The sequence below is a fragment of the Phaenicophaeus curvirostris genome, chromosome 2 (genome assembly GCF_032191515.1).
Source record: "Phaenicophaeus curvirostris isolate KB17595 chromosome 2, BPBGC_Pcur_1.0, whole genome shotgun sequence".
NCBI classification, from domain to species: Eukaryota; Metazoa; Chordata; class Aves; order Cuculiformes; family Cuculidae; genus Phaenicophaeus; species Phaenicophaeus curvirostris.
The window spans coordinates 96,802,394-97,089,645 of record NC_091393.1 but is presented as its reverse complement, the minus strand read 5'-3'; the positions used below and the strand labels follow the sequence as shown (position 1 = coordinate 97,089,645).

The following is a 287,252-nucleotide window of genomic DNA, read 5'->3' as shown; positions in this document are numbered from 1 at the left end:
GCAATGAGACTCTTGGCATGGTAAGGAAAGGATGTTTCTAATTACTGTTTGCTTCATGCTAATGCTGCTTTCAAATGTTGCTGCTGATAAAGCAACAGTTGGAAACCATTCTCCTGTTTGCAACTGTGTGCGCTACCTTGTTGTCTTGATCATTTAATTTATTGCATCTACAGCCAGAAGAGAAAATAAGAGACCTGAATCCATTGATTTTTAAAGACTCTGATTGCTCTGCGAACAGAGCAGAGCAGTTTGATGTATGATGTTTACAATATGCCAGTCATAAAAGTTCTCCCAACTCAGAGTAGCTGGAGACGAGGGAGTGACGACTGTGAGATAATTTAGTCCGTTGACACCCTTCTGTGATCTATGTGAAAACTGTTATGATATCTAGCTGAATTTAAAATTAAAAAGTGGGATCCTGGATGTAAAATTGGAGAGTGTGTGTGGAAAATTAGGACCAGTGTATTCCTTCAATAGGCATCATACTATTTGCGGTTTGCCCTTGGGAAAACTCTGAAAGAGTAATAATTGCTCATTGTTTCTGAATAATAAAGGATCTTTAATCTCCTTTCTACACTGTATATTACATCATTGCAGAAAATCTTTCAGAAAGCTACTATTTTAGAGGGATTCGTGGTAGTCAGGGTTCAAAACTGTAATTAGCATGTGTTGATTTAATTGTTCTGGAGTGTGATAGGGGTTCGGAGTGGAAATTCAATCACTGCTGCTTGAAACGAGGTTAGATTATTTTTCTGGAAAAGCATAAAGCAAGCAAGATTGGCTGTTTAACACCAAGATTTTCATTGTCTGGGGAGAGAGATAAGGTTATTATGCAAAAGTGAATCTGCTGAGGAGAATAAAGCGACTAGTGTGCTATCATTGTGAAACACAGATGTTTTTTAATAAAGGAAGCAGAAAACTAGTTTTTATGAGGGTGGAGGTTGCTGAGAGTCATGGACAACAGCAGAGGCAGTTTTATTGTGTTCCAGCCTAATGATGCAGTGCAGTAAAGGTAGTGCTGAATCAGAGCTACTCTGTAATCATTCACCAGGGTCAGGTGAAGGGTGTTCTCTGCAGTGGGAACATACTGTGCCCAAGCTCCACTGCAGATGTTACTGCCCAATGCATGAGCGTTGTTCTAGGGCCCTGCTATGTGAGAAACGGGAAGAAGGGATAAACAACTTGCTCTTGGGGCTTGGATTCCTTCTGAAAGAGATTTGAAAGGGACCATTACAAAAGCTGGGTCTTCCCAGTGCAACTTGTTTAGCACACTGACAAATATATATAAACAAAGATGCTGAAGCAATGTCTAGATTATTCCCTTTTCCCAAGAATCCCAGACAATGCATAACTTTGAGGAAGCACATTTGTTCTCAATAAATTTCATGAATTTGAAATGCAAACAAAACATCTGAGCTGTGGCACCACACCTGCCCCATTACAGGGCATTGGTGGTATTTGGTAAGGAAAAAAAAGAATGCAAATAGTGTAAGTTCAAGTGTAATAGTAATAGCTGAGCAAAATACATGGGGACAAATGGAGAAAAGATGGACAAAAACCCTCTGTGCTATTAGAAGTAACGGATGTGTTCAGGCTGATACTTTAAAGACGTTCTATGACACACACACACACAAACACACACAAATTGCAGTGACATTTGGATTACTGAGATTGTCAAAGAGATTGGATCGTTATACCTATCCTTAGAGATTCCTACTGGTCTTTTACCAAAGGAAAACCAGGATATAGTATTCCTGTATTTTGCAGAAATGTAACTAGTAAAATAATATTAGAGTTTGGCTCTCTGAAGAGTCGCTGATGGAGACTTACTGGATCAACCAAGTAAATTGGGGAATGGTAAATAACCACATAAATGACATGGGGAAATAAGAACTCTAATGACTTGCTGCCATTTGCAGAAGAAAACATTCAGGAATTGTTTTCTGTTTGGTAGAATTTCTTCCAAGTCAGGAAACTTGTTCTCTGAGCAATAAAGTACTCACTCCGATTACCCGAATAGGAGGCTATGATCTGAAGACTTACGCTAATCCAGAACAGCTATGTGCCAGCTGATTATATGGAGTTATTGTCACATCATAGCATGAATTTTACATTGCAGTAATGGAGCAAGTGTGCAGGGCAAGCTGAATACAGTGAAGAGCATGGTACTTTGTGGAGCAACCCTTCCCTGTTCTGCAGAATGGAAACTCAGGGCATGGTTTGCTCCCATAAATTAACCTGGTGCAGTGCCTTACGGCACTGCAGTGCTAATTCTGCGTTAGTCAAGAGATAAGGCTGGACATTTCTTCTTGAGACCTGAATTCGTACTCCAGGGGAAAAAAGTGAGGGACCACAACCTAAGTCATCCTAGCAAAGGTGTAATCATCTCTCTCTCCATCTGTAAAGCCCTTAGAGTGGCACTTATTCAAAGAGAAGGGAGATGTGGGGGTCAACACCCCCCCCCGGAGGAGCAGGAACTTGAACCCAGAGTGCTCGTGGCTCTGACAAATAAGACATGCACCTGCTACACTCTATGTGTCTTGTCACTGACTAATACTTCTCTCTAATGACACTATAAAGCAGCAGCATTGTAGTGTTATAGGTAAAAGGCGCTATTAACCCCAGATTTTACTACTTTTGAGTGCCTATTATCCCGCTGTGTTAACAACAGAAACACACGATGGAGCTGACCTAAACACTATCTGGGAGATAGTTTCATGACCACAAGATAGATATGCAGAAGACAAAGCTTCAGTGGCCAGAAGGAATATTCAACAGGAGCCTGGTAGACAGCTTGCTAAAATCTTTGTGACATCCTAAATATATTTGGAGGAAGAAGACTGATGAAGTACAATGGATCGTAGCTAGAAAGCAGCCTTCCATGCAATGTGTAATTCTCTAAAAATCGATTAAAAACCTTTATAAATACTTGTCCCATGTCAGAAAGTCTAGCTTGAAACCTGTCAGGAGACAAGTTGTAGGACTTTTAGTCAGATGTATCTGAGGAATAATGATAGCATTTAGGAACTCCAGGGAAATAAAGAACAACTGTAATTCAGCCCCCAGAGGAATACAAAAATAAGGGGGGAGGAATAAAAAAATGACATTTACTAGTAGCTCAACATCCTTTGTCCTGAGGAGCAATTCTTCCAGGCACTGTCATGCAAATGATAAATTTATGCCTTGCAAATTATTATGGAGACAACTGTCTCTTTAAAGAGAGATCCCATTCCAAACATTTCCTTCTACATAAGTACAGCTTGTGCAAATGAGGAAATTTTTTCTTTTTTTCAGTGGAACCTGGGGAGCCTGTTTTGTAATTGGAACGAAGGAAAGAGGGAATCCCTAAATGCTCACTACACCAGTTTAGTACAGCACTGACTCTGTTACCAAAATATTCCTGCCTGATCTTTTCTGAACCTTGGGAAGGGGCTGAGTATCTACTCAGAACTGGTGGAAAAGAGATATCCTGAAGGTAAGGCTGTGTACAGTTGTGTCACTCTAGAACTCAGATCTGCTTCTGTAATGGGTTTCTAATATGACTTCAGGCACTTTGATTGGCGCTCTCTGATTAACTTACCACCATGCCAAACAACGATGATAAAGCCACTTTCCTCATGAGGGTACTAATAGTGACTAATGCTTTTTGAAGCATTTAGATACGATATAGGTGAGGAGTAGCAAAGAAAAATAGATGCTTGCTGGTTTGAAATGTATTGCATACAATCTGTGCTTATTTAACTGTGGTAAATGAGCTGTATAATAGAGAAGATCTGAAACTAGACCTTTTTCATTATTAAAGTTATGTGTTTCTGCCATTCCCCACCCCCCATCCTTCTAATGTGCTGTTGTTATGGCAACAGTGTTTCTATCAAGAGATTCATACCAACTACTAAACCCTCCTTGCACTTTTACCTGTTTTGGCACACTCAAAATACTTAAATACGTATGTTGTTGAGTTGTTTCTTTTTAACTAGAGGCAATTTAATCATAATTTTGAATAGAACTTCAATTGCCCAGAAATTTTCAAAATCATCATATCTGCCATTGAGTACTGGAGGTTTTAGTACAACTTATATTTAAATTGCAATGTCCTATTTCCTCTTCCGTGTCCAAGTTGGACAAGAGGCCTCTACAGCAAACTCCTTGCAACTTGCGATAACCATGGATGAGTGGAACCGGTATAATCAAGTTCACTCAATTTACTGCAAAGGATTGTATTTCATTTTACTTTTCTATGCCTCCTTTATGAGCTTCTGGGCTCCCCTAGCAAGAGCCTCTACAGGGAGATGTCTTGGATATTACAGGATGCACAGATACACACAGAGCAGTGTCAGAGCTAGCTCTTCATCTCCCATAATATAACAGCAAAGTGGCACTCTGACAGGATCATGAAATAGTCATGAGGAGTCCTAAAATAACAGATGGCAGTAAAGTGTTATTGGGTCTCCAAACCAAAAGGAATGGAGGTGTGTGGTATTACAAGCTTCCAGATGGCAGAGTATAGGAAAGACAGCTTCATGATCTGCTTTTCTGAATCTGAATTTAACTGTGTGTCACTGATGGATGAAAGGTATAATTATTTAGAGGGGGAGGGTGCTTTTAATTTCTTTGAGTGATGTTTCACTAGTTGGACATGTTAACTCAAGTTGCCTTATTAAATATTTTCTGGGCAGATAGAGTAGAAGCTTATATTCAATTCTGATGTTCAAGTACTTGGTGTGTTCAGTTCCTTAGTTGTGCCTCAAATCTTAGTTCTTATTACCCTGAACATACCAGTAAGCAACTTATTTCCATCCTGTAAAAATGACTAGAAATCACCTCATGGACAAATATGGAATTAAACATGATCAAAACTTCACACATCTTACTAACACTTCAGACTGAGTTGTATCTATAGGTTCTTTATGTTTGTTTGGGGAATATTACACAAAATGGATTTCTTTGAAGTAACATTTCAAATGTGACCATGCCAGAGGGCTGTGACTGAACACCCTAATCTTTCTACTAATTAATCATTTACTATAGTGGATCTTGGGCTGTATCTGTTTCTACAATATGAAAAATATAAACTATATCTTGATGATGGATAAATATATTTTTACAATATTAGTCAACATAAATCAAAGGTAATCTTGAGCTGCTCTCTTTGCACATCTCTTGAAACATAGTTTGGAATAGTAGTGTTCTAGGTGTGCTGAAATATTCATATGTGCGTTTGGAGTTTGGAGGGGAAATGAGGGTGTGTTGAAGATTAATCGGTTGAATTAAAAAATTTGCTATTATTCTAAGCAAATGCATCTGAAGATATCTACTGGCTTTTAGCTTCATCAGAAAATATTTAGTCTCTACATTAGCTTTTACAGCCAGCAAGCTGTTACTAACGCTGGTCTTAATAACCAGCTTCTATGTGACTTTTGTGTATGATTTCAACCTGTAGGAAGCCCTCAGAGAACTTATTTTCTTTTCCTGTTGCCCTTAGAATATATCTGCTTATGTCAGTAATTGCTGTACTAGCAATGAAACACTAGCTGATGCTAGATGCTGCTGCAGCCCTTACCGCTGCATTGTGTGCTGCTTGTCAGGTTTGTTTGGGACTAGATTTGGCCTGGCCTACTGGACTGAGTACCCCCATCCAACGGGCTTTGAAGATGACTGAAGGGGCAGTCATTGGTTCAGACTCTTCTGTACCAGAGAGGCTTGGGAATGCAGGCACTGTCCAGTTTTAGAGGTTGTGCTGTAATTGCCTTCATGCTCTGTAGGGTTCTGGGCAGTTCAGCAGCCCTGAGATGGGAGCAGTAACCTTCAGGGCAAAATTTAGTGCAAATATTCTCAACTCGTATTTATCAGACGTTCAGTATCTGTAGATGATTGCTATGGGGGCAGAGGAGGTGATTAATTTGGTGGTTCTAATTCTAGGTGCTTTCTTTCTTAAGTGTTTGCGCATTAAGCTGTTTACCTGATTGCTCACTCAGTTGTTATATTTTCTCCTCTGTTCCCTACCTATCTCTTTCCACTGAGATACCTCATACTTTATGCTGCCACCTTACACTGCTGTACCTGTGCATCTCTGTACCGCCCTTGCACCTGTGCTTTCTCCTCCATCACATGCCAGTGGAAAACCTCCCATTAAGGTGCTCTCAGATAAATTAAACATACAAATGGGGAAAGACAGAAGGTGGAGAAAGGAAGATGAGTTGGTTTTTCTGTTTCTGTAATTGTTGGGCTCCCTCCTACTGTACTGAAATGCCACCAGGAAAATTCCTTCTCCACACAATGATGAATTTTTTAAAATAAATATGAAAAGGCCTCAACTGACTGTAGTGCATTTTGACCAACTTCCACATCTTTTAACCACATTTTCTAAGGTTGTTTTTGTTGCTTTGTTGAGCTAATTTTTGTTTATATAAAAGGAAATACATAACCTGCTCTGATGGCTTTTCTACCACATACTGGGATCTGTACCACTTGCCCAGTGACATTACAATCTTTATAGTGTGCAATAAGCACCTACCAAAAAAGTAAGTAATCTTTTTTTGCACCAATTAAATACATTTCTGTCATTAGTGCCCTTCATCATTCATTGGCATTAGCTGACCCAGTTGGTTTGCATTGCAAATTAAATTACTTTTCTATGGATGGTCTATAAATGTGTAACAAGCTATATTATTCATATGTAAATATTCTTTTGATTAAATCCATTCTCACTTGTTAATGACCTAAAATGCTTTGATGTTTATTCTTCTATAAGCTTATGGACCAGAATTTCAGCCATGCTGCATTTTTTCAGTGGTTGATGTCTGCTCCTACGAAGTCTTTCATTTTTCACTCATTAAAAGTGACTGTTGCAACTTTTCCTGTGACTAACTAGGAAAATTGGTTCCCTATATATCAGAGTTCATAGTCTGTTTGATCAGAAATGCTGTTTTGGTGGCTTTCTTAAAATTAATTGGAACACATTTTGAGAAAAAGTTTTTTCTAGGTCAAAACTGAAATGAAGATAAGAACTTCTGAATTCTGGCAGGAGAGCTTTTTCACATTCTTACATGATGTTCCAAGCCTCTCATTAGTGGGCTGTCAGTTTTACAGCCAGAAGGTAGTCTCCTCCAAAACAAAATTGTGGGAATTCCGTTTGAAACAATCATGCTAGTTTTGTTTCTATAGCTAATGATTATAAAGATAAACTTTCAAGTTGGGCAGTACAGATGACTTAAAGGCTAATTGCCATCACTTTACAAAAGCCTTTTAATTTTCTACTGCCTTCAGGACATAGTCTTTAAAAGCTGACCTGAAGAATGCAAATATTCATGAATAGTTTTACTTACACAGCAATGTTGTCATGCGCCATCTGAACTAAGACCAAGCCATGGTTTAGAAACCAGTCATCATGTTAGTGATTCGGGGACTGGACAAGTCAATTGTTACTGTCTATGTCTATTGGATCTTACCTCATATTAAGGAGGCTGGTTCATCCTGGATCCTAGTGGCAACGTGCTACAGACAGACAAGTGTCTCAGCTATCTACAGCAAAAGGACATATGCTTTTGTGTAGTCGACCACCAGAAGGCAGAAAGACTGAGAATATAATTCTGGTCTCAGAAGAAACTCATCATGATTTACACCCTTGTAACTGAGAGCAAAATCAGACTCTGAATGTCTTAGGAGACATTATCCAATTAGAGAAAAGGTCGAGTTTGCACATCTACTGTCTATAATAGTATTTCTCTTCCCCAGTTACTGTTGGTCAGACCTGTGTGTGAAATGCAAATGAGCATGTGTGGGAGTGAGAGAGTATGTCATCTCATGGAGGAAATTTGAGCAGGAATAGAGTTTCCATGAAGAATATATTCAGAGCAAATTTGTCCATTAGTCACTTATCCCTACTGCTTTTCCAGCTGCCTTTCATCTCCTCACGTGCATCTCCTACACATTCTTTCTTTGTGTGTAATTGTAAAAAGGATAAACTTAGGCTATCGCTAATGCCCTGTTGAAAAGAATAACACTTAATCAGAATTAATTCATGGTTCCAAAAAAAAGAGGCAGCAACAAATGTGCTATTGTCCTGTCTGAGAAATGGACAAAACTGTGTGGTAATAGATCCATTGTTATTAAGAGACTCTTAACAAAACTGTGCTGGTTTATCTTGTGAGGCAGAAGGAACACATTTATGTCTAAATTAGCTCTTAACTTCCTCTTTTATAGAGAAAGAGGGAGAGCAATTTTCATCTTCCTGAAGGCCTTTCCAGTTCGTGCCCTTCACAGGGAAAGAAATTAAGAAATTGGCCATAGAGTCCTAGATAAACCAATCAATATTTTTATGTTCTGTAATATGATTTATGTTAGTACAACTGGAATGGACTTATAAAGAACTTGTATTTTCCAGCTCAAGAGACTGGGGAGAATAATAACAAATGAAACTAGTGTTTCTACAGCAGTGTAATTCGGAAGCTGTGACAAAGAAACTCCTGGGAGAAAAGGTGCAAATCTAGCAGTGTTCCCTCCGCTGCTAGCACTACCCAATGTCTGTGACTGCAGCCATGTGATGGAGAGAGAACTCCCTTTTACCCCCCTGCATCTTTGTATTGTCTCCCTGACCATACCAAGGCTGTGGGAAGCCTAAGTAAGATAAGCCATGCAAATATGTGAGAGTCTTATGTGACCAGAAAAACAGTCTTGCATGTAATCGGGAATAGCTAAGTGCAACACTGAAGAGAAAATTGTTGCTAGTAAAACTTCCATGTAAGTGGAATAATGCTGGAAATGATATGACCCTATGATATACTTGGGTTCCTTTTTTATCTGCCTGCAACACAGTTGTATTCCTCTGCTTTTTCTTCACTGTTCTGCAGCTCCATTTTACATCCAAATCTACTATATGTGGCTATTTTACTTATGTTAGATGCTATTTCTTCATTTTCTTTGTTACTCCTGAACCAAGTTTTTTCCAGTTTCGTTCTGCATTTCTTTCACTGACAATTGGTGACTTATTCCTACCTGTGAATTTCCCAGTGTTAAGCTTGTGTCCCATCTCTTACCATCTCATGCCTGTACTTCTATATTCCATTCTATGTTTGTGCTTCCCAAAGCCTCTGGTGTCACATCAGGCTGCATTTCTCTCTACCACATTGTTAGTCATAGAACTATGGTGGTAGCATACGATGGTGCGTGGAAATAAAATGAATTAGCCATGGACACTTAGTCAATTAGAAAAATTCCTGTTGCAGCTAAATGAAGCTAAAACTGAGTTGCAGGCAGGTCAAGGTAAGTTCAGGTGTAGCAAGCCCAATAAGTCTCCATCCTGAGGTCTTGCAAACTTAGTGCAGAGCTTATGGGCAGTACCATATCACAGAGCTGCATTGTGAACAACTACATCCTGTGATGAATGGCTGTGCTAAACTAGGACAATTGCTCAAAGGCTATTTTGAGTAATGTTTATCCTTACAAATTAAAACAGCTATGGGAAGATAACTTCTAGGTTATAGAATCACTGAGGAAATATTAGAAGTTCAAAGCTGTAAAACATCAATTTCTACTGTGGTGTCATTGCTGATCTTAACTTAACTGATCACAATGGGTTTCTAAAACAGGTATGTTCCTAAGAAAAACAGTTTATCAAAGAAATTAAAGCAGTTTATGTAACATACTTGGCAATTTTTTGACCCAGTATGCAGAGTCTCAGGAGCTGCAGGCAGCAGACAATGGAAGGTGATGTGTGTAGGTGTGGCAGTTCGGAATGTGGCTTGGTGGGCTCCTACCAGCCTTCACTTGCTGCCAGGTCTCTTCTGAAAAATGGGAGCAATATCTTAGTTATTCTCCTAATTGGCCCACTGAAATAGTGGAGAGCTGGGAGTATTGATTTGAAAGTATGATATTATTCAGTCACAGCAACTGATGTGTCCTACCCTTGCAGAACATTACTGTCAAGCTTAAAACAGGCTCCTTTCAGCTTCTTCTTTCCCACGCCTCCCATTTCTCTTGTGCTTTCTCTAAAAGTGAAGAAGATTTCCAAGTGATCCCTTCCAAAGCCAGGTTAGGAAAAGTTTATAGGGCCACTTATTTTTTGGATGTAGCTGACAATGTTTTTTCCTAGGAATGCTTCTCTGTCTGCTGGCTACTGCTGCATGTTGTTGGGAAGAACACTCCACTAGAAAGCTTTTGTCTATAAATGTCCAAAGCAAATATTTCTAGACTGGTTGCTTTTCAGACACATTAGAGTTTTTCCTCCATAAGCAATATCTAAAATGTAAGATTATAGGAGAGGAAATACAGGGATGTGGAGTTAAAAAGTAGATTCTTTTCGAACATGGAATTCTTGACATATCTTTTGTTATAGGCCGGAGTACCTACTGAAGCAATGACTGTTATAGCTACTCTGAACATGGAAAGTCTCTGGATCAGGCTCTGTTTAAGTAACATACCAAAAGGAGCAAGAAGACCCAGCCTGCTAAGAAGAGCAAGAAAACACCCATAACAACACCAAAACAAACTACTGTTTTACTACTTGATCCTTTATGGGGATCAACTGGTATTGGCACTTAGTTTGCCTGGGGCCAAAGTAACAAAGTTGAGGGAAGACTTACATGAGTCTATAGGTGTCTCCTATCAGAGACACATGCTCTCATCTATTCTCTTTGATCCTATTTAAAGCTATGGGAGAACAGTGCCTAATCAAATCCTTGGTGCTCATGTAATGTTCGCTGACTCGATGAACAGCTTTGAAGCATAGAGTTGACCTGGATTTTGGGGCCTGCTAGATGCAAAATGCTATAGAAGTTACTTTCTTAGTTTTGAGTTAGTCTTAGAGCTGAATGTATATTACAATAAAATCTGTTAGCATCCTAGGTATCTGTTCACTGCACCTTTGTTGTAAACAAAGACACCTCTGTTTTATGGTGAAATGATAGTTTCACTGACCTAAGATGTGAAAACAACCCTAGAATATCCTGTTGAAGGAGAGAAAATTATTCAGCTTACCCAAATTGTGTGCAGAGCCCAAAATTACCACTCTGTGATCACATGAGAGCCCTTAAAATGTAACGACTGTTTAATAAATCATTCTGAGCAAGCTTCAACTTCTGGTAAACCTGTATTCTGCAACCAGTTCTACAAAAAACATGTCAGAAGAAAAGTAAGGTTACTGTTCTGTCTCACTGTCACAGCATCCTAAATTTGTGAGAACTCTGCCAAAAGATCCCATGTGTCATGGTTTAACATTTTTTTTGAACACCATATAGGTCTTTACCTATAATTACTATGGTTTCTGATGGCAATTACATGTCTGACATGGGTTCTTCTCTTGGGTTTATCAGTAACACAAAATAGCACTTTGTTTTTTGCTTTTCCTCTCAGTCTGGGGTGTATTTACATGATCAGGAAAACACAGCAATGTCTGAAATACAAATGTTCAACAGGATTTCTTATTTTTGTCTTGGCTTACTGAAGCCAAAGACTAAATCTGTTAATTTATTCTCCCCTTACTTATTTGCCTCCTACCCCAGCTAAGTGAAACCATCCTGGTATTAATTCCTGTTAGAGGAAAGGAGCAGGTGGGTTTCGTAGCATCTGAATGAATGTTTTTTATATAACTTTTTGCCAGCTCTGTGCCCCCAGTAACTGATGATCTTTTTTAGAAATAGAAATACCTGGAACTTGAGCTAATATTTCAGATGCGCTGTGAAAGATTTTGAAATATTGAGGAGGGATAGTGTTAGAAGCTGCCATTTTATCTGTGGCAAATTCAGTGTTGAGCTTCAGAATTATGTAAGTGCATTGAAGGAGTGTTACTCATACTAAATGCCCTTAAGAGGGCGCTTATTCACCACTGCACTTGTTTTGAACATCTGTTGCAATAATGTGATTTAAAAAATAATTTTCTAGTGTACTTGGTGAACATTTGATTGTGTTTGGGCCAGTTAAGGGTTACGGACATCAATAGATACAAAGTATAAAACAATATTGCATTAAGTAGGCTTAATTTGTATAACAGTGATATCAATTTGCAGGAGTGTAATTTCCACCCAGAACACCAGGTGCAAAACTGTTCCACAGCTATTGAAAGAAATGATGTTCCCTGAACACAACTGGATCCTGGTTTGTTTCAGAGTTTTCTTTGGCTTTGCCTTTGCTTTTCTGTCAGCTATAATAAACTTCATCCTCTGCAGTTCTCTTCCTTTGTGAATAAACTGTCATGTAAGAAACTGTCATATCTTCATAGCCCCTCTCATCATTGCAGTTTCTGTCACTGCTGAGTGTGAAACACCCAAGGAGAGACAAGCTACAGAATACGATGCACGTCCTGTGTTTAGAAAGACAGGACTGGCAGTGTGTATTAAAGCAAGGAATTAATGTCTGCTTTATGCAATGACTTGCATGAATTAATGCTTGTTCATGGCTAAAATACGATTTGCCAAAAGATCTAGATTAGACCAGACCTAGATCTTGGCCTCAGTTTTCTTAGTTCCACACAGAACATGGGAAAATGAAAGTGGTTGATGTAAACTTGACATAAAGTTTACTTACAGCATTGTCAGTTTGGAGTGAAAAGAGAGGTGTCCCATGTTCTCCCCTGTCCCTCCTTTCAGATTTGGCATTTTTATGTGGACTTAAAAGGTTTCTTAGGTGGTTGCTCAGCTAAACTGTTACCAGAGCTGAGCTCTTCCATGACAGTTGAAGAGCTGACCTTCCGTTTCAATTTTAAAGCCTTCATTTTTCATCTATAATTAATTCCTTTCATCTGAATCCAAAGGAGTCCAAACACGCCTCAGTGGGCTGTGCATAAACATTAACGTTGTATATAGGCCACAGACTGAATAGCGAGGTAATCACCTTGCAGATTCAGTTCTGTAGCAATAAGAGATTTTATGGTAACAGATATCCAAACTTCACGTAGTGACTTTATAAAGGCATCACTGTTCTCATTTCAAAACATGCTGAATGTGTGCACTCTTCATAAAGCTTTTGTGGTCATACAGTTGTACATGTAAGAGAAATTACTCTTAAGTTATTTCTAGACAATAATAGAAACATGTTTTTTTAATGTTCCTTCATAAGTGAAATTCAGTTGTATATTTATTTCTCTCACAGATGTCTGTGTGGCATTCTTCAGCTGAAACCAGCTAATTTATTCCGGTGGTATATTTGGGGATCTGGCTTTTTAATAGCTTTCCATATCTTGTTAGCTTCTGTTTAATAATACTCTAGACAGAGACCAGTGATATTAAGAAGCATGTCCATAGGATAATATTTAATCTTAGTATCACTAGCCCACCTATTGCTTCTGATATTGGAATAATAAGATCTTCTTTTTTGAGATTATAAAATATTGCTTTGCACCTATATCACCAGATAACATTGAGTCTCATGAAATAAGCACTACCTGTCGTGCCTGAGGTTCATCGAGAAAGACATTTAATTACTTTTCCACAGACCCGTAGGACTGCTGTGATATTTCTAGGATTTGACCAGCTTATTGAATACTTTGGTAATAAAGCTGATGAAAGCAATTCCAGTTTTTCTTTCAAAAAGATAAAAAAAAGTCTCTTAATATATAAAACAAACTTTATTATATCTCTTCTGGCTTGGTAAAGGGGGACTCTTTTTCAGGGGTTTGCAGGCTCATGGAAATACTTTGCCTTCTGTGTCTTTCAGAAGACATGGTTTTAGAGATTTTGGATCAAAGCAGTTTCTGCATCTCTTGTCTTTACATTTTGTTGCTAGTTCCGGGGAGACCTTGGGTCTCCAGGTGATCTGTGTCACTGTCCTGAGTCCTTACAGGTGCCACTAGTTTGACCTATTATAATAGGTACTTCGTGAGCAATATTGGCAAAGCTGCCCCTTTCCTGCTACTAGAGAAAAAAAGTCAGTTTTGGATACTACAGGTTTTCTTAGAGCACTGAGCTGACGCCACTTATTTAACATTGGAAAAATTGCTTCACTGGCTAAATAATTGTGCTTGTGTCCTGGTGAACAATTAAATGTTCTATGTGCCATAGAAAGCTTGCAAAAATGAAAGAGCTGTTTCAATGGGTGGCAGTGGGAGCACTTGCTCTTGAGGCCCTCTCTATTGTTCAGTAATTTTATACATGTATATGGCTACGTTTTAATTGCTCACATTGAACTTTCCTATGTTGCTTTCAGTGGAGCTTTAGAGCAACTATTTAAGCCAAAAAGATCCTGCTGTTCACAAGTGCAAGCCATTCTTATGGGAGAATAGTCTGACTGCAGCATGTGGTCTCATAGCAAACTTGAAATGGTCCAAGCAGAGAGGATCCTGGAGAAAGCTGCCATAATTACAACTAGCAAGCATGAACTCCCATCACAGCTCTGCTGCTAGAATATTTTCTACCCTTCTCAGCTAGTTTTGTTGTTAAAAGACAAAACCAACATCTTCTTAGGCAGGCTGACTTAAACCACTGTCTGAATCTGACCTTCTAGATCTCATATTGTTCTTGCATGAGAGCTACTTTACTTGTACAAGAGGTTGTTTGCAAAACTGTGGAGTAATACACATTTCAGCTTATGCAAGTTTTGCCTTTGAAGACTGTTTATAGTGAAGAGTTTAGCAATACAGAGCATAAATAAATAACTTAATGATACTAATAATGGCATTGCTCAGACATTGATTGCAGTTTCATTAAGTGAGATTACTCACTGTGATCTCTGCACTACAAAATTAGATTTTGATGACTTGACCTATTCTTTATTTTAATATAGTGAATTAGGAAATTAAATTGCCAGATAAGAAAGCTTAAAAAGTATTTTTCTAACATCTTGTAAAAGGTTTATTTAAAATTATAAAATTTACCCTCATATCTCTGTTTATCCAGGATAGGTAAGCACATATAAAGTATTTTTAAAGCAATATTTTTATAGTAAAACCTTTGACAGCCTTTATTTACTTTCACTTTTAATTCCCTAGTCATAGGGAATCAATCACAGCTCTATTTTTCTACAAGGTATTTAACAAAGAATATTTTGATGTAATAAATTTCTTGCTAATCTTTGCAAGTCAGGGAGTTGCAACCTAGACTGGTAATCAGCTCTGGAATTATTTCTGAGGAACTCTGCGATTTGTAGAGCTCTGTGTGCACATAGAATCAGAGATGCCAGATCTCTTGTATCAAGTGCAGAAGTGGAATTTGCCAGTGTATGTGATAAATTAATCTTAAGATGAATTAAGGGCTTTTGTTTTAAACATAACACAAAACTTCAGCTACATATTCCTAGCATCTAAAACTTTGTAGTCTGCAATAAAACCCAGAGATGTGACCAGGAAGTCAGTATTAGTTAAATATTTCAGTTTATACAATAAGTGGAGCGAATGCTGTGTCCGCCTTTCATGCTCAGGTGGTGCGAAGGAATGCGTTATAAGTATTATGGTTTGATGTTATGGTAACTGGATCAGCCCTCCAAAGGGCTCAGTTTTCTAAAAGATGACTCTTATTGCAGATAATGGAGCTAATTTTCTGAGTGCCTCTAAGAAAACTGCATTAGAGTAATATATATGTTTTGGTTTGTGTTTTTTTAAAATTGTCATCCAAATGTTAATTTCCATTATGTAGTTCAACTCCTTAAAGACTTCATCTGAATAGACTATTTTGATATGAGTCTGAATAATTTATTGTAATAATCTTTATGATGAATTAAAACATGGCAGTTGATATGGTTACCATTAACTCAGAGGAGTGCTTAAAACTGATCTTGATTCATGGAAGGCTATTGTACAATTTAGACCTTGATATAATTCTCTAAAGTTGGAGTTCTAATTTTTAGGCTGTATCAGATACTCATACTAGCTAGTATCCTTTCCCTGTCCTTCTTTCCCCATGAATAAGGAAATCTTTGGGGCCACTTCAGCAAAAATTTACAGGGGATTCTCCTCCTTCCAAACATGGTGAATGTTTCTTAATGTTTAAACATGAACTGTATTCAAAGTCTACTACTATAGAAATGAAGTTATCAATCTTCAATTAGATAATTGACTGAGTTATATTCATATATTTAGCAGCTGTAAGAGGAAAGCATGGCACAAGGTAAGATCCTGAACCTCAATTTTCCCTTGTTTCCAGAGCAGTTTATTAAACACATGGCCTTGAATAACTTGTGGAAATTTAACTTATTTTTTGTATGCTTAGTTAAATTTGTTTTAACATAGCTGTCTGCTTTTTTTTCCATTGACCAGTCAGAAAAACCATCCTTTCTCAGCAAGAGTAGATTCACGGTGTCTGTTAAATCCCCCCACTCTGAGCTGGTTTTCATTTATAGTATTCTTTTCCATTCTATCAGACCTCAGTGTGTCAGCTGGGTATCAACCTGCTGAATTAATACAAAAGCTGTAGTAAAAAATACTAGCACAGAGGTGATAAACACCTCCATACAAATTACATTTAGCACTAATCACTCAGGCTTTGTGAGAAACAACACACTAAAATGTTCCTGAGACAATCTTACTCTGCCTTCAGCTTTTTAAAAACAGCCCCCAAAACATGCATAAACATCAAATGCTCTGAAACTCACATTCCCTGCTAACTGTTTCTAGCTCTAATTAACATGGATTTAAAAAGTTAGGGCATTTGAATGCCTGCTAGTATTATCTGTATTGTTAATGTGTTGTCAGGTGTATGTAGATAAAGGTTTTTCTCATGGTATCAGTACTACTTCTTTTTTATCTACCGTGACAGAAGTGAATGTCTCATTGTTATGACTGTTAGAATTGTTACAACAGACTGAGTTGTAAGGTTTCAGGGCAAATGCATCACTTTTAACAACAACTGGTGGTATGCCTGCTTACAAACTCCAGAATGGAACTCTTTTAGTCTCAGTGATGGGCAATCCTTCAGCAAATTCATTTAACTTTTTCAAAGATGCAATGTACTGAACATGCAGAGCAGAGCAATGACTTTTATCATTCCTCTTGCAGAAATACATATTTCACAAGAAGTAAGAGAAAGACTGTCTTGGCGCATCTGTAAGCATGTGCATGGGACCCATGCACAGTATGTAAAGGACTAATGAGGCATGCTTGAGTCTCTCTGCCTTGGCCTGGACACTGGTGACCAGGCAAAGCTGGCTTTCTGTGTTATACTAGTGACAACGACTTTCTTTCTTAAGGAAATGTGAGTTGGAAGCAAGTACCAAGAGCAATAGAGTCTGCAGCATCTCCAATCCCAACACTGGTGGTCTGTTACCATAGTTATGTTTATGGTTCCCTTTATCTGTCCTGCAGTGTTACAGGTTCTTTTTCTTTGGGCATGCAAGTTACACTGGGGGTTTGCCTTAACTTCTCCTTTAAAGAAAAAAATTGAAATTCTTATGTTGTCTCTTGCCTTCAAGAGCTTGATTTTGAAATCAAGGACCAAGTATTGCAAGACAGATGGTGAAAACCCCAAAGCCTGCTGTGGAAAGTGAGTAGCTTTTATATACCCTTTGATCTTTAGATCTGCTTTATGTGACTGTAACCATTTCTGTCTCCAAGAATCCCCGATCTACATAAATACATTTTTTCTCTTTCCATTTTAACTCAAGTTCATACTTACTCAAGACCATTTTTTAACTTGTAAGATTTCTAGACTCATACTCTATGCAATATTGTGGCTGAATATAGATTCACACCTCTCGGCATGTAGTAGGATTTTCCAGCTTCCTTAACCTATGCACCATGACAAATCTGGCCCTTGTGCTGATATTCTTCAGTGGTGCTAAATTCAGATCTGATCAACTAATGGGTAGTTTAATGCACCCAGTTGTGCAGAAGAATTTTGGTTATCGGAGTCAAGGCAAACTAGCACAGAATGCATTATTTAACAGCTTTCAGGAGTTTGTCACATCGGTCTGCAATGGACTGCTTTGTGTCACCTTTTTGTCCCAGAAGACACATCAGCCAAAGCCACCTACTCTTTCTGCCTCTACCTGAAATAATGGCTGAAGATTTCAAGCCTAGCCCGTGTATGATATTCTCAGAGGGATATTGTAGAAGCTGTGGATATGTGAGGTGCCAAAAACTCCTGTAACCTTGTATAATCATCACTCATTCCTTGGGAGGCTGTTAGTTTCTCACAATGCTGACATACACCCCCTGGGATTCAGTGGCACACTGTTCAAACTCTTTCCCTTGAACCCCGATGCTTAACTGCCAGGTCAGTAAAGGCTTTCCATCACTGTCACTGTGGTTCTGGTTCAGAGGTTGAAAGCCTCTGCTCTCTATTGATTTATTTGTATAACAGCAGCAGGGATGAAATAAGGATCTGCTTTTCCATTTGCCCTTCTCCCAGCTTCTTGCAGCTCAGCAGGAGTTGGTGGGATGTGTACTACCTGTTCATAGTCCAGCTTCCCCCTGGAGTGGTGCTACAGTGAATGCTTTTCTCACTTGGCCCCTGCTACACTAACCATAATAGCAGTAAGTCCTGACATGCTCAGCAAGTGATGTTCTTAACCATACAAAGAGCTGTCAAGAGGAAACCATTCTGCTGCGTTCTGTCATGAGTTTTATTGGTCCACCAAAACTGTAGGACTCAATCTTTGAAAGCAACCTAGTAGTGTTTGTTTATCTGTTTGCCTCTGTACTGACACAGCGGTCCCTCCGAACACTTACCAAAAGTATGAGACAGCCCCCACAGCAACTAAACTAGACAAAAGTAGCACTGTTTTCCTCTAACACCTGAAAAATCCATACAAGGAGAATAATTACTACTCCAGAGCTGCATTATGCATTGACCAGAACTAGAGATCAAATACAGTGGGGTGGGGTTTTTTTGATATCTGGGCTAATGTATACTAAAAGATGTACCCTCCATTCTTTACAGGTTTTGTAGCAGAGCACATGAACCTTCTCATATTCCTTCTAGCTTGCCTTATTGAGAGGTGATGAATTTGTAGGAATATCCCTACAAAACAGTTTATTTTGGTCAAGGTTTTAAGTTGAGGTATTACTACCAGTAAAATATAATTTTTTTAAACTTGGTTTCTATAAGATGCTGGGCTACCCTCCAGAGTTTTAAGAAACAGCCTGTATTTGGCTGTCACATAATAGGACTTCCCTTTAAGAACCAAAATGATGCTCCTGTTTTGCTTACAAGCTAATCAGAACTGCAGCAAACAATGTTTTAAAATGACATTTATTATGACGTTTTGCTAAACAGCAGATGTGTTTTTGCTCAAGCATGTAAATGTCAAGGAACACAGCACCTAGCAACCACTTTGCAAGATATTTTCAGCATGCAAAGGTTTGTAGACCCTATTGGCATATGGAATTTTCTTAGTGCTCAATAACAGTCCCAGCTGTGGCCTCAGGTAGATAAGTGGTCTTGCTCACCTTTTTTTTTTTTTTAAGGAAATAATATTGCAGCACAATAGAAGAGATGTGCTCCGACAAGCTGTCTTTAGCTCAGAGACCTTCTATGCAGGAAGGATTCATGGGCTAAAAACTTTTCGGTTTAAGTCCTTGTATCATAAGCTGGCCATCCAGTTAATTCTTATCTCCAAAGGCAAGACTTTTTACCTCTGACAAGAGCTTATTTCTAAAAAAACTTCCTGTGACGGAGGTCCTGCCATTGAGCAGTCATTTAGAAGAATCACTGTTCTTATTGCTAGGAAGACATTTGATTCCCCCTTCCTTCATTACTAACCTCTGTTTTCCTTTGTGTAGACTTAAGCTTAATTATACTGTCTTCCGCTTACCATGGGAGTGGAGAACATGCAGGATTGCAAAAGCTGCTCTTTTGCTCTGTCTAACACCTCAGTCTGCCTGCAACAACAGTCACAGCAAAATGTCTGAGGAGGAGTAAGAACAGGATAAGTGTATGTGATACTGTCATCTTACAAAAGCATGGCCAGATCCGTTTCGGCTCACAGGATGTTCTGAGCTGATGAACTGTTGTAGTTCTCTACTCACTAATTTGCAGTGGATCACTCTTCTGAGTTCTCCATTTTATTCTTTCTCTCCTTGTGACACTCTTTTTGTGTTCTTGAATGCTTTTACATCTCATCCTTTTTCAGATATATTTCTTTATACTGAACATACGTCTCCTCTCATAGGTCATGTCTTCTAAACTTCTGTTTATTTTCTAAAATGGTCTATGCCTTTTGCATGGCATAGTTTCTTACACTGGCCATATTACATCAGCCAAGCCCGTACCCATGCTGAATACGTACCTTTTTTTATTTCTCACTTATATCTTAATGACCTCATTATAACATGCTGTGTTATCTGGGAAGTATGCTCTATTACAAATAGCATAATCAGAATTTTTGGCTGTGATTTAAACATGATTTGTGACTTGCTTCTGAAGATGTTTCTGTTCTTATTCAACCAAATGGGACACAAAGGCACTCACTCTTCAGATGGCTATGTTTAAAATCTGTAACCAGGGAGAATATTTATACATTTCTCTCTGCATCTGAGACCCATTCTCATTCTCACTCTTGTTAGCAAGCCCTAACAATGTTTGCAGTAGTCTTAAGTTATGCTGAAAATGACCTTTCCTTTTGGACTAGGCAAAAGGTTATTCTTAACCACAAATTCCAGCCTGTCCCTGCTCTTCTCTTCCTTTTTATGCAAAAAGAAGCTCTCGTGTTTCCCCATCCTGCTGTCAACTAAGCGGTATGTTCCCTGCAGTTGGCATATCTAACATGTGAGTGTGTCTGTGTGACAGTATAATGCAATGCATTTAGTATCATGGCTTTATATTTTGTTGGGGGAGGGGTACACTCTGCGAGTCTCCAGATGAGCGAATCATTGTATATGTAACAATACTCATATGTCTAACTTCTGCTTAGTTTCCTAAGCTTCTATTGTGTAAATAGCTCTTAGACTTCTGTGTCATAATGGATGAAGCCTTGAAAGTATCTTTTAGGTATGCTGCAATCGTGAGTGCTAGCACTGGCAGTGATCAAAAAAGATTTAAGGGGGAAATCCAAATAAAGTTAAGTTTCCCTGAGCCCAAGGGAGCCTAAATACATGTTTGGGACTGGTTTCCTTCTCGCTGGAGGAGTTCTACTGTTCTTTGCAGGTGTACTGAGAAGCAACACGCACATGTCTGTAGTTCAGTGAAGGGAAGGATGGAGAGACATAAACAACAGACAATAGAAAATGGGCTCAATCTTGGATGTTGTGCTGTGCTCTGTCTTTTGTTATTAAGAGTATATGAGATGTGAATGAGTCAATAGGATTACTCTGATCTCTGAGTATTGTGCAGGATCAGGACAGTGTTCAGTATCTCACTGAATATCTGTGTGACTGACAAAGCTTTGCCTCTGAGAGGAATGCAGTAAGGTGAAAGCAGTTGGGGACAGGTGTCCTTGTTCTAAGCAGCTACACAATTTAGTGGTTTGTCGTCTTTGCTGCTTTCTGGCTGGTTTATGGGATATTTTTGTTTAGAGCTGTGTGCAGATTGTCCAGTCATATGTATCTCAGGGTGAATTTTTAAAGAAGGATTATATTTATGTTTAAAAAAAAAAAATGCTGCTTCCTTTTCAACTCTCCTCTTCCCCCTCGTCCAATGAAATCAGCAGTCAGAAAAATGTGACTGGGTACCAATTAAAAAATGTTGACATTGTTCTGAATGCTGAGAAAATCTTGCTTCTCAGTGAGCTGCAGCATTTTCCTTTTCTGTTGCAAATCAGTTAGTAGGAAGGAGGGTTATAGATCTCACAATTTTGTGGGTCCTGTTCCTCAGCAAGTATTCTATCCTGCCTTTTACAGCTGTCCCCACAGCTGAGAACCTGTCCCAGATATTAGAAGCTCTTTATCACCACTGCTTTCAATCCAAATCTTATTAGCTTTCATTTGCAGAGAGATTGCCCTGATGTGGCAGAGATCATGTATTTTTCAGGTGCTCTTACTACATAGCAGCTGAGTTGGCCAACGTATCTTTAATTTCCTTTTGGCATCCAGCCTGAGGGAATGTGCAATGAGCAATTTCCTCAAACAGAGTATCAGTAGGAAATTCATCTTGTCCTGAGCGAAGCAGGGGACAATATGATTTTTGGCTTTGATATTCTAAAACAGAAATTGGAATATAAAATCATCCTCGGTACTTGGATATCTGTACTTCTCCATGGGGCATTTCAAGTGATTCCTCGTCCTGAGCATTTTCTTAGAATTTCCTTATACAGTAGCTATCAGTAAGTTGTTTACAATGTACTGTACAGTCTACCAAATATGTACAAATATTTTATTTCATAGTAAGAAAAACAGTTTAGAAAACAAAACAAAACCAGGCAGGATGGTATACTTCTTATTTTCTAGATTAAGCTCTTCCATTAGTTAACCTCCTTAGTTTTTACTCCTCACCTCCACAAAATCACACCTATTTTTTTCAACATTTACTTTACTTGTCACTAAATATTAGTGGTTTTATCTGATTCTTATCTTTATCTTCTCAGCTGCTAGACTGTTCAGCTATCTCTGGTTTCAAAACTATTCCTTGCTTTCTGTTCTTCCCATTGATCTTTCTAAGTGATGGAAAGATGTATATACATTACTTGTGATGCCTTGGATAGATTATCAAGATTTATTCTGAGCTAAAGATTTTTGACCTCCCACTCTACTTGCATCACTGTATTTTGTAATTCCCATGGATTTTTTTTCTCTGTTACCTGTCACTATTGCATTGCCATATTCCATGAATTCAAATATAGGGCTTGCTTTACTGTAAGGTGTTTGCTGTAACTGCTTCAGCATCTTGGTTCTCATCATCTCCATCCATGTATTTCCTTTCACATTGGATTTTGGGGCTAAGACTTGCTGCCCAGGTGAATCCTTACACCACTTATGTGTCACAGACAGGAATGCAGGAATGTTATGATAAAAAAAGAATTATCACTTTGCTGGCTTAATCTGATCTCTGTTTTCACAAGTGGCAGATGCCCAGTACATAAGTCCTTGGTCCCTCCTAGCTGGAGTATTTTGACTATCCATAATGCACAGAATGTTCGGGATACAGAGACAAGAGTAGATCACTTGCTTCTTCCACCTCCCCTGGTGGGTTCCTCTCTTGTGGGGTTTCTGCTGCTTTGCTACTGCTTGAGCACCCACCTAGCTTTGAGTTAAGACAAGTTTCATTGTCTTTGCTTTGCTTCTTGATAATCAGCCTTGATCATTAAAGTTTCCTTCCTTCATGACTCTTGCTCTGCTCTTAGTTCCTTAGTGCCTTCAGTTCCTGTTTGGTTTTTTTTAAATAATTTTCTGAAGTCTTTTTTTGGCTTCCCAAGACATCTGGCATTTGAAGTCACAATGATTGTAAGCATGTGTGGATGTTGTATTCTGTCCTCCCTTTTCCCTGATGAGTTTTGAGTCAGTCAACTTCATCTACATTTGATGGAAATAGTGGAGCCGAACATTTACAAAGAACTTATCGATGTATTTCCTGCAGAGAAGGAAACCAGGTCTTGGCAGATATTTTTCCTCCTTGATCTCAATTCAGAAGCACAGGTCATGCCTTTCCATCTAGTGTTTATTATCTTTCCCCTGCTTTATTTTACTTTCTAGGAACTTTCTTAATGTCACTTTCTTGAAGGAGTCACTGTTAGAGTGCTTCCTTTGCTGCTTCCTTCATCTTTGTTCATGAATGGCTGACCTACAGATCCTTCTCTATTTACCAATGGACTACACACTGTCCTTCAAAAAGCACACTTGTGCAAAGCCCTCATCCAGAAAAAGGTGAGCTTAGAATTGTTCTTTAGTAACTTTTAATCTGGATTCAATGTGATTTATTGTCACCATGCTAGAATCAATTCCTAAAGAATGCAGGGATCTATGCTAACCTGATAGTCTGTTCAGTTTCACCTGTACTGTCCCTGGCCTCTACCAGGTGTTTCAGATGTATTCTGATGCAAAATTGCATATTCGTAAGTATCTTTTTGACCTCAGACTGTTAACAGACTTGGTCTTTCTATTCTGTGAGTTATAATGCAAATATTTTTGTTCATGGAAAGCCTTAATCCTCTACAAAATTAAATTTTTTTGAGTGCTTTTATGGTGACTTTTAAAATGAAGGATCATCATCAAGCCATACATCAATACATTTCTAATTGTAATAACTGTAAATGTGTAGTCTTAAATTTTCAACAATGACTTTCTACTTAAGGAAGGTATGAGAATAAATGGACTCAAATTGCACCAGGGAAAGTTTAAACTAGATGTTAGGAAATATTACTTCACTGAAAAGAGTTGTCAAGCATTGGAGCAGGCTGCCCAGGGAAGTGGTTGAATCACCATCCCTGGAGGTATTTAAAAGACATGTAGATGTGGTGCTTTGGGACATGGTTTTGTGGCAGACTTGGCAGTACTAGGTTTACAGTTAGACTTGATGATTTTAAAGGTCTTTTCCAATCTAAACAATTCTGTGATTCTGTTTTTTTGCTTTTTCCTCCTTTCTTCAAAGCAGCTGACTTAATTCTTCCATATTTTTCTTATATTCTGTGTACAATTCCCGGCCTAGAGGTAAACCACCATCTTTCTTTCATACCTCTTTGTAAATTTTTTTGCAAGATTCTAACTATTCTTCATGATTGACTCTGTATATCGTATATGTTTTTTGAGAAGGGAGGTTTAAGCTAGCCCAGAACTCAACATGGGGCAGGCAAATAACTTGTATTCATTTCCCTTCTCCCATCATTATAGAGCTGAGCTATTATATTTTGCTTTATGCTTTCCTCTCTAGATACTATCAAGACAGTTTTACTAGAGCAGTTTGGCTGCCCTTGCTTTGTTTTATTCTCTTAATATTTTGGAAATGGCTTTAGCCATTTAGGCGTTATTAATGATTTTGCCTCTTCAAAAGAGAAAATGAACTCAGTAAGCATGCAGACAGCATTTCTCTCCATGTAGGATACTGACAATATATGGCAGGCAGAGTGAAAATAACACAAAAAATCCAGCCCATCTCTTTGGGTTAGTGTTATCTCAGTAGCTGTGCTTCTCTTCAGGACAAAGGAAAACTTACCTCTCAGCAGGACCTGTATCATAAGCCATGAGGGAATGGAGAGCAATTAGGGGTTTTGTGCTCCTGCCAATTCCCTTTAAATTCAGCTACTATTTTAAGTACAAATATAGAGAGTGTGAAGCACTCTGATAGCACAAATTCTCTGAGGACTGAGGTAATTGCATTTCTCTCTGTACTTGTAACACAGTCAGTGAGCAAACTTGTCAGAGTTTGCTTGATTCCCAGGAAGGAGTATCACATTGCACATCTTTTTTTTTTTTTTTTTACAGTGCTTCCTCTCACCTACAGAACTTTTCTTGTCAAGGGCAGCGCAGGGTTCTTCCATAGCTTTTGCCGTTAATATCATGCTAGACAGAATGTATGCCTTGTAGAATCATAGGATGGTTTGGGTTGGAAGGGACCTTAAAGATCATCTAGAATTTCTGGGGTTTATCTTGGACCAGGACAAAAATACCCGAAGACATAAGTACCACAGAAATTGTTCAGGAGGCAGAAATGGTGAGGCTTGAGAAGCTTTCAGTCTTTTTTCCAGGAGACCAAATTTTGGATGTTTAGTTCAGTCTTTTGACATTTGAGATTTGCGCATCTGCTTGAGCTTGCCAGTCACCTTTGAATGTTTTCACATCCTACTATATTACAAAGATTTTATTTAAAGAGCATTTTGTGAAATGGTGTTGAAAAATGATAGGCTTCCATTAAATCAATGATCAGAATTAAATCAATGACTAATGTTTAAACTTTGTTACAAAATTAACTGTAAGCTCCAGGCAATAATTAGTCATTGTTTTGAATGATACAGAACTCTGTTAATTTATAGCCCTCAGTGCTGGAGTATGATTCAAGATCAAAGCCACTCAGTGTGAGCTAGGTGGAAACCTATTACCCTGGTATATAAGTGTGAGATTGGATGAGTGTTTTGTTCATATCACTGTAACTCTTAACCCAAATTGTTGGTGAAATGCTTGAGAGATTAGGAGGAATGAGAGAGAGACGGTGTGTCTTTCAACACATAACTGAGCCAAAGTGTATCCTATCTGAGGTTTGGTGGTTTTCACGTATATGTATGCAAAGCAATTATTTGTTAGCACTTGGAATGATTTCTATCTGTGGCTGCATGCACTTAATGTCAAGGAGGTAAATGAGAAGGCTGCGGGAACAGACAACTCCTATATACACATTGCAAACTGAATGTCAATGATGGTGTCTGTTCCTTTAACCTCTTATTTTATTGCTGTATCAGCAATAAACATGAGACTCCTACTTTCTCTGATCCAGAAATATCCATATTGCCCACTGATTGAGAGAAATAAGAAGAAAAATAAAAGTGGAAGTGAGGTCTTGCGGTGCCCAACTCTCCAAATATAATAGCAGCACTGACACTAAGGGAGTCTGGTAGAGCAAACAGTGGTCTCTTCATTTAAAAAACCAAACAAACACGAAGTTACCCAAGCTCTTTTTTCTTTTGCATGGGGCAGTATAGTTCTGCCAGAGGTTGTAGCCCTTCCTTCACTTTCCCTGTCAAGTCAGCCTGGAAACTGCATCAAAACTAAGCCTGCCACAGGAGATTTGAGCATGGAGGTATTTACTTGTGGCATCAAATAATTTTGGTCAAAATCAGTAAAAAGTGGAAAGATTTGAGTATAGGAGAAACAATGATTTTCAAGTGCCAATAACTCTCACAAAGTGTTACACTGGGTCACTACGTCTGATGGCAGTAATAGCTTTAAGATAAAGGGTGAGAAATCTCATTCGTTATGATCACAACAAATTAGGTATATGAATGTTTAAAGTGTATTCTTATGGTGCCCATCATTTTACGGTACACAAGCTATATGCTCTATTGTGCACAAGCTGTATGGCTGTGATAAGGTTTCTACTGTCTCTGTTTGGGCTGCTTATTGTAACATAATGAAATGCTTGGGCTTTGTCTTAGTCTTACCCAAGAGATTTCCAAGCAGAATTATCAAAATGTATTGAGCATAAACACCAATAATGTAAATATTCCATATAAAACATTTAGAAAAAGTGCTTTTCAGGGGGCTACATGTGTGATCTATTCCTTTCTACTTAAAAAAAAATAAATCTGTGAATTCAGATTTTCAAATTATAGAAAGTTGAAAACTGTTTATATTAAAGGATTGTATCCACAACATACATACTGTAAGGCATTTTCACACATCATCTAAATGATGAGAAGTTAGTAAATAAAACAGTTGCCCTACATCATCTCTGTCTACACGGCTTAGCTCAATTCATCACTGCCTGTTTCATCTCTTCAGGGAAACACAGAAGTACTCACTATGGGAGTAAATATTTCTTGCAAACCTTGTGTATTGCGATTTCCATTCAGCCTTTTTTTTCTGCAACTTTTAATTTTATTTTTCCTTCCCTTCTCAGAGGTGTGTAGTTTCCTTAACAACACTGATTTTTTAAAAAAATCATTTTTTTTATGCCATTGATTGTGGACCACAGCAACCCCACACAATGCTAAAGGCTTGAGCACAAATAGCTGGAAAGCTGCCCATCAGAAAAGAACCTGGGAGCACTGGTCAACAGGCAGCTGAATATGAGCCAGCAGTGTGCCCAGGTGGCCAAGAAGGCCAATAGCATCCTGGCATGTATCAAAAATGGCCAGCAAGAGTAGGGAAGGGATTGTACCCCTGCAATCAGCACTGATGAGGCCACACCTTGAACACTGTTTTAAGTTCTGGGCTCTTCACTACAAGAAGGACATTGAGCTGCTGGAGTGTGTCCAAAGAAGGGCAACAAAGCTGGTGAAGGGTCTGGAGCACAAGTCTTACAAAGAGCAGCTGAGGGAACTGGGATTGTTTAGACTGGAGAAGACGAGGCTGCGGGGAGATGTTATTGCTCTCTACAACTGTCTGAAAGAAGGTTGTAGTGAGGTGGGTACAGGTCTCTTTTCCCAAGTAACCAGCAATAGGACAAGAGGAAATGACCTCAAGTTGTGCCAGGGGAGGTTTAAACTAGAAATTAGGAAATATTACCTCACTGAAAGGATTGTCAAGTGTTGGAACAGGCTGCTCAGGGAAGGAGTTGAGTCACCAATCCTGGAGATATTTAAAAGACTTGTAGGTGCGACACTTAGGGGCATGGTTTAGTGGTGGACTTGGTAGTTTTAAGTTTACAGTTGGACTTGATGATCTTAAAGGTCTCTTCCAACCTAAACAATTCTGTAATTTTTCTTTGTAAATTTTATTGTCTTCCAGTCACTTCATGAAAAAAAGAATCTGCCTTTTTATCAAGGTTTTGTGTATTCATGTTGCTCTTGTTTACTGGATTCTGTTTAGCAGAACTATTGTAAACAAGTTTTCCTCATCCTCTTTCCAGCTAAGTTGAGAACTGTTACTGCAAATCTTGTCCTCTGGATAGTGGTCACCATCCTTCTCCTCCCTGATGCATGGGCATGTGAGAGCTTCCATTCACTCTTCAGAATATTTACGTCATTCATCCAACTTGCAATAAACCCATCTAATATTTGTCTTGAATGTCATTAGTTGTATTATTGCTTTTTATATTATTTGCCTTCTGTGTTCTTGATATTTGCCCATGTGTTTTTTATAGTAATTTTCTTCGTAGTCTGTACTCTTTCTGCTGTTCCCCTATGACTGTTTCTTATTTGCTTGTTTGCTGAATTAGAACAAGCCTACCTGACTATAGAGAAGATGGTCTGTGCTATATGCAGAAGAAACAGGCCATTGTCCTGTTACAGTACATATCTTAGCAAAAAGTGAGCTTTGAAATAATACCCCAAACTTGTCTTAAAGAATCGGAATTTTGGCACTCCTTATTGCAAAAGCTTGATTTTTCTAGGACTGTAAGTTTTTCCATGTAAGGCTGCTGTGCACATTGGCTCCTCAACACATGGGGCACTGTCTGAAGGTCAATGGACAGGACATCTTGTTCTTTCAAGAAAGGTTTGAAATTTTGCATAGCCCTGTCTAACTGGGTGGCAAGTAAGGACATGCAACTGTATTTCATAATGTTAGGTGGACCCTTAACAGCTCTAGTCTTGCTAATACATGCTTCTGGGGGTACCTGTTTCTGCTGTTTCCAAGGTCAATGATCCAATTCAAGCTCCCACTCAAGTCTGTGGGTTGGATCCTGAGCTGATGGAAATGGGTGCATGTTTATAGAGGAAACATGTCTACCCTAGGGTCTGGATTCAGGCTTTTTGTCAAAGTTTTGCATTGAAGCAGCTTTATAAGATACATTAAACCCATGGTCTCTCATGTCAGATACTAGAGATGGTAAATACAGAAGTAGGTAGTTTAACTCAAAAGCTGTTTTAATAAGCTTTCCCCCACTTGCAATTCAAGGACACTTTCAGAAGTGCAGCACAAGAAATATAATGTCATAAGGAAAGACTTTCTGCAACTGTAGCTCCTAAACAGCAATTAAGATGGCTCGCAAAAGGGAAATCTCAAAAGACTGCCTAAAAATGTGCATAGCTCTACTGGGAGTAAGAAGCTCACTCATGGTGAAAGTCTTGGTTTTGTTGTTTCATTGCAAAGCTTGAAATGTTTCTGCACTGCATATGAATTTATGATACAGATATTTTTCTTTATATGCCCAATCTGTCTTCATGTCCATTTTTGTTATTTTCATTACATCAGGAAAAACCATTATGAAGGATGAGACAACTGAAATGGCTATGATCTTCTGTTTATTGTGATTCCACTTGAAAATAATCAGATATTTTCAATGCAAATGTCATGGAAGTTAGTACAATTTTATTGAATTCCAGTTCTCATTATCTGCTCAAATTTTGGAAAACAAATAAAACTGGAAGTATTTTAGAGTTTTCACTCAAGGCACTATGTTTGCTGTTCTGGATGAGCCTGAATGTTCCTCCAGCCTAGTAAATAGTTTTAACCAGTACCTACTTGAGAAAAACTCAGGAAAGGAATATGTGAAATGGGATGTGCCTAAAATACCTTGCTGCACATGTATCTCTTAGTGTTTGGTTATCTGCTGACTACAGTTTTCCAGACTGGAAGGCTGTGGCTGGACCATCCTGATGAATATCCACCAGTGATGAATCAATCTAGTTTCTTCTTCAACCCATTTATAATTTAATTTCCACATCACGCTGTTACAGAGAGCTCTGGAATTAAACTATGTATTGCTTTTGGAAGAAAAAGGTCTTGATCAACTGTTTGCAGCATGCTGCCAAGTAATTTTGAGACTAAGCCCAAGAAATGTAGGCCTCTCAAAAACCATTTCATTTTTGGGCTGCATCTGCTACTCTCCTCATGCTGAAGTTCAACATATGGTTATAAAGAACTCAAAACATGAGGTCTTTCAGTGGCACCAGTAACTAGTGATACTAAACCTGGGGCCTGCATCCATGCTTTAAATATTGTATTAGGTTTTGTTTATTAGCTTTGATGCTGTAAATATGCCTGCTCTTGTACAGGAGACTACTCTTGTTATGGTGGCAAAGGGATCCTGTGTTCTGTCATAGTGTTCTCAAGGGAACTGTTTAAGAGCTTGGTTGTGTGTCTGAAAATACTTGCGCCAAGAAGTAAAAAGCAGTTAAAGATTTCTGAAAAGTCACATCATCCATTATGCAAGCATCACTCTAATTTTGCATCATCTTTTTCTCTGCCAGTTTTGCTGTTCTTCCTCAGAAATGTCTGTTCTGGTTGAAAGAAAAGGAAAGAAAAGGAAAGAATACGAAAAAGGAGGGAGTGGGAGGAAATAAGTCAGGTCTCTCCTGCAGGTGCTGTCTGATAAACGGTAGAAATTCTGTGTGTTTATCTCTAGGGAATGGTGGCTGATGGTGAAAAACAGGAGCACGCCTCTGGAAAAATTGCATGTCATAGGTCATTGATGTATTCTTTGTATGCAGACATTTGATTACAGTCACAACAGTAACAGAGTATAATAAGACAGAGAACCCAATTAACAGTCCACCAGGAGCAGTGGTGATGATCTTTGTGTACTGCTGGGATGAACATATCGGGATTTAGTTAGGCTTGAGGCTACTGCATTTACTGAATATTTTCCCTTGGTGGCAAGAGATACTGGCTTTGTTCCTTTAAGGGGAGGAAGCAATGTGAAAACCGAAAGAAAGCATGACTGAACGTTGCTAACAGCAGCAAAGGATGAATAGGCTCAATTAAGTTTAATTTTTCTTGACAGTTTACTTATAATTGCAGATCTTTTTTATTTAAATCCCAACAGGACTAGAACAAGTATGCTTCTAATTAAAAAATCCCACCCGAAAAAAACAAAAAAACTCCCAACAAAACCAAAACAACAAACTTCATAGTAACTTGGGAATGACTCAGTCCTGTTGTTTCTAGATGCCCTTGAAGCCAGAAACCTCTAACACAGAACAACATGTTCTTTTCTCTAAAGGTACATTTACGTGCTTACCTGAACTGACGTCTTAATACAGTTTGTTCATACAGATGCAGATATTTGCTTATCTAATTTCTTACTGATATTTTTCAATCAAATTGTATTTGTAAAGCAATTTATTCAGAGCACTGTCTTCTTAAAATTACTTATATTATTTCATGATAGGTGGCCAGGTCTCAGTATGAGTGTAGTATTTTTCAGCATGGAGTAGAGCTATATGTTTGGAAATAGTCATGCTGGTGGCTATTTTGAATAGTCATGCAACTCTGTTTCAAGAAGTAGGACAGTGTCCCTGGTTACTGGGAAAATAGCAGCAAGGTGTGTATGTTCAGGGCTATCTCTCTGCTGTTTGTTATTTGTCAGAAATGTGCTGGTCAATGTTTACTGTAATTAGAGGATGTAATAACAACCAGTCCTATCACTCAAACTGGCTTTTATAGGTTGTGACTTTTTCCCTAGTGACCTTCACACTAAAAGATTTCAGCAAGTTCATATGACCTTGCCAGTTGCAGCATTGTCAAATCTATAAATCGCAAAGTTTTTGCTTCATTATAGGACAACCTGTTCAACACAATCAACAATGTTGTTGTCTAGAGCAGTACCTTGGTGTTCACTGTGGAAGTACATCCATGGCTGATGTGGCATTTGCCAAATCACTTCCTGTTTGACCCTTGTCAACTGTAGGGATTCACACTTCACAAACGGAGAAACCAAGTGTTTTGTTTAGAAACAGGCAGACAAAGGGTGGCAAAGAATCAGAATCACAGAATCACTAGGTTGGAAAAGACCCACAGGATCATTGAGTCCAACCATTCCCATCAACCACAAAACCAAGCCCCTCAGCACCTCATCCACCCATCTTCTAAACACCTCCAGGGATGGTGATTCAATCACGTTCCTGGGCAGCCTCTTCCACTGCCCAGTGACCCTTTCTGTGAAAAACTTTTTTCTGATGTCCAGCCTGAACCTCCCTTGGTGGAGCTTGACGTCATTCCCTCTTTGCCTGTACCCTGTCACTTGGGAGAAGAGGCCAGCTCCCTTCCCTCTACAACCTCCTTTCAGGTAGCTGTAGAGAGCAATAAGGTCTTCCCTCAGAAGTCTCTTCTCCGGGCTAAACAACCCCGCTCTCTCAGCCGCTCCTCGAAAGACTTGTTCTCCAGCCCCTTCACCAGCTTTGTTGCTCTTCTCTGGACTCACTCCAGAGCTTCAACATTCTTCTTGTGATGAGGGGACCAGAACTGAACACAGTATTTGAGGTGTGGTCTCACCAGTGCTGAGTACAGAGGGAGAATAACCTCCCTGGACCTGCTGGTCACGCTGTTTCTGACAAAAGCCAAGATGCCATTGGCCTTCTTGGCCACCTGGGCACACTGCTGGCTCATGTTCAGTCGGCTGTCAACCAACACCCCCAGGTCCCTCTCCTCCAGGCAACTTTCTAGCCAGACTTCTCCTAGTCTGTAGCACTGCATAGGGTTGTTGTGCCCCAAGCGCAGGACCCGGCATTTGGCCTTGTTAAACCTCATGCCATTGGTCTCAGCCCAGCGGTCCAGCCTGTTCAGATCCCTTTGCAGAGCCTCCCTACCCTCCAGCAGATCAACACTTCCACCCAGCTTAGTGTCGTCCGCAAACTTGCTAAGGGTGCACTCGATGCCTTCATCCAGGTCATTGATAAAGACATTGAACAGGGCTGGACCCAGAAATGAGCCATGGGGAACCCCACTTGTAACTGGCCTCCAGCTGGAGTTAACTCCATTTATCACCACTCCCTGGGCCAGTTTTCCACCCAGGAGAGCCTTCACCTGTCCATTCCAGAGGCTGACAGTTTCTGAAGCAGAATGCTGTGAGAAACTGTATCAAATGCTTTACTGAAGTCCATGAAGACTACATCCACAGCCTTTCCCTCATCCAGCAGCCGAGTCACTTTGTCATAGAAGGCGATCAGGTTAGTTTGGCAGGACCTGCCTTTCATGAACCTGTGTTGACTGATCACCCGGTTCTCTTGCATGTGCTTCATGATAGCACTCAAGAATACCTGTTCCGTGACTTTTGCTGGCACTGAGGTCAGACTGACAGGCCTGTAGTTTCCCGGGTCCTCCCTGTGACCCTCTTGTAGATGGGCACAACATCAGCCAGCCTCCAGTCCAGTGGAACTTCCCCAGTCAGCCAGGACTGTTGGAAGATGATGGAAAGGGGTTTGGCCAGCACATCCGCCAGCTCCCTCAATACCCTTGGATGAATCCATCCGGCCCCATAGACTTGTGGGTGTCTAGCTGGGCAAGCAAGTCTCTGACCACCTCCTCATGGATCACAGGGGTGTTGTTCTGCTCCTCTAACTCCTGGGTATGTACACACAGGGAACAACTTTCCTTACTGTTAAAGACTGAGGTAATGAAGGCATTAAGTACCTCAGCCTTTTCCTTATACCCTGTCACTGTTGTTCCCTTTGCATCCAATAGGGACTGAATATTCTCTCTGGTCCTCCTTTTGTTGTTAATGTATTTACAGAAAGATTTTTTGTTATTTTTCATCAAGCTGGCCAATCTGAGCTCTAGTTGGGCTTTAGGCCTCCAGATTTTTCCTCAACACAATCTCATTTCTTCCCTGTAGTCCACCCAAGACGCCAGTCCCTTCTTCCAAAGTTCATAGACATTCCGCTTCTTTTTGATATCCCTCAAGATCTCCCTGCTCAACCAAGCTGGTTTTTTTCCCCGCCGGCTCCTTTTCTGGAACATGGGGACGGTTTGCTCCTGAGCTGCTAGGATTTCCTCCTTGAAGAGCACCCAGCCCTCAAGGGCTCCCTTGCCCCGAAGGACTGTCTCCCATGGGACTTTGTCAACCAGCCTTCTGAACAGTCCAAAGTCTGCCCTCAGGAAGTTTAATGTGACTGTTCTGCTAATCCCCCTCCTCACCTCACCTAGAACTGAAAATTCTACCATCTCATGATCGCTTTGTCCCAGGTGTCTTCCATCCGTCACTTCCCCCACAAGGTCTTTTCTGTTCACAAACAGCTGGTCCAAGAGGGCACCTTCCCTTGTTGGTTCACTGACCAGTTGTGTGAGGAAGTTGTCTTCCACACACTCCAGGAACCTCTTGCTGTGTTATACTTCCAGCAGACATCTGGTAAGTTGAAGTCTCCCACAAGGACAAGGGCTAGTGACTGTGAAACTTGCTTCTAGAATAACCCATCAGCCTCTTCTACCTGGCTGAGTGGCCTGTTGCAGACATTGGTGTAGATGCACTTCAGCTGGGCTGGTGAATCCTCAGCTCTCATAAAGGGAATAGTGTTCATTCCCAATTGACTGGTCCTTGGAATATATAACCCATCAATGCCAGTTTCATCCTTTCTGTTGCCAAATGCACTCGCCCCCACTCACTCTGTGGTGATACACTGGTGGTCCTTGCCAGCACACCATCTCTCAGGCACTGGAGTTCCACTTCCAGGCTCACTCCTGACTAGCCTGGCTTTGTTCCTCTCCCCCTTCACATCTAGTTTAAAGCTCTATTTATGAGCCCTGCTAGATTTTTAGTGAGGACTTCAGTACCCCTAGGAGACAAGCATGCTCCATCCCTAGTAAGGAAGCCTGGTGGTGCATGGGCCACTCCATGAAGAAAGAACCCAAAGAAGAATCATTATTGCCCCATTTCACTTTGGGAATGCATGTAATGCTGTGGGGGTCCTCTGACTCAGGCAGATCTGCACAGCAGCCCTGCTGTAGAAGTGGGGATGAAAGCTTGAATTAACTAGAAAATTATCCTTCTCCTTGAATCAGTTTGCTGATTTTACTCTCTGTGACACTGTTCTCTGATAAACCCAAGCCTAGCTTTATCTTAGAAAATGCAGTTGTTAAGGCTAAGTTGAAAGTATACATTTTAAAATGCCAAATTAAAGCTGCTTTTGCTATTTAATAGTTTGTCAAAGTTGTAAACAACTGAAAACAGCATCATAATGGTAAATTTTGGTGAATAATTGTAGTAATTATGCACTGGACTGTATATGGTGCCTTGCAAGAATAACAAAAATAGGATTAAAGAGCAGATCTGCAATCGTCTGCTTTTATGGAGATAGAAAAATCCTATTGCCTTCATGAATTATGTTAGCCCATGGAGCCCATGCATGGACTAAACCATCAGAAATACAAATCTTGTCCTTTTCTCATTTTCATGACTGGGGTTTTTTGTTTGCTTGGTTGGTTTTTTTGCCAGTCCATTTTCCCTTTCTAAACCCTGAGTACTCAGGCACTCTCAGTCATTTCAATGTAACTAATTCAATTTCACTTTTAATTTTCCCAAAGGAAAGCCAAAGACGCCCTCCTGTCCATTATCCTCTGGAGCTGTCCAATAAACCTTTTCTCCCACTGGGACATTTGGTACAGCCACACCAAAGAGATACTTACTAATTTCAGTTTTGTTCCTCTCTTGTAAAGCTCGCCTGTGTTTCTGCAGGCAATGCTCTCATTTGGGCAACAGAAATACTGCTTTTGTTGTCATTTTTACTAAGTATCTTTTGAACAGCATTTAGCAAAGATTTCTTATCATGCAAACTGCTGCTACTTTCATGCAACGCACCTCCTCTTGTTTTAGACAGCTTTATATACTCTGATTGTTACAGGACTTTGTTAGAGCTTCAACCTGTATTGGATCTGATCTTTTGCACCTAAGCCTAAAAAAGCAAGCCACAGGTGTGCTTCCTGTGGGATTTGGCAGCTTTGCAGGTTCCCTCCAAAGCATATAACTTTGTACAAATATCAAAAGGAGTTGCCTTGGTAACAAAATCTCTGAGCCTTTATTTAATTTCAGAGGAGCAGAAGGTCATATGCCCAGTCAGCACAGCTGTGTGTCTGGTACTAACAGTGGGGGGAAGAGTTAGTAAGGCCAAAGGTATTTTTGTTTTTAAATGTCAAGAAAATTGAAAACCATATGAGAAGCAAGTGATAACTTTCCTTGTTGAAGATAATGGCTGAAGCAAGTGTTTTATGTTCATGGGGAAGGAGGAATCTGCTTGCCAGGAAACTACTCTGTCTGCACCTGCTTAATCTTGCTGTCATCACATGTGACACTATCATCAGTGGGCATAGGGCATGCCCTCGTGTTCCCAACAACAAATGTAAGACATCCTCAGACACCGCTAGCCCAGCATAGCTCTGAGGAATTACACTGAGATGAAGGAACAGACACAAAAGTTGGAACAGATGTTCAGCCAGTTTAAACAATGCTGTTCCACAAAACAAGCCAAATCTACCCCAAGGTTCAGTATGGAAAGGTGAAACCCCATTTCCATAACCTGTTTTCCTGCCTTTTAGTGATTTGTGTATCTGATAGCAAGTGGGATTTTTAAATACTTCTCAATTAAACACAGTTGCTTAGAAGTTGAGCATACTGTAATTGCATAGAGCAAATATAGAGACCATACCAAGGAGAAGAGCCCTGATGGCTGAAAGAGGTGCTGGTGGTCAGCTTGGCGCCAATGGTGTGATGAAGTATGTATCTCTTCCTTGTTATGGCATGAGATCCTGCTTTTACCTCTCTCTGTGTGCAGAGAAGCAGCAACAAAATGGAAGAGTGGCAAGCACAAGTGAACACTGCAAATGTCTGAGCTTGGTCCATAGGGGTTGAGACACTCAGCTACACAGCAGCGCTGTGCGAAGAGTGAAAAGCCTAGCTCTCTGCCATCCTTTTTTATTAAGCACTTTTCTGAAGTTTGGCTCTAGCCTGTGTTGTTCTTTAGAGGAATATTAGTGAAAAGCATAACTGAGCCGTGTATGCACAGATGAATGAGAAAATATTAGAATGTTTTGAATGTCTTTTCTTAGCCTGCTGACCCACATCTACCTGTATGGTGAAACTAGAGCAACGGCATCACACTTCAATTATTGTTCTCCAAAATCCAGATAGCTTCTGTGTACCTCCTTGCCCACAGCAGAGATTTCAGAAGAAATAGAAAGAGAAGAAAGGACAGACTGACGTGGAGCTATCCAGTTATCAGCATACACATATTTCATTTGACCATCACCTGGATATTGACATTGCTCTCAGCCCTTTGGCTCCGGTTCCTTAGCATGTCTGTTGTCCTGCTTAACAAACAGAAGTGAGCGTGGTTACTATTTAACATGCTACTGATCATATGACACTATTTCTTATGGTCATTTCCTTCCCCATAAATTTTTTACTCTCCACATGGATTGCCAAGTATAGATACAGATTTCTGAAGAAGGCAAGCAATCTTGTAACAGGAGGTTGCTGAGCAGCCAATGATGTTGTGGATAATATTCTGTGCTTAGAGAAGTCACCGGCAAATAGAATGTTGATCACCACCTACCAACTCTATCACCATTACATCATGGCTTGTTTGAGTTAGTTTAGTTGTTGTATCTGGGCAGAGCATTTTATTAAAAAATATTTTGTTATGAAACTGACAGTTTTCTAGGTTGTGTTATCCCTGAGGGCTAAATGGTGAGATGAGAAATGGTTTTGATGACAGAACAGGCAGAGAGGATCTGTCAGTGCTAACTCTTCTCCAGGTGATTGCATATTCATTCTCCTGACACTGGCTCTTGACTCAGCTGTGACATTTAAAATACAGAACCAGAAAATCTTGACACAAAATGGCATCCATAACTTTAGATATGGTACAAAGAGGATTTGAAGAAGTCAGTATGTTGTTGTGCTACTCTGGTGTTAGAGCTAATTAGGAAAAGAGAGTATCGAGTGTTCCTGCTTGCTCAAAGCCCTGGTTTACTGCCCTACCAGTTGCTTTGCTCTACCTCCCGTCTTTCTTGATATAAACATAACTGAAGAAGGAAATTTCCCCTACGAATAATGGGTCCCAGTGGCTTGCTGTGGTCATAAGGCTCAGGGGAAGGTTTGTTGGGTCTCAGGTCTCATGTAATTGGGAATAATAGTCTCGTGATTTCTTCTCTTACACTGTGGCTTCAAATTATTTTGTGCAAATCCAAGACATTCTTGACTGTCTTTGCAGCTCAGGACAATCGTGCCTCTCAGGGTAGGTTATGTCTTTTCCTCTACAGCCACTGTGTGATCACTGCTAGCAACCCCGCACACAAATCCCTTCCTGGTGTGAACCTCATGTGGCTTTAAAGAACTTGCTGCATTCAAGGAGGCATGGTACTTTCTGTTGCAATATGAAAATTGGCATGCTGGGTGTTCATAGTCTTCGTAACATCACTATGCCAGGAGATGAATGTGTTTAGGCTCCCTTACAGGGGAAGTGAAAACCTGTTTGTACAGAGCAGGGCTTCCAATAACTAAGGTTTGCAAAACCACTGCACATCCTCATAATCAGGCCGAGGTTAAGTGAGAGATGTGTAAGAAACATCTTCCTGCAGGTCATCATTATTTATAACCCCTTAGGTGCTGTTGTCAAAACAGTCCTATTAGGAATCTATTGTGCTGAAGAAAGGTCGTTTTCTGCCGCTTTGAACTACATGCAACGTTGCTCTCCTTGGGGCGTAAGAGATTTCCTCAAGGCCAGCTTGATGCCTTATTATTTCTTGTAAGTTCTGTAAGTAATTATTTCTGTAATTTTCTTTTGTAAAGGCAAGGAATGTGAGAGTACAAACAGTCCACTTGCTGTTCAAAAAGCAGTGCCGGCACTGTTTTAGTTGGTCATCACAAGGTTGTTTTTCTTCCCTTCCAAATTTTTAAGAAGACAAGGTTATGTAGCACAAAATTATTCTTGGAAAGCATTTTAATTCAGCTTGATTGGGGTATCATGAAGATCTTAAGCATATATGCATAGATAGAACTGGAAACAAGAATTATCCAGCAACATTATCTTTTAATGGCTGTTTCTATTTTTGTCTTCAATTCACTTGCTTAGAATAATAGCTAAATCCTATGCAGTATTTAGAGAAAGAATCACTGATGGTTCAGTTAGCAGACAAAGGGATAAAGACATTTAATTCCATGGAAACTTTGTTAGATGGATTTGTTTAATGCCAAATCAACATTTTGTCCGTTTTCAGCTAGAAATAATTATAAGGATTGATAGCTAACAAATTACCAAATAGCTAAAATGAACCATTGGCAGAATAGATGAGTTCACACTGAACAAAAAAAGCAAGGTCACTGTTAAGTATCTTGATTATCTCAAGATATCTCAAGATAATCAATTATTCACCTTCTGAGGTATTCTGCTTTTTAAAGCTTAAAACTTCTAGAGAGGCCAGCAATTTAGGCTGAATACTCATGTCAAGAAATTTAAACTTCTTTTTGCACAGGATCACTGAAAAGAGGTTTTTGTGTGGCTTATCAAATGTATCCAGTTGGGGATATTGCATTTTTATTTTATTTCAGTATATTTACAGTAGTCTGTTTTCTTTTTGTCTCTGCAGATAACTTCACATCTGATATATGAAATTTTGGCAGTCTTTCAAAAGCGTCTGGGCTAAATACCAGATTCTAGAAACTATGAGACATACTCTGTCTTCTAGTGCTTTTGGGTACATTTACATTGGTCTGATAAAACAAGTGCTGTCAGTAGGTGCGCCATAATAAGATTTCAGTTTGAATTTTTATTAGTCAGGAATATTATTTAATGTCCTGATGAGCTCCAAAGATTAATTTCTTTCCATCTCCTGCATCTCATACAGAGATCCATTTTTAAATTATTTATCCAGCACAGTCTTCAGGTTATTTGATAATGCAGCTGCTGGTATTTGCTCTGTGAAACAAATTGTCTTCTGAAAATAAGTGCCATGAGGCCCTGTGCTGGTTGTTCTTATAATGGCAGTTTTCCTGTGAAAGTAGCAGCACGCTTAGGTTCTGAAATGCATGCTCTTCAGAGGTTTATACTACATAGTCATTTGAAAATAAAAAAAAAATAAAAATACAACCAGACCACACAAAGCTTTTCACAAGCAGTAGGCAGAGTTCTTCTTTCATGTAATGACATCCCTTTGAAATAGATGCTACTAAGAACTGCATGGTGTGTAAGTAGCTGCCACTTCCAAATGCCATAGATTTCTTTGCCTTTGGAGAGGGACAGCACAGTCTAGATCAGGTTAGCTTTAAATTCAACGTGATTTGATCTCGTGATATATCCAGGCTTAGAATTGAGAGAGAAAGAATGGATATGAATTCAGTAAGTCCATTTTCTATTAATCTTGCAAGATTGTTAATGATCTGGATAAATTGTTTTATATACATTTTCATATTTTTCAATCTGTGTCTTTTAGTCTATCTTACTTTTCTTAATAGATTAATTAATAGCTACTGAACCAACTGCAATAATATGGGCAGTGAATTTAATCTAAAAATGTATCGACTTACTTTTTCATGTTGTGTCAAGAAATGAGCCAGATTTCAAAGAAGAGGAATGTTTTGTGAAAATGTAACAGGAGTTGTACTAAAAGCTGATGGGGCAAGCCAAGCATGGAGATAGGGTTGAGAAGGAGAGGCCTGAAAATATAACCATGGGATCAGAGTAGGAGATAGAAATTAAATTAACCCTTTAAATTACCCTTCTTGTTTAACCTTTATACGGATACCCAGTTTTGCCAGAAACTATTTATTTTCCTTGCTAAAATGTGAAATGTAAATACCTTTATCTCATTGAGCAAAAACTATTTGCAAATAAGCGCAGCTGGACAGAGCTGAACCTTCTCGTTGTTTTCTGCAGTGCAACACCAAAAAGTATCCCTTGGCTTATCTATATAAAAAGTGCAGTTACTTTGATTGTGTGTGTACATACGGATGTATTCCTATGATTAACATATTAAACAAAGATATGCCACTTTCTCTTCCCACTGGCATTCTCAACAAGCTAATAAGTAGTACCAGTGATGCATAATTTTAGATAGATACAAAGACACAGATATGGATACAAATGCATGCAATAACCTAATATGCATCTTTCCTGGCATCTACACAATGGAGTTTTTTTCTTAATGATTTATGCCATTCCAAGAGATTTCAAATAGCTATGTAAAGCAAACTGAGTAAAGAGTTCATTTCCATTTATCAGTACTAGGAGAAAATTTTACGTGTTCTCAGGCTTCAGTAGTGTACCTTTTCCTATGTGCTATTTTTATATTTTATAAAATATTTTATATATTGATATTTATATACAATATTTCTACTTATTTCTCTCTCTATTTTTAATTTCCTATGTGCTATTTTCAATTCTGTTTTTAAACTTGGACAGTGTATTATTTCCAGTGTGCTATTTTTATTAAATAGAGGATTTGCTCAGCTCTGTTTCCCTTGGGAGGAACTTCAAGAGAGAGGTGAAGTGTTTCTAAATCTGGTTTGTACTCACCTGAGGGACTGCAGTTTGCTGCCTGGCTGCACTAGGCTTGCCTCAGCAGACAATGTGAGGAACTAGTCCTGTGTTTTAATTTCTTCAATTTAATTTAATCTTAATTTCTTCACCTTGTTGAGTTATTTCTGCTTATTTTGAAGAAGAAATGGAAAATCCTAGCTTACAGGAGAACTTTTTGTTCTTCTGTAGGCCTTATTTGGGGAAAAAATTCCTAAATGGAAAAGATACTTGGAGATATACTCAGCCCTTCTTCAGAAATATGTTCAGAAATACTACTTGAAAAGACACTTTTTGTCTGGAGTAGACCAACTCTGATGTTTGGGTTGGATAGCTTGTATTGGAATAGAACCTTTCATTTTTATTGAATGTGCTTTAATAGGATATTTTTTAGGCGATTAGATCCTCTGTTTTAAATAGAAGAAGGATTCAAATCGCAGGGAGGGCTTTGACCTCTTCTGCCTCTGTTCCCCCTCAGTTAGATCTGCTTCAGCCAACACATCAAGAAGGGAGACTCTCTGTGGAATGGCTGTTATTGTGAAGTGTGGCAGGAATGATGTCTCTGACCCTATGTGCAAAGTGGCCTCCCAGACAAATGTTATTTTGATAACATAATAGTTATTTATAGCATGCTGCACTTTTTAGTCTGGCTCAGGATCAGGGTGCCAATTTGCAAGCACACAAAACATTTTAATCTAAGTCGACAGAGCAGACAAAGGGATTGGAAAGGCAATAGGGAAGTAAAATGTCTTTTTCTCTGCATGGACAGAGACAGGAGTAAAACCCCATTTTCCTGAATCCCAGCCCCATGTCCTGGCTTAAGACATGTTTTGCCAGAATCAGCTCTGTTGAGATGCCTGGGAGGTCACGAATTGCAAGTCTGACCAAATTTCTGCTCATCCCCTCTCTCCTTTTTAGAGCTGACCAAGGTGTACAGGCTGGTAGGCTAATCACTTCATCTTGCACTGTGGGAAACTTTTCCAAGTCCTAGCAGTTTCAGCAGCTCTCTAGGTACTTGTTCCTGCCCAATACCAATGTCACTGGTTCTACGGCTTTTCTGCTCATTCTCTAATTCTCTTTAATTGTATGGGGCAGTGTGAGACAGCATTCAGCTTTTTGATTTGATTTTCTTTTTAGCCTTTCATACTTGATTCAGATATTTGGAAGTTATGCAGAGACCTCAAATATTTTGATGACTTGCAAAGGAAATAATGCGTTATTAAGCATAACAAACCCACTCCTGTGACGGAGGACTTTTTAGTTTGCCCAGCCAGGAACTGTAATTCAAACAGCACAACAAATTAATATTTCATTTGTGACTTCTCTTGTCTGGGCACCTATTCACTAAAAGCTGTTGTGCATGTCAACAGGAAAACAAGTATGTTTTCATCTAATGACAGAGAGCTTGCAGGGTTGATGTTAGAGGCTGGTAATGGAAACGTGAACACTAAAGTACAGTCGTGCTTCTGGGAGGAAAGTGTATATAAGGGAAACTCAAGTATTCTTTACTCTAGCAGAAGGATATTTTGGATTAGATTGGAAAAAGGCAGTAGAATGCTGCAGGAAGCATGGAGAAACGGTACTGCTCAGCACCTTCCCCAGGGCAGAAATGGGGTGCAAGGAAAATATTGAGTATATATCTTTCCCAAGTAAAAGGAGATACACCCTTGTATTTAGCATTTCTCAAGTTTTGGTTGAATTCAATATTGACATCTGTGAATTCTGGTTCTTTGGCATGGTCCAGCAGCTGAAGTACTAAAGAGTTAAAAGGTGATACTTTCTAGGTATTCAGCTCCAGGACAAAGTAGGTCTCCCAACATCTGATTTCAGGGAATGCCTGGCAGTTCTGAATGAGATTTGACTCAAGGCTGAGGATCATGTTTCAATGTTTTCCAGCTGGGAAGAGTTCATTGTTGTCAGTAGCACTAATTGCCTATTAGAGAGTGGGGACTTTGTGAGTCCAGAGGAGCAGACCAGGGTTCAACTAGGTGTTTCATGTAGTTGCTTAGTATGCTGTCCAGTTTTTCTTTCTGTTTCATGGGCTGTAGGTTCCATGGGATCAGAATGGGAAGTGAGGGCAGAGGGAGAATACCCCAAAACCCACCCCAAACTTCTTTGATCTTCCAGTTTTTTTAGGAAGTTTACATTTTTTTGCTTCTGGTCAAGTGTAACCAAAACTGGAGTTCAGCTTCTCCTCTCCCCAATTAGAATCTATGCTTTCATGGCTTGAGGGGTTTGATTTTTAATTCGAAATCAGTGTTACTGTCAAGGGAGTAAAAATGTGGTGTAGCAGATCACAGGTGTTGGGCAGCTATTATGTCCAATGCAAAATCAAGGATGATTTCTAACTTACTGCAAATTTCTAAGGACTAACCATTTTGCTAGCATTTGACCATTCAAAGCCTGTTGCCTTCAGTCTCTTTATACTGTCTGATGAAAAGAGTAACAAATCAGGAGTGCAAGCACGTTCACAATCTCCACCATTAGTGGATGATGAATAAGGTGTCAGGTGAGGTTGTTTACTTGGAAAGTGAAATGCAGGAAAGCAACCCTGTAAAAGGAGACGGTCCTCCAGGAGGAAGACGGTTGCTGAGGAGCACAAAACTGTCATTAATTCTTTGCAAAATATAATTTGAGTTAGATTTCTGTGACAAGAAAATTTAGATTTAACCCAGAATATAACAACATATCAGATACTGGTAACTGCTTAAATGTTGAACGGCGTGAGGGAACAACCAACAAATTTTTTCTCTTGTTTAAATTGATCTCTCATCCATCACAAGGCCTTGTGTATTTCTACTACAAGCACACTTTCTATGGACACAGTGAATCGTGTAAACAATCCGATAGTAGAAAGAGATAAAGGAAATATTAAATATGCTGCAGGGAAAGGCTTGGTAGAGCTGACCAATCTCTTCATGCAGAAAATGAAACGTTGCCTTCTCTATAGACTAAACCTACAGAGGGCTGTATGGTCTGGATGGTTTGCTGTCCTATCCTCTTGTCAAAGTCAGGTCTTAGCAATTTAAATGTGGTCTAACTAAAAGTACAGCCCTACTAAAATAAATATTAAAGAGAAATCTTTTCCCCCTTCTAGCTGCTTTTTTGTTTTCCTTAGGCACAACAATAGTCTTAATTTTCTCCTTTGATAATTATGTTGAGTTATGTTTTATTTAAAGTTAGAAACATATGTGAAAACATTTATTATTGCCAGTATGGTTTCAGAGAGCTGTGACTGACAGTGGGAAGCTGCTGAGCTGACTACCTGGAGCACTGACGTATTGCCATCCCTTAGCCCAAACGTGGCACTGTGGCAGAATGGTATTATTATTTCGTAAGATAAACACTTTGAATACAGATTGAGTAGCAGAGAAATGAGAGAAGCAGTCTGGGTGAGATCCTCGGCCATCACAGACTGGCTTGATTGAACTGTGGAGGTGAGCTGCATTTTGACATTGTTCTTTTTAGAGCTTCCAATTGGACTGGTGCAGATAGAGAGAACAGTTTTCTCAGACTGTAGACTGCAGATGCAAACCAGAAAAATGACCCACTTAATTATTTTTAGGACAGAGGCCTGGGACATCAAACTGCTTTTGGTTGCCCCCACGTGCAAAATTGCTGAGAAAAATGTGGCTGCACCTCACCCCTCCAATTCCCTGAAGTAGCCCGGTAAAGCTCCATGTCTCTGTCCTAGCTCTTCCTCTTTTCTCTTGCTGTTCAATTCCTGTGACAGAAGTAGCCTTACACAGCCTAGCCTCAGTAAACTTTCACCACATGGAGGATAGAAATCGAGATCCAAATCTGGCTGCTTAGATGAAGACAGGCACTGCTTTACAAAGCCATTCAGACACTCCACAGAAATGCCACAGTGGACCCAGCTGAGACAGTGTCTCTGAACCCATGCTAGTCCCTACACAACATGGACAGCTCTCCCATTTTCTCAGCTCCATGGCTTTCTTTTCATAGCAAATGTATTTTCAGTTATTTTTTAATCAATAACCAAAGCTCAAAAGGTAGTATGAATGATAGGGAGCTGCTTCAACATATTTCTTCTGGTGCTTTATAACTTTCAGAATAAAATAATTTTGAATTCCATGGTGCAGGCTAAACAGGAAACCAATTTTCAAGCAGACTGTAATGGTGAAAGGGGCACCCATTTTCCTGATTTTAATTTAGAGGCTTGGTAACTAGAAGAGAGACAGAAAATGTAACATTTTTTTTCCTGCAATTTTTATCTTCTGTAATTGAAATATACCTGGCTATGGCATATGTTTCCACAGCTGCCAAGCAGGCAAAATGGCATTTTCACAATGGATTAGAGGGACAAGGCAAGTTGAAAGGCTCTTGGGCAAATTGCACTGAGAACAAAGTAGGTGCTGAACTCTTACTGAAAATCAAAAGTAGCAAGGCTTTTACTTCTATTCATGTGAAAGAAAATCCTTCTTAATGATATAGTCAATCTTCAGGTCTCATTCACTTAGAGCTGGGTAAGTTTTTTTTAATATGCATTGTGTTTTTAAACCCACTTCTTCCAAAGGAAGATTCCTGGGTTGAAAAAAGGATGTGCATTACTTGAGACTACATCCAGCAAGAGACTTGGGTAACGAGAGGTTGGCCTGGCAGCCTTCTGACATGATCAAGTAGAACCCATGTCCTGTAAAGGGCATGGGGAGAGCTTGGTGTTTGAGAAGGAACTTTAATTCTAATCCAAAATAGTTAATAAGATTTAAAAAGTGGTGGCATGAATTGTGAATCTGTTCCAGATTGAAAAAAAAAAAACCTAAAAGCTCTCTGTTGGCACCCTTTCTTGGTAGCTATTTTTATTCTGTCAGGCTGAATGCTCTTTCTCTGCTGCCCCACTTAGTTACGTGCATATTGCTTTTGCTGACAAGCCTGCAGATTTAGGGTGAAAACAGTTTGCAGCTGATTAAGGATGGTGTGCTTGGCAATTTCTTGCTAATCTCTCTTATTGTGCCCTTCATAAAAATGATAGTCAAGGTATAAATCCTAGCTTAAGTCAACACCTGCAAGTGCTAATCTCTGAAGAGGAAAACGTCAAATACCTCCTGCTATGTGCAAGGTCTCAAATTGTAAGGCACCAAACATTAGAGGCTACCTAAATTGTTCACTCTTTTTCCTTTGCCAAATGCTTTGTACTGTCTTTACTAGCACTCCTTATGTCAGTAACCATTCTCACATCAACGCTGCCTTAATGGTGGTAGGTGTGATGGGGTGACTTACAGTGCCACATTGTCATTTCTTACATTGTGGTGGAGCCACAAGTGGTGCTAGCTCTTACCCAGGCATAATGTCTTGGACAATGCATCGAGGTCTGGAGTCAGTCTTCTTCCTTACTCATGGGACCTCTTCTGAGAAATGTTTCTGAAAGCTCCGAATGCATATTTAAAGAGCAACACAGCACTTGGGGTGGCCAGTGTTAGGAATCCCGGAGCCAAAATCAGTAGTAAATTTAGCCTCTGAACACTTATGGTCAGCATTCTATCCCATGCCTATGCATGCTTTTCTTGCTCATTAACATTAGGACATACAGTGGTTTTAAAAGCCTGTGCTCTGCTCAAAAGGAAATAAGTAAGCTGTAAGTCTGAAAGGTAGCTTAGAAATGAGAACATAGTGTGTTTCAAGGTAAAAAGCCTTCACCTGCCCACTCTGCATCTGTTCCATCTCTGCAGAAGTATGTGCTCTGTTTTTTAAATGATAGTGATTGCTCAGACCATATTAGTTTATAAAACTATTTCAGAACAGAGAAAGATTTTCTGCTTTCACTGACATCCTTGGTCCTTTTGAAAGACAAGCTGCTCATGAACCTTAGTCTATTTGGCACCCTGATTCTAGGAAGTAATTGAAATCATAGTTTTCTTTGTAACTGAGATTAGCAAAATTATAAGGACAGAAACTCTCTATGTCATTTTTACAACTTTTAGCAAATTGATTTTTTAATAAGGTACATGCCTGATTTTTATTTGTCATTGCTTTAGGCTCTTTGATAAAATACCAAGCCAAATTTTGAAAATCCTTAGTCTCATTTCATTATATCCTTAGCTAAAAATGTCATTGATGATGTCGCAGCCCAAGGAAGAGGCAGGGAATACTGTGTCACTAACATCTTGAGATATGCCTATGTGCTCAATTTCTTTGTTTCAGACAGCCACTTCTGACGCTTATTCTAGAAGCCCTGCAAATTCAACCAGCAGGGAGTGTATCAGGCAGAAGTAGCTACAACTGGGGGATCCCTGTAACCTTGAGAAATAAATTAATGAAATATTAACAGATCAGAGTCACACAACAGATTCTACAGCTGCACTGGATGAAAAGCTTCCTAGGAATAGACACCTGAGTTTTGGTTATGTTTCCTTAGCTATGGAACAGCATGAGAGAGATATGACTGCTAGAAAAGGGGCACAGTATTTCCAAATGGAACGGTTGCAGGTACCTCAGGAATGATCTAGTCTGTGGAACTGACTCTCACAGCATTTTTGGGAGACAGAGAGAAGCTCTGTTCTCCTGAGGATTTTTGTGTGTGTTCTTCGACAAATGCTGCTTTCAACTGCTATATTTGAGAAAGTGCCCTTGGGTTGTGCATACTGATACTGATTTCCTCCTGTAAAATAGTCAGAAAGATATAACAGCCATCATCTTTTCACACTTCTGCAGCTGGGAGGACTGCCACTTTTCTGTCATTTCACAGAAAAGCTGTAGTTTCTTTCTGGTTTATGGCAACTTTTGGAAGCCAGGAGCAAATAAGTGTTGGAGAAATAACACGGGCTTATGAGTAGTAAATTTGCACCTTTATACCCAAGACAGCTGGTGCCAAATTCTGTTCACATAAACAGTCCTGCTGGGGAACACCAGGTTTGTGTGAAAGCAAACTTCAGGGCACAGTCTGCTTTAGAGACGTTTACTACGAAATAAAAACAGTGCAGAATTGCAATCTGTTCTGCCTCCATTGCATCGATGAAATTTCTGTTGACCTTGGTAGAAATTGTGTTGTCTGATGAAGCTGAAGTAGCACCTTTCCTTGCTTGGAATGAGATGATTTAGTTCATTTTAAGGGATAGAAGCATCACTTAAGGGATAGAACATCTTCATACTGTAGAAAAGATTAAATGTAATTCAAGTCACCTTTCAGGAATGTGTGTGGTGAATCTAGTAGGTAGATTGAACTTTATTGTGGCTCCAGGAAACTGCATGATAAGTCAAGAACTTTGTTGCAGAGGCTTAAAGGCATGCTGTAATGGTGGTGTACTGAAAACACACTGTGCTCTGGCCCTTACAGATGTGTAGAGTCGACACTAGATGATTATTTAGAGCCGGTTTTAGGTGCTTTGCAAGATACTATGTCAAATATCAGAATCAATAGATATGGAGATGGATATTTAAGCTACTGGGCAGCTGTAGCAGAAATACAATCTATTGCAGGGAAGCTGCCTGGAGGAAAGCAGACAGGAGGCAGTGGTTTGCCATGACAGAGATAAGTGCATCTTGTTTACATATTCTTTCAGCTTTCTTATTTCCCATAGCAGTTTCTTGCACTGTCCTGTTTGGGCTTTGCACATGTTTTGGCCACATCTGTTCTCTATGTGTCTCTTCTTTCATGCTAACTTTCTTTTGAATGTTGTCTTTAGCTTATCCATCTTTCATTTCTTTCCTTTCTCCATTCTCCTTTGCATTCCTGTTGCTTTTCTCCTTTCTCTCAGTCTCATAAAATTTTTCTCTTTATCCCCCTTACTTTGTCACTCTTGCTATGTTATTTCCTCTACATTCTCCTGGGCAGCACGTAAGGGCCAGCTAGTAGGGCGTCATCACCCTGGCTATATCCAAATGAGAGCATGGCTGAAGCCTCTTGAGACCTTAAAACCATTGCATCCTCCAGGTACCCACTGGCTCTGAGAAAGGAGGAGACCCAGTACATGGTTCCTCCCACACTAACTGATCCAGGTAGTGTTGTGCAGAGCAGCTCAGAAGGGGAACTACAGCCCAGTTTCTTCTTCAGGGAGGCTCTGGGACTTCCACCCCTTCCCAATAAGGTCCTCGAGGTAAAACTAAGGACCTGAGCTGTCATTTTCGGATCAAGGGCCTGTAGGTTTCCTGTACCATTTTGTAGAGCGGGTCAGGTCAAGACACACTTACTGTATATTTTGGTATTATTGCCCCCTTTCATCCAGCTATAAGACCTCACTCCTTTAAGCATTAAAAGAAAAGCATGCAATTGGTGAGAATTGGTGGCAGGGTCGCTAAGTTCTGCAGCCAGCTGCTTGATTGAGGCAAAAAGGCAGTTGCCTTGATGGGGGAAGCCCAGGAAACCCAGGAGGGAATGAGGGGCAGGTGGCTTCTCAGCAGCTGCAACGTGGCAGCTGCCATGGAGGCAATGGTCCCAGAAGCAGCCACGGGAGATTTAAAACGGCCCCTAGGGAGCACCAGCAACTGGAGCACACTGAACAGGAATGGGGCACGTCAGAAAAGTGGGGTGCAGCAGTTTGTGCAGGGAGGGCACTGGAGCTCAGCCAGAAGGACCAAAGGACAATGGTGGCCACTTGGCAGAACATTAAGGCTGCTCTTAGACTGGTGCAGACGGAGCCCCAGTGGGTACATGCTGCCACCCTGATGCTGGGCTGCAGGGCACATCCCCCTGATATAGGACACCAGTGGGGAATTCACCTGTGGGAGTTGTGCTTGGGTGGACGAACTCCTCTGCTTTGTGATAGAACTCAGGGAGGAGAAGGTGAGCAGGCTGAGGGCCATCAGGGAGCGTGAGAGGGAGATTGACCCCTGGCACAACACAGTATGCTCCCTGTCTCAGGCCCAACAGGTGGACATGCCTTGTATGACAGAGCACACCCCATCCATTCTTCATTTAGCAGAGAAGAGACATGTAGGATATGGAGGGGAATTGCAGCAGGTTCCTTCTCAGTGCAGCAGGCGTGTCTCCCCTGTGTCAACTTCAGCCTCCCAGTTTCCCTTGCACAACAGATACGAAGCTCTGCAACTGGAACCAAACCTCAATGGGGATGATGGGTCTCACAGCCTAGAAATGTCCCCTAGGATGAGGCACCATAAGCCATTTGTCAAAACAGCCCCTGTAAAGAAGAAAAGGCAGGTTATTGTCATAAGTGACTCCCTTCTGCAGGGAAGAGAAGGACCGATCTGCAGACCAGACCCATGATATAGGCAAGTCTGCTGCCTACCTGGGGCCTCGGTTAGAGATGTGGAAAGAAAATTTCCAACTCTGCTCAGGCCTATGGATTATTATGTTCTATTGATTTTCCAAGCAGGTGGTAACAAAATCCAAACAAGAAATCTGAGGGCAATTAAAAAAGATTTCAGGGCCTTGGGAAGTGTGGTGAAGGGATCAGGCTCACAGGTAGTGTTCTCATCTGTCATTCCAAGTACAGGGAATGACGAGGACAGGAATATGAAGAGCCAGGACATAAATACCTAGCTCCAAACCTGGTGTGAGGAGCAAAACTTTGGATTCTTTGATCATGGGTTGGCCTACACAGCACCAGGCTGGTTGGAGTACACTAGTCCACAGGCGGCAAAAGGATAATTACCAAGAAGCTAGCAGGGCTCCTTAATAGAGCTTTAAACTATATGTGAATGGGGAGGGGAACAAAACCTGGCTTGATAGAAAAAGCCTGAGAATGGCATTCCAGTGTCTGGGGAATGATGTGCTGGCAAGGACCTTTGATCTGCCACCTCTGAGAAGTGGGGGTTAGCATTTCAAAATAGCACTTCAAAGAGGGGGATAGCACAGATGTAAAGATTACTGATGGGTTAGAAAATTCAGTGAATAATCACTTAGGAATTACAACTATTCCCCTTAGGAGTATAGCAGGATCAACAGCCCAGCCGAAGTGCATCTACACCAATGCACACAGCATGGGCAATAAACAAGAGGAACTAGAAGCTATTGTAAGGCAAGAAGACTACAATAGAATTGCCATTACAGAAATGTGGTGGGACGACTTGCATAACCAGAATGCTGCTATAGCTGGCTATAAACCCTTCAGGTGGGATAGGCAAGGAAGGAGAGGCAGCGGGGCGGCCCTCTATGTTAGAGAGTGTTTTAATACCCTAGAGCTTAGTGATGGGGTTGAGAGTCTATGGGTAAAAATCAGCAGAACACCTAACAAGGCAGATATCACAGTGGGAGTCTGCAACAGACCACCCAGCCAGGAAGAAGAGGCTGATGAGTTATTCTACAAGAAACTGGGATAAGTTTCACAATCACTAGCCCTTGTTCTTGTGGGAGACTTTAATTTACCAGATGTCTGCTGGAAGTATAACACAGCAGAGAGGAAACAGTCTAGGAGGTTCCTGGAGTGTGTGGAAGACAATTTCCTCACACAACTGGTGAGTGAGCCAGCTAGGGAAGGTGCCTTGCTGGACCTGCTGTTTGTGAGCAGAGGTCTTGTGGGAGATGTAATGGCTGGAGGACACCTGGGGCATAGCAATCACGAGATGGTAGAATTCTCAGTTGTTGAAGTAAACAGGGGAAGGATGTCTGTAGAATGGCCACCTTGAACTTTCAGAGCGAAGACTTTGGACTGTTTAGAAGGCTAGTTGATAAAGTTCCATGGGAGTCAGTCCTTAAGGACAAAGGAGCCCAAGAGGGCTGGATGCTCTTTAACAAGGAAATTCTGGCAGTGCAAGAGCAGGTCATCTCTGTGTGCCAGAAAATGAGCCAGTGGGGAAGAAAACCAGCTTGGCTGAGCAGAGAGATCTGGATGGATATCAGAAAAACAGGAAAGTATATAAGCTTTGGAAGAAGGGGCAGGTATCTTGGGAGGACTGCAGGGATGAAGTGAGATCATACAGAGTGAAAATCAGAAGGGCTGAAGCCCAGCTTTCTATAAATATATCAACAACAAAAGGAGGGCCAAAGAGAATCTCCATCCTTTACTGGATGCAGTGGGGACATTGACAAAAGATGAGGATAAGGCTGAGGTGCTTAATGCCTTCTTTGACTCAGTCTTTAATAGTAAGGTAACATGTCTTCTGGATACCCAGCCTCTTGAGCCAGAAGACAAGAATGAAGAGCAGAACTAAGTTCCCATGATCCATAAGGAAATTGTTAGAGACCTGCTTGGCCAATTAGATATTCACAAGTCTATGGAGCCAGATGGGATCCACCTGAGGATATTAACAGAGCTGGTGAAATCCTTTTCCATCATCTGCCAGCAGTCCTGGATGACTGGGGAAGTTCCACTTGACTGGAGGCAGGCAGATGTGACACCATTTTACAAGAAGGGCTGGAAGGAGGATCCAGGAAACTACAGGCCTGTCAGTCTGACCACAGTACTGGGGAATATCATGGAACAGGTCAACTTGAGTGCTATCACACAAGACAGGTGATCAGGCACAGTCATTATGGGTTTATGAAAGGCAGGTCCTGCAAAATTAACCAGATCACCTTCCATGACAAGGTGACCTGCTTAATGGATGAGTGAAAGGCTGTAGATGTAGTGTATCTGGACTTCAGTAAAGCCTGTGACACCAATTTTCATGGTATTTCTCTTGAAAAACTGGCTATCACTGGCTAGGACAGGCATATGCTCTGCTGGGTTAAAAACTGGCTGGGTGGCCGGGCCCAAAGAGTGGTGGTAAATGGAGCTAAATCCAGCTGGAGGCCAGTCACAAGTGGAATCCCCCAGGTCTCAGTGCTGGGTCCTGTTGTGTTCAATATCTTTATCAATGAACTGGATGAAGGGATTAAATGCACCCTTAGCAAGTTTGCAGGTGACACTAAGCTGGGAGGAAGTGTTGATCTGCTTGAGGGTTGGAAGGCTCTACAGAGGGATCAGAACAGGCTGGATTGATGGGCTGAGTCCAACAGGATGAGTTTTAATGAGGCCAAGTGCAGAATCCCATACTTGGGACACAACAACCCCATACAGTGCTGCAGGCTTGGGGAAGAATGGCTGGAAAGCTGCCTGGCAGAGAAGGACCTGGGGATGTTGGTTGACAGCTGACTGAACATGAGACAGCACCATGCCCAGATGGCCAAGAAGGCCTGTATCTGAAACAGAGTGGATAGCAGGATCAGGGAATTGATTGTGCCCCTGTACTCAGCATCGGTGAGGCTGCTCCTCGAATACTGTGTTCAGTTCTGGGCCCCTTGGTACAAGAAAGACTTTGAGGTCCTGGAGTGTGTCTAGAGAAGAGCAATGAAGCTGGTGAAGGGGCTGGAGAACAAGTCTTATGAGGAGTGGCTGAGGGAACTGGGGTTGTTAAGCCTGGAGAAGAGGAGGCTGAGGGGAGACCTTATCACTGTCTACAACTAAAAGAAGATTTTAGAGAGGTGGATGTTGGCATCTTTGCCTAGGTGGTAAGTTATAGGACAAGAGCGAATGGCCTCAAGCTGCACCAGGGGAAGTTCAGATTGGACATTAGGAAAAACTTCTTCACCGAATGGGTTATCAAGCACTGGAACAGGCTGCCCAGGGAGATGATTGAATCACCATTAGGGATATGATTTAGTAGTGGACAGGTAGGCTTGGACTTGATGATCTTGAAGGTCTTTTCCAACCTATTGATTCATTAATATTTTAATTTTCAGTGTAATCATGCCCTAGTATGGATTATTAATACCCATTTGTTCTTATAACAAGGTCTTAAGTGTCCCTTCCTTGTCAGTGCTTTCCTGCAGACGTGGGTTTTATGATTCTGTTGTTGTGATTTTCAGAGCACCCCTATCCCTTCTGTTCTCTTACACTGATCACTTGAAAAAAGCCTAGCTGGACTATGCAACCTTTGGGCTGACTCTTGGTTCCCATGACGGTCTTTGTTGTTTTGCTGGGTTTTTTTAACACCTGCAGCAGTTTTAGTCTTTCTTGAATCTGAGTAACTGGGATTGTTCACGTTATTAAAAAAATTCCCAGATCATCAAATTCTTGACTAGAGAGACACCTTGCTTTTGTCAGAATTGTTAAGTAACTAATAATTACCAATGATTATCAGCAGAAAGATGGCTAATAAATGCTTTAATCTCAGACGTTCTTTCACTTTAACCTTGCAGCAAATACTGGTTTTAAGATAGAATTTCCTTTAGATGTGTGTGAATAGTTCTTACAATATCATAATCATGCATTCTTTCCAGAGGGCATTCTCCTTTCTAGCATTTGCCTAACTTTACTTTTTACATTCAGTAGAAGAAATTCAGATCTGACAATTTAGCCAAATCCTCAGAGGTCAAGAAACCTGCAGTTAGTCCGTGTGCCTATAGCTGCAAAGCCATCCTTCTCTCCTGCCGTCTTGAGTGCTAGCTCACAGTGCAGTGCTGCTTTGATTTCCTGGTGACCTTTCCTTTCAGTACCCAGCTCTGTTAAGGCTCTCTTGAGGGATGCTACAGAAATGAATGGAATCACTTCCTGAGCAGAGAAATGACAGACCTTAAACAGGCCTATGGGGAGGGTGAGGGACAAATAATTCTAAGGATGGTCTGTTGTTAGGAAGGGAAAGCTTTTTTCTCTGCCAAAAAAGAGTCCCTGTAGATACTAGTCAGTTGCTTCTGGAGGCAGCAAACATGAGTTTTGCATTTTCTCATAATACTTCATGCAAATGTTCCAATATTGGATACTTGGTTAAATTAAATGTGTCTAATTAATATAAATGCCTCCTTTTTGTAAGTGGGAGTGCAACACTTCCCAGTGAACGCCCAGGAAATAAGCGGTAGACCTGAGAAGGAATTCAGTCTCTGTATTCATGTATTTTAATCACAGAGCTCGCTTCGCTTTGTTGAGAGCATGGTATCATCACACGGGTTTTCCTTTTTAAATTCTGTTGTCACTTTATCTTGTATACATGGGTAGCTTTCATAAGATGACTAATATATTAATATCAATAACTGTTGATTTTTAACATTATTAACAGACTACTTAATCATTTCTCAATAGCATGATGTGTACACTCAGCCAATGTCTATACAGCAGTGTTAAGATAGGAGAGTCACCTGTTAACCACAATGATTCAACATGCGATTTTCAAATCATGCACAAATGAATTTTATTGGTCCGTCTGCACAGGGCTATTCCAGGAGAAATGGTACTTGCAGAGTAGCAAGGGTGGAAATGAGATGTTAATCAGTGGCTGGCATTCACTGGATTGAATGAAACAAAAGAGAAAAACCAAACAAAGAATTCCTGGATCCTTCACAAAAGAAGTTTTGTTTTCTGGCAGTACCTGTTAGGGAATTTGTTTCAGAAAAGAATGGGGAAACCGAGTAGTACTGTTGTATTAGGACATCAGTGGTGTCCCTTGGGCAAACAGTACACCAGCAGTGTGAGCACACCTCAAGGCTGAGAGCGTAGCACACAGCTCCTCCTGCTGCCACTAAATGGTTGAGAAACTGATTAATAGGCTCTTTCTTGAGAGCCAGCATAAGAGAAGGTCACTGATTTTATCTTAACTGTTTCTTAAATGATTCAGTTGAACTGCTAAAACTTTTTTTTCCTATTATTTTCCCCCCAGTGTGTATTCAAGGCCTTTGTAGGCTAAAGACAATAGTTGCCATTAGTGCTAAACCGCTATCATCCCTGGAGCTCAAGTGCTTTGCAAGGATGAGTGAGTGTTATCAATCTGATTGAGCAGTTACACATGCCCAATTACAAAGACTTGAAGCAATTGTTGGAAGATCTCGTGAATGAAACTCAGATTGTACAGGCTCAGAGGGCAGGGAAAGCTTCCTTGACCCACTTCTGTGGGGCTGTCTCTCACTTCTTGTAGCTGGAAGATGGTTGTGTGTATGTTTATCAGAGAGAGGGGGCATTTAAGGAGGAATGTAAAGGAAATAATGGTTGTTTTATAACAATTCTTGGACTTCTGGGAAATTAACTCTATGCAGTACTGACAGTGAAAATAACTATTTGTGCTTTGACTGACTTGATTTCCTCCACTAAAAAGCACTCTGAACAACAGCACTGCTGTTCATAGAGCTGTTCTGACCTGTTGGTGTTGACCTGAGCTCAGGAAAATGGGAAAGGTCATTGCTGCTGCCTTAATGAAGTTGATTTGTTGAAACAAAGGAAAATATAAATCAGCTTGTCAAATCAGTAAAGCAGACAGTGCCATCCAGGGCATAGAGTACATTTTAATAAAAGGTCTGTCTTGGAAAGGAAATAAAAAATATAGCAATGGACCTGACGCTGTAGCTGTTTAGACAGTAAACATGTAGAGATCTCTTGTGTGAGAGGCTGAACGTCTTCACTTGTTATCTCTCAAAAATGTAGGCGTGTAAGGATCATGGTTTCTCAGCTTGTGCCTGGGGTCCTCAGCTAGAAGTGAGAACTTCCAGGCTGTAGTGCCTTTTCCAAGACCTTGCTATGCTTCTTATCCAGTGACTTCTGAATATGAAGTGCATAAACAGTTGGGCATTTTTTTTCATGTCTGTGCTTTAGGGAATTGCAGGCTAGGGGATTTCAGGATTGCATTTGTGAACATGGCCAAACTTTACCTCCTTGAAGCCTTAAAGCCTCTTTGAGATATGGTACCAGTGTGCATTAGGACTTAGACACAAAACACAGGATTTAGTTACCGAAGTCAGAAGGAGATTTCAGTAGTTTCCAAAACTGAATTGGACACATATTTTGCTAAGGCTGTTTCAAAATGGAGGTTTGAGTTCTTGTATTATTTCTATGCTGTTGAAAACTTTATTCAGGTTTAGAGGTAATACAAACATTCGTGCTTTTTTACTCCTCTATTTCATGCTGCCACACTGTTCATTAATAACTTTCACAGACAAGTCAACAATTCAAGTGAAAAAAGACAGAAAATAACTTTCAAACCCTTTTTTTTTTTGAATTCCATGGGCCAATGAGCCAAGCTAGTGATGCAGTGAATTGGCAAAAATCTCTGGCTTTACAGCTGTTGTACAACACATGAACACGAGCTTTGATCATCTGTGCTGTCCCTAGTGGAAAGATTTGTGAGAGTGAATTGTTAAGGGGGGAGCCATCAGAAGGGACTGGGGTTGAGTTATAAATGCTCCTCTGGCTTGGAATAATTGAACATCTGATTCTGGACTGTGTTTGTTTCTATGGTTGTAAACAGAAGGGTTGAGGCTGAAGTTAGAATAAAATCTCTAAACATATAGATTCACTGAGGTGTTGTGCACATATTTTGAGCAGCATGGGTGGCGCCTCCTCAGTGAAACCTGCATGTTTCACCAGCTGTTACCCACACAGTAAAGAGCTCAGGAAAGAGGCACTGAAAGATTTAGAGCAATGCCACCTAGTGATAAAACAAAATTTCCAGAAATGAATCAGTTTTAATTTTACAGGTTTTAAGATGCTTATTCCTTTACTGTATTCTTTGGCAATTCCACTTGTTAGCATTGAATTTGAACATAAAAAAAAGTGCCTTGAGGCATAGTCGGAGCTTTTGCTCAGCACCAGCTTAGACTAGTAGGTGTGCTTCATACGGCACAAAGAGCAGCAACCAGGAGGAGACCTCTTGCCTCACTGCTTTTCTCCTATCTTACACAAGGTAGTGGTTGAGTGCTGATACCACTACCAGGAGGGAGTGCATCTGAATCTGACCATTTTTAGCCTTTGATGCCTGATAGGGAATCATTCCCCCCTGCCTGCCCCCAACAGGTGCTTGAATAAGGTGACCATCTGTTCTTTATTAAAAAAGAATAAAAAAATCAACCTAATAATCCTTTATTCAGTGCTTAGTGTTTTGCAGCCTATATAGGGTGTACTTCATTCCACATTTCAGCAATAATCACACTGAGGAGTCTATACAAATATACAATATTGTGATTTGATAAGATCCATGATTGTTGCACTGCAAGTAGACTGCAAGAACACTGCAGGATTTTCCTTCCCTTTTCCAGTGTTTATTATTTCTGTTTTTCATACTTCTTTCCATTATTGTATTTCCAGGTAAGGCAGTTATTCAATATCTATGATGCATTCCTGTGACCCTTTAATAGCCAAAATTATACATTATACATAGGTGAGATGTTTACAAAGACAAACCTATCTTAAAGAATAGACCTTTTGTTTTCTTTCACATCTAAATTCCTTTGCCTTCAATTTGAAACTGCTGATTTCAAATGAAGTGTCAGCCTCTTCTCTTTCTTTGATATTGTCATGCTCTCTTCTGTGAAGTGAAATTCAAATGGAAAATTTGCTGAATCCCAAGTCTTCCCTTTTGATGCTGATGCAGCTCTGTTTCCATTGAGAGGCAGGGGTTGCAAAGAGCTAAAAAACCATTGAGAAGTCTCTCGAAGCTCCCCCCTCCCTGCCCTGAAGCCAGCATGGTAGTCCTGATAGAAAATAGGTTCTCACTCCTTAAAATCTAAATGTGTAGCAAAATAAAACCAAAACTAAAATCAGACCCAAAACAAAACCCAAAATAAATTGAACTTCAATTCTGCTATACCAAGATGTTTATTGAAGACTCTCATCTACTCCTCACGGCTTCTCTATTATCTACAAGTAAAATTAGGATGTAATGAGACACTGCTTTTTTGCAGTGGTTTAGAAGTGAACTCTGGAGCAGAGCCTGCATGTGTTTTTGTGACATTCATTAAAGTTACCTCACAGCAGAAGTAATAATAGGTAATGCATTTCTTTATGAAGAGAATGATGATATTAGAGCAATTTAGGGGACAAGTGATGTTCTTCCTAATGATTTATTTGCCCCTATTTTACCTTTTTTTCTCACACTGTCAGAATTGACTTTTTCTTTTTCAATGATGAATGTGTAGTGGCTTTTTGGTGAATTGTTGAGGAATCCATGATACTGTTTAGTGTGACAACGTGCATACGTACACTTCCTAATGATTTCGAAACGGACACTACAAAAAAGAAGGTATAGGAATAGATGTTTTTGTTCTCACGCCAAAAATCCAGACAAAATTATTTCTTCCATGGAGAATTTCAAAGAACAGATAGACTTTGTCACCCATCTCCCACTGAATTTCAGTGGGTTTTGTATAGCCTGCCTTTTAGAAAATTCTCCATTTTTCTTCACAAAAGGATGTTGTCTACAGCATAGCACTTCTGAACCTCAGACTGGAATGAGGTTTCATTGTGCGAACAGTCTTAGTAACCTTTATACAAGGTGAAAGTGACACAGAGAGAAAAATTCAAGTTTTCAATTCTCCCTATGCCTTTCTCATTGCTAACCTGTCTCCTCTGTGCCAGCTGTGGCCTCTAAAGAACAGCTCTTTGTAGCACAAGTGGTAGCAGAGGGCAAGGCTGTGTCACTCAGTGCCACCATGTCAGGATGTGGCACACACTGGTCCTCCCAATGCCCCAGCTGATACTTGCAGAAGACTGTCTGCAGCGTCCCCTAAGCTTTATAACTTAGCTCTTATTCTGTGCCAGGATTCCAGCTCCAGTGCCTCCACACCAAGACTATGAGAAGGTCACTGGCTGCAAGGGGAAAGGTTTTTAGGCAGCGCCTGGAAATGAAACAGCTGAATCTGACAAAATCTAAAGACAGCTATGCAGATATCCTGAAGAAAATGAAGCATAACAGGGATGAATGGCTATTAACTTAAAACTGCTAGTCTAGCATGATGCTTTAAACTATTTGGGAGGAGATTTTTGCTGTTGTTTTTATAGTGATATTTAGAACTTTTTTTTTGAATTCATGATGACATGAAGGAAGAACTGCTGGTCCACAGCCTTTTCCAGGGATGGGGAGGTGAACTGCAGACCTGTGAAATCCATACAAGAAAGACCACAGATGCATTCACCTCAGTCATGTACCAAATTACTTAACTCTGGCAGTACTTTTTGAAGCAGCCCAGCAGAGATGGTGGAAATACTTTTTCCTATCTTTGCCTCTGCTTTTCAATGGGCTGCAATGCTTTAGTTTAAAATGAAAAATACACAACTTTCGTAAGTTCCATCAAAAGGATATTTATACAATGAAGTCTTGAAATGTTTATTTTCCTGTAAACAAAGAAAGCAAAGGTAATAGTGGAAAAGTTTAATTTCCCTTTGAGAAACTTGGAAATTCAAAGATAAACTTGAAAGAAGCCTGTTTTTATCCAAAAATATAATCCCGCATCTCTAATTTGTGGAAGCAAACTTAAGTGTGCCCATAGGGAGTTTTCAACTCAGATAGGAGCAAATGCTTGTTTTATTTTCAGTTTTGCCTTTATAAATTATTTTTCTGTGATCATACCTCTTTTTTTAGCACTTGAGTTTGGAAAAAAACCTCACAGCTTTTCTAATTAGCTTTTGCTTTTGATTGCAAACAAAGCCTGAAATTTTAATACATGGAAATAATAATTAAAAAAATACTCAGAAAACATGTGGTTTCTTTGTTTCATACTGATGATTTCCACCTACTAAGATAAAATTCATTAAACATTCTATGGGGAGCATAATATGTTCAAGTGAATGAAATCTAAAATGAAATGGACAACAGTAATCCCCAAATTTTTCAATATTTTTCAATTAGGAATCAAATACCTGGTTTTTATCCAACAAAATTTTTAAGGAAACTGTCAAGGCCACATACGAGTTTTGATTGCATTTTTGGTGGACAGCTGTTTTGTTCCATGTTCAGTTGAACATTCATAAACAGTACTCCAGCAAAGCTGAAGTGCTTGTTATTATTTGAGCCACACCTGTACATTGTCACTCATTTCTCTCAAAGATATGAACAACTACAAAGGCTCGCACAGTTGAATGAACTACGATAACTGCTCTTCCCCATCTTTCCTGTAATTTATTTGGGACACAATTGGGAGCTTCCAAAGGCAAACAGATTTGTTGATAATTCAGGAAAGTTTTAACACCCATTTGAGTGGATTTCTTGGAGATCATCTTGCTGGATCTTTAGATGTTCCATTTTTCATTCTACTTTTAGTCTTTTCTCTGATGCATGATTTCTGTCCCTAACTCCACCTGTCCAGCCATTTGCCTTCGTCTCTGTCACTCCCATGTTCTACATGCATCTTTTTTGGTTTGGTTTTGTTGGGTCTTACTTCCAGGTGTCACTTCAGGAGCTTTCTTTCACCCATTGTTATCTTCTAAAATGTCACTGAGACCATCTGCTTAACGGTGACTCTGCTGAGCAATTCTAGTTCTCCAATACTCTTTGCACAGATCTTGTTTCCAGACAGACTTAATCTTCAGCAAAGACGTCAATAGTATAAAACCTGAACAAGCTCAGTAAGTGTGACAAGCATATCCACATATTTTCATTACTTTTAGTACCTATGTACCATGGCTGCCTAAGTTGAACATTTGTCTATGTGGATGTTAAGCAGTGTCTAAGAGTCAGATTCAGGAAAACACTTCAGCATATGGCTAATCATACTCCCATTTAGCAAACAAACATGTACATATTGTAGTCCAAATGAAATCCAAGAGGCTTTCAGTATGGTCCTAACCTTAGGCATTTTTAAATGCTCACTTAAACACTCTCTTCTTTCAAGGGCTTTATTTTTCTGGTTTTTGAGCATGTGTTTTACATGGAAGCTATTTCTCTCTGTCCATTTCAGATTGTAAATTGATAAAGTAAGCATGGGAGATGGCTATCTCAACAGTTATCACCTTCTGCCTGTCAGACACCATTGCCCTCTGTTTTTCCTTACATCTGGAGGAAACAAATAAAAGAAAATCACAACTGTGGAAAAATAACACCTTTCCTTCTCTTATCCTCTTCACTCGGCCCAGCTGGCCTGCAGTCAATGGATGCTGAAAAACAATCCTTATACTCTTCTTTACTATTTGCACTATCATGTCACTAAATTAGTACATACAGTTCTTTTTCACTCGTGACACTTGGCAGTATAGCACTTGTATAGATAAATGTGTAGAGAGGATTCTGCCTGCAACTTAAATTCTGAATACCTAGAAACTGTGGACCAGGCTTTCAATCTTCAAGTGTCCTAGAAGCTTGAAAGATCCATGCAGTCCTGGCATAAGGTATTTCATCTTAGTTCTTAATTGCTGTGCGTGTTAACTGCCAGACTTCCTGGGTTCACATATCTTAGATACAAAGTGGTGGCTGCTGTAGCCCCTTCTCTTCACTAACAACATTTAACATAATATATAGCAGATCAGGAGCTGTGTGCCTGTAGAGAATGTTGTCATTGTTAATACATTTGTAACAGTAATAAAATACTCCAATAATATAAAGCAATGAAAATGTTCAGGTGAGGATTTTTAAATTGGGAAAATGATCTCGAAATCATCTAAGATAACTATATTCCAAGCTCTTCAACCTAGAACCTTAGCACAGAAACACTAGTTTTGCTTGGCTTTATAAGTTTGCTACGATAACTCATATGTCCATGTTTTCATCACTGTGCTAAAATGCACCAGATGTGTTTTATGAAAACGTCTTTAAGAGAGTCATGGCTGGTTTGGCAATCAGCCCAAAGTGGAGCAATCATAGCTGTGCTCTCTCTGAACTCATTTACTGTTGTTTCTGCTTTACTTTCCTCATACCTGTACCACTCAGTATCAAAACAAACCAGTTTAAAGCTTGTTCTTATAAACTGTCAGAAGATGATCCACAACAAGGCTGATAGATGCATATTTAGAGTGCGTGTTCTGGAATCTTCCTGAAGTGACTTTTATCCTGTGACTGAAGGGGGCCAACTCATAGCTGTGAGTTGGTCCGCTCAGCTGCCATGGCAGTCTCTGATAGAATTTCACTCTATTCTTTTCATATAGTACATTCGAATACACAGATTCTCTGGTGTTCTTGATACACAGAGAATATAAGGCTATAGTTCTTGATTTTCTTCAATAGTTCTGTTCATTCCCTGTCCTACTAACTTCAAAAAAAGATTGTCAAACAATAGTGTTTCACTTTCTTTTGACTGTGGGCTTTTTAACCATGCGTACAATTCTTTCCTTTTGAAATCGCTTCTCATGTCTTTTTCATCCCATTTCTACTGCTCAAAATGTAGATATTACCTTTGAGCCTGCTCCACAGTCCACTTAAAGCATGGTTGTATGCTCACTTCATGGTTTCAGAAAGATAGGTTTAAGGGAGACCTAGACTTGTGCAAAAGGACGCTTGTGTGTTTAGTTCTCTCATAACATGTGAAATTTGATTATTACAATATTCTGTTTCCAGCTCTTAAAAAATGCTACTGCTTGCACATCTGCTAGGATGAACAATTAAAGATGAGAGCAACATAAATCTTGTACTTAGAAGGCAGTTGACTTCCACAGTGAGGAAATGAGTTCTTACAACTTCCTCTGACATACCAGCCTCCTTTGTCATCCTCTCACCCTGTGCAGTCCCCAAGGAAAGAGACATCTCCTGTAAATGCTAGTGCTTTGCTGGCCTCATCCCGAATGCTAACTACTTGTTGTGAAATAATCGTAGTAATTTAATGGTTGATTAAAGATGTAGTCAGCAACCTGTTTGGGAACTGAAATTGTTAAAATAAGTTTATATAACCTTTTTAAACACTTGTTACAGTTTTGACAGAAAAAAAACTGGCAGGGTCATTTATTCACCTTCTCTTAGATGAGTCAAAATTTATGGGGAACCTTAGCCTCTTTTATTAGACCAATGATGCAGCTGGGGAAAAAAAAATGTGGGTTTTTTTTTTGATCCATCATGTCTATGACATTGCTTGTGTCTGGGAGACCCTTGATACTGCATGACATGTTAGTGAATAAATTGGATACAAAAATCAAAATGGCTGTTAGGAAACATACTAAAAACCCATTAAATGATAGGTTCTTAGGTATACCCACAAAGTTGGAATCCTTGCTGATGCGTATTTGTTTCTGGAGAGGTTCCAGAGGACTGGGGCCAAGAAATGATCTCTGTAAGATCTTGCTAAATCCAGTACATCAATGTTAAGTCATTGCTGATAAAGTTTGTAGGTTAAAGAAGGAAGTCATAAATTATAAAAGAGAGGAGTGATGAGCAGTCTGGATTGTTTGGAAAGATGCATGCAAGTAAATGATGTGTATTTCAATAAAGCAGGGTAATATATACCTAGGGACAAAGATCATTGGCCGTGCAGGATACAATAACCTGTCCTAAAGAGAAGCAGTCCTGAAGAGGGCTTAAGGGAGATGAGAGGTGCACAAGTGAGCGTGGGTACCTCTGCTGCACAACAGGGAGTCTCAGTGGTAAGGAAATTGAATGAAATCCTTGGCTGGTGAAACACTGGGTACCCAGTGAGAATAGAAATGTGATGTAACATCCACTTAGCACTGGCCTGACCTCTGCTGAAAAAATATCTGATGCAGTTATGGATCACAATTCAAGGAATAAAAAGATTTAATGGGGATGAATGAGGGGATGGAATATATGCCTTACACAAAGAGGCTGAGGGAGTGCTATCTAGATGTCTCTATCATCATAACCTTAAAGCTTCCATCTGAGGATAATAATAGTACAGCAGTTCCATGGACAAATTCATGATAAAAACAATACCTAGAAGTCAATGCAGGACCAATCAGTATTTTAAAGAGTGGCAGATTTACAACTTTTACAAATAGCTGTAAGCAATCATTGGAACATTTCCACAACAGCTGAAAAAGATTAGTTGTGATTTTTAACTCAAGATTGGTACATTAAAGATCTTGTCTTGCTGATTTGGGGGAGTCGGAAGAGCTGCTTCATTGCCTTTTTTATTGATGTTCCTCTTTCTATGGACTGGCAACAAAATTTAAAGAGGCGTGTCAGCCAAGGGAAGACCTCTGGGAGAAAGAAAGGCTTATACATACGCAGTCACATACAGGAATTTAAGCTAGAGTAAATCCTTTTCTCTTGTTTCTTTTTTTTAAAATTATTATTATTATTTAGTTCCTGATCCCAAGGAACAGCTATGGATGGAAACTAGTAGGGCCTCCACTGGCTGCTGAGCAGTCCTCAGCAGGTATTACTGACCCATGGGTGCCAAGTCACCTGGGAACATGACATTCAGCAGGCTCTGCTTTAATAGTGGGAGAGGTGTTGTAAGGAGAGGGGCTGCTGAATATTGTCAAAAGCAAAAAACTTGGCCTAAAGCAATAACATATTTAATATGTTTAATAACTGTCTGTGCTTAGAACAGACATCCTAAGGCTGAATTTTATTGTCACAGTTTCTTAATGAGGATGCAAAGATGTTTTCCTGCTCTGCTGTGCCATTTCTATTGTTTTACCTGATCTCATGTTTGATTTTTTTTTTTATTTTTTCAACATCAGTCATTCATTTACAGCACTTCTGTTGATTTAAACGGGCTTTGGATCAGGCTCCAAATTACCATTTCCCTTCTGTTTGAATATGGATTTTCTTTTATCCAGAGGAAGGAAATCAATAATTTGTCATGACAAACCAAGGCTCATTTGGATTCACAATCACGCAGTGAGGTCTTCTATCATTTTCTAAAGCATTTCAGGATAATGGAAAAAGAGTCTCACTTGTAATCTTTGCTGTTTTCCTTTGTTTTCCCAGATTGATTCAAGTTCTGTGCTCCATTTGACCATTTGTAGAATGGATTACAGTAGATCTGTCATTTTGTTTGTTTTTAAGGCAATACTAACTTTTTATGTTTTCCGTGCCTGAGTCTTTCCCAGAGGTCATTTTCAGGGATCCATCAAAGGATTTACTTCTGTTGCAACGAATTAACATACGTGTCTTTATGAACAAGCTAAACTATATCTTGACCTAAGTTCGAATATTCTCTACTGTTCCTTTCCACTGGAGTTTTGCAAATGGCAGATCATAGAATCATAGAATCACCAGGTTGGAAGAGACCCGCCGGATCATCGAGTCCAACCATTCCTATCAAACACTAAACCATGTCCCTTAGCACCTCGTCCACCCGTGCCTTAAACACCTCCAGGGAAGGTGAATCAACCACCTCCCTAGGCAGCCTGTTCCAGTGCCAAATGACCCTTTCTGTGAAAATTTTTTTCCTAATGTTCAGCCTGAACCTCCCCTGGTGGAGCTTGAGGCCATTCCTTCTTGTCCTCTCCCCTGTCACTTGGGAGAAGAGGCCAGCACCCTCCTCTCCACAACCTCCTTTCAGGTAGTTATAGAGACCAATGAGGTCTCCTCTCAGCCTCCTCTTCTCCAGGCTAAACAACCCCAGCTCTCTCAACCACTCCTTGTAAGACTTGTTCTCCAGCCCCCTCACCAGCTTTGTTGCTCTTCTTTGGACTCGTTCCAGAGCCTCAACATCCTTCTTGTGGTGAGGGGCCCAGAACTGAACACAGGATTCAAGGAGCGGCCTCCTATAAAGAACCAAGATCCTATACAGAACCAAGTTCCCATTCCCTTAGGTGCTGCCACCTCTCTGAAATCCCACCACCTCCCCATCCATGGCTGCCTCATCCCAGGGAACGCCACGGTGCTTTCCTGCAGTGATTTCCCTGCAAACTCCTGTGAGGATTACTCGGGGAGCCTGGACCCCTGCACGTCCCTGTGCAGCCGGGCGCCTTGGCAGTGCAGCCGAGCGGGCAGAGCAGAACAGGGGGCTCTGGGCTAGAGGGGGCTCCGGGCTCCGCCCCTGGCTTCATCCTGGGGCTGCCTGACCACCCCCCTGAGCCTCGGCTTCTGCGAAGGAAGGGCTAGCTATACCTTGCCCATTGCCCCATGGAGTGGCTGGTGTGGGGCTCAAGCTAGAGGAGGGCGTGCAGCCGGCTCTCCCAGGCACAGTTCGCTGGATTCAAAAGAGAACCCAGGGGCTGGCCCCAGCCGTGTAGCTTTTGCCAAAGTGTTGGGTTCTCCTGCCCCTCGGCTCCCGCTGCGGGGGATCTGGCTCTGCCCGGGGCTTCTCCAGCCCCACGGGAGGAAGAGCTGGAGGCACTGGGGCAGGTCCGGGGCTGGACGGGGTGGGTGCTGGAGGTGCTGCTGGGTGGGGCCGCTGTGAGGTGCAGGGGTGCAGTTTGGGGCGGGTGGAGGTACGATTCGGGGCGGGCGGGGGTGCTCTGTAAGGGAGGGATTGCGAAAGGCGTGCGAGATGCGAGAGGGGGAGCGAGGGGCGTGGGGCGGGCGGCAGGGGTGACGCGAGGGCCGGGGGGGTGTGAGATGCGCGCCGGGGCGGGGTGGGGGGGGGGGGGAAACGGGGCGATTCTCCTCGCCCATGATTGGCAGCGCGGCCGTCTCCCCTCCCGGCTGGTGCTTTCCCCTCGGCCGCCGCTGAATGAGAGGCAGGAGGGGCCGGGAGCGCGGCGCTGGCGGCGGGCGCACCCGCGCTCTCTCACACGCCCGGAGCAGCCCGGCCGGCCCCGCCGCACCGCTCCCCTCCCGCCGCTGCCGTTGTTTCGTTCTTTAATCCCCCGCTCCCCTCCCGTCCCCTGGGCGCTCCCCCGCCTCGCCCGGCGCCCTCCGCGGGGCCATGCCGGCGGGGCCGCCGCCGCGGGCCGTCCTCCTCCTCCTGCCGCTCTTCCTCGGCGCCCCGGCCCGGGGAGCCGTCTACACCAACCATTTCTTGGTGGAGCTGCGCGGCGGGGACCAGGCGGAGGCCGAGCGGGTGGCGGCGGAGCACGGCTTCGGCGGGGTGCGCAAGGTAAGCGCCCGCGCACGGGGCGGGGGGGGAGCCCCGCGGGGCCGGGGCGCGGCGCTGCCCTTCGCGGGGGGCTGGGGGCGGGCGGCTCCCCCCGCGGCGGCCGAGCATCCCGGTTGCGAGGGGCGGACCAGCCTAGGAACCGAGCATCCCGGCTACCCCCGGTGACCGAGCATCCCGGAGGCACGGGGTGGTCCTCCCGTCACCGAGCATCCCGGAGGCGCAGGATGCTCCCTCCCATTGACCGAGCACGCCGGCTGCGTGGGGCGCTCCCCACTAGTGACGGGGCATCCCGGCTGCCCCCGTAGTAACCGAGCATCCCGGCGGCGCGGGGTGGTCCCCCCACCCCGAGCGAGCATCCCGGCGGCACAGGATGTTCCCCTCCGTTGACCGAGCATCCCGGCTGCGTGGGGCGCTCCCCACTAGTGACCGGGCATCCCAGCTCCCCCCCAGTGACCGATGATCCCGGCGGCGCGGGTCGGGGGTTCCCGCACGGTCCTGCTCGCCACTCACACCGCGAGAAGGGAGGGAAGGGACGCGTCCAGCCTGGCCCCGCGTTACCCCGCCCCCCCCCCCTTCCCTCTTTCTGAGCGGGTTTCAGCAGCAGCGGTGCCAAAAGCCGCTGCAAGTAATTCCTGAGCAGCGGCCCCGAAGGGTGGTTTTCTTGGACTGGAAAGCAGAGGAGTTTCCCACATGGTAGCTCGGTGCTTTTTGACTTACTATGTAAACATCCTCCAATTGAGCTCCCATCCTGCGGGGCGCAGGAGCTGGGGCTGGGCGCAGGGCTTCCTGCGCTCGGCTGCGACCGAAACTGCTCGGAGCACTTAAAATATAATTAAAGCCGTGTCTCCGTGGAGAAGCTTGCACGCAATTGAAATGGGAGCTTTCACTCAAGTTTATGAAGCTGGTGGCTTCTTAATATCCCCGTTATTCCCACAGAGGAACAGGGTGCCCCTAGGCTGAAGAAGCTGCTTAGTATAAAGTATGGTAAGCAATCACTGCTTACCGCTAATGAATGTAAGTTGGGAAACTTCAAGTGCTGTTGGAGGTTTTTTTCTTTCCTGAGGTCCCCAGATATGTGAGGTAGCCACAGTAGCAGTGAATTTCTTCCCGGCTCCTGCGGAGTCCAGCTCTGCTATAAATCTTTGCCATTCAAATAATAACTAGACCTCTAAATATTTTGGGGTACAGTCAGATCTGGGGTGAAGACACAGAGAGGCTAATAGAGTCCCTGGTTAATATAATTACTGGCGGACTTAATGCTCAGGCAGCACTTTCCTTGGACGAGTATAGAGAGAAAGCGAGCTGTGTGAGCATTGCTGCTGCTGCTTGTTTGCTTTTTCCCTTTCCCTGGTAGTTATGCAATGAGAGCCTGATCCTACTTCCAAGGAAATTAATGAGAATGACACCCTGAACTTGGATGAGTGAAATGGCTTAACAGCCTGATAAAAAAATAATAATCAAAAAAGCATATGAAGTGAGACTCCTTCCTTCAGGATGCCTTGTCTCAACTCCAGTGGGGGCTTGTTAGAGAAATGAGGACATGATTATTGTTGCTTTTACCATAGCCAACTCCTGTTACTGATAAGATGCTTTTGTTTTGGGCTCACAGCCTTGCCCTGATAGTGACTGAGCTGGGCTGCTAATGCCCTTGGGAAGAGATCCATTGTGGGGATTAGGTCTTGTTACATGGAACTTAGATATGGCTCTCAATAGTTCTTTTTTTAATTATTATTATTTTTTATTCCCCTCCTGTTTGCACTCCCTTCCTCCTGTCCTGGGGATACCAGACCGATAAGGCCTTACCAGAAAGGAAGGGTACTTTTCTGCGTAGCTGCATTTCTTATTACTTTTCGTAGATGCTTTTGAATGATGCTGTGACCCACAAGGGGAAGAGACGGGGAGAGAGGGGATTTTGTAGGATGAAGAAATGCAGCATCTGGGCTGTTACAGTCCTCTCCTCTCCACCATACCTCTCTCCAAGGTGCCTTGGGCTCATTAGGACACAAATAGATTCTTCATGACAATCAATCTCATAGCTCACGTGTGCAGAGAGCTGGAGGGAAGTCCCCTGGGTGTGCGGGAGGAGAGTACCTGCTTTCCAGTACATGCTGCAGGGGAGCCGTTTCCTGTGGATGAAAGTGTCTCCAGGAATGAAGCCCAGCAGAGCTGTGGCATGATGTATGTGTGCTGAAGCAGGGGAAGGAGAGGGGCAAGCACATGCTGTCCTGAGAGGTTTCTAGGTTACATCATCCCAGTCCCTGAAAAGCTGGAGAGCCTCCCACCCGTCCTTCTCGAACACAAGAGAAAATAGCTTCCTACTACATGCAAGGCAGTAAATTTAGGGACTAGGAAAAGTTCATAGGGTTTGGCATTTAGCTGTCTGTGTGGGAGGATAATCCATGAGAGACTGATAGCAATCTCTGTTCTGCAGGGGAGATCTGTAATGGGGCTTGGGTGGTGATAGTCAGGCATTAATAAAAGCTTGTGCCATCTACTCCAGTGTCTTTTCAGTACTGCTGAACTGAAGTCTCCTGATTTGTTTTGCTATCATCAGGCTTGTTTAGCATCGCTGCTTACAGTTTGCAGACTCAGCTTTCGTGGCGATAACGACAGTGCAGAAAGTTGAATATGCCCATGTGTGTATGGAAACAGAGCTGTTAGTGGTAAACTCTCAGGGGAAAGTGCCACGTGTAGATATGCTGTCTAATGAAATATTCAAAAAAACCTTGAAAAAAACCCCTAGAAATTATACTATAAGGAGAAGTGATCTTTGCATACTTCAATCACACATACTGTTCGGACAATTTAATGGGTTATTTACTTAAACCACATTCAGTTACCTTATATTGGAGAAGAACTATTGTCTGAAAATAATCTTTATTTCAGAGCATATATTTTCTAAGTAGGAGCACAAGGGCAGATTCAGCTTTATTCTGTGAGTGTGAATTTAAGACGTATGAAAGGGATTTCTTTTATGTGTGCTATGTGTCCCAGACCTCTTTTAATATGACTTTATGGGAGCTCATTTTTAAATTACATATTTTTAATTCACACGTTCATTTTTCCTAATAACAATCAATCTCTGAGCTAGTGTGTATTACGTTTGTTTAACAACATATTTCTGCAGAAATACAAGAGAAAGCATTGACTTCAAAATTAATGTTATGAACTGTGTGAAACACTTTCTAATTGATTCTTTGGCCATGCTTCCTACCATCATTCTGAAGCCACTGCAAGACTTCAGGTGGTCTAAAATGTGCTTTAATTTCATTGCTTGATGGCTTGATTGAGCAGGGTGTGGTACTTACGTAAACAGGTGCCTATGTTGAGATCTAAGATCTTAACAAGAGACAGAGTCTAGAGAACACTGGTCAATTTTTCTTTAACCTTCCCTGAATTAATCCCGAATACAGACCTCTTTGTAACTCTAATTGTGCTCTTTGATTTTTTTTTAATATTTGCAATTTTTCAATCCATTTGTACCTGCCAAAATTGATTCTACATATCCCTTGTGAAACACATGCTGTGATAAAGGATATGCTTTTCTTAACATGGTTAGCCTTGCCATCTTTGAGCATTTGGGAGTTATGAGGCAGCCACCCTAATAGCTACGTGTTAAATTGTTAGAACTGCTAAAGGAACAATATTTTTTTTTTCTACTTTGTTTTATTTGCCTCCTGGCATGGTTGCTACCAGAAAACATTTTATAATGCAGGCTGAAAAAAAAGGCTGCTTTCTGACCTTGCCTTGCAATTCATAATTCATTTCTAACAAGGAGGGATTGGAAGAAGCATTTGGAAAAGTCTAATTGAAGATCAGAGTTTAGACATCTCTTTCCATTTCATCAACAACATTGAGACAATCTACAAAATGCCACTGTAGCTAAATATTGAAATTCTGATAGCATTGAGGTGAAGGGTTTTAAACGATTAGCATTCAGCAGCCTCAGATTTTGAAATAAGACCCAAACATGGATTTCAAAGCATGGTGAATTTTGTATTCTCCAAAGCTGGTCTTTTTTCCCCTTGATGTCTCACCTGATTACCTCTCAATCTAAATATTGCAAACCCCAAGGTAACTCACAGCTGTGACTTTTATGTTTATCATTTTTTGCTTACGAGGTTGCTGCTTGAGGACCAAGCTTTTTGGAGCTGGCCAGCAATTTCTGGATGAAACCTTGGGAGTTTGGGTTTTTTTTGTGTGGGTTTTTTTTGTTTGTTTGTTTGTTTTTTTCTTCTTTATACTGTGTAAATATGGACTTACCAAAAGCAAAACTTAACAGATAAAGAAGATTGGTTTCTTGCTGTGGCAGCCGGTTTCTGCATTTAGGCTGGAAGCCTGTGAGTCTGGAGTTGTTATGTGGGGCAGACCAGCAGGCAGAATAGTGGGTTTGCTCCTTTGGGAGTGTTGTGCAGGGATCTCCCAAGATCCTGAAAATTTCATCCTGGGATCCACACACTAAAGCCTTGAAAATCCCCTCCTGTGCAGATCAGCTACTAAATCTGGGGAGGAGGTGTTTGCCTAGCTTGTTATTTAAGGTGCCAAGCTATGCCTCTGCATGCCCAAAATACAGTGTTATGGTCAGTTGGGATTCTGTGTGTGTATAAAAAAAAAAAAAAATGCTGGTTGGGTATGTGGGCCTGTATGTGTGTTTACATACATACGTATGTTTCTTGTTCCATTTACCCTAATACCTGTGCTCGGAGCAAGAAAGAAAGAGGAGTGGGTTCTTAGCCAGCCTCCTGGCTGACCCTGTGTGCATGTATATTAGCCACCGAATTTGTGCATGTATATGGTCGTCCATACCATGGAGATAAATGTGCTTGTATTGCCTTTGCATGTGCAGCTAACCCAAGTGCTCATGAAAATATTAGTTTTGTCTAAGTGAAGTCAGTTCAGAGGGTGCAGACATGCTCCAGTGTGGAAGCAGATGCTGAAGCTATGGAGCATGCCATGCAAAGAGGAGGCAGACAGCCTAAGCCTTCCCACGTGGGTCTGCAGGAGTCCATGGACTTGAGATCAAGCCTTGGACTGCAGTGTTTTCATGCTTTAATATGTTTAATAATTAATTAGCTCTGTGTTTTATGCTGGCCTAGAGGAAATAATGTTTGTCTGCAAAAGTAATCCTTTATAGAAACAGAAAAACCTGTTAGAAATGGAAGATACAGTGTAGATTTTTTGAGGAAAATAAGAGCATTATTTTCCTAGATTTCACTGTTGCAATTTTGTATTACTGACATAAGATAAAGTAGATTTCATGTGAATGATAATTGTGCAGCTACTGAGATTTCAATAGATCATCTCACCATAGCAGCAAATGCTTCAGTATCCAAGAGATAGTTTGAGCTGATGTGTTTAAATTAGGGGGAAGCAGCAATTAAGTAGCAGAAAAAGTTTGATCCTGCTGTGGGCAGGAACACTGCTGGGTGGTGATGGAGAGCTCCCTTTTCCAGAAAAGCCCTGGAAGAAAGTAACTGGGGAGTCTTGAAGAGAGCAGCCATCTGTGTTTGGAGGGATCCTTGTCAGCTCCTCGCAGGTACAGTCCGAGCATATCACTGGGCACAGACTGGGAAGTCCTGTTTGCTTCAATTTACGCTTGAGAGAGATGTTAGCAGAATTAAATAAGAATTTTGCTGTGCTAGGAAAGAGTCCTCCTCATCTATGGAAATACTGTATTTCTTTCAAGATGATGCATTTTGCATTCGGGTTGGTTTTTTTTTCTTATTTTATTTTGCATTCTGCTTTGGATGCAGAAACGACCCCGGAAGCAAACCAGATAGCTGACAAACTCAGAACAAAAAAAAATCCCCTGTTACTTAAATGTACTTGCTTATGCAGGTGAAATTTGTAAACTGTCAACAAGAAGAATGTAAACCACAGGCTGAAGTAAATCCCTAACCTAGTTTCTGTAGAGCTCCTTCTCTACCAGAGACTCAAACCAACTGCTTGCTGCTGGCGAGTGTTCTGTTTGATGTATGAAATAATTACCTTGTCAGATTTTCATAGCATTTATTATTTGAGTATAAAGCAAGGTCAGACTCTCCTACCATAGATCCCTGCTGTAATTGCTCTATTAATGTTTTAAATACATGGTATAGTTCTTTTTCTTGGCAAAACATGCACATTAAACCATACCTTCACAGATAAGTTTTGTTTTGTTTACTAAGCTACGGCTCACTAAATACAAAGATATAAAGTTCTGGCTATTTATAAAGCTGCCTGGATTTATAATTTTGTTTATTCCATATTGCTTGAATTCATTGGCAAAATTGAACATGTGGTGGAGACCCAGGAAATGCGCTGCAAGTAATTCCTCTTTCAATTGTTTTTTTGATGATGCAGCCCAAGTGGGGACGTGCAGTTATTTGTTTTCATTTAAATTATATTTAGTTTTGCTAGTCTCAAGGAGAAAAATAGAAAACATACAAAGATGCGAACAGCATTTTCAGCATGCTGCGATCACAATACACCAGAACTGAACATGCTGCGTCCCAGCCTATCCCCTGCGGTCTAGCCCCAAGTGCCTGCCTGATGAGAGCTTGTTGTGGAGTGGTATGAAGGCACCACGGACAGCTTTCTGCTCCAAGAAGTAGCTCAAGGTGTGAGGGGCTTAAGCAGCTGAGGAGTATCAGTGCTTAAAATGTGGATGCTGGGGCTCGTATCTGCCAGAGGCTGCTTGCACACCACCAGACTAGAGTGAGCCTCCCACACCAGTGGTTTCAGGACAGTATGGCACTGTAGAAACCAGATGCTGCTGACAGGCCCCCTGATTTGTTCGCTAGAGCTCCTGCTTTGGAGAGTACTTGTGAGGTAGGGGAACCACTGGCAGAGCAGCCACAAGTTTGATATTTTGTGGTAGGAAACAGCTTCTTGCTCTATGCTGTGTCCTAACCCTGGTGATACCCCTTTACCTAGTTTTGTGAAAGCCGTTCAAAGTATTGTCTGTAGTGACTTCAGCTCATCGGGTTATTTCTTCTCCTCTGTACCCCTCTGTGAAAAAGAATAATAATGGTGTGTGGAGATTTCTGTGCCGTACAACTGAGGTTCAATATTTGCAGCGCGAGAGACAGGATTAATGTATCTGGCTTTGTTTCCTTCACTTCAAGTCTGCCATTTCCTTTGTTTTTTTGAACCTGTGCTATGGAATTTATAGCCAAAGTTATTATTTTAATGTCAGCACTAGATAAACAGAGATCATTAGTGTGGTATCACTGTCCTGCTGTCAGCTTGGGATCTCCCTTCTGCCCAAATAGCTTTATGTAGGTGACTTTCAGGCTATTTCTGGACTCTGCAATGTACGGATATATTCATTGCCTGTATGTCTTCGAACTTTGGGTTCCCATATGCTGTGGCTGTGTCTGGGGCCCTGTCTGAAGCTTATTCCTCTGTGTAAGTTTTCTCTGTGTGTTGAGAGCAGTGTGAACATTATTTTTAAGAGCCAATATGAATATTTATTGCTATTACATACACCAAAGTTGAATTTTTCCCTAGACTTGAGGTTGCAGCCAAAGGGTAACTGTTTTTTCTAACAGTACCCTGTCTTGGAGGCTTGGTTTTTTATATTAGACCAGATGAACAGATCCTTGTGCTGTGCCTACAACCATATCCAGATGGTTTAGATTACTGTGGATGAGGTAGAGCGTTTTGATCATAACTTGGGAGTTCAAATACATATTAAAAGCCTGGACCAAAATAAGTTGTTGATTCACTCCCAGCTTGAAGTGTTTCCATCTGAGAACCTATGCCATCCTTGGTGTTTGTTAGCAGGCAAGTGGTCCCAGGGACTTACTGTGCTGCGAGGCTTAGCCTCTTCAGAAAAGCACTGAGGTGTGTTGCGGAGTGTTAAAATTTGTTATCTTTTAGAAGGACCAGCTTTTGTGTGAAGGTGGAAGATAACTTCCTATCCTTCTCACAAATTGCAGGTGACAAGATGTAACAGCCTACCCACTCTTAGAAAACTTTTGCTGCTGTAACTGTACTGATGTAGTTAAAATGGGAAAACAAACCCCACTGTGGCTCTGTTCCTGTCAGTATAGGAGTGCAAACAGCTTTAGCTCATTCCACGTTAAAACAAAAACCTACCAGACTTATTGTAACAGTTGTACTGGGAATTCTTTACTGTGTAGCTAAGAAATTTGCACATGACCCTTTCCCTCATTCATATATGGAGTAATTCCAGTTAAAATTAATCCATGCAACTCAAGTTTCAAATGCTTGTAATAAAGTACTTAAAATGCAGTTGTTTAAACGTATGTAGAATTTATTTGGTAATTTCAATTATTAAGCCTTGAGGAATGTCCTTGCTCATGGAAAATTCTGTGAGCTGGAAATCAAGCCAAAGTACTAAAATGAATGAGAAATTCTGACAGCTCTTATTAAAATATACCTGGGAAACCGCCCTGTGCAGTTCCACTCCGTAGCATGGGTGGCTGCTTTCTGTGAGAGCTGTAGTAACACAGTGCTGTAGTTAATGGATCTAAAGTTTACCTTTGTCTTGTAATGCTATTCAACTCGTCAAAAACCCTGTTCGTTTTTTCTTTTTCTTTCAACTTTTTCAAATAATTAAATGGGTCAGGTCTCTACAGGATACTGGCTGCATGGTGGCTATAAATATTGCAGTGAGCAGCCCAGAGCTTCCATCCATCACTGGCCTCTGGTGGGAGGAAGCCGAACTGCTCGACTATTTGTCAAAGATGGGATTTCTCTAAGTAACCTGAAACAGTCTGGTGCATTGCTCTTGTTGTAAATTAATACATGCTCTGCATTTAACTCTCCCTGAAAAAGCTAACCCTATACGACTGCAACAGAGATTTCATTTCAGCTTAACGGTTCCAGGCTGTACTTTGGGACAGAGCATGCTGTCCCTGAGAGGGCTGAATTTAGTGTTGTGTTGTGTGAAATTCTGCATGGCCGCCACACACAGTTTATCAGCTGGCATGAAATCCAATTTGGTCATGGATTTATGACAGTAGCTCAAAGTTCTAACTCAGCTGAATGCTGACTGTGTTCAGCAAGTAGCGGGAGCTTGGACATAAAAAAAGGAAATTATGAGCTAGCCCAGTCTTACCATTTATCCACTGGGATTATAAACAAATAAATTAGGTTAGTGATAGCTCTAGTTTATTCACTGAAAGACTGAACTGGGCCATAATGTTCTTTGTCATGTATTACCTACCTTCTCAAACAAAACTTGTGTGTAAATGTTACATTCTTAACTTCTTTGTCCACAGAAAGGAAATGGAAAGAGTGACCTCAGTGTTTACATCAAACCAGTCAGCAAGTGTGTACCAGATACTCATGGCTGAACTAGATTATTTGCTTATCTGATGAGTAAAATGATATGTCAGCAGTGCTTTCTCCTAGAAAACAGAACCAAACTGAAAATCTGAAACTCAGTAAATAGGCATTTATTTATTATTATTAAGTAAAATTCTGTTACTGATATCAGATAGATGTTGGATATCAAGCTAGAGCCAAAGAGATTAACCTCTTCCTTGTATGAGCTGTAAAATAGGTAGGATGTAGCCTACCCTCTCCTGATGACAGAGGATCCTCCTGCCTATAAAGTCTTTATGAAACACCAGAGAAATGAAGGGGTGTGATTCTGAAATCCTCTCTATGCATGAGCCCTGTCTTTGTCATGTACTGTGCAACACCAAGTGCAGCAGAAGCTACAAGGCTTGTAGCTGCAGCCAAGATACAGTGCATTAGCTATAACCATGACTGGTAGGTTCCCATTGGTCCCACAGGGACCTTATCCTTCCCTATGTCAATTAATGTTAGAAATATGTGTCAACTAAATTTAGTGATGTAGAAGTTGCTCTGAACCAATTGTAAAGTGGAATTGTCAATTCTGAATTTGGGTGAAAAATCAGAACCTGGACATATTTGTGGGTTTGGAAAAATAGTTTTTTAGCATTGGTGGAATGACAGTTGTGGATCAGGATATCAACTGAATTGTATACTTTGTAGCATTTTAGTCTATTAATTTTTACATTTCCATTTAAATCCCAAAACTTCGTAGGCAAATATGGTTTTCTTCTCCTAACTGTAAACCATTCAATTTTTCCCACAATTCAGATGTAGGTCAGAGTTAAACCCAGAGAGAACAGCAATTGGACTTTTTTTCCTCTTTCTTTTGATGGGAGTTAAACCACTCAATTTCATTCTGTAAAATCCTTTCCCCCCCTTCTAATTGAACATGTTTTATTCAAGTTAGATATATTGTCTCTTGGTAGGGAAGCCTGTATTCCAGGCTCTAAAGGCTGAAGCATGCTGAGTGATTAATTAGGAATCTTCATCTGCCTAGCTTGACTGGTGTAATAAAGGCAAGATATATATCAGCACACCCTAGACTGACCACAATTTCTGCCAGCAGTCAACTTCTGTCAGTTATTAATTGGTAGTAACGACAGTAGAAAGACCTATTTCACAGCTGCCTGAAAGGTTAAAGAGGTACCACAACCACCTCTTCCTCCCAGGACCTATTTTCTTTCCCTTTTCATCATTATTGCTATCATCGAGGCAGATTTGGGTCATCTGTTTTCTTCCGTCATAATACAGAGCCCTTAGAGCAGTTAGTCTGTGTTGTGAAGTGATGACTGTACTGTTGGTTACTGGAGCTGAAAGAAGCTCTCTGTGGTTCATGATGGCACAAGGAATGGAAGAATTTGCCTCTCACCTGCTCTTGGAATAGTGGGGATTGTTCATGACTTTCTCTTAGCAGAACCAAGCAAATTTACAAAAATAAGGAAAACATCAATGTCCCCAAATTTATTTATTCCTTGACTCTATTGAAAATGTTTTTCTGAAAGCTTTCTTGCCCTGCTCTTCTCAAGCCTAATATCTTAATTTTGGGTTTTGGGGGTTTTTTTTTGGTTTTTTTTTTTAAAAAAAAAGAAACAGTGTGCCCACTTGTACTTTAATGTCACTGTTGTGTTTCTAATTGTTACCCATCAGCCTCTCTCCCATAAAGCACACATTTTTCTCTGGGAACTGTCTGCTTCTCTGGGAACTAGAAGACTTGTTCATTGTGGTCTAACAACAGAAACCTGCCTGCAAAGCACTTTCTGTCAGTCAGTTATAGCTTGGCAGCCTAGTATTAAGCAGATGTTGAGGAAAAAAAAAAGAATAAATGCTTTGAATAGAAAATGAGCTACAAATCTTCCTTAAGTGTTGATAAGGGCTAGCATCTTGGCATTAGTGCAATTCACCTTTTCTCTTCTATCTTGAGTAGCTCTTGTCTGTAACCCACTAATTTTGGTCTGAGCTGCTTTTTATAGCACCACTTCATTAGAGCTTGAGTTTGTGATTCTGCTTGTAGGTGCTACGTTAGCTGGGCACTTGCACATGTTTATGTCTTCCACACTTTGCTGCATGAATGTAGATTTAAAAATAAAGCTGAAGAGCTCTGCTGAAATTCAGAATGTCAACAAGGAGCCATGTCTTGCCTCTTCTCCATACTTGAGATACAAATACCAGCAATTTATGGCTGGGGCGCACTACATCTTAATGCTGTTTTAAAAATAGCAAACTTTATCTCATGGCTTTTATCTCAGTGTTTTTAGAGCTGATGTGACACCTGGTTCCTGTGTGACAATAGTAGCCAACTTGTTTGGTTACGTGCTTAAAAGGAGAGATGGGTTGTGGATCAGGAATGAGGCAAAGCAACCTTTGTTAGCAGTGCTAATTGCTGTCAGCAGTATTGATCCAGCTCAGTTAGAAATATACCATGGCCACTGAAATTTGCAGACTCTAACTAAATCAAGCTATTTCTTATAATACAAGTTTTCCCTAAGGCAGTTGTACTGATATGAAGAAAAGATTTCTGTCATGTATTATTTAAACATAGCAGAATACTTGCCAAATATTTGTTGCTAAAGAGGCACCTGATTACATACATATATATTGGATATATAGATATACCCGTTAATATATTTGTTTACAATGATCCTTGGCGTTTTATAGTTATCGTTTTATAGGGCAGTCTACACTGCTGTGCAAACATTAATTAAATGAGTCCTATCAATAAATAAAATGAGTAAACAAGTACTTATTACACGCTGCCATTTTACATGCAAGACAATTGTAATGTAATATTGAAACAAGAATATTACAGCTGTAATTGCCTGAGATTCTCCTAGTATTAGGAAGCTGGGGTTACCCAGCGTCTTGGAAGAACAGATTCTCAGAGCACTGGCCGAGTCTAAGCTGCAAGAGCATTTAGAATGCAGCTGAAATTCATGTCTTGTGAGTTTTAGTCCTATCTCTGTCCTACAGCAGAGGGAGAAAGTGCAAATTAAATGATCATGGATAGAATGATCTTGGTGAGAACTTTACTTGAGCTGTAAAAACTTTCACAGAGTATTATCATCTCGGGAGAAGCTTTGACAACACAGAAGAGCCTTGAAAGAGTGGCAGGATACTGAGGGGAGCCCCTTTGTTCCAAGCAGGACATAGGCACAACATAAGTTTTGTTGGCCTTTTGTCATAAAACGTAGAACTGGCAAAACCACTTTTGTGGTACTGTCCTTTTTCCCCTCCGTATTTTTAAAGCACTGACTGTCACAGGTTAAATGAACTACAGTTAGTTTGCTCAGGTGCTGACTGGCTTTCTGTCTGTGATGTCATTTACATTGCACAATTTAGGAGCAATTCCTGAAAATCAGTGCTAGTATAGACAAATTAGGAAAGTTAAATCTCTAGGGATAAGTGCCCCTAAAGAATGCCTGGAGTCTAATTTGTATTTGTCTTATAATGGTAATGTTTTTTAATATTTTTCTTTTTGTTTTTAACAGGGTGAGTAAAATTCTCCCAAGTTATGGAAAATTTTCATGTTGTGCTATTGATACTTGTTTTAAGAAAAATTAATCGATTCACCTTGTAGTGGAATTACATTTACTTTAATATTCTAAATGATGCATATGTTTAATGTTGTGTGTGTGGTTGTTATGGAGCTGTGTAGCTGAATGATTGGAAGGGGCCGTCTTATTTTCCCAATGACCATTTGTTGCTGCTAACAGCACAACTGTTAGATGCTCACAGTCACTTTTTGGGGTGCCGAGATCCAGGATTCCTCCTGGTATCCAGAGCTTGGCTGAGGTGCTCTTCTTGCAGGATCCTCAACGTCTGTGTAATAGGATGTAAGGATGATTGCTAAGCCTTCACTTCAGGCTGTCAGCCAAAGAATAACAATCACCTCTCCAGGTGATGATGATCTGGATTAATCCAGAGAGTACAATGAGAGTGCTAGCGTATAAGCAAAAGCATTCTCCTCCAGATCTGGAAATTACCCTTCTTTCAACAGTGCACATGGTAGAATAGATAACAGGGTTTATGGTTCCTGGGAAATAACGGATCAAACTCTCTAAAATGCACAGATGCATTTAGGTAAACTAGGATAACTCTTTTAAAAGCCTCATATGGCTTCTCCAATTCACTGATAAAACTATCAGCAAATGCACAGTCTTGTCACTGGTGACTTATATGACTGTTACATGCTTGCAGGATGAAGCTCTCCAGTAACAAACAGTGATAGTCATACAGTTACACCTCTATGATTCATTCAATTGCAAATCAAATTCCAGATATTGCAAACTTGAAACCAAACCAGTGGAGTGGTGTTCTGTAAATGCTTGGAAGTAGTATATCTGATAATACAAGAACAAAACTGATGAGGAAATGAGAACTAGGCATTTAACATCAGAACTGATCTACCTGAATGTGGACAGCTGTTCCTCTTATTGTCTCTGGGGTGAAGGAGATGCTCCTGGGGCTCAGCTCTGCTCATTTTAGCATGGTCACCTAAAACAGGTCAGCTAAATATGCTCTGAAAGTGCCCGTTTTAAAATTTTGCTATGAATTGTATGGGAAGCTCATGAATTCCACATGGACACAGACTGGCCATGTAAGCATAACAAGAGGCCATCACTAGTTCCATTTCTTCCATTTACTTCCCTGTATTTACTAAACCCCTGCATGTAAGAGGGACTAGACAAAAGGCTTTATTTTATCCTTTCAGATGAAATAACAGATATCCTTTCAGATAAAATAGCATCCAAAGGAATGTACCCTGAGAAGTCTTTGGATTTCGCAGTTGTCCTTGCTCTGTTTAAAGGAAAGACATTTCACTGTGGAGGTGAGGGAACCTCTCAGAAAGCTGGAAGCTAATTCTGCTGTCTTGAAGAAGACTCAATAGAACTTTTAAAGCAAGATTGCCATCTTCTTATGGGATAACCAGTATCTGAAATAACAATAACAGGTAGTCTTGTTACCATCCATATCATAATATTTCCTTTGACTTCTGAAAAAAAGGAAGAACAAATAGATCAATGAGCTCTCAGTCAAGCAGGGACAATCCTTTCTTAGTACTACCGCCCATTGCTGATTCCCTTAGGAGGTGGTTGTATATGCCTGTGAAACAGAGCTGAAAACCTGTGTAAGTATCTGAGTTGGGCATTTCTGTATTATTTTGTAGGACAAATGTTGCACTGTGTGTTAATCAGTTGATTTCACAAGGATCATCTTTGGATGATGTTTTAATATGAGATTTACATTTTGGGGATATTGAAGCTATGGCCAGCACCTCCATCTACCAGATATGCCAAGACAAGCAGATTAGGTTTTGGTCGAGGCAGCTAGGTAAGACACAGGTGTGATGAGAAACAAGCCGGGAAGATTGCGTTATAACACTCAGACCTGGACCTGACCATGTCAGTCCTCAGGGCTGTTTAGAGCCTGTGTGGATCCCTCGCTCCAATGGAGATCCGTATGCTAAGCTTGCAAAGTAATTATAGCACACTAATGAGAAAGTGTGAAATTCTCGCCTGGGGTTTTAGGGACATAGCACACTGGATTTCATGTTAGGTAAGCTCTGGCACAGCTTTAGTCCTCTGTGCATTTCACTTTTTCTCCATCATTTGAATTAATCCTTTCTTGTTCGTGCTTTGTTCTGTGCTATTTCGATGCCTGGGGCTGCCTATGTTTCTAGCAGGCTCTACTCTTCCATGGCCCTCGTCGCTATAGTGAGTGAGTGCCTTTGACTTCAGACTGGGTTCCCATCTGTGTATTTAAAAGTAAACCGATTTCTAATGCTAATTGAGGCAAGGGAAAATGAGAGAAAGAGAGTTTAAAAATTCATACTGAATATTTATAAGCATACTCAGTGCGTTTGGTGAAACTGGGATGAAAAGGTTCTAAAAGGTTTCTAATTTCTGCTGGGAGGCACTTTGTTGTGCTTCAGCTATAACGGCAGCCAAAGGAGTGAGGCTTGCGGGGCCCATGAATGCTCCAAATACATACTCATGCCAAGTTTAGGTTGTGTTTTCCATTGATGTAATTACTGAGCAGTAATGGGATGAAAGACCTCACCTGTACAGATTTATGGCACCTTTGAAAGTCAGGAGCTGTGGTTGGGCTCTGTAGGGGAGAGATGCTTTCTGTTAAAGTATACTTTTTATTTAAAAAACCCCAAATGAACAGTTTTGTCATTTTTGGGTTTTTTTTTTAATAATTTGAGGGATGAGTATAGATTTTTTCTTAGAGCAGACAAAGGTTTCTTTAACACCATTGTTTGTTTGAACCCTCACATGCCTGGCCATGTATTCATGCTAAGGCAGGCAAGGAGCCCTGAGGAGGGTCTTTGTCAGCCTGGCTGGATGAGGACTTTCTATGAATCTCATTCACTGACGGGTCAATTTATCCTGATTTTGGTGACGACCAAAGAAACTAACCCTGTGGTAACTTGTTATAAATCTTTGGTTGTATATGTATATGTAAATGATTTTGCTCAAAAGACAGTTATTACAGACTGTTGTCTCCATTGGTAACTTGGGAGAGGAACCTTAACAATAGGTTCAAGTGAGACAGTTTTAGAGCACAGCAGTGTCAGGGGGAAATTGTTGGTAGTTATGCACAAAAGCCAGCATTGTGCTGTAGGGATGCTGCATTGTGTGATACAGCATGAAAGGCTGCATGGGAAGACTGTGCAGAGGTCAGTCTCATGAAAATGGGAGGGGGCCATCCTATCTGTTCTTAAGCTTTCTGTGGGCACCTTAATTTGTGTGCGAGACATATGTAGAATAGATAGAGCCCTGAAGCAAGTCAGTAAAATTTAACGTATAAGATAAACCTGGGAATCAAAGTTCCACTTTCTTTTTGTGATGTATTTGTTACCTGTTAAAACTAATGACAGGTTCTGAATGCTGGACACCTCACTGAAAGCCAGGTGAAATGCTGATGCTACTGACAGCTTTATTCAACAGATTTTCGAATTATTTTTTAATTTTTAGGGTTTTTTTTATTTTAGCCTTTATTTCAGTTTCATAATATCTTTGTTACACAGGGGCTATTTCGGTCAGATGATGTGGATTTTAAGGTGGCTTTCAGTGTTAGCTCTGCCTAAGGTGACCCCAGTGCTGTTTTAAAATGAGCAACAGTGTCTGAATTTAGTCTTTCTGTGGCTTCTTTTCTTTAAACTCCTGCACCACTTTGTAGCTGATATCGATGTCCTTTGCTTTCAGACAGGCAAAATTACATATGGTGCCACTGTGTGTATTGTCCAAGGCAAGATCAAAAAAGAAGTGCAGTTTGATTTTCTCTGTGAAGTAGGCAAAATGGGATGGGAGCAATCAGCTCCAAGGGAGCCGTGTGTGCTACCCCATCCTAGGTAAGGTACCTGTGAAGAATTACTTGCCTTATACCTGATTTTTTTCTTCTTGGAGCAGATCAGTAGTTGAGGGTTCAGCAGTGAACTGAATCTTTTCTTTCCCCTACTTCGCCCTTTCAGCACCAGAGAATGACCACCCAGAAAAAATGCCTGACATGGAGAATTGTAGCTGCCTGATTGTAGCTGTCCTTCTTCCAGCCAGGCATCTTGGGCAGCCCAGAGTAAATTTCCTGCTCACTTTCCTTGATGGGAAGGATTGTCAGATGCAAGGAGGAGAGTACAGAAAGGCTGGGAACCACAAATTTAACTTACATATTTTTACTTCAGTAGTAATTACCCCTGGACCTCTCTGGTGGAGCAGTAGTCTAAGAACCGCTGAGACACCTCAGATTCTGAGGTATTGGTGCTAAAACTGTGCACCATGTGAAGCATTTCCTGCTTCCTCCTATACTGAATCCTAGCCATTTTGCCTTCTAGATAAGCATCTTCCACTTAAAGAGTTTTTCTTTCCTCCGCTTAGTGGAACACTGAATTTTTAGAAGTTATTTTCTGGTCCACCTCCTTTTCAGGAAGGAGGTTAAAAGGATTTCATCTTTACTTTAGATAGTATTGTTAATAACTACATGGAGGCTGCAGATCTGAAGGAAAGGAGGAAACAGGTGGATACGTAAGGTTTTGCTCTACTTGCTGTGTTGTAATTCTGGCTTTGCTTGTATGTGTTTTTTACTAGTAATTTTATACAAATGTTGCAGGTAATTAATTGCCTGTAATTTCTGAGATTCTCAGAGTCCTACTTCGTATTGGACCATATTTATACGTTGAGGCAATAGTAGACCCTTTTCTAATACTAAATAATCCTCCTTACTTGAATATTCAAGTAATATTCCATAAGTAGTTGCTAATTTTTCTCCGAGGGCAGGAAGCTTTCCTTCTGTCTTGCAGAAAGGACCTGAGCTGTCAGGCTGAATCCATTATTTCTTTGTCTAACATGCAGAGTCTGCTGCTGCTGAAATAGGAATTTTTCTCAAATACGATTCCAGCTTTGCAATGGGAATGTTGCAGAGTCACTACTGGTGGTGTCACTTGGAGGTTTTTATGTACTGAAGCCCTTCTGTCTTCATTTCACTTCATTACATGCACTGTGCATTTTGCTATTTGCTGTTTTGCTCTAGCTCCAAATCCAAGTAGACCTCCTGGAGGAGCTAATAGCTGGAGTGTAAACCCTGCTGGGAGCTACCTGCATCCTGCCGTTTGGTTGCTGCAGAGAAGTTACTGACTCAGTAGCCAGGAGTTCATCAAAACTGGAGCACTTCAGTGGTTGCATGTGGTATTCACAGATCTCAATGCAAAATACTCATCAAAGCATGCAGCATTTTAGGTCCTTTGCTGGTGCCTGACTTCTACATGTACATTCATTAATTTTAAGGATTTATTAAAGGGTTTAGGTGCTGCAAATTCCTTGGTTTCTGCTATAAATTATTCAGTCCATGGTGTTTGATCCTATCATATTTCAGGTATTGCTTCGCTTAGCTGCCTTCCTGTCTATCTCCCACAAATTTAATTGAATGAGTGTGAAAACCATGTGAACTGTAAAATACCAGAATTCCTCAGAGATTACTGAGATATCTGTAGAAAGAGTGGAATAGTCTCAGTCAAACTTATTTGTTATTTTGCCCATAAATCTGAGCATTGCTGTACTAACTGTAATTGCTTTTGCTTTTTCTTATGGTCAGACTTGAATGCACCAGCTTTAAAAGTTTACTATATCATATATTTCTTCATTCTAAGTGGCGCTAGAAACTAACCCTACACAAAAATTGAACCGTGAATATGTGTTATATGTTTCCAGATGTCCTCAGAATTGCCAAGAGTCTTCCTTAATGGAAGAGCATCAACATCAGTATTTGACTGGAATTTATTGGAATGGTTGATACTAAGATAAAAAGAAGGAAAATAACCTGATTTCACTGAGAGAATTAAAGGAGTGATTGGACCACACTTGCAATGGGTGGCGTAATGGTTAGCATGGTGAGATGGATTTCAAGCTGTAACTGATCAGGCTATTTAGACATTTTTCCCTGCGTATTTTTGAGGCGTAGAGTAATGTGTCTGACAGGGGTGAAGGGCCATTCCATAGACAGTCAGATCTAGTGCCAAACTCTGGATTATGGAAATACGCAGTTGGAAGAGATGTCAAATGTAGGCTTTTAAAACAGAAATCTACTTTTAAAAGAAATACCTACATGCAGACGGGATTTGACCCTTAATAGCCATGGCTCTGAGGATGACTATGAAGTGTAGGAGTCTGCTGTGGCAACTGCCGTGAGCTTTTGTAGCCTTGTTTCCCCCTCTGCTTCAACTGTTGTGTTCTTCACATGTATATGGAGCTGATTCTTTTCTCAAAAACAGTCTGATTCTTTGCCCAGAAAAGCTCACCAGCCAGCCTGACAAATAATCTTCAAGAGACTGTAATATTTTTGATGAAACCTTAACTTTTTACGAACATTTAAAAGGTCTTTCTATCAGAACAGAATGCTTTGAATTTTTTTTAAGTTACTTTGCATTGATCTATTATGTATCATACACCATGGAATTTTAAAAGTGAAAATGAATTCCTTTGATTTCATTGACATTATATTTTCAATTAACATAAAAAAGACTTTATAGTAAAAAATAAAACCTCATATATTCATTTTTGGAATGTGACCAAATTGTAAACTTCCAGCATTCACCGTATATGTTCTATTCCCACACCACTCTACAAGTATGCCAAAATATGTTTGTGGAACTGCATCAGATACAGTGATAGATTTAGTGAAAAAGGAGGTAATTTCATAGAAGGAAAATTTTGTTTGTGGAGTATGTACCTGTATACAGGAACAGTATCTGTTTTATGGCAGTAAGATCTTAATACTCTTATTCAACCCAGATTTTCAAAATGAAAATTCTGTCTACACGTCATTCTCAGTTTTTCAGTAAAGAACTTTGAACTCCTGTTAAGACGTTTGCGTTATCATGAAGTATAGATAATAAAAAGCAGAGGAACAGGGCTGTCACGACTGTTCTAGAATATATCTCCTAAGTAGTTATTTTACATGCAGGATAGTCTAACCTTTGAAGCTGAAATATTCACAGCATTAACATATATCTTTTCAGCAAGACACCAGTTATTTTTCAACTTTTACAAAGAGAAGCTTAGTTTAAAAATACACAGTTACTTGCTTGGATTTAAACATTCAACCAGAGATCTCCCTATGAAGCTGGAAAATGAAAAAAAGCTGTAGAATCTGAGATGAAGATGGATCTTTCTAATTGACTGCTGGAGCTGGAATGCTGTTCTAACACCATGTCTTTTAGCCTTCTCCAAGTTAAGTGTCTGTTAACTTCTCAGTCACTCTCTGCCAGTCCTGTGGCGAGAGATGCGTTTGATAATGGACATGTGTCTTCCTTCTCTGGCACCTGCTCATGTGAGGCTGGAAAGCCCTTGGGACATGGTTGCTTGCTCCCTTAATTTTTTAGATGGTAAAGCTGTAAAGATTGTTCTCACTTGGACACTGTGAGCTGTCTGTTTTCTTGATGTTCTTCTTGCATTCCACTTCTTGGTGTTCCAATAGTTCCATAACATTTTTTCTCTCTCTCTCTCTTCCTCAGCTCCCTTTTTTAGATTCTGGGTATTTCTTTTATCACAATGGCATCCCCAAGGCCAGGAGAAGACGTAGTCTTCAACACAAGCTTCATCTGGAAAAAGATTCCAGGGTAAGTGTTTTACCATTATGTGCACCTACCATGTTTTCTTTGCGACACAGACTGTTCATTATGAGATCAAGGTGATGATCAAATCTGTGGTTATGGCTACGTTTTTCTTCCCCATGCTTGTTTCAAAAGTGGTGGCTGCTGTATGTATGTACATCCTAAACAACTACTATTTAGCTATTACAAATGGTCTTACTTTCTCTGAGTTTTGTCCTCTTTCCAGTTAAACTCAGTGCGCCCTTGTCTCCTGGATGTATCAGTGCAAGCCAACTAAGGTTCATCCCGCAGTTGTGTCCCACACACATCCTGCTAGTCCGTGGATCATCCTGCCCAGAACACCTTAGGATGTGAAGGGTGGCATTTGCTCTGTAGTCACCCTGGGACTTTTTCTCAGGGAATGGTGCATACCCCATGTGCTAAGCAAGTGTATGCTGTCAGACTTCAGTATTTCTTTTAGAAACTCTTGCTCACAGCATGTGAATGGTTCTGTCTTTTCAGAAATGGGCAGCCTGATCTAGTAAGAGGTGTCCCTGTCTATTGCAGGGGGGTTGGAACTAGATGATCTTTAAGGTCCCTTCCAACCCAAACTATTCTACGATTCTAAGTATAAACCCCTTGACAGGAGGCAAAGGCCCATTTTGCAGAAGATTGTAAGCTGGTATCAGCAAATTCTTTTTTCCTTTCTTCAGAGTTCTTACACCAGTGTAATACGAAGCTGGAGGGGGGCCAGGTAGCAGAAAAAGTGTTTTTATTGCCCAAACAAAGTAGATAAGCCTGAGAAATGATAGCATGACAGCAAATAGATTATTTTTGATCCTTCAGTAGGATTTCAACTCTCTGCACTGTTAGCAAAAAAAGAGAAGGGAACAATTTTATTCCAGACAGAATTTTATTGCCCCATATATGATATTGGAACACCTATGAAAATGAAAAACAGAGTAGGAAGAAAAGAAGAATCGTTGAATAAGAACATAATTGTTGTGACACCAGTGCAAGAGAGGTCTGATTTATTCCCAGCTTGATTTTCCTACTTGTGCAGAAATTTCAAGTGGTTCTGGGCCTAGGACCGTCTGGAATGCACATGGCTGCTCGCTCCCATGGCTGGGAGCCATGCAAGTGAACCACACAGGTTCTAGGTGCTGCCTGCCCCCATCATTTCATCCTGAGATCCTCAGAGCTGGCAGATTCCCTGAAGCTACTGGTCTTCCAGTGCTCTAAGGTACCTCTTTCTGCCCTCCTTCTCTAAGGCTGGCGCAAGGTACAGGTGAGGGGCTAGGAGGGAGAGACCCATTCAACCTGCCTTAAACAGAAATTCTCAAGCTTCCCTCATTCTGTTTACTGAGCAGGGATCAGAAAGTAAACTTCAGAAACCATCTACCGTTAGTGAACACTAAGCACACATCCTGGGAGAGATGTCTCTCATTTCCCAGCACCACCCAATCTTGTTAAAATCCACTTCAGAAAAAGGATACAAATAGATGAAGACATTGCAAACTAGTGACTGAGTACATTCATTGTGCAGGTGTCTCTGTACTGGAAAGAAATATTTCTGCAAGCCTCTGAAAATGTTACAAATATCTGACCACTCTTGTACTAATTCCAGACTGGATTTCACATTGACTGCGTCTAGACTGTTTCTGCTGTGCTATTAAGGACAGCTTATATGAATCTACCTTCTGTCTTTTGCAGTCACCTGGTATTTTGTGGTCTCTAGACTCTTAGTTGGCTTCTGTCACATGCAATGAAGTCTCATTTTTGCTGTTAATCTCCAGTTCTTCCTAGTGCTGTATACCAATGTTGCGGCTCTCCTTGGCTCCCTCATTTGATCTCAGGCAATAGAGCCTTGTGTTTAAGTAACTAAGAGTATCTCCCATGTGAGGAAAAGGATGATCCTGGGTGTATACTGACCCTCCTCGGTTGCGCGGAGTGGAAGCAGATGGAAAACCACACTTCATTTCCACATGTAATGTGGCATTTTCTCCTCTAACCCTTCTACTTATTCTGTCCAGTTGAGTAGTTCTTGAGCTCTTAGGATACCACATAGGTCAGTTGCTTTTTGTAATGCTGTTTGAGTGCAATTAAAGTCATTACTATTATTTCCCATCTTTCTTTTATACGTGTGGTTTGGAGAAGTCATTAAAATTCCTGTCATATTTGTATATAAGTGGAAACATGAGTTGTGTTGACAGTACTTCATTTCGAACTCCAAAAATAATTTCTAAATTTAATGGCAGCTTTCTAGACCATTTACATCCAATTTCACTTAGCAGCAAATGTCAGCACTGTCATGGTTAATATGTTAACGCATGAAGCCAAGAATAAAATGTTCCTGTTGTCAGGCTAGCCAGGAAGCAAACTTCCACCATAGGGCCTTCCAAATCTCTCAGGAACCATTATGGTAAATGCTGTTGTTTAGCCCTAACCGAATGTTGTGAGAAAGTGGGCTGCAGTTATTCTGTATACTTTTCAGTTCTAAGGAGATTACAATTCCTAGCTAATTTTAATTATTAGTTGAAAAACAGCACTGATGTTCACTCAATTAATTAATCTTCTTTAATCAAGTAAGTCCCTTGAGGAACCATGTCAGTTTTTCAAGAGTCTGGGGAGATAGATGGCAGAGCACTATGCAAACAGGTTACTGCATCATTTTAATCTTCTGCAAGTCTTTTAAAATACTCAAAACAGCTTTGTTGTGTAAATTTTACTGTATGTTTTTACCAAAAGAATTTGGAGATAAGCTAAACATATCCAGCAGTTGTGTGATAAACATCATCACTGTCAAGGGAATGAGAATGAAGCATTTTTAAGATGCCCTCCTTAGAGATACAGCAAGAACTGAATCCTTGTCTGAGGAACAGCCTCAGATGCAACGGATTTGGCTTTATTTGATACATAAGCATTGCTGAAGCCTAAAGCAGTACTGGCAGCAGGTGAAGGCATATATAATCGTGTCATATACTGTGTTGTGATACTGAACTGTTCAAGAAAAAAGTACAGGCACGTGAAGCACCATGGCTTTTGCTGGTGTTACAGTCCTCTCAGGGATCCTCACTGTCAGGATGGAAAACGCCGTAGTAAATAGAACTGCTACAAATGGAGACTGTTTAGTTATTTAAATTACATTCTTTGAGGCACAGAGAACCTTCTGGGAGAGGTTTGCTCAGAAAAAAACCCTTTTGTGTCAGTGCAAATTTCCAGGTACACTTGTGTTTTGTTGTTTTACCGTATGTAGCTTTGGGGCCAAATAGATTTTTGGCTTGAAAAAAAAAAGGCCTTTTAATGTTTTCACGTGTTAAAGCTGGAATTTTTAATGAGCAAGATTTCCACCATTCATAATGCAAATCTGTATTTTCATCTGCCTTTATCTGTCATTTGTTTCAGCTGAAATTCCTGAGACCAAAAGGTCGGCTATTAGGCTTGGTTTGTCTTAGGAAACTTTACTTAAGTAGCTGCAGGCAGGAAGGCAGACCTTGCCATGACCCATGGGTACAAGCAGCTGGGAGGAGGAAACAGCAGAGTGAGAGCAGGTGACAAGGGCTCCTGAGCAACATTAAGGCAATGAGGAGCCAGGGTTGGATAGGACCAGACATCAGCATGAAGGTGAGGAGAGGTAAGTGGGACAGGCTGGAGCAAGAGCCTAGAGTCAGAAAAGGTTGAGTGACTTGGGTGTGGAGCCAGCCCATGAGTGGAGGATGATAGACTGGAAAAACTGGGAGCAGTGTCCACGTTGACATGAAAGCATGCTACCTCCTGAATTCAGGTCACGACGCAGCCTTAGAGCTAGGGGACCTTTTCCAAAGGAGATTTCCCGGTGAGCATGGGGAAATGCAGCTTCTGCAAGAACAAACTTTGTTTTTAATTATGAGGAACAGTCGTGTGTTTCATCAACATGGTAGCTCTGGAAAAGTGAATCAGAAATACAGAGATGCTTCATACCATCTTGTTTGTTAGGTTTCCTGTGTCTGAAAGTACAGCAGAGGCAGGATGAGAAGCAGAAACCTTTCCTTCTCCACCGTAGCTAAGGAAAACCATGGGATTTTCTTCATGGGATTTGATTTTCAAAACTGACTCAGAATCTAGCCTCCTACGGAGGGACTCAGCTATATTATTAATAAACATTTTGAAAAGTAGCCACATAAGTAAAAGGAAAATAAAAATGCATGGTTTTTATGTTACCTTTCAGAGCAATACTTTTGTATTTTTGCTGTTGTTAGGTATTTTCTGTTAGTAAATAGTCTTCCAGCGAAGGAGATAGAGTTGAAACACAGTTTGTTCTCTCTAAGATTATTTTGCTTTCTTTCAAGTTTTAGATAAAACCATTTTCCTCCCACACAGTCTCTCCTGTCAGACAGCTGCCAAGATTAATCCCACTCAAGAAAGAGGCTTTAATATACAGAGAAGAGCTGAGCCCCATTACTGGCATCCATAGACGAGTACATCTGTGTTGGTGTTGGAGAAATAAATACATATGTGTGGAGGGAGGAAGGTGAAATGAAAATCCTCCACTGAGAGTGAGTGAGTTTGGCACTTAAATGATAACTTATTTTATGTTGCAGAAAGGGATTAGAAAGGGAGATTTGGCCAATACTTGTGCTGGTACAGGAGTCAAGGAGGACCAATGCGTAGCTTCTTCAGAGCATAGTTTCTAAGTGCTTAGGGTTAACAGTACTCCCAAACTGCCTGTGCAATGGAACAATGGGGAAAAGGGAAGCTGTAAATGCAGGGGATCTAAGCTTTTAATTAAATAAATCAAATTCATTTCATATCCTTCCTCACCTCAGATCCCTCCCATACCTTCTTAACGTGACCGTCTTTTGTTTGGACCATTGCAGCTTATTAAGGCACAAGCATCCTGTGATGCCAGGCAGGGGTTTGCCAAATGCTGCTGGAGCTAGATATTTCGTCTGTGATCACCTATAACTGGAGAGAGGGCCACCAGCTTGGGAAAAGCATTGTTGCTTAACTAGCAGCAGCCCTTAGCTCTGGCAGTGTAATGTAAGCCAACTTTCAGAGCCCTTTCTGGCAGCATTTTGTTGCACTCCCTTAGATGCCAGCACAGAATCTTCCTCTTTGCAAAAATTAAAATCTTGCTGATGAGGAGAAGCCAGTTTTCCTCATTTCTTCCTGGTTTTCCAGCTAGCATAGAGTGAAGTGACCTAGGGATGCGAGATGTAGGAGAAGGTTGTGGATTCCCTTGCATATTGGGTCAAATCTCTGAATTTGCTAGGAAGGCATAATCTGCTTCTCCAGCCCTCTGGAGACAGGCAATTCTGCCCCTGGTATGTAGCAATAAGAGCATCTTATTTTCATTAAAATGGCTGTATTTCACGTCTTTGCTCCTACTCAATGCCCCACATTGTGATTTCCTAGCTTCCTGACTGGTGCTAGTGATTTTCGTTCCCTAATAAGTTTCTGATCAAAGCTTAAAAGGTATGCCAAGAGGATTCTTCTATATGAGAAGAAAGCTGACCAGATTCTGAAAGCAAAGGGACAACAATACCAAAATCGTCCTGTAGGCAAGGACCAGCACTTGACCTGTGCACTGTTGTAATCCTGCTGCTGACTCCCTTTGTGGGTAGAGGAATTAATGTAATAGAAACACAGAGTAGTTTGGGTAGGAAAAGACATTTAAGTGTCATCTAGTCCCACCCACCCTGTGATGAGCAGGGACATCTTCAGGTAGATGAGGTTGCTCAGAGCCCCACCCAGCCTGACCTTGAATCTTTCCAGGGATGGGGCATCTACTACCTCGCTGAGCAACCTGTTTCAATGTTTCACCACCTTCATCATACAAAATTTCTTCTTTATATCTAGTTTAAATGTACCCTCTTGCAGTTTAAGACCATTATCCCTTGTCCTGTCAAAACAGGCCCTGCTGAAAAGTTTCTCCGTATCATTCTTGTAGGCTACCCCTTGAGTACTGAAAGGCAACTGTAAGGTCTCTCCAGAGCCTGCTCTTCTCCAGGTGGAACAACTCCGACTCTCTCAGCCTTTCCTCACAGGAGGGGTGCTCCATTCCTCTAACCATTTTTGTGGCCTCCTTTGGACCTTCTCCAAGTCTTTCTTGTGCTTAGAGTTCTGAAGCTGGACACAGTACTCCCAGTGGTCTCTCATCAGAGCAGGTTAGAGTGGGAGAATCGCTGCCTTTGACCTGCTGACCATGCTCCTTTTGATGCTCCTTTTGGTTCGCCTCCTAGCTCCGAGCGCACATTGCCAGCTCATATCCAGCTTTTCATCCACCTCTGTCCCCAAGTCCTTCTTGGCAGGGTTGCTCTCAATCCCTTCATTTCCCAGCCTGTATTGGTACTGGGAGTTGCCCCAGTCCAGGTGCAGGACCTTGTGCTTGGCCTTGTTGAACCTCATAATTTTCACATGGGCCCAGTTCTTGAGCACATCAGGGTCCCTTTGAATGGCATCCTGTCCCTCAGGTGTGTTGTCCACCCCACTCAGCTCGGTCCTGTCCATAGATTTCCTTGTGGTTCACCACAGCAATGACCCCAGATACAAAGCTATCAGCTGCTGGGGATGTAAAATTATATGAAGTGAATGTAATGCCCAAGACTTGCTAACCAGTCTCAAATCCTGGGGGCAGGCTCCAGGTTCCCCATCCAGTTCTCTGCCATGCAGGGACATATAGATGCATGTGGTAGGATAGAGAGGCAGGAGAAAGTGGCGGGATAAAAAGCCCTTCAGATTTTCAGCTCACTTATGTAAATTTATTCTGCAGCTGGTAGAGGTGACAGACTTGCTATTAAAGTCTATGTAGCATTTTGCCCTAATATATGTTATCATGGGGCTGGCATTCTGGTAGGATTGTGGCCAGGAAAAGTTTGGAACTGCCATCAATTTTATGAGACTGTAGGGCAGCATTACATGAGCATTGGTGTTATCCTTTTGGAAGGAAACGGAACATTAAGTAATAAAAGCTCTGCTTAAGTACCTGTAATAAATATTGAACAGCCAAGGAAGACTCGTTAGAGGAAATGTCTTCTTTCCAATGCTGAAAAAAAACCAGCCACTCTCAAATCTACACACTTTTGGTTGAAGACGTACTGCCAGTTTGTTCCCCAGACAAGATCTGAAGACATTTTTGTCATAAATCATCCTGACAAAATGAAGCACATTGTGCAGAAGACAGGCAGTCTTACACAAATGGATCCCTGGTTTATCTGTTTCTGGCATAAGTTGTCTTACCCTTTATCCAGTGTATCTGAGGAAGGGTTTCCAAGGGTCTGTTTCTTAGATTAATAACTTTCTCAGGTGGATATCACCTTGAACTATATTTCTTTTGCTTTCCCATAAAACTCGGGGGCCTTTCTTGAGAATTTGTATTTCTAATTCTTAATGAAGCCAGTTGGCAAGCATTGTAAGAAAAATAATCCTGATTTTCTTGAGGAACCTCTAGTCAGAGGTACTAGATCATCTGATAATTGATTTAGTTTATGTATCATTACCGAGAGAATTCAACACTAATTAAGTGCTTTACTTTTATGATATTTAGACCCTCTGCAGAAGTTGGTAGATGGTTATTTAAATATACAGGTCATGAGTGGGGCTATCTGAGAAGATGAAAAGGAAGAATCAGCAAAGGTTACAGCACAGTGTTTAAAAAAAGTCAGATGCAGCTAGATTCAGTTCATGGGAAGGGGGTGTTCAACCTGCACTTAGGGTGTGGAAAGAGAAAGGGTCACACAGCTGGTAGGACAAGAATAAGTAGTTGTAGGAAATATACTACATGTGTTGTATGATCTTCAAAATTCCAAACAAGAAATCAACAGAGCTGCAAAGAGAAGATTTAGATGTCTGATGAGTGGGAAAACTTTATCCTCACTTCTCAAGAAGTTATTTTGCTACTCTTGCACTTCTGAAGTGCGGGACAAGAAGGTACTGCTGTGCCTCTTAAGTGTGGAGAATAAACTAGTCTTTAGGCCATGATATTGTGTTTCTGATAACATAAAAAGAAAGAAGCTGGAAATTCAGTGAAGGAACAAGTTTGGTTCATGACTGTACTATACACACAGCATGTTTGTTGTCACTGCAAATAATGATTGCTAAATTCCTTGTGATTGCTTTTGGAAACGGAATTTGAGGGAGCTCTATTTCTTCTTGTTTCTGGCTTTTATAGATTGTATACATGCCCAGAAAGAGGTTGATAGAAATTAACTGCTCACAGAATGCTTTGTCCAGCTAGGTTTTGCACAGCTGACCAACAGTGACTCCCAGCTCTAAAGCTCTTAGCTGCTCTTTAATTGAGATAACACGATTATTGCCTAAGAGTCAGTTTCTATAATAAGAATAAAAATAACTTTCTCTTTCTGATATAAAAATTAATGAGGTCTATAGTCACTCAAATACTTAAGCTGTCACTGAGGTTGACACAGTAGTCCCCTTCACTGCAGAATAAGTACATTAAGCATATGCTGAAGAATTTTCCAGTTTCTAAGTTTGAATTCCTGTTATTACATGTGGCATTGCTGGCTCATATTTGGACTGCGTATGTATCTTGTATTTGTGATGTGCAATACAATTCAAATGTAAAATGTCTCAACACTGTTGTATGGAATATTGAGTACTTCAACCAATGTACTACTTGAGCAAATGCAGTTATACCCAGCATGCTGTAAAAGCTAAGCTGAATCGATCTGTTATAACTAGAAAGGCAGCTTCAGGGAGAAAAAAAGTCCGTCAACAATCAGCATTAAAGAATGTTGGTAATCTTGTGTAGTTGTGTTATGTGAAAAAGTACTACCAGCTGCACGTAATAGAATAACAGACTATCAAAATTACCTCAAACTCAAACATACCTGTGTCTTTTATGGAAATAGTGTATAACTATAATTATAGGGTAAGCTAAAACTGTTTCTGTTGGAAAACATATAGATGAATGTACTTCAAGATAATAGACTGATAAGTGAAAACAATGCTGGGCAGATTCATATAGAATTTTACAAAAATAAAAGTACTGACACAGTGCAGTCCTGGTGCCACTGGGGGCTGTCGGGTCTGCATGGGCAGTGGTTTTAAGTCAATGTTTGGCAGTGATCATAACTGACTCAGGTGTGGCTGATTCCTCCCAACGGCCCTTGGGTGGTTCAAATGACCTCTTGAAATTGCTTTGAGTCATGTATTATAACATTTTCATGTTGCTGAACATGATATGTGGGGTAAGGCAATAAAACGAGCCTTATCCCTCAAAAATACTTGTAACAGTGGAAGTTCAGTGATTATACAAAAAACTATTGAGACAGTTGACCACATGTAGCCTCCACTCTGCTGCCTGTAAATTGCTGAACTGGCATTAGTTATAATAAGTTTCTGTTTTATTGCTCATGTCTGTTCTCTTGACTGCAGCATCACTCCCCAGCCTCCCTCTGCTTTCTCCTGTCTCCCTCATTTCCTGCATGATGAATAGAGTCTCCTGTTTTGTGGAGCAGACCATGCCTTTGTTATTTGTCTGTGCAATTTCCAGCTTTGAATCTTCAGTGGGGTCTGTTTAATATAATAATGCAGGCAGTGGCAGTGGTGAGAATATATGCTTTAGGATCTTTTGTTAATAGGATGTTGAGAAGAATGAAAAATGTGAGCCAGTGACTTTGGATTAACATGACACCTAGTGTGGTGTACAAGTTTCCTTTGGTTTGGAACAAGTTTGGTTTGGTTTTGAATAAGAAATGCAGTGCTCTGATATGCTGAGTTAACAGTTACCAAAGTTCATGAATATCTTGGCATTCACTGGATGCAGGAATCCAAGGTCTTAGGGTTGATGACAATCACGCTTTTCTCCCTGGGAAGTTTGAGCCAGCTGCAGCCTGTGTTGTTGAGGTGAAGGAAAATAGCAATTGGTTTGCACTACCTTCTTTCGGCAGTAATTATTCCAGCATCTTCTGGCCCCGTGTGGTGACCCTTTTCCTTTCTCTTGCCAAGGCTCCATTCAGGACCGGTGGGGGTGGCTTGGAAGAGTCAGTCCTGGCCTGGGAGCACTTCTGCTTGATGATGGCAAAATACATGGTGGTTTAAAAGTGCTCTCTCTTCCCAAGTCACCAACATTAGAGCTATAATAGTGTTGTACCTCATAGCATATTATGGCCAGGTATTTTAGACTGTGACATGGTACATTTAGAATGAAACAAAATAGATTTATAACAGTTTTTACTTATAGTTTTCCTTGACTTAAGAAAATCAGCTGTTAAAACAGTGGCTGAGTTTCTTGTATATACAGTTAGATGACCGGGACCATATTCTGTATATGACATCGGTGGTGCAGCTAAGAATGCACAGTTAAATCAATAACAACATAAGACTGGAACATTTTTTGGTGTAGTTTTCTGGCGTATCTGAGGATGCTGTGCCAGGGCTTGCATCACCGGGTTGCAGTGTTGAGAAAAACCACCACCTTTCTACTAAGGGGCTCCAGCTAAAAGAATTGATATAAAGGCATATGTTACTTTAGCATAATATAAATGTGTTGTTTAGTGCGTCTACTCATGCCATTTAACATACTTTACTGTTTAAAATTCGATGAGGGTTTTCTTTGTGAACAGCATTCAGGCTATTGGTGTATTGCAATCTGTTCCAAACCACTGTTACCACAAGCATTTTGTTTTTCCAGGTCTATAAAGTGTGTATGCAATACCTTAAGTGTATATATGTGGGGTTTTTTATTTGTTTGGGTTTTTTTGCCACAGCTCAACAGCCCAGAAACTAGCAAGGAGCTTTAAAATACATCTGTGAAATCATTGCTTGTATGCATGATGTATTCCATGAATATGAAAAGGGATTTAGAAAGGTCAGAGAAGTTGATTGCAGTATTTGGAGACACAATGGAATTGAATTAAAGGTTTAGATATAAATTATTTCTGAATAGTTTTCTGCAGTAATTATTTGATACAGCATTGAAACATGGCTTTTCACCAAGATGGGTGCCTCTAACAGCTGAGAATAGCCAGTAGTAATTAAAATGCTAATATGTATGTCATGGGTTGGTGAAGTTGAAGAGTACTTCTTCGTCTTCTACACTTCCATACTGAATGGGAGAACAGGGCTGGGTAAAACAACATGTGGCTAGCTAACACAACACCTCCATGGGACATATTTTTCTTAACTAGTTGTGTAATACTAGCTCCATACTATCACAGAGGGACTCTGTTCAATATTACAATTTGACTTACATGAAATGATAGCTGAATGGCCACATTTGTTTATGATTTATATTGATAGCCATCTGCTATCTGAGTGCTTGTAAGAAAGATGCTCTTATTTTGTGTACAGATACAATTTTTCATAAATTTAGATAGTCTGCCTCCATTCATTTTATCTTTAAAGCATTCTAAGCATTATTTTTTTCATACAGAGAAATACACAGTAAGAGATCCATCAGCCTTGTGAATTTGAAGTCTTCACAGAAGAATCAGAGTTGCCAGATCTAATTATCATTTTTATACTCCTGATCTCACAGCAATATCACTAAGCTGATTACTGCTGGACTCTAGTTTATGTAACGTTGCAGTGCTATGCTGAACATTCATAGCTGTTCTCTACTTCCTTGCCACCTCTGCACGCTCTCTCCTGTTTCTTTTCTTTGGAGGAAGGTTTACTGATTTCCCGGGTGCTCATCCAGCCTTCCCCTGCCTAGCTTCTGGATCACTTTTGTCCTAGATGTAGTTACACAAAAGTTAGCGCTAGAGGCATCTTCTCAGGGCAAAAAAAAGGGAGCTGGCAGCTGCTATCCCAGCCCATTTGCGCTTTGCAGAAGCCTTGTTCTAGTCAGTGTCTGCACGATGTCATAAAAATGTGAGATACCTTTTACAAGCTTTATAGGTACCATTATGACTACTGTTTTTTCCATCTTGGAACAAGTTGAACTCTTCTTGTAATAGCCTGCTTCATGCATTTTATAGATCTGATACCATGGGGTAACAAGCAATCTCTGGCAGAGTTTGGACAAAAATGTTAGTTCTCTCAGGCCAACAGATACTGACATAATTGAACAGTGCTTGCTTTATTTTCTTTTCTCAGCTGTGATGCTCTCCTGGGAAAATGTTCATTGGAATCCATTTTATTTGTTTGGGAAGATAGGCTTTTTGTGGAATAATTGCCTTGATTGCTATGGGAAGAGAATTTCTGTTTAGACGACTTGTTTTCTGAAAAGTGGAAGGAAAGCCTCCATGTTAAACTTTTATTTCCTTGTTTCTACATCTAGCCACATTCATATCTCATAATTCTCAAGTGTCCTTTCCTGAGTTGTGCAAGGCATGTTATAAGAAAAGCTTATGCAAATGTTTCCATGCAGCAATCAACTAAAATGATAATTTTCCTGAAGAAAACAATTATTTTTAAGACTTCAACTAATTTTATTTCTCATAGTGCAATCATGAAGTAACAGAAACAGAACCTCTATTTTCATATTTGAAATACTGAATCAAGGCAAAAATATTTTATTGCACCAAAAAACTTTATTTTGAAAAAAAAGTTTAACTTTGTTTTAACATTTCTGGCTGGAACCCTTCTAAGATTTTGTTTCATAATAGTTTTTGACTATTTCCTTCAGTTTCATTGTTTCTTTCCAAATGAACGTCGTATTTCCAGACATCCATAGGTCTGGCTCCTTTTTTCATAATGATGTGAAAAGTATGTTTCATGCAGTGAAAAATAGTGGGAGACAACCTCTGAAACAAGCATCTGATTATTGGCCAGAACTACAACCTTCTCCTGCTCATAGAAACAGGTAGCTTGCTGCTCACCTCACTGCTACTCTTAATTGAATCTAAATGGCTAAGAACAAACTTAAAGGTAGCAGTACCCCTGCGAGGGCTAGAGCTTCTCACAGCTGTGCTGCTCTCTAATGCCAGTTAACTCTGGTAGACCTCCTGGGTCTTTGCTCCATAGCTGTTTTGAACAATTGAAGCAAAGGGGCTTGGCACAAGCTAAGTGTTTCTATCACCGTTTGTCTGGACAATGACAATTTGCTGAACATCTGCATCAAATGGGTTTTTTTAAGTCCTGTTTGGCTGTTAGTTTAGGAAGTCCATTTTATCCAAAAATGCCTGAAGAGTTTATCACAAACAAATCCAGCAGAGCTTAAATCACAGAATCATGGAATAGTTGGGTTGGATTGGGTTGGAAGAGATCTTTGGAGATCATCCAGTTCAATACCCCTGCTAAAACAGGTTCACCTACAGCACGTTGCACAGGAATGTGTCCAGGCAGGTTTTGAATATCTCCAGAGAAGGAGACTCTACATCTTCTCTGGGCAGCCTGTTCCAGTGCTTTGTCACCCGCACAGTAAAAAGTTCTTCCTTATGTTCAGATGGAGCTTCCTGTATTACAGTTTGTGCCTGTTGCTCCTTGTCCTGTTGCTGGGCACCACTGAAAAGAGTCTGTCCCCATCCTCTTGACACCCACCCTTTAGGTATTTATAAGCATTGATAAGAACACCTTTCAGCCTCTCTTTTCCAGGCTGAACAGACACAGATTTCTCAGCCTTTCCTCTTAAGAGAGATGCTCCAGTCTCCTTATCATCTCTCTACTCTGCTTTTTCTAAAACATTAAATCGGCACATGAATACTGGCTTCTTAGACCCTATTCTGATGAGTTAATGGGACCTGAGTGATGCAGTCCTTCAAAGGAGGAAGTATATTTTACTCCTAGGCTAGAATTCACTGAAAATAAAAAAACCCAGATGGTAGTTAACTTGAGACATACAGCAGATGAGATATGTTTTTTGTTGGGTTTTTTGGGGGGTGTTTTGTTTGTTTGTTTTGCCATATGCAGGTCTCTGTGGAATTTGGAGTTTAATTATAAAATGTTTTCACTGTCATATGGCAGTGAGATTTGAAAGAAAGTTTGAACGTATGAAGGAAATGCAAATTCCAGATAGTGATTGAAAGCTGTGGAAAAGGACATTGCTTTTAGAAGTATGAGTCAAACTGACGTCTACTGGTGTCCTGCAATTCACTGTGGAATACTGAACATTTTTGCATAGAGAAAGTATGTATTTCAGTAAAGACAGCCTGTTTACCTGAGAATGTTGCTTGCCAGAAAAATCTACCCGTCATAGTTTTCTTATTAGCACTGTACTTGAGAAGAACGTGCAAGGTGAATTACCTACCTGACTTGCAAACAATGAATAATTCAGTGTAAACCAGAAAGTCAAATAAATCCTCCCACATACTTTCTGTCTACCTGTGAAATAGATGGCAGTGAGAAAGGGACTACTTTGGTGATTTAATACTTGCAGATCTCCCCCTGAAATGATCTGTCTGCCCATCTGAAATAATTTGTGGTCTTGTACAGTATGTAATGAAATAATCTTTAAATACAGGTTTCAAATATGGGTTATCCCCATTTCACATATGCTTGAAATAAATAGAGGAGGAGTTTACATTTTCCAAAAGATCATGCAGCAAAGCAGAGAAAGAATAGTAGATTCTAGATGCCTAAACTGCTGTTTTGTGGAGGGGGAAGGGAAGTGGGATTACAGCCATTTGTAGTCTCTACAGCACCTGGGCAATAAGAAAACTGAGATGAGAGCAGTGGGGAAAAAAATAAAGAGAGATTAGCACAGATCCTCTGAAGCCCAAAAGACTTAGAGAAAGGACAGTAACCTTAAACTGTAATTACTGTTGTCATTTAGTGTTTCCACATGCATGATCTGGAGGCTCAGGGGAAATTACAGTCCTAGAGGCCATCTAAGTGTAAAATAGTAACAGAATTGTATGAAGGGATTTGTCCCTGGCTATAATCTAGTACTACTGGTCCTGCCTCTGCTCCTCTCCTTGCTTCCTCATGGCTCATTCCTGCTTTTCCCAGGATGGCCGTGCCTCGTCCTGGGTAAGAGCAGCAGCAGATGGAGAAAACACATTTACCTCTGTAGCATCAGTAGAGATTTGAGAGAGGTTTTTGTGCTCAAAAAACTATAACCCAGGTAGCACTTTTTCATTTACTGTTTCATTCTTTGCTGTCTAATAAGCAACTAATTTTTTGCGTAAGTTATTTGTCTGAATGGGTTGCAGTTTATCTATTTAAAATATATAGATGCAGTGTTACCCAGAAGGTAAAATCCAACACTCCCCTGCCTTTGCACTTTCAGATGGAAATAAGCAGAAAGTCAGGGAATTGTGTGTCTTTGTGCTACTTTAGACCTACTTTAGACCATGCTACTGACCCCAACTGTGTGTTGATCAGCTGGGGAAGGTATGGTTTGTCAGAGAGATGTATCGGTGATTTCTTAGCAGTTGGGGTTGCGTAGGTGTTGCATGGTTTTTATGATAATATTTGCTTATGGAAGTCAGAGCTTTCCTGGGACTCTGGAGGTAGGAAGCTGACAAAGAACTCCTTTCAGTTCTGCTGTTCTGACTGCTAGATGCATCGATAGAACTTCAAGACAAGGCATCTTCTTTGCTCTTATTCCAAACTGCAGCACTGCCTCCAGGCTAAGGATCTTCTTTGAGCACATTACCCTCAGATGGAGGTGTGGAAAGAAATGATGAATAGTTTTTGTCCCCTTTGTGAGGTGCTTTGAAACTTCTTTTAACATGTTTTGCCTGATGGCAACTAACTACCTTAACTAGAGGATGTAGGGACTTTGATGAAAGACATGATGAATTATTTCTGAGATTTATGTGGGTTTTTTTTCAAGCCCTGACTTAAATTGAGAAGGGGACATATGAATGGGGAGTAGGATAAAACTTTTATCAGTTCTGTCTTTATTTTTTGTTGTGAAGGTTGACAATAGGAAAGGGTTTTCTTTTTCTTCTTTTCAGCCATATTTTCTATAAGGACCTCAGATAAGTTTTTACTGGACAACAGAGTAGCTTTCCAGGACTCTTTTCAGAACAGATCTCAAGGGAAAACAAAATAGCCATCCGTTTCCTTCATCCTTGACCAAACTTGATCTGAGTTACACACTTGTACAAGGTATGAGGAGCTTGTGCTTTCTTCCTCTTTAAATGTTTCTTGTTTTGTGATTTATGATAAAGGGAAGAAAAATTTCCCTGAACAGTTTTCGTCACCTGTAGGCACCTGTGGAGGAAGAGGGTATCTGGCTTAAGTGGGAGGGAGGAGAAGCATGTGAAGGAGCAACATATGTTCAGGTGGGGATCACACTGGGATTTTTGCAGTACTCCTGTGGAATTGGACACAGGTACTTCTGATCACCCTTCAACAGATCCAAGATGGAAATGCTAGAGAGGGAACACCTGTGAGCCACCACTTATGGGGTGCACCAGCAGTGCACCTTCACTAGCCGATCTCCAGGCCGTGTCCATGTGCCATTGATGCTTGCAGAGACCGAGCATAGTGATTCCCTAGGCTCTGCATGCTGCTCCAGCTTCATGGTATGTGCCTGCTCTGAGCACTCCTACTTATTTCCCCTTAATATCTCAGCATCTTTTCCTCACCAGTGGGTTGTGTATTCTGATTTGGTTGCTTTTCTGGAAACGGACATTCTCTCCTGAAGCAAAGAATAATTCTCACACGTTCAGCTCCACAAGTTTGAACTTAAATTCAACCAGAAGGAGGCTTTTAACAGCCTTTCTCCTTACAGGGATGGTGTTAAAACACGAGAGAGAGACATTTCTCTAATTTGCAGCTGGGAAAATCTGAAGTAATTTCATGGAAATGAATGGAGTGAGTCTGTATTTACCCTTGAGCAAGAGGAGGTGGAACCTGAGTCTGCACTTCTGGAGGGTTGAGTCTCAGCCAAAAAGCTAATACCAAATGTGCACTGTTGTTCCACTGTAGGGGTTTCACCTGATGTTTTTCTCAGTGGTGTTCCTGTGGTTAGGTATTCCTGTCTGCTCTGTCCTCAGGGTTTATTCATCTGACACCATTCCTACTTTTCCTGCTGCAGGAATAGCAGAAATAGCTGGTGTTGGGATAGGGAATGTGACTGCATTTAAAAAAGAAATTCTAAGCTATAGCATTTCCCTAATTGTATTTGCAATTCAATCCAGAGTGGCATGTGGTGAGATGAAACAAGAGGGAATAATTTAAACTGGATTAGCCCTTCCTGAAAGGGAAGTGAGGAATGATGAGGGGCCCTACCTAGGAGTAGCTTTCAGTTCTTTTCAGGCACCTCTGTTTTTATTTCTGGTTTGATTTTGGTTTTTCCGTTTTTGTGGGCTTTTTTTTTTGTTTGTTCACGTTTCCCCATTTTGCACAATACTGTTGTTTACCCTCTTATAAAATGAAATTTTGAGCCAAGACTTTGGCAGTTTCATCCCTTACATAATTCTACTGTGTCTTTGGCAGCACTTCATTGTTCGAAATTTTCCTTTTGTGATGGTCATCCATAGGTACAGCTCACCTTGCTCTTAAAGGAAAAGGCTAGAACAAAGGACGTCATCTCTGATGTCATTGCATTGTCAGTAGCTTGCCAAATCCAGGATTCTGTCATTTATCACTGGATGTTTTACACTTCTTGAGCCCACGCAAACTGAAGACACATTGTACTTTATATCCTGATCTAGGCACCTGTTCAAACTGCCATAAAGTCAGTCTTTCTGCTGTAGTAGTTTATTTCCCCAGCTCTGCCTTTCATTACTCTGTGAAGTACTAGCAGTCTCAAGCCACCTGTTCAGCGCCTACTGTAACACAGGCAAATGCTGGCATTCTGGAACTGTCAAGAGCCCCTACATGTGCATGCAGTAGGCACTCTTAGTATTAACCAGAGATTCATCATTTTCATACCAAAGAAATGTAATTTCATCAAGGAAGCCTTTCTGTTAAATTTTTATTCTGTGGAAACCTTAACACCAATTGGATCTTAAAGTTTGAACACAAAAGTGATTTCCATACAACTTCCATGCGTCATTTTTGATTGCCTCCTGTGTGAAGCCTGAGCAAATTATTTTCTTCCATGATTTCCTAAGCATTTGTCTCAGTGGAAATAAACCAGGAAGAGCAAGAAGTATATAATGAAGATAGCAGTTTACAGGAGTGTATGAAAATCTTCGGTGATAAGCAGAAGCATATTTAGGGTTTGGTCTTTCGCAGTCCTTTGGGGTACAGCCTCCTTTCAATGACTATGAATAGAGAGGTTTCTATTAATATTGATGTGAATTATGTATGTGTACTGGGAGGAAAGTATACTCCAATGTATAATTATTTTATGCTAATAACTGAACTGAGAAGATGCTCCCTCATTCCTCATGGAAAAAGCATGGATAGTTCTAATGATTTGCAGCACGATGATAATTTTATCACTTTATTTAAAACAGCCTGTGCTCTGACCCAGTAGAGAGAAGGGAAAATTCTGGCACCAAATTTTCTGCTAGTGCACAAAGAATTAGCATTACTAACCTGATCACCTTCTATGACAAAGTGACCCGCTTACTGGATGAGGGAGAGGCTGAGGATGTAGTCTTCTTGGACTTCAGTAAAGCCTTTGACGCTGTTTCTCATGGCATTCTGCTTAGAAGACTGTCAGCCTCTGGCCTGGACAGGCAAATGGGCTTCTGAGGGAAAAACTGGTTGGATGGCCGGGCCTAGAGAGTGGTGGTAAGTGGAGTTAACTCCAACTGGAGGCCAGTTACAAGTGGGGTTCCCCAGGGCTCAGTGCTGGGTCCAGCCCTGTTCAATGTCTTTATCAATGACCTGGATGAGGGGATCGAATGCACCCTAAGTACGTTTGTGGGTGGTACTAAGCTGGGTGAAAGTGTTGATCTGCTGGAGGGTAGGGAGGCTCTGCAAAGGGATCTGAACAGGCTGGACCGCTGGGCTGAGACCAGTGGCGTGAGGTTCATCAAAGCCAAATGCCGGGTCCTGCACTTGGGGCACAACAACCCTATGCAGTGCTACAGACTAGGGGAAGAGTGGCTAGAAAGCTGCCTGGAGGAGAGGGACCTGGGGGTGTTGATTGACAGCCGACTGAACATGAGCCAGCAGTGTGCCCAGGTGGCCAAGAAGGCCAATAGCATCTTGGCTTGTATCAGAAACGGCGTGACCAGCAGGTCCAGGGAGGTTATTCCCCCCCTGTACTCGGCACTGGAGAGACCGCACCTCAAATACTGTGTTCAGTTCTGGGTCTTCCTCTACAAGAAGGATGTTGAGGCTCTGGAGCGAGTCCAGAGAAGAGCAACAAAGCTGGTGAAGGGGCTGGAGAACAGGCCTTATGAGGAACAGCTGAGGGAACTGGGATTGTTTATCCTTGAGAAGAGGAGGCTGAGGGGAGACCTCATTGCTCTCTACAACTACCTGAAAGGAGGTTGTAGAGAGGAGGGAGCTGGCTTCTTCTTCCAAGTGACGGGGGACAGGACAAGAGGGAATGGCCTCAAGCTCTGCCAGGGGAGGTTCAGGCTGGACATCAGAAAAAAAATTTTCACAGAAAGGGTCATTGGGCACTGGAACAGGCTGCCCAGGGAGGTGATTGAGTCACCATCCCTGGAGGTGTTTAAAAGACTTGTGGATGAGGTGCCGAGGGGCATGGTTTAGTGGTTGATAGGAATGGTTGGACTCGATGATCCTAGAGATCTTTTCCAACCTAGTGATTCTGTGATTCTGTGAACTCCAGTTCATAATGAGTTTTGTAGTCTTTGGGGGCCAGTTTTCATTGCTCTAGGCAGTAGATAATTAGAAAGGCCTGTGACAAACCTGAACCTACGGGATGTCTTGGCCCCTTAAAATTAAGGCAGAAACCTCTTTGTTTCTCAGATTTCTAAAAATAATTTTAATTGTGCAGATGTGCTTTGACGAGAGGCTTGGCTAGCAGGCAGCAGGAGAACATGGGCAGTGATGTAAAAAGCGTCACTGCTAAGGGGGTTGTTGAAGGAATATTCAGACTGCACTTCTGTGCCTTGTACTGCTCTGACTCCATTAAGAACTAAGGAGAATTTTAGCTGAGATAAACTCTGAGAATATTAATAGTTGTTTTGTCATCACAGTTTTTTCCTTCACTGTTAAGACTCTGTGTTAGGATTCTAACATACTGCGTGTTGTGTCAAGGATTTAGGTACCTTTGGAGGTACCGAATTAAAAACTGATTTGTGTAAAGGACAGAATTATAGGACATGGACTGTTTCTTTCCTTTTTGTAAACCAATCCCTTATTTCCTGACTTTTCCTACCTTTCCTCTTGATACGAATTTTTTTCTGTAGAAACTGTTCTGTTTTGGTGCTTCCTTTGTGGCAGATGGCCTGTCTCTGGCAGCTCTACTCTGCTAACCCAATGCTGTAGAGCAGTGATAAATAAACCTCTGATGATTTTATTAACATGCTTTGTGAATGGGGATCCATAAACCTCTGAATCTAGGAGCTGAAGAAATGCAATTGCAACCTTTATGGTGTACAGCCCAATCGATGCAAATCATCGGTTGTTTCCTAATGGGCTGGGAAAAGCGTGCATGGGAGCAAGCTCCCTTGTCTTTTCTGTCCAGTGTATTTATGGTAATAGAATAAAGGAGTAGCTGTGCTGTAAACAACTGCTCTGCTGTTGGGTGCATAAGCAGATATGTGAATGTGAACAGCAGCATAATTGCAGTTTGCCCTCTGTCAAAAGATTGGCTTCTGTTTTGTGTCTGGCTTCTAGTTATGAAATTTCCTGAGAGAAGACATTGTACAGCCCGTGTAATTCCCACCAGGCAGCACTTCAGGAAGATCAGTGGTTTGCAATTCTACATCTCATCTCCACTGAGATAGCATCAGAGCTCTGAAGGCATTAAAAACGGACAAGAAAGGCTCACTAATATATCACTGCTGCTCATGCAAACTGTGAAGTTTAAGTATTGCAGGTTTGAAATATTAGAATAAACTTAGACCTTTTGGCAAATGTTGCTATATCATTCTAGGCAGCCAGCTTTGCAAGAACAGGTTTTGTTTTTTATTAAAGCTAAATGGGCCTTCTGCAGATGTCCCTATCGCTTGGCTGGGGAGGTGTTGACAGCAGTGGGCAGTAATCAGTGCTAGAAACCTGCCTGTGTGGTGCAGTGGGGACTAGAGTCAGAGCAGAGACTGCAGGAGATGCCACAAGAAGAGTAAGTGGCCATTTGTGATGGCCTCTTCTGTCTGTGCAGAGGTGCTCCCTTCCACATTACCCGAAAGAGATGTGTCTTCAGGAGGTATTCTCCCCAAATTCAAACTCCATCATTTGCTTATGGAGTAGAAGAAATAGGGGAAAAAAAAGTGGGTTTGGACAATAACAATGCAGACTAGGTCACAAAAGAGAGGGATTGTATTCTATAAAGCACTCACAGTGTTGCAGCCAGGAAAAAGAAAACAAAAGGCACTCAAGCCCTATCCGAACCCAGGTTTGGGAAAGCCTGGATTCTGCATGCCTGGAGTCAATATTTCCTTAACTGTCACCCTATGAATCCAGGCTTTGAGGATCCACTGTTAGTTTTAAGTGACTGTTTTAATTAAGACTTTCTTAAATGAATTTAAGTCAAATTGATTTTCAGCCTTGTTTCATGCAGTGTATGTAGGAAAATGGCACTGACATTATTGTGCCATCCTTCCGTCCTAGTGCCATTATAACGTTGCATTTCAGAGCTGGCAGTTTTGGAAGAATATCCCACAATACACATTTTATAGGTGATATTATCAGGAACACAACAAAGATCTCTGAACTTCACAACTTAGGGGATATTTCCAGTGGATTGAATGGTTGGACTCGATGATCCGGTGGGTCTCTTCCAACCTGGTGATTCTATGATTCATTCTGGGCATCTGTTCTTCAGCTGAGATTCTGGCAAAACTTTTGTATGAAAATTTTTCACTGTCATTGGATCCAGTGGAGCCCATCTGCTTGGAAGGACTGCAAATGGCTGAAGTAAACTTCTCTTAGGCCCCGCTGCACAAGGGAGGAACCTCAAAGAGCTCCCACTGCACTTACGGTGATTGAAAACTATCATTGGACTTGGGGGATGGCTATGTAAAAATGCTTAGTATTTTGACTTAGAAGCTATTTAGAAAAGGAGTAGATACAGAAAGCAAAATAAATTACACACAAAGGATGGGGTAATATGCAGTGTGACATTATGGTGTATCTAATGTTAATCTGTTCAGAATCTGTGCCAGTAATTCCATGAGAGAAAATGTGACTTGTATTTTTCCAAGCAGATGTTTCAAGGCAAATGATGAGTTTTTAGATGAAATTTGAGTGGGAAGGAGGCTGTAGAGAATGAAGTGGAAGTATAATGAGTTGCAGCACAGGTCAGAAGCCAGCTTTTAAGTGCAGAATCACTTTGGAGACCAGAGGGTTTATTTTCAGCGCATGCTGCAGAATTACTTTAAGGTCCTAACCTCTGCTGACTCAGTTTCCCTAAATGATGATGCATACCTACACAGATGTATTACAAGGCTCTTCCATTCTATGCACATGGAATAAACTTAAACATAATGTCTGTAGACCAAAAGGCATATTCAGAAAGAGAATTCACAAAGTTAGAGATAAAGCTGCTACAAATGATGCTTTGTGACTGAAAATGTGCTTGGGCATTAGCACAAATATTCACACATTTACAAGAAGTCTCTTATGTGTCAGAGTGGGTCAAGGGTACACTTCTATAAAGAGAAAAATTTTACCTGTCAGTTGAGTCTTCCTATACAAAACCAAACTGAACTGTTTTTTCTCCAAGTGATATTTTCTCATATCTTCTCCACTTATCTGGAGACTTGCTTCATGGAATAAATTAAGTTAAAATCAACAGAGTTAGAGGAATATTTAGCCTATAAGCACTTCCATTCTCTTGAGATGTATCAGATATTCATTGCTTCTGTGGAAGCAGAAACTGTAGTAATGGAATCTTTAAAAAGGAGGTTTTACAAAGGTGAACTCCCTAGTACCTCTCTCCTTGTAGGACCAGTTAGCTGTCGAGGCGTGGGAGGAAAGTCTTTTGCTGGAAGACTGCCCAGGAATATAAGAAACGGTCCAAAGTTATAAATGAACAAATGACGACAAGAGATTTTTAAATTAGAAGATTCAGCATCATGTGAGCATCTCTCTTCTTTGTACTGCATAGATATACCCAAGAGCTAGTCTCGATGCTAAAAGGTTTGCAGTCTTAAAGATGAACTGGGCTGGTTCCCATTTAAACTAAACCCCTTCTTACCATACAAAGGCTGCAAATAGAACTACTTTGGGTAGCTCCTCAAAGGTTGATAGTGGCCTTTGTAATAAATGAAAATCACTCCATAAAAATATTTTTTTACTGTTGAGGAAGAAAAAAAAGGTGGAGTTTTTTTTCTAGTGTGGTGTTTTAAGGAACGTATATCTGAAGTACTTGGTCAAGGGATATAAGAGAAGGGAAAGCTGTGACTTGTAGCAACTTAATTTCACAGGTAGGAAGGGAGGATCTGCAGTGCAATGGAGTGTCCTACATGCACAGGGCTCAATTTTCTTTTCTTTCACCAAATATGCTATTGCTTAGACTTGCACAGAGAGGTGGTTGATCCGATTTATGTGGAGAGGCTGATCATATGTGTGACGTTGTGGAACTGGTGAGACAGCAAAGTGCTAAGTTACCCATAAGCTGCTGATAAAGTGTCCCTGTGGTCTGCAGTCTTTCCCGTTCCAGTGGAGAGACTAATGCAAACAGTTATAGTCCATCTCCAGCGAATTTCTTTCTTACAGAGATCTTTGATTTTGTTACAGAACTGACTGTCCTGCTGTCTTGCAATAAGACATTGTTTCGAAGATAAATGACTTTCACTTTTCTGTCATTATATACTATGAAGTGTAATGTGAGCTTTTCCGTGTAGAATAAGCAGCAAGTTTTTCATTCCTTTTGAAACTTCTTAAGATTTCAGTAATGCTCCTACTCTCTTTTTGGCTTGTCTAAGCAGTAAAAAAATGGAAATTTGGACAGTGTTCCTAGAATAGCCAGCACCTGTGATAGTGTATAGATCCTGATATGGCCTTCACTCTTGACTGAGGAAAGAGCAGACGTCTGAAGCAGTTTGCTTGTTCTTGAGGCAATATACCACTTATCAAGATATCTGAAGCTTTTTTTCTGTCTTGGTTTGTCCCCTTAATAAATTCTATCCTAGAGGATAAAAACCCCAACCTTTATCAAAGAGGACATGATCCGGTGAAAATTGGTTTTACCAAATCGGCATTTTCCATTGCAGACCATCCATACTTAGCATTCATTTTACACTGCAGCCTAAACAACTCACTTGCATTTCAAACTAGAAGCTAGAGGAGCACTATTGATTGCTTAGCTGAGCAGGTTGAGTATGATCTGCTGCCTCCTCTTACACATTGATTCCTTGTCTCTTTACTCACTGCTTCCTGAATGTCACTGAACTGTGAGAGGCCTACTAAATGGACAAAAATATTGATTTCTTTCCCCCTTCTTTTATTTTTGAAAGCTTCTTATTTACCAAGCTCTGCACTAGTATCGGGAAAAAAAGGGTCACAAAATGAGGCAGAAGCAGGTCAGTTCTTAAACAGTTTTAAGAAAAAATATTAACTTCATTGTAACATATGTTCTTTAAATTGTATTTCCATCAAGAAAGGTTAATTGCCTGAGTGGAACCTTTGAGTTCAAGCTGTTCACCTTCATATTTTAGTATTGTTTGATTGATGCTGAATCTCCAGGGCAGTTTCCTAAATGGCCATACATTTTTGCAGAGAAGTTAGTAAGCAGCCCCAACTATGTTGGTATTTGCTGTGCAAAGCAGTCAGTAACAGTCTTTCATCAGAGTTTAATGGTGCCATATTTTGTCCCTGTTTTATTCTATGGGCATGTGACACTGCAATGCCATGGCCAGAGAGGGGGGGGGGAAAAGTTCAAAGAGCTGGAAGCAAGTAAAACTGAGAAGACATCCCAAGAGGAATGCATGGAGGCTTTAATATCTATTGATGGTGTATATAAACTTAGAAATGTTTGGACAGGAAAATGGGGCTGATTTGTTAAGGGGAAGACTAGAATTGGTCCTGGACAAGCAGATCCTTGATGTTCAGTGACACGGTTTCAACTAGCAGCAAAACCCAAAAGAAATAGCAAAGTAGAAGGAAGGCTGAGAGCAATGGAAAATGGAAATATTTTACAGTGGACGTGACTTACCTTAGAAATCAGACCAATTCTCACTCTGTCTATGCTTATTATTATGAAAACAGCCTTGCAAGAGTGATGCAAATATTTTAATGGAAATGGATGTATTTTTACCTTCATTAAGTCTTTCAAATTGAGCGCAGTTTTCTTCATGTGTCCTTTGATTAGAAATGGCAGGGAAGGTTGTGTTGATAACCTTTATGTTTCAAAGGCCTTATGCTTCAACATCTGCTTCATATTTGCTATGGTGGTTCTAACTGCATCTATAAAGCAGTGGCAACATAGCTTGGGGACAGAGTCCCTGCACAGAAAACTCCCCAGGGATTAAAGGATACACGTAGAAGAGGCACTTGGAGACTCTGTTATGAATAATCTGCCAAAAACAACAGGGACTTGTTTCTGTGTATGGAGACATCCATGAGAACCTTTGAAAGAGATTTCCTCAAGAGAATCATTTGTCATTTGGTTAATAAATATTGGGTGGTCAGTGACATTTACAAACCCCCTGGCACCTCTGCTCATTCTTTCTGGGCCTTGAATCATGCTCAGAAAGTTTGAAAACAGGCAGATGGATCCAGCTACATCAAGATAAAAGGTGTCAGTTTTCTGCATTGCCATGGCTGATAGACTTTGGCAGTCTCACCATCCCAGATTATTGGTTTAATATCAAAAATGAGCTGTCCCCGTTGCCATTTAAAAGTGGTTCAGTTCATCTGACTTTAGTTACAGTTCAAGTACGTCTGTACTTTCTTTTCATTAGTGAGGAGAATCAGTATTATTTGTTTTATTTTGTAGTGGAAAGTCACAGAAAACTTGGTTACATTGAGGCTTTAACAAAAATGTAGAAGAATGTGAGATGGGTGCTCATCTCTGACATCTTCAGAGTTTCTTAAGAGCAAGCTGCTGTCAATACAGATGAAGAATGTGTACTCTGTGAATGGGATCAGTATTTCTATATAGACACATTTCTTTTACGTTATGTGGATGGAGTGGATAATAAAATTGTCTTTGTGTTTACTTAAACAGAAATCAGAAGTGTGAAAAATGTCCTCACTCTTTGACATTATACAGGGTTTAGGGGCAGAAGCATTTTAGTTTATTGATAAGACCCCAAAAAGCTACTGCAGGTGTGTGGTATCCCACTCCTGTTACTTTTTAAAGAAAGTTCAGTTCTGGCTAACTGAACTTTTCTGCCTCCATCTTTTGTTCCCATGGTGTTTATTTGGATATCAGAAATTAATGAAAGCAACAGTTAGGACAGCTTTCCACTAGCTCAAGGGTGTTTATTTGTTGAAGCCTTCTTGCAGCTGGACACGCTGTTCCAAACCACCTTTGTGGGAGACTGATCTTCAGTACAATTCATAGGGTCTAAGTCAAGCTACCAGCCTGGCTTCTTCAAAAATACAGGCTGTTTCCAACTTCTTACTTCACTTTCCATAACAGACCTGTGTTCACCCTGAGGCTTTAGAGGAAAAAGAACCACTGCTCAAGTTGGTTGAGTGGCTCACTGCTATGTTGTTTGGGGGGTTTTTTTTGGGTTTTTTTGGTTTTTTTTTTTAAAAGAAGCCATGCCTACTAGACGTCATTAGTACATTAGTGGGACTGCCTTTTTCCTCTGGAATTTGGCCCAAATTCTCTTGTTCTGAAGTTCTTGATTCTTGAGGTTGGGGTTTGTGTGTACTGTTCCACTCTTGTGCACCCGCTGGTATAATTTAGTAAATCTGTCATTTATGCTCAATATAACAAAGTCATTTAACTGCAGGAGCTCACCAGTACAATTAACCCTGTTCTGTCAAAACAAGGAGCTGATTATCTTGGCATTCACAGGAGCATAGAGCAGAGTTAGAGTGCTGTGGTTTCTGGCTCTCCCGGAACAGTATTGCAGTCAATTGATTATTTTGTTAATTTGTTCTGCATCAGTATCCTGCTGGTTTATTATCATCCAAGTGACTTTATGCACTGTGTATAAGTACAAATATATTAAAAATCAATAGTTTTTTCTTGTAAGGATCTTATCATCTGTAGGCTACCTTCTTTGATGCTTGACCTTCATTCTGATTACAACACAGCTAGTAACTTTTACGGGGTTTAGACACATGCTAATAAAGTAGGTATTCACATTTTGCTCTTTACGTAATCCTATATCCTAACAAAGGAAGAATCAATTAATTAAGAATTAAGTAAACAAAAGGTTGGTATTGCTGCTAAATAAGGTTAATTTTGAGGCAGTAAAATCCATGTTATTTTAGTAAGAAAATCTTTCCTTCACTAGGTTCTAAAAGTATCACACTTCACAGGCTGAAATAATTTAGAGGTGCTGTTATCAGAAGCCTGAGCCTTATGAATGTTGTTTTTTCTGCTGCAGTTAAATAAACAAGTATTTAAAAGATGACATGAGGTTGCATTATTCATTGCACTGGGGGTTGGATTCCAGGACTGAACATGACACAAGTACATGAGATTATGGCTTTTAGAAGATCAGAATGTTTTCCAGTGATCTTCTGTTATACATGCAAAGATGTTCTTTCTTGTACCTGTTTTTGAAACTTGTTTCTTGTGTTGTGATACTTAATGCATTTATGTTACTAAGTCACAGGGAAGCCTGTTTTTCTGTAAGAAGAAAACCGTAAGACAGATCAGAATAAGATGCAGTCCCTCTCCTGATCTAGTCTAGATATGAAAGCACAAGTTTCCAGCTCTGGAAATACAGTACCATTTTTCTAATGCAGATTCCCAGCTGCCAAGAAGGCTAGGATTGGATTCTCCTGAGTCAGCTATCTGCAGCCCTAAATGGGCATTCCTTCACTCAAGTAATTGGATTTGCATCATCCTTTACCAATGATAAGTGTGTTCTACTGGGGACTTTTTTCTGGAATATGGGTGTTATCAAATCTTGGGATTGTTGTTTTCTAGACACATTTTTGTCAGGAGAAAGACAAGTTCTTACTTGCAGGGTTATACAAGGCAACTGACTGAGGCAATCTGTAGCTTTAAGAAGTGAGAAGCTTACTCAAACTTTTCAACTCATTTCATGACAGAAGTACCTTATCTTTTCTTGATGTGATTGTGTAAGTTACCATCATTACTGAACATGAGGAAAATTCCCTTGCTTCTGTAGTGAAAAAGATGCCTCAGAATTTCTGAGACTGTTGCCTTTGTGGATGGTAACTTTGTGCATGCCTTTTTTTTACATCTGAAATACTCTGAAAATAGCCTACAGTGTGGTTTTCATTCAGAAAAGGTTATATCTACTTGAGGAATATATTTCTTTGTCTCAGGAAATTATAATATGCTGTAATATAATATAGGTACAAAAATAAATCATATTTTGCTGTGAAGATGGAACAAATCAGACAAATGAGATGATCCTGTAGAGGGAAACCAGCCTGTGCTATTTTTGTAGATTGCTCCCCCACTTCTTCCGGGTTGTCTTAGAGGAAAGCCAGGTCTCTGAAGCATTGCTTTTTAATTAGTAGAAATCCTTTTCTACTAAATCCTAATTCAGTGCCTTAATACAGCAGGTCCTGTGGAGCCAGCGAGCTTGCGTGGGAGCACAAATGCATGAAACCTTTTTCTCTGGCGTCCCTCTAAGTAGGGGTTGACTTCTGTTCATGATTATTTTCTGTGGTGACAGCTTGGGGTTTGCAGTTGCAAGCAGAGAGGCAGGGGTGGTAACAGAGAAAGGCATAATGACAGGTGATTGCTCTGTTGTCTCCATGGTATCACTGAGCCTTATCTTAGAGGTATCAAACAGTGTGCTTATACCTTTCTTTACTTTGTACAGATACCTGACACCACTAGGTACATCTAGTATAGGTCCTCCGTAATCGCTGTCCTCTTTCCAGCTTATTTTGTGTTATTTTTTTTCTTTCTTTTCAGTCTGCTCCACTTTTAATGAATTCGCACAAGTAATGGAAACACATGTGTAAATGAAAGCACCTACTAATTCAAAATTTAATCTTTGGTACCTTTAGTTATGGAGATAGAATTCATATGTGTATATTTTTAGAAACATTTGATTCTGCCTTCAGGGAACACTGCCCCATTCTGCTCAGTATGAATTGGTATTAGGTTTTCAGGGTTATAATGAAGCACTATAGCTGTGAGGAAAGTAGTTTTTAGCCCCCATCAGTCAGATCCCAATTTCATTTCTGCTTTAGGCACCTCACTGAGCACTGTCTTTTGAGGCTCCTGCTTTAATTAATACACAGAAGGACAACTCCAAGAATGACTCGACTGACCTGCGATCAGATTTAGCCTTGGATGGATTTCTCTGCTGTTGATTTTGACTGATACTACATGAGTTACTGCGACACAGCAGTATAACTCCTGTATATGTCTCTTTAATCAGAAATGCCAAAACCACACATGTAGAAGTGGTTCTCTGAGTTACTAGATTTTTTTAATAAACATGCTTTTTTTTTTCAAGAAATTGCCGAACGAAATATTAGAGACTCTGCTGAATTCTTGCTGCACCTCAAGGGGTACTCAGTCCATGGTTTTAAGCATTCCTTTTTGACCCAGAGGGCTTTCGTGGGGGGAGTGTTTGTGCTTTTTATTATTTTTAATTAAATTCTGGAACTTATGCTATCTTGGGTTCAGGTGCTAGGCTAAAGAGTTCAAAAAGGTATGCCAAACTCGACAGCTCTTCTGCAAGGTCTTGGAATATGTTAGCAGGTATTATAACAACAATTATACCCATTCAGTGATCTCCTAAAGGAGTGCTCTTTTACATGGGTACATAAGATGATTATGGTCTGACATTTCTAGTTCCTGCCTGCAAAGACATTTGTATCTAACTTTACTTGTTTTCTACAGTGCTTAGCTAAACGTTTTGAGTGATTTGGTGTTCATAAAGAAAGCACCTCTAAACTTGTGTTTCATAGCCATTACTTGCACTTTAACAATTCTGGTCAGTTTAGAGGCTCTTTTTGCCATTTGATTTTCTTGCCAATTTACTTATTTATCACTTATTTATTTATTGAAAACATGATCCCTGAAAGTAGATTGCTTTACAAGATGTGTTTTTGAGAGTTCAGGAGTATGATGAAAGCACAGAACCTCAGATATTTTTTCTCCCAACAAATTCCTGTGGCAGGAAAGTCTATCTAATACTCTGTAAATGCCCTGGAGGAAAATCTGAAAAAGTAAAAGTGTGGTTGAGACCTGCATCTTCATTTTGTCGAATGTCTGCAGTTTTGAACAGTGACATAATGGGAATTCATTAAATTTTGGGTTCTAAGAAAAACAATGTTTTGATATTAGAGGCTATAAAAAAGAAAATTATGGCAAGAAGATCTATGATACTAATGATACCTGAATACAGGCTCTTTCTTATACATATTCTTAACTATCTAAAACATCTTCAAGCTGTAGCTTTCCTCCAGATAGGATGCTTCTGGGTGTCTCTCCCTCACACAGCCATTGTAGTAGTCCTTGAGCTCTCTACGTCTTTGCAAACTTTGACTGAAATCAGCCACAGGTTTAGAAGTTGCAAATGAATTATACAGACACAAACAGTATGATTTTATAATCTTCATCTGTCATGAAAACAAGGCGAAAAAAACTTTGTAGCTGTTGTTAAGAATGTCGAGTTAAGGATGTAAAAATTAACTTTTCCAGGTAAAGAAAGCTGTGCAACAGGAGGGCTTCAGCAGGAGGAAGCGAGGATATAGAGACATCAATGACATTGACATCAACATGAATGATCCTTTATTTACAAAGCAGTGGTACCTGGTAAGTTTTGAAAGAATGTCACAGTAATCATAACTAAATAATTGGCATTTGAGCCATTTTATGTCACAAGAACTTGGGAGTGGATCCAAGGCTCTGTCCTGTTGTTTTTAACTGTACCTCTTTTATGCTGGGAAGGCCCAGTACATTTCAAGAACTAAATTTCATTTCAGTCAATGGAAAGATCCTTAGAAGGCTCGAAAGACAGCTATATTGGTGTCCTGTGGGCATTCCTGGTGTGCTGATGTGACCCCTAAAACTGCACACGAATCATGTCTTTGAGCTGTTGCCAGGTAAAATATTGTTGTAGAATTATAAATGAAAGTTCTAGTGCGTTGGCTAGAAAAAGTTGAATTTTTTAATTTTCTTATGGAAATTTGAAGATTAATTGATTTTCTTCTGTCAGAAGGAGAACAGCTGAACACCGATGAATTTTGGCTTAAGCTAATGTCAAAAGAAATTAATATTTTGCTGAATCGTTTCATTTTTAATGTGTCATATTTTAGAGGGAGAAGTCTTTAGTCATAAAAGAAAAATTATATTTTTACAGAAAAGTAGCCAAAATGGTATTTTTCTATTTAAAAATTTGATAGAGTAATTCTGGTTAATGAACCTTCCTGCTTAAAGCAGGGCTAGCTTGGTTATCAAAGAAATTTTTTCCAGTACTAAACCCAGTGGATGTGAATTTCAGTAGATTCCTGCTTTCAAGAAAAAAAAACATTTCCTGCTCATAAAAAAGTCCTCCGTAAAATCCCTTGTCTAACTTTTGTTTGGATTGACCCACTGCCCTGACATGCTTGAGTAGAAAAGTCCTTTTTTGCATCCAAAAGGTTAAATGTTTAATCACATTTTGAAAACCACAAGGAAGTTAGTTTACCCAGGGCTGGTTGTTATTTTGTTTTTGTTTGGTTTTGGGTTTGGTTTTATTTTACTCCTGCATTATTGCTGTAGCTGTGATTATGGGCATATGTGTACTCCAAAGCAAATGGGATATATTTTCCATACCAAAGATGCACGCAAAACAAAATTCAGTGGTGGTGGAAATCTGTCAATCATGTAAAAAACTTATTCTTCTTTGTCACTGATGTATTAGATTAACACCGGTCAAGCAGATGGGACTCCTGGACTTGATCTTAATGTAGCTGAAGCATGGGAGCTGGGATACACAGGGAAAGGAGTTACCATAGGAATTATGGATGATGGTAAGTAAAGACTGCATGCTATTTTAGTATTTTTTAAGTAGCTTTTCCCGTGTAATCCAAGTCAAAAAAATATAAAAAGTAATAATGGATTGCTTATACGGCTGAGACTGCCAACCTCTGTAAAGACTTTGAGATGTAGAGGGAAAATATGTTCTGAAGTCTTCACTAGAAATACTGAAACATGGATATCCAAGCATCAAAAGCAATTATCGCTCGGGTATCTTCCAAAGAACACTATAATGGCCATTAAGCCAAAGGCAAGGCTCCCCTTGACTTCCGTAGGCACTGACTGGGGGATGTAATTGCTGTGCAAAAAGTACTTAAGAAAACATTTTCTGGGTTACATAATTCTCAAAGTCATACTTGACAGCTGAAGTAATTAAACATATTCATGCTGAATGTCAATAAAGACCTGCATTTTAAATATGTTGCTAATTTGAGGTTAAGTTCAGGGAAGATGAAGGGAAAAGGTACAGTTGAAGTCACAGCTGTTCTACAGATGGGTTCCTGGCTGAAGTACAGGAATACTGTGCAGCCTCTGGGCACTTTGGGTTAAATTTTGAGTGTTTTCCTCTTATGGTGACTAAATAATAATAAAAATAAATAATATGTCTGGATTCACGTGTGCTTTCTAGGGTCAACTGAGATCTGTCCTCATTTATTTCTTTTCCTCATGTGCTTTACTCCTAAGACGAGGGTTTTGTGGAAGTAAGAAAGTAGACTCAGATGTCTGTATATTAATGTCATGAGAAATCACAATTTCACTAATTCCACAGAGGCAGGACTTAGATTTCAGAATAGCTAGGCATGGCTGTGTTGGGGATGCCCACAAAATATTTGAGCTTCTGCTTAAATAAAGCTGCTGGCCCATTAGATACAGCTTTTAGAGAAGGGCGTAATTTGCATTATATTCACTTCCAGTAACTCAGGAAGAAAGCACCTGAATAAAATAATTCTTTGTTGAGACTTTGGCTGTTCATCCACCATTTGCATCAATAAGGCTCTCCACAGGTGCAAGTGTCTGTTCATGCAAATCTAGTCCCTGTGTAATGAGAGGTAATTGTTTCAATAGATTAACTGCAATAATATGACAGTCTCCTTGTTGCAATCTTTAGCACACTATCAAGGTGTAGGGCCTGTGCTCAGATATTTGCTACAATGATCTAATCCAACATTAAAAGTTTTACTTCATAGACGTAATCCAAACTGTTTGCCTTAGTCATCTCCCCAAGTTTAATTTAGGTAATTTTTTGTCTACTTATTTTACAGTTTTCAGTGGTCAAAAATATTCCTCCTGAATAAAAGAAAAAAAGCTGATCCAGTGCTTAGTGATCTTGTTAGGTTTGGTATGCTTTGAGATGACAGAACTTATATAAAGATAAATTATTATTTAAAGTAATCTTAATAAGTAAATAGGATCTAGTCTACAAAGCAGGTCAATAAATTTTGTTGCTGAGCCCACCTTTTCAATTGGCTCTTGGATTCTAACATAAATGATTGAAAACTCCTAGCTGCATCAGAAATGGTGTACCAGTTTAAAACTCCACATTTAAAAGCTGGAGTTGCACTTTAATCAGTTGCATTATTTGCCATGAGCATTTTCCTATGTTTGTAAAGGAATCTTGTTTTGTTCTGTGATCACTGGGAAATATTTTTTGAAACTCAACCTTTGTTTTCTGTTCTGTCATTATCTTATTGCAGGAATTGATTATCTGCATCCTGATCTCGCATCGAATTATGTAAGTACATGCTGACCTTTTCTGTAAAATGTGGATTTTGTTATTGTTATATTCCCTCTGCTACAAAATTTTAAATACTGATTGGACCAATAGTCTGGCTGAACTGCTGATCATACAGATGATGTATATCACATTGAAAGAAGCAGACTAAAAATGGGAGTGCCTGTGCAAGGGATGAGAAGGTGACAAGGCTCTTTGTGGAGGAATGACAGTGCTGCCTCACACTGAATAACTTGCAGCTTGCCATATTGGATTTAGGACAGAAATGAGTAACCTGGGGATTGGCTCTAAATCATGCTATAAAGATGCAGAGTGCGCCTCTCACTTGGAAGGCCACAATGCTGTGAGCTGTGGCAAGGTGTGTATTGGCCTTTTGAAACCTTCAGGAACTGCTTAATTCCTTTATAACAGGTGATTTGATCCAGAGCATGTACAGGCCAGACTGTGTATTCTCAGCACAAGCTGTGTCAACTGATTGTTCCTCGAGCCTACCTCAGATTTCAGACCTTTTGACTGCAGGATTTCCATCTTTCTTAATCATTCCAGTCACTCCTCAACCCCATGATGACACTAGCACTCCTGTCTCCAGGCGTCTGCAAGGGCTCCCAGCACCCATGGACTCTAGGTTGTCTTTGTAGTACCCTGCTCTTATGCTGTGCTTGTGGCACTCTGCTGGGCAATGGGTGTCAAGAAGCTGTGGCTCCTTGCCAGGGGTGGGGTTTTGTGGTATCTCTGCTTTTTAGGTCTTGCTATTCACCTGCCATCAGTGGGTTCTTGAGGGAAGCCCAGGCTTCTTCCGCTGAGCAGTGTGGTTTAGTGTGCAACTGGCATTAAATGAAAAGAACAACTTCAAATTTAGGTGAAAACATGAGCTGACAAAAAGTAAGAGAATTATTTCTTTAAAATAGTCACACACAGGATGAAAACCCATTTGTTGTAGCATGTAGCAAAACACCTTTGGTAGAGAATAAATCAGTATAGAAAGTGTTGACTTGGGACAAGGAATTTGGGAAACAGCTGACCACATGCGCTTTACTCACTTTTCATTAGTGAGTGAGGAGAAAGTGTGAGGGAATATTCTGGTTCTAAAAACCATGTTTCAAATAAACAAGCAGAAAAGTCTGTTCAACATATCTAATGCAATGTCAAATGGGAACAATTCTGTTGTTAAGAGTGAATCTAGGATCATGCTCAGAAACCAAAAGTAGATTTCTCTGTAATACAGTGTTTTCCCATTTAATTCTAAAAATATTTTCCATTTGGTGGATAAATATTTGTCAGGCTTAGCAGAAATGTATTGTTTTTAGCAACAACAAGAATTCTATAAATTAATGGAAAATGACATAGAGAATGACAATGCACAGACGTTATGAAATCAGAAAATAGTAGAGCTGGGGAGGAACCTGAGATTTAAGAAAAGAAATAATGGGATCAAAATTGGAGAAGGAAAGCTGTCTGTGAATGGGGAAGACAAACCTTTACAGGCAGTCATGAAAGATTTGCATGGAGTGATCTTGAGATGACAATCTGAATAAGTCTGTGTAGGAATGCCTTTGTCCAAGCAAGGAGTGGTCTAGCAAAGATTAGGCAGTGAAAGGACAAAAGAAGATTGTCTGGCCAATGCAAAATGCAGAGTTAGGCCTGGCTTGTGCAGGGCAGATCAATAGCCAGATGCAGGAGAGAAAAGTCTGATAAATGAGTGACTGGTAAGACAAATAAGGATTAAAGGAGTTGCTGAAACCCCATCTGAAAAGTCACAGTCTCAGAGGTCATACCATATTTCTGCCTTTAATGCAGAAATACAAAAATATGAGCTATCACATGAAATCTGTGATTCTAGGCTGTAACAGCACGGGAGAGGGGGGAAAAAGAAAAAATCTTGAGTTTGTGTAGTTCATCTTTTTTGCATCAGGTTCACTTTTAATTTTGTGCTGAATATACCAGAGGACACAGCAAGGAAACGTGCTGATAAATTATTCCTCTATATGCAAGATAACTGGTAAAAGGTAGTGGCACCTCCTCACATGGAGCCAGCTGCAGTTGCTGTGTCTGAGTGGTTGGTTGAAGGGCAAGGTTGAGTCCTGCTCCTGCTGCTAAAATCTACTATCTCCTCCCTCACTCAAGTACAGCACAGCAGTTGCAAGGCTTGGTTCACCTGCACTTTGCTTCTCCTGCTCTCACTGCAAAGCTGCGCCAGCCTCCTTGAGTCCTTGGAGATCTTGCTCTGACAGCATCTGCTGTGTCTTAGAGACTATGAGGGACTTTTTTTTCCCAGTAGGCAGTAATTTGGGCATGAACTAAAGAGAAAGACACAAATTCAGCTGAAGGAAGAATCAGTTCAGATGTAAAAATGCTATGAAATGTGTCTCTCGAGGAATGAGTTGTTAACTTGCTTCAGGTTGGCATAGCATTTACAGTCACCTTTGTACAGTTCCTATGCCGCATTTAGTGTTTCACAATATCTGCATTTTGAGGCAGCTTTCTCTTAATTTATTGTTTATTTCAGGAAATAAAAAGCCTACAGCTTATGTTTCTGAAGTGTATAAATGCTGGCATACCCTGACAATGTCTGTACATCTTGGTTGGAAAATAGGAAGCAATTAGAAAGTCTCTCTAAGGTGGTGGTCTTAGCATTTGAGATTTTCAAGTATAAAAATGTGGCATTGGTTACTCAGTTTAATTTGGCTTTTATGTTTTTGACTTGCTGGTTTTCTTAGTTGAATAGTTTAATGGGGTTTAGACAAAATTGAGGGCCAAGGAAGAGAAAAAGCTTTCTAAAATCAAAAAATATTTTTTTTTTCCTCCTAAAAATTGCTAACTTTGATCTGTTGTAAGGACTATGCTTATCCATATTTCTCTGCAGTTTCTGAGCTTTACTGCTTGAATCATCCATTTTAAGGCACTTTATAAACATGGAAAGGAGTTTGCCTGCTTACGGTCTGGATGGACTGCTCTCCCAGCACCCCCTCACAGCTTGCTGAACTCTAGCTACTTGCTTTTCTGGGACCAGGGGGTTATGGCAAAGCTGGAATTTTCCATTCTGCACTGTGAATGCAGAGAGACTCATTGTCAAACGATCGATATTGTCTTCCAAGCCTTGGAAACCCTGCAGAGGTTCAGCCTTCGGGAAATTATTTTTTTCCCACAAAGAGAACCTTTCATTATGAACTGATAATTAAAAAGCTGAAGCCTAATATACTCTATGGTTTTCCTTCAAGTCATTGTACATTCAAAGCCAGCAATTTTTGGGACTGACTTCTCCATGGTACAGCATCTGAGTGAGGAAGAAAAATGAAGTAAAAAGGGCTGCATATTTGCTAGGTCTAATAAAAGAACAACAGCTGTGATTGATGTACAAATTTCAGTGCATTGTTTTAAAGAAAAACCTTAGAGTGCAAAGGGAGATTTTTAGTGCCACAAACAGAAACATAAGCTGATCTCTCTCTCGTATCAGATGTATTGTGGTACTTATATACTTGGCCAGTGTCTGCTGGTGAAGGTCAGTGTAGCTGCATTATCTCATTTACAGCAGCAGGGAGCTGATCATCTCATGTAAGTGGGTTTGTCACTGATTAGCAGTGGTGAGGAAAATCAGGATCTTACCAAGAGACTCGGGCCAGGAGTAAAATACTGCTGGTTTCAGCATCTGAACTCTGCCTGAAGCTGAAAGCTTGTTTAAAAGAAAAATAAGGAGGGAGAGATAACAAGATGAGCATTTAAGGTAGGAAAGTCACAGGTGTCTATGTGAATAGGTAACTTTTTTACAAAGTACTGACACATATAAAATGAGAATCATGCAACAATTCTTAGTAATAATAATAGACAGTAATATAACATATTCAGATAAGAAACAAGATTTTGAAATCTGCGGAATAACACAGATAGAACGTGCGCAAACAAGCATGCAGTCATCCTAGCAGCCCTTCATTGCAATCCTTCCCCTAAATTTGTCTTTTCTTCTCTGCAACATGTCATTATGGTACAACTTTATGTTCTGTCTTCCAAGGTCCTTACCAGCTGTCACTCAAGCTGTATGCAGGAAGGGATTTACTAAGAAAAAATGGCCTTATATGAGGAAGGAGGGAATACTTTATGTAATTATACCAGGATTAATTGAAGTTTTCTGTCATCTACCATTTCTTATTCAAATGTGAACAGCAGGTGGTCTTACCTGTGTTCTCTTTCCACTTTGGCAAAATCTCCAAATACAAAGCAGTCTCTCTCACAACTTTTGGTAGCTTGTCATCAGCTAATATGATAACAGCTCCCCCCACGTTGCTGAAAGGCAAACAGAAGTATATTTTTGGAATAATTATATTATCACATAAGCAGAGGAGCAGGGAAATGTTCTGCTTCTGCTATAAGCTGCAATTTCCATTGTTTGCTATAGGAACAAAAATATCATACAATAATCTTTGCAGCCACAAAAGAAATAAGAAATAGTACGGGCAATACATTATATGCTGCAACGTGTGCAGCGAAGCTTAGCAACAGCATGAAGGATCTTCTTTCTTTCAGAAAGTCTGTTTCCTTCATTAGCATGAATTTATGAGTATGTCTTGGCCTCTCTGCTTTGAAAGGACCAACAAATTGTTGTAGAGGCTATGAGCCTGATCTCAATAATTTACTGGTATTAATCATCAGTATCTGTGCTAAAATCACCAGGGCCTAATTGTGGGGGGTTGTAAGTTTCTAAGTTTTTGCAAAGCTCTATTGATATCTATTGAACCATGGTGCTTTGACCTTAGTGATCTGTCGCACAGAAATTCTAGCTGATGTAATTGCTCAAGTCAAGTAAGAATTCACATATAACTGGTGATGAGAAAATGTTACCCTTCCAAGACCAAAATTTGTGTGAAACCTTCTGAAGACATTGAAAAGCTTCCAGTGTCTGCATTATCATTAATAGCAGCCCACGGGATCCACTGGGAATGTAAGGCCAGACCATAGGCAGAGTCAAGTTCATACTTGCCTGGCATCCGCAAATGATTTCAGTTAGCTTTATGAAATATGATTCCTAAGGCATGACTTTCAAAAGAGCCAGAGATGGTTACACTGCCATTTCCTATTGCATTTCAAAGGGTTATTGAGCACATGCACTAGACACTTAAATGTCAATAAACCCTTACTGCTAATACATCAAAGGTATTTTATGGGAAAACTCTGGGAGATGGATGTTGTTGGTAGTACCCATTTTTAATTGCAGTGTTGAAATAATGATACATTATCAAAAAATAAAGAGCAGACAAAAACTGTTTCAGTATTTTTAGCACATCAGTAATCAGATTTTGGGTTGGTTGATTTCTTTTGTGGTTTTCTGGGGTTGGGTGTTTGACTAATAAGTTTTCTAAAATAAACACTAGTATAACAATTAAGAATTACTAACCAAAACCTACAATAAATTCATAGAATCATCATAGAATTACAGAACGGTTTGGACTGGAAGGGCGAGAATCGACTGCTAGCTGCACTTCTTTTGATGCAGCCCAGGATATGGTTGGCCTTCTGGGCTGTAAGCCCAGCTTTTTATTGAGATAAAATGAAACCTCTCTTCTCCAGGATAGAAGGTTGGATCAAGTATTTAAATGCCATGCTGACTGATGCCTTAGGAACAAAAACTGATGGCTTTTCTTGGGCTGCGTATGCTGCTTAAGTGACTGGTTTTAGGAGGCTGATTTTAGCATTTAGAAGATGATCATTCAGGACATGCAAAACAATGACATTTCACCAGCATGAATTAGAAATTACTGTGAAGAGAAGGAAGTTCTCTGTTTCAGACTTGGCTGTTTTTTTCTGTTCTCTGCGGGATCAGCTCCTGGGCTCATCTCTCTGTTCTACACAATCTTCTTTTTTTTTTTTTCTGAGCAGATGAAAGTCTGAAAAAGAGATGATGCATTCACTGATAAGATCAGCCAGGCAAATAAAGTTCTCTATATACTTGGAAGGGTGTCTTGGGTTTGCCACATACAGAAAATGCTTCACATCTTGGAAAATGTAATAGGGTCCTGCAAACAGTCCTCCCCTGCTCCCACCAGTAACTGGTTTTGTGGGTACATGTCACAGCGCTGCTCGTGTACTGAAGTCTAAATAAGATGACTGTGCAGTTCCTCTTCTCTGCCTTACAGCTACTTAACATGAGCACTGCTAATGAGAGAGAGAAGCCATGATGCTATGTAAAGGAGGTGTCAGTGTTGTCTTGCTTCATGAAAGATAAAATAGTTTTGTAATCATAGATGTTATCACAGCCTTCTAGCTTTCAACTCAATTAAAAAGATGGAACGGCAAAATACTGTTTCTCTCCTGGATCATTTTCTGTGGCCAGAAGGCACGTAAAGAGACTTTTTCTGCAAAGGAGGCTGTAACTTGTGGAGGAAATATGGGGTCATTGCCTTAAGGAGACATGATATATGTCACATACAGAGCTGTGTTTGCAGCTTAAAACTGGATTTCTCACTGAAAGTTGTTATGCTAACTTTTTTGCTAAAGCCCATTATGAGAGGTATGGACCCTGAATGCTTGGCAGGTTCTGGGGGTTGGTGCTTAGCACCATCTATGCATCTGGAATTGACATTGCTCCATTGATGTTAGCCTTTTTAGGGAGATGGACTGATTTATATGGCTATAAAATATCCTCAAAGTACAATTCCTTCGGAATCAGAAAGATAATATTGTATTGTAGTTGCATTTGCCTGAGATTATTTTCAGTGCAATGAATGCTGCAAAGAGTTTCTGGCATTACTCCATATTAGAACCACCTGAAAGGGATAATCTTCAAGTTAAATGCATGCCTGGTGGGTAAGCAGTGTGGGGTGGTGCCAAAGACACTTACTTTGCAAGCAAAAGACCACATATTGTCCACAGCATTTATTTTTCTCTGTAATCAATGTACTTAATTAATCAGCTGCACACTGAGAAAGTGCAAGGTGGCTAATCACTTTAATCATTAAGCAGTGGTATTAATTTTCACTTAAGGCATCATCCATGGAAAGAAAATTAAGATTGTTGAAATGAGAAATGCGCAAGGGTGGAAGGGAGCACATAAGGACATTTCTGCATCACTTCTAGCTGGTGTTTCAGAGATTAGCTTGTGTCTCTCTCCAGGGTTTCTCCAAGTAAGTCCTTTGGAAATATTTTCTTCTTTCGTTTTCTTCTTTCAAGAAAAGGAGAGGAAAGATGATAAGCCTCATTGTTTCCCATGGAGGGACTTGGTATTACTTTGGTTTTTTGGGTTTTTTTTTTGTTTGTTTTGTTCTTTTTTTTAATTACCTTCCTTCCTGCAGACCAGTTAGCTTTTGGAACTAGCCAGAGGTCTTCCATTAGAATAATATTTTCCTGGTGTTCTGGTTTGAGCTGAGCAGAATTAGTTTTTTAACTTTTCAGTTAAGCCTTGTCTTACGTAACTTCATTTTCTGGAAGTTAACTACATGTTTTTGGCCATTGTCTGTATCTAGAAGTGATAGCATTTAAAATTTATGATTATCACCAAAGTAATGGGGTGTTGATATGCAGAAAGGCCATTATTTATATTGGTTTCTGTGGAAGCCAAGGACATCCTGAGTTGGTGAAATGCAGCAAGTCGAAGGGGTGCCTGCAGGGAGGAATGGACAGGACAGGTGACCCAAAACTGACCAATGGAGTACTGCATTCCACGTATGTCATACTCATTATAAAATGGAGGGATCATGAGGGTTAAGCTCACTTCTTTGATGGCTAATATGGGCCTCATCTATCCCTGATCCTGGATCTGTGTGTTCCAGAGTCCAGCTCCCATCTGCCACTGAGCCCAGACAGAGACCATTCCCCCTGTGCCTGTTCTGCAATGTTAGGGGTGAGGTGTAGCCACCAGGGGGGTTGATTTCATTAATTTGTATTTATTTCATTATTTTCTTATTAATATTATTTTCCTTTTAATTATTATAGTATAATTAAAGCTGTTTTAGTTTCTAAACCACAAGTCTCTCTCTCATTTCCCTTTCCCTGTGGTGGGGGAGGTATTGGGATCACAACCGTGTGCATTTAACTGTTGATCAAGCTGAGGTGAACTGGGGCTAAACTGAGGCAGCTAGTAAGGATGAATGCTTTATAAGATTGAAATGTCCACTGAAAAATAAAAGTGAAATATTTTTATTTTGGATCAGTTCAACCTCATTTAAACTATTAGACTTCTAGAACATGCTGAATTAAAACAGCAGCAACAAAATCCCACTCTGGTTCATGGTTCACTTGGGAGAGCAGGGTCAGATACGTGGTCCCCTGGAGGCAGTACACACTAATTTTAAAACCACGTTCAAGGAAATGTATTAAAGAGCTTCTGTTTTCCCAAAGTGACAATACCACATTTAGGGTTTAAAAAGACAAAAACATTTGTGAAGATTTTTCCATTTGGAAGCTTTTTTTCAAGACGTTTTCCAAAGAATGGTTATTTTAACTGCTTAATACAGCTTAAGATAGTAATCAGTTATTTGAAACCCCTGAATATCCATCAGCATTGAAATGGAAATTAATTAAAATTCATACTGTAGTTACATTTTGGCTACCCAAGTATCACCAGGGATGTCTAAATTAGGTGGTGAGGGAACACTAGTCCCTCACAAAGCTTCATCAAAATTTGACAGGTGCTAAGGGGAGACTTTCAGGCCTGGTGTTGATTCTTGGCAAGGGGAGTCTTAAATCCAGGGCTCATTCGTGGGCTTGCAACTGCTTTTAAAAGGAGAGTTTTGGCCTTGCCCTTTGGCAAGTTGCAGAAGAGAAGAGCAGAGTGGCACAAGGAGTCTGCTGATGTAGTTGTGAATCTTTCAGTCAGCTCATGTTGTCTGGGACATTTCTTAATTTTGCAAAGCCAGTAAATTACTGGGACGACACTAGCTATGATCAAATGTACTAATCTTTAAGAGGAGAACCTGGAATGATCATGCACTATTTAAAAGTATAAAAACTTGAAAAATGTAGTATGTGTGTATTTATATGAGAATGTCTGTTTTGAAGATACTACCTTCTCTCTCTGAAATTCTGGGTTGAGCTGTCCATTGGTTTTGATGATTCCACATGGAATAAATAATGCAAACTTTTTTAGGTAATGCAAAAGCATGTAAATTGGCACATTAAAATCCTTAAGAACTTGGCATATTTTGATAGATTCTAGTTACATTATTAATAGTCCCCTAGAATGCTCTCAAACTATGCTAATGAAGTTGGAATGCAACTGGAATAAAACAGAGTAGATCTTGAAGACTGGCTAACTCTAATGTAAGTCAGTCTGGTTTTGCTTTTTGTGACAAAAGAAACACGGATTAAAGTCTGCAGAGTCTCTTCTCTGAAACGTTCATCTGCTTTTGATTTAGCTACAATTTCACTTTGATGTCTCCATTCATTGTCTTCCATATTCATGCAATATAGGTGGAACACAAGTTGAGCAGCAGTTAAGTGTTTCTTCTCTTGTCAACTGAGAAACCTTTCAGAAGAAGGAAAATATCCAACCACTTTTCTGTCTTATCTGTTCTTACTTTCAGTTCTTCTGTATCACCAGAATAACTCTCCCTGTCCTCCCCTCTGTAACCAACATCAATCAGGTCTGTCTGTAGGTAATTCCCCAAACAATCTAAGCCACTTCAAAATTCCTCTTCTGGAAGGCTGCAGTTTGCCTGGTTTGCAACAATGTGATTGGTGTAATGTGCTAAAGTGATCACCCTTAATATCCTGCCAAGATTGTTTCATGAGTATCATTAAAACCACATGTCCAGTATTCCTGCACTTTGTTGTGAGAATTGCTGATAATTCATCAGTGTTTAATGGCTCTGACTGTGATGCCGTTGCAGTCACAGAATGATGTCAGGCTACAAACAGTAGAAGGGAGGTGTTTTCTTGCCTAGTGCAAGTGGCTCTTCACCCAGACCACATCATGCTAAACAACTGGATTCAAATGACTGCTGAATTTGTGCTGCAAACTCCAAGCTATAGATTTTCTTCCACTGATGGAAAAATTTGTCCCTTATCCACCGTGTGCCACTTAAGAGATCTTTATGCTGAGTGTGATCTGAATCTTGCCTGTTGTGTTTGGTGAGAGATTTTGGTAGATTTTGCATCATGCTCATTGAGACAAGTAAGAGGTCTTAGTTCCCCTTCTCTTGCAGCTCATCTCTCCAAGATCTTGCAAGAGTCTGTAAGTGCTGGCTGCCATCAAAACACTGCAAACACAACCTTTACTGCAGCTCAGTATCCAACACATATTTAATGTACTAGAAACTTGTCAATTATTACTTACAGGAATATAACTAAGAATAATGGACCTGAACCTCATTTCCCTGCTGCCAGCTTTATACCTCTGTTATTCTTTCCACTTCAGCATATCATGCTAATATTGCCAAAGTATCTGAAGGGGGGGAAAATCCATGTATTGGAAAGAGAATGTGGGCCAGGTTTTCAATAAAATGGAACACTAAAATTAGATCAAGTGTGTGCTCACAGTATTTTTCAGTAAAAGGCATTGCACCGTTTGTATTTGCTGTTACGATAAAACAATCTAATGGCTCATATATCTCTAGCCACTCAGATGCCAGGTTTTTTCCTTTTTTTTCCTCACCTGAATTAAAGAAACGTAGTTCTTTCCATAGTTTAAAGCTTTCAATTTGCTGCATGCCCTGAAAAATCTTTACTAGTAACTAGTTGCATTACTCGAACATTCAGCAACCCTTCAGTATGTTGCAGGTATAGCTCCAAGATTCTTGTGCACCCCCTCTGAAAATTACAGAATGTTTGTCTGAGCAGAAACAGGGTCCATTTTTTGTAGTTTAACTTGCTTTTGCCTTCAGAGCTCTGGCTCTAAGTAATTAACAATTGGTGATGTACTTCATGTCTCCTCCACATCAACTTGAAAATTGTGGAGCAGGCTAAGAATGCCAAGAGGTGAATTGTGAAGCAGCCTCTTTATTATAAGCACAACTTAATTTGGCTGCTTGCTTTTTAATAAAGCTTCATGCCTGCCTCAATTTCTCATTCTTTTTCCTATGTCAGGTGAAGGTACAAGTGAGAGGAAATGGAGAGTATTTCAATAAGATAGTTTTATTTATAAAACTTTACTAGGAAAAAAAATACGCTCTTCTTAAAAATTTGCCCAATCCAAATTTTCTCTGAGACCCTGTGATTCTTTCTTCTGGTCCTGTTTGACTGTATACCTCTGAGCCAAGCATTAGCAAACAGCCACAGGGAGTTAGATGGTGTTTACCTGGATACATTTGGACTTTCATTTGGTTTACTATACATTGAAAACATTCAACAGTCTGAGAATGGAATTAATAATTTTGTGTCCTCTTTGATGCTTGGAAAAGTTTAGAGCTACCTGTGTGGCATACATGACTGCTGTACTGCCCGGGTGCCTCATCCCTGTGTGGAATAGTTTGTTTGGCTGCTGCCTTTCTGTTTGAAGATGCTTGATGCTGAAGGACACCGGGCTGCAGCGTAACTCCTGTTGGGTTTCTAATGTTGTCTGCAGGGGAGATAGGAAAGAATGTAGTGGAGAAATAGTAAAACAAGAGACTGTGTAACAGCGTAGTGCCAAGTGATACGTAGAGAAGGTCATTGTTTACTTGACAAAGGAAATCTGATGTACCTGTTAGGACTGGATAAAAGGCTTGTGTTGCTGGAAGGAGATGATCATATTCACCAGCAAGGAACTTTGGTCTCTATTTTTGAACATAGCCCTTTACTTTGTGCCTATATTCTCGGTGTTGACAAGGTCTTGAATGCAGCTCTGAGTTTGCTGGATAGTAATACAATAAATGTAAATTGGTCCTTGTAGAGGCAGCACTTTTTAAGAAGTTGCAAGTTTTTGGGTTTTTTTAATTTCCATTTAAAAAAAAACAACCCACAAACCAAAGCAAAATAGCACACTATATTTCCCATGGCAGAGAGGAGAGGGCTTACTGTATGACTACTGACTTAGCAACAGTGCCTCTGTTTTTCAGTAATAACCTATAAGCCTTGTAGCGCTCCTTGTAGACAAAATACCATGTTGCCTCCTTTTTTGCCTCCCAGTGAGCATATTCCGCTTTCTTAAGCTTGTGTGTACAAAGCTGAATTTCATTTTTCTACCACATGACATTTAGTGTTATTTTGGTATAGTTTCTCTGAGATGTTATATGTTGTAATTTGAGCTGAGGGGTTTGCTTACTCTTTGGATCAGTAAAGAAATCAAACAAGCAGAAGGTAACTTTCTGCCTTAGATCTCTGAGGATTTGCACTTGCCTGGAGTGGATAAGACCAGATGCCACCTGTGCTGAAGTGTTTCTGTTCTTTTGAAACATACAGATCTGTGGCCTAAATTCATCAGTGCTTTAACATCATGAATAGAATCAAGCTGTGACTAGTGGGACCCGTGTCTTTCATTTTTTGTCTCCTGGACTAGCATGTAAGCATAGGCACATTTGAGTTATGGAGGAAAAAAGAAGTAAATGTGAATTACTCTTTAGAGGCTTGTAAAGCCATATAAAAATTTATGGGCTTGCTACATTATTCAATGTACATAATTTTATTACAGATCTGAGCAAAACATGGGACAACTGATTTATTGTTATTGTCGTGTTTTACAGAGTGAATATTTTACAAAGAAGATTTTACAGCACGTATTTTTAAAAGTACAGGACAGTTCTTTGGAAAATGCCAGTATAAAGCTTATTCTTAAGGGAAGTAGAATTTTATACATGGGCAAAAGTTATCCATTCATGTCATGATATGCAAGCTATTACTTAATAAAGGATTGATAGTATCTCATCATCTGATTCAATGCTTGACTGTTAGCATCTTATTTGGGGCAGAAGTGCAGGGTGCTAGAAGGCAAAAATAGAGATATGCCTTAAAATACAAGACAGTTCCTCTCTATGATAGCAAAGCAACCATAGTTATAAACATTATTTATAAGTAATTATATGTAGATGGTGACTGCTGATAAACATCAGATCCAAGTTGCTTTGCAGCCAGGAACTGGTTTTCATTGAACATGAGGGATAGGATCCATCTCATCCTAACGCTGTTTGCTTAATGACTAGTCTAAGTCTAGATCCCAATGTATGGTCAGTGCCCAAGATCAGTGGCTCGAGTTGCGCTGTTGATTTGATTGTCTCCATTGGTAGTAGTAACAGACTTGGCAACTATTTATTGAAAACCAAATATTAAACACTTCAAGTCTAAGAGAAATAACTGATGGTAGACTAGTTTGATGTTAAAATTGGAAACCAAATCACCTGAATTGAAAAGCAGAATGTTTTCATTGGAGTGTGTTGCTGCAGATCTTAATCTGCAGTGGGTTTGATTGCCACCTCCCAGGTTCCTACCCTGATTACGTATGCAAATTAGGAATAAATCCCCTCTTGCTGCCTGCAAGGGAGTCCAGGAGACTAGCAGACCACAGATTTTAATACCCACTTGCCAAAACACAGGGTGACACATTTTGGCTCTCCACCAAAGCAGTTTCCTTTCTGGTCCAATGTTGAATCTGATTTAATTTGCCACTGGTTTAAAAAAAAAAAAAAGGTTGAGGCTTTGATATTTGGGGGTTTGATCTTTAAATTAGGAACTTGAAGCAGTCCATTTGTACTTGTCGCTGCTGTTTCATTATCAGTTCTACTGCTTCCATAGTGGGGGCGGAATATTCCTTCATGAAGCTGAAACTAACTGTCTTTTCTCAAAGACCCTAATGAAGATAAATTTTGCAGTCAGCAGTTGTTTTCTTTCCAAGAATTCTTCTTAATTTTGCGCTTTGTAGATGGTTCCTGCTACATTAGATATCTTTTTTCCTTTGAGTGCAGTGATCCAAAATGAAGTGAATAAGAGCTACAGGATGTGGAAGAGCACTGCACAACTTTGTTTATAGCCTGCCTAAAGCAACATTTCCATAAGCTGACATTTGGTTACATAGGACATACAGCAGAGCTGCAGTCTGCTGTAGGGTGGGCTGAGTCATTCGTGCTGGAATCCCTTTGCCTGTCGTTACCCTGGACATATCTACACAGGTGGAAGGGCTTTTCCATTTATAATTCTTCACACAAGGGAATTCTAGATTCAAGAGTGGTTGATTGCTACCGTGAAGTGCTTGTACGTCTGATGATATCCTGAAAAAACCAGCCTCACAAGGCCCTCTTTGAGCTTAGGGTCTATGCAAGTAAGACTAGATTTCTTCCAGATGGGGGGAAAAAAACCACAATTGATTTCCAACTGAGTTTAAATTCTCACCTGTACAATATTTTTAAAGTGAAAACAGAAGTTCTGACAGAATAAGAATATATTGAACTAATTGCATTTAGTACTGAGTTAGATCATACTTTCCCAAAAGAAGCAATCTGAAATCACTGTAACTAAGCTTAGTTATTTGCAGTTGGTGTAGTGTCCAGGATATGTCTAGTCCAAGGCAGTGGTGTAAGAAAATTTCTTCAATTTGTGATCGCAATGCATTTCTCTCCAGAGGTTGTCAATCTAGACTCTGTGGCAGAGTAGGTTTTAGCTCCTAATTAAATTAGTCATTGTTTCTATTTTGACTTTACGTAGGATGTGGTTTCCCAGCTTGTCCTGCTAGCAGTAGATACTGCACTTGTTACTAAAGAACAGGACTGGATCTTCCATTGTCAAGTTCATTTCATTTTACTGCCATGCATTGTGTGAAACCTGGCCCCTTGCACAAAGCCTTCTCACAGGTTCCCTGGATGCTGCAGAATCCAAACTGTCACTGTTGCACTCTGTCTGTGCCACATGACTTTTGCCAGGTGCACTGGATAGGGCCTAAAGTCTCCTAGCTCAAGTTCCTACCTCCAAGAGAAGCCAGTGGTGGATGCTTGGGAAGCCATAGGATTGTCAAGTCGGGGACTGTGTGATATCTACCCAATTATGTCTTCCCAGCTTCTAGCATTCACTGTTTTATGGACTGTTGGAGAAGGAGGAAGTACAGCATCTTATACCCCTTCAGATTTATTTTCCTTTAGTATGTCATTCAGGATTTTAACCTCTGTATTGCTGGAGGGCAATGAGTTTTGTAACTCATTACATGTTCTATGGAAAAGTACTTCTTGTTTTCTGCTGCTTCTAAATCTTCCCTTTGGTAATTTCTATGGATTCCCACAAGTTCTTATATTATAAGAAGCAGTAAATAATAAGTCCCAGTCCACCTTCTTTGTGCTGCACATGTTTTATAGAACACTGTCCAATTCCCTTTCTTTCTCTGGCTGAAAAGTCGTGTTCTGTTTACTTTTAGCTCATGCAAATCTCTGCCATTTTAGGTGCTATATAAGCAGTTGTGGTAATTAAAAGAGATAAATTAAACATGCATCTGGACACAGAGACTTAGAAGCACTGAGAATTTGTGACTATAGCTGATGTTATTGGAAGATGTCTTCAGACTGAAAATGAGGGCCACAATTTAGAGATATGGAGATCAATAAGGACACTCACAAAGGGATTCAGCTGCTTCTGAGCTGGAGAACAGCATCGAGCCATGTGACAGGCATTCTGCAAATCTCTGCTCTGTTTAAATGCTGCAAAATATTTATTGTCTCTACTGAATATAAGCAACCAGGCTTTCTGAAATGGTCATGCAAAAAATTACAGTACAGCAATTTGAAAGATATTTAATTGTACCCTCCAAGGGTCAAGGACAGTGTTGTCCCCGTTTCATTACAGCAAAAGTTTTTGAGAGTTAGGGGTTTTGAATCCAAAACCCAGACACTTCCGTGCTACCAATGGACTGTCTATTCTTTTACCCCAGGAACTGAGAATCTGCTGAAGGGGTATGTTTTTAGGAGCAAAGCTATTCATACATGAGTCTCAAATTATCTTCAATAGCGTGCTTTGCCAAATCTGAAAAAGAATACAAGTACACATTAATTAAGAATTAACATAATTCTGTTCCTTGAGTATGGTGTTTATTAAAATATAAACTCTGTGAACATACACTCGAGAGAAGCTTCTAAATATTTTTAAAAGCTTAATTTTTAGCCACCCTTTATTTATGTTTTCATTAAAAGAGAAGAAAGAAGATGGCACTTGACTTTCTGAACCTTTCCTTTTGCTTCTCAGATATAGCATCAAAAAGTTGCTGAGTGTCCTTAACTCTGATGATGATGCAAAATTGGGAATTATTTATATTTATATGAAAAGCAGAGGCATGGGATGACATTTTTCAAAAGCGCCTGAAAGCCACGTTTGTTCAGACAACTGAAGGACTGAGAAAATTATGCAAAGAGATTTTCAGGCATATGCACTAACCATTAATGCAGTTTTCACACTTGAATTTTGAGAAACTTACGTTCTTAGACATTGAAATGCCTTTAGAAATGTGACTGTTTGTTGCAGGAGCACAAAGGGGCTTTTATAAAATAATTCTGTGACAGAAGACCTAAGCATCTGGTCACTTCCACCACTGTTTGGAAAATAAAGTCTAACATTTGTCCTGCCACACCAAGTAGCATAACTCCTAAAGGCTCTTGTAAGGATTGATGAATATTCTCAGTGGTAGCTTCAGCTTTCACACCACCTCAGAATTAGCCACATTATTTGGGAATATTAATGGTCCACAGGAGACTTTGCACCCCAGAAAGCATCTTTTCCCAGGCTTGCTGGTGTGGGAAATGCACAGTGCAACAGGGACCAGTTTATATCCAGACGCATCTCACAGAAAGAAGAGGGCAAAGTTTCTCAGCTCCTCACAGTTTGTGTTCCACTTTGCCCTGCACGTCTGTTTTTCTACTGATTTAATGAACCTCTTTGTGTTTTGCAGAATGCCAAAGCCAGCTATGACTTCAGCAGTAACGATCCCTACCCCTACCCCCGATACACAGATGACTGGTTTAACAGGTAAATGCATTTTGATCAACCTGCGCTTCACTTTGGTTTGCTTAAGAATTTGTGAGTAATGGGTAATATCTCTTTTCTGCTGAATTCTGTGGTTGCCAAAGCAGAAGCTGCAGTCTCACTACTGCTTGAAAAGTAGAGGTTACTTTCTGTCTTCATTTTTATAGGAGCCTCAAGATGATGCTGAACAACCATTTTATGGTTTATATATGAAGTTGCTGTTTCAGAGAAGTATGTGTATATTGTTTGAATGGGCGATACCCACATACGATATTCTATCGGCTGTCCTAGGACATTGTTGTAGCCCAAATCTGTATATTTTTAATACAATTTTGGCTGGTTTCCTGTGTATTTCGTCTGAAACAGTATGCTTATTTAAAGGGAGTAAGCTGGAGATGGGAAAAGGTTTTTTTGGGAAAAAAAGTCTTTTCAAGTGATTATAGGCTAAAAAGACAGAAAAGCAGTATGGTGTAGAATGATCAGTTTAAAAACAATTAAATCTTACATAAGTTCTGAATCATCTGTCTTTTCACTGTGATTTAAGGACAGCCTGCATGGTTAGCATTTCAGGGCTGATTCTAAGGTATTTCTGACTATTGAAGGAATTAAAGTCCAATCACTGACTGGGAACCTATTCTATTGTGTTTATTAACCTGGAATCAACAGTGAAGCTGTGCTTGTTGTGTTGTTTCTCCTGAACACATCATGATTGCTCGAGATTCACTCCTTCAGTATGTGCTGAACTTAGCCATTTTCCAGCAGGAGATGGTCTGGTCCTCAGGATATGGTATAAATAAGAGTGGCCCTAAAGGAAAGGCTTAATTTTTTAGGAATCGAAACTTCTGTTGTTTCACAAAACTCATTTTTTGTTAGATTGCAACAGAACTGTGTTAACTATTTTTTTAAAAAAAGCTCAGTGCCCTGGAATCTGCATCTGCCCTGTGAAATAAAACCATTCTGCTGGTCTAACTGCTCCTAGCAAGCTTTAACATAGTCAAGAGTGCAAAGCCCCAAGCACACCCATAGGTGTGTTTCGTACCTGGTGACCTCAGCATTTCTGGCTCTGCGGTATAATCCCCAAGGTCTGTAAATTTGTAAAAACTGTTTCGGGATATTTTCAATGAAATTCGCAGAAGTCTTCTAGATGCAAATATAAGTGATGTTTCCAGCATTTGTATAGCAGCAGCACTGAGGATTTGAAAACTTTTAAAGGTTTCAGGGCTTAGGCTTAGTGCTTAACAGAAAAATATTTTAGGCTTGTTTGATGTGGTTTTCATCTCTAACTTAGTATGGGTGTATGGATGGCATCTGAGTTTTGTATGGGTATTTTGGTTTTATTTCTAAAGAAATCAATTTTAGTTCTGTCAGAATGGCACAAAAAAGATGTGGAGCAGCTGTGCTTCCACCTCAGATGCAATCTTCCTGGAATGGATCAAACAGATCTAGGAGCTGTGATGTCCTCCTTTGTAGTCCTGCCATTTTTCAGCCAAAGCAAAATGCCAATGAGATTTCTCCTTCGTTTCAGGAAAGGACATCTGACATTTTTAAACTAGTATGAATCCAATTAGTGAATGGAGGGTTGGAGAAAGATGAGGGCTCTAATTTGTGAAGGTCTGCTGCCTTTCTCACTTTATTTATGCAGAGGATCTTTATAGGACAAAGATATCACTTAGCTCTGGAGCAGCATGGAGGAAAATTAAATTTAATTTTAGTGGGTGATGGTAGTTTCTGTCATTTTCAGTATGGAACTTCATAAAATTAATTGTGTTCTACCAAGCCCCATTAACAGTGATTGTGCTGCTATGAAGTATTTTATAGTTTTGCACAGTTTTCAGTTGTGACATGTTCTGCAAGGTGTCTCTGGAGTCAGAGCTACATTCTGAAGTCTCTTGAAAAGGGCTTCACGCATTCTGGATGTGGCAAGGGTTATGGTCTCTGGTTCCAGGTGCCTCTGACTAACTTCAGGCATCCAAGTGAAGAATCAAGAGTGAGCAGCATGTCATCTGTGACCTGGTCTGTGATTACTGAAAACAACATGATTTGGGTTTTCAGGCAACTGTGATGCTTTCTTCTGTTTCCTTTCTTGAGGGCTGAGGAGCTCAATTAAGCAAGTCAGGAAGAGAAAAGCAACACAGAAATTGTTTTGCTGATTTCCTTCATTATTCAATCCAGAAAAAAAAAATACCTCGAAAGTATTGCAATCTCTGTCATGAGTCTTGAGGTTTCTTTGGTGAGACAAGGAATTTTCTGCCTTGCAAGGTAAATCACAGGAGCAACATTTTCAGTAAAGCATCCCTTTCCTGCCTGCACAATTCAAGAAAGATTTAAGATGCAAAATTTCGTATTTTCTCCAGGCTAAGATGTAAACCAATACACCATATCCAGTTGGTCAAGAGGAGTTGTGACTATGTTTTTCTCTGCATATTTCTTGGCCATACTGTTAATCAAGCTGATGTACTCATATATAAGTTGTTGTCATAACTTCTAACTCATTAATGGTTGTTACAGGTGGGTTACAACAGTCTGCCTATGACAGTCTGTCTATCTCTAGGGTAGCTGCAAAGTTGTGTCTGAGTAGAGAGCAGTTATGCAAAAAAGCCATTCAGAGAAACCTGCAGTAAAGGTTCTGTTTTGCTCAGTTTGCAGTCAGCGATGTATCTCCCATTGAATTTTATGCATGCAGAAGGATCAGACTCAAAATAGGGCAGTGCAATATCTCTTTTTAAAAGAGTATATTTTTTTAAAGAGTATATTTCTGTGTGAGCAATTCAAGTGATTTGTGGAACAAGAAGCAGAAAACTGTTTTTTAAGGAGATGAACCAAGGAGCTTTTGTGAGCTGCCAGCTGCGTGTGCAAAGTGTCATTAGACTTTAAGAAAAAAGTGAGATGTTTTTGCATGGAGTATTTCATTAATCACAGCTGCTCTGCTTGGAAGCACAGATTTCCCTTCTACTTTGTGCTTTTTAAGGCTACTGGAAGCACTTTGACCTTTCCATCTAACGGCTACTGGCCTATGAAACCAAGCACGGTGAGTTTTGGAAGGGGATACTGTGGTGCCTCGGACAGGGAATTACAGTCAGGCAGTTTGGCTGCTGTTACAGGGAGAGGCACATAGATTATTGTACAGCTAAGGGATTTATCCTTGTGCTTACTGAACTGACTACTTGACTGTGTTCAGACCCACAGCTTGGTGACAAGGCCAGGATAGGGGACACTGGGTGCAACATGGAGCAGGGCTGTGTTTGAGCTTGAGGGTCAGTGGAAACAGTGAAGAAACCTGAACCAAGCCCTGTTTGCAAAAGCAGAGGCAGCTCCACAGCACTCAGTGGGTTTTAAGATCCACACTGGGAACTGTCTGTGATTTTACTTTAGCATGTACCCTGTTGTATAGTGCGGGGGTACCCGTGAGAGCCAGAGGTAGCTTGGTCTTCCTGTACAGCCCTCTGGTTCCTTGCTGTGAGCATGCAGAAGGCACAACTCAGAGTGCCCCATCTCAGAGCAATGAGGTTATGAATTTCTGCCATGATATAAGGAACCAATAATCATTTCCACTCCCATAGCTTTTGTATTCTGTATATGCTCCCAACCAGGTAAGAGTTAGCTGGGCAAAAATTATTCACTGTCTTGGAGACTTGTGTTCTTCAGAGGCAAAAATATCCTTTGCTACTTATGGGTCCAAATAAAAATACCATTGAGTCAAAGAAAGAACTCCTGTGGGCTTCTAAGACAGTGCTCATTAACAGGGAAAAAACACCTGCTCCCTTCCTCATTTTTTCAATCAATACAATGGAAACAACATAATACTCGAGAATTTGTATGAACAGTTTTAACAGCTCCTTTCTACCTGCAGTGTTATGACACAAGTGTTAAGGAAGATCTCTGCTGGTGGTTCTTGACGTGTTTGGATGCTGAGTGGCGTGTTGCCCTGAGTAGGGGAACACTTCCCTTTACGCAAACACTCAGATGCTAGGAAGCTGACAATATCATGTGAGTGAAAAGGGGATGGCATTTGCTCCACAAAAATGTTCCTCTGAGCTGTGCATATTTAAATGCTGCTCCTGTGCAAGGAACTAAAGTGGTCAAGATAAACAGATCGTCCCAGCTATTGAAGCTGCAGCTCTGCATAGCCGTCAGCAGCTGAAGATAGGCAGTATGAATCCTGTCCTTTGCTTTCTGCAGAAGCATTTTAAAGCAGATGAAAAGGAACCCCAATGAAAATCTTTGCCACCTCTGTCTTTTTAAAAGATGTGTTGATAAAAGAGCATACACAATAGCGTTGGCAGTGGGCTTTAGAAATAGAAGTAGTTTTCAAAGACAAAACAGAGTGAAACTTTTATAACTAGTACAGATATGTTATTTTAAGCTGCTGAAGGCAAAACTGACTTTCAATTGAATCGCACTCTCCCACCTTAGATTTTCAGGAACGTTCATGTTTGCAAATGTTTGCATTTGTATAATATTTATGGAAAACTTGTTCTGCCTGCTACTATATGGTTTGCCTTTGAAATAATTTGTTCATGAGTGAAAATAATCTTAATTATTTTCTATCCCCTTGTTTTAAACATTGAAATAATAGTGAAGAGGTGAACTTTGGAGAGAAAAGTTTTGATTTGTGCCTATGACATGGGTCACTTCATAGAAACCACAGTGGGTTTATCAATGATACATGAACAGCAAATAGGGCTAAATTGGAAAAGTCTGCTGTTTGTCATAAATAATTCAACCAAATGCATTTCCACTAACTACCACGTAATTTTTTTCCTCCTGTCAGCAGCAGCAGCTTGAACAGGTCTGCTAGCAGCCTCCATCATTTGAGCCAGTGCGCTGGGGGGCGCAAGGTCGGGGGAGAGGACCTTCTGATAAAATCTTTTCACCAGGAAGGTCCTAACACAGTTTTTCCCTCTGTGAGAGAAAGAGTTCACCCGGCACTGTCACTGATTCTTTGCACCCCAGCATTAGTCAAGACAATTTTTTAACAAAGCTATTTATTCTGCTCTGTGGCTTGTAGCTAGCCCACAGGTGACTAGATAATGAATGCCTAGCAACAGTATATTTTTTTCACGGTTACTGGCACAAGAGCATGAGGGGAAAATCTGCTTGATTGTTAAAAGAAATTTCTCCAGCAGCTGAATAAGAAATCTGTATCGCTCTCCTCTGTGCCCCCTTTGTAAAGGGAACTTGCATGGGATCTTCACCTTTTCATGATCAAGACACTGTGTACATTTGAGACCAGTTATTTTCTTTCATGGATCTGCCTTTAAAAATGTGTTCTTCTGAATTCAGCAGGGAAACGAATGCGATGCTTCTCACCTCTTTATGAATGTTACACTCACCTTTGTCAGAGGTGCTTAAAGGGAGAGAGGGAGAAAAGAGATGATTAAAACAAAACAATTCTTCTCCCTCCTGAGATGGTTCATCTGGTACTCCAGAGAGACTTTGTAATACAGCAGTACTAAGTGTATGAATCGTTAGCATGCAGTAGGAGCAATACCGGTTTTAATGCACAGAGTGGATTGATATGAGCAGTAAGATGGATTCATATTGATTCAACATCTTAAAAAAAAAACCCTGACAGCAGCATAGGTTTCACCAGCTTCTCTGTTTCTGTGCTGTTTTTTAAAAACCTGATTGTATTGTCCATATTTTATCTTCTCTGTGGTTTAACTTCTGTGATGAATTAGGAGAAAGGAAAATGCAATCTGCCTCAGAGCCACTGCCAGTTAAAGGATTTCTGTTAAGAGCTGTAAAGCACTTCAGAGACACCAAGTGTACTTGAAATGCCATGTGTCAGCCTGAACCTGAACTTCGGTGTCAGAACAGAGACATATCCTACTTGAGCAGAAAGCAGTAGCTCTGTGAGCTGACAGCTAGCGGAGCACCTTGTCATCTGTCCTGGGAACTTGGCACTGGAGGAGAGGGGTGCATATGCCTTGGGTCTGGCCAGCTTTGGACTTAGCTAGCCAGGCCACAGCTCTGCTGCTGAAGAGTGTGCCATGACCCTTGTGGTTCCCTTCTGCCACTCCAGTTTGGTATTGCACCCACCTCTGTCCATAGCATTTCTTTTGTGGACAGGAATACTTTCCTTGTACATGTTTGAACATCAAAAAGGTAATTAGACTTTATTCTGTGAGGTTCAAAATAATGGGTGCCACACTGTCAAGTCACAAAAAATAAAGGAATAAACATTGATCTAATTTTTAAACTGTTTTCTCAAGGGCCTTTTTCTATTGACAAATAGAATTAAAAAGAAAATATCTAAGTAACTTTACAACTAAATGAAGCATAAGTATGCATGTTATCCTCAGAGTAAGCATTGCTCCTACTGCAGAGGGTAAGTTGATTATCTTCTGCTTCTGGAAGGAATGAGCTCATCCAAGTACTCAAGTACAGCACTCCAAAGTTCACTGTGGAGCGATTGTCCTCTGAAGCTCTGCGAGGTGGCTGTGAAGCAAAAAGAACACTGTGGTGATCTAGCTCAACTCAGCACCTGCATTAACTGGGGTTCACGTCATGTCTCTCTCTTCCCTTTTGCAGCCATGGGACAAGGTGCGCTGGAGAGGTGTCTGCTGCTGCCAACAACAACATCTGCGGCGTGGGAGTTGCATACAACTCCAAGGTGGCAGGTACAGTAGCTATTCAAGGTGCAAATGGTACTTATGCCACTGTGCCTCAGGCAGAACCTCTCCTGCAGACACAGAGAGCATTGCCCAGGATAGGACTGCAGGTTGGCACTGGGCCATGTATTTATTACTGTTCACAGCAGCTGGGGAGAGGATTTTCTCCATGGCTTTACTTTTTCAATTGAGCACCTTATATAAAGTCTTTAATAACTTTGCAAAGGAACAGCTACCCTCCTTCCTATGCCACTTTCTGCTTTTGTGTTTATTTTCAATGCTTCTTCCCTGTGTTGTTGCAGAATCAGTTGTGACAAATCTTATTTTGCAAGAGGTAAAATATAAATTCCTACTGCACTTAGAAACTGTGCTTGCAAAGGCAAATCCCATGCTGCTCTTATTCTTTAGGCTCTCACAGGGCAGGCCTGCAGTGCTGTAGATCTCTGCAGTCATTTATTTCTTCAATTCTAACAAGTGACGCAGAGTGGTAGGAGCCACAGAATGGAATGGGGGGTGCCTAGTACCCAGCACTGATACCTGAGGTGTATTGGATGATTTATTTCTAAAAAAGCTCTTTGTCTGCACTGATAGATGAATAAGGTACTGGAGTGAGTTATGCTCTTGGACAGCATATGTCAGTCTAGTTTAATCTAAAGAAATCCAGTTTTCCCACTCCGAGACTGTTCTGTGATGAGAACCAAGGCACAGCAAGTACAGATAGGTAATGATGTATTTAATTTCATTCCCCAGTCCACACTAAAATTCCAGTGTGGATACACCCACCTTGGATGGAGCTCATCTGTTTATAACTCTCCAACTTCAAGCTACTTTCTTAAAAATCAAGAAGCGAAGGCCTTTTGCTGATGATCAACAGCCTACAAATAATGTAACATGCTTGTCTGCTTTGAAGCAAACTCCCCACAGATTTTTGGAGGTGCCAGCCTTTCCTGCCAAGGACGGCGTGCACCTGTAGCACCACCATGTGGTTAGTGGGATATGGAGGGTCATCAGAGATGGGAGTCCACTGCTGACACCGTTCAGGTTCACATCCATTTGTGTAGGTGGAACTGGAATTCAGTAGACCATCTGGGCCATCGTGTGTTTTGCTTCTTGTACCTTTATTTTTTTCTCCTAAATTCAAGCCAGATGGCTTGGCTCCTCTTGTTGTTTCCTCCACCTCACCAGATCAAGAATTAATTCTGTGATTTCAGTGCAGATCTGCATTTTACAAGCACATAAAGGGATTGCTAACTCATTGAGTCTGACTTCGTAACTTCTAGCTTAAATTAGCAGATCAGGAATATCCGGCTTTGGTCTGGTTTCTGTTTGAAGTTTATACCACTTCTTCCAGTCTCACATTTGGCACATAGTTTTTATATTAAATGGAGTAAAAGTACTGGCTTCTAAATCAGAGTTTTCACTACCGTTCACACAGTTTGGCTTTGTGGCATTGATTTCTGTCCCATCTGTGTCCTAAAACTATTGGGAAAAAACCAATATTCAACTCAAGGCTACAAATGAGAGTTGGAATGTGCTCTTTGTGTCTCATCCACAGGCCACAGAGAGGCTGGCTGTCAGTGAAACTGTCCTGTGTGAGGACTTGAGCTGCTGTCTTTGTCACACTCTCTGGCTTGCTTACAGCCAATGCTTTGAGGCTTATCCTAGGTTGGCATATCCTAGGATTGTATTGTTTAAACTCCAGCTCACTTTCTACTGCAGTATGAATTAAATGAAGCAGATTTTAGTTTGCTTTTTTCTCCAAGTACTGGCCATATTTTGCTATTGCATCTGCATGTTGACACAACGATTTTTTTTTCCAGTAAATTGTTCTGTAGTGTGTTTCCCTTCTATGATTAAATTCTAGAGAACCAAAATAAACAGAAAAATTACTTGATAAACTAATGTGGTGTCAATGCGTCACTGGATATAAATTACAGAAAGGGGAAGGGCCTTAATGCTTTTCATTCTTTGTTACAAAATACTATTTTAAATATTATTTAAATGCCATGAAATGATGAGATAGTCAAATATTACTGTTTAAAAACTGTTTTCCTATAGTAGATGAAAAATACTATCTCATTAGAAAACTAACAATAAACTGCTTTCTCCTTCTGGGCCACAGTGCATTGCTGTGGCTCAGTGTTTAAGTGCTGGTATCCTGCTGGGTAAGCATACCCTGGTGAAATGTGAATGGTGAGTGCAGAACTACTGAGTGGGTAAAACTGCCAGTGAATTAAAATGCCTGTAACTGGGGGACTTCTCCAGGTGCTGAGATTTCATCTTGTGCTGGGTAATGCATAATTCATGTTTATGTTGATTAAATCTACAGGTATTCGAATGCTTGACCAGCCATTTATGACAGACATTATTGAGGCTTCCTCTATCAGTCATATGCCTCAAGTCATAGATATATATAGTGCCAGCTGGGGGCCAACAGATAACGGAAAGACTGTGGATGGACCTAGAGAGCTAACGCTACAAGCGATGGCAGATGGTGTGAACAAGGTAATAGTCTTATTAAATAGTCTGAGTACTGGGGCACAATGTTATGTACACAGTCGCACTGAAACCAATGGCTTGGGGCTACCTGGTCCTCCTATAGATATTGCAGAACACAATGCAATTGTGTAAACTATCCCAGCTTTCAGTGTGTTCCAAGGTCATTGATGTTGTCTCTGCAATATTGTGGCATTGCTTTTATTGTAGATTCTTGGGATAATGTGCTTTCCTCCATGGAATTGTGTTTATCTCTAGCCAGCTTACATATGCTTTTCATATGCCATTGTAGTCAAAATTGAAGAGCCTGATCCTGTAAATATTCCCCAGTTTTAAATATGCCAGCTGTACTACTGATATTACGTTGTCTGTTTTGGTGTGCTACCAGTTTAATCTGGAATTTGTAGTGTTTTTCAGGTCACTCATATAAGGTCATCTTTATACCTGTGATTGAACCTCAACTGTTCAGATGTCCATGGAATAATATTATTCCCTAAGTAGTAAGAGCCTCCTTGTTTATTGCGGCCTTTCCACCTCCTTCTAGGAACAGTCTATGGTCTTTGTCAAAGACACTCACTATCATTCTGGATTCTGTTAAACCTGTACTCTATTAGAAGGTTGACAAAATGTGTGCCATAACTCAAAAAGTAACAAAAGCAGTCCAAGCCAAACAAACCTGACATGGCGCTGTCTTCACCTTTTTCGTGTCATGCAGCTAGGACAACCACAACTTCTCCTGGTGCTGTAGGGAATGAGCCTCCTCCCCTTGGTTGATTGTAGTCAAGTTTCCATAATGAAAAGATCTGAAATTCCTCAGCACATCTGGGGTGGTTTTGTGTGGGAGCTCTGCAATTACTCATTTTTCCATCCAAATTATTTCTTCCTCTTACTCGTGCCAGTTTCTCCCACTCTTCATCACTACTTTGGTATGCGCAGCACATTCAGTTTACGGTGTTTTGTGACATGCTAATTAAATCTACTGCTGTGGTAGGTAGTGAAGCGTCTAAAGCTTTCTCAGATCCTGAGCCTCTAACGTTTTGCCTATAACAGATGAATTATAGTCATCTTCATGCTCTCGCCCATAAAATTAGTGATGTACTGCAATAATGCAGGAAGACTTGTCACACATTTCTCCTGAGTCTGATAATTTTTGTATTATAGTATAAACTTTACAAACATTTTAAGAAGCTCAAAGTTGCTGTGAAGCCATCTTACATAACTTCTGTTTCTTCCACTGACTTACATTTATCTAGAGTTTACATAAAGATCCCCTGAAATTCTCCCTTCTTGGGGAGAATTCGTCTTCGGTATGTGACACAGTTTGATATATTTTTAGCAACACCTTGATGTCTTGTAGTTAGTGGGTACTTGGATCTTCCTTCCACTAATTTTTGTTGGAGCAGAGATAAAATCTGACTACAGATGAATTCCCTTATAATTTTTTTGTTATTCTCCTCCCATCCAGATCTCATCTAAAAGTAACAGAAAAGGCATGATAACCCTGGTAGGGGAATGCAGACTAAATTAATTTTTTTTTAGGGTTTTCTTACCCCCTCAAGTGAAGTAGATCTTAATTTGTAGTCCTGGGGTTTTGCAGCTTGGTATTTAAATGATCTTTCAATTAACGTGCTATCACATTGCCATATGGTTTAGTTTGTGGATTTATGCTGGAGTTAGCCTTCTCTTTGAATGTGAAGCGTGGGATAAGAGATTTTTCTCTTCTGTTTTATTGTCTGGTCATAGCCTTATACTTGGGAGTGTTGGACATACCATTTTTTTAAGTCCTTCCCCCCAAAAGTGTTTGTAATTATCTTTAATTTACTGTATTAAGGTCAGCAGGGGTTCTAAAATCTCTTAGGTTCAGTGCTGGTGAAGGAGAGAGAATGGTGACACTGAGCTGTGCTCTGGGAAGGGTTGCTCTTATATCTTACCAGAAAGCATGAAATGAACAGGAGACTCTGCATTAGGAAACCAGCTCTGTCAAACAGCTATTGGAGAATTAGAGAGCAGAAGGAATACTGCTGGATTCTGCCTTAGGAAGTTATTACTGTCCAGGGACAATTACCCTTAATTTTATAGTGCCTATATCCCAGCAATGTCCTGGCAATACTTGCAGGAAAGAAGAGACCACTTCATCCCAAATAATTCCCTTTGCATTGTGATCACAGCTTTGTTTACCCTTATTTTGCTCTTTGTATTTCATGTCTTAAAAGGTTTTTTTTAGGGTATAGTTTGTTATGATTTCTTTTTGTGGAGAGCCCTATTTTCTAAAGATACTTCAAGATGTCAGTGGATGCTGGTTACTCTCCATGGTGCTTTGAAAAACCCACTACAGTCTCTCCTGCATATAAAGGAGGAAGACTAGACAGCCTTTGATATAATACTGTTTTACCTAGTTTAGTTCTATAATATATGCATCAAATTCTCTATTGACTGTACAAATGTAAATCTAATTCATGATTATTTTTCAGAATAAAAAGCCTTCTTATTAAAGAGAAAAGTATCTTTTATAAACTGAAAAACAAATAAATGTATGAATTCTCTTTCTCAGTCTAAGGCTGATTCTCACCAGAGTGATGGTTCATGAATTAGTGATGAAGATAAAATATTGGCAGGGAGGAGGCAACACGCTGAGAATAAAAATGTGTTATTAAACTAAAAGCAATACTTCCAAATGTCCTAGAAGGAAATGTAAGATTTTTTGCACAGAGCAAAATCAATATCCTTGCTTCTAATGCAACAAATAAGTAGAGCGATAAGAAATTCTTACCGGGAATATGCAGTTAACTGAGTTGATAAACACAGGTAAGATTTACCTTGTTGCTACCACGCTTGGGAACCCAGCCCAAGGAGAAACTCACTGACAAGAGTTTAATCCTTCCCCCAAACTCCATTCCACCGTCATGCTCTTTTAAAGTCTTCCTTCCTGGGATGCTGGTGATAATCAGTTACCTGATAACAATAAGGTGATGCTAACTGCAGAAACTGTGAGACTTCTTGTTTGTAAGTGTGTGTTTATGGCTTGAAGCTGTGCAGCCATAACCAAGTGGGCTAAGCCCTCATCTTCTTACTTTTCCTCTTCCATTTCCCACTCCTGGCATTTGTTAAGCTAATTCTTATGTTCTATCTTAATCATACCTTCACTTTGGTGTTCTCTTTGCTTGTAAGGTAAATGGCACAAATAAAGGCATCACAAAAATAGCGTAACTGAGGACAGCAGAATCTATCCATTGCATTGGCAACTCCTTAATGGGCTCTTTTACCTAGCTGCTTTTCTAAGGGTGAACGCCAAGGGTATGGGGTGTATGTGAACTTGGTGTCAGTGTAATACATGCAGTGAGGAGGTATTTGGAATGGGTCTCAAGCTGCTTTTTGTTATTAAGCTGCAATCTCATTCATTTCAGTGCAGGCTGCTCTTCACTGTGTTTATCTCATGACTTTTGTTCAGGGGTAGTAGTCAGCAGCGTGACTGGTTACTGAATGGTCATAGTTTCATTGCAAAGATAAATGAGCATGCAGCTGAAATAGTAGGCACCTGAGAATAGGAATTGAAAGAGTTTCATACATACAAACATCCGCAAGCATTCTAGCAATTGCCAGGATTCGTTCAGCACGGACAAGCTATCTCACCTAATGCAAGTTCCAGCTGCTAGAAAACACGTTTTTGGGAAAAGACTTAATACGACGTATAGTCTTTAAAGATTAGCTTGAAAATTGCGTGTATCCAGTACTTAATGAGAAGGTCTTGCAGTCACCCTGGGCTGTGAGGCCCCTGATGCTGGCTGCCAGCTGTAACTGGAAACTGTGCTAGATTATACCCAAGTTGGATACCTGTTACAGCATTCCTTAATAGGCTGAGAGAGAAATGCTGTTTTGATTAGTGAAAGAGAGATCCAGACAAGGCACTGTCATGCTTACTCTATCTTTCTTTAAACACATTTGCCAGGAACAAAAACTTGATATCCTTAATGAGATTTTGTTATCTGGCCTCTAGACTTTGAGCCATATCTATGATCAACAACAGGTTAGGGAATATAGGGGGAAAAGGTATACATTTCTTTACAGTCTCAGTAAATCAACAACCTAACACTGTTTTGAGCTGTCGTGAGATATCTCTTAGCTCTGCACCAAGACCAGGCTGCTCATATGCTCAGTTTCATTGCTTCTGATCACTGTGTCACATATTTGTGGATATATTTCATTGATGAACCATGGAGGGATTTTACTGCAGGTGTAGAAATACAAAATAAAATTCAGAGCCGAGCAAAAGACCAGAGTGATAGATAGGGACAAGCAGCCCAGCAGTGTTGAGCACAGCTGTCTATCTCATCTGATCGAGAGGTTCTTTCTTTTAAGAGAAGAGGGCAAGTGGGCCAGTAATAGCATTTAATATATAGTATAGCTGGACAAAACAATGCTGTGTGCTTTACTTATCCCTTGTCTGACCTGGGCTTATCCACTTTGAGGGCTAGACAGCTTGGAGGGCGAGGTATGGATGGTAGATGAGATTCTTGTGACAGCACAACTCTCTTAAATATAGACTTTTTGTTCTCTGGTACCTTACATCCAGAATTCTATCAGCAGTCATCTTAAACAGGAGAAGGTAACTAGCTCAAGAACTAATTCCAACCTAGTGATTCTATGATTCTATGTTTTATCTTACATCCTGTCTTTAATGCAGCATCCAGTAAAGTTTCTTATTTGGCATTTCATGATTCTAGTTCTTTCAGGCTTCAGCTATTGGAATTTAAAGCTGTAAAAAGAAGTAATCAAGCTAAGCTGGTGTCTATCTATTGCATTCTTATGATGTAGGCTTTTATATTAGTAGGTTGTGAGGAGCTGCTCATGGACTGAATTTATTTCTTGAGACCGCACCAGCTCAGCCAGAATATATAAGACATAATCCATTTGTGCTTGTGCTGGTGGAAATGTTATTGCTTCCATAATATGGTTCTACGTAAGAAAATGCTGCACAAATACAAATTGCCAGGGGAGCAGTATTAAGAATTTATAGTCTCATCATGGCTCTGTAATTGGGCTCACCAATGAAAAAAGAAAGGACGCTGTTAAAAATGAAAGGAAATATTTCTCATTTGCCTCTCTCCAAGGCCAATGACATTGTGTTATTGTTCTTTGAAATATGCTGAAGATAGCATGTTAATAAAATATATGCAGTTAGATACCTCTGGCGTCATTTGATTTGCTCAACAGCCAAGTGAAGATAGGGAAATTAGTTTATGATATGGCAACCATGTGATTGCTCCATTTCTGAGGAAACCTTACAAGCTTCTTTATAACTTGTGAGTCCTTTATTATCGTATTGCTGTTTTGTTTGGAATATGCATTATAATTTCATGCCTTGTCTTATTTATGTAAGGTAAAATCAAACCTTATTAAAACCCTATGTGAGTATGTTATGTCTGCTTGGAATTCTGAAGTCATCCCATTCACCTGGCAGGATATTTTTTAGGGTTTTGTAAAACAGCATCACCAGCTTTTCTGACCTGGTGATGGGATACACGACCTTTGACTGAGTACATGACTCAGGTCTGAAGATCAGTCTGTGACCATCTGCTTTCCTGACGCAGCTCAGGGAATGAATATGTGCCTCTAAGGACAGGATGGGGGGAAATCTCCAGTGTGACTGATTTCTGTTGAATACTGGCCCCCTCAGGGATGCCTTGGTCAATTGAGGACCTTAGCTGTTTTAGATTTGTGCTTTGGAAGGGCCTGTGACAGAGTTAAATGTTGTCCTTCACAAAGATTCAAGTGACTGTTGCATAAAGAGCAGAAAGCTACTGTATCAATAGTTTGGGCCAACATGGTAATATTTGTAGGATCCAAATGTAAACGTTTTCTTTATTGACATGTAAGTTTCTGTTTTCTAAGGAAGTAGGACAATAATATAGCCTCAAAATGTGTATTTTGCTGTCTCACTCTGACCCCAGGAATATCTTTGCCAAATCCCTCTGCTGCAATTCTGCAGCCGTGTGGTTTTGCTTCCTAGCAATGCTGGTCCTGCAAGCTGGGAACTATTGCACAGGTGAAGCTGTGAGGCTGGTGTTCATCACAGTGGCTGGGGAGCTCTGGGCAGAGAAGACAGCATTATCACTGATTAAAAGGAAATTGAGTGTTTAGAATCTTTTTGTCAGTGATAATCTAGCTCAGAAACACTGAAAAGAAGATGGGATTGATTTTTGCAAATATTACCAATACCAGAAGTTTGCCTGCAGAATTGTTGGACTAGAGTAATGCATTATCACTTGTGATACGCAGACCAGGACCCAACAGAAAATGGATAATGAAAAGGTTTTCTCTCAGCATGTTCAAAATTCCCTCCTCATTTTCCTGCTGGACAGAACCCTAATTGAAACCTAATGCTGCCCCTCTTCACCAAAAGTGTAATTTTCCATTCATTTCTCTTGGCTAACCGAAGTCCATTCAATTTCAACAGTAATTTAGACCTAGAAAATGGCTTGAGTGTTATTTTTAGCTAAAGGAGGCATTAACAATTATGCAACTAATTGTGAGTGGGTGGATGGGAGTTCAGTACTCTTCTGTGACCAAGTCTAGAATAAGTTACATAAATCCTTTTGTTAGGGTTTAACTATTATAGGGCTTAGTTCTTTGAGAATCTCATATGCAGCTGTCTCTTGTAAATACGTGATTATTACTAGACCCAAATATTTTCAGAAATCTGCTAGGAGGAGCCAGACAGCCAGTTATTGAAAACAGCAAGATATGAAAGGGACAAAACCAGGAGAAACGTGGTTCCAGGTGACAGTCATCTTCTGCATAGCAGCCCAGCGTTTAGCTGAATTCTTGCTCATGATAAAACAGCCTTTCCGTTTTCCTTATTGAATGCATGAGGGTTAGACAGGCCAACAGTGAGGGGACACCATGTTCTGCAGCAGCGAATTTGAGTAGCTTAACCCAGCAACTGTTTCTTCTGCACTGAACTCCAAAACATATGGGTGTGCTGGGCAGGCCAGACAACTTGTATTTTTCTGGGAGCACCATCCAGCAGCTCCAGCCTTTTGGAAGGGGCTGGACATGGGAGAAGTGCTAAGCCATTCAGCTCAAACAAGGCAGCTGTCCTCCAAATGTATGCAGAGGTAAACTTTGGAAATACAAGTATGTTTCCTGCTTAAAACTTTGCTGTCTGCATGGTAAAATTGAAATTACTTGGCTGGCTGTCAGGCACGTGCTTCTGCCTGGATTTTGCTTTAGATTTTAGTGCTTCACAAGAAATTGGTATAGGAAAGGAGCAAAAGTATCTGGGAAGTCACAGACTACCAGATTGCTCTGAGGTAGCTGGAGGAGGCAGGAGAGCAAGGGCCAATGGGCTGTCCAGCTGGCACCGTGTCAGGGATGCAGGAACAAGCAGGCAAGCTCCAGAAAACCCTGGCAAGTGCAAAAGATGAGTAGTGTTCAGCAATGCCAAGGATTCACTGCCTCCAGCTGGTTTATATCACGTAGACGGACTGCTCATGCACAGGAGTGATGGGGAGTCCAAGGCAGAACAGGGTCTGCGTAAGCTCCTAGATGTCTGGGCTCTGCAGACATGCTCCTTGACAAGTCATGGCAGCAAGCAGATGGTCCCCCCACTTCTTCCACAGTCTGTCCTTACCTTGATGTGCCTTAACCTCAGCCCATTTCATGTTGCCTGCAGAGCCAGCATTGCAAAGTGCCTCCAGGCAGAGCAGTATCTTCTGGGCACAGCATATCCTGGGCGGCAAACCATACTTTCTTGAATAATTAGCAATCATTACCGAAGAATGCAGTTTTTTATTACAGCACACATAAGGAGTTTCAAATAATGCATTCCTGAAGAGAAACACTCTTTTCAGAAAAAAATACAATCCAAACTGATGGGAGATGGAAACTGATTGATTCATAAGTCAGTAGGACCCATGGAAAAGACTCTATAAAGCTATAGAATTTTTCACTTTTCCTGGAAATTCAGGGTATCTCTTACCATAGCAGGCACATAAATTGCTATTAAATTATACTGAAGAAGCTGAAACAGTTCCTTTTTCTGAGGGGGGAAAATTACAAATTAGCTATCGTACATCGTGTAAAAAGAAAAGTCCTTATAAAATAACATGTTCTTTGAATTCATTAGAGAAAGCAATTTCCAGTTCTGTAATTTTTCATATTTTTTCCAATGTGCTCCATCAGCATTTTCTTCCTTAGACGTGGGACCGTCCATAAACATCAGCAAACCGTCTGGCTGTCCTTATCCTGAAATACTTTTTCACTGTGGCAAAAAAAGATACCTCCTTGAAGTCAACTGCTGCCTTTTCTTTTTTTCTTATTCTGACACCATCTGCCTTCTGATGCTGTTGTTCCTGGTACTTGGTTCTTCAGACCAGGAGTCTGTTCTTTGTTTTTAGCTTGTACTGATAGGAAACTGTTATTCCTGACCTGTGACTGAAGGATTAGTCCAAAGCCAAAGGGTACCAGGAGTGTGCTGTAAAGACTCCTTCCATTCATCTTTCGCAACCCTGATGGCCAGTCTGGAGTGGGTGAACTAGAGGAGCCAAGGCAGAGGCCATGCTTGTTTTTCACGAGGGTGCTTGCCAGATTTGATGGGAAAGGTCAGGGAAGATGGAGATTTATTTGTCAAATACCACCCATTTTTATTTGGGCACTGTGATCCAGCAGTCAAAACGTTGAGAAACACTGTCTTAGACACTAGCCAAGCAAGCATGATGAATGAACACAATAACAAGGACATGAAAGGTTCAAGGTGTGCCTGATGTTACATAAAGTTAATTAGGCTGCAGTCCTCTGCCAACTCACTTTTGCAAAGTAGCTCAGTGAAGAAGTTTTTCTCAAATTATGTTCTTTAGAAGATGAGAAATGTGGCAATAAAATTTCTCAGGGATATTTTTTACTGGTAGCACAACATCCCACAAAGGACTTTGGAAATAGAAAACCTGCTGTTCCTGCAAAGAGAGGTTCTCATAGCTGTCTGTGACTTTCTTAGCACATAGCCTTGCACAAGATAATTGTGGCTGAGGTTGAACTGAGAGGTGGGCCTCCCTTAGGCTAGTACTAAATGCACCAAGATCCATTTTCAGCTGTGAGTGATGGCTCATAAATGTGGGTGCTGTGCTCTGCATCACTTCTGGGAGAGATGAACAAGTTTCAACGGAATCCTGGAGGAGAGATACTATTTAAAATGTATCTTACTATTGTTGGAGTCTTCTCTCTTCCTCCTAAATCCCTCAGGCTCCCTCTGGTGTTTATAGTCTGTATTACTAACACCTTCTCCAATCCTGGTTTTGGCCTTAATTTACAGCAGCCCAGGATGAGTGACGCCATCGAAATTTTTTAAGGTTCATATAGGTTTGAGATGCAAGTAGGAGCTTTCAGTTCACTTTAAATATGGCACTTAGTTGACCCATCTCAGATTTTTCTGACTTAGGCTACTACGATCCAGAGAATTAAAAATTCTTTTCCACAGAAAACATTTATTTATGCCTGGTAAATGAAATGATGACTGAGGCCAAAAAACAAGTTTGCCTGTAAAATTATCCAACTACTGCAGGTCTGTCTGTGGGAAATTTAAGCAGCAAGTCCTAAGCATCATTGCAAATAATGCACTTTGGGTGCTCTGTTTATTCCCGTAGTGTTTGCTCCTCTTCCCAGCCCTGTCTAAAAGAGAAAGACAATTGAAATTAGAGTATTAAGAGGTGAATTACCATTTCTAATGCTAAGTGATGCTTATGTAGACTCTTAGAGAAGTGATGTCCTGAAGCAATTCTCATGTTACAGTAATTACATGCAAAAAACCTGTCCCCAGCAGCACTCAGCAGGCTGACTTCACCCATGAACTCTAGCCAAAATTTCAATTCCTTCTTGGATTCCCCCTGCAATCTGTTACACCTATTTTCTGTCATTTTGCTGTAAATCCTGCCCATGGGCTAAAATGCTTCTCAGCTGGTTTCAGCAGCATGGAACAATTTGCTGAGCAGGGCTAGGTCCACTGCTGAATGCTGCAGAGGCTAACTTACAGGCACCAAGCTACCTTTGTGATTTTTTTCATGTGAAAATAGTGTTTCCTCTCCCTTGAAAATGGCTGGAAGGGTCATTTAAGAAAGGGTTCATACATGCCGAGCATCCTATTCCTGGAACCAGCAGCCACCTACTGTCTGCATTGAGCAGCAGCCTGCCTTTTGGGGACGGACGGAGATGTGCTCGAGCTGCTACCGCGACTGCCCAAAGAAGGTGGCAAGGTGGTGTGGTGGTGTATGTGGGCACGGTGGTAAACTTGGTATGTAGCCTCTGAAGTGAGTGAAAAGCCCAAGGTCAGGCTCTGTAGGCAGTCAGAGCGCAAGGTGGGATATGGAATAAGTCAAAGAGGAAAGTAGCATAAGTGTTCTTGTTATGCTGGTCTTTTTATTTTTTTTTTAATAATTTGATGGAATTATTTTGTTCTTAGTGCACATATTTTTGCAACAGTATCCTCCTACTTTAAAACTCAAATGACTGATCTCATATCTTTGTGGGAGTTCTTAGGCTGATTTCAATAAGCTTTTCCATAGTCATCCTCTTTATTATAAAAATCTGTGTCCTGAGTTGTTATGTACCCCAGTGGCAGCAAACCTGCTGTGCAATTCAGGAGATTATAATGCAACTCACTAACGTGCTGGAAATAATGAGGCTGCTCTCTTCAGTGGGGTATGATGAAAAATAGAAGCTACTGCTGGGAGCTCAGATTTGATTTAAATTCCTGGCAGAGAAAGGTTCCCTATTAAAATACAATTACAGGTTGCTATGTTTGTATATTCTTTAACTTCCATGGTGGACAATGAGGAAGCTAGAAGAGATTTTTTCTTGTCTTCTGCCCAATGCATATAAATAGTATGTTAAATTGAGTTATTGCACCCTTCTGGTGCTGTTGGAAGTAAACACTGGATTCCATTAGACTGAACACAGAGAGAAGTGGTGGCTGTGCTGGAATCAGTGGGAGATCTGAGCTGTGAGGTCAGCGGCAGTTTTTGCAGGTGTTGAGGTTCTCAGGTCTAACTCTCTTCCAGGCAGCCCCTACCTCTTTCTTAGTATGGGATGAGAAGGAGCTGAGCTAATCCCTTCTCATTCGTTGCCCATCTGGAAGTTGGAGAGAGGATACAGATCTCTTTCTTTTAACCAATGGAAATCTTTTACAGCTGCCCTTCAGCTTCGTTCTCTCCTGTCCATTCCTTGCTTTCTGAGTGTAATTGCTAGACCGTATTTCTGTGGATTATTTATATGGTTTCATAACTCTTTTTTTCTGCTTAGTAGTATAAGCTAGTTTGTCAGAAAAACAGCTCTGAGTCAGCGATGCCTTTGGAGAAAAATCAGTTGAGAGAAAAAGGTGCCAGTTTTACAGAGTTTTTTAGCCATCGCCTGAACTTAATTGGATCTCAAACCCAGCATATGAGATGACCTATACTGCTTTTAAAAGAATGCTTTTCTCACAGTGCTTAGACTTTCACATAAATGTTAATGAATCCATAAAATGTCTTAGCATCTGGCAGAGAAGCCTTCAGGCATCAAGCAAAATGGGAGATAAATGGAAGTGCTCTGTATATGTAAGGTTACAGGACTGGCAGTGGCTACCAGTTAACCAGATTTAGTAGCCTACAGAAGTCCATGTTTTTTCAGCTTAAGATTGATGTATGTTTTGTTTGGATCACTTTTTTTACGCTTAGCTTTACAATGCTTAGCTTTGCAATTAGATGTTCAGTTTAAAGTAGCTGTTATTTCCTATTTGCAGTTTAACCTGAGGGTCAACCTTCCCATTTCACAGGGCCGGGGTGGTAAAGGAAGCATCTATGTCTGGGCCTCTGGAGATGGAGGCAGCTATGATGACTGTAACTGTGACGGTTATGCATCAAGCATGTGGACAATCTCCATCAATTCTGCTATAAATGATGGACGGACAGCTCTATATGATGAAAGCTGCTCTTCAACCTTAGCCTCCACCTTTAGTAATGGGAGGAAGAGGAATCCAGAGGCTGGTGTGGTGAGTCCAGATATTATTGTGCTGTTACTGCTGTCTTTATGCACTCCTATGACCTATTACAACACTGTCTAGTTTGGAGCAGCAGATGGTTCTTTGCTGAGATGGATATTTTCTCATCTGCAGTACATGATGGTGCCAAAACTGTCAGCTGAGGAGATGTGGGATTAATGTTGAGAACAGCAGTGGTCTTCTGTCTCTTAGAGCTTAATGTATTTGGTGCTTTCCTTTATCAGAAACCAGGTTTAGAAGTTCAGTCGCACTCTTTGTAAAGGACAGTGTTGCAGAAGGTGTCTGTAAAAATCTAAATTAAAAGTGTCAATATCTGCAATCAAACTTAATTGTACTGGCAGAGCAGTCATGAACCAGACTTCTGTTGTACTATGAGCAGCACTGAGCAGAAAGACAATTAGTCACCCATGGGGGCCATATGGGTGTTAAGATCACTCTTGATCTCCTATTAGGCAGTGTGGAGCATCATGCACAAGTCCCCTGCAGGGCCATATCTACAACTGGAAAATAAGCAGTTTCTATTGGGGATTCTCTTCAGCACCTTCAGCCTAGCCTGGACGTAGTCTCAGTCAGAGGTTGGAGAATTCAGGTGTGGTAACTCAAAACTAGTTTTTGCCAAAAGCTGCTATACATTTTCCATGGTCCTTTCTCAATCCCCAAAGGCACATTGTATTATTCTAAATGCCCACATGCAGTAGCGAATGGGAAAATACTGGTTTTTGTCTTGATATCAGCTAAGATGATCTGTGACACCTTTGCAATTATTACCATAAAATGTATTTCTCAGGTTTTCTTCTGGCCACTTCTAGTGACTAATCTGCATAGAAGATAGCAGCCTGGTACTGCTGTTGGTTCTGGAGTCACACAAACATTAGAAAGCTCAATACCGTTAACAGTTTTAGTTTCAAATCCTTCTGATAACCACAGGGGAATTTAAAGTGTTTGTTTAAACTGCATGTGTAGGAAATAAATGCCAACTATATGAATTTATGTGTTTTAAGTGGTAATGAACATTGTTTTACTACATCATGGTTTATTCTTGCATTTACACCTTCTGTAACTATGTCTCACTGTGTTTTTAAATTGATGCACTATTATAAAGAAGAAAACAGATCCTAGAAACAAACACACTATTACTCTTAAAAGCAAGGGCACAGACTCCACTTTCTGTATTTTTCTGAGTCTGTAGCTGCAAGGAGAATGGACTAGTTGGTTTCATTAATTACATCTAACTTCATTGCAGGCTACAACGGATTTGTATGGCAACTGCACCCTGCGTCACTCAGGAACGTCTGCAGCTGCCCCTGAAGCAGCCGGAGTGTTTGCCTTGGCCCTGGAGGCTAAGTATGCTGTTGAGAAATTCCTTGTGAGCTCTAGAGAGGGGAGAGCCTGCGGTTTATTTAATGCTGATCGTCATTTAAGTTGGCTGCCTGTGGCACAGGGCTAGAACAAGCAGCTAACAAGCTGTCTGCTACAGTAGTGACATGCATGGTAGCTTACAGATAGAGCAACAGTCTTGTCAAAGCCATATAGCACATGCTTTTTGACTGATTTGCACACTGTGTCCTCTCCATCTACTGCTTCCAGGGTTTTGTCTTCTCCATCACTGTTTGGAGGGAGCCGGCAGGGAAGAAAACTGCTTTGGCTGAGCAGAGAGTTTTGCATGGATCTCAGAAAAGAGAGGAAAGTATAGGAGCATTGGAAGAAGGGGCAGGCATCTCAGGAGGACTACAAGCATGAAGTGAGATCATGCAGAGAGAAAATCAGAAGGGCTAAAGCCCAACTAGAACTTAGATTGGCCAATCCTATGAAAGATAATAAAAAACCTTACTACAAATACATTAATAACAAAAGAAGGGCCAAGGAGAATCTCCATCCTTTACTGGATGCAGGGGGAATGATGTTGACAAAGGATGAGGGTAAAGCAGAGATACTTAATGCCTTCTTTGCCTCAGTCTTTAATAGTAAGGTCAGATTTTCTCTGGATACTCAGCCTCCTGAGCCAGAAGACAGAGAGGGAGAGCAGAACAGAGCTCTAATGATCCAAGAGGAACGGGTTAGAGGTCTGCCCTACCAATTAGACATTCAGAAATCTATGGAGACGGATAGGATCCACCCAAGAGTGGAGCTGTCGGAGGTGCTCACCAAACCCCTCTCTATCATCTACCAGCCGTCCTGGCTGACTGGGGAAGTTCCAGTTGACTGGAAGTTGGCAAATCATAGAATCATAGAATGGTTTGGGTTGGAAGGGATCTTAAAGATCATCCGATTCCAACTGCCCTGCCATGAGCAGGGACACCTCCCACTGGGCCAGGCTGCTCAAGGCCCCATCCAGCCTGGTCTGAACATCCAGCCTGTCCAGGGAGCGGACATCCACGACTTCCCTGGGCAAACTGTGCAAGTGTCTCACCACCCCATCATGAGAAATTACTTCTTAATATCTAACCTAAATCTTTCCCCTTCCAGTTTAAAAGCTATTCTCCCTTGTCCCATCTCTACATGCCCTTGTAAAAAGTTCCTCCCTGGCTTTCCTGCAGCCCCTTCAGGTACTGGAAAGCTGCTATAAGGTCTCCCTAGAGCCTTGTCTTCTCCAGGCTCAACAACCCCAACTCTCTCAACCTGTCCTCATACCACAGGTGCTCCATTCCTCTGATTATCTTCATGGCCTCCCCTGGAGCTGTTCCAACAGTTCCATATCCTTCTAATGTTGGGGATTCCAGAACAGGGCACAATAGTCCAGATGAGGTCTCACTAGAGCAGATTAGAGGGGCAGAATCACCTCCCTCGACCTGCTGGCCATGCTTCTTTTGATGCAGCCCAGGATAAGGTTGGCCTTCTGGTCTGCAAGCGTGCATTGCCAGCTCATGTTGAGCTCATTAATCAGCACCCCAAGTCCTTCTCTTTAGGGCTGCCCTTAATCATGTCATCCCTCATCCTGTATTGAAACTGTGGATTGCCCCAACCCAGATGTAGGACCTTGCACTCAGCCTTGTTGAACTTCATGAACCAGGCCCACTTCTCCAGCCTGTCCAGGTCCCTCTGGATAACATCCTGTCCTTCTGGTGTGATAACTGCACCACTCAGCTTAGTGTCATCTGCAGACTTGCTGATGATGAACTCAATCGCACTGTCTATATCGTTCATGAATAAATTAAACATCACTGGTCCCAGTGCAGACCCCTGAGGGACACCACTTGTCACAGATCTGTATCTGCACACCCATTTACAAGAAGGGTCAGAGGGAAGATCCAGAGAACTACAGGCCTGTCAGTATGACCTCAATCACAGAGCAGGTCATCTTTAGTGCTATGACACAGCACACAAAATTCAACCAGGTGATCGGGCCCAGTCAACATGGGTTTATGAAAGGCAGATCCTGCCAAACTAACCTGATCTCTTTTTGTGGCAAGGTTTACCATAAATGGGTGAGGGAAAGGCTGTGGGTATAGTGTACTTAGACTTCACTAAAGCCTTTGACAGCATTTTTCACAGTATTCTACTTGAGAAATTGTCTACTGCTGGCCAGGACAGGCACACTCTCTGCTGGGTAAAAAACTTCTGGGGAAGAGTGGCTGGAAAGCTGCCTGGCAGAGAAGGACCTGGGGGTGTTGTTCGACAGAATCACAGAATCACTAGGTTGGAAAAGACCCACTGGATCATCGAGTCCAACCATTCCTATCAATCACTAAACCATGCACCTCAGCACCTTGTCCACCCGTATTTTAAACACTTCCAGGGAAGGTGACTCAACCACTTCCCTGGGCAGCCTGTTCCAGTGCCCAGTAACCCTTTCCGTGAAAAGTCTTTTCCTGATGTCCAGCCTGAACCTCCCCTGGCAGAGCTTGTGGCCATTCCCTCTTGTCCTGTCACTTGGGAGAAGACACATGAGCCAGCAGCTTGCCCAGGTGGCCAAGAAGGCCAATGGCATCTTGGCTTGCATCAGAAACAGCATGGCCAGCAGGACGAGGGAAGTGTTTGTGCCCCTGTACTCAACATTGGTGTGGTTGCTCCTCGAATCCTGTGTTCAGTTTTGGTTCCCTCACTACAAGAAAGACTTTAAGGGGCTAGAGCACATCCAGAGAAGGGCAGCAAAGTTGGTGAGGAGTCTGGAGCACAAGACTTATGAGGAGCAACTGAGGGAACTGGGGCTGTTTAGCCTAGAGAAGAGGAGGCTGAGAGGAAATCTCATTGCCCTCTACAACTGCCTGAAAGGAGGTTGTAGTGAAGTGGGTATTGGACTCTTCTCACAAGTGACAAGTGATAGGACAAGAGGAAATGGCCTCCGGTTGTGTCAGAGGGCTTCAGATTAGAAATCAGGAAAAAAATTCTTCACTAAAGTGTTATCAGGCACTGGAGATGGCTGTCCAGGGAGGTGATTGATTCAGCATCCCTGGAGGTGTTTAAAAGATGGGTGGATGGAGTGCTCAGGGAGATGGTTGAGTAGTGGACAGGTATGGTTGGGCTCGATGATCTCAAAGATCTCTTCCAACCAAGCGATTCTATGAGAGAATATTTCATTTCTCCATATATTCAGCCCACAAAAACATATGAACCTAAAGTATCACACAGAAGTTTATTTTGTGCCACATACTGTCTGCAGTAACAGATGCTTAGGGGGAAGTATGGGAACTAAGAGTGATCTTTTAACAACGGCTTTGGTAATCAGTGGTTTGAGGAGAGAGCAATCAGCCTATCCTGTTTAATAGCCACAGGCAGATTTATCTCCCTTGAATTTAACTAACTCTTTTTCACCTTGTCTCTATCACCTTGTCTCTAGCACCTGTGTTATCCAGCGGCAATCATTTCCACGATGATAATACTTTTTGGTAATGGTGGTGTGGAATGTTTCCTTTGTTTTTTCTTAACCCATTGCTGGTAATTTGCTTCTGTGCTGCTTATGTGAAAAAAATAAATATCCATTGTCTATTTACCATCTCCATGCTATTCATGACACTGGAGCCTTCTCATGTATTTTGCTTAATTTTCTTCTTTAGTTACCAGGAAAAAATTTCCTTATGATAATCTATACCTTCTTTTTTATCTTGTGTTAAATTATTTTATGTGGTGAGGCCATTTTTGCTCAGGTATACAGCTTCGGTTGCTGTAATGACAGCATGAAATGAGCACTATGTCCATAGTTTTCTTCAACAGTACAGAAGAATCAATATTTGGCAGATGAGACAAAGTTTACATCATCATCAGAGCAATAATTGTTCTTAGAGCATGACTTGGTCCAAGTCTCATTTTTCAGGTTTTATACATGTAAAGCACACGTGCCAAGTGTTTAACTTCGGGTGATCATTCCTTCTACTACCAAATTCATTTAGTGGGACAGGCATCATGTAATAAATTAATACAGCCATAAAAATATAAAGGTTTAATGAATTTTCAGACCACTGCATGTTTAACCTGAACTACAACCTTAATATCTCCATAATAATTATCATTTGTCTTCATTTGAGCTATCCATAAAGACTGGAATTATTCTTGTCAAATTATGACATGAAATTAGACTAATACTCCTGGTTTGCAATTGAGTTTCTGACCTTTGCTGAAAAGAAGGCGAGTGAAAAAAAGAACTGTTAGTACTTCCTATCTTCTGCCAGAGTAGCTCTATTAAATTGTATTGTGCAGAACTACCCTGTATGAGTTACTCTAGCCTTAACAGGGATGGCTAACAGTCTCCCATACAGGCTTCTTTTGCCTGCAATATGTCTGTCAGCTCATACACAATGTATGTCTGACAGGTCTCTAACAACTCACCCATCTGTGAAATGGAAAGTTGAGTTTTAAGATATGTAGCAGCTCTTTAAAGGTTTCAATAAGAGTGATACCTAGTTTTCAATTATCTTCTGTCATCTTGGAAAAATTACAATAATTGGCTATTCTGGTGTACCTTCAAGCATGCACACATGCTTAGTACTTGGGGCACAGAAAGCTGGAAAGCAGATCCTTTTAAGTTGATGGTTTGAATCAGACAGATTGTAATGTTGAAAGAGTTTATCATAAAACAACTGGAATTCTTTAGTTATGTAGAATTAGAAAGTTAGTTCTAAAGCTTCAAGAATAATAACTTACAAGTGCCCTTCCTGTAATCGTAATCACTGCAAATCTAGGAAAACAAGACATGCTGATGAAAAATTATCACTGAATCTAGAAAAATATTACTTCACTGCATCCATCCTACTAGTACATTATGGATGACAAACCTCTACTATACCTTATAATACAAACCTACAGCTCATATATCCCTATTCACAGAATACTGAAATTATTTAACACCTCGACTGTTATAGCTTATCAGCTTCATCAGATTGGGGCTACTCTGGGTAAATCTTGGAAGATCCATGGGAAAAGCAGGAGGAGCAGGCAAGGAAAATAGGGCAAGATTTAAGAGGAGAGCTAGGCAAAATTCTGTCATGATTCTTTGCTTTTTGTGTTCTTTTCAGGATCTCGTATATCATTCTACTCCTATTATTAGATTAAAAATTTCTTGGTGGATCTATAATACATGGTTGAAAGCAATTGTCTTTAAGAACATGGAAAAAAATGAGAATTTTTTTGTAATTTTGAGGAATATATTTTGAGGAAGTATTATACAATTAAAACCTATTCTGTTCTGTCTGAAATCAACAGATGCATTGATATTGATATGTATGTAGATGCAATTCCTGTGGGATTTGTAGAAAGAAATTTTACCAAAAGCCACACTCAAACACACTGTCTTTAATGTCTGCTTGGAAAGACCGTATTGCTTGATTTTCATGTTACTTTTCCACAGCTTGGATCTGACATGGAGAGACATGCAGCATCTGACAGTGCTTACCTCCAAGAGGAACCAGCTTCATGATGAGGTTCATCAATGGCGTAGAAATGGTGTAGGGCTGGAATTCAACCATTTGTTTGGCTATGGTGTCCTAGATGCAGGAGCAATGGTTAAGATGGCAAAAGACTGGAAGACTGTTCCCGAGAGATTCCATTGCGTTGGAGGGTCAATACAGGAGCCTGAGTAAGTGAATGGTTTGGTTATATGTGTTTGACTTCTTCTAGGTGTTTAGGAGACCACAAGCATGCAAATAAGTTGATGGAGACAGAGATAGTCAAAGAAACTTTTTTTTTTTTTTCTAAGAAAGCCTAGCGTTACCAGTAGCCTTCCAGATATTTCAATAAGCTGATAAAATAAACTATGTGATCTTTCAATTCCTGGAGTGCATTCTACAGCTCATTTATATCATCATTGCTAGTGCCAGTAGTGATAATAGCAACTTCCATTTCTCCTCAGCACTTACGGCTGTGTTTGTACCAAAGTGCCTGTGAATAAAGAGCCTGTGCACAAGTGAAAATCTGGGAGGATGGCACTGTAAATCACATAAATTGCTGCCACGTGAAATATCTGTCAGTCAGGTCATGTCTCCTTATGACATGTTCCAGCACACAGTTTTATCTCCAGAAGACTGAAACAATCATCTACAGGTACCAGTGATTCAGTTTGAATGCTACAGCATTTAATTGTGTTTAGTTTATGTTCTTCAAATCTCTAATTGCAGGCTAGGTAGTCAAATTATTTTCTGATTTGCCTTCATGTGCTAAAGCGGATGAGTCAACAAGTGAACAAATTAACACTAATTGACTGCAACAGCTATAGTTCAATTTAATCATTTGAAATATTAACATAATAGTGGTCAATTTATGTCTGTACAATTTGAAATTTGAATTTTCAGTGCCGTTTTTGAAGGCATCACTATTCCATTGGAAAAAGAAAGCAAATCTATATGCCACTCTGGCCAGGCAAAAATAAGTTTGTTCCCAACTTCTAGATGGGTTTCTATTTTTATGATCCAAGGTTCTGCTGAGGTCTGAGTTTTAATTTATGTGGCCTGTGCACACTCATAGGTAGGAAACATATGAGAGCATGCTAAAGCTAATGTTGAGCTATCTCTACTTTATTCATAATTTAAATGCAGAAAAATAATCTCACTTATATTACTGCAGCCACATTTATTGAAATGAGGTTCAACCTAGATGAAGAGAGAAAATCACTTTCAGTAACTTTGGCTGCATGTATGAAACAATGTGGTAGAAATATTCCTGCAATGGGCTGAGCCAGAGTTGGGCAAGTGCTATGCAGTAGCATTGTCTCCTTCTGCCTATTTTTCTGTCCTGTTTCTACTATTGAACAGGTAGCAAAGCAGAGGTGATGATGCATTTCCTCCAGCCCAGGGATCTGCAGCTGCAGTAGAGCTTCCCTATAGCTGTTGTTGCTCAGCAAGCTCCAGAGTTGAAAAATACACTGCCTTCTGTTGGTGTCTTTTGAGAGCAGCACCCAAAACAGGCTTTGTACTTAACAGCACAAAGATTTGTAAAGTTCAACCGAGTCAGTTGCCACCTAAACCTCCTACCTCTACTCAATGTGTGGACTGTATGGGTGCCCCCTATAATTATGCTGCATATCTACATGTTAGTAGGACTGTTGTAATATTTATGTCCCCCAATGAAAATGTGACTGTGAGGATAAAATAATTATCGTGGCTTGCAACAGCTACATTTTTTGAATTATACTGTAAATAAAACTAGTTAAGTCCCAACATCTCCAGAGATTCCTTGGAAGTGGAAACTATACTACATTTCTGCTACGGATAATTGGGTTATTTTTTTAGTCTGGCTTTGCTGCAGCAATGTTTTCTATATATGTTCATATAAGTATAAATATTTGTATGTATAAAATACATATTCAGTATAGATTTAGGTAGCTGAATAGTTGATACAGAGATGTATTCCAGAGCAGCGTTGTCAATTAACAGAAACAGGCCGGGAAAGAACTAACAACGTATATTATAGTGTACTGAAAACAATTAGTATTTGGAGTACAGAATTTCTCTGTTGCATGTAAAAACCCTTGTTAGCAATAGGAAATTTCCCTGAAAAGCGATTTCTATTGGATCAGCAAAAAGAAAAAAATGGATCACAAGTCTGAATCTGGCTGGCTCAGGGACAAAATAATGGACAGGAGCACAGGACTGTGCTGTTATAGAGCAGTTAGCTTCCCCTGCTCATCTTTAACTGGCCACTACACTTCATGGGAAGTGAATTATGTATATATATAGCAATTGAGCTATATATAGCTGTGAGGGTATGGAAAACCCATCTCTTCTCTGCTCCTTTTGTGTCAGGCTTTTTCCACCACCCCTGGTTCTATTAGTTACTTTTGGGAAATTCACCCAGACTGTAGTAATTAGTCTACTGAAGCAGAAAGTATTGGATTCTAGTCAATAGGAAAGGAGGAAACAGAGCAAGTCTTTATAATTTCTCATGTGTTCTAGACAGCTGAGAAAACTTTTGCACTGCAGCACTTCTGAAGGTGGAAAGAAAAACTGTCTGTGGCTGTCAGGCTGTCTGCAAAGCGGGTGGAGTGGTAACACTGCACTTATTTTGGGGGGGGGGTGGTGTTGATAAATGGAAAAGACACACACTGTGATGTCCTCCCTCATTTACTGGGAGAGGTATAAGGCATTTGTCACAGCTCCCAGTGTGAAGCACTGTTTGACAAAGCTTTGTCCGCTCTGTGAGATTGCTGTGAGGCAAGATGAATTCAGATTGCTTTGAGGATGATGCTGCCCCTGCAGAGAAATTACAAGCATGTGGCAACAGTGTGGTTATGATCCTTCACCTCTGGCTGACATATACTGCATTTTCCTTGTGCTTTGGCACACAAAATAAATCTCAAGGGTATTATTATCATATATTCAAGTATTATAGCTATACAATGTTTATGTTATACCAGCTTCTGCTCCAGGGAGTGTGTAAGATTTACAATAACACAAGTTTTTCAGTTTAAGGTAAGTGTTAAATGCCTTGAGGACCTGGGCTTGAACGTCTTTTTAACTCTGCAAGTACTTCCAAGAAGGCAATACTTTATGAAAAGGGGACAGAGACTGGCCTGAGCCAATTAGTGATGTAATAGGCTGTAATACCTGAAGCTCATCGGAAGAAGAGGAGTATTCCTTGAGGCTAGGTTTGAATGAAACCCTTTCACTGGTCTCTGAAGAACACACTGTTTCATTAGCAAAAGGAAAAGGCTGGTACTGATTTCTTTTGAAAAGAAGGTATTAATTACCGCAGTGTGGTCAATGCCTTTTAAAAGGGATTCTCTCTCTTATTTTACTGCAAAACCTAGATCGCAGAGAAGAGGTAATGACAAGCTGTCTGGAGTCTTTTGTGACTTACTCCCTTTTTTAATGTTTGCAGTTATTCTTGTCTTCCAAGTATTTCTTCTATATAGAGGAAAATGTCACACTGCTCATGGCACGCTAATGGTGAAGATGCAGAGAATTTTGTTTACACTTCCAGCTGGTTTCTAAGGCAGCTAGTAATTGCCAGCTGCAGTCTGACCCCTAGGGGTACTCATCAGGGTGCCCATCAGACACTCAGCTGCTGGCAAGGTGCTGCTCCCAAGCCAGGTACCAGTGCCTTTGGGCCTACGTTGAGATCACAAGCAAGACTGCATGGAGCACAGTGGCCTTCAGCTTCCTCTGAAAGAGCTGGGGAAGCATCAGTACACCTTGCTCTCCACCAGCGCACACTTCTCTTTTCCTGGTGGCCTTGGAGCACACTGTGGAAACACCACTGCCTCCCAGGCTTCCTTAGCCACAAGGGGAGCAACCACCACATAATGGTGCTTTGGTGTGTAATTCATCCTGTTTACAAATGTTGGCAAGACCATTGAGAGCTGTGAATGACCGCATGGCCCAGATATGAAGTGATTTTCTTTTCTTGTACACTAACTTCCAGGTGTTGCATCCTCAGTTGTCCAATTTACTTCAGGAAAGGAGCCCTGTGCACTGATAATAGGGACAGAGTCCTAGCAAAATAAATGTAGCAGGACTGAGCCTGTGTTACATCTGTGGGTCTTTCTGGTAATACTCTTTAATATTCCATCCTCAAGGGACAGATATCCACCAGTTAATTGTGAGTTTCCCTTCGTAAAGTTTGAATTATAAGAACAAAGAAACTCATGACTTCAAAGTGTAGCACTTGGACAACTCAGTAAACAAGTGTGACTTCTTTTCTCTGTGTGTGTGCTTGCTCCTGTACTGGAGTAGTTCAAGGATAGCAATTTTCATGGAAAAAGTATTTTTTAAATGAACCAAAACTGGGACCCCATGTTTGTGCTGGTTTCCAAATCAGGACAAAGATGTAGGCTTGAATGTGAGTGCATTGAAGTTCTGTGCAACTGGCTTCTCTGACTCCAGGCAGACATTTACTGCGGTCTGACACAACTGACTGCTTACTGTTCTTCTCACATTATTATACAATTACCCAATATAGTAGTAATAAGTAAATGCAGCTGTTGAATATATGTGACTATTTCTTAAATAGCACTATGTATGTCTTAATTGTATTTCTTCTGTCTTTGTGTAGGTGTACATTTCATTATGTATTTTCAAATTAAGGTTTTGATACCACTTTCTAAAAAGAGAATGTTCTCTTTCTGTCTAAGTTTGCAACAATTTCTTCCTTCATTTTCCATATTAATAGGGAAAATGGTATGGATTTTTCTATGAGGCACCAAAAACCAGTAGTTTTAGCTTGAACCATGTCATGCTGTGTATATCCTTTTAATTTCCTTAATTATCTTTTGATCTGCAGAAAGATACCACCAAGTGGCAAGCTAGTCCTCACACTTACAACTGATGCTTGTGAGGGGAAGGAAAATTTTGTCCGATACCTTGAACATGTCCAAGCAGTAATAACTGTGAATTCCACTAGGCGAGGAGACCTCAACATCAACATGACCTCACCAATGGGAACAAAGTCCATTTTACTGAGCCGGCGCCCCAGGGATGATGACTCCAAGGTGGGTTTTGACAAATGGCCTTTCATGACCACACACACTTGGGGAGAAGATCCCCGAGGCACTTGGTCTCTAGAAATTGGGTTTGTTGGCAGTCTGCCACAGCGGGGCGTGCTGAAGGAATGGACACTGATGTTGCACGGAACTCAGAGCGCACCATATATAGACCAAATAGTAAAAGATTATCAGTCCAAACTGGCCATGTCCAAGAAGGAAGAGCTGGAGGAAGAATTAGATGAAGCAGTGGAAAGAAGCCTGAAGAGTATACTGAGCAAGAACTAGTGCTGTTCTGCATGACAGTGTCTTTCCTTCCCCAGATCCCTCTACTCACCTTTCTACTATCCAAACTTCTGTGTTAGACATATTACAATGATTGTCTCTGTAGCCAAATTATCACATCTTCTTGATTTTAAAGTCTTATACCTTGTCAATAATTATTTTAATTACCACTGAAGCAATCCTTTTTTTACTCTAAACCACAAATACACTGTCCCCACCAAATACTTTGTACAGTTTGTGACTGTAAATTATTTTTCTTTTGTGTCATACAAATACGTAATAGCCTGAAAACAAGTTGATGGATTCTCCTTTCATATTTTTGTGGTAAATGTTGTTTGTGTTAAAAAAAAAGAGTGAGTTTTAATATTGGCAGTTGGTGATAACGGGTAAATGTTTAAAAATTACTGTGAGAGAGGGAATCACAAAGAGGTTGGCTGGAAAGGTCTTTGAACATCTAACAGCTACTATTTCATCATTGACTTCAATGGGACTTTCCCCATTGTATTCAACCAAAGTAGCACTAGACCCTACAAAAAGAAATAACCCAGACATGAAAGAAAATTTATTAATCCAGTTTGCAGAAATACAGTTCTTTTGAGAGTTTTCTTTAATATATTCATGGTAACACTTCAGCCACAGAGTGGGTCAACCAGCATGCAGTGAGAAAGACAAGGTGATGTCAAAGCTGGGTGATGAGGGGAAGTGCTTTGCAAACAAGGTCAGGGCATTCTAGAAGCACAAGTTTCCAAGTTTTGCTATGGTTAGGGATTTCTTTTGGCAGTTTAAATCAATTTACCATCTTACAGCAGAACGAGCACATAGGGCTGTGGGGTTTCTGGCAACCTGTGTGCAAAAGTGCATCTGCTTGTCTCTATACTGAGATGTACTACAGCGGTGCAAGATGACGCTGTGTCAGCACTTCCAACCACAGACCCCTGTTTTCTGGGGTTTACAACCTGGCTGTCAGTAAATTGCTGTGGGAGAAATTTAAAGTACACAGTTTCAGTCCCAAAGCATTTTTTTTTAATTCAGATTTCAGTTTTAAAAATAGAGAATGGTTATTTTTTATGTTATACAAATATATTTAAAAAGAAAAATATGCCTAAGTTATTTATATGTAATGCAAAGATGGCCTTTCTGGGAGATGAGATGTAATGTTTTGGGAAGATTTGTTGGTAATTGTTGCTCTTTGCTGTTTTCGTACATGAGTGAAGTCAGTCTGTTCCACCCTCAGAGTTTGTTCTGGCTATTGCCACAAAACTTAACATCCTTCTCAGCAGGGATTACTCATGGTAGTAACCACTACACGTTCTCAGATGTGAGAACCCAAATTTAATCTTTGAATAATAAAGGATCTTGATTCTGCAAATATTTAGGCACTCACAGTAAAGGCCATCAGTGGACCTACTCAAATTCTAATTTTAAGCAGGTGCTTGAGGTCTTTGCAGGATCCAAGATCTACTTTTTAGTATTGACTAGTTTCAGAATTTTGTTACGTATTTTTAATATGCAGAGTATTAATCTAAAACATTTTAATAAAAGTTGTCCTGGTTAATCAGGTGCATAGTAGTAGAAACACATTCAGTAAGTAAATATTTATCTAACAAATTAAAAATGTAAGCTAAAGGTTATATGGTGCACACATTTCACATAAGAATGTATAATCTATGATATTATTTCTAGTGAATATCCAGCTTTTATCTTTCCATAAAAGATGGTCTTTCCTTTACAAATCCATGTGCAAAATAAACAGCTCAACCTACTTAAAGTCTATGTGAATTACACTCTAAAACCAAGACAAGCAGCCTCACACTACTCACAGGTTCCTCGTTGCGTGCAGCAGTCCCTTTGGACAGTCAGGTCACACTAGGATACAAGTGTTGACAGGAGAAGAATTGGGCTCCATGTGATTTTTATTTCTGAAGTGCTCTTATTTGTTCAAATACACTGTCAACTGTGCTTAATTTGGTGACTTAAAACTGAACCCCAGAAGGAGAGGGGCCCATTTCAAAGCATGAACTGGAGTTCATGAGGCATGAGCAAAAACTCACTGAAGTTAGATGGGGTGGGGACAGGTTTGCTCATGTCTTTGTTTGAAAGCAAAAGGATTATGCTGGCAGTAGTATATTTCCTTGGAAGGAAATCCCAGTTCTCAGAAAGAGTACCATATGCATATCAGAGGGAAGAATTTACCATATATGTGTATATTTATGCATACAATTGTATGTCTAAATGCGTATGACACACCTGTGGTATCTCGCTGTATGTATATATATATTACATACAATATGTATATTCAGAGTATGTTACATATATTTGCTTATAAATATACATAGAATTACATATGGTATGTAATATATAATACAGATACACACATCATAACTTTTTGTGTGTATGTGTTCAAAGAAAAAGGTAACCAGAAGCTTTTGAAGGACTTCTAAAGTGTGGAAAAAGTTTTTGAGTAAGTCCATGTGGAAAACCTAAATGAATGTGTACATGACTTCCCATTTCATTCATGTAATTTTGCAGTTCTCTGTTCAATCATTAAATATCTTATAAAGCAGCAAAATAACTAGATGGTTGTTCATATTTTCATAATGCTGACATAATTTATTAAGTGAAAGATCACACTAATAAGTGATATACGGAAATGGTGAGTTTTGATATAAGTATATATAAAGCTAAGTGTATATACAATATAGAGATCTACTTCATATTCTTCAGGATTTTTGCATCAGGGGATTGCTGAAAAATATGTCCAGTTAGACTAAGTTTTTATGGTATTGCTGATGGAAAATAAAGTTAATTTGTTAGTATTTATAATAAAGGGGAAATTGAAGCTCATGATTTGAAACAGGTGAACACTGTTTAACTAAAGCCCTGTGATGATGTTTTATAATATGAGTAAAATAAAGAGCTGTTGCAAACTGGCAGGTCCTATCATCATTGCCTATCCGAATGTACATGGGACGTAATACATTGCTGTAAGTGGGATGACTTTCTATGCTTCTGCTTTTTCTACTGATAAGGAAATTTCTATCCCACTTATGCTGGTTACTGAGAAGATAAACGTGATTCTCCAGAAGAATGAAGTCTAACAGACTTTACATTAACTCTGTAATGTGGTGGGGCATAAAAAGATTAAGGCTGCAGGCTAGGAAGAGCCTTGGGCATTGGGTCCAAGGGCAGCTCTGCAGAGGCCTGCAGTGATGTGGGTGCTGACCTGCTGCCCTCAGTGGGAATGGGAAGCTTGTCAAGAGAGATGGTGACATTTTTGTATTGCATTTCAAGCAGTTCTGCCCCCATGGAGGTGCTGCAGCAGATAGTTTTTTTCTCCTCTGCTGTTTGGAGCACTTTGATCCACAAAAAAAACCCTCCCTGGTTTCCTTTTCCTTCCTACCACCCACCAACACTTCTGGGTACATTTAGTTCACATGTTGTCATGGCACATGTTACATTTCATTTTATAATTTCTTACTATGTCTGCAGCAGTAAGAGATGTCAGGGAACCTTCTAATCTGGTTCTGATTGCCGCAGAGGTGAGAATGTGCCTATAGTCCCATTACAGGTCCTGCTGAATAAGTACTTGCAAGTATTTCACAATGACACTTTAGCATCACCATTTAAACCCTTCTTTGAGAATCTGCATTTAAAGCATAGGCTAGCTGATAAATCATACCTTTCAGCACTGTCATTATGAACAGCTGAACACTAGTGTTTTTTTCTATAAATTTTCATAGACCTTTACAGAAAGATGCCTGGTCTCCTGCAGCTACTGCCATGTTTGTGGAAGGCAGGTCAGAGACTGTAGCAGAATTTAGGTCTTACTTCCTTATGTTCCTTGACTTCTGCTGCTGTTGGTGTTTGTGGTGCAGCTCAGGATGAGCTTGGTTCAAGTTGGTTCAAGTGACCTTCCAGTACTTGAAAGGAGCCTACAAGAAAGCTGGGGAGGGACTATTCCTAAAAGCTTGTGGTGATAGGACAAGGGGGAACGGATATAAGCTGGAGAAGGGCAGAATTAGACTAGACATAAGGAAGAATTTCTTCACCATGACAGTGGTGAGACACGGATAGGTTGCCAAGGGAAGCTGTGGATGTCCAATCCCTGGAGGTGTTCAAGGCCAGGTTGGATGGGGCCTTGTGTAACCTGTTCTAATGGGATGTCTCTGCCCATGGCAGAGGGGTTGGAACTAGGTGATCTTTGAGGTCCCTTCCAACCCTAAAGATTCTATGATCTATGATTCTATGATTCTAAGTCTTGTACCTCAGACTGCTGCCTATGCAATGCAGTGCATGATTTCTTCAGCAATAAGTGCCACCAGACTTGCTTTAGAAGCTATGTTTATACTGCCGGGCAGGTAAACAAGGTTTTTGAGGAGCAGAGGAGCAGGAAAACACATTTTTTATGTCAGCAGCAAAAAGTAGTGACACCATACCACAACACATATGAAGATGTCAGGAATAGTCTCTATATCATTTTCTATATAACCCAGTCTCTCCTAAACGATTACCTCCTTGCCATTGACAAAGGCTTTTTGTATTCTGAACATTAAGTTCTCTGTATTGCAGTGAAATCAGAGGGCTGTGTGGTGGGTTTTTGGAGGAAGAATTGGAGGAGATAGTTACTGTTTGCTTTTGGTTTGCGGGGGAGGAGGGAGATTGTTTTTCCACTTGCAGTAGTCAAAACCTGATTTCTCCAGCAGTTATTCCGAGCAGGTGTTCCCAGCTCACCAGACTGCTGCCGGCATATGCATTAATAAATTCCTTTCCTGAAGTTATTTACACTGTTAATAAATTAAACTGAAAAGCAGCACACACCCCAGTAAGCCACGTGTGGCATATACTCTCAGAGCATTTCAATAAAACAGCATTGACCAAAAAAAAAAAAATCCTGAATAAAAAAAGTGTGACTAAGCGGGTTGTGTGTCCCTGTTTGAAAGAAGAAGGTGCCACTTTACCAGTCATAATAGTTGCAACAGGTTAGATGCTACACCTGCATTAGAACTCACTAATGAAAAAAAAACCCTAACACAATATCAAAGGAAAATCCTCAGTGATATGAGAAGGTAGTCCTGAAGCTCAGGCTCGTCAGCTCAAGTGGCCTTCGGCCTTTATGTTTGTGCCTGAAGACAAGCTGAGATGCAAATGATGCATCAGCACTTTGGCGCTACACAAGGGAATGAGTTCTTTTTTTTTTCTGAGTCAAAGTTTTCAAGCTTCATGAGGCTGTCACAGATGTGTTGAGTTTTTTGCCTCCCCAGGTACGGGAAAGGCACCACTTGCTCTTTTTCCAGCAGCTCCATGGGACTGCAGGTGCCTGGACTGTGACAGGATCACATAATAAACTCTGTGAAACACTACAGCTGGAGGAAATACTTAACAAGAAAATATAAAAACACAGTCTTTTGAGTTGGTTGCAGTCTGCTCAAAAGCTTGCTGGCCTTTGTAAATACCTTAGTTGTGTAGGTGAAGGACAAATAACACCTCTAGTATCTTCTAGAAAGGTTATCCCCCAAATCTTTGATGGAATTTCAAATTTTATTCTGAGAAGATATGCAGTAAGAGCTTATTTCAAAGACAGAGAACTAGTCTTTGGATCCAAAAAGAAAGGGCTGCTAAGCTTATCTGCATTTAAAGAGTGTAAGTGAACAAGATGTGGAATAGGTTATTTAACAGGTATCCAGCCCTTCCTCTGGGAATACTGCACACTCAGTCACCTGACATTTACTAGTAGGGACTACGAGTCAATGGTAAAGGCAACACAAACCCACAGTAGGGATCATTGGTAGAAGGCAAAACTTTTATTAAATGAACCTGTGTTACACATTAACATTTGCAGCTGCCTGAGAGATAGGGAATCGTATGGCAGCAGGAGCAGTAGAGGCATACGCAAATTTGTCCCAGATACTGTGGAAAGCCAGGCAGTTCTGTAATAATAATTACTTTTAACTTGTCCTAATCAAGAAAATCAGTTGTATAGGATGTGCCTATTACTTGTTGCCCTGGAGCATTCTAACAGTCATTGCACCAAAGGAGAGCCTACATCAGACAGAATTGCCATCAAGGTATCAATCTGTTCCATACCAAACAGCAAAAATCTCACTACTGTATCATCCGGTCAGGAAAAAGAAAAACAGTCATTTAATAACTATGCCAGACACATTGACTATCAAGGGGTTGTGTGTCACTTAAGAGCCTTTGTCACCTGGTTTCTTCTTGCTTGTTTTCTCTATCATTGTCTCCACTATCATTGCTGTCTCCTCATACGTCTGTATTCTGTCATCTGAAAACTTCTCAATTGACTCCACCACCTCCACCTTCTCATAACTCATGGAGCCAGGCAAGCCTGTTTCCCTGAACAGAAGGCCCTGCTTATCTTCTCGTTCATATTCTTCTCGAAGGACTCCTGGCTCTGTCGGGCTTATCAGACCAGGGGAAGGAACTCTCTCAGGCTCAGAGATGTCTGGATACCTTGTGATTTGCTCAATTTTTCCTCTTGCTTTTTTGTCCCATTCAAGCACGTATTCTTTCTCTTCTTTCTGTTTATCTTGGAGTTCATACTCTTCCCTCCTTTCACAGATATCCCTTTTCTCTTTTTCTGATGGTTCAGCAGGTTCTGGCAGCTCTGGAATCGGCTCCACTTCACCTCCGTTCATCACCTTCCCATTGCTGTTGGAAACCGTGATCCCTGCCCCAGATGGAATAGAGGGGGCCAAGATACAAGGTTCTTCATAGCGTTCCTCCCCTGTTACCAGCACATAACGCCCTTTGGGTTGGGCTTCAGGTTTAGCCTCTGGTCTCTTGTAGACTCTTATTTTCTCCCTCACAATGTTACACAATTTATCAAAGGCTTTACTTATCTTGGCTCCATCAGGTACGTCCTCTGGACCCATTTCTTTTTCATCAAGTTCTAATCCTTCCTGCTCAGGCTCACGTGTGACTGAGCCTTCGTGCCTAAACTCCAGCTGATCTTGGTCAAAACCTTCCAGAGTTCTTTCGTACATTCTTTCAGGTGAGAGACCATCAGTTATGTCTTTAGACATCAGCTCCTTTTTCCTGGCAATTTTCTTTGTCAAAGCTTTTTGTCTGGCCTTTACACTGGCAATGTCTTGCATGGCCTGGGTGATATCTAGGGAAAAATTGAAACGAAACAAACAAACAGTCCTAAACACAGTCACTGCAAATGCATTTCTCCCTCACTGCTACATGTGGAGAGCTGAATGCAGCAGTAAACATGAGCATAGCTTCCGTCAACATATTAAGCAGCTTCTTCTCTAGCATCGGTCCATTGGCCAAATAGCCATTTTTCACCTGAGGTCACCACTGCCATCCAAAATGTGAGGACAGGACAACTGCATGCAAGAGAGGCAGTTGCACAAAATGTTCACCTCTCAGGATTGCATTAATGCTCAGCAGGAGAGTTCAGTCAGGCTCAGCACCTTCCTCCCAGGCATGGTGACAGGGTTTGGCACTGTTAAACAGACAAGAAACCTCAGCTCCTAAGGCAGAGACAGAAGCCAGGTGCCTAAAGTTAGAGGCACAGCCTGGAAGTGCGACTAAGTGGAAACAGCTTACCTGGCTTTTACAATTTCTGCTCGGGTGTAGGGAGCCCTTAAAAAACCCTATTTAAAACTAACCCACTGAATGCAGGGTTGCTGGGTTAGTAATCGAAGGAAAGGTGAGTGTTGTCATGCGCTCTCCCAGTGCTTCTGAAGATGGGCTTATTAGGGGAATGTCTCACCTTGGTGTCCCAGGTGGGCTAAGAGTGAGCCAGGCACTTCCTATCATGGTAATTTTGGATAATGGCAGATGCAGGGAGCATGAGCAGCCAGTGGGCACAGAGCTAAGCATTCACCCAGCCAGTGGTACGGTGCTGAGGGGAAACACTTTGGCATCCCTTGAATACTGATGATGGACTCTAGACCTGCACAGAGGGAAGCGCTGCCTGCAGGCTGTGTTTCTGATCTCCTGGGCAGTCAGTAACCACAGAGCCCACGACAGCCCAGCAGCAGGAGCGTGGGCAGTCTACTGATTTCCATGGCATGAACAGCTAGAGCAGAGGAGAGAGGTGCTGGCACTGGGAATTATGGGAATGAGGGGATACAGATAACAATATGCTTTCCCGCAGGCAGCTGTTTGGTCCCAGGTCCAGTAATGCACATAAAATGACCTGTTCACCTTGCAGGTGTGATTAGAGATAGGCCAAATTCTCAGCAGGTATAAAACAACACTTTGCAGGACAGAAGTTATTTACAGCTGCTGAGGATTTGGCCTCAGGTATTATGGACCTATTCCATATAAAACTGCTACTCTTCACAGAACAGTTAGGAAAACTACAGCTGCACTCAAAAAAGACTCTCAATTGACAGTTTATTTCTGTTCTAAGGGCAGTTTGTTGTTAGTAAAACATAGTAAGCCTTGGGTTTAAGCTATAATAGGTCAATCAATACGTTAGTACCTACAGCATCATTCTATAAACCAACTCCCCACTTTGTTAAGAGCAGCCTCACTATTTTAAGCTTGGCCATTTCCTTGACACCAGCCTTACAAACATCCTAATTCTAAAAAGCAATGATAAAATATGGAGGAAACACCATTCAGAGGATACCAGGCTATAGCACATAAAAAAGCCCAAAAAACTGCCCTCTGCCTCCCTACAACACTCAGCATGTCCTGATTATCTTTGCACGTCACTAAAGTGCGGGCCAATGACTTGCAACAACTTAGCACAAAACACCCAGCTCTTTCCACAATGTCAGGTGCCTTCTGACTTTGCTCTATTGATTAGTTTAAATTATAAATTGTAAAAATAAGCAAAGAAACTCGATTTCTTGTATTTTTGGCCTCTGACAGCTTGTCCCAAAGCCAGCTGAAGTAAACTGAAACAGCTGCCTTTACTTAACAAGCCTGGAGTCGGGCTGTCACGGCTGGTGTTCGTGTGGGAGACAAAAGGAAAATCATCTTAAAATAACAGTGATGCTGCTCTTGACAGACACAGGAAGACATGTCACAGGTTTACCTCTTCCCCTCGAAGCTTGAGGCTGGACAGGTCTATAGATCTGCGTGAAGAGTGTGACTGGCGTTCCTGCTATAGCAGAGTTTAACCTGCCGGAGAAGACGCGCATTGGTCAGACCTCTCCCCTTCATTTCCATCAAAAGCAAGTGAAATTGTGTGAAATGGAGCATGGATGTTAAAGAAATGCATTTCTCTATGGTGGGGAGTCAAAGAGAATGATGGGAGTCTATTTCTTGTCAGGGGAAAAGCAACACAGCCACATCACCTTCACAGGAGTAAGGCTGGTTTCCACCAGCAGGAGACGTGGGATGCTCCGTAAGGTAAAGTACACCAGTAATTAAAGCAACAGGTTTGTAATTTAGCACAGGACTGCAAAAGGATGGGGAGATTTTTTGATGGGAAAATAGTCAATCCATGCCTAGCGTAAGCCAACAAGAGCTGTAAATGCTGGCTGGTAAAATATGAAATTTGGTAGCCATTACAATGTTATCTGAATATGCCTGACTTCAGAAGGGCAAGAAGAAAACTGAGCAGTCTTCCTTGGAAAATATTTGAGAAGTCAAAGATATTAAGGGTTAAAAATTAAAACCGAGAGGCTGGCCTATATGCAAAGCAGTTACTATATCTGTGGCCTTTCCACTCTGCTCTGCCAGAACTTGAGATATTTTAGTCTCTAGGAAGAATATATACACTGTGTAGATGTAGATATACATTTTTTATTTTTTGTGTGTAGTGAGAGTTACCCTGCTTGTATACTCCTATCCAGAATGCAGTGTCCAAAATGAGACGTTGAAAATTGATGAAATAACTGCTCCCCACACATAATACTGATTCTTAGTGAGTGTCCTTCCCCTGCATCTTCTGGACAACCCAGAGCAGCAGTTTGTGTGCTCAGGCTTCTGGCCCTGCTGCATCTGCCTGCACAGGGGGCACTGGGTGCTGCTGTGAAAACCCAGCTCCTTTTCTCGTCTGAGGCTGATGGTCGACATTAGAGGGAGCCAGTGCTCCTCTGTAGGTTTAAACACAACTCAAATTCCTGCAAATTTCTTGTAGTCTACACTTTTTTCCTTCTTGCCTGAAAAATTGGTTTTCTGGGTTGAGTGCTTTGGCCTGTCTGAGCCCTGTGAGATCAACCTCCCTGTAACACCCCAGCAAACTTCGCTAACACCTATACTGTGGAAAGGGTGTTAAAATTGCTTCTGTACACTTCTGATCTCTCTGCACTGGTGTCGGGACAGTACATGGAAAGGGGACTGTATGGCAAGGAGAAATTTAAAATGGCTCTGACCCTTTCCTTGGAAGAGGCCTGACCAGATGTTTCTATTTAGATTCCTGTCCCTGGAAATCTACCAGTGAAAGGTGTGAAATGGCCATAGCCTTGGGTAGATCAAATGCCTTTAAAGATACAATTTTGAAAGGAGATAAAAGAGATCACTGGCCCCTTTGGGAGAGTCCAGAAATCTAGCCTTACCGGCTCTCCTCATTCTCGATGATACGCTTGTACCGTTCCAGCTCATTCTCCAGGGACTGCTGGTAGATCACTAGCTGGCGGCAGTCGGTTGTGTACTTCTCCAAGGTCTTCTCAGCCTCCTCAATTCCCTTCCTAAGGTTTTCAATCTGCTCATTGTAAAGCTGAATTTCATCATCATAACTCTCCTGCGTGTTTTTAATCGCTTGCTCCAGCATGGTTGTCTGGTAAACAAAATTAGTGGGTGAAATAAGCAGCTCTGAAGCATTCAGCATCTCTGTATTTCAGGGTAATTAAAGGCAAGACATGTTTTATTATGATGTGTGAGGCTGCACTGCTGAAACACAGCAGCAGTTGTTTTTTCTATTCAAAATCAATGTTTCCCCCCTCCCTTCCTTAGCTATCCCAAGACTTCTGTTCCACAATAAGCCTGACGAGATCAGCATGAACAGGGGTAACAGCTGTGTGATATTTCCTTCCCCAGGCATGTGAGGCTGGCTAGTGTCTCAATGGGTGGCCCACAGCTCACCATGGAATGCCTCAACACAGCAGGTAGTGTCTTCTGAGGAAAGCAAAAGTGCTTAATTTGGAAAACATGCCCAGGGAAAACATGTTTTTCCTTCTCTTTGGTCCACAGACCAATAACCGTGAGTTAAGGAAGGGTCTTTTTTTAAACAAAAAGCTTCCTTTTGAAATCAGTTCCTCAGCTTTTTTACTTTAGCGGTAAAAATAACTGCTGTGCAGTAAGTCTTCAGTCATTTCAGTATGCATCAACCAGGAGGCGGCGATGAGTCCCTTGCAAAAACGAGGAGTGGGAGTTATAGGGGGATATTTGGCAGTGTAATTCTGCCCTCACTTTCTTCTGCCACTTTTTGCTATTTATGCTGTTTCCTTTATCACTTGGCATTTCTTTTTCCCTTTTTCAAACAGTTTTTAAAGAGATGCACTCACAAAAAGATAATGGGGTGAAAACTTACTAATGGATTCTTTAATATTTGATTTATTTCTCTATGTTACAGGCAAGATTTTCAAAAATCTTCTCAGAACCTAAATTTAGGAGCTAAATCCCTTGGTATTAGTTTGGTTATATTGCAGTGTACCCAGGGACCAAGACCCCACAGACCCCTTTAGTGTCCAGTGCTGATAAGGTGGACTCAATAACCTCTTGTTGACATGGTTATTAAGTCCAGAAATAGAAAAGCAAAGGGGTTCCAGGTCACCTCAGTCATCAGCTCCAGCTTTCACAAGTAATCATGTCATCAGCCTCCATTCATAAATTTATTTCATTCTTTTAATCTCAAGGCGTGAGAATGGATGTAATAGTAAACTTTAAATGGGACATGAAGGCTTCATTTTGAAAGCAGCACAATTATTTCCTCTCTCCAACTGCCAGCAAAAGGTTAATTTTCTCCTCTTTTTTTCTGTATTGATTCATTATCTCACTTGTCACTATAATGATTCTTGCCCTTCCTAGAGTACATCTGTCCTTTCCATCAAAGCATCAGACAAGAAAGAGACCAAGGAAAAGACCTGGGAGTAGCACTGTCCCTGAGTGCCCTAGTGAGAGAAGTTACACTCAAGAAGTTAAGAGCTGCTGCTCTGACTGTACAGAAGAGTCCAAAATCCCACCAAAAGGTGGTTTATGGCAGTATAGCTCTCCACTCACACCAGACGGAGAACTCAAGGCACGAATGAAGCTGTATTTGGGGAGCATAAGGTGGTCATTCTCCATTCCTATGCACTAAGAAACATTTATTCAGCTGCATGGAGCTAGATGTACTATTGGCAGGTATCCAGGTCTGTTTTCTATTCACTGTAACCTTTAGCTGCTCCTCCATCTCCTGCCATCCTCATCACTGCAATGCATGCTCACTTGGAGACATTGGCTGTAGGGTGAAGGTTGATTTACAGCAGGTTTGGCTGGGAAATGGGGGGGGAGCAGCAAGTGAAAGTCTCAGACAGTCATTTTCTGCAAATTGGGAATTGGAAAAAAAAGGTGGTTTTGGTGCTAAACCAAAGCTTTGCCCAAGTCTGTCTGGTCCTTCTCACAGCAACCTCAGCATTGGATGTGTCACTGATAGGAAGGGCTGGGCAAAGCCCTAAAGTTCTCCCATCATTTTTCATGCAGCCAATTTCCAACCTTTGTTCAGCAAGCAAGCAAGACCAGCCGTGTGACTTTTCAATCTATGACATCCTGCTGACTGTCTTGCAGGAATTCAGTTACAAAGTGGAAACCTTCTCCCTTTACCCCAACAGGCTAGAACAGCTTCATTGTGGCTATGATACCTACAGGCCTCCCTGGTCATCTAAACCTAATGATTTGGACCACTAGAGAAAGGGACTAAAACAGCTGGGAAAAAAGTGTGGAAAATAAAATGAAAGCATGTCTCCAAGTCTCCACGTCAATCAAATTCACAAGACCCTGTGCCTGTAAAAAGAGCAAAGGTCATGAGCATTATAGTTGTGTTTATGGCTAGTTATGGCAATACCTCTGTCTGCAGTTTGTATTTCTGTGCCTGTAGCTGGCAGAGGATGCTCTTGTATTCCTCCAACTGGCTCTGCAGAACAGGGATCCTTCTCTCTGCTATCAGTTTTTCCTGGTTGGAAGAAAACATTTGTACAGAAAAATGTTTCACTCTTTTTAGAAGAACCCAAAGTAATTCTACTACTTGAATTAAACTGTAAAGACAAATAGAAAATGACAAAAGACAAATAAAAAGATGGGTATTGAAACTCAAGCAAACCCCCTGTGGCATAACTTTAAGAATAAAAATGTGTCAGATGGCAGGACTGCAGGAGTACAGCCAGAGTTAGATGCTGTAGATTAAGCTGTCCATATCTTCTTCCAATTAATAAACATTCTTGGCATAGCCACTCATATCAGTAGGAATCACAAGTTTTCATCTAGTCTGTAGCAATTTATTTGATTTACAACTTTTCACACCATCTCACCCCTTCAGGACAAGATTTACTCTCTCTGTAAGTATTTATATATCGTGCCATTTCCTCCTCAGGTAGGAAGCACAACTACTTCAACTACTTTCGACCTACTCATTTTGGGGGCTAATGCATGGACTGGAGTACACCTGACTAATGCAATCTCTCTTCTCCTGATCAATTCAGCTTTCCAAAGCTACAGTTAGCTTTTTCTCTTATTCAGAATTCAGTACTTACCCATAGCTGTTGCAGTTTTCACCTAACCTTGGAGTGTGAGTTAGAGAATCTCATGTGCTTGAGGTGTAAACATCGTCTCTTTCTTACTTACAGCAGCATGTATTTACCAACAGCAGTAGTTACCTCACAGATGCCAGTGGTTATAGGGGACACGCGAGGGGTTGTCTGGATGATCTGCTGCAAAACGCTGACATAGGTCTGGATTTCCATAAGGTTCTGTGGTGAAGTAAAGAATATTTTCATTAGAAAATGCCATAGCAATTTTCACCCTTCAGTGTGCTCCACTTCTGAGGTTTAGATATTTACTTCTTTCAGCATGTAAAAGTCCAGTTCAGTTCATGTTCAGACTTGGTTTCAGAATATGGTTTTAGACCTGATTTTTCGTGCATGTATGCTAAGAGTTTCATCATGCTGAGGGTATATTACAGTCATTTGGCTAAGTGACATTAGAATTCACTGTTTTAATTAAAGGTTTTGTGATTTGTGAAGTCATGGGAGATTATCAAAATGAGGACAACAAATACCTTTGCATGTGTCCAAAAAAAGGGAGCCGCCTCTTTCAAAAGCAGCAAAGATTGGACAGTGGCCTGATACCAAGCCTTACAGCTCTCCCAAGAAAGAGAAGAGGGCTGCATATCTTGGTTGGCTGCAGTGTAATCATGCCACCACAGGCTTATTTCTGCTGATTAGCTGGAATGTTCTGGCCCAGAAAATTTGGAATCCCCATTTGATGAAAGCCATAGATCCTTAGCATGAAATAGAATACAGCCTGACCGACATGTTGAGTTGAATTATGGTAACAGGTCAACAAACTCAAGACATTGCAACATTGGACCTTGAGGGATTCAATATGGATATTGCAGCCACCCAGCTGTTGGGCTTGACCTCCACAGCACAGCTTTTCTGCTCACTGAATGTACATAGTGTTATATTTACCCACCAAAACACAGTGTTGGCTTTAATTTGCCACTGAACTGATCACAGGAAAGGGCAAATCTTCAAACACATCTCTAGGAGGAAGATCTAAAGGAGATGGCAAATTCAACCTGATACCTTCTTGTATCTGTCCTTTGTGGCATTTATGTCATCCTGCAGGAATTGGGACTCTATCTGCAGCTCCAGATTGCACAGCAGTGCTTCATCAGCTTCCTGCAATGCAGAGACACATGGCATGGTCAGTACGTATGGCTGGTGTGGCAGAAACCCAGCAATCACTTAGCAATAATGTGAGTCTTTTTACGTGCATAACAGCCAGCATGGAGAATTGAAGTGTACCAGGAGAAATAGAAGTATTATAAAATCAGAGAAAAATAGGCACCTTATTCATCATGTTCTCCTATTGTACATGCTGCTTTTCCACACAAATATAATTTATGATATCGTTTGACACTGGCATTGTCAAAATATGTTTACCATATGCTTTATGAATGCTGGGAACCACGTAATAGACGCTATGAAATACCAGTCTTTGATGCTAAAACCTTGCAATGGGGCAGACTAAGGCATTGATTTCTCTGATTTATCCCTTATAAAAAAAAAATCCAAAACAGGATGATTTTCACTCCTTTTGATGTGTTCTGAAATATCACAAATGTTTATTAGATTTGGAGACATTTCTGGAAATAAAAATGAAAGATGAGTAAATCCAGAAAAAAAGTAAGTTTGATGCAAAAGTTTCTAACATCTTGGTGGTTTTGAGGATGAAAGTTTATAATGTCAAATTACTTCAGGGGAAAAAACATAGGACTATCAATTGTGATCTCAAAGTGCATAGGTATGAGTGGCACTGGTATCTAAATCCAGTGAAATCTTTATTTTTGTTCAAAGGTCTAATTTAGATACTTTCTAGATTAGAAAGAACAAGAACTTGGATATAGAACGATTGCTATTGAACTTAGCAACATGTAAGTGTGAGGGGAAGAGCTTTATTCTTCTATGCTTGCCTACTTGGTCAGGTTTATCATTAACTAATACTGTAAAACATTGGCTTTGAGAAAGTATCTTGAAAGATGTCAACTGAATTTTCCTTGCAACTGTACGAAACTGGTAAGTTCCTCCATCAGTTTGTCATTTGTCTCAAGAAAGTCTTGATTTCTGCATTTAACTCAAAGTATAAGAAAAAAACTCCAATTTTAAAGCTGTCCCTTTTAAATTACCTATGTGCCATTCCCAGCTATAAATATGTTTCACTCTGTGGATCATGGGCTGCAAATAAAAGAATGAAATCTATGGATGCAGCATATGACTGGTAGAAGGAGATTTTTCTTTTTGCACGTGCACAGCATGTGCTATTCCAAAAATGTGTAGATGTTAGCTGTCTCATTATGTGGCTGAGCCTCCCAGCCAGAGACCTCTCCAGAAGTCTCTCTGCTTTGTGGGACAGCAGCTGATGCAGACACATCCAGACCAGCACATTCAGAGCCAGTCATCAGGAATGCCGACTGCTTTTCTGCGCTCCTCTGCCTTCCTATTGAAAGGAAGATCAACAGGACAATGGTCATGTTGGGAGATTTTGGGAGGGAGCCAAAAAAAGTCCCCAGGCAACTAGATAATACCAATAAGCAAATATTTCTGCCTGTAATAAGCAAAAGCATCATTTGGCTTTCCAAATGTTCCTTTAAAGGGGAGAAATAATTTAGCATTTATTCCCTGCTTTCAAACAGACCAGCTGCATTGCTGCTGTAGATCAGAACAATGCAGTGCCTACACATTTTCTTCCGAACTTTGCAGTATTTGCTTTTTCAATTTTTTTTTTCCAAAAGAAACCCATTTTGCTTTAGGTGGTGATTCCTGAATATTGATCCATGTGCTGATGCAGTATTTTCATTTACCATGATAAGAAATCCCTTAGATCTCATCAGAACCACTGTTCACTGATTTTCCAAACTGATTCTCTATCTGTCCAAAAGGGTTTCAGGCTACGTCTTGGGCACCATACAGAAAATAAGCTGTGTTCTCTCCAGCATTTTGTGCCCCATTGCAAGGAGCTCCTGCAGCCAAGGGCAGCCCAGAAGCAGCCTGGGATAAAAACAGCCCCTGTAGCTCACTCTGCTTGTGGCTGTCAAATCAATTTGCTTTTCTTTAGCTGCAGATTGTCTCAGAGGAACCATGAAGACAGGCACACTGGCTCCAGCTACCCCTTACAAAGTATTTGCCTCCACAAATATTTTTTGAGAGCTTCCAGAATGTTCAAGATCCCTGCTAACACACTGGAAAATAGCCCTGATGCAGGATATCTAGACCTCATTGAAGACGGAAATGCTAAAACAATTTTTTTTTTAATAAAATGTGTATCATTGATACAGCAGTGTTCAAACAGAACAGCTTTTGCCATTTGTAGTAGAGGAAATAAAAAAAAATCTCAATTTAATTCACCCATAACTCTTTCCCAATACAGAAGATAAAGGATAAGCTGTGAAAAATATAACTGGGGAAAGACACCATACAACTTTCCTCACTCAGATGAAAGCTAGTAGCAAGAGAGGATGAATCAGACTCTCTCAGCTTCACACACCTGGTTTGGAAACTTCCTAAATATGTTAGTAAATGTTTATCTTTTATCCGAGCATTATTATTATTATTGTTATTGGTATTGTTATTATTTTTGTTGTTGTTATCATTGTTGTTGTTGTTGTTATTATTATTATTCCTATACGTGCAAGTGGAACAAAGGAGATGCATTTCAATGGTTCATCCTTCTGCAAGCCGCATATTAATAATAATAATTTTCTTTCTATAGTACTGGTGCAAGGAAGTGAAGCTCAATGCAAACAATCCTCGTGTTTTAATGTGAAAGGAACAAATCGGGGGGTAGTGGCTTCACTTTTATTTGAAAACCTAATGCAAAGCTGAGAGTCTGTCCTGGGAAGGGCTGATCATGTCCTACAAGTAGCTTTGAGTCCCCTTAGACCTCAAGACATGGACATAATCAGCATGTTCTCTTGCTGTTATATAAGTTCTAAATATACTTTAATACACTGGCTGTATATAAAAAAAAAAAAAAAAGAGGAAGAAGGTATTTAGCAAAAAACAAGTTTTCTCCAGTCATATTCCAGACTCTTATATATGTGTATAAGCTGCACTAATAACTGGGCTTTTCCTACCTCTGTGCGTAAACTCTAATTCACTCAGAGAGAAATTGTCTTCCAAGTTAAAAAAAAAAAGGTGTGTTAAAAGAGTTGAGAAGAGTTTTTAAAGGCATCTGAATACGTTCCAGATCTTCAGCAAGTGTGAATTTACAAAGTTTGCATTGGATGTGGAAGAAGTAACATGTATGTCAGCTCAAGGTCCCAAAATGACTGCAGAAGCCATTTGCTGATGCTCTAAAAGGAGTGTTTTGCAGTAGATCCTCCTAGTCCTTGGTCTTACTGAAAAATTAATGAAGTCCTGAGCACAGCTAAGGCTGTGGGCTGTGGACAGCATGTGCTACATGACCAAAATCAGCAGGACCATACGAAGCAGGGCGCTACACAGTGCATACACACATGCCGAGGATAAGCCATCTGCAAAAGGGAGGGGGATGAAGGGGAAGAACTTTTCATCAGTGCATAATAACTAGAAATGTCTTGCTCTAACATTTTAACTTCCCACTGATTCTTCAAAACAGCTTGTTGCAGTAAATCAAACCAAAGAAAAAATATTATAAAGAGCTTTTCTTTTCCATTTTTCCAGGCTTACCTTATTAAGGCGTTCAAGGGTTTCTTTTAGCTTCTGCTGATATTCCCGTTCATTCCTATACCTGCAAGCAGAACAAATGATATTAATTTCAATGGTTCACCATTCTGCAAGCTACATTTTTGTCTGCATTATCATATATACACTAAAACAGAATACGAATCTTGAAAGGGCCTAAAAGTTTTATTTATGCATTAACATTAATTTTATTTTCTCTCAGGTTCTGAGAGTAATTCCAGAATTGATGAACTTTTTGTCCTCAACATATGTAGAAAAAACAATGCAGTGTCACATATTTGTCATCACTTTTTCATAGAAAACCCAAGAACAGATTATTTACAGTAAAAATATACTCAATTGGCCTTGGACTACAGTGACAGCCATTCTTCAGTGGTTACTATGTGAATATTTGCTGCACTGTCACATTAGCATTTCATTATACTGTATTTGATTTTCTGTTCTACCTGATGTTGTTCAGTAAGCATTTTCATGACAGATGCATTAAACACAAAGGTTGCAATTTCACATATTGACTATGTATGAATAATGTGATACTAGGATGCTTTGATGGATCAAATGTCCTCTTTGGTAGAAATTCATATTGGTCAAAATCACATACTTGAGTCTTGGTAAAGACTGCATTTAGCCAACTATTCTTACGCATTTATAAAATGTCCACATGCACATAATGTGCATGGTCCTGCACCGAGTGAACAATGGATATACATTATGCTTATCTTCTATTTGAGGAAATGACACATGTTCTTTAAGAATTAGGGCTCTGTATTTGTAGGCTAGGTAGACTTGTCTTCTAGAAAAATCTCTTAGCTGCAGAATATAAGGCTTCGGGGGTTTTTTATTGTAGTTTATTCTTTCCCCTAAATAAACTGTACATAAAATATTAAATAGTAGGTATGGTTTAATGACATCTCAGTATAAAGTTAAACAACAACCAAACAGAAACCAGCCAGAAACATCGTAAAACACAAGGCAACGAGGCTTTGCCATCAGTACTGAACAAGTGACTCCTCAAACACCAGTATTGTCAGTGCCAAAGTACATAAACACAATCTATTCCTGTTTATTCCTTTGCTTTCCCTAAAATAATAGAGATACAGTGATACAAAAAGCTGACATTTTCTTACTTTCTACAAGAAATCCTCATGGTGAGTGATAAATCAGCTCTGGCGGTGAATGCTTTTCATGTGCTGTACAATCACTGGGCATCAACACAAGTATGAATATGGCTGTAATTCAGAATTGAACATAGACCCTAGCTTGTCTTCTGAAATTCTCCGTTTAGCCCAGAGATGCTGGTAGCATCTAAATTATATGCTCTAGTCAATCAGGAATGTGTCAGTTCCTGGACTGAATACATCAAGGATCAAGTTATAATGGTCATTTCAGCCCCAGTTCTTTCTTTTTATCTCCTTAAGGATAAACAGACAACGTTGTTCTCATCTCTTTCAACATGTTTTGGAAAGCTGAAGGGAAGGGGTCACTCATGAACTGACCAGGACCACAAAGGAAGAACTTGGCAGAACAGAGAAATTGACTCAACTTGATGTTCAGGTTCCCCAACTTTCCCTTCTTTGGAAATCCCATAACATTAGGGGGTTGTTCGCTGGTCTGTTTTCAATTCTTACCATAAACAACAGATAACCAAGTGAAAATTATGATGTTTTGTTTCATTATCATCACTAAAAATTGCTGGGCCTCCTCAGCTGAAGCATCATTTACTGACAAAATGAAAACAATGCCTTTTTGCCAAATTATATTGACACTAGCTTCACTTCCAAGGATACAACCAAGAATACTCAGCTTCAAAAGCAAGACTGCTTTTGTTTCTATTGTTTATTAAGTAGCCTACCTCCAAGGAGTTTTCTATCCATCTTATAAAATTTTTGTGTGCAGGTCACGATAAACACTTTGCTAGCTCACATATTTTCTGACAACTGAATATGAATTAATCAGATTGTGGCAGCTTGTGAAATTAAATATACAGCTACAATACAAGGAGAGATTTACACTCCTGATAATATACAAACATCCAACATAGTCAGTGTCTAAAACTCAGCCCTAATGTTATTGATACTTGCTCAAATCTGCCAAGCTACTAGATCCTTACTCAAAAATTCAGTGACTGAAATATTCAGCTACATTTTCCTTCACTCTCAAATAACTCAAATACCTGCCATGTCACACAGCCATAAACACACCTTGCAGCCTTGAGAGAGTTAGTATTGTGTGATTATCCTTTGAAGGAGGATTGCTTTTAAGTCATGTTCAATCTACTCCAGAATCTCAGTACAAAAGGGCTAAAGACTTCTTAGAAATGCTTCTGAGACTTCAAGAAGCCTCTGTGTCTGCTGAAATTTATCTGTGTAAGTTCAGTAGCTGGCAAATCACAGTCCTGTTATGGTTCAATTTGTTTTCCATGTTCAAGTAATTAGCTGATGTACTGAAAAGAGGTCAAGCTTTTCTTATATGGCTGTTGGTCAGGAAAAAAAACCATCTCAGAACCACAAGACTCATTTGCTTCTTTTTTTAAAAAAAGCCCCCCTTGCCTAGTCAAGTGGCTTTAGGGGTGCAACAAACATTTTTAGATTGTTTAGAAAAATAGGTTATTACTTGTCTTTCACATAGTAATGGAGTGGGGGACACTGCAGGACTGAAACAAAGCAGCTCAGAGTTTTAAATGTTCCTATTACCTCACCTCTCTCAGGCTAGCAGCTCTCTGTTGGGGCACTAACAGATTTACAGGTTGTTAAGCCCCTTGAGCCTAGCTGCAGTGGAAGCACTGACCTGGTGAGAGCATCAAGCACGCAGGGGGGAAGCCTACTTGTAGGCTTGTATCTCACCTGGGAAGCATGGCTCCAACAGCACTGTAATTCTCTTTTCCCATCCCCAGCTGACAGACAGGCTGTGCTTGCTTTTATAAGATGGGGCCAGGGCAAGGCACTTCTTTTTTTTTCAGACCTTGCCCCTGCTGCAGTGAAAGGGCCTCCAAAGAGAAAACAGTCACAATACATCCTCAGGATACTCAATGGCCAGATACTCAATTTGCTGTCAAGCTGGTGCTTTTAACATACAGAGAAATGCTGCGTTTCTGTTGAACCCTACTGAACTCTTCCAGAAATATATGAAACCTCTTGGCTTGCCACAAGCCAAGGCCAAACTTTTCAACTAAATTTTCTGATTTTCAGTTTCCCTGAGACACTGTGCCAGCCTTTTCTTAATAGAAACGGCAGTAATTTGTGTGCCAAAGAGCACAAACTGTAGAACACTGGTGCTTCAATGATGATGGACAGACCAATAATGCTTGTGTTTTATACCCTGAACGCAAGGATGAGCCTCGTGAGGGTTACACTGCTGAGTTACGAACACATTGCTACCTGTGTTATAAAGAAGCTGCGATTGAGCTGCTGACACCTATCAGGGAAGGCTTTGACAGTCTGTGGAGGGGGTGGAGAGCAGGCAGAACCTCCTCATCTGTAGCTGCAAAGCTCTCCCTATCACCAGGGAAGCAGAAGCAGGGCAGAGACAACACCTGCAGTCAGGGACTGAAGAAGGCTTTGCTAACGGAGTCCCTACTGCTCTCCATATTCCAGCTCTTGTGTTTTCCTACTTGCTTTTGTTTACTCTCGCAGGTGGCGTGTCTCCACTGTGGCCCCAAGGGGTGTTAACTCATCTAAGCATCACCACACAGTGCAGCTTGGAACACACTGTGCCAGTTTCTGTCTCTGGCAGCTTCTATATTGCATGTAAACCCCACAAGATTGGCAGTGAATGAATATGAAATGCAACAATTGATTAGCAAGACTTTTAATTTCTGAAGTTAATTAATTCTGCTCAGCCAAGGGTACCAAAATCTGGGTTTCAACATCTTTCCTGATATCATGGAGAGCACAATACAGTCCTTTCCCATAGCCAGATGCAACATTGCTGTAATAATGCTGCTCAATAAAATAAGCATAATTACCCTTTCTATGAGATGCATCCAAACAATTCTAAGTGATGTGGTCTTTTTTAACTTCAAGAGAAAGAATTCTCCACTGGTACGGAGCCTGAATTATTCATGTTAATGTGAAAAGCTATGAATGTGACTACAGGGGATTTAAAAATAAATCTTAATGTAAGATCTACTTTTCAATGGTTCATGCACATTAATCCATACAGACCTGGTAGTTCCATGCCCTACCATGTTTAAATACAGCTTTAAAATGTCTCCTTATATAAATGCAGCTTTAAAAGGTTTTCTTATAGATACAAATCTATTTCACAAGTTGTGAACAAGAATAAAAGAAAGGGTTCTAAGAGCTGACGTTCTTTGCATTAGTGAAGGACACAAACATCAGTCAATTAATTGGTACACAGTGATCCACTTTTAAGAGATTTTGTGCATTCTAGTGTGCCAAATGTAGATGCTTTATGTTTCAAACTGAAGAAAGAAACTCAAATGTTGGTAGTGCAGTGAGAGCACTGCCTGCTCCAAATGAGCACAGACCTGGGTAGGAGAACAGGTCTTGAGCACATTCTGGTTCCAGCAGCATGGCAAGGTCCTAACATGGCACAGAAGGTTATTCCATTTTGCTTAGAGATATTTATTTCTAAGTTTAAGTGGAAATCATAGTCATCAGGATGGTTTTGAGCTAGAAACAAGGTGAGAGGGCGGAGTACATGTTGTCAGAGCACTGGTTTTGTTTTAATGCCTGCAAGACAAAACCCAATCAAATTTTTTGACACCGAAATGTTTTCATAGCTGTCTTCAGGTTGAATTCAGCAGCTCCCAAGAGGGAAAAAAACCAACAAAATTAACAGCTTGATGTAAACTGAAGGCAATTTGGTTAAAAAGCAGCCACTGCCCTTCCATTGTAATGACCCTATGTATCTTCAATTTTTAAAGTACAAAGTTGTTGTCTTGGATATAGTGAAAATTTATTTTTTATTTTTGTTTATGGCTGCTGAATGAGCATCCCAGGGCTACAACAAGGCACCATCCCTTTTTTCTAAAAGTCACTGACTACCCCTATGACAGATCCTAAACCTCACCTTCAAAAACCACCGTCCCTTCTCTGGGTGTTATACCCCTCAGGATTTTCCACGTCCTGTATTCTTCCCCACATATTTACAGCTTGAATAAAGACACTCTAACAAAAAGTAAATTATCCATGTCAGGTTGCTAATCCTGCTGTTGGGGAACTATACAGCCAGTTAATCCAAAAACTGCTTAAGTGGACACAGCATTCCATTAAAATGTATGCAAATTAATTTTTATCTGGATGTTTTGCCTAAATTTTTCTTGCAAGTTGTTGAAATCAGAGGGGGAATTGTGTGTTTTACTGCATGGATTCTTCGCCTGCCTGGAATACTCCAGACAGAGATAATATACTTCTACCCATAGCACTGCATGTTTCTATACAGTTTGCACATATTTTTAATTAATATGCAGCTGGACATTTAAGTACTGAGTTTAGTCCAGATCTCACGGACACTATGTAATAAAAACATATGAACAGGTATCAGAGGCAACAGCTGAATTATAGCATTGGCTTACAGCTGAATTTCCTGATCATAAATATTGGAATGTAAAAGTGCCTAATCAGGTGCTTATTACTTGCTGGCATGGAGTCACAGCATCATGGCCTCTGACCATTTCCAGCATTAAAGCCTCGTTGCACCAGGATGGGTTATTTTCTGCTGTCACGTAGGAAAGAGAGATCAGGGCTTGGCATTCCTATAGCTGTGCTGTAGTTCACAGTCCCCATGGGCTATTCATGTGGCACTCTGCTGGATTCAGTTGGAAATGATATTATTTATTTATTTATTTAGCTAGCTCATTTTCTTGATTCAAATCTCAGGGTGGCCCCAGGAATATCTGTGGCAGCATGGCAGATCAGATGGTGTGTGCAGGGCTGGGGAAGATAGGATAAGGGTGCTTTAGGACTGTATGGTTGCTGAGAGCGATACATCATTGGACCATGGCCTAAAGATGCAGATGGCCTTGACATCAATTATCTCGCATCTGTTTTCTGGCTCTTTCTAGCTGAGAAATTATTGAAGACAGGGAAGGAAAATATCATCAGTCTTAAAACTTTCTAGTCCAGAGGAGGGGAAAATCAGTGGATGATCAGACTGAAAATCATGTGGTTTGGGATAGATCAGACAAAAAAAGTCTGTGATGGAAACAAGAGATGAATTCTTGAGGGAAATCTTGCATTTCTGCAGCACCAAGACAGTGCTTCAGATGATTCACTTTCTGCCTTATTAAAAGTTTATTCTAAGTGAAAGCATGTTATATGGAGTCTACACCTTCTCCTTTGATGGGGAGAATGAAAAGCTCCTCTTCAGCAGCCTCCATGCTGCTGTCAAATTTTCCTGGGTGAACTAGGTAGATAGTTATTTAGGGGGAAAAAACTCTGACCAATAAGTAACAGGCAGCCAAGATCCTTCTCTCCTGTGAGTTGTCTTTCTATGAGCAACACTCACCAAATCTTGTTGTGTAATTAAGTAACACGGCCAAAGCTGCTTATTGCTGAAAGGAAGGGACTAGGTGTTTCTGGAGGTACTCGTATGCCTCAGACCCCAAGATTCCTGCTTTTTGATTTATGGTGCCACTGAGGTTAAAGAGGTGAAATTGGGAAGTCTATTCTTACAGCTATTGCTTTAGCAGCATGAGATGGAAATAGCGAGATGTAAGGAAGAAGAGGAGGGCAATTAGGCAAATTTCAAATACCAGGAAAGGAATAATTTCATCTCACATCTGTAGTGGCTGGCACAGACTGCCCTAGGGGCCTCACAATGCCTATAACTAAGAGATTCTCAGAGATGCTCCACACATTTCAGGACATGTTTTGTGTCATGTAGCTCTGTGCTGCTTAGACACAAGACTTGCTCTGAGCCGTTTGTTTTTTATTTGGGTAATTCCTTCTTTGCAGCTCAAAGCACAATTCTCCTAAAGCTAATGAGCAATAGCAACTGATGTGTGCCAAAATGGGGACCTGCTATCATGGAACAGGCAGGGTAATTGTCTTTCTAGTAGCAGTGAGACCACCAAATGCAAAGCTGAAGATCCCTAAGACCTGGCACGATACTTTTCACCATGGGCTTACATACCATCCCTAGCTACAAGTTTAATGCACATGAGAGGCATCACCCATGCATGAGAAGCAGCCACCAAACCTGTCCTTACTACAAAGATTAGCTCTGGACACAATACCACCTATCTTCCTCCATTAGAAAGTCTTACTTGTTGCGGTACTCATCAAACATGCGCTGGGCATCCTTCTCCTCACGCTCCAGCTTGGCTCGGTCGGACGCCAACTCCCGCATTCGCTGACGGTTGAACTCGATCTGCCCGGCAAAAGCTTCGTCTAAGCCCACCAGCTCATCCATGCGCTGGAAGGTGTCTAGCTGCTTGCGCAGGATGGTGTTGCGCTGCTCCAGCACGCGTGCCCGGTTGATATAGCTGGCAAAGCGCTCGTTGAGCTCCTGCAGATTTTCCAGGCCCCGGGCTTGAGCCAAACTATCAAATTCGGGGGAGCCTCGCAGTTCATCGTAGGCATCTGACCTCTCGTACTTCTCCTTGCGCACCTCGCGGAGGAAGCTGCTCCTGTACATGGCTTCGGGGGGGCTGTGCGGTGCCGGGGTCCCCTCTTGCGTGCCTGCCTGTCTCTCCAGTTTGGATCTGAATGATGTCTGGGGGGTTTGGGGAGGGAGAACTGAACATAATCACCCCCCCAGATGATTAGGACTTGTCTCCAGGGCAGTGTGTGGCACTGAAGGCATCATCTGCAGCAGTGAACTAAATAAATATCAATGGCCCCGCCTTGGGGCTGCCTGTCCTGGCGTCAGCAGTTCAGAGGAGCAGCGGGTATGGGGGAGGTGGGGGGTCTTTTCTTTTTGAGTGTCGCAATTGTGTACAGCCAGAATAAAAGAGAGCAACATCCAGCTCTCGCTCGGTGGATTAAAGTGTTATCCATAGACAACAAAACAAGTGCTTTGCAGTTTTGGAGGCTGAGCTCAAATCCTTTCGTGGTAGTGCTGGGGGGAGAGCTTTGTCCCATGCTGTTATCCCCAGGGCTGTGCACAGAGGCCTTCTGCTGAGCCAGGAATTTGGTGTGAGTGGATAGCACAGCTTGATTTTTGTTATTTGAGAGTTTTGCAATGGTTTAGGATGATGGGATGGTGCGTAAAAGTCAATATAACTCCTATCCCAAGTATAACATTTGGGTATTAAGTTCTCTCTTCATACTTCTTCATGTCAGCATTTTCTGCAGGTTATTTCCACCTGGCAGGAGAAGCATCAAGGCAGCAGTGATACTAAAAACCCCATGCTTAACAGGGCCCTGTTGGGAGGCTGGATTCCTCGGGCTACATGCCCTGTCCTCGCATGACTTGGTTGACATATTATCCAGTAGGGAAGTCACTATTCTTCCTTCCTTCCATACTTCACTTCACTTCCACTGTAATGGAGTCTTACATGTTGCTACTCCCTGAGGGGCTTCAGTTTCTCTGGTGATGGATGTATTTCCTCTAGTACTTTTTTCCAGCCTTTCCCTTTGCAAAATCCTGTTTCTTGGGACAGTTTTTCCCAAAGCACACCTACTTGCCCAGCCAAAAAGCCCAATACCAAGATGATCCAATGTTGAGATCTCTATTAATAATTCATTTATGTAAAAGTCACTTCTTCATTTTTTTACAGAGGCTTCTAATAGAACTGTTCAAATCATGTGTTGGAACCTTAATAGAGAGTAGCTTCACTGATGGCAAGTGCTCAGGTGAAGAAAGGAGCTGGGTGCTCAGGCAACTCTAAAGTTTGGATTCTGTATCATAAAATCTGTATCAAAAGGAAAAAAACCCATTCATTAGATGTTTTCTACATCTTCCCTATTCTGTTTCAGATTACATAGAAGTGCAATAGGTAAAGATCAAATGATCTTTCAGAAAAAAAAATAAAAAATTAGGCTTTGCACATGCATTGTGCAGTTCCACACACAGCCTCTGGAATACATAAATAGCAAAACAGGGCTAGATTTTTCAGAAATGCTTGTGATATTTAGATAGCAGTGGACATGAAAGCACTTCTTTCCCTGCGGCACAAACACATTGGTATTTGCAGCCCTTTAGCTGGACAAGCCTGTCCAGCCGAACAATGCAGCTGAGCTTTTTATAAAGTTAGTCTTCCAGAAGAGATCAGAAAGTAGATTCTGCTGGATTGTGGGCGGTGTATTTTCATGGCAAAGGTTTTTTAGGTTTTAGATAACCTTTCAGTACAAGAATAGCATATGCGAGTATAGCCATTCCCTCTCTCTGGGTCTGGAAGCAGCCCTGACTCCATGCTGATGATGCACCTTAACTCCTTAGGTAATAAAATTAAAACTTCTGTAGAGGCCTCTTAGCAATCCACTGTCCCTGAATAGAGTGGTCTGCCTGCAAAGAAAGGCTCACTGTCCCATGATTTCTACTAGGAAAATCTGAGCTTGCTGTAGGAGGTTTTTCTAAATGCTATAGTATATTTCGCTGTTACACGCATTTCTGTAAGGTAGGATTCCTGACCCAATAAGCTCTGAACTTGCCTATAGACATTGCTTTGGCCCTAGTAAAGGTCAAAGCAAGCTTACACGATTGTCCTGTAATTGAGTGGAAGAGAAGTGTGTGTGGGGGGGGTGCACATTAAACAAACACAGAACAACGCTAGAGAAGAATCACTTTTTTCTTTTACTAACCAGGCTTCAATAAGAGTTCACAAAACAATCTCTCTAATAAAATCATACACCGTGTTATTTAGGATTAGTATGGCATTAATACTTAAAAAGTAGGTTAAGGTATGGTGTAAACAAGATTAAGCACGCTTGTATCCATCCAGGTTCCAGCGTAGTGACCAAGAGTGGGGCATCAAACATAATACAAAACATTCAGACCTGCTGGAGGGGATGCTAAAAACTTTGGCTGAATTACTCCTTTTTTATGAGTTTTTTTCCTCTCTAATTTTGCAAATTTAGTTGGCCAAAAGTGTGGGTGAGACAGATAACAAAGGAATGTACCATCTCATAGAATCATAGAATCATTAAAGTCAGAAAACTCCTCTAAGATCATCAAGTCCGGCTGTCAGCCCAACACCACCATACCTACTAAATCATATTCTGAAGCACCACATCTACACGTTTTTTTGAACACTGCCAGGGACAGTAACTCCATCACTCCCCTGGGCAGCCTGTTCCAATGCTTTACCACTGTTTCAGTAAAAACGTTTTTCCTAATATCCAATCTAAACCTCCCCTGCTACAACCTGAGTCCATTTCCTCTCATCCTATTGCCAGTTACTTGAGAAAAGTAACTCTCACTCTGGGGCATTATATCATGAAGACCCTTATTTTCTGGAGTCATTCACCAGTGGCCACCTGGCACCTTGGAGCAATATACAAGCCCTAAAATACCTGGACAATAAGGGTGAGCTACTCCATGCTTACAGAGCCCCCCTCCTCATACCAGCCTTGTACAAGATAGGCTTTGTTTCAGTTCCTGGCTTTGGGTCTGGGTATGACACTGACACAACTCAGGTTTTGTGTTAGTGACTTTTTGTGACAGAGGTTCTGACAGAGGTGGCTTAGTTAGAAACCCTGGCCCCCAGAGAGCTTGTGAACACTCAGATGCAGCAAACCAGAAGGAGGCAGCCTGAAAGGAAAAATGGTTTTGCCTAGACTGCAGCTGTTCTTCTTTTCAAACAGAGAGCATCAAACACCATAGAAAAATCAATCTGCTCCTGGTACGCACTGAATTATCTGGCTCATGTAATGGGCCACCAAGGTGATTTTCTTACAAAGGAACCCACACTGTTTCCTTTGAGATTGCTCAAAGACTGAAAGGTTATCTATACACACATTAATGAAGTGTCTGAAGAACTGCTTGGAAGCTTTTTAGATTTAAATGAGGAATACGTGTACAAAAACACTTCTATAAAAAAGTGATCTTTTTAACCTAATGTCTGCAGTATAAGCAAGAAGTAACATAAAGAAACCATTTGTACCTTTCTCTATTTGTGCCCAGAATGTGTGACTTGTCCTTCTGAGAACAAAATCTGAAGGCTGGCTCTTTGTTGTTTAAATGTACTACGTGGTACATCACCATTGGCTGAGAACAGGTGTTTACTTGCTGCTGCAAAGCTCAATTAATCCTTGGTACAGGGTCTGGTTTATTCCTTTTCTAATTGTTTGTGTTGCTATAAACTCCTTTGCAGACTAACTTGGCAGTATGCGCAATATGAGTATGTTCTGGCAGTGTCACCAACCTGCTTATATTCCTTACGGCTCGGCTAAGCCAACACAAGTTCCTCATGCTAAGTCAAACAAACAGAAAAATGAAAAACAATCCAAATAAAACTTCCTCTTTCTGGTAAGAACAGACCCAGCCTTAGCTGTGGTCTGCCAGGCTAGCAGCTGAGTTTGTGCTGGCCAGGACTGCAGGGCAGCCCTGAGGCTCCTGGTCTTTACTTACACAGGGGACTTCCAGTTCTGCCCGTTTTCTCATGTGGAAAACCCTTTTTGATATCTGTGGACTGAGACAGCATTAAGAGTCAAAACATATCTCCACAGGCAGCCTGCTCAGATTTTTCAAATTAATCCTTCAAGTGCCATATTTTCTCAGAAATAGCATGACAGCTCATTGGTCTGTCTATTCAGCTGCTATGAATTAATCACAGACAATGGTGGGGCTCTACCAGCACAGCCCAGCTGAGGCATTTTGTTCACTATTGGTGTCTTTTCAAGCTATTTTGCTTTATTCAGAGCCCGTTGCTGTAGCCTAGAATTTCCTGTTCCTGTATTTCTGAACAAAACTTCAGATCAGGGCATGCTAATAAAAAAACATCATGAGAATTTCATGGCAAGTTCTCATCAGATGGAAATTGAGGTCATGCTTCACGTTTGAGCACGTAATGTCACATGGCTTCATCTGTGGTGAAGGCATTCAAAGGAGAATTTCTTCATGAATATGTCTGGTGAGGATGATTAAATGAATTTGGGCTTATTAGCTTTAAGAAAGACTCAAAATGACATATATTCAAATATGAAAGAGTCCAGCACACTGAAGAAAAGTTTGGTTCTTTTTCTTGTCCATGTCCATAGTGAATAGGACTAGAAATAACAAGTGTAAATTGTGTAATATAAGAGATGACTGAATTATGAGAAAGTAATCTAACTGTTCCTCTAGTGAAGCACAGGAAATATAACAAAATCTCAGTCACTGAAGAACATTAAAGATCAGGCTAAGAAAATGTTGCTCAGGACTGAGTGATATTTTGCGCATCCTACCTTAGGAAGGAGAATAGTTTACTGATGACTATAAGGACACTAGAGGGTAAATCCTTACTAGCATCTGAGTGCCCCTGGGGCCCTGGCAATGTTTCCTGACCTCTCTTTTCTCAGTCCTGTGAGATGCAACCGCTCTCGCTTCTTAAGTATTCTTGCATATATGTGTATTTGCTCTAGAAATTATTCTCTGGTGGATGATTTCCAGTGCAGTGCATCACAGATGGATGCTGACTTGCACCCTGCCTTTTGGATTTTCCCCCCAGAGATATTCCTACCCTCCAGGCAACACCATAAATGTCAGAGTTTAAAGCTGAGTTTTATCTATAACGTAATGCAGCTTTTTACAAAATGCATGGTTAGGTGCCACCAGAGGGCTGTAGAGGAGTAGGCTGTGTGATGAAGCTTCAGTACCATTTCCACCAGTTCTCAACACAAGTTATGCTATTGATTCCTACAGAGAATTTGCTCTGCAGTATGAAAATAATCTGGGGTTTGACCCTGTTATGACTGCAGCTGTGCTGCAAAAAGCCGCTGCTTCTACCCTAGGGCACAAAACTCTGCTGGGGTCAGGATCAATTCCTCACTAGTGGGGAACATGCTGTTGTAAACCTGTATATCCACTGCATTGCTCAGGACATGCACCCCTTAGTCCTGAAACCAGCTCAAATAAACACCCTGAACTAACAGCATTTTTGTGCTAGATCCCTTGTTAAGCTCCCACTGTGAAATCAGGTCAGCAGACCTGCTGCACATACCTGATGGTAGGCTATGCTCTTCACTGAGCTGGGCACAACAGAGGAAATCAGATTAAAGAAAATTAATTTTCTGTGGCAATCAAACAAAATTAAAATGGCAGTGAATTTTTTGTCTGTTCTGGACTGGTGAATCTGTAGTAGCAAGCAACCAAGTTTCTCAATTTCAGTGTTAGGCAGAGAAGCTCTATCAAGTTAAATTGAGAGACTTTTTTTCCCTTCATTACAGCTGTCAGCTAGAAAAAAACATCACTCTGAAAGATGCCCTTTCAGTTAATGGATTAGAGATGAAAATGGGGTAAATTCTCAGGATTTTGTTTTTCATTTTCTATTTTCTTTCTAATCTAAAAACTTGGGGGAAGGTTGCTTCCCTTTCTGAAAAAAGCACAAAGGAGCAAAGGATAAAATATCAAAAAGAAATGAGGTCTCTTGAAAATGACAGTCAATTTAGACCTCAGACTGGAAAAAAAAAATCTGAATGCATGAAACAGTAGAATTGGGGAAGGGAGATGAGGAAAGAAGAGCCTGAAAAAGTGTCAAAGGATGAACTTTAATTGAGGTATACAACCACCCTCTGTGTTTGCCAGCCTGGCTGTTTAGGGAGTGCTGCTAATGGTGATGTAGAGCTGGTTTTATCTCAGCAGTGCTGGTGATGGGAGATCCAGCTCAGCAAATGGTACTAGGAACCTAGGGGCAGCAGAGGAGGATGGCTTGAATCCCTACTCCTCTCCTGCCCCAGCAGCGGCTCAGGGCAAGAATCTTTTTAAAGAGGCAGCACCTTCAAGGCACCTTCACAGAGGAAGGGGACCGGGACCACAAGACACATTTAATCCAGCACATGCAAATCTGAAAAGCTATCTCTGGTCCTTACAGCTACCAAAGTCAGATGCCACCTGGAAAAAAATGCCAACTGGCATTTTCAGAGCTCATCAGCCCTTCCTGGCCCCATGGACCGAAAAGAGGAGTGAGATGGAGGCCAGACACTGGTTCCTTGCTTCCTTCCTCCAAGTGCACCAGAGTGCACTTGGCACCCCTGCCCATGATGCCAGCAGCTGTTCTCACTTTTTCCTGCCTAGGAATCCACTGTCTGAATGCAAACAACTGGTAGCAAATCATGACATTTTTCCTAACAGCATCCATGCTGGCATGTTTGCTCACTTTAGGGAGCTACTGTCAGACTCGTCATCTTAGCAGTGTCTCATCATGATGCTGGAGCTGAATACACAGCCCCAAACCAAAATGAAGCATTATACACACTCAGTAAAAAGAAGATAGTGGATTTTAAACATATGCCATTGATTTTTCTGCTCTCCCTGTTCCTTGAATACTTAGCAGAGAACTGCTAAAATCCTGCATTAATTTCTGGAAGTTAACAAAACTAGATAAGATGCTTGAATTCTTTCTGGTAGTAAATACATAATGAAAGGTAGTGAGCACGGCTGATTAGATCATGTGTCCACTGCATTGTCACAAGAGTGAATCAGACAGTTTCTAATTCAAAAAGCAATTTGCAAAACTCAAACTGTCTTTCTGGACAATCACTCAGACTCTCAATGCTGTCAAAGGCAGTCTAGCAACAGACTGAAACTTAGAGGGAAAGTAGTAAACAACCCAAAGTTTTGTGTCTTGGGGCCAGGAAACTGAAAATCCAACAATTACAACAAAACAGAACTGATGAAACAGAGAAAAGTTTTAAAAAAACCCACACATCAGTAATGTTTTCTTCTACTCTTTCCCTGATTTCTTTTCAACAAAAATGAGAGGGGAAATGTTATATTGTGCAATACTTGCAGAAGAATAAAATAAGGAATTTTGAGTAAATGAGAGCTAAAAAAGAAATTATTTACTCTTCTGTTTATATTGTTTTTCAGTCCTACTTGCTATGAATCCCATTAAACAGAAAACATGAAGTACTTTGTTAGTTCTCGCTCACTAAGAGTTCAGAAAATAAAAAGATAGTCTCTGTGACTGGATTAATATTTTTTAGAAATGAAACCTCTGCTATTGTTGAAGCAACAATACATTTGTTCACTGCCACCAATGTTGGCAGCAATGGTACAGCAATCAGCTTGTTATTGTTGCTATGGCATAAGGCTTTAGAGGCCATGCAGCTACAAATGTAGAAAGAAATTAACTGAGGCATAATGGTGAAAGCATCAGCTACCACTATAAATCCAAGGCTTTCCATAGTGTAAAGCCATTTACAAAGTCTCCTGTTCATCTTTTTCTGTATCAGGGAGAAGCTGGCCATTCATCACTGACATTCACAAGTACGTAGGTATGACAATCCTGTTTATTCCCAGCCTGTTTCTGACTGCGTCCTGCTGGGAGCAGCTTGCCATGAAGGGTTTTGATGGCTATTTGAGATTTTGGGGGAATAATAACAATCCTTGCTTGACTTGAGTAGTTGAAGAGCGAGTTTCTTGGGCCCTCTGGCCACTGCTTTCCCCCAGTGGGTTGTAATGGTTTTTTTCTGGCAGCTGTATCACTGTGTATAGGTTATTAGGAACCCCCAGACATGCACACAGAGGCATGAAAAGAAAAAGACAACCTTGAGCGTTCACAAGTCCTTGCAAAGAAGGCACAGCAGAAGTAGACCTGAACCTTGGGTTTCACCTTTGTACCTCCCACCTTCAGCTGCTCTGCAAGGCTACAAGGTTATTATCACTCTTGGGCAATACAGAGCAGGGAGAACTCCTTGACTGTATCATTGCACTTGCTTCTGTGCTGTGTGGGTAGTTGGAGACAGGATGGGAATTGCAGCTTGTTCAGGAGGTGCTTCATTACCCTGCATGGTGATTGCTGCCTGCTCACCTCACAAATAAAGGACTCTTCCCTATTCTTTTTCTGTGGTTAGCATAGCCTGTTATGAACCATCACCTCACCTTCTCTCTAGCTAATCTATACTTTAAAGTCACTGTACTTTGCAAACAAAGTGCTTGTTGGAAAACTTAGGAGTAGCACTTGTATGCATACGAAGTGCCTACTTTCATTTTGTGTCTAGTTTCAGAACAGTGCTAGAAAATGCCTCTTCAAGGGCATGGTCCTAATTAGTCTTTAAAGTGATCTGTTGCTCATTGATTTTATCCCATGCCGGTGCTGCTGTGGCCTGGGTCACGGAAGGTTTCCTTGCTGGTACCTTTGACTGTCATTAAGCCTACAGCCTTGATTGCATCTAAATACCAGCAGCAATAAGCAGGATAGCAATCGGAGGTGGCTGTCCTTCGGATCAAGCTTCTGAAATGAACTCAGCTAGAGTCAGGAAAAGTCCTCTCAGCAGTGAGAAACACTGTAGTTTGGGGTTTTTTTTCCTTCTTGAGAGCCCCCCGGCAGATGAAAATACAAAGACTGTTTCTTTAAGAGAACAAAACAAAAAAAATGGACCTTCCCTACACAATCAGAGATATAAACAAATATAAAGTACTAGAATACAAGTATTTCTCTAATTAGGCTTATCAAGGTGCCTTTCACATTGTGAAGACATGCTCAAAACACTGTTCCACTATCAAGAAAAATAAATACCTGTTTTCCTGATTAGATTGTTCTGTGAATACTTGCTAATGATAAATCTTGTGGAACAGAAAAAATGCACAATATGTTAGAACAGAAAATACTTGTGTCATAACAAACTACCCAACCTGAAGCTGCAAACACAGAGCATCATCTGGTGCCTGTCTTCATAAAGATAATAAGGTGCACAGAAAGGTTGATGCAATCCATTATCATACAAAACAGGCTGCTAACAACTTTTCAGCACAAAATTTATCTGATCATTGTGCAAATAAATCCTAGGGTCAATTTATGGCTGTTAGCAGCTGATGAGGGACCACTCTCCTCTTGAATTAATGTGAGAGGCAGTGGCACTGATTTTGAGGAAGATGACTACAGTGAAAAATCAGGATCCTGCAGATTAAATATATGACACAGACTGTAATGGAGGAACAGGGAAACAATGCCAAGATCTCTGGCAAGGGAAGGCCCTGTTTTGGAAGAGCCATACTGTCCTTTCTGCCCTTGACACTAGCAACCCTTGAAGCACAGCAGACATGATGAACTTCAAGGTGCCATCACATGAACTAATGCTTCTAACACCATGGCCTTTGCTTTCCAAAGCAGGAAAAATGTCACTTCGTCTTCATTGCAGGGTAATTTAACTTAATACCCTCCTGTATTGACTCTACCTGAACACCAAGTATTTTTCATGGACCAGAACTGTGGTCTCAGGTTAGTGCTTTAAATAGTCTGGCTTCTTGAAGCACATGAAATAACTGCACTCTGAACCATGTTAGAATCAATCTAGCAAAAGGAAACCTGTTATAATTTACTCTGCATTCGTTGCATCAGCATTTATCGAAGATTTCATAAACACTGAAGACAAATTCTCCAACTCTGGTCCTACAGAATTACTCAGAGGTCACTGCCAGATCTCCAAAACATGGTGTTTATTATTTTGTGACCCCCTAATACAAACGTAGAAAGTGGTCATTACTATGCTGTTATCTGTGTGATTTAAAGGGCAGAGAGATCCCCAGTGCCAGCTGGAAGAAAGGGCATCAAGTACGCCATAACGAGATATATTTCAACATTTCTGATGCTTGGCAGGTGGAGTCAAGGAATCAGGAAAAGTCTGTCAGGAAAATATGAATTCTCATTGCTGTGGAGAGAAAATGGAGTTGAGAGAGATAGTGGGGGAAAGCAGACTTTAAAACTCTGGTGGCTCATGGTATAGCTCTTCCTTTGTCATACTTCTCAACTGTGGCCACTACTAGTTATAGCTCCCTGGGGAAGGATCTGGGCAGGCGATTGCAGATGCCTGTGCTGCTCTTCACTGACTCCCGGTCCCAGCTGTCACTGTTATACCTCTGTTGTCCTTGGGAGCAGGGGAAGGGAATGCTTTATGTCACTTGTTATCTGCATTTCCCTTATCTTCCAGCTCCTGCTTCACATCTGAACAGACTGCATCTGAGTTGTATGTGCCCAGTTGTCTTGAGGTGTCTGGACCAATTTATCCTTTTGTCATTTATTTTTAGCATATTCCTCTCCACCTCATCCATGTGCTCTTTTCTCTAAGACCGCACAATTTCTGTTTTGACCCTATGTGTTTCTTTCTGAAACTCAGTCTCAATCTATCTCAGGGCTGGACTCACTGCTTTTGCTTGCAACCTTCCACATATTTTTCTCTGCTGCAATTATTTTGATCAGCCTTGCTATTGCCAATTCCACTGCAATGCTGTACCTTCATAATTTGCCAAACCTGACCTAGAAAGTATAACCCAATTTCCTGAATTCTCCTACTTTTTTACTCTCAGTATTACCTATCAGGTTTCCATGTGCAAGCTATTTTATGTAAAAAATTACTTCTTGCCACAAAATAATTTATATAAAAGTATGGGCAGCATCTTCAGAAAGGACATGATTTACTAACATTGGTAATGCTTTCCTGTAAATCTCATAAATCATTAGGAACCAGATGCTGTCATACAATTTTCCTTGCAATATCTCATGTAATTTATATAATGGCTTCATTAAAAGTTCTAAATCTAAACAGGGACCAGATTGAAGTGAACCACTTCATTTCATCATCTTCCCCCTTCCACCACTGCAAAGCAGTTTTTCCCGCTCTACCTGGAAAATTGAAGAACGTGAAGACTTAGGACCAATTTGCCATAACTCACATATAAATCACAGAACAGATGCTAACATGAGTTTTATTGGCATTTTCTGTGACCCATGTCCCATGTTCCTGGCACTATTAAGAGGCTTTGCAAAACCTAAAAAAGGGAATAAAAGTTTTCCCTTATCTTTGTATCTAGATGAACTTGTAACACCAACTAAAGATTAGGGGCTGAAATGGTCATGTTTCGGTTGTATAAAGATCTTTTTGGTTCTGAGAGTGAATTTCAGATTTCTGAGTGGAAAACGAAGGGCTGAACCAAAGCCTACAAGAAAACTAAGTCCCACTGTACACCACAGCCAGTTACTCCTTTGCAGGACATTGTTTTTCAGTATGATATATCTGTTCAGTAAAAGGAGCATATTCTCATAGACCACTTATTTCCCAGTCACTCCCTGATCTTGAAGAACCACCTACAGTATCAAGCATTGAATAGTTAAGTAATGAATGCTGATTTTCCTATGTAGTTGACAGTTGGTGCTTTTCTCCCTTAAGTGGCTTCTCTTTAGTTCAGTTGCCAGTGTTTCAAGTAAAATTATGCCAGGGTGGAGCCTGTGTATTCACCAAAAGGAGTGAACTTTGAAAGAAGTGATATTCATGTTGCTCTCTGCGACCATTTAATGTTGGCCTTTGCTGTGGACATCTCCTGTCTTAATAAAGGGTATTTATCTCCTCCCTGTGAAAGGTTTATGCAAGGCAGGTACACCACAAAAAAAATTATCCTAAATGACATCTTGAAGCATGGCTATAACAAACTCCCCTGTATATGTCTTTTGATTTTAAATGGCTTATAAATGTTAAAAACTTGGCATAACAAAATAGCAAAAGAAATTACTCTATGTTATTACTACAATTGCACACAACAAGCTAGTTGCCTGGAGCCATGCTTAACTCTTAATTTATGTTGCACTTGCTGCAAGGTAATGTCAGATAAAGTAAACTGATTTAGCTTCAGGAGACCTCATACACACTGTTCGAGATTGCTCTCTTGGGTTTGGCAGAATGCAGCAATATCTAATCCTGTAAGAGGTAAAATAAGGAAACTGATCAGGGACCATGTTTTGGCAGTAAGAGCATAGCCACTGGTACCCTGGTTCCTGGAAGAAACCATCTGTGTGAACATTGCACAAAGCTGTGTTCCTGCTTGATGCTTTGGGTCCTTGCAGCGTGGGCGACAGCTGGCAGGTTTACGCTTCTCAGGCCAGCTCTTCAACGGGAAAATAAGGCAGTTTCTGCTCCTACTTTTTCTCTAAATAGTGTGTAAACACACTCCACAGATCACTACTAGCCACAGGACTGTTTTATGTTAGAATTGCCTAAGGCCAAAGTCCAAGTGCAGTGCTAACATGGAGCAGTTTCACCAACACCCAGCCAGCCCAGTGATATTTTACAACAAAGGACTAAGCTGTGTTCTGTACATACTGGGGTCCAAATATAGTGATTAGCGTTGGAGGGCTGTGTTATAAGGCTGGAAGTGCTAAATCTGGCTCAGCCACATCCCACTGCCACTTGGGAGTGAACTGACCCTCCAACCATCCCCTGTCCTTATGAAAAGCAAAATCGTTCAGCATTCAATTCACTACAGCAATTGCTGGGTTTCACTATTCCCTTCATCTTGCCCTTTCCAGCACGCATAAAACCGCGCCGTGTGTCAGGTAATCACAGTCTTTTTCTGCTACCTCACTACAGAGGCCACAGCCTGGTGCACTTTAAATGAGCAGTGCCCCAACGCCAGCAGATCCTGTTTCTTGATTTTCTCTTGATTTATTAGCTGCTTCAGAAGCACAGCTCAATCAAATCAAAGCATGGGCCACAGTCTCTCTGGGTGTAAATATGTAGTAATTCGCTCAAATATGTGATGTTAGTGATGACACAATCATCTAAAAGGCACCTTGATCAGACATAGTCTTTTATGGCTAGTGTTGCTTATGGTGACCTATTCATATTTAGGTCTGTATAAGTCAGGGAAATTTCCTTAAAAATTTTTGCATAGTCCCACAGTTCCTCCTTGAGTATAGCATAATGCTCCTATTAATCTTCTTTCCCTCTTCCTTTCATTTACGAAGTCCAGGTTGAGGCTTTTCAAGTCTGTGCCTGTAGTTTTAGTGGCCCGTCAACTAGTGCCTGAAGAGATTTTAGTCTTAGTTATTGTGCCCTTTATCACTAGTCTGTCCAGTTTATATCATTGCTTGTTTATCACTTTCCCTGATGGTTATTATTGCCTTTGAATTCATGATGCCCTGCGTAAGATAGCCTAAATCAAGCAGGTGCACTCACACCTTCCCACATTACCCTCAGAAAAGGGAGGGGAAAAGCATCTCAGAGTGGCCAGGAGGAAAAGCAGCTCTTCAAAGGTCAGAGGAATTTGTAGCAGTGAAAAACATCCAAAAATTTTTTTTTGTGTCTCAAAAAAGTCTCCTCCACTTCTCAGTTCTTATGAACTGCAGGACAACAAACACTTGTGTCTGCCTGGTCCTAGCTGGTAAACAGCCCTGGAAGCTATTAAGATTTTGTTTGCTTTTAATTAGTTTTTAGGCTGCTGCTGTACTGCCCTCAAGGCTTTAGACACAAGTTACTTGAGCTTATTTTTCTGTTAACATTGCCCCCCCTCCACCCCCTCATCCCAGTTGAGAAAATACTTCTGGTTGCTTTCTGTTAAAAAAGTGCTATACTTGTATTTAAGTATTTAAGCCTTCTCTCTTTTGGCAGCATGTCTGTGGATATCACAAGTATCTCTCTATTGACATCTCTATTTGGCATCAGACAGCTATCTCTAGACTTCAGATAACATAATTTTGGTGCTTTGCTGCCTCAGGTGAAATGAAGGTGTGAAGGTGAGGATTTTTTTTTTTTTTTTTAGCCGTGTTTTCCAAGTCTGCTCACACCCTTACACTCTGGAAGAAGAGGAAAGAAAAAGCTGCAATGGAAAGCAAGTCTGAAGCCTGCTCTCCAGGGCACATGTAAAGCCCTCCTCAGATATCACTTCTACAAAAAAGTTTTACAGCCTTTTCATGAAATATTGATTTCCTTCTTCCTCATCCATTGCTAGGACTAATACAATGATGCTTTTCCCTCCCAAGCACAAAAAAACCCCCAAATCACAACAAATTTAATCAGCTGAAAACAAGTAATAACTCTGTCAACAATAAACAACCTTCAGCTCCTTACATTCAGAAATGCAAGCCAAAAACCAACTTTCTTCATCATTCCTTTTCTCCTGCATATATCAGTGGGGACCTTTCAGAAATCAGGTTTTCCTCCTCCTTTTTAATCTAAAGAACACTGATTGCATCGGACATACTGACCTTGTGCAGTAAAATTATGCCAATATCAGTGGTTCTGTAGACAAGGGTGAAGCCATCCACATTTATTTTTAGGGTTAAAAATCAATGTTTTTTCTTATATATTCTATCCTTTTAGAAGAAAGGTCTTTACTACAAGGTCTAAGGTTTGGCAAAGACACAGCTTGGTCCTCTTAGATTAGTCCAATTCGGACCCTCACTGTGGGGAATGAAGAGTAAAGAGGTTTCATTTTTCCTCCGCTGTCTGTTGGCTAAAAAGGCTGAACACATTGCAATTAGAAAAGCCACTGCAGGTAAATTCTCATGAAGTAGAAAAGTGTTACCATGACTCTGAACTTCATTAACAAGGCCAATATATGTTGTTTCTCAGAAGTGTCATTTGTCCCTGAAATTTTCACACCTGTCTTTATTCATTTCAAGCACATTTCCCATTATCAATTGAGGCTTTATTCTCATTTCCTTAACTTCTAGTTGGTATAATCTAAAACCACATATGACTGAAGCTTTGATTTTCACCTGTGACAATATATCCTGTTATTGCCGCTGTTTTTAAAGTTTACTTTTGATATCTCTATTTACTTAGAAACATTATTTCATCAAACATGCTCCCTAGTTAATTAAGTTTGCTGAGTGTTTCTTAGATTCACTTCTGTGCCCTCCATTTCCCCTTAGTGGTGACTCCCCTGAATTGTTCTGCAGTGCTGAATTCTCCTCAAAGTTCACATTCTGAATATGCATTTTGTATATACTTTTCTAGGCCCATTTCAGAACACTCTTGAGAAGTTACAGGAATGGACTAAAAAAAGAAGGGTAAATAAAGACCCTACATTTAATTTGTAATAACCATCTACCCAAGTGTGAGATGAGGAGCAGTTAGATTGCTGACAGTTCTACAGAAAAAGATTGATGATAACAGGGAGTCATAACAATATCCTCCATTTTTTAAAAACGATATACATCAGATGTGGACATAATGAATGAGCGTTAGATGTTAAGAGCAGCCAGGGGAACCAATAACAATTTCCATATAAGAGAAATATTTCTGTATAGAGAAGGAATAATGTGATCTCTGTGCCCTCTCTAGGGAAGATATTTACAACATGGGGAGGACATTCAAGCACTCAGATGAAATGCAAGAAGCTTACTGCAACGCTTGATATGCATCTCAGGTGATGGATGTCTCCATTTTGATGAATGAACATCTGTGTGGATGTGCCATTACACTAGGACATACTCCACACAACTCAGGTTTTGCCTTTGGTTCCTTTGTTTTACAAATAGTAGATGGAATTGGCATCCTTTATTTTGATGCAGGAAGTGGGACTTGAAATGCAGTAATCAGTTCCATTGCACCCTTTCAGTGAAGTAGATTGAGAGAGAAATTCAGGAACAGATTCTCTGAAAAAAGACCCCCAAGTATCTGCATGATAATAAAAAGTGAAACAAATAAAGTCAAGATTATAGAAAGGTTAAAGCAGGAGTTAGTTAATAACTAAACCTCCAAAAAGAAAAATGAGAAAGCATAGTTTAAATGGCTCAGTTTATGTAACAAAACAAAATAAATCATCTTCCTCATGATACTGAATATCTCAGATAAGAATGATAAACTGAGAGGGAAAAAATGTACAAGAATTCATTCATGAAATAACTTCATCTTCAAGACACTTCAAACAGACTTAACAATGATAAAAAAGAAAGTAGGAAGGTACTGAGAAGCTGTAAGTAATTTGACATTAACACGCACTGAAGAAAATACTGACTGGAACAGAACAGACCTTTCTAGAACAAACCCGGATCTGGCAGCCCGATCTGGATTTCGGCCTCTGCCTCTCTACTTCCCTTCTCCTGCATCTCCAGCTTGGGTTTGCCCCTCAGCCCACTCAAAGTAATTATTCTTCTGCTCAGAATATTGTCCAGGCTGTCAATATTTTCCTGATAATTAGATAGTGAGACAACATTGTGCCATTGCAGGGTGATTGCTCTGCAGAGAGAGACTAGCGACAATTTGTGATACATGCACGAAACTACTGCAGAAAGAGTTCTTTGTTCCCTCCTGCTTTTTTGTCTGCTGCAAGACATTTGTGTGTATTTGGCTTACACACTTTTTTATTTATTGAAAAGAAACAGAATTGCTTCTCTCAGGGTCCCCAGCTTGCTCTTTCCCAATAACAAGATCTGTAAATGCTCACATACTGCTTTCAGGAAGTTCCCAACTCATACTCCTATCCTCTGCTTCCACCTGCCTCCCCCACAGGCTGAGATTTTCTACTCCTTCCCAGGTTGAAGCATCTGTCTTCTACCAGTCTCTGTCTCCTTTTGAATTAACTTTTCTATTTGTAGTTGTAGGTGCATTGTTGGATCCCCGGGCAGTTTAACCACTCTCCATGCATTCTCATTCTGGTTGCCAGAGAAGGTGTTAAGAAAGACAAGAGCTATTACCATTTTCCATAACATCTCTCTAGAGATGTTTTAGCTCAGCACAGGTATGACATTCATCATCCTTTGCTGAGTCTTTCAGCCATTCACTAATAGACCTGAGAAAGTTCTTGTGTCATCCAAGGTGAATATTTCATGAGCTACTGTATAAAATAATTCATTCACATTCAGTTATAAGTAGCTCAGGTACAAATACTTCCTATTAAAGGTATTTGACATTTCATATAAAAGGACCTTGCTTTTACCTGGCTTACAACTTCACCAATAGTTTAAACTTTTTGAGGTCACTGCTTGTTAGCTTGTCTTTTCTTCTAATTGAGTTTAGTTATATTACTTTTTTTGGTTTACTTCATAGACACACAAGATCTGTTGACACTGACCATTAAAGTCGTGTTTCATCAAGAAGCCTGAATAACCGAGATGCAATTCACTTGGAATTGCATGTATTCCATAATGTAATTTCATAATTCATTGCTTTCAGTACCATTAATCATCTTCCTACAAAACCAATGAGATCCTATGGTACCTAGGCTAGAAGGACAAAATTGTTAATTGAATTTGATAGGAATGGTTGGACTCGATGATCCGGTGGGTCTCTTCCAACCTGGTTATTCTATGGTTCTATGATTCTATGAATTCCAGTTTTAAGATCTGAAGCACTGGCAACTGCATTATACTCAAGAACATAACCAGTTTCTAGTATCTTAACATGTCTCTTAAGGGCTGCAAGCAACAAATTTATTTCACTGTCCAAATCGAGGGAACAGTGTCAAGGAGATATTAATGAATACTTGATATTAGTAAGAATTTAGAAATAAATATGCAGTTTCACATCTTATTGTTGAAATGCAGAAAACCCATGTTTTATTTTCAAAACTTTGTGAGTTGATATTAAGAATTCCACTCCTCATCATACACGAGGGGAGATACAACCACCAGAGGCACCAGAAGAATAACTGTTTCAATCTCTGCCTTGCGTAACAGATTGCCCTGAGTTGCAGCTGAGTGCTCTGCACCTCCAATTTGATTAAGAGTGTCACAAGCCAGGTACCTAAGATGCATTCATAATTGTATTACAATCTGTTATAGCTGTAATTCTATACACAGAAGAAAAGCTAAGTTGGACAGCAAGTCCCAGTAATAACCTGTTCTTTTCATCAAAAGATCTTGAAGTGCTCAAGGACTCCATGAGCCTTCAACTCAGCTATCTCAACACAAAGTTGAATCTTTCCAACAAGAGAAGACTTATAAACTTCCAAGGCTTTTCATGTTGTGTAAGGCAGAAAAAAAAAAAAGATTTTAAAAGTTCAGTAAAAATATTAACTTCAAATAATTTAGAATTTTTTACTCCAATTTTTAGCACAAAGCTCCACATTACACATTTCACACCAAATTTTTATAAACTTCAACAAAACTTTAAGTAAATCCAAATAGAGTATTATAATTTTAACAACAGGGATCTCAACAGTCAAAATGTGACAAGCAAGTTCTGTAATAAATTATCAGTCTGGTTTTCCTTTCAGCACGTTCCCTTTCCATTTAGATATTCGTTATACTTGAGTTTTCTGTCTGGAATACATAAAAGACCAAAAAAAAGACCAAAACCCTACAAGCCAGTCACTGGTTCCTCTTTTCTGCCAAAGTGTTGCTGGTACCTTGAACATCAACCTCTCTCAAAAAAAAGTGTCTCTCAAAAGGAGTCAGTCAAAACCTGACAACAGTCCATTCTTCCTTCTTAATGCTTTCTCTGGACATTTATACTACGGCATCTTTGCTTGCTAGCCTTATGGTTTGTCTGTCTCTCCCCACTACAGGAGTCAAAGTCAGAGCACTGAAGCTGAAAGCTTCATTTGAAGAGCAGATAACAAAAAGAAATAGCTAAAGACCCTCAGAGCAACCTTCTTGAATGACACATGGCAGAACAGCACGGAAAGCCCTCATATTAAAACCCATTTCTGTTCAGGTATATATATGCCTTGGCACACCATCCCTGCCCTCCAGCTCTTGCACCAGTACTGTGTTTTCAGAATCACCCGTAAGTTCTGGCAGTTGGGTAGTGTTTAACAAATTGCTACCAACACTTAGATTTCTAAACGCAGAGCTAGACCAAAAAGATATTTGCAAGACATTGAGCTTGTACAATGAACTCCTAATAATTATGACAGAAGCAAGCTGGACCTGTCAGATGCTCAACGTTTCAACAAAATCTGTGTTAGTAATTACCAAGCCAGAAGCCTGACATCAGATGTCCATCCACCAGTGAACATCCAGGCTGCTATTCTCGTGTATTTCTACACCACCAGTCTCTGCCTATGCTCAACAAAACCACCACATTCACAGCATGTGGTTACTAAACTCACTCCTAATGTCCTAAATCATTTATGCATTGAATTCAGAGTGCCTTTGAGATTTGCTTGGGCTTTGGGGTTTTTTCACCCTTTTGTTTCCATCAATTATTGTATGGGGACAAGAGTTGTGGGAAGCTTTTGCTTTCACCCCTCCCTATCTTTCTTTGTGAAGTCTCTCTCTGTCTATTGTCTGCTTCATATTTATCATGGTAATATTTGCAGTCACAAGCCTTCAGATTTGGATAAAAAGCTAGGGATAGGTTTGTTTGTTTGTAGTAAGGTGTTTTACAAGGCAGTACTGTTGCAACAGGAACTGCAAATACTAATTGTTTCCAAAGCTCAGTATTTTAAATTACATTTTATACAGCCTGTTTCTTCTACTGTTAAGAAATCAGAAGGAAGCCTTGCAGCAATTTGCTCTTTAGACAGAGCACAGTGGAAGACAAATTACTAACACCCAAACATCACCCAGTGTACGGACAGGCACATGCATAGTAAGCAGCAGTATTTGGGCAAATATGGGGCAATCAACCCTCACACACACGCACACTGAAACAAAGTTCAAGTGCAGCTATCAAAGGCATGCCTACGTAATACAGTCTCTTGGTCCAAAGAACTGGGCTCCTCCTCCTGCTTTCCTGGAGGAGACCTGCAAGTCCAAAATAACACATTTCCACTGTTGGATATGGGGCTGCTTTAAGTCTTGTGTGACGATCAAGTAATGATCATTAGCATGTGTCATTGCTCTGACTCTCACACAGCTAATACTCTGAATTGCTTGCTGATGCACAAAGCCAACACTGTGTGGTAGAAGTTTCACGTATAGCCTAATGCATCTTGCGCTTTGTGTTCCTTTCCAAGGTATGCAACAAATCTTTTCCCCAGCAGTGGCCCTGACAAACAAAAATATTCCTTAATGAGGCATTTCCGGGTTTGTGCTGGACTAGCACAGCCTTATTCATGCTTCATGATGACTTCACTGATGCTGTCTGACTGGATTTATGTTCTTTATCTTAATGCTTCTGGACAAGAGCCCCATCACTGGTGCAGCAAAACAGGGCAGCTAGCAAAGGCAATTCTACTGTTACATGGCTGGCTGGCACTAGTAAAAGGGCTTGGCTCTTCACTTAGCAGATGTCATTTTGCATTAGCCAATTGTCAGAGATCATGATTTCTACCCTCCCTGACAGTACTGCTCCTATTACAGTGTGTGTAGCCTCTGAAGAGAGTTCTAGCCTCGTTTGCATTTGTGTCTGCATGAAGCATTTGTAAGCACAGAGTCGCATTTAGTTCTGCTTTAGCTGAACTCAGTTTTCAAATCATTCATTCGTGTTGCTACAGGACCAACTTGAGCCATTCAGACATCTCTCAAATACTGCCCGCTACATAAAGTGTGGCTGCAAGACCATTTGTTTATTCAAGATAAGGAAAAGAAATAATCACTTCAACTAAGCCTTCCGTATGTGGGCTTTTTTGAGGAATTGCAGTTTTGGAAATTTTTCATTTGCTTGTTTGTTTTTAAATTCTACACCAGGGTCTATAACTGAGCTCCTCAGAGGGAAAGCCACCTTCCTCCCTCAGCTTTCCTCGCTCAGACACCACCTACCAGGTGCTACCTTTATTTTGTGGGTTTGTTTGCTACTCCTTCAAAGACAGCAGGCACACATAGCATGTACTCCACAGCCACAGCTCCACTAAGAAATTTTCAGTTTCTCTAAAACAATTTTGGAGGAGGGGTGTGTTTTCAACACCTCTGTACTTCTATTTTATTGACATGAGCAAACTACTTCATTTGAAAATGCAACTCAGAAAAAACTGAAGCAGTCCTAAACCACAGAGCTAAGTAGTGAACCAGAAAGTCATTGTTTGCACCAACAGCTTCATCGTTAAATCAGCTCTGGGAGGGGCTGAGAGGAGGGAGAGCAGCGAGACTACATGATCCTCCCCCTTGCCAGAATTGCATTACCAATAAATTAGCCAGGGAGACAGGTTTCTTTTTGGTTTCCTTGAATTAACCATTGCCCAAGAACCTTGTAACAACAAAGCTGTGGTACTATTAACCTACAGTTAATAACTACAGTATTTCAACGCTACTCTGCATGGGCTCAGCCCAGTATGGTCAGCTGTAGTCCTCTCATGCTTAGAAATCAGACCTCTGCCAGATATAAAGGAGAAAAGAACATAATTACAGTTCTGAATGAGGTACATTAGTCTGTAATTACAGACACCGATCAAGAAAAAGTGCAGAAGGATTTGCAATAAGAAATTATGGCACATAAGAGTCTTATGAAAAAAACTTAACTTTTTCTCAGCATGTTACCTTGCTCCCTGTTCTTTGTTACTCATGCCCTGTTTTTTTTAGGTTGTTACGCTGTGAGTTTTAATTTTGTAAATGCCTCATATCAATTATTTTCTCCAAGCACTGCAGATCAGCACTTTCAGATCCCCAGACTGAACCTTTTAGCTCTGGCACACCATACATATATTATATTTATTTATTTTGGAAGAAGAGGGTATGTTTGGTTCAGATATAATTATATGCTGCAGTTACCCATAAAATTGATTTGTGAATTACCTAAGCTTCACTTTAACTGTGTATTGGAACAAGGAGCTCTGTGCTGCAGATGAGTGCTAAGACAGCATTGAGAGAAACCTGTTCTGTGTCTGCACAAAAAACACATGAACACCTCACCACCCTTATGCACAAAAGGACCTCTGGAAACTACACAGTCTGTCCAATTTTTCTTAATTAAGGTTAGTGCAGATTCTTCACTGATTTGTCTAATCAGGGCTTATCAATGAAGCAGCACTAAAATCTTGCGCTGTCAAAACTGAGCAGTTTGTGGCAATATGCAGTGGCTTACAAAGTAGTTCTGTGGATATTAACACACCACATGAATTATCACAGGGTTCCAGATACGTTACCAAGATAACAACTAACAATTCACAAACAGCTGATTTGTGTAGTTCTCTTTAATGCTTCTTATTAAACACAAGGGAGTCAGGTCAGTTATCAGAAAAAATTAAGCTGCCTTCTTTCCCTTCTGCTAGGCTCAAGTCCAATGCTTTGCAAAGCTTTACTGCTGTCACAGGGGAGTTACTACCAGGTAAATCACCTCTGCACTGAAATGCAGTAATCTTGAAGGGAAGAAAAAAAAAGTTCTGTCTTCACAATAAAAAGAAAAGCGACTTACACCATTAGCGTGGCTGAGGTCCATCTAGGAGACAGGGCACCCTCACAAGCCACCCCTCACATCAGGAATCTCCCAAACTGTCCAAGTCTGTTCAGTTGCAGGATTGTTGTTTATCCAGAGCATTTCTGCAGGTCTCTATGAGCATGGGACAACTCAGCTCACTCAGGAGGTTCTAGGTGCTTGGGATGAGCTTAAATATGACACCAACACAAAAAAAAAAAAAAAAAAAAGGAGCCTGTATTGGTAACTCTACTTAACAAATTAAGAAAATCAGCTATGATCACCTCCAAAAAAATTCCCTTCTAAGCTGACACACAGTTGCATATGATGCTGCCAATGTTCAAAGCAATTCCACAGATCATTTTCTGAAGAGCTTTTGAGGATCTCCATCTTTTTTGCTTTCACATCTTCTACCAACAAAAAATGGTTTCCTTTGAGGACTAACTTGGTCTTTGGGAAGAATCCAGGTGTGGAGAATAGGGTGGGTGCTAAAGCACAGTGATGATTTTGTTAGCTGAAAACTGCTTCACAGACAAAGCACTGTGGGCTGAAACACAACAATATTTTCTGAAACATCTATATTTAAACACGTATCCACCCATAATGAGTGAAGCAATTGAGCCAAGCTTTGTCTTACCATGACAGGTTAGAACATGTTCTATAACCAACCCTTCGTCCCTCTAGTCCCACTCTTGATTCCCAGGCTATAGGGTTAGGCTCAGGGGGATTTGAATCAGATCTCATAGAACCTGCAGGTGTGGCTGAGTCCCAGGTGAGGTTGCTCAGGGTGATGGAGTTGTTGAATAGCTCAGGGCTCTTGCAGCCACTGTTTCAGGAAGCCTGTGAGGCAGCTGGCAGGGGCGGGGAGTGGTGGCAGAGGTTGGTGGGCTTTTGTGTGTCTGCCTTGAAGTCCTGCTTCCCAGACTCAGCTATGACCTTTATTTGGGCTTGGCTAGGCTAATGCAGAAAACTGCCTTTCTAGAGCTCCAGGTGGCATCAGTGACTGCTTGGACCCAGGCAATCTCTGGACTCATACCAGGCCTCTGCTTACAAGTGGTAGCTACTTGCTGACACACAGAGTCCTCTAGATACTAGGTAGCAAAACTGCTTTGTTTTGTAATAAAACAGAATTCTATTTATTTCCCAAAAACCTGCAACTCTTAAAGGATATTTCCCATTGGTCTTCCCAACTCTTAGGAGAAGTTATGTGCGTAGGGACACTGTTCCACAACATGGTGGGTGCATCATGCCAGTACACTGCTCTCTGCTTTAGGTGTTTTATATAAATCTGTCTTTAAATGTCCCTTGGTGTGAGGGGGTAAGGAATAGAAGAAAGGGAAAACTCATCTGGCCTTAATCCAATGTTTTATACTCATATAACAAATAGTTGAAGAAGAAACAACTGAGAAATAGCTAATATTCTTTAGCCAAATAAGGAGAATAGCAGCAAAAGTAGCATTTTGTGTCTGGCAAATCCTTTGATTAAGGAAGCCATGTCTTTCATCCATCACATTCAGCTTGCTTTGAATGCTACCATATTTGATTCCACTTTTTATGTCCTGTTCCTGACTCCCTGAAGATCACACATGGTGTTTGAGACATTTCCTGGAGCACTGTGTGCTTATCACTTAAGAAGTGACACATATTGTGCACATCATGACAGAGAGCGACCCTTAGGGACTGACCCTAGCCTGAAGGCAGAATAACTCAAGCTGCCTTTTTGCATGGCAGTTTCTCATAACTGCTTTAAGAGAACAAACGTAAAAGGAGCAAACAGCCGCCAAGGCCATTTTCTGCCCAGGTTAGCAGCTCTTGCTCTACCACTGAACTGGCTTGATTTGGCAGGGATGAAGCAGTGCCCAGGAATGTTTGTTTCTGGCATGCATGCCATCATATTACAAAAAGCACTTTAATACCTTGATGGACTGAAAAAAATATATAACATCTGTCTTACAAAGTTTATATTAACAAAAAAGTAAATAAATCATCTTCTCCCATGTGTTTGTAGAACGCTTCGCATATTCAAGTTGTAAGCTCAGCAGAGGCCCCTAAGCTCTGTGCTAAGTCAACAAGGAGCACTGACCTCAAAGAAATCAGCAACTCAGGTTAGTGCTGGAGTAGGGAAAATGATTCATTTTCTCCATGCTCTCACAGGCGGGTGGTTTCGCACTACAGCCAGGGTTTCTCTCACTACTGAGTTGGGAAAGAAACCACAACTGCTAATTTTTGTAAGGGAAGAGATTTTTCCATTGGAGCCATTTGCAGGTTTGTAAGTGTTGTGATAAGCCTGGCAATGGTGAGACATGGGCAGGCTTTGGAGCCAAGGGGACCCTATAAAAAAAAGTCCTCCCTGGTCTGAGGTTGCTGAAAGAGCATGGAGCAGGCACTGATCCTGCAGCAAAGCCAAACCAGCTCCTGCAGCCTCTATTCCTCAAATCAGCTGTTTTCATCCATCCTCTCCCCTGCGCTTGGCTCCAGTGTGATTTTTCTGTTTGCCCCCATCAGGACATGCAGCCCAGGTCCCCTTCCCTTTTTACCTTCTAGTCAGCAGCAGTCAGGCAAGGCTAACCAGTGTCACTCTGGTACCCCTGTGGTGGTCCTCACATCAGCCTCAGGCCCCCTTGGCATGGGACAGTCTATCTCAAACAAGACCCACCTTTGTAGCTGGCCTGATTTATCAGCATACCAGAGTTCAAGGTGTCTATACAGACTAGGTTTTGTTTCAGTTGAGGCTTGCGCCACTACCTTGGAGGAAATGCAAAAACATCTTTATATTATGTCAGTTACCCCTTCCTTTCCTTATCTCCTCACTCTCTGTCTAATTTCTTCCCTTCCCCATCCCTCTCCATTTGGAGTACACAGCCCTAAACTCTGCAGAGCAAAAATTGTAAGATAGAGACTCTCTGTTAAAATATTGTCCTTGACGTGTCTGTGAGCCCTTATAACTCCTACCAGTTCTGGACTGGGTGAATAAGGATTGCACCATTAATCTTTACTGCTTAGTGAATATGGAAATAGTGCATGGAAATGAAAAGGCATATTTTTTCTGTGATACTAACAAAATAGAAATATTTTCCTCTGCAAATAGCCCTCTAAGTGTTCAGTGTTACCCTGGAAGAACCTCAGTCATGTCCCGGTCTTTGAACTAAGCCAAGAAGTGGGAATCTTGCAGCTAACAAAAGCTGGGACATTATTTTAAAGATAGGAACATTTAATATACAATAACAAATCGCATGATGAAAGTCAAAATGAACAGGGTCTTTTTTAATGCTATATTCTCAGAAGCACAGAAATTAATAGTCACTTTGACTTGGGAATCAGCCAGGCAATTACACTAGCACATTCTACCACAGTATGTTTCATTTAAAAAAGAAAAAAACAAAACAAGACAAAATAAAACCCTTAAAAATACCCAGAAACACAGTGTTTTCCAGCCACTGCTTTGAACTCAATTCAGCTTCACGTCATCAGTGCTACATCAGAAGGATTATGGAGTTTACATTTGTGTTTAACTCTGAGTACATCTAAACTAGCTCACCTTTTCTGAAAGCAGGGATGTGAAAAGAAGAACAAGAAGACATGGATAAAGGATTTTACATGTCCATGGGGAAAAAAGGAATTAAATCTAGTAGGATAGAGTTGTTACATCCTCTGTGCACTAGATTTCATCACACTTAGGAGATTGTTAGATAGAGAGGAGATATTTTACCTCCACCTCCTCTTATGGACATGGGTATTTTATCCATTTACAGTGCTCAAAGAAGTAAATGCCTTTTGTAACTGAATCACAGACAGGCAAGCAGGAGGAACATTTTGGTGGACAAATATATCTTGGGCACCATCTCCTGCTGACAAAAAGCAGAACTGTCAGCAAGAAAAACAGCAGGTAGGAGCAGGAAGCAACCATGGTGATCCTGCACCCAATCAGATATTCTTTGCATCCACAGCTTTAAACACAAGAACCACTTCTGTGGATCTTCATTCCTGGGCTGCTTCTTCTCAGTGATGAAGGCAGAAAATAAGTGGCACATTGAAGCTGGTGATAAGTAATTTTACTGATAACAGTAAGGAAGAACATCTGTTAAATGTTGTAGGTCTACAGTTACAACAGTTACAAAAGAGCAAATAATGATACTTCTATGTAGATAATTAAAGGTGAATTCATCCTTAACGTTATAGCCAAACCACTTTCTGCCATGAGGTGCAAGGCTAGCGGATAGCCATGGTGCTTAGGAGTCTGATTCTCTCTTCAAGGATGTAACCTGTCCTGAAAATAATTTGATTTCCCAAGCATAAAAGAAGGCAACAGCCAGGTGAGGTTTGAAAAGAAGACACCTAGTTGATTTGGGGTTTTTCTTTATTCTTCTTTCTGCCAAGCATGGAGCAAGGTCTATTATAGGGCAATACCAACTAAGAGAAAACAATCTTGCAGAAAACGACAGTGAGCTGCTGAGGGCTGCACACAGCTAAAATCTGCCTGGAAGGCCATAACCCTTGCTGCAGGAGCCGGAGCCTGCATGGGACCACAGCTCATTAAACCACTCCCAGGGTGATCCTGTATTCAAATTCCAACAAATTTGTCATTTCCTGAGCACTGTGCTATCTTGACTTGTAATACTGTTAACAAACAGTTTGAATACAGGCTGAAATTACTCAGATGAAAAATGGCCTTGTCTGGTTCAAATACAAGTAACTGATAACTAAAGGCATTTTTAAGGCTAGGGAAATAACTACTATGGAAAAGATTGTTTAAGAAAAAGCCGGTAACTGGGATGCCCAAGATCAGGATCTGGGTTTGGCTTGCTGTGTTACTGAAGATGCACTGGTTACAGTGACAATCTGACAACACTACATTTCTATTACTGAACCTTGCCATGGATTCAGCACATCAACATTTTGCCCAGAAGCATTCATGTTTTACCTGGTCATAGGCAGGCGTCAACAATTTGAAGTTTTGCAAAATACCTTGAGAGATTAGGAATAAAGCTTTATTCTTCTTTTAACAAAATTGAAGGGAAAGTAATTTTGTAATTTTAACAGGTAGAATCAATAAGATTGATTCTATTTGTCAACTTACTAGTAATGCCACATAAGATGAAATTAAACCTGGGTAATTTCATCAACATTTTGGAAGATGTCAAAAGAAATGTTGGCTTAGAAAGCAAAGTTCTAGTACTCAAAATCCAGATTATTTTTTGTTTTACCAAAGGCTAAATCCATCCCCCATATATATTTCATAGGAATATTTCTTTTGCTTTTAGTCCAGGACTAATAATAGTGTTTTCCTAATAAACTCACATTAGAGCTTCAAGGTGAATTTCTCATAACTGCATCCTGTAAGACATATTTTGTGAAAACGAAAAATTGAACATACTATTTACCTACCAATACTGCAGCACACTCATCACTGCCAAAGAGCATTTCCTCCTCCACTTCCAACATTTTAAGAAACAGGTACCCTATCAGGGCCACGCTAGGACTTTACCTGTAACAACGAGCTTTCAACTGCTGGTCAGACAAAATATCTCTCTGCCAGCCAGATGTTACTTACCATTGTCTGAGTCTAACTTGCTCCTCCCCTTCCTTCCCATGCTGAGTAGCAGTTCATTATTTTGCTGGATGCAGCGTTGTTAATTGAACTGTCTTGCCATTAAAGCTGCTGTCATTCAGTAAGTGCTACCACACCACAACTGCTGGGTTCAACCACATGTTTCCAGAAGATAAGCCACTTTTGCAGTGCCCTGTCTTGAGCATTATTTTATTCCAGCTGCTGTGTGTTTGGAGACAGGATGCTGCTGTCTCACCCTCTTCCACAGAGGTATGTTGTGATCCAGGCAGTCACTGCAGAATACATGAGAATAATCCATCAGAGGTGCAGGATCAGTATCTAGGTACGCCTTTTCAATTGACACAGTCTGACTGCTGGTATCCCATGTTGGTCATAGTAGAGCATGACTGTTCCTTGCAGTAAAAATAAGGTCAGAGTATGACAGGTAATCCGCATAGCAATACCTCTGAATAGCAATGGCAGAAGAATTCCCAACATGAATACCTCACTCTTCCCATTAGGAAGCTGACACGCAAACCTCAGTCTGTGTTATGACTACTCTTGCTTTTGGAGGAAGGAAATTTTGGGGAGCTTTATAGGGTAGAAATATATTGCAATGAACCTCTGTTGGACCTTGCCAGTAGAATAAAATCCATTAAATGGAAGGGAAGAAGACAGAGATAGTGGGCTAGGGTCTCATCTTACTTGGCCATGGGCTCTGAACGTGCCGTTCTATTTTCACATCTATTTATCTTGACTGTTAATTTTACTTCAAAGTTTCTCTTTCTCTACACTTTCAGTGAAAGCAATGTTAAACAGTTTCAATCAACCACATATGTTTCCAGAAAGTAGAATTTCTGAGGAAAATTAGTGAAAGTTCAGGTTTTTTAAAGAAATGTGATGAGTTAACTGAATATTATCAAAATAAAATAAGGTTTCAACAGCAACCTAGGCTTTCTGAAGTTTCTTAAATAGTTTCATCTGTTCATCTTTTGCAACAGCAGACACACATTTCCTGAGCACCAAAGATGAGAAGTAGAAAGCCATATTGACTGTATCAGAGTGCAGCAGACTGCAGTTGAAATCTTCAGTGCAGATCTTGGCTGAAGCAGGGGAAGTCAGCAGATAATTTGGCATTGATTTTAATAGAATTGGGCTGTCAACTCTAACGTTTCCACCTCATGGCTTCTGAGATGCTTTGCATAGGGAGCAGAACAACTTTAAAAAATGTGGGAATAAGCTGAGCCTCTGTAGGTACCTCCCTGGACATTAGTTTCTGAGTTCACGTACCTCCCCAAACAGCAAAAACAGTGTGCGTTTCTGAAAATTTAAGCTGCTGCAGCTGAGCTTGTCTCCACTGAGGTACCATGGCAATGCAGGGCAATGGTCTCGCCCCACTCTGGCTGAGGTATGAACTTCGCAACTAGGCTCTAGTTTGATGAAAACAAATCCTTCCATTTCAGGACTGAAACTCCTTGGTGAGGCTGAGAGACAAAGAATAGCATCCCAATGGCCTGGGCTGGTGTTTCCTTCTCACAGCATGGTTGCCATTGGAAGGGACCTCTGGAGATCATCTAGTCCAACACCCCTGCTACAGCAAGTTCATCTAGAGTGGGTTGCATAGGAATGCATTCAGGTGGGTTCCTTGCAGCATTGCAGAAAGGAAGCAGTTGCCTATTGCTATGGAAAAAAGCCAGAGAAAACCAGTAAAGAAAGACCAAGGGCTGCTGTGAAGCTAATCACGGGTGGGGGGAAATCTCCTAGGAGATGAGTAACTGGCTTGCTCAACATGAAATTCATTCTTACACTCTTCTGGTTTTACAGCAGGAAATTGATAGCTCACTGCTTGTGTTCAGGGCTTCTCCTGGTAGAATTGCCAAGAAATGGGATAAGAACCATGAGCAAGATGAGCAGTTTCTGTGTATGCTTCCTGCATCACATATGCAATAAAAGTATTTCCCATAAGCCTTTCTTTGCAGCAGAAATAGGGAGGGAGAGGGCTTCCAATTAACTTTCTCCATTTCTTATCCCATGTCACCATTGTGTTCATTTCCTTTCCAATCCTCATGACTTTGCTGGCATGAGAAAGTCAGCAGATGCTGCCAAAGCTGTGGAGATTCCTGAATCCCTTCTGTGCATCACATACATAAACAACTCACATATCTAAATCTTCACATCTTTTGCACTTGTGAAGAATTGTCCTAAGATGAACCAGTTGCACAGAAGCTGTATTATCAGTCATTTTTAAAGAGTGGCAAGCAGGAGTCAGGATACAGTTGCAGAGAAATAAAATCCATCATTATCAAATATGCTTATATCACACTTGCCTGCAAAATTTCCAGGATGTAAATGTACCAAGATAGTCCTGAGACCAGAAGCCTACTGTGACAGATGTGACAAGTATGTACTGCTGTTTCCTAGCAGGCTCTGACAAAATGCAGAATCCAATATTCATGGATATCTTATACATAAAACCACAAATTTAAACATCTTAATAAATTAATGAAAAAAATTGGCAATACAGAAGAAAATGTGTAGTGGATAACAAGCCAAATTATTTAAAAGAATTGCAGGAATAATATTTTCAGGACTTCCACCTTTCAAAAATTATTTAGGAGTAGGAATCCCAATTATTTCTAATGACTTTTCAGGATAAAGGTTCAAACCACATTTGTGTTAGAGGAGAAATGTGTTGATGTAGGAATGGTAAAATAAGGAAGTAAAAGAAAATGTCTCATGGGTCAAATCCTGCATAGGTCAGTGGCAGCTCAATACCCTGCATGCTTAGGTCTTCAGTTATTGACACTATTCACCACCAAATTATCCTTGTCCTCTGAAGGCAGTAGCAGAGATTATTTTTTTTTATGTTCAGTATCTCAAGCCATGACCACTAACTTTTTTAGTGTCTGGTACAAAACATAATTTTTTGCAAGCTTTGTATTTTTGGTCATTAGAGGGAACCTTAATCCCCTTCAGCACCTGATCAGACACGTCATTATTGAGGACTAGAGAGGAACCAGCACAAACCAGACCCTGGCAGGTGATGGACACCCTCCAAAAGCTGCTGGGTATCCCAGAGCTATGCCTGCAGCCCCCTGCTCCCTTATGGCAAGTGTAACACGTGAGGACCTGAAGATGAATGGACTAGAGGCCAGGAAATGGCCAGGATTGGCATTAGGTTCTGAGTGCCATCTGAGACCTTTGTGGTTGTTTCCGTGGCACCTGTTACACAGAAACACCTCTCCGAGTATCAAAGAAAGCAGCAAAGAGAAATATTTTTTTACCTGGTGTGGAAAACATCCTGGAGAGAGTCCCCAGATAATGGAAGGAGAGTTTCAAACATGCCTTACAAGTCCTGTTGCCCATCTGCTGTATTTATTCCTTCCTGTGCTTACCTCCCCATAAAGGCAGGTGTTTTCTCTTAATGATAGCCACTAAGTGACTACCCATGTAAGGGAAAATACCACTTAATCTGGGAGATGTACAACCTTGCTGAGAACAGATGAAAAATAAAGTGTTGGAGAGATTTAGAAGATGACGCAGAGATTAAATGCTAGTGCAATTATCTTCTGGAAAATTCAGATGCCATTTCCACATACTGTCAAATTATGTCAGATAAACAGACCACCTAAAAAAAAGACATTTGATCTAAAAAAAATAAAAAATTGTTTACATCCAGAGAGGACCAGTTAGCTGGTATTTTGTATTTCTAGCACATTTATCTCTAATAATTTTCTTTGAAATTTCCACTACCTATTGTCAGCAAAATTGCTGTTATCATTCAACACACATAATATAACTCACACAGATCCATCCTGCACAGAGAAAAGTGACTGTCATGCTTAAAACAGCTGCCCTTACAAAAGGGCTCCTACAGGAAATTTTATATGATTGGAACGTAACACTTGAAACAGCCTAGATACAGCTTAGTTGCCCATAATAAGGTAAACTGGTAGTTTTATGAAAACCTTTCATGAACCAGCATTTCATATTTTAATAAGCAGGTGCAAAAAGAAAAAAATTAAAACTTCACATTTTATTCAGATTCATTAAAATGTGCATTGCAGAGTATGCATGAAGCAGTCATAAGGTTTAAAATTACAGCTTTGGGAAATTCATTCCCAAGGCAGATGAAAAGGAGCCACATGCCTCATGCCTGGCTTTGGGTGCTGAAGTCTGATATATGCCTTTTCCTCCCTGTTATCCCAGTACTTCCTAGAGATTTGTATCCTTGGGCCTTTTCTATACTCTGTAAACCTCTTGTGAGGAGGATTGTTATCTTGTTTGGTGCCACAGATCCTGTTCTGTAGACACAGATATTGAGCATTTTGCTAATGCAAGTGCTAAATAATAATAAAGACTAATGTTTCTTTGATATAAAGTATGCTTGGGGATCTGAAAGACAGCATAATGTAGCACTCTTGCTTTTCACTGTTAATTTGCCACATCTTAATGAGCGTGGAATCAATTTTCAGCCACTTGAAATGAGCAGGATCAAAATTTGTGGTCTGTTGTTTCCAGAAGGTGGTAGGTGTTAGCAGGAATATTTTCGTGTCTGCTCTGGGCTAAATATAATAACTTATGCTGGAACAGCTTCTGTAAAGATGAACAGATTGCATTTGGTGGTTTTAAAAGGCAGTGGGAAAAATCAGACCTCAGTTGATACACCAGCTAATGACAAATACAAAGGAGTCCTTTTCTGTTCTGTTTGCTTTTATAAGGGGCACAGAAGTACAGAGAAGTAGAGAGGAAATTAGGAGAAGCAACTAGAACAGGATCTGATAGTGCCTTTTAGGACAAAATGCTTATTGATTTCAATATAGAATTCATCATGTTTAGAAGGATTTGTGTGCTAAATCAACAAGTCTAACGTAATAACTAGACTTCCAAAGCTAACAGATGACTAGAGATACATGAAAGAAACTTGAGTAACTCTGAGCAACATCCCTGAGATTTTAAAGTTCATCCCAAAGGCTCCAGGGGAGGATAAAGCAAGATAACTTTTGCTACGAAGTACAAAAATCACTGTCTTCACTACCTTCATCATACATCATCTCCTATAAGCTATTTAGGAATCTTCTGAACACTTACTGCAGAAATGGACTTCAAATACTTGCTACTTTTGAGCCCAAAAGATTAATTTGTTTTTGTGCAGCATGTCAAAGCAGCCTGCTCAAAGGAAGGGCCAAGAAAAGGCATCATTATTTAAAATAAAATTTCACCTTCTCATTTGCAACATCCAATCTGGCAATTCGCAATTTTCAGTCTTGGTGCTCTCATTTTTATATCCTTAGTTTTAACCACAAGGCAAGAGAACACTCAATAAATGTGTTAATAACATGGGAGTCATTTTTAGTCTTGCATCTTCTAGGCACCAGAATTCCTGGAAATTAGTGGAACATCAGTAGCTAATAATTGCAGAGAAACAGGAGTCCATTTGAGGTACAACCATAGCTCAAACTTGATAAGATTCATCAGACTTCCTCAGGTACAACACCCTGCTGAAACCAGTTTGGAGAGTAGGACTTCACATAAAGAATCTCTTTTTTGTTGTTTTTGTTGTTTTCTCTCTCCCTTAAGAAACTTCTTACACATACACGAGGTTTACTATACACAGGAGAGAAAGCAACAGTGGGACGACCTTTAAGTTTCCTGGAGTGTCTATTCCCACAACTCATCACGAAAAGGGAAAAAAGGAAAAGTATCTCACCAGGTCCTGTACTTCTGTGGGAAGACTGGATTTTTTTTTTTAGCATCCTCTGAAGGTGTTGGCAATTAGCTGTGCTGTGCAGTTGCAGCATCCAGACATGAAGCAGCTGGCTGCCTTCACAGATATGCCTGCTTCATGGCCACCGCTGGTGACAATGCTGACCTTGAACGACAGGTTTGCATCAGCACAGTTGGTCTGAGGTTGTTTCAGAAAGAACCACATTTCATAAGTCTTAGTCTGAAGCAGTGTCTCAGCTCCTGTAAAAGCTAGTCACAATGTTTTATTAACCCCCTCAAACAGAAGCTCATCACAGCTGAGAACGATCTTAAAATGTTTTAAAGGCTAATTAGATGTGAAGCAGCATTCACAGGGAAATAACTGCTATAATATCAACCATTCAGTAAGTTGTCTTTTATTTTTATTCAGGTTTCAGCCCTAACACACATGACAGGTTATGGCTGCTGTGTTCCAGAGTATTAAATGCATTGCAAAATACTGGAGGAAAATAATACTGTACTGCAAAAAGGTCACCCTTATTATAACTTTCATTTCTTTGGACATAAATCTGAAAGTTTCAAAATCTCTTCACTGCCTTACACCTTTCTCTCGCTCTCATCACCATCTTCCCCTCAGCATACACCCTTCCAGTGTGTTTCTCCCCACCTCTTCAGCTCAGCTCAGCTCAGTTTCCCCAGTCTCCCTGCTCTGAGAACTGAAGCTCCTTTTTATTCCTGTACTTCAGTGTATCAGGCTTACCTTCTTCAGCACCCCTACACTTTCATTTCCCTGAACAGGCTCAGATCAACCTGCTGGCACCAGGTGCACAATGTTTCAGCTGTAAATTCGTAACTACATCAACTGAACCATGATAAAAAAAAATGGTAAGAGGTACCAACGTTAGGCCAGAAGGCACAGTTGTTTGCCTTGCTAGTGGTGCAGTTAAGCTCTCTTATCTACACCGAGGGTCTTTTTTTGATAATTGCTTGGCAGTATAGTCAAATCTGCTGGAAGATGTTATTTCTAAAGCAGAATATTTCCAGTTGCTGTAGGCATCCAAGGAGAGATAGGGAGGACAGCCAATTGAAATTTAATCTTTCCTAATGAGAAAGGAAATGAATTTGCAATTTCTTATTCCAATTGAATTCTTAATCATGAATTGAGAGGCTCGATGCAATTAGGACCCAGCAGACAAACTGGAGCTCTCCCACTGGCCCTTCAGGAGAACAAACCCTGAGGAGAGGGCAATTGGGTCATCCAATGGGAAAGATCAGACCTATAAAGCCTGTATTTCTCCTGTGCAGAGTAAAATAAATATATTCATCCCAAAGCTGAAGCTTTAACCTGGGCACTATCTTCCTACAGGAATCGCTTTCTGAATTTCACAGGCCAAATCGAGCCACTTATTTAGCTGCTGTTCTCTGTCCTATGCTTTCACGAACATGCTTCATATTTTGTTCTGCTTCTGTCTTCAACTGCTGTCAACAGGCAAAGCATTATTGATGTCCTTGAGATAGCCAGGCTGTGAATGCTTTAACCATGAGAGCAAATAAGGTCAAAAAAGGGCTCTCTAGACAACAGTCTGTTATTCTGCCTACGACAGAGACGAAGGGCTGGCCGATTTCAACAATGTGATACTTCCCTCATCCTCCAGTAAACTTGTGGCTGAGTCATAGCTCGTCTGCTTCATGTCACCAATTAAAGCTGTTAAAAATATTAAGACAAACCTTAGCACTTCTTGAGGGCCTCGAGTTTTTTCAGGCAATCTGAATCAATATATTCAGACATCTCTGGAAAGAGAAATGTGGCCTATCTTTTATCTTGGAGGACAGCACTACCATTCAATCATTTAATTTTGGAACAATGGATCTTCCACATTTTGTGGCTGGGGTTTTGGTTTCGTTTGTTTTCATGTAGTATGGCTGAAAGGAGTACAGGATGCCCTTGCCAAAGCTGCAATGTACCCTTTATGGTTTTCCTGGAAAAGCAATGATGATTTTAAGCATTTTATAGTCATCTTTGACAGCAGGGAGATCACAAGACACAGCATTAGTTAGAAAAAACTTATATTCTCTCTATAGAATGAGAAGTATGGCTGCACAATTTGGGAAAGATCACCTCAGAAAGTGTGTGGGCTTGGGTTAGGGAAGAGAACTCCAGAGATGGGATCTGGCATGGTCTACATGAAGGAGACATGGGGATAACATGGCTCAGCTAAAGATTGTATTAGTGCAGTAGGGAAACTGCAGATTCCAACTTCCTTTTATCACTTTACCCTCTGAACTCTGTTTCATGAACAGCTAAACCTTTCTTCAAAACATATCTTTTCACAACTGTGCTCCTTTTGACTGACACAGGCTTAGGTTTCTTATGTAAGATACGTTATTAACAGTCTTTGAAAGCTGCTCCTCCTTTCCTGTCAGTGAAGATACACAAGTACATACATGAGCTGGATGGATAACATCTTGATAAAGGTCTAATCAGATCTAGCCTTGCTCCTTGTGGTGAGATTTTACAGGAACTAGTATCTTCTGCATGCTTGCGATAGTCATTCAATGACAGAAGATGAGAGTGCCCTTAAGTCCCTTAAGGAACTTCCATGCTCTCTCAAGGTTCATGGGTCCAAAAAGTTCAGTGCTGTCCACCTTCCTGTAAAATACCAAAATGCCAACTAAACTTTGGAGAAAATGATATTTTTGTCACTCATTGCTGAAAAGTAATGCTATCATCTTGCAAGTACATTGCTCCTCACAAAGCTGAGGCAAAGAAAATGGTTAGAGCTGACTCCCTTTCCTTCACTTTCATAGCAGCTGAGTGCTGTTTACAGATAAATTCCTGCCTCTTGGTTTAGGAACCTGAGCTGCCAAATTTCAAGAACAGGGCATGCCCTAATGCTGTCTCTTGCACCTCACAAGTGAAGTCCTTAAATTTGTGAGGAGGTGCAAAATCCCTGTTTGAAGGATAAATTGAAGTGCACTCACAAGATAAAGGAGCTAGTATTTTTGCTGTTTCAGGATGGATGTAAGTACATGCTCACACTGAGTTCAGATTGTAACAGAAGTAAGGACGAGGCATACTGAGACTCCATAGCATTCAGTCAAAGTAGAAAATAAATTATTTTCTACCAGACCAGCATTTGAATAATGATGATCTGCTCCCGCCCTCTCTCGTTATTTACATGTTCATTCCAAATAGCAAAGTATCTTGTGTTATGTATGCCTGGTATCTTTAAACAGTAGACTTTTGCATATGGGCAAGATAAGACATGGATGTTGGTGCTTGAAAAAGAGCAAGACCTTTGGACTGTGTTCCAAAGCTGCACCTAAGCCAGATCCCAAGAGATGCTGAACATCTGCAGCTCTTGCTGACCTCCCCTCTGCTAATGTAACTGTGCTGCTGATGTTGTAGTGCTTCTGTGTTACTCACAACTTGACTAAAAGCCTTTATGATATCTGGTTAGTTGCAGCCTACCTGAAATCTGACCATGGTACACATCTGAGCGAGAGTGTTCACTGTGTACTCTTGAGTCTGCCTCCTGTGGTCATTAGTCCTCCGGGTGTCATTTTTCCAAAATGAAACAGGAATGCTTTTGAGTCATGTGTATGAGCCACTGCTGAGTACTCACAAGCTCAGCAGTGTTCCAGTGCATCATCTATTAAATGTGCCCCCTTTATTTCAGCTAATTCATACCCTACTCTAAATTTTACTTAATGCGTACAGACAGTTATACAGATCAAGAATGTGCAGGGCCTTCAGGTGGTGTGAAGCAGCTGCAAAAGACTGAAGGGATTTTCAAATGCACCTACCCATGCACTGCTGTTGTTCGGAATCTATATCCTGTTTCCAATTTGACTACTTTGATTAAACTCCCTTAATAAGCTGCAACCTGTACTAGCATCTGCTATCATGACATGCAGCAAAATTTTAACACTCCAAAGATCTGGTAGTTAGTGTCCCTGTCTGTGGCTCCTCAGGCAGTCTAAAAATGAGTGTACGAATCATGACAAGCAATTAGGCACCAGCATGATTCTTAACGATCAGCAGTGAGACATGCCTGTCTTGCTGTGTCACTGGCTGCTATGGTTTCAGGATATTTGCACTGCAGGAAGGGGAAGAGAAATTTAATGTGTGTTAATAGAAGCCAATAAATTACAAGAAACGATCAAATGAAAGAAAGATTTTGTCCCACCTTGCAAATATTTCATTCCATTCTGGAATGAAGACCAGCTTCAACAGGAGGGAAGGTGAGGGCAAACCCTCCAGAGCAGCCAGTGGCCCTAGTACGCTACAGCAGTTTTCTGAACTTGCCTGTGCTCCCCTAACAGGTCACCTGGCACTCACCTGCAGGTGAATTTGCCTTATATTTCCTCCAGTAAGGAAGAGACTTTACACCACTTTCTGTATGCTTCCCTCTTTATTTGTTTACTTTGTATGGCTCTCCTCTGCCATCTAATTAAAGGAACTGAAATCCTTGCCTTAAAAATACCTATTGGCTATTTAAAAGTTCTGCACTAGTACAGAACTCACTCCCCATTTTTCTCTCAGAAGCTTAAAGATTCCACCTTCTTATTTGGTTTCATTTTCCTTCATCCTCTGTTTCACTACTCAAGCTCTGCTGCCTTTTCATAGAATCATAGAATCAACAGGTTGGAAGAGACCCAACGGATCATCGAGTCCAACCATTCCTATCAAACACTAAACCATGCCCCTCAGCACCTCATCCACCTGTCCCTTAAACACCTCCAGGGATGGTGACTCAACCACCTCCCTGGGCAGCCTGTTCCAGTGCCCAATGACCCTTTCCGTGAAAAATTTTTTCTTAATGTCCAGCCTGAACCTCCCCTGGCGGAGCTTGAGGCCATTCCCTCTCGTCCTCTCCCCCGTCACTTGGGAGAAGAGGCCAGCACCCTCCTCTCTACAACCTCCTTTCAGGTAGTTATAGAGAGCAATGAGGTCTCCCCTCAGCCTCCTCTTCTCCAGGCTAAACACCCCCAGCTCTCTCAGCCATTCCTCATAAGGCCTGTTCTCCAGACCCTTCACCAGCTTTGTTGCTCTTCTCTGGACTCGTTCCAGAGCCTCAACATCCTTCTTGTGGTGAGGGGCCCAGAACAGAACACAGGATTCGAGGAGCAGTCTCACCAGTGCTGAGTACGGAAGGAGAATAACCTCCCTGGACCTGCTGGTCACACCGTTTCTGATACAAGCCAAGATGCCATTGGCCTTCTTGGCCACCTGGGCACACTGGCTCATGTTCAGTCGGCTGTCAACCAACACCCCCAGGTCCCTCTCCTCCAGGCAGCTTTCTAGCCAGACTTCACCTAGTCTGTAGCACTGCATAGGGTTGTTGTGCCCCAAGTGCAGGACCCGGCATTTGGCCGTGTTAAACCTCATGCCATTGGACTCTGCCCAGCAGTCCAGCCTGTTCAGATCCCTTTGCAGAGCCTCCCTACCCTCCAGCAGATCAACACTTCCACCCAGCTTAGTGTTATCCACAAACTTGCTAAGGGTGCACTCAATGCCTTCATCCAGGTCATTGATAAAGACATTGAACAGGGATGGATGCAGCACTGAGCCCTGGGGAACCCCACTTGTCACTGGCCTCCAGCTGGACTTCACACCATTTCCCACCACTCTCTGGGCCCGGCCATCCAACCAGTTTTCCACCCAGGAGAGTGTGCGCCTGTCCAGGCCAGAGGCTGACAGTTTCTCAAGCAGAACGCTGTGAGAAACTGTGTCAAAGGCTTTACTGAAGTCCAGGAAGATACATCCACAGCCTTTCCCTCATCCAGCAGCCGAGTCACTTTATCATAGAAGGCGATCAGGTTAGTTTGGCAAGACCTGCCTTTTGTGAACCCATGTTGACTGGGCCTGATCACCCAGTTCTCTTGCATGTGCTTCATGATAGCACTCAAGATCACCTGTTCCATGTCTTTCCCTGGCACTGAGGTCCTCGGTCTTCTCCCTTACCTACCTGCCCTCCTAAATAAGTGACCTTTGATTTGCAAAGAACTCTAAAGTTGTATCTGGCAGTTCTATGGGAAGTGTCGTTTTCTGAAGTCTCATTCACATTTCACTGCTTTCTCTAGGCTTTTTATTTTGATGACCAGCATAAATTCAAACAATCAGATCATAAGTGGTGTCAACAACTACAGGGATCTTATCAGAGGCACTGCAAAAGATTTTGATAGGTATAAACTGTTTTAAAGAAGTTTTTCCCTTAGGAACATTAGACTTCCAGAAAAAAAAAAAAAGAAACCAAACCAAAAAAACCAGAACGTATTTTTAAAATTCTTAAAATTTTTATCTCAGGAATTCCACCATTTAAAAACAGGTTTAGAATCGAAAGCTCTGTTTCATCTGGTCCTGGAAACGGTTATCAGTATGGTCTTTAAGCAAAAATCACGAGGTCAAAGACTCCTGAGATCCTTTCACTCTTCAAGTGAAAAATTAAAGCAGAAGAAGGAGCAGTAATATCTCCTAGAATCTGAATCCAGATCCTATGACATCAAATTACACATTTCTGAGAAAAGCGACAAAGTTGGTGAAGGGGCTGGAGAACAGGCCTTATGAGGAATGGCTGAGAGAGCTGGGGGTGTTCAGCCTTGAGAAGAGGAGGCTGAGGGGAGACCTCATTGCTCTCTATAACTCCCTGAAAGGAGGTTGTAGAGAGGAGGGAGCTGGCCTCTTCTCCCAAGTGACGGGGGAGAGGACAAGAGGGAATGGCCTCAAGCTCCGCCAGGGGAGGTTTAGGCTGGACATTAGGAAAAAATTTTTCACGGAAAGGGTCATTGGGCACTGGAACAGGCTGCCCAGGGAGGTGGTTGAGTCACCTTCCCTGAAGGTGTTTAAGGGACAGGTGGATGAGCTGCTGAGGGGCATGGTTTAGTGTTTGATAGGAATGGTTGGACTCGATGATCCAGTGGTTCTCTTCCAACCTGGTAAATTTTATTTATTTATTTATTTATTATTTATTTACTTCTAAAGTGCTTGTGCTTAGTCTGCATGTGCAGATAGATAGTGGTTGTGGTAATTGATTTGTTAACACTTAATGCTTAACAAATCAATTAGTCACTTAACAATCAATGAGCACATAACCACGAAGAGAAGAGAAAAGGAGAGAAGTGCTTTAAGCTTGAAAGTTATGTTTTATCTCATGAAGACCATCAACACTGTGGACCCTCAAGTATGGTACAGAGCAGGAGAAAGAATAAAAATATTACACCCAGAATAATCTCCAGGAAGTGTAAAATCTGCCATGAATGAAAATAAGCACCACATATAATTCAAACTTCCTGTAGTATGCACTTGGAATTTAAACTGCACGTGATATGCAGTTTTGAGATGTATTTTTCAATTGTTGTTTTACTTCAAGTCATAACCTTTTGCTAAATACTTCATGCTATTTTTAAACAGGCAAATGGGTTATTTGAATGATGTCAGAACATATTAGCTGATACTCCGTTTTGGCCCTGCTACTTGGTCTGTACAAACTCTTCTGAAGTCAATCCCGCTGATGCAAAGTGAGCCGCTTGCATAAATCTGCCAGGGACCTCTGTCACTGAGCTGCAAAAGTTTGATCGCATGAGCAAAATCACTCTCCTAAGTAATGGGACTTGAGCCATTACAAACAAATAATTATACTAAGGCTTCTTGCAATTGCCTTCTCAGCACATACTGCCAATTGCTTCTCCTGTGGGGAGGGATTTAGAATGTGTTCTGTAATGACACTGAAAGTGAACATTAACAATTAATGCAATTCATTATCACAGTATTTTAAAATGAGTGCTAATTGTTTTCTGAAGGATATCCAAGCCAATCCGATTTAAAGTAACTGCTAACAGCAACTTATCTCTTCGTGGTGCTTAGTATTTACTGAAATAAAAATGCAGTATTTTAAAATTTATGAGAATTGATTTCAACGTTTTAATGAACTTCTCCAAAAAGTGCAAATGTCTTAGGTAAGCTGCTTAAGCTGGGACTCTGACACTTTAACTGGCTTTCAGGAGACATATTTTATTCCAAGATAGTTATTAAGGTCCATCAAGGCCGTTTGAATTACCTAAACAAAAATGTGTAATTCAGTACGAGTAAACAAAAATTTGGTATTATGCAGTGTTTCTCAATTATCAGAAGCCTTGCTGTTCCTATATTGAGTCAAAACCACTCAACTTCACAATCAATTAGTGCATCATTATTGGTTAATGTAAGAGTTACAGGAAAGTAATGATAAGGAAAAATAAATGCAGGCAGGAATTACACAATTATTGAAAGTCCCAGACTTGCTAATGGCTATTTCTAATTAAATATAAATGGATGAGAAATATCTGGCTCTAATCCCCTTGTCAGATCAACACAGGGTAACAAAATGATAGATCACTTCACACAGGCAAGCAGTTTTTTCGTGTAAGAAACAAGCCAGATCAATTAACTTATCTGGATTCTGCTGAAGGAAGGGGATCAAAATGAGTTTGAAAGACAAAGTCAGAGATGTGAAACTAAACCCCAGTGACAGTTCATAACAGATACACCAGGGCATTCTGGAACTGTGCAAAGAGCCAGACCAGAAAATCATCATGCTATCATCATGCTAAGAAGGTAAACACTTCCTCTTCATCAAGTAGAGTCATTAATATAATGGATTGTACTTTCTGCAATCAGACATTTTTGTAGGTGCGAATTTGAAAATGCACAAATGGACTATTTGAGTGTTAATCAAGGAATGATCCACAAGGTTCTGAAGTTGACCATGTGTAGTCAGAACCCTTTTAAAGCAGGATGTGCTGTCAGCAGAGACCAAAATCTATCCAGAACAGTATGTAGCAAAAGGCAGTTTGGTAATACATATCCACTAAATATGACAAGGTGAGTGCAAATATTTTTTCCACATTATATCAAATTTGAAATGGAAAAAGTCAACTTGTTATCTTATGGGAACAGACTTCAGTTAACTATGTAGTAGTTTACTGTCCTTCCTAGCAATACATAAGGCAATAATAGGGGGGAAAAAATGAAGCATTTATAAAATTTAGTAAAAGACAGTAATTTCAAGTCTGGTCAGTGGTTCATATTAATTCTCACTCAACATGAAAGCTTTAGCCATTTTTGTTTTTTCTTCTCCAGCTTCCATATACTTCACACACACACACAAAATAATATCCTCATACACAATTCAGATTTATGCCTTTCATTCCAGATTTATGCCTTTCATTCCAGATTTACTATTTTCTAACCTGGTCCCAGTTGCCTTATTACTTCTTCATGTTCCTTTTGCCATCCAGCAATGAAATTAAACAGTTTACATCAGTGATTACCATTTATTTGAAAAGTAACCTTCATGCTGAAGAGGAAAACACCTTCTTCAGCTTTTGCTAAAATCCACAATACTGACTTTGAAAGAAACTGCCAACACCAAGACCGGTACAAATAGGAATTTCACAGTAAAGGCATATAGCACATATAACCTCACAAAGTCCTCTGCTTCCAGTAGGATATCATTGACCAATAGTTTCAAACCATCAGCTTGTGTAAGCATCTTCCTTACCCAGCAACCCAACACAGGACCACAAGTTAGGCTTGAAGGACAGGAGCAAACAAAAAAGTCCCTATCTGGCTACATTGACTCCAGCACTTGCTCCAATGTGGGTACCACATTGTCCCGACTCTTTGCCTTTTCCAAACGTGCTCTTTTCAGATCCTTTTGAAAATCACATCTGTGGTACTACAGGCACATCTGGTCACATTAAGATGGGATTTACAGGCAGGATAAGCCTTTCTATGCAATCAGATCTCTGTGCAGTTAAGAAGCTACTGAGTTGCACTAAGTATGCTGCAGCAAGTAAGCTGCAGTACGTGTGAGGGCTTAAAAACCAGTTTGGCACCAACAAGTGAAAAATGGTTGTTCTGCGCTAGATTGCATTGAAGTGCACTACAAGTGTGTATTTACATTGTTCAAGCTGCAGGCTGGTAACTAATGAAGGAGGTGCAGCCACTGCACAGTTTGTACATCTGTCCCTCCAGCTATAGTGTAAGAAGCCACTCTCACCTCTGAATTTATCATACCACGGGCACTTTCAAGAGCCATCTACAACTACAGCAGGTGACTCAGTATTAGAAATTCTGTTGAGAACATGTTAGTACTCTTTTAATTGCACTCTTTGTGAAATAAGTCACCTTTTACTCAAAGATGTTTCTTCTACACACACTGTAAATCCCTTCCCTTGCTCACAGCTTTCTGAGGTGCATTCCCAGAAAAAGGGGAGTCTATTTTTTCTTGCATGACCTGTAACCTTTTACAGGCATTAAGTGAACCACAAGCACAAGGTCAAAGCAAATGAGTGTTTATAGCCTGCAAATGAGATTCAAATGCTGGACCTTTCTAAGTTCCTATTAGTCACTGATGCTTCTCTCACTCAGCCCCAGTTAGCTAAATCTTGGGTTTTTCTGGTATGATAAAAATCAAAATCAGAATCTACTGCTCCAAAATTATAATATGTTCCTAGCACCTGTGTGACAGAGAACCCAGCTGATATCCCATGTGAATCTGAAAAACATTACAGTCCTCTTTGAAGTGCTAGCACTTAAAAGCTAATTTAGAGTCCCTGAGCAGAAAAACACTTTATAGAGATTTTAAATCAGTGGGACTACGAGTGAAAAAATCAAGTCACAGTAGCAGGCTGCAGTTTTAACTTTTAGAGGAGATAGATATTTACGTAGTCCAACCTCAGACTCCTGTTTTCTGCAGGCTGTGTCACTCTTTAACAGCGTCGTGACAGATAACAGTTGTTCTTAATTTGCTGGATGCCAAAGCTCTTCCCAGGGAGTACTTGGCTCTATAGAGGGTCACGTTTCTACATTGGGAATATTTCCATGTTCTCCACAAACTCCTTGCACATTCATTGTGTTATTTACACGTATCTACTAAAATAATAAATCTCTCGGGGCAGGAGCTACCTCTCACAGCACTGTAGCACAGAACTTGGCTTTTAATCTCATTTGAGAGTTTTAGCTGCTACTGTAAGACAAAGGATAGCAGATAACTACAATATAGATGGTTTCTGGTCTCAGAAATGATCAGCCATGTAGATTAGTGTTTCAAATGTCTCAGCTAAAGTTATTTTTTTTTCTTGCTTATTTATAAGTTGAAAATACTTGTGCTCAAAGAGGAGTAATCAAGAATTATTAGTTTTCCTTTGGAAGAACAGATGTCAAAAATCCATCTTAACCCAAGCTTTTGTTGCTTATGGAGTTCATGAAACTTTAAACAGAGGCATAGTTTTTTGGGGTTCTTGTAAGTAACAAATAATTAAACATAGTTCCAGGCAAACCTGGGCAATTGTGAAAATTTAGAGAGAATTCCTCCAAAGTACTTGTGCTGAAAGTCAGACAGAAGACACTTTTCACTTATTCTCTCTGACCTGCTGACAAAATCGATACACCAAGCAATATAAAAGGTAGTGGATGTCAGCATTTGTGGGAACAGATAGGCAGTGTACTTGATGCTATGAAGAGCAAAGATGATAAATTTAGTTTTAGGATCACAAAAAGCACCCTTTATTTCTCTTTAATGATTTCTATCTAATAAGCCTCTTGCAAAATTCACTTTAAAATCTTTCCATGACTTCAGGCCTTACAAACAGTATGGGATTATCAGCCCTGACACATAGATGCAAACAATAGATACTGGAAAAGGAGAAACTTGCAAAAACCTCATGCTACCTACTTCCCATCAGCTCCTCCTCTCTCATCACCTTTAGAAAACATTAACATCAAGGCTCCTTACGTTACTCAAACTGTGAGCAAAGGAGAAACCCTTGGGTCTGGGTAACCAACAAACAGAATCTGAAGAAGCAGCAGGCACTAGGACAAGACGAGAGGTCTCGTCTCGTTCCCTGTTAACATTCCTCCAAAACAGTGTTATCCTGTTTTTTCTGTGAGAAGGATGCAGTATACACACAATTCATCATCATAACCCAGAGAAAAGAGGGATTCTGGCTTTGGAGGAGTTGAGGAGGACAATATCAATAGTGAGGAAAAAGTTATCTATGAAGGACCCTGTGTTTGGGTGATGTATCTTAATTTCAGGAAGACAAGCTGTTAAGAAGACTGGATACATACAGGGTGACTGGTCCAGGTGGAAACCCGATAGTACTGCCCTGCTGCATCACTCTCACCTCTAAAAACAGTAATCTCAACAGACTTGGCACGGTTTTGCACTACATTTCGCTGCAGATTGGCAACAAGGAGTGAATTTTGGTGATAATAATCCACCACAAAACATGTTCTTGTCCCCCCAGATGATAAACCCATTTGAAAGCGCAGTTGAAACAAACTCATGTCCAATTTCATGAGTGTGACCTAAGGCAGAGCACTGCACATGAATAACAATTGCCTTACAGCACAGCAGTGGCTTTTGATATTTTTTCATTAAAAAAAAAACAAACACAGTTCAGGGATTGGTTAAGCAAGTCACACTTCAAGAACAAGCAGTAGCAATAGCTATCTGCAGTAAAAGGTGGCTGAACTCCAATCCCCTGCCTAGTCCATCCATGCTGGAGAATATACAGATAGCCCTCACTTACCACTTGATTTGTTTATACCACTTACTCTTAAAATACATATTCTTTTTAAAAATTTTTCATAACTGCCAAAGAGGAAGCAAACAGTGAAATCACTCATTTTGTCTAGAAAGAAATTTAACTCCTCTCGTTTTGAGGCATAACCAAACTCTTGTCACCAGAAGTTGGTAAAAGAACTTCCTTAAAATGCAAATATTTACCTAAATGTACAGAGTTTTATTCTGCTCACCTCCAAACTTGAAAGGTAATAACTTGAAAGTAGGTACAAAATGTCAAACCAGAGGTCTGCACAGGTCAGTATTCTCTCTCTAATTGGGAATATGGAGGTAGGCAGTTCTGTAGCCTCTTTATTGTTGTTATTTATTATCCTCCAATAACAGTTGGGATTCTCCTCATTTTCCACGTTTCTGTTTTTGCCTTTTCCTGCCCTGGAAGACTTTGTTGTTTCAATAGGTTCATACCCAGCCACACAAGGAGGATCCAGCAGGGAACAGAAAGAAGAGCACAAGAACAGAGCAAAGAAAAGTCAGACTTTTCCCCAGGGGATGGAGTCTCAGCCTTGCCTCTTCCCTGTTTTAGCAGCATCTGGGTTTACTCTGTCTTGAGGTGCAGAACAGAGGTTTTGCTGCTGTGCATCAAGCCAAGTGTGAATACAGACGTCAAACCGTGACCTGAATCTATATTGAATGACTTCTGAAACTGCAGAGATACTCTGTGAATATTTCAGTTAGAAACAGGAAATAAACTCAGCCTGCAAATGCAATATACATAGAGTTGCCTGTTACTTGAGCAATGAACAGGTGCAGTATGGCAAATCAGCATAGCATTTTTCTCTGTTTTTCAAAAGAATGCCTAAACTTATTTTTCCATGTATTCAAAATTTACAAAGAAAAGTGTCTTTACCCTGTTAAAGCAGTTTTGACTCTGCTTTCAGTCATTTCAGTGTGTTTGGGGATGTTCAGGACTTCCGATAATCAAGTCTTGCATGGGCTCTTAAATTTGAATTTTTTTCTCTGTATCCACAAACAGAAAATCTTTATCTTAATTAACACAAACTATGCTTTCTTTTGTTTCTATGTGGATCTCATCAAAACCAGGGTTTGGTTGATTAATATAAACAAAAAAACCCACAATAATTTTCAAACTATGTAGATTGTTTTTAAAACACTTATGCTTATTTCCTATATATCATCATTGGTAGAGAATTTTGCTTCTCTTCTGTTACTTAAGTTATTGAAGAATAGAAGTATAAGCTGGAGAGAGGCAGACTTAGATTAGACATTAGGAAGAATTTCTTCACCATGAGAGTGGTGAGATACTGGAACAGGTTACCAAGGGAGGTTGTGGATGCCTCGTCCCTGGAGGTTTTTAAGGCCAGGTTGGATGGGGCCTTGGGTAACCTGATATAGTGGGATGTCCCTGCCCATGTCAAGGGGGTTGGAACTAGATGATCTCTAAGGTCCCTTCCAACCCTAACTATTCTATAATTCTATGATTCTATGAAGTAACAAAACTTCAGTATACAAGTGGCAATGTCTGAGAAATAAAGCAGAACGTGGATCCTGTATTTGCATTCAGGAAATACTCTGTATGCTACTTTGGACATGGCACTGAGAAGACTACACAGTTATTGAGTAGCTTATGACCAAAAAAGGTTATTAAAATTAACTTCTTAAACTAGGAATATAAGAAATAAGTCATATCCATAATACAGAAGAATCCTTAAAAAATAACTGGGATGAAGGGCTGACATTTGTACATTCCTTTTTTTCAGAGATTTGGATGATCTTTTCTCTTTGTGTTGCCATTGTCTTATAGAAGGTATTTTTATATGCACTTTAGCTGTAGGAATAATCTTCCAGTCTATATTCCCCACAGGTAATTTCTGTCGGCTTTATCTTCTTAAATTTTGCAAAGTCACCCTTACTTAGTTACATAAACATACCCCTACAGTAGCTTCAATGAACAGAACAGGATGATGTCAGTTAAGATCTATGTTCCTGTCACTGACCAAGAGCAGTCAGGAAAGATCGACAAGACACAAATCTGACCTCTCTCATTGAAATCCTGCCCCAAGTCCCCTGCTAGGAAGCATTCTCCCACTTCTACAATTTGACCTTGACATTGACATCCCAAGTTGAAAAAACTAAGGCAAAGAAATAAGGTGGTGATTACAGAGGTGGCTTTTTTCCTGTTCTAAAAATATCTTGGCCAAAAAAACACTACTAGTCAAGTGTCATCTCTGAACATGTTAATACAGGTAAACAGATAGGATTTTTTTCTTATTTCTGGAAATCTTAACAGGAGGAAAGTCAGTTTAGTACCATGAAAACAACAGACAATGTAAAGATGAGGCATTTACTTGCACAAATAATACAAAAATCTGCATCTTTGAAGTCCATATTCCAAGTGTTCAAGTTGAACGTTGACTTGACTTTTTCATTCAGGAAAACTGAAAGGACATGAAGGTTACAGGCAACCAAATGCTCCAGTAGAGAACTCAGTAGTAAATAGAATCAAGGTAATATGTAGCAAGTACTACAGCTCAGGAAAAGAAAAATAAATAAATAAGAAAAAGCCCATATAATCAATATTCCTGTGCATTCAGACATTGCCTTTTGAAACATGATCTAACACTACTTTATTAAAAAACCTTCATGCCATTGTTACTGGATACTCCACACTTCTCACTAAACATCTATACACTCCAGAGCCTAAACTACTTAGCATCATCGCCGATCTTAAATTGAAGACAATACTAAAAAATTCCCTGTGGGCACTCCATGCATTATTCTAGCATTGCTCTTCATCAGACTGGAAAGGTTGTGTTTTTCAGATTAAGTGGCATTTTTACAGTATTTCATACATTCAATATACTAGCCCTGATCACAAACAAGATTACTCAGAATTACTGCAGATTTTTTACACCAGGTGTCCTATATTAGACACTTATGTACCCTCAAGATTTGCACTCGACTCAATGCAATGGGTCAAAGTAGTCCTGCATCTCCCTCCTCTTTGCTTATATTAAGTCTACTGATGTTGCAGCTACAGGGTGAGTCAAATCAACAAGTTCTTTCTCAAGAGGCTGTGCTTTTTCTCCTTCAGCATTGCCAGGTGAGTTGTCCACTTATTCCACTGGTTTTCCACCTACCCAACACAAGACCTTATGCAGATGAGTCAGTTGGAGGACAAAGCCAGTGGGGATATAAGCAGAGGGAAGCAAACAGCTTCAGAGGTGGAAGATGCAACATGAAACTCATATGTCTGTCTGTGAGAACATGGTATTAGTGACTCTCCATGGGGTAACTGTCACCTCCAGAACTGCACCAAGGTGCTTTTAGCAAGTAGGAAAGCAGACCCAGGAGAACAATGCTTTCCTACAACACTGTCAGTCTGCGTGCATATGCAAATAGACATGAGTCAGTCAAGAGAAGAGCTGTTAGCATCCTTCACCAGGAAAACAGAAAAGGTCCAAGCAGCTGTTGTGACTCCAAGTCCCCCTTTTGCTACAAACTATATGGAAGACCACGCACCAGCAGTGGTCCTCAGCAAAAAGCAGCAACCCAGAAATAACGAGACATCAGATTTGCTTAAGCTCAAATGATATCCATTTGTCACCTGACTTCCAGGAGCCAGACAGCCACCTCCCTGATGGCATCTTTGAAAATCTCCCCAAAGCAATTTCTCAGAAGTCTGCCGTTTTGCAGCAGTAGTTCTCCCCTTCACAACGTTAAGACAGTGAAGTGCATTATTTATGGATTCAAATGGCACACACTTCTTCCAAAATAACCATTGTATAATTGTGATAATGCCCTTAATTGTGTGCTACAGTTTAAGTAACACTTGGGTAGTAAATATTGGCTTTTAGCCATTTGATCAATAGTCAGAGCTGACTGAAGACTTACCATCAAGGCATTCAAGAACAATTGAACTTTTCAAAGACATGAAAAATTTCACAGTAATACTCATCTTCTTTAAAATATAGTAATTTATTTAGGCAAAAATAATTTAAAACTGTCTTTTCCAATTTTTTAAACTTTTGCAACAATATACAAAGCAGTTATGAAGATCCTTTCCACATTTTCTCCTCATTAAACCCCTTGTATAAGTAGAAGACTATCAAATTGCAATAAGGAGTCACCTGTTTGTAGGCAACAGGTCTAGTATTCATACTGCTGCAACTCTGGGAAGGTTTCAGAAGTAAGTTGAGAAAAGGACTCCAGATTTCAGACAATGTGCATTATAATGTGAAACATAGGAAATGGAATCAATTTGAAGTCTAAAAGAGAGGGTTACAAGTATAGTAAACATTTTGGATCTGTTCACAGCGCCACCGTTGAAGTAAACACATCCAAGTTATCACATGTCACTTGGCATGGTATTTACTCTGAGTTAACAAAGCTTTTACAGCAAATTTTGCAGACAGTGCTGAGATCTGGTTTTGTTACGTTACGAGGGCTGATAGCTCTTTCGAAGAGAGCTTACTTTACTAAAAATCCCCAATTATCTCAGCTTCATTGTTTTTGGCGGATCTGCTCTGTCTGCTGTAGGCAATGACCACAAATTATTCAAGTGCTCTGGGGGGATAGGAACTGACAAGCTTTGGTTGGTTTTCTGTGCCTTTCTCGTTTCTGTTTTACAAGGAAAAACATGTACATGACCTTCTGCAACTGAGCTTTAAGCTACAACATATAGCCTAAGTGCCAACTTCAAACATGTTTCAATGACGCTGGACTTCTTAAACTCCTCAGCATTCACTACTTGAAACAGAGCGTCTAGCACATCCACCCAAGTGGGAGTAGGATTCATCCCCTTGTTAAACAAAACTAGCCCTCCTGATCCTACAGAAAGCTGGAACATGTGTAAGAACTACAGATTTAGCCTACTCTTGAATAAGCCTCCAAAATTATGTCCCCTCCATACACAGAACCTTAAATTGTAGAGGTAAAGACACGCACATGTTCACTACTGCCTTGTAAACAAGAACAGCAACCAGTCTTACAACTGCACATTAACCTCTTTTTTTTAGGTAAATGTCGATTGTTTCATAATTTTCCAACTTGGAACAGGACACACGCCAACATGAGCTGTACCTAAACTACCTCAAAAAATAAATAAATAAAAAAAGAATGTTGGTTACCTGGCTTACTTTCCATGCATTCTAGCAGATAGTTTTACACATCTTCCATAACAGGGAATTTTGATTAAATAGACAGATAATACAGAAAAGCACTTTCGACTCATGGTTTCATAACTCTTGCATTCTCCCTTGTTTAATGAGGCCAGAATTTTCTTGTACGTGTGGCAGGAGATGCAATTTCTGTTCACACTCATTTGAAGTGAAAACGCCAGTCTTTTAAATCTAGACTACCATTAAAAAAGCCAGCCTTGGTCGAGAGTCATCATGCAGTTATTACTCTTATTGTAGGGTCTTCTTTTTTTTTCAATATAGGTAGATTTTCAGCATGCAAAAGTCTCCACTTAACTAAACTTCATTCACTTTCAGTTTTCCTCATTTTTCATCTCAGCCCTTACCCTACAGCATTTTACGTTATCTCAGAGATGAGTTTACCTGACTCCTTCATCCCCTCTCTCCAAACGCAGTACTTACCAGCCCTGAGGAGTCAAGAGGACAACCCCTCAGAGAAGCCATAAGAATGACAATTAAAAAATTGGATAACAAACTATTCTATAAATAATAATTACATTTTCTCCAGAGCCATAAGATTTGGGAGCTTAAAGTTTCTTCTGCCTTGTTTTAAAAAAAAACGAGTCCTGTCAGAGGTTTCTAAGAGACAGTTCTCTGACAAATACACTAAGTATTTCTGCTGAAGTCATTTGGCTTGGCAGTGCAACTTATTGCTTCTTGTCTCCTTTCCCTTTTTCATACTCAGCCAAGAAGCCTAACTATAAAGCACTTAAGTTAATCTTCTGTAGCACAGAACACTAGCACAACTTCAACAGCAGCAGTTCAGAGTGATGCTGAATATTTTTTTTTAAAAAATCCCATTTTTCTGATGCAAGATGAAGTCTCATATTAATTGGGATTTCTGCAGCTTAACAGGAATAAGTCCTACACCTGGAAGAGAGATAGCAGCAGTAATAACTGTATCATGGTTCTTTCCTTATATTGGCTTTGTAATAGAAAGTTTTATATTTTCAGTAAATGCAAAGAGTAATTCATCAGTTAATTTAATGTTGATATGTGCTTCTTCACAGCACACTCACTGAGGGCAACATTGGCTGTCCCAGTATGGGGCACATGCTGCTACAAGAATAGACACCAGAGCCTACAAAAAATACCACCAGCATCTCAGGGCTGAACAGCCTTTAAAACAAATGGCGATGAACAGATCTGGTGTTTCACCATTCAGAGTGTCTCCCAGCTTTTCCTACCCATGGAAAAGTGCATCTCAAACACTCATGGGATGAGTCCCCTCACAAAACAAAGCAGAAAGGTTTGTGGAGGCCCCTTGGAAAATGAGGGGACCATGAACAGGTACTAGTTGTGGTACTTTTACTAGTCTGAATCTTTAATAGATAGTTTTTACTAGGTGACGTCAATTTATTTTTAACAAAATTAATCACAGCAAAAGTCAGTTTAGACGAATTTCTCATTTAAGCTTTAGGATATGAAGAAATAATGTCTCTTCATATTTCTGATAAACTCTGCTCTGTTCTACTTTGGAATCAATTTTTGTTTAAAAGGAAAGTAAATGTAAGAAATAAGAGAGCAGAATTTACGCAAAATGTTTCAAACCTAGACAGATTTATTTTAATTGTTACTTTATGAAAATGCTTGGTACTGACTTTTCATTTCAATTAAAAACATCATAAAAGGAGCAAAATGTTTCTGTCTGCTCTATTAAAAATATGCAAAAGTACTTTGCTGAAAATGAATCTAAGAATACGTAGCCTCTGTCTCTTGATTTATGTAAAAAAAACCAAACCATGGTGAAAGCATCTGCATTTAATGAAAAACCACCCATTTGAAACAGAAGAGAAAGGACTTATTTAAAAGTCTGGTTAAAAAACCCAGATATCTGCTATTAAGTGACAGTTTTGAAATCAAGTTTCATGTCAGCTAGGAATAATATCCACTTTTCAAAAAGCTGGTTTTCTAAAGATTAGCTTAGCTACATCCACAGAGATGGAGTGCCACAGACAGCTGCTCTAATGAGTCCGTGAATGATTTATTACCTTTCAGCGATCTTTAGAGAAACGTGATTTGCAACTGTAACACAGACTTGCTCCACTACTCTGGATACAAAGGCTACTTACATTCCTTTCTTTCCCCCTTCCCCATGTTAGGATGGGATAAGAAGTCTTCAGCTCTTTCACACATGCACTTTTTTGCGTATACAGCTGAAGTACAGAGAAATATCCCTCTGCAAAGGAAGGTCCAGGCTCAGGCCTTGGATTTATTCCAATGGAATTTGGTACAAGATTGGTCTAACATGCTGTTGATCCTGGAAAACTTCATTTCCTGACAGCAGCCTGTTTGATTTCCCAGGGCTTCAAGTCATGAATAAATACTTGCCATCCTCCCACCCTTGTCATCACTTGCACGCATATTTAGCATGGCTGTGTGAACCAAAGCCAAAAAAAACCCCCAAACAAACAAACAACAAGACCAGCCCCCTACACACACCACACACCACACCCCTCCCAAAATAGAAACCAAGTTAAAAACAAAAAGTAAACCTTTTAAAACTGGAATAACCTGACCCTGGTTAACTCCTCTCCGTAGCATCGTACCACTGCAGAGCCAAGGACACTCAGGCACCAGTTTATCTATGCAGGCTGCAACTCAGCTACCCACATTGCAAGACATTTTCTAATCTTTCCATTTTCAAGCACCTGTTTATTATAATGTTATGCAGTCTGTTCTGTCTGACTAATATCATGGTGTTCCTGCCATCTTTAGGGTCTGCTCCATCCAGATCAGAGTGCATAATCACAGAATTAAAGGACACAAGTGACTTCTTTAGAGTCAATTTACGATTTAATGTATGCATTAAGAGCTGTGAACTGTCTTTTGATGGAAACCAAGAGTACTGTCTCCACAGTACTACCATTACTACGAAGTGCTCAACAGACAGCAACAACAGATAAAAGTCTCTTTAAAACAAATTTAGAAATCAAGGTCAGCTTGTGCTGGGCAGTGGACACCATACCTCTTCAGTAATAAATATTTAATTATTCTTTCCCTAATCCTCTACAATTAGATCCTCTACAATTAGATATCTAGAAAGACTGCTGTGTTTTCTGCTCCGGTGGGTAAGTGAAAACTATGAACTCTAAATGCTCCCGGTATTTCAGAAGGTACCATAAAGGGAAACTATGAAAGGGCTTTACACATTTGGTAAGTAAAAACTTGTCATGTGCTTATAAGTCAAGAAAATATTTTTAAAATAAAATAAAAATATTTTAGATGTATTAAAATGAAAATTAAAGCTAGTGATTTTCTCAGATGGGATGAAATGCAAGACTACAGAATGCACTATGTTGTTCCCACACTGTCAGACAGACTGATCCCCCCAGAATGCTCAGGTCTTTTTGCACTCAAAGCTTTTTTGTTTCATGACACAGTGGAAAGAGAACAGCTATGGCATTTCCTCAGTGAGAAGAGACTGAGGACTCCATGCAAGAGACTGAAATATATGGCCCGTATTGCTAGAGTTCTGTCCCAACATGTCCTCAGGTCTATATGACGTGGAAGACTGGACTGAAGTTTAATTTGCTCGATTAACACTTGCAAGCCCTGCCAGATATTTTTCACAGAAATAGAAGTGTTCAACAGTCTTCGCTGTTAAAGCAAAGCAGTTCCACATGTTCTAGGCCATCTTGCTTGTTCTAGGCCATTTTAACAGGGTTTGCAGCAAGAGGATTGCAGAATCTAGGGATACCACCCTGAGGAACCAAGGTATTGGAGACCTTAAGCCTACACATGCCAAGCTGCCTGCAAAGTTCATTATCAACACTATAATTCCAATAGATATTATTTTCCTATGTTATTGTTAGTCATGGTACTGTAGGTATATTATTGTTATGATTACTCTTTCTCGTTGGCACCCAGCATAAGATAACCCAGCAAATCACACATTCCAGCCTCAAAAAAATCCCTTCATCTCTCTTTTTAATTGTGGTAATATGAGTCCTATGTAATTTCTAGCTACAAATATTTCTACACCGAAATCCCTGTTCATCAAGTCTGTTAGATTAGAAGATTCCCCCTTTGCATTTTTTCAAAACGCAACAGGGTTGGCAGAGGAAGACTGAAGGAAGCAAATGTTGGGGTGGGTGCCCAAGCAGTCAACTTCACCTCTACCCCACCCTCTTTGACTCCTTTAATGCTCAGTATATTCAGACAGAAGAACACTCACGCTCAGTCTAACACAATGGCAAGGACAAAAACCTGTGGCAATGCTGGGTAAGATGAGTAAAACTTATTATTTTCTACTAAACCATGGTATGATCAGATTCATCTTCTTGCATAAAAGAGAAAATGTCAACATCCTGAATTACTGTAAAAAATGGATGAAAGTTTCTGATTTACTAGACAGCTAAGTTAAGGAAGGTGCACCTTGCCAGAAATCTGCAGTTATCGATTTTGCTTCCCGCCTCAGTGACAGTGGTTAAAAGCTTTCCTGGTCTGTAGGAGTATAGGTTGGAATTTTTAAAAAAATCGCTCTGATGTTCAGTCGTAAAGCAGCGTTGTGTGCTGCAGCCAAATGACAGACGAGCCCTTTGCTATCAAACAGATCAAGATGTTTTAATGGGGGCAATTTTTGACAGCCTGCATTTCATGCTTTCTGCCATTTGTATTTGAGTGGCACCTGGGATTAGTTTGCAGATGAAAATATTTTAGTTGTAAAATAATCTTTTCAGCCTTTATGGTTCCCTAGGACAGCCGTATGTTCCTTAGCAATGAAAGGCATAAATACAATATATGTATTTCTAAGGGGAAATAATTTACTTTGTGCTTAGTAAACATTAAATGCATCATTTAAGCCTCCAGCAGACCCATGTCACACATACCTTACTGTCAGTTCATAACCACTTAAAGCTACACAGAAGAGAGCTGAGAGGATTTGCCAGCAAGGTATCTTGCCAGTTGCTGCTCAATTGCTCTGCTGCAGGAAGATATCAGCTGAGAATGGACCTTTTCACAAAGCAAGAAGCCTTCCTTCCTTAGGGCCAATCAGCTCAAGGGGCACCTGCAAACAATGCTTCAATGTTAATGTCTGATGAGGACTGCTATGGGATGACATGAAGTTTGGCTGAGATGTCCAGCCCAAGACAGCTTGTTTGGGGCTGGGTGTCTAACAGACAGGTGCATAAGGCTAGGGGAGGCCAGTTTCTCTCACAACACACAAGGCATGGGGAAAGCAGCAGCACCCAAGGGACCTGCAAGATCAGCATCCTGCTGGCAGGGTCTCCAGGACATAGCTGGGACATGAGCAGGACACCTAATGGAACCTAATGTGGGATAGAGGGTGGCAGTCAGCACGCACTGGTCACAGCAAGCCAGCGTTTGAAGAGAATCTATCAAAACTAAGTAAACCCAGCCTTTCCTGGCTACACCATAAAACCCTTCCCAGAAGTACTAAAGCTTTAATTGAATTTCTGTTTTCAGTCATTCAATTTTTAAGACCAACCTCTTTTCTGGGAATATTGTATTTTTTAACAACCCTAGTATTTCAGAGCAGCACGCTCCATGAAATTAAACCAATCTCGCAGCAATTTCCAGACTGACTGCGCTGTCCCTGGGTAGCCCACACCTCACTCAACAATCTAATCTTTGGTTAGATTGCACTTGGTGATGGTGGGAGTAACACGTTTACAGAGAATAGACAGAAAAAAAGTGAAATGCATCCATTCCTGACTACCTGTCCGCTCTCCCTCTCTGCCGCACAGCCTCATGTCCAAAGGCTACATGGCAAGCCTCACTCCCTCTTTTGAGATGCCTGAGTGTGGATTACTGAAAAACAGACACAAGAGGCAATTGCATGCAAGTGAGGTAGGCCAGTACTTCCATGACTGTTGCACAGCACAGCTGGAATAAATCAACAGTCTTAAAATTAATTGGAAGTATATCTGTGAACACAATAACAGGGGTTCTCACCCCTCTGACTAAAACAGAGGTTTATTTATTTTCCTTCTCAAATTCAAAGAGATAATTCAAATACCACACTTTAAATCACGTCCCTTCTTGAAAATAAAGAAAATAAATCCCTAGCTGTTATTTATTTCCCAATTCCTTCACAGATACTGTAGTCCTCATTATTCAGGCATAATCACAAGAGGAAAAACAAATGCTCTAAATATAATTATATTTCAAATGCTTTACTTTCGGTTCATTAAATCTCTGATATCTTCCTCCTACTCTTCACATACCCTTCTATTTTGTTGCTATTTGACAGCTGTTGACTATGTGGCAAGCCCTTCCAGCCAGGGAGCCACTAATACTGCAAATATCATTATACCACCATTAACATTAACACCCAGTAAAGCACTTAAGTAGCTGAAATTATTTCTTCCAAATCATAATCTCTTGAATTTATTGACCATGAACTTGAAATGACACATGCCATTGTGGTGCTTTCTCATTTCTCCCAAGAAAGGCCATGAATATATTTTTTAAGCTTTTTTCCCCTGTGAAGTGTTGTTAGAGCCTTTTATTTTTTCCTTTTCTTCTCTTCAACTATTTGGCTGCTCCTTTTTTGCCTCTCTTAGTCATTCATTAGTACACAACATCAAGATCATTAGATGAAGGGAAGGTCAGATCAATCATGACTTGTAAAAGGAAATAGTTGAAATGGTACTGTGAATATATAAGCAAACAGAATAAAGAATGGAAGTAAAGGTGGGTACAAAGATTTTATCATGCTGATACTACAAAGCTTAAGTGGCTTGTAAAACAAGGCGATTTCAAAGCACCTGAAGCCAGAGCAACACATCAAACTAGGTATTGGTTTGGAGAAAATTAGAACGGTATTCATGCAGGAAAAGATCTCCTGCCTGCTTTAGTGCACTATGGATACTGGGGAAATTGCACTGGCTTCCCTCTGAAAATCCAGTTGTCTCTTTGTTGACATAAACATGCATTCAGTCCAAACACTAATGTTTTCTTCCCAAAGTAGCTAAGCATCATCGCCAACTGGATTAATTATGGAGTCGGCTTTTTTCCCTGGTTGTTGATATAACTGCAAAGCTGAAAGGACAGTCAGCAGTTAAAGCACTGCAACATGTTTGTGTGCATGAAATCAGAGAGTATAGAAATGATGTCTCAGAAATCAGGAGGGTTGTTCCAACGACTTGCTTAGCTACCCAGGATCAGCTCTGATGTGCTGGTTTTCTGGCTGGAGTCAGCTCAATACATCCATAACTAAGAGAATGTCACTGATTTCCTTTTTTCAAAATAAAGGATAGACAAACATGAAAGAAGGAAGCTGAAAGATGATGAAAAGTGAGGCAGTCCATAAAAATCATTGTTCTGCACTTACTTTTTTTTTTTTAAATGTGTATACACATAAAACATTGCGGCCGGCTGTTGTTCTTATACTAAGTCATTATCACTGTTATGATCAAAAGGATAATGACTTCTCTGACATCAATATAAAACTCAAAACACTATTTTACAAGGCATACAAAAGAAATAATTGAATGAATATTTCTCCATTGCTTTAAAAATTATATTTTTATGACTGGATATTGAAAAAAAAAAAAAAGACAGCTGGTCCATATACATGCGAAATGCTGGATCAATATTGAAAATGTAGAAGTTTAGATATTTTGATTCATGTAAAAATATTCACAGAGGTATTTTGATGCAATGTGGAAATATGTTTAACATTAGAATGAAAGAGTGTTCGAGGCTCAGAAAATAGACATTAAACACAAAATTACTGGAAAAGTGAATAATAGTTATCACCTGAACTTAGTAGCTTGATATTACTTCATTTTCTGTATCAGCTGCATTGAGTGCTGAATGTTTATGCCATTAAGTTCAAGACAAAAAGGTGACTTCAACTCCTTTACAAGTATCTCAGTCAATTGTGCTTTACCCTGTAAGAGCAAGTGCATAGGAAATTACAAAGCCAATGTTGTTGGGGTTTGGGTGTATGGAATTCTTTTTCATCTGGGGGGATTGTCACTGGTTAATATTCTGCATTCTGTTATAATTAAATTTACCTCTGTATACATGAAAAAAGCTTTGCAATTTTTGCATGTTGGACCCTACACTTAATCTAGCAGTAGACAAACTGCTACAGCTCAAAGCAGGAAAAATGGTATCCAGGGAAAAGCATTGACCAGGGAAGTAAGAAAATAACTATGCTACTTGTGATATAACAGCCATTTCCACTGAAAATTAAGACTAATTATAATCGTGTACAAAAGAAATTTCTACAGACGCTGAAAGGTGCATCTAACTACTGGCAGACATCTAACAGAGACCAACATTTCTTTACCTTGTTTTTATATAGCTTTTAATCCTTAGTCTGTATGTGGAGGTGATGCCTTTTATCCAAATAGAAATAAATCTTAACAAATTTCTTAGTCATCCTGTATTTTGCAAGCCATTCTGAAGGACTATCACTTATCCTGATTAAGTTCCTCAACTTTGCTGTAACCACTCTTACTCTCAATAGAATCCTAAGAGCCAAACACTTGTCCTAACCACAGCCAATAAAGCACTGGGTTGGGAAGAAATTCTGTGACACAAGATCACTCAAAGCCATTCAAGTAGCAGCCCATAACAGCATTGCCAATACTTCCCTACCTTCTCCTCTGCAAGCAAGGCCTATTCAGTTGTGAACACAGACTCTTCTTGATGACTGGAGAGGCAACAGACAGAACGTGACCTCCACAAGGATCTTCCAAAAATTTATCCCTCTATTTGGGAACAATGACTCAGTTCCCACTAAAATCATAACAAATTTGATTCTCCTTTACATTCAAGATTTTCTATGGTAGTGCATCAAAATGAGATGGTAATATTTTATTTTATTATTGTATAATAAAATTTAAAATAAAATAAAATTTAATATAATATTGTAGAGAGGAGGGTGCTGGCCTCTTCTCCCAAGTGACAGGGGACAGGACAAGAGGAAATGGCCTCAAGCTCCACCAGGGGAGGTTTAGGCTGGACATTAGGAAAAAACTCTTCACAGAAAGGGTCATTGGGCACTGGAACAGGCTGCCCAGGGAGATGGTTGAGTCACCTTCCCTGGAGGTGTTTAAGGCACGGGTGGACAAGGTGCTAAGGGGCATGGTTTAGTGCTTGATAGGAATGGTTGGACTCGATGATCCGTTGGGTCTCTTCCAACCTCGTTATTCTATGATTCTATTTAGAAGCTAAAGGCCCTTTATACTAGTATAGTAGCATAGAGTTCCTAGCGCATGAGAATCAGCTGTCATATGCACACAGGCAAATAACAGCAAAATCCCCTCCAGTGCCTACATCTATTTTTATCACCTATGTATACGAAGAGATAACAGCTGCAGGGCTGAATAAAAATAAAATTTCAGTCAGCCTATAGCTGCCTATCCTGTTTGGGTTTTTTCATCAGGAAGGCAGCTGATGTCCTTGAATGTTTTAAGAACTGTGCTATAAACTTGATCTGTGTGTCAGAACTGACAGCAGAATTGGAGAAAACCTGAGTTTTGGCTAAGTTGTTTGAAAGGGATGGTGTTTAGCAGTGAAAATTCCAACATTTATAGGTTTATGGGTATGAGACCTATCTTTAGAAAATCGGTTATGGCCCTACAAGCTGTGCTTTTTGAGAACTAAACATCATAAATGAAGTAGAGTTTCTATAGAATCTCTTTGGAGGAGGAGAAAAAATATATTTCCTCAAAGAATTGATCATAAAAATAATTTGTCTTCTCGCTTGAGTAAAGGGTGGTTCCACACTAAGCTGTGGCCAGCTTTCAGAAGTTTCCCCACATCCAATGTGCATTTTAGCAAGGCCATACTAGTGAAGAGAGCAAGGGCACCATCAACACTTCCCAAGAGACTGTTGATAGCTGTTTCCCTCCCAACCTAACAGCTATGCCTTATTCCAAAGAGAAAACACTGGGGTAGATAACCTAGCCATTACACCACCAAAAATACACTAAGTCTGCAGGGACCAGAGCTGCCTCTCTGGCAGGAAGAATAATTATAAAATTCCACATATTTTATAGTTGAGTTTACTCCCAAGCAATGTAAGCAGAGCAACACAATTAGAATGGAAAGCCCTTCAAACCAGTGGCTTACTATCTCACACTAATTTATGCCAATGCAGCTCTGTTGCTTTGCAGTACAAAGCTTAATTAAGAGGGACTGAAGACATTTTAGTTTTATTACATGTTCCATCCTATCCAGTGCTATAAAGTAACTTATTCACCTTTATCTGAACAGACCCACATCTGCTTCAGTACTACGCTTCATTACACAACCAATATTTTTCTAATATTCTGTCTTACTTTTCTCTGTTGCCTGTTCTCCGCTGTTCTGCAATTAATATTTTTCATTTTAGCTTGCATAAATCAGAATTATACCTCTCTGATTTATGTTGTAGGTGGTGGGTGGTTTTGTCTTGTTTGGGTTTTGGTTTTTCAGGGGGGTTGATTGGGTTTGTTTTGTTTTGTTGGGTTTTGTTTGTTTTTTAAGAAACAGGAATGCATAAGACTAAGAAGGAAGATAAAGAACACATTTCTATGAAATCATGCATTCTAATCAGAGTAATGAAAGAAAAACTATGGTAAATAAACAATTTGGTGATTTCTTATTAAAGTCACAGGAAGTTTGTTAATGCAGCATGATACTGCCCACCAGGAAAACCCACAGACAACCTAAGAGATTCAGTGTCATTACAGAGCTGTCATCCATGTATATTGCGTCCAGCTGATGTTAAGGAGGATGAGTACAACAGGGAAGGAAGCCAGCTTTCCCCTCCGAGAAGCAAGTAGAGAAGCACTAGCAATGCGCATTTTGACTGTCTTTTGAGTGGTATTTTTTTTCCTTTGTTATTCTTTTTAAAGTAAAGCCACACATCTCTTGTTCATAACTTCGATTTGTCTTACAGGGATGTGTAAAAGCTAGATCTGAAGCCAGGGCCTCTCTCTAGTATGTCTTCAAAAGCAAGGTCAATGAAGATTTGTTTATATTGTAGATGTCAATATAGTGTTGAGGTATGGGAGCCAGTGCAGATATCAGAAATAAACTAGCTATTGTTGAGTGCAGCTTGTGAGAAATGTAATAATATATCCACATTGGCTCATATAATTTATCCTACAACATCCTGTAGTGACAGCCTTAAGTATATTTGAGCATAAGCCCCATGAACATCCCAATCAAAACAAAAAGGGATGAAAGTAGAAACAGTAGAGAAGTGGTTTGTTTATTTTTCCAAATGTCATAAATGGATCTGGGAATTGAAGAGACAGAATGTTCTGTCACCCAGTGCAGTATCTCTTGTCTGTGGTTAAAGAAGAATCAGCACTTGCTCCAGGAGTGAGGACGTCTCGCACAGGTTTGAAGGCCATATTCATCATAATATTTTTTTCCTCCCCTCATAAAATACTATGTGTCTGGGTTACAAGACATATTAGAAAGAAATACTAATCCTGTGTAAACATCATGAGGTTCAACAAGGCCAAGTACAAGGTCCTACACCTGAGTAAGGGCAATCCATGGTTTCAATACGGGATGAGGGGTTATGCGCTTAAGAGCAGCTCTACAGAGAAGGACTTTGGAGTGCTGATTGAGGAGAAGATTGAAATGAGCTGGCAATGCATGCTGCCAGCCCAGAAAGCCAACTATATTCTGGGCTACATCAAAAAGAAGCTTGGCCAGCAGATCAAGGGAGGTGATTCTGGCCCTCTACTCCACACTTGTGAGATCCCACCTGGAGTATTGTGTCCAGTTCTGGAATCTCAAATATTAGAAGGATATGGAACTGTTGGAAAAGGTCCAGAGGAAGGTTATGAAGAAGATCAGAGGGCTGGAGCACCTCCTGTACCAGGACAGGCTGAGAGAGTTGGAGTTGTTCAGCCTGGAGAAGAGAAGGCTCTAAGAAGACCTTACAGTGACCTTCCAGTACATGAAGGGGCTACAGGAAAGCTGGGGAGGGACTTTTTAAAAGGGTGGTGAGAGGACGAAGGGGAATGGCTATAAATTGGAAGGGAGAAGATTTAGACAAGACATTAGGAAGAAATTCTTCACAATGAAGGTGGTGAGGCACTGGAACAAGTTGTCCAGGGAAGTTGTGGATGCCCCTTCCCTGGAGGTGTTCAAGGCCAGGTTGGATGGGGCCTCGAGCAGCCTGGTCTGGTGGGACATGCCTCTGCTCATGGCAGGAGGGAGGGGGTTGGTGGTGGAGGCAGGGGTGGAATTAGATGGGCTTTAAGGTCCCTCCCAACCCAAACCATTCTATGATAGCTTTATTACTATGGTTCATAAAAATTAATGTATAGTGAAGCTTGCCTCCAGCTACCCTTTTTACTGCTGGCAAAACAAAGTACTAAGCTGCAGGGATCAAATCAAGGCCACAAATGTACATTTTCCGTAAGTAGGGTGCTATGGCTCCTTCTGACAAAAGCAAACATGAAATCTGAAAAAAAAAACCCCACCAAACTTTCCAAGGTTATACAAGCAACATTACTTTGTAGAACATCAGATACAAAGAAGATAGAGATGTATTAGACCACAAGTTTGGGGCACTATAGTGTGAATTCTCTTGCTCATCTTGTATTCCACCCAAGTACTTAAATTACAGCACGGTAGCAGGATGGTGTAAAATGGCAAACAAAGGCCTGAGAAAGTGATGGAGCTGCTTTACATATTATGGGAGTTCACATAAATATAAGAATCATAGAACAATTTAGGTTGGAAGGGAGATCAGACCAAATCCCTATTCAAAGCATGCTGGTTTTCACCTAATTTGCAAGGATTATTTTAGACACATTGTTGAAGACCTACAGGAAGACCAACAGAAGTTGTTCTCTGCTTCTCTCACCTCAGAGAAACACTTAATATAAATTAACATCCACAATCATCCATTTTGACACAACTCATGTGTTACTGTGTTACTATAAATGCTCATAGATGGAATGACTTTGTTCACACAGAGGTTCTTTAAAAAAAGAAGTGCAATTAGTATTTATATATATGCACTCTCCTCACAATTACATCCTCAAACATTTTACTAAAACTATCATACTTTCACACAAAAGTAGAAATAACTTCAACCAAGCTATCTGATAATACACAATATCAAATCTCAGAAAGGAAGTAAAACTACAGCCTGTGTCAGAAGTACAAATCTAGAAGACCTTGCATAAAATCTATTCACCCTTCAGCCAGTACTCAGAAGAGGCATTTATTTACCTTTTCGATGCATAATTGAAGTCTGAGAACATGTAGTCTCTCATACCCACTTTCATACACCTATATGTATTGCAATGTTTCACCAAGATGAAGTTGGAACAAAAGCCTGGATGGTGCATCTTTAATAAACATCATACAGATTTAATCCTTTCAATATTCTCAGCCTTAAAAAGGCATGCTTGATGAAAAACAGATTAAGGTTTACTACCACTTTAGCAACTGTAAGAACTGGGGAAAGCAAACACTTGCTTCAGCACGTTTCAGCATAATTTACAAGGAACACTGATGCTTTCTGAAGCCTCCAGTAAATGAGAATCAGCAAGTATTTTGGACTAAAGGACTGGAAATCATAGGTTTCTTTTTGAGCTTTGCACAATTTTTTATAGAATGGTGTGAACACATCACCGAATCCCATCATTACTCATTAGACAGCATGCTTGCATCCTTCCCTGGAAATAAAACACCTTAGGATACAACAAATTCTTAGCTTATAATTAATGGGGAAAGCACACCCATCACTCTTAACTTCTTTTCAAAGAACAGGCCAATATATATTCCTACCTGCAAAGAATGTTGATTTGGTTCTCCCCACAACTGTTTGAGTGTTTGGCATTTGATGTTTGCTATGGACCTGCCTCCAGCTGTGTTGCTCCTTCCAGAGTTTCTGCTATAACTTCACATGCACACAGCAGGAACCCCCCACTGCTGATTTTTAAAGGACAGGGTATATTTTCCAGCACTTTGTCTGCATTGACACAACAGAAATATTGAACCATTGAGTTGTACTGCTGGCACTTAGTGGAGGCATTGCTGAGAAATACTATGTACTTCGGAAAAAGGCACATCAAACAGACTTGTAAAAGTCTGCTCTAGCATTACTACTAGTTGGCATCTCTTGGTATGTAATTAAATCATTATGCAGCATACTTAAATGGTAATGCAAAACTAGATCATTTATGTAAGAAAGAAATACTAGATTGGGCAGTTGAGACTGTGTAACACGTGTGGCCTGCACTGAAGTTTGCCATGTCTCAGTTGTATCTAGCCTATCATCATTTTTAAAAGCTTCTGAAATGTTTAACAGTTATTTAAGATTGGCTCCTGTACTCCATGAGCAGGACTGTAGAAGCACCAATATTCTCTTACTGGAGCAACCAAAAAAAACCAAAAACTAAAGCTTCTCTCTTCTCATCTCTACCAACTGTTGGAATAAAAGGTGTTACCTCACACCCTACAATACTTATTTCACCTACATCTTTGTCACCACTGATCCCGAGTCTGAAGAATTATGTTTGCACTGACCTCAAGAAGATAAGCAAATCTGCTTCCAGAGTCAACATGAATGTTACAGCTTTGCTCTCGGTGTGTTCAAAGCTATGAGAAAGCTCATAGCCAGTATCATATGGACCCATAATAGCAGTCGATCACACCTGGATGTGCAGCCAGGCTGGATGTCTCTTTGAAAAGCACGTGAGCTTAGGTAGCAATTAACCCTCACTAAACAGGCAAACAAATGTGTTCCCACGCTCATTGCTATTCAGTTTGCAAAAATGCCATCTAGTTTTTAAAGTAAACGAAAGAACATACCACAAAAAAAAACCAAAAAAACCCCCAAAAAACAAACAAACTACAGAATAACTTAGTTGCCACTTTAGACTCTGTTGTGTGACCAGCAGGTCAAGGGAAATGATTCTCCCCCTCTACTCAGCTCTCCTTAGACTTCATCTAGTGTATGGTGTCCAATTTCGTAGTCCTCGGCACATGAAGGGCATTGATCTGTTACAGTCCAGAGGAGGACCATGCAGATGATTGGGAGGCTGGAGCACCTCCCATAAGAGGAAAGGCTGAGGTAGTTGGGCTTATTTAGCCTAGAGAAGTCAAGTCTCTTAGCGTAACGTCAGGCAGTCTTCCTGTACTTAAATGAAGCCTACAGTAACGGTGGGAAGGGGGTCCTGATCAGGCAGTGCAGGGGTGGGATGAGGGGGAATGCTTTTAGTCTGAAAGAGGCTAGATGTAGATTGGATAAGAGGATGACAATTTTTCCTGTGAGGGTGATGAGGCACTGGTACAAGTTGTCCAGAAAAATCGTGGATGCCCCATCCCTGGAGGTGTTTGAGGCCAGGTTGGATGGAGCTTAACCAGTCACCTGTTTTAGTGAAATCCGTCCCTGCCCATGATGGGGAGCTTGGAAGTAGATGATATTTAAGGTTCCTTCCATTGTATGATTCTAGGACTTTTAAAGCACAGACGGACCTGCCAAGATCGTGCAGCCAGCCTCTGCTGCACACCATAACTGCCTCATCCTGAGGTTATGCCCTAGAAACCACCAGCCTTCCTGCCTCTGCTGCTAAACACCCTCACTCTGAGGGAAAACAAACAAGCAAACAACCACCTCACCACACAACAGAGGTCTTACCTGTGTCTTTTGCTATACAGAATTTATCCAGTTTTGGTTTTTACCACATACGGATGGAACAGAAAGTCTTTACAAAAAGGCCAGGACTCCCTGGCTGCACTTCATAGTAGCGGGTTTGTTGAGGTATAACTCAGACTTCTGCTGTGCAAAGAACTCCAGGCTGTCAAAAAACCCCCTGTAGTGCTATTAATAAAACTGACTGTTGAGAAATGAAACTTCTTTTAACCTGTGTTTTACTGCCTGGGTTCCAACTTTCTCTCTTCTTTCCTTTCCAACTACAATCCAGTTTGTGGCTGAACAAAGGGCATAAATTGTCTTCACCTAAATGCAGGAGGCAACTGCTCCAGCAGCTCATCTGTTTTTCACAGTCATGAGTTACGAAGAAGACAAAAACTTCAATAAAATAAGCTTAAATCTTTTCAGAGTCATTCTGCGGTAACTCTTTGTCATGACGACAAAATGGCACTAATTGCAGAGTCAAAGAAACTGCATTGTATCATTCATAATAAAATGACATCAAGATTGAAAATCTTGGAAATAGCACGACAGCTACAATGAAGCAGATGCATCATTCTAACCATAATCATTCCAAATTGTAAGAGTTTCAAATTAGGATGCTTCAGCGTGTTGCATGCAAGCACCCTGTAAAGCCAGATGAAAGCTTGGGATACACTTCTTATAATCCATCTTCATTAGTGGCAATACAAGCAGGGACTGAAAAGAAAAATAACTGCAGAAATTAAATGAAAAAATTAAAAGATATTGCCTGTAGCAATATTTGGTACTTGTGACACCAAAACCACTCATTTTTAAACCCAAAATTCTGTTCATTATTAGAAAGCCATAAACAGTTAACATTGTGCCACTGAGCTTTCATGGTACAGGAAAGGAACTCCCAGGAAGGAGAGTTTCCTCAGGGCTAAGAGTTCTTTCTTTGCATACTCTCATCCTACCCAAGAAAAAAACCCAAGTTTTTAAGACCAAATGTGCAGGATGGCAGCCCATGATGTTTGGAAAATCCTAGTGTCTGTATTTCTGGGCAAGAGCTGAAATGTCTTTCAGATAAAGTCAAGGTTCATGGAGAGTGTTCTGTGCTTTGCTAGAGAACATTAACGATGTTCAGGATTTGGCAACTATCTGTGGAGCACATTGAAAGCCCAGTAACTTGGAGCATTTCAGCAGGAGTATATGTAGGATTTATTCAGGGAAAGTTACTCATACGACACCGGTAACACCCATAGAAGGATCCCAAATACAAGTATAAAAGCTCAAGATTTCATTTGTTTCAACTACAACTGGTGATAGAGAAGAATAAAGGTTATATTTGAAAGGTTGATTTTTTTCATGCCCCTGAAAAATAAAACTCACAGATAACTTAGTAATTCCTCCTGATCTTCCTCATTAAACAGCTAGTGCTTCCTCCAAATGCAAAATACATACAAATTTCAAAACACAAATCCCAATTAGTGTGGCACAGACATAACTTTAAGGCTCTCTGCTCCTGAATAACTGATTTTGTGAAAATTTAAGCTGCTGTTCTGCCCTCAGACATAAACAGATTATCTTCCCCAAAAGGCAAGATGCACAGGTTATTCTCATCCATGCCTTTCGTGACAATCACAAGTAATCAACAGCAATCAGATCATCACAGAAGAGCAGGCTGGGCAGAGATGAAGTGCTCAAATTCAACCTCCCTGGGGAAACAAAGACACATTACCATATGCATGTGAATTGTTAATGTCTGATTATCTGATAGCTAGGGATAGTTCCAAAGAGGATTTTCTCAGTTTGATATGCTCTGTGCTCTTAGGCTCTCTCCCTGGATCCAGTTCTCAGTCTACACCTGCAGTTAAAGCTCTCATGGCTCAGGCCCAGCACTAATGCCACCCAGACCCTGGGCTGCAGGCAGTGCCCACCTCCCACACCGACTCACGCCACCGGTACTGGCTTCACTTGTGGAAGTTGTGCTCGCGGAGGAGAGCTCCTCTGCTTGGTAGCAGAGCTGAGGGAGGCGGTAACTAGACTAAGGACTATCAGGGAGTGTGAAAGGGAGACAGATCAGTGGAGCAGCACCCTTTCACAAACTCAGCAGGCTGCTGGAGCTAGTGCAGCTGTGTACCACCCATCTGCCAACCAAGACTGAGGGAAAAATAGATGGGCAATGGCAGCATGTTCCTGCCCAGCGCAGGAAGCTTGTTGTCCCTATTCAGACAACAAACCGCCAGATTCCCTTGCAGAATAAATACGATGCACTGCAAGTGGAATCCATCCCCACAGACAAAGAGGATGTCTCCCACAGCCTAGAAACATTCCTTAGGCTGTACCATCCTCAAATGACCATCAAAACATCCTCTGAGGAAAAGGAGAGTGATTGTCTTGGGGGATTTCCTTTTAAAGGGAACCGAGGGACCTATCTGCAGATTGGACCCACTCCACAGGGAGGTTCGTTGCCTACGCAGGGCATCAGTGAAGGATGTCACTGGAAAACTTCCTTCCTTGGTGAAAGCCTCTGCTAGTATTTCAAATTGGTGCAATGACACACAGTGCAGGAAGCTAAGAGCAATTGAGAGGGACTTCAGGGATCTGGGGAAAACAATGGAGGGCTCTGGGGCACAAGTAATGTTTAGCTCCATTCCAACACTAAGTAATGAAAAGGAAGAGATCAAAAAGAATCAGTTGATTAATACCTGGATCCAAACCTGGTGTGAGGAGAAAAACTTTGGGTTCTTCAATCATGGACTGGTCCACGCACCTCCAGGCTTCCTTACTAGGGATGGAGCATGCTTGTCTCCTAAGGGTACTAAAGTCTGGACTAAAAATCTAGCAGGGCTCATAAACAGAACTTTAAACTAGATGTAAAGGCGGATGAAGCCAGGCTAGTCAGGAGTGAGCCTGGAAGTGGAACTCCAGTGCCTGAGAGACGGTGTGATGGCAAGGACTGTCAGTATGTCATCACAGAGTGAGTGGGGGTGAGTACATCTGGCAACAGAAAGGATGAAACTGGCACTGATGGGTTAGATAATCCAAGGACCAGTCAATTGGGAATGAATATTATTCCCTTTATGAGAGCTGAGGGTTCACCAGCCCAGCTGAAGTGCATCTACACCAATGCATGCAGCATGGGCAATAAGCATGAGGAATTGGATGCTATTGTAGGGCAAGGAGACTACAACGTAGTTGCCATCACGGAAACACGGTGGGACGACTCATATAACTGGAGTGCAGCTATGGTGGGGTATAAACTCTTCAGGTGGGACAGCAAGGGTACAAGAGGTGGTGGGGTAGTCCTTTATGTTAGAGAGTGCTTTGATACCCCTGAGCTCGATTATGGTGATGACGGGATCGAATGCCCATGGGTTAAAATCAGAGGAGCCCACAATAAGGCAGATATTGTGATGGGAGTCTGTTATAGACCACCCAGCCAAGAAGAAGAAGCTGGTAAGTTCTTCTAAAAATAACTGGGAGTAGTCTCAAGATCGCTACCTCTTGTCCTTGTGGGAGACTTCAAACTTCCAGATGCCTGCTGGAAGTACAATACAGCAGAAAAGAAGCAGTCCAGGAGGTTCCTGGAGTGTGTGGAAGACAACTTCCTCATGCAACTGGTGAGTGAGCTGACAAGGGAAGGCGCCCTCCTGGACCAGCTGTTTGTGAACAGGGAAGGACTTGAGAGACATGCGACGGTTGGAGGACGCCTGGGACAAAGCAATCATGAGATGGTAGAATTTTCAGTTCTAGGTGAGGAGGAAGATTAGCAGAACAGTCACATTAAACATCCCGAGGGCAGACTTCAGACTGTTTAGAAGACTGTTTGTCCCATGGGAGACAGTCCTTAGGGGCAAGGGAGCCAGTGAGGGCTGGGTGCTCTTCAAGAAGGAAATCCTTGCAGCTGAGGAGCGAGCCATCCCCATGTCCAGAAGAGGAGCAGCTGGGGAAAAAAAAAAAAGCTTGGTTGAGCAGGGAGAACTTGAGGGACATCAAAAAGAAGAGGAATGTCTATGAGCTTTGGAAGAAGGGACAGGCATCTTGGGTGGACTACATGGAAGAAGTGAGATCATGCAGAGAAAAAAAATCAAGAGGCCTAAAGCCCAACTAGAGATCAGACTGGCCAAGTCTGTGAAAGATAACAAAAAGTCTTTCTACAAACACATCAACAGCAAAAGGAAGACCAGGGAGAATATTCAGTCCCTGTTGGATGCAAATGTAACAACTGTGACAAAGGATGAGGACAAGGTTGAGGTACTTAATGCCATCTTTGCCTCAGTCTAAAATACTAAGGAAAATTGTTCCCTGTGCGTACATCCCCAGGAGCTAGAGGAGTAGAAGAAAGCTCCAATGATCCACAGGAGGTGGTTAGAGACTTGCTTGCCCAGCTAGACATCCACAAGTCCATGAGGCCGGATGGGATCCATCCAAGAGTATTGAGGGAGCTGGCAGATGTGCTTGCCAAGCCCCTTTCCATCATCTTCCAGCAGTCCTGGCTGGGCTAAGACCAACGGCATGAGGTTTATCAAGGCCAAATGCCGGGTCCTGCACTTGGGGCACAACAACCCTGTGCAGTGCTACAGACTAGGAGAAGTCTGTCTAGAAAGCTGCCTGGAGGAGAAAGACCTGGGGATGTTGGTTGACAGCCAACTGAACATGAGCCAGCAGTGTGCCCAGGTGGCCAAGAAGACCAATGGCATCTTGGCTTGGATCAGAAATGGCATGACCAGAAGGTCCAGGGAGGTTATTCTCCCTCTGTACTCGGCAGTGGTGAGACCGCTCCTCAAATCCTGTGTTCAGTTCTGGGCCCCTCACCACAAGGGGGATGTTGAGGCTCTGGAGTGAGTCCAGAAAAGAGCAACAAAGCTGTTGAAGGGGCTGGAGAACAGGCCTTATGAGGAGCGGCTGAGAGAGCTGGGGTTGTTTAGCCTGGAGAAGAGGAGGCTGAGGGGAGACCTCATTGCTCTCTATAACTACCTGAAAGGAGATTGTAGAGAGGAGGGTGCTGGCCTCTTCTTCCAAGTGACAGTGGACAGGACAAGAGGGAATGGCCTCAAGCTCCGCCAGGGGAGGTTCAGGCTGGACATCAGAAAAAAATTTTTCTCCAGAAGGGTCATTGGGCACTGGAACAGGCTGTCCAGGGAGGTGGTTGAGACACCATCCCTGGAGGTATTTAAAAGACTGTTAGATGAAGTGCTGAGGGGCATGGTTTAGTGTTTGATAGGAATGGTTGGACTCAATGATCCTGTGGGTCTCTTCCAACCTAGTGATTCTGTGATATTAGAAATCCCATCTCATTTCCCATTACCTTTTCAGCAAGGGAGAATGTCATAAACCCATTTTTGCCAATGTTGCAATGACTACCAAGAGTTGAACACACGCAGAGGTCATATCACCATTCAGGATCACTTTAGTATCTGGGTGCTACTTCTGAATATATTTGGTGGGGGCTCATCAGCCCTGATGCGTGTGCCAAAGTGTGAGCTGTTGAGGTCTAGCAGGCAGTAAAAGCAATATATATCATTTCTTGGTGCATGTAGACTTTAAATTTGCTCAAGTGAAGCATTTGGAAAGTTACTTTGCAGCTGTGGATGTAGATAAGTAAGAGCAGAAGGTCAGTTAGGCTATAACCATGAAGAATTGAGTCTCAGTAGCTGCTTTGTTATGAACATGAATTAGTGGGTATGGTCCATTCATTTTGGACGTTTTCTGTATGAAAACATGATCAGCCTCTACAATATACAACATCTACAGAGATTAAAGAGGAGCATACATTGGATACTAGCTTGTCTGTTTTGTACAGTTCTTTGGAAATAAGTGTGGCAAATAAACTCTCAGAATATCTCAGAATATAATAATGCATTTTCATATAATTAAGCATATGCCATTCAGAAGCCTTCGGCATTTAGACTACTTAGACAGTTTTCCGAATAATTACCTAAAAAGTCCAAGGATACAGAGCTATTAATTTGGATGTTGCAGTCAGGGTGCTTTGCGTATTGATTTTCTAAATTTACAAATTAGTAGATGAACTTCTATTATCTGGTCTGGTAAAAATTATTTCTGAAAGTTACAAGTACTAAACTACCATGCTTTTCACTGTCATACATATTTTCCTCACTGATTAAAATCTCGCATTTCTATAGCCACAGAATCCTCTGTTTTACTAAGAAACTAACAACAGCAGTATATTTTTCACAAACCTTGTAAAGCATACACTTGGCAGCAACTGAAAATTCCATCAGATTTAAAATGTCAAAACAGAGGTCAATGTCTGAGAACTCATACAGGAAGGGAAAGGGGAGAGAAATCACCTGCATAATGACTCTGAGGCAGGTGGTCTCCTGCTCCTAGAGCAGCAAAACATCCCAAATTACAATCTCAATGTGGCTGTCTCTTCCTAATAGCACTGGTGCCCTCTTAGGTAGCAGGTTTTCTCCTCACAACATCTAATAATCCCATCAGCAGTAACTGTGCTAGTGAGTATACAGTCATAGAAGTGTGGAAAGGGTAGTTTTACGAAATTTTTTTACAGATTGTATTACCATCTCTTACAGCCACCCTTCTCATGGCATAGCCACATCTCATAAACCCAGTTAAATTCACAGAGCCCAGAAGAAAACAGAGAATATTGGTGGAACTGTTTTTCATGAATTTATTACCCTTTCATCTTCAAGGTCAGGTAATCATTTGCAGGGCTTCCAATGCGTAAGGCACAAGCAATCCAGGTCAGCCAGCTTTAAAGATCAGCATGATTATAAAGCAGCAGGACAAGTGAAATAAACATGCTTGCAACAAGCAAACACACAGCACGTAAGGAACAAAGCGAGTTTCCTATTTTCATGAATTCTGACACAAAACTCGTGTTTTGGAGCAAGAGATGCTTACATGCTCTGGTCACCCACGTGGAAAAGGCTTAGGACAGGCTCTGAGATCCCCATATGGGAGGCTGTGCAAACACATCACTCACAAGTGCCCACAGCCTTCCTTGGTGAAGGCATCAACTCTCTGGGTCCGTACCACAGGGCATGTCAGTCAGGCAGTCACAACCCACAGGAGACCCTGCAACAGCAGCTGTGCTCTGCCCTAGGATACAGGAGCTGTTCTGCAGGCTGCACAGTGGCCAGAAATGCTAACAGTGTGCTAAGCCTACATCCAGCTGTGAGTCTGTCCCATCTGCACATCCTGTAAAATTTTCCACATCAGAAGAGGAGCAGATTTTAAAGTACTACCAAGTATGATCATATAAATAACCCTTCTATAGACAGACCATCTGCAGTTTTATTTCACCTGTAGCTTGTAGCTGTATCATTACCACAGCCACAGAACTACTTTTCTGCACTTCTGGCGCATCATGGAGTTGCTGGCAACCCAAGGTGCTATTGGAAAGTGATGTCTGGTAACTTACCTGTATTGCAAATAAATCCCAAGCCTTCTTAAATAACTGCAGCTAAGGAAGACTTGTGCCCTCATCTCTGAAGATCTAGCTTTGCTCCAATATTCAATTTAAATTGCAGATATGTCTGTTTTCCAAAGAAACCAAGAAGGCAAATGCTGAACTGCCTTCTTCCTAGTACACAACTGTAATACTCAGTGCTGTCACTTGATGTCTCTGTGCTGAATGAAATTCCTGTCAGGCATGATCTGCTGCCACAAGGCTGCAAAAAGAGCAGTGGAGAAGTTAGTTTGGTTTTCTGCACTGCATCTCTTCAGCATCCATCTCTCCTGGAGACAGACTTCTTCTGTACAGTACGCTACAGATTATGTCAACTACGAGACAGATAGAGAGGAGCGAAAATGTTGAAGAAAATATGCAAGATGACCTTACAACTAGTAACCAATAGGATATAGATAAACCAATATGCTGGTAGTGAAGAGAAAGCAAGCGCACACGTAAAAGAAAGTTGAAATGTTAAACATTAAACTAGTCAAATACAAATACTGGACAGCCATCCTTAGGAAGCTGTGTTGGAGAACACAAGAACTTATGTACAAAAACATCTGCTTATTTCAAAGCTAGCAAGTTAAAAAGTAGGTTGGATATGTTTTCAAGTACGATTCTACAGTGCCTGAAATTACGCCAGTGTACCAGAAATCCTTTGCTTTTCTACCAGTTGTACTCCAGCTTAGAGAACATCTGAGTCTGAAGCAAATATCATTGAGGGTCTTCTGTGGTTACGCAGTAAACTGAGGACTGCCCTTGTCTTCCATCAACAGACTCACAAGCTTCTGGCATGCTGATCCTTACAAGCATTTAGGAAATTTGGGGGCATTGTAGCCCCCCCCACCCCAAACCACAGTCCTCTAGTCACTTCCCAGTTATTCCTTCCCTGCTCCTCGCTGCATCTTGCAGAAGACTGAGCACAGCTTTTCAGCCCTACTAAAACTGGCTGGTGGTAGAAAGCCAGGTCAGTAACTTATCAGCAATTTCAAATTCCTCTTGTGAAGTACATGCTGCTGAGAAGGGTTGGAAAGTGCAATGTGAGTTTGTCTTGAACTGCAGACACTAACTTACATCTCTGCAAATAAAATTAAGTACATCTGTTATAGACTTGATCTTTGATTTTATTTTCTGGTAACATGGAATAGTACTCAAATCTAAACTCTAAATGCCCACTTTGTCCTTTCAATTTTATTAAGGCTGTAAAATCTAGATCATAGCTTTAGACTGTAAGAATAGAGAAATAAAATCATCTATCACCTGTTATTTATTTTAATGTAGGATGCATTCCTAATTGTTTTCTACCATTTTAAAGCAATTGGCCATTAACTGAGCTTCACCAAGTGAGATCTTTGAAAATACTGCTGTCAAGAGAGATTCATAACAGCTTCTCACCTCTCATCACAGCAGCCCAAGATATTTTCCAGTTATCACTATTCCTCTTCAGACAGAATTAAAGGAAAGGGCATGAAGACATGGAAGTCATAAGCAGTTTTCAGTTGTGAAGGTATGGCAAGATAGGCAATAATATTTTGCTGAGAAGCATAGCCTATTTAGTGCAGCGAAATTATTTCGGCTACTTGTTATAAATCAAGACAAGGTTGTCACTCCTCTTAGATCAAGGTTAATCTACTCATAACCATTAAATTCACACACATGCATTATCAAGGAGCTATTTTACAGCTTCTCACTCCAATAGTCTGAATCACTACCAGGTGAACAGGATGTAGCATGACATTTCATATCATAGCTGCGGAAAAGCAAGAAAGGATTTTTACCATTATCTCTGGCTTTCATGCCATGCTTTTAGCACTACAGGAATAAGATCAGTAGGAATCAGGAAGCAATACATAGCAAGGCAAAGCTATAAAAGTATGAAAAAACATTGGAAGACTGGCACATTATTGCTTTTTTCCCCAGCAAATAGTGGAGAACATTTCTACACAGCAACAGAAGTTTTAGCCTCTCTTCTCAAAAAGCATAGGTAGAAGACAACCAAACCAAGCCTCAGCGTTCCCAAATGCTGGAAATCAGTGAATACTGAAGCCCAGGCTGTAGCCCCTTACTAGCAAGCTATAATTTTTTGTAATTAGTAGACTTTGCCATACTAAGTGCCTCAAACTAAAAGATAGCAAGTGTTCCAGTGAACGACCCTGAACCACGGAAGAAAATTGGAACCTTATTCTACTGCTCCTATTTCCAAGAATCACATAAAAAACCTAGCAGTAGTAGAAGCTATACATTTCAATAAGAGTAGACAGACTACTATATAGCTTTGCAAATAGAGCAAAACAATGGTGGTTTTAGAAGATTTGCCCTCTCTTCCTCTACGATAATGTATTAGAACATATCCTGTTTGCTGCAAACCTGCCAGGAAGTTTGTGAGAGCTCTGTGAACTTGTGCTAGCTCAAAAGTCTAATGAAGAGCAATGATTAAGGTAAATGCCGCCTTGATAACTGTTTTCTCACAAAAAGAATTGCTTTGAGGCATATTAAATCTAGGCTACGTGCACTTAGTGACCCACTAGCATTTGCTGATCAAAACAGCTGAATTTGAACTGTTAAGCCTGAGCTTTGATTAACTATCCAGTAATCTACAAGGGCAGCTCTAAGACTCAGAAGATATTTATCTTTAAAAGGAAAAAGCAAAATGTTTCATTAAGTTTTGAAAAAAGTTAATTGGAGGGGCAGCAAATACACAGATCCAATTAACAGAGACATGAGGCACTGACATTATTCTTTCTTTTTTTTTTTTTGCATCAGAAGCAAGCAATGTAAATTTTAGAGTAATTGTTGTACTTTAACGTTACCAGAGGTATTTTTGGTGCCCAAGATAAAACACACAGCAGTGGCACATTTAGTATGTACAGCGTATTACTGAACAGAAAGAGTAAGGTATCCTAAATTTAACAACATCTTCCAGGATCCTTTCAGAATTAAAAGGCTGTACTGGCTACATGAGTGCTCCCTAGGAATGTTCACATGGATGCAGAATGCACAAACAAGGAATGCACTAGGCACTCAGAAACTGAAGCGTGCTATTCACAAACAACCCAGTAAATTGGGTTTAACATAAGCTGCAAGAGATTTCAGTGAATTAGAAGTTCATTGAATTCATCCACTGGCATACACTTTCCACAGTAGCATTTTCGCAGAGTAAAGCAGTGCCAGCCTCAGTATATTACAAAAGGTATGATTACCTGGCACTAAAGCCAAACCTTTTAGCTAAGGAAGGTGACTTAGGCTTTTTATGAAGACCTGCACAGGCACTCTGCCCTTTAAATGGGGTGAAGGTTAAGCTTCTTATATTTGCATAGAAAAACAGCAGCAGATCTAAACATGCCTCATCTCACACAGTCAAAGGACTGGTTTGGTGCACAGTATTTTACTTGCTCTGGCGAGAAAGAGAAAACATGCTGTTTTCACACTGTCTACACAGTGCAATATTTGTCAGGGATTATACTGACCAATTCTGCTTGGAGAGACCTTTAACCTCCAGGAATAATCACTCTGCACCACCCAACATCACCGATTAAAAACTGCTTCTTGACAATAATTCATTCAAGTATCATCTATGTGACTGTCTTATTTGATGCCACATCTATTTCCAGGAAATCCCCCTTTCCAATAGTTTATACTACTTCTCCACTTTCATATTTGTTGAGCAGAGTTCTGAAGTCACCATAACACTCACATTTCACTGCAAGGGCTTTCCAAAACCTTCCTAATACAGGATGAAGATAGCAACCAAACTCTGACCTCTACAGATAGGGATGCTGCTACCAGTGAAGCATGCACAAGATTACTGACCATCGGTGACGAATCAGCTAGCAGTTTGCCTCAGAGAAATTACTACCAAAATCTGTATGTGGTACCACCTACAGAGAGGTGCAAAAGCCGTCTCAAGCACAGAGGCACCAAACACAATATCACTTGGACACTGATATGCAGAATGATACATTTGCAAGTCCCTGCACCAAACACATGACACTTGACAAACAAGGACATTGCTTTTGGCTTAATTAACTATTGGGATTTTAGCTACATCTAGTGACTACTGTGAAGACATAACGCCTAGTAAAACACTTCAGCGATAAGGAAGACCATCTGAACCCCAACAAAAGCAGATGGCTGACTTCCTTCCATGTGTTCAGTCTTTTTGGTTGGTCGGCTCTAACAAAACTTGCCTTTTACAACAAGCACCTATAATTTTGCTTGCTTTGCAGTCCTAAAGGCACAAATTCATAGTAAATGTCATTCTGCTTTTTTTTTTAAAAAAAATGACAATCTGAAAATATTTTTAACCGAAGTTCTTTTCAAGGTAAAAATGAAGCTGAAGAAGCATCACACATAATAGTAAGATCCACAGCTTGCTTTTTTTTGTCCCCCCAAACACAAATAATTCCTTATGAATACTCCTTCCCCAATGGAAAAGACAGCCCAACAGAGAATTCAAGTCTGAAATGTGAAAGCACAGCAAGACATTCTGGAAAGGCAGTTTCTGATGGTGAGCAGTGTTATATTAAGTGTAAAATTCAGAACAGAATCTGTACCCAGTCACACTAACTCATTATTTGCTCAGTTTTCTCCTGAGGCTGATTTTCATTCTCTTGCTCCACCAGCCAAAGTCCTACAGCTTTTTTAGCAAACAAACAAGTAATTTCATTCCTATAATATTTGAAAAAAAACCAAAAACAAAACAAAAACAAAACTCAAAGAGTAATTGAGGAGGAGGGGAGGGATGTGGGCAGGGGGAAGATTGTCTTCTGTTGTGTATGGACAACACAGTTGAACAGTATTCTGCTGGATCAGTAGTACTCTTTGTTGTATCTTCATCCCTGCCTTTTAATTCACGTATTTGTTGTCTTCTTCAAAAGCTTTGTTCAAGAAATACGTTATCCCAGTCTCAGCATTTACATCAGAGCATTTCAGCAACTCGCCATACTACCAGAGGCTGAACAATTTACATTTCAAAGTATCTTGTCATTGCTTCATAATGCATTTACACCAATTCCAGGCACCAGTCATCACATCCATAAAGAAATAGCTTTAGAGAGCTATTTCAATAGAAAAACATAATATTAGAGAGCTATTTCAATAGAAAAACATAATATGAAGGACTACAAATAGCCTAAATAAAATAGCTTCTGCAAATTTCCTTCCACAGCCTTTCAAAAGAAAAGCAGTTGTTTCTGCATATTGTAGGAACCTATTCAATCTCAAGGACAAAATAATTTATGTTATTATCCCAGGCAAAATAATTTTAGAAAAGCAAGTGTTGAGACATTTCTGGTTGCTGTGGTACAAAACTATTTAAAAATAAATGTTAAATCAATTTCAATGATAGCTCATAGTACAATACATGTGATCCAGCATTTGCTGAACTAACAGTTTACAGACAGATTCATGTGTTGCTCAAGACTGACCTAATTCAGCATATCATCAAACAATCAATACCTCCCTTTCTGATATTCCAGCAAGCCCAGCATGGTATTCTATGCATTGCCAAAGCTGACCTCATTGCACATAATCATTGCACACAAATCGCTGCTTTTAAGGCCCACTGTTCTTTCCTGCAGATAACATAGGTCAATCATTTATCATCACAGAACCTTTTAGGTTGGAAAATACCTTTAATATGAAGTCCAACTCTTAGCCTAATACTGCAACCAAGTAAGATCAAGAATTGATAAGACATTCCTTATTTTCCTCCACCAGCCACAGACAAATCACCCACTGTAATAGAGTTATGTAGGGTTGCACATTGTTGTTGCTGCTGCTACCTTCCAAATGTGAAATAGTCAGGCTTGGTTATGCTTTAAGTCCTGAACTTACAAACAGTGAAGACCAAGTGTTCATCCCTCAAAGAGAAATGTAGATGTATTTCATACAACAGACTTAATAAGAGTAAAGCAGTAACATACTGGAAATATAACCCAATCACACCAGACCTTGTCTCCTCTTATTTACAGGAATTATGTATGTATATAAATATGTACACATAAAGTATACATGCCTGTGTATTATCAGATAGTATGTGGACTCCACCTGCATAGGAATGCAAGTACAACTTAGGACAGGTCAGGCAGAAGCTTTCTTAACAACGATCATGCTGAGAGAACATTCAGACAGCATCTCCCTCTCTGCTCCTCCATTCTCAGTGAATGAAATAACATGACTATATGAAGAGATGGCTTCGGGTGGAACTCATTGGAGCAGGACACCTGGTACTATTTTAGCCTAGAAGAAGGGTATTGAAGACAATCAAAGATGGTTAGCTTTTAGCCAAAAGGAATGCTTTTTTAGTAAAGATAGCTTCTTAGCCAGACCTCTCAATCTTTCATATTAATAACTTTACCACCACAGTAGGTGTTTATGAATATATACACGTATATACATGTACAGATTTATCCTGTGTCCAGAAATAGCTACTCAAATACAAAGTTATAGCAATGTATGGCTTAAGGGATTCAGGACCTTCATTTTGCAGTTTTCACTTGGCAGATATTCCAGCAAGCAATGCAAGAACAACAGCTCCACGTGTCCACAATGGACACTTGGAAATCATAGAACGGTTTGAGTGGAAGGGACCTTAAGTATTTCTCATCAAGAAATGTGAACATCACTCCCAAAACCTATTGCAAATGACTACTCCTACCTATAAAGGGATGCTTGCATTGCAGGAGATATTATTGGAGTATATTCCATTAACTACAAATTTATTGCAGCAGCTTCCACAGTTGCAGACACCTGTACATCCTAAGACAGCTGGAGAATTACTTTCAACAAGACTGTGAAACAAGGGTGATCACAAACCAACTAAAGATTTTTCAAGTGTTTGGACCTGATAACTGCAAAGCTGTCAGTAATTCCTCATAATCTAAATGATTATACAATTGCCTTACGTGGTGCTCGTCATCTTAACATATGAAAACATCTTTCAGAAGACATTGATATTACCTTTTAATTTTACACTGAGAAAGCAAGACAAGTGCAAGTTACCCACAGCTACCCACTAAGTCAATAGCCAAGTAAAAAACCCACAAAACTTCTTCCTTTAACTTCAGTCCCAAGCTTTACATATGAAAACCCAAAGATTATTGGAAATATAGTTTTGATGAAGCCCATATAAATTTCTGTGACCATTAAATTCTAATACTAATAGAAGAAATAACAGCATGAGCATCTGAGCCAGTGCCCTTTGCCCTTAGCCAGCTATTTGATTCATATATTAAGACATATAGTAGCATAATTTTGTAAGCTTTCTCTCTTTGTTGTGCAGACTTTGGAATGGATTTGGGAGGAATTTTTGCCTCGCAGCAACATTATGTGCCAGACTACAATAACATCAAGTAAATAAGCTCTACTGAGCTTCCCTTAATATTTAGTAATATTTTTTTCATATCTTTCCCAAAAATAACTATTATTTTCTAAGCATCACAATTCTTGTATAAGTGCTTTGTTACCTACCTATTTCACCATTCCTAGAACCCACAATTTACACACGACTTCACATTTGCTGGTACGTTGCATACATCACTCCATAGAGGACAAAAACTGTTTTGAAACCAAGAAGCTCCTGAATCCTTCTTGAGCCAGTAGATCGCAGAATCAAAATAAAATCCATGTTTCCAAACCACACTTCTCAAAGCAAATGTTTCAGCAAGGGTGATTTTTCCCTACAGAAACTCAAGGTCCATCCAGAGCAGGAAAAGACAGACTCTGAAGTAAGGCTGCACTGCAAATCTAAGGTCCAACCAGGATACGGGACCAGAGACAAAGCAGCAGACAGACACAGATACAGCATACCTGATGTAGGGGTGGGGACATGCCCAGGGCTGCCCTGAAATTAGACTTCCAAGCCTCTGAGCAGGGGTGTGGTTGGAGGCTCCAGGTGAGTCTGCTTATGGTCATTAAGGGCTTTTAGTGCCTACAGAGCCCTGGTACTGAGTTTATGGGATCAACACTTGAGATTTGTCACTGTCTCTCGATAGAAACTCAACTTAAAGTGCGTATGTGTGTGTAAGATTGCTGGGGCTTTTTTTCCCCCAGCCTAGAGCAGTGGTGGGACCCTACAAAGAATGCCTCTTCACCTGCCTTGTAGCTTAAAGTGACCAACATCACCATCTGCTCTGAGAAATCTTAGCCTAGTAATTTACCCTAACAAAAAGAGGAATGAGACATACAAAGTTTGTCCCATCATTCATCATTTCTACTCATCAAATGAATGAGGTAAAAAAAACCCAACCTTTAAAAGTTATGCATACCTGAATACTGAATTTGGTGCTGTGGGACATTAGCAAGTTTGCAGACGACACTAGGCTGGGTGGAAGTGTTGATCTGCTAAAGGGTAGGGAGGCTCTGAAAGGGATCTGAACAGGCTGGACCGCTGGGCTGAGTCCAATGGCATGAGGTTCAACAAGGCCAAGTGCCGGGTCCTGCACTTGGGGCACAACAACCCTGTGCAGTGCTACAGACTAGGAGAAGTCTGTCTAGAAAGCTGCCTGGAGGAGAGGGACCTGGGGGTGTTGGCTGACAGCCAACTGAACATGAGCCAGCAGTGTGCCCAGGTGGCCAAGAAGACCAATGGCATCTTGGCTTGGATCAGAAACGGCATGACCAGCAGGTCCAGGGAGGTTATTCTCCCTCTGTACTCGGCACTGGTGAGACCGCTCCTCAAATCCTGTGTTCAGTTCTGGGCCCCTCACCACAAGAAAGATGTTGAGGCTCTGGAGCGAGTCCAGAGAAGAGTGACAAAGCTGGTGAAGGGGCTGGAGAACAGGCCGTATGAGGAGCGGCTGAGAGAGCTGGGGTTGTTTAGCCTGGAGAAGAGGAGGCTGAGGGGAGACCTCATTGCTCTCTACAAGTACCTGAAAGGAGGTTGTGGAGAGGAGGGAGCTGGCCTCTTCTCCCAAATGACAGGGGACAGGACAAGAGGGAGTGGCCTCAAGCTCCACCAGGGGAGATTTAGGCTGGACATTAGGAAAAAAATTTTTCACAGAAAGGGTCATTGGACACTGGCAGAGGCTGCCCAGGGAGGTGGTTGATTCACCTTCCCTGGAGGTATTTAAGGCACGGGTGGATGAGGTGCTGAGGGGCATGGTTTAGTGTTTGATAGGAATGGTTGGACTCGATGATCCAGTGGATCTCTTGCAACCTGGTTATTCTATGATTCTATGAAATTTATACATGAATAATGCTGGAGGGTGGAGGGGTGGAATTTTTCATCCATTTGTATAGAGCCCTGCAGTCTGTATTAACCCTGTTCCATCCATTTAATGGAAATGATCTCTCAGGAACTAAGAGGTATCATCAAATTAAACATAAAATTTGACCTTTCAGGAGATAAATAGACATTTTTGACCCACTATCGACAACTTGCAGAAACTTACAGGAAATTCAAGAATTTGGAGGATTTTTTTTTCCTTTTATGCATTAGGTCACATTATCTCATGACGAACAACTGAGTCATTCTTGAAATCCATTTTGTGATATTTGCTGGACAGGAGCTGAAACAATTTTTCTTTAAGCTTTAAATCACATCAATTTTTAAAGACAGATCTTGTCACTTCCTTCAGCAGAGAAGCGAAGCAGACACTGACAGATGGTGACAACTTCAATGTGGTTTCACATATATCTTTTCATAATATAAAGTTAATTACAGTAGACTTAGCATAGCGCCAGAGCATCGACAGAGCACTTGGAACAGCCCCTTTCCATCTCCCTCAACCCCCACCGAGCTCAGCAGCAACTTGTTTGTCTGCCTCTGTGACTTCTGGAGAGGTTTATCATCTCAGCAATCCCAGGCAATCCAATTACTTTGAATGATTTTTAATCTTTTCCGGATTAGATGTTTTTCAATAGTTCACCTTTATGAAGCAAAAAACAAACTGTCAGTTTGTGTTTCCTGCTGTTTTAATTGCAGAATTTGTTTAATACTTGCCTATCAGCATTAAGGTCCAAGCTTTGGACCATCCCAGAAGCATCAGGAGACTCTGAATAGTCCCAATGTATAAGAAGTGACACTGGCTTTAGGACCTATTATGGGTATAGCTGAAGGTTCTCGATATGTTCTTGTATTTCTCCTGATGACCTGTCAACCACATCTACAGAATTTCCTATGGCTGGTACAAATGCAGCTGAGGAGGAGCTTCCATTTGTAAGAACAGACTGGCACATCTCCATCTGACCAGTCTGAGAGTTCCTGACTTCATCTCTTTAGTCAGCTCTACACTAGACGGGGCTGAAGGATGCCAAGTAAAAAAAAATGTATACCCTGAAGACAACAGGCAGTTGAAGTACTCTAGGGAGCACTGGTCCTTTGAAAGTCTGTGTACTTTGAAATGGCTCTTCCTTTACAGGGGATAAAAGTATCCTCCTTGCCTCCCGAGCATCTCCCTCACACAATGTTTCACATGATCATGTCTGTGCCTTCCTCGCTAACTGGGCTGAAATAAATTTATACATGGTCTGGTTTTCTATAGACTCTAGCAGAATAAAAATACAAGCAGAAAAATCTTCCTCTGTCCAGGAAACAAATGCAGAAATCTCAGGAAAATTCATTTGCTCTAACAGGAAGAGCATTGCTTAATGTCTCTATGTAGTAATGAGGGGAGTACTTTTCATTGTCTTTCTTTCCCCATATTTATCTTTGGCCAAAGGCTGTGTCAGGTTCAACAGGGAACTACAGATCTGGAACATGCAACTAGCTCTAAGAGCAGCAAAAGGTAGACAATAGTAATGCAGAAACCTCCAGCGATAACGTAATGTTTCAGGTTCTGGGTAGAAAAGAATCTGACAATAATTTGAGAGGCTTAGTAAGCCTGAAAGGGAAATGAGGCTTTAGAATCATTCTGAATGGTGCTCAAATATCCAATCTGTCATACTTTTCTCTTCAAAATGAACTCCCTGCAGCAAAATTACATAAATTAGAGTACTGGGAAAATGTGAATTTTTTATATAGTTAAAAGTGTCTTTACAGGTGTGCTTCCTGGTGTCTAATGACACCAAATCAGTTAGTAAACAATTTCACTTGAAAAGGCCAGATGGGCTTATTTTTTCTTCCGTAAAACCTTTGGGCTTAAAATTTCAATAAAAGTTTGCTCAGAAGAACACTGAAGATGAGTAGCTTCAAATGAAACTACCATCAGGTATTCTTTCTCTTGGGTTAAAATTAATTTCAAGTGTGCGCAGAACAAAACAGATATATATATATATATATATATTATACCTGCAATAAACCTTTCACAGAATATTAATTCTTTCTCAGATTGATACTGAACTCTGAAAGCACTTTAAATCTCAACTTGTCAAAAAAACTCATTTATTAGCTTTTAATTAAGCACCAAAAAAAATGCCTCAGGCATGAGCTTTAAACATTGCACCTCTTGCTAGGGGGAGAAGCTGAGGACCTAGAGTGGATGGGACCTGTCTCTGCACATGCATAAGCAAGCCAGACCTCTGTGGTTCTGCTGCTTGATGTTGAAGTGCTTCATAGAGACATGCTTCAGTCTGCATCTGTTTATGCTGAGATGGTAGAAATAAGGAAAAGGCAGGTGTCTTTCAGGTAAAAGTGGGGATATGGGCATGGTAGAGGCAAATTCTTGGAACTGTTCTGCCTGCAGTGGAAATACAGGGGGAAATGCCAAACTGCCAATGACAAATGGCAATGATGAAACCACTACAATATTCAAAAAGGGAGACATGAAGAGGCAGGGTTCTGTCTGGGGCAAAGGAAAGTAATGTTCACTGAATAAAAGCAGAGAATAGAAGATGCTGAAAAGATGATTATACAAATCAAAGGGCTTTGTCAATAGAGAATAGTAACGGCAAAGGAAAGTGCTGACAATTTAGCTTAAATTTGAGACTGTAGCTGTAACAAATGAGGGTTAAATCCTTTAAGAAATGCAGCATCCATCTTCTCCTACTTAGAACTCCAAAGAAGTTAGAAGGTTTTTGGAAGGGTATATCTCCTACTGAGACACTTCAATTAAAAAACTACTTCATTTTGAAAAGCATTCTGCAGCTCATATCACCCATTGAAAGAGAAGATGCATTAAGTGTGTCTTCGAGTAAGGTTCAAAGCAAACAAGACTACCTCTGAAAATCCAAAGAAACAACAAGTCTGACTGAGATATAGGACATATTAAGCTCCTTTTAAATATTTCTAAAGACAATGGCTTTTGAATATGGAGTATAAGTAAATCAGTTCTTGAGGAAAAGGCCAAATACAGACTTCAGCTCTGGATCACTGATATTAAAATGAGGAATTTAAAGCAGGGCCATTAAAAGTTCCATCTGGTGCAGCTAAAAACAGTCAATAGTCTCATACAGAACATGAGATCTACATCACAACATTTCTTCACTAACAGGCCAGGAAACATATATCATAAATAATTTGGGAATATGTATTTCACGTTAAATGGGTGAGATTCTGACACGTGGCTAAGGAGACCCGCCTGTCGAGTCACGAGGTTCAAGAAATGACCCCATTGCTTTCTAAGCACCCATCAGAGAGGACACCAAGGATTAAACTCTCTATAGTCCCAGACTTGGTCAATGGTTTCTTACTAAAGGATTATGTGTGTGTACATAAAAGTTTTCGCCACAGGTCAGAATCTGGTTACCTGTGAGAGCCTCCTTAGAGACCAGTACTCACTGGGTTAATAAGTACAGCTTATTTAAAAATAAAAAAAAAAAAAAAGGGGGCAGCTGCAGCAAAGCCTGTCAGATAGACAATTTTGCAGTGCTGAGGTGGTAAGTGATTTAATTAGAGTGACAGAGAAGAACAAATTCAGGATTGCCGTGATACATTTGCTCTTAAACACTTACAACTGGTTGACACTTAGCAAGTAACAACAAAAAACTTGAGTTAGTAGTTATTTTCCTGGGAGAAATCTGACAAGAGTCAGGTGTGCAATTCTTACCAACAATGCATCATTTTCGGGTAAAGGAAGAGAGGTCCTGGCCAATTGACTTGTCTGTCAGGTAAGGCAGTCGTGTGACTCCTCCTCTCAAAGTAAAAAGGGTTTCTGGTGCCAATTTTATACTTTTTGAAAACCTTTTGGTGCCTCTTGGTGAGGTGGGTGGTAAGTCAATTAGTATGTAGTGACTGGCTCTTGACAAAGTCACTTGTGTCATCAGAAGCGAGGACTCTCAGGGTTCACCAGGTCTCTGGAGCGGGGAGCTCAGTACATGCTTTTGGGGGATGACTTTGTTCTTAACTAAAGCAACACCAGTCTGTGTGACCTCCACTCCATCCCAAGAATCACTTAGCTGATGTGAGCATCAGACCACCATCCAATCTATCTCTTTTACCAGATGCTGTTGTCTGTTGCTGGCCACTCCCTTTGCCAACTGCTCCCTTTCACAAAAACCAAGCTTATTTTGCAGAAACAAGCTCACCTTTGCCAACTCACAATGCCACAGGGCCTAGCCAATCTATTGTACTACAATCTAATGTAGCTCAGAAACAGCAGTATAGATTAGATTATAATCCTAAAATATCTTTCCAAAATGCTGTTCTATGTGAGCCATACATTATTTCTTGTTATTCTCTTAGAGCAACGTTCAGAAATGAAGAAAACCTATCTGCCTTCTGCAATTGTAAACCTTGCCTAATACGTATTCTTCCATACAATGGGCACAAAGGCAGAAGCAGAAGAGAAGTTCCAATATCCAGGTAAAATCCCCAGTTTTTTAGTTCAAAAAGGCATTGCTAGAAGTTCCAAGTGATCGCAGTAACATTTTTTAGATGCTGATATCAAAACAAAACATTTCAACTGGCAAAACTGACCTTTATCTCTAACTGGCAAAATGTTTCCAAGCACTGATCTTTGTTATTACATGTATCTGGCATAGAACAGACTAAACTTAGAGTGATGTGATTTTTCAGGAACCTCGGGAAATTAATTTGACAGTCTTAGTCTAAAATTAAGTGATCTTTAAGAGCTAACAGGGACTAATGTCTCTTAGCAGAGACTGAAGTGGGTAAGTGAGTGGGGCAAAGGAGGGTGTCTCAGCAATCTTCTGCTCTGCTGAGGACATACATTGCTGCCCACTGCCACTGCCCACAGCTGCCATGCTAGAATCCACTGAGCTATGAGTATGTTCAGGCAGGATTAGAGGAGAAGAGCACTTAACATTTGCCTTTCGGTGGACCTTCTGCTAAAGAGAAGGGTTTGTGGTAACAGTTATTTGCTCTAGGGAAGGTTGAGGTTTAAAAGAAACAAAGACTAACAAACACATCCAAAAGAAAAGGGGAAAAAAGTAATATTTAATAATTAAAATAAAACTTTGAATGTTTAAAGACTACGGTGTGGGTTTTTTTGTGGTCATTCATGTCATGCTACAGTGGCATCAAAATTTGTGCACAGCCCCAGGGCTGGTCCCTGCTGCCTGCACTGCCTCAAATGCAGTCATTTTTGCTTTAGGTAAGATGGACTTCTCCAGTAAAAGGTGCCACCTAGGAATGTAAATTTCTTATAGCTATTTCTACATATTTCATAAACTACTGTTGAGAGCAGAGATGTGGTTCTCAGGGAAGATTGTCAAGCTAAACTGAGCTGAGCAAACTAAACACCATCATGGAATGATAAACAGAGTT

The 287,252-nt window shown here is 40.5% G+C and overlaps 2 protein-coding genes across 2 annotated transcripts; one reads left to right on the top strand and one right to left on the bottom strand.

The window, feature by feature from the left end:
* The first annotated feature begins 67,812 nt into the window (after positions 1-67,812).
* PCSK2 (proprotein convertase subtilisin/kexin type 2) lies at positions 67,813-175,177 on the top strand. Its single transcript, XM_069850114.1, has 12 exons — positions 67,813-68,068; positions 88,386-88,490; positions 119,101-119,214; positions 120,305-120,413; positions 122,115-122,152; positions 138,909-138,985; positions 145,517-145,605; positions 147,926-148,101; positions 159,893-160,108; positions 161,361-161,461; positions 166,899-167,126; positions 171,764-175,177. The coding sequence occupies exons 1-12, from the start codon at positions 67,898-67,900 to the stop codon at positions 172,248-172,250; spliced, it is 1,911 nt and encodes a 636-aa protein (XP_069706215.1). The 5' UTR covers positions 67,813-67,897; the 3' UTR covers positions 172,251-175,177.
* A 2,896-nt stretch (positions 175,178-178,073) lies between these two features.
* Positions 178,074-198,232, bottom strand: BFSP1 (beaded filament structural protein 1). The gene is made up of 8 exons (XM_069851032.1): positions 197,829-198,232; positions 190,583-190,643; positions 186,959-187,054; positions 186,029-186,121; positions 185,221-185,328; positions 182,735-182,955; positions 181,267-181,352; positions 178,074-179,376 (listed from the first exon to the last, which is right to left on the bottom strand). The coding sequence occupies exons 1-8, from the start codon at positions 198,197-198,199 to the stop codon at positions 178,436-178,438; spliced, it is 1,977 nt and encodes a 658-aa protein (XP_069707133.1). The 5' UTR covers positions 198,200-198,232; the 3' UTR covers positions 178,074-178,435.
* Positions 198,233-287,252: the final 89,020 nt, after the last annotated feature.

What these genes read in the sequence shown, in the direction of transcription:
- PCSK2 (XM_069850114.1), top strand. Translation starts at nt 67,898, where the DNA reads ATGCCGGCGGGGCCGCCGCCGCGGGCCGTCCTCCTCCTCCTGCCGCTC. An exon ending in TTACAAAGCAGTGGTACCTG is followed by an intron (nt 119,215 to 120,304) that starts GTAAGTTTTGAA and finishes CTGATGTATTAG; the next exon opens with ATTAACACCGGTCAAGCAGA. An exon ending in CATAGGAATTATGGATGATG is followed by an intron (nt 120,414 to 122,114) that starts GTAAGTAAAGAC and finishes ATCTTATTGCAG; the next exon opens with GAATTGATTATCTGCATCCT.
- BFSP1 (XM_069851032.1), bottom strand. Translation starts at nt 198,199, where the DNA reads ATGTACAGGAGCAGCTTCCTCCGCGAGGTGCGCAAGGAGAAGTACGAG. An exon ending in TAACCACTGGCATCTGTGAG is followed by an intron (nt 185,329 to 186,028) that starts GTAACTACTGCT and finishes TCTTCCAACCAG; the next exon opens with GAAAAACTGATAGCAGAGAG. An exon ending in TCAAGCTTCGAGGGGAAGAG is followed by an intron (nt 179,377 to 181,266) that starts GTAAACCTGTGA and finishes ATTTTTCCCTAG; the next exon opens with ATATCACCCAGGCCATGCAA.